Source organism: Barbus barbus (assembly GCF_936440315.1).
Source record: "Barbus barbus genome assembly, chromosome: 33".
Classification (NCBI taxonomy): Eukaryota; Metazoa; Chordata; class Actinopteri; order Cypriniformes; family Cyprinidae; genus Barbus; species Barbus barbus.
Window position 1 is genome coordinate 27,405,845 of NC_136761.1, and position 266,356 is coordinate 27,672,200.

General features: G+C 36.5%; 16 protein-coding genes across 18 annotated transcripts in view; 6 read left to right on the forward strand and 10 right to left on the reverse strand.

Moving 5' to 3' along the window:
- The window catches only part of LOC306853105 (heterogeneous nuclear ribonucleoprotein U-like protein 2), a 10,628-nt gene extending 8,149 nt beyond the window's left edge, over positions 1-2,479 (forward strand). Inside the window, exons 13-14 of the mRNA XM_079390293.1 lie at positions 1,316-1,405; positions 1,507-2,479. Coding sequence (XP_079246419.1) covers positions 1,316-1,405; positions 1,507-1,560 — 144 coding nt within the window. The 3' untranslated portion in view covers positions 1,561-2,479. The remainder of the gene's footprint in view (positions 1-1,315; positions 1,406-1,506) is intronic.
- LOC306853106 (uridine diphosphate glucose pyrophosphatase NUDT22-like) lies at positions 1,908-6,741 on the reverse strand. 2 transcript variants are annotated; one of them, XR_013782707.1, is made up of 7 exons: positions 6,284-6,741; positions 5,357-5,861; positions 3,726-3,839; positions 3,502-3,599; positions 3,314-3,407; positions 2,819-3,086; positions 2,268-2,714 (listed from the first exon to the last, which is right to left on the reverse strand). XR_013782707.1 is itself a non-coding variant. In XM_079390294.1 (6 exons), the coding sequence occupies exons 1-6, from the start codon at positions 6,367-6,369 to the stop codon at positions 2,985-2,987; spliced, it is 999 nt and encodes a 332-aa protein (XP_079246420.1). In that variant the 5' UTR covers positions 6,370-6,741; the 3' UTR covers positions 1,908-2,984. The 2 variants fall into 2 exon arrangements, 1 of the variants encoding a protein (XP_079246420.1); XM_079390294.1 differs by having other exon boundaries at positions 1,908-3,086.
- A 1,309-nt stretch (positions 6,742-8,050) lies between these two features.
- Positions 8,051-12,275, reverse strand: LOC306852886 (growth/differentiation factor 9-like; the record flags this gene model as incomplete). Its single annotated transcript, XM_079390007.1, has 2 exons — positions 8,051-8,970; positions 11,975-12,275. The coding sequence occupies 2 exons, from the start codon at positions 12,273-12,275 to the stop codon at positions 8,051-8,053; spliced, it is 1,221 nt and encodes a 406-aa protein (XP_079246133.1).
- Positions 12,276-16,336: 4,061 nt separating this feature from the next.
- LOC306853001 (ankyrin repeat domain-containing protein SOWAHA-like) lies at positions 16,337-17,986 on the reverse strand. Its single transcript, XM_079390143.1, has one exon. It carries the CDS (start codon positions 17,919-17,921, stop codon positions 16,548-16,550), a length of 1,374 nt encoding a protein of 457 aa, XP_079246269.1. The 5' UTR covers positions 17,922-17,986; the 3' UTR covers positions 16,337-16,547.
- Positions 17,987-20,414: 2,428 nt separating this feature from the next.
- On the reverse strand, positions 20,415-47,183 carry LOC306853096 (copper-transporting ATPase 1-like). The gene is made up of 23 exons (XM_079390282.1): positions 46,837-47,183; positions 45,299-45,425; positions 42,320-42,785; positions 40,768-41,454; positions 38,863-39,078; positions 37,847-38,010; positions 37,593-37,754; positions 37,330-37,406; positions 35,488-35,710; positions 35,114-35,347; positions 34,317-34,408; positions 34,090-34,217; positions 32,043-32,197; positions 30,912-31,046; positions 29,196-29,390; positions 28,934-29,116; positions 27,851-28,061; positions 26,791-26,937; positions 25,266-25,408; positions 24,971-25,174; positions 23,256-23,373; positions 22,338-22,440; positions 20,415-22,011 (listed from the first exon to the last, which is right to left on the reverse strand). Exons 2-23 carry the CDS (start codon positions 45,416-45,418, stop codon positions 21,738-21,740), a joined length of 4,437 nt encoding a protein of 1,478 aa, XP_079246408.1. The 5' UTR covers positions 45,419-45,425; positions 46,837-47,183; the 3' UTR covers positions 20,415-21,737.
- Positions 47,184-51,093: 3,910 nt separating this feature from the next.
- On the forward strand, positions 51,094-59,506 carry LOC306853400 (F-box/LRR-repeat protein 3-like; the record flags this gene model as incomplete). The annotated part of the gene is made up of 5 exons (XM_079390770.1): positions 51,094-51,128; positions 52,225-52,582; positions 54,369-54,491; positions 56,048-56,219; positions 58,863-59,506. The coding sequence occupies 5 exons, from the start codon at positions 51,094-51,096 to the stop codon at positions 59,504-59,506; spliced, it is 1,332 nt and encodes a 443-aa protein (XP_079246896.1).
- Positions 59,507-107,972: 48,466 nt separating this feature from the next.
- LOC306853352 (gamma-aminobutyric acid receptor subunit beta-2-like) lies at positions 107,973-156,255 on the reverse strand (the record flags this gene model as incomplete). Its single annotated transcript, XM_079390671.1, has 10 exons — positions 107,973-108,444; positions 110,225-110,365; positions 110,760-111,004; positions 117,723-117,875; positions 120,059-120,196; positions 125,609-125,691; positions 133,972-134,192; positions 155,358-155,425; positions 155,998-156,089; positions 156,182-156,255. 10 exons carry the CDS (start codon positions 156,253-156,255, stop codon positions 108,100-108,102), a joined length of 1,560 nt encoding a protein of 519 aa, XP_079246797.1. The 3' UTR covers positions 107,973-108,099.
- A 2,466-nt stretch (positions 156,256-158,721) lies between these two features.
- On the reverse strand, positions 158,722-174,460 carry gabra6a (gamma-aminobutyric acid type A receptor subunit alpha6a). Its single transcript, XM_079390670.1, has 10 exons — positions 174,310-174,460; positions 174,093-174,199; positions 173,317-173,384; positions 172,852-173,072; positions 172,197-172,279; positions 171,977-172,120; positions 171,072-171,224; positions 166,288-166,535; positions 164,803-165,038; positions 158,722-159,852 (listed from the first exon to the last, which is right to left on the reverse strand). The coding sequence occupies exons 1-10, from the start codon at positions 174,342-174,344 to the stop codon at positions 159,840-159,842; spliced, it is 1,308 nt and encodes a 435-aa protein (XP_079246796.1). The 5' UTR covers positions 174,345-174,460; the 3' UTR covers positions 158,722-159,839.
- A 704-nt stretch (positions 174,461-175,164) lies between these two features.
- LOC306853206 (nudC domain-containing protein 2-like) lies at positions 175,165-178,283 on the forward strand. Its single transcript, XM_079390446.1, has 4 exons — positions 175,165-175,478; positions 176,684-176,732; positions 176,808-176,959; positions 177,599-178,283. Exons 1-4 carry the CDS (start codon positions 175,290-175,292, stop codon positions 177,680-177,682), a joined length of 474 nt encoding a protein of 157 aa, XP_079246572.1. The 5' UTR covers positions 175,165-175,289; the 3' UTR covers positions 177,683-178,283.
- LOC306853205 (cyclin-G1-like) lies at positions 177,050-192,362 on the reverse strand. The gene is made up of 7 exons (XM_079390445.1): positions 192,115-192,362; positions 185,809-186,166; positions 183,492-183,755; positions 182,449-182,702; positions 180,510-180,588; positions 180,322-180,432; positions 177,050-178,940 (listed from the first exon to the last, which is right to left on the reverse strand). Exons 3-7 carry the CDS (start codon positions 183,753-183,755, stop codon positions 178,749-178,751), a joined length of 900 nt encoding a protein of 299 aa, XP_079246571.1. The 5' UTR covers positions 185,809-186,166; positions 192,115-192,362; the 3' UTR covers positions 177,050-178,748.
- Positions 192,363-193,342: 980 nt separating this feature from the next.
- Positions 193,343-198,148, forward strand: LOC306852816 (GATA zinc finger domain-containing protein 1). Its single transcript, XM_079389912.1, has 5 exons — positions 193,343-193,776; positions 194,557-194,679; positions 195,164-195,223; positions 196,324-196,507; positions 197,493-198,148. The coding sequence occupies exons 1-5, from the start codon at positions 193,597-193,599 to the stop codon at positions 197,672-197,674; spliced, it is 729 nt and encodes a 242-aa protein (XP_079246038.1). The 5' UTR covers positions 193,343-193,596; the 3' UTR covers positions 197,675-198,148.
- Positions 198,149-198,824: 676 nt separating this feature from the next.
- tmx2a (thioredoxin-related transmembrane protein 2a) lies at positions 198,825-202,561 on the reverse strand. Its single transcript, XM_079390341.1, has 8 exons — positions 202,332-202,561; positions 201,093-201,153; positions 200,860-200,973; positions 200,703-200,779; positions 200,091-200,197; positions 199,960-200,025; positions 199,736-199,865; positions 198,825-199,666 (listed from the first exon to the last, which is right to left on the reverse strand). Exons 1-8 carry the CDS (start codon positions 202,518-202,520, stop codon positions 199,502-199,504), a joined length of 909 nt encoding a protein of 302 aa, XP_079246467.1. The 5' UTR covers positions 202,521-202,561; the 3' UTR covers positions 198,825-199,501.
- Positions 202,562-203,492: 931 nt separating this feature from the next.
- Positions 203,493-208,516, forward strand: pmf1 (polyamine modulated factor 1). 2 transcript variants are annotated; one of them, XM_079390342.1, is made up of 5 exons: positions 203,493-203,724; positions 203,803-203,908; positions 205,950-206,050; positions 207,297-207,492; positions 207,975-208,516. In XM_079390342.1, the coding sequence occupies exons 1-5, from the start codon at positions 203,567-203,569 to the stop codon at positions 208,041-208,043; spliced, it is 630 nt and encodes a 209-aa protein (XP_079246468.1). In that variant the 5' UTR covers positions 203,493-203,566; the 3' UTR covers positions 208,044-208,516. The 2 variants fall into 2 exon arrangements, with proteins under 2 accessions (XP_079246468.1, XP_079246469.1); XM_079390343.1 differs by having other exon boundaries at positions 207,923-208,159.
- Positions 208,517-208,704: 188 nt separating this feature from the next.
- On the forward strand, positions 208,705-211,089 carry med19a (mediator complex subunit 19a). The gene is made up of 6 exons (XM_079390553.1): positions 208,705-209,063; positions 209,183-209,305; positions 209,912-210,045; positions 210,161-210,257; positions 210,339-210,433; positions 210,802-211,089. Exons 1-6 carry the CDS (start codon positions 208,844-208,846, stop codon positions 210,865-210,867), a joined length of 735 nt encoding a protein of 244 aa, XP_079246679.1. The 5' UTR covers positions 208,705-208,843; the 3' UTR covers positions 210,868-211,089.
- A 2,950-nt stretch (positions 211,090-214,039) lies between these two features.
- On the reverse strand, positions 214,040-232,288 carry LOC306853389 (large neutral amino acids transporter small subunit 3-like). Its single transcript, XM_079390750.1, has 15 exons — positions 232,114-232,288; positions 227,987-228,144; positions 227,634-227,811; positions 227,356-227,411; positions 226,597-226,673; positions 222,957-223,049; positions 221,789-221,919; positions 219,961-220,058; positions 219,700-219,846; positions 219,587-219,622; positions 218,898-219,030; positions 218,482-218,611; positions 216,758-216,831; positions 215,589-215,712; positions 214,040-214,371 (listed from the first exon to the last, which is right to left on the reverse strand). The coding sequence occupies exons 1-15, from the start codon at positions 232,116-232,118 to the stop codon at positions 214,192-214,194; spliced, it is 1,620 nt and encodes a 539-aa protein (XP_079246876.1). The 5' UTR covers positions 232,119-232,288; the 3' UTR covers positions 214,040-214,191.
- A 22,264-nt stretch (positions 232,289-254,552) lies between these two features.
- The window catches only part of clcf1 (cardiotrophin-like cytokine factor 1), a 16,421-nt gene continuing 4,617 nt past the window's right edge, over positions 254,553-266,356 (reverse strand). The window contains exons 2-3 of the mRNA XM_079390378.1: positions 262,962-263,122; positions 254,553-258,556 (exon numbers count right to left, since the gene is read on the reverse strand). Of these exons, the coding sequence (XP_079246504.1) occupies positions 257,690-258,556; positions 262,962-263,122 (1,028 nt within the window). The 3' untranslated portion in view covers positions 254,553-257,689. The remainder of the gene's footprint in view (positions 258,557-262,961; positions 263,123-266,356) is intronic.

Below are 266,356 nucleotides of genomic sequence, written 5' to 3' on the forward strand. Positions count from 1 at the left end.
TGATTTGGTCAGAGTGAGTCTCCAGTGAACAACTCACTGATTCAAATGATTTGGTCAGAGTGAGTCTCCAGTGAACAACTCACTGATTTAAATGATTTGGTCAGAGTGAGTCTCCAGTGAACAACTCACTGATTTAAATGATTTGGTCAGAGCGAGTCTCCAGTGAACAACTCACTGATTCAAATGATTTGGTCAGAGCGAGTCTCCAGTGAACAACTCACTGATTTAAATGATTTGGTCAGAGTGAGTCTCCAGTGAACAACTCACTGATTTAAATGATTTGGTCAGAGTGAGTCTCCAGTGAACAACTCACTGATTCATATGATTTGGTCAGAGCGAGTCTCCAGTGAACAACTCAGATTCATATGATTTGGTCAGAGCGAGTCTCCAGTGAACAACTCACTGATTCAAATGATTTGGTCAGAGTGAGTCTCCAGTGAACAACTCACTGATTCATATGATTTGGTCAGAGTGAGTCTCCAGTGAATGACTCACTGATTTAAATGATCCCGTCAGAGCGAGTCTCCAGTTAACAATTCAGTGAATTCATAAATGAGCCGAGAATGGCAGATCCTCGGAGCTTGAGTGTGTGACTCATTGCTCAAAAAGAAAGTTACTAATGCCGAATTTTAGTATTTATTACTGCAAATCTCCAATAAAAGCGCAAGCTGATTAAGTCCACTTTTTGAAGGAGCGAACCCCCAACGGAGGGGAAAATTACAGAAAAAACACAATTGGGCTGGTTTTGTTTCAAAGACCTGGCAACCCTGCATGAAGTATATGTTGAAATTACAAAATAATCATTCATTGATTCATACATTTTACTTGTAATACTTAAAGAGGTCATCGGATGCAAAATTCACTTTACAAGTTGTTTGAACATAAATGTGTTGGAAATGTGTGTACACATCCATCCTATAATGATATAAATCCACCCAGTGGTTTTTATTAAATCCCTATTTTAAAATCCCCTTTCTCAAATCAAGCTGTTCTGAGGTTCCTGTCAGAATGACGTAGTTCTGAAAAGGCTCCTCCCACGAGAGTTGATTGACAAGACCATCTTACCTTAGACCCGCCCTGAGTGAGCTGAGAGCTGTCAAGCCAAAGTATGTTATAGACTTTTCATTAAGACCCTAAAGAATCATATCAACTTGTGGAAAATGGGCATCCGATGACCCCTTTAAGTACACTAGAAGTCAAATACTACTCTAATAAAATTGAAAAAGAGTACTTAGTACTTTTACTAGAGTAATATTTTATTAGTATATATATACTTTTACTCTGAATTGTATATATTGACGGATTGTACTCTTAGGGTTGCCATACATCTGCCTTCGGTTGCTCTTACGGATGCAGCAGCGACCCACAGCGATACAGGAATTATTACAGACCGTACACTGGCCAGGTAAGAAAATCATATGGGTGCCAATCTGTGGACGTTTGAAAAATAGAATTGAAAAAAAAAATAAAATGCATATACTTAATAGATCTTTCATTTTCTTGCAGGGGAGCTTGTCTGAGCAAAACCAGAGTTGTTATGGCAGTGTGTATTCGAGTTAGTTGGAATGGTTCTGATAAACCCAGAACTGTGATGCAGCAGGAAAAACACCCCAATCAGAGCATTTGCTTTGATTAGCAGTGCTTCACCTTTACAAAAATAACTGGTTCTGTCTGTCTGTAATTTCATTAGCAAAGGTCATTGCTTATAATGAGGAGCCAGCTTGAGTACCAGAATGCAGTTTGTTTTTAACAGATAGTTAAACCCAAAAACTGAACATTCGGTCATCATGATGTCATCTTTCTTCTGTGGAGGAACACAAAAGCAGTTGTTCAGAATGTCAGAGCTGCTCATACACAGATGGTTATATTCATCTGTTACAATTATCAAGGATTGTTATGGATATTCTGAATTTGATGCAGTTTTATTCTGCTTTTTTGAACAGAATCATGATTGATTTCATCGACAGTCATAGATTTGACCATTAACAGTGTACTGTAGAGAAGACATTTCTTAATATCTCTATTACTTGAACAACTACTTGTGTAAATCTGTCTACAGAGCTTCTCCTTGCTATTGTCACATTTAGCTCTTTGTGGCTTGTAGGGGAATATTCTCTAAAACTGTTTCAGACAAATATTTGTGGAAACTCCACTAATAAATGTTTCTCATCAGATTAACATCAATAGTGGGACTACAAAGTGAATATTTATTAACTTTTGTTGACTTGAGCTTCTTTGAAAAGACTTTCACTGAGAATCCCAAACTGACTCTTGCACCAAATTAAAAAGTCTTTATTAATTTAATATAAAAAGTTGTTTCTTTAAATTGTCACCAAGAATAAATTTCAAATTAAAGTCTGTCACAAATAATACATTCCCATAGAAAACGATGCAAAATACACTTTACATGTATTCAATACAAGAACTTCTGTATAAATATTATGAAAATTATTATAACTTTGAATGGCCACCAGTATGCAAAAAGGGAAAAAGACTACCGTTTTGTAATGTATGTTTTTGCAACCTTTCAAACAAGACCCTTATACAAAACGCTACTGTATGCAGGACAAAATAATCTGTTGGCCCTGATAGATAATAAAACAGATTGAGAGAATAGTTAACCAGAAATTAAAATTCTCTCACCCTCGGGCCAACTGGCTTTCATCAGATTTGGAGAAATGTAAAATTGCATTATTTGCTCAGCAATGGATGCTCTGCAGTGAATGTGTGCCGTCAGAATGAGAGTCCAAACAGCTGATAAAAACATCACTGATGGCACCCATTCACTGCAGAGCATCCATTGCTGAGACAGTGATGCAATGCTTAGAAACTCATGTATATTATCTATGATCTGAGGGTAAGCACATTTTCAGCAAATCTTCATATCTGGGTGAACTATCCCTTTACATGATGTAATTACTGTACTCCTGTTTATATGACCTGCTTGTGCAATTATTCACAGGTGGTTGTGTATCTGACTGAATTCAGCAATCAGGCATCACCCTCTGATACAGCAGCACTGCACCTTTCGCTGAAGGACACATCTCTGACCACAGGGGGGAGTGCTCGTTTAATTGGAACATTTTCTGTAAAATAGAGTTAAGAAAATGACATGGAAATACAATATTTTATTGATTGATTGAAATTCCTGTTTTTGTACTTGTACTCTGTTTTTGATGATTTTGTAACATTTGTATCAGATAAGCATTTTGCATATGTAAAGAGAATGTGAAAACTGCACAAGAAGAGAAAGAATACACTAAACATTATCTCTTGTTGTGGTGGATTAGTCTGTATTTATATAAACGCTTACCGCTCGACTCAGAAACAGTATTCCAGTGGACTCATGGGCCTCTGGACCTCCGTGTCTGTAGAAATCTCTCACTTCCTCTGTGGTCAAAGTGCATCTTCACAGAGTAAATAACACATGAATGACTGGATCTTTAAGCTAACAGCTCATCATGTGGATGTGGAAGATTTAAACATATGAATGATATTTACCGGACATAAAACTCTGCACTGGGTCGTCCTGCACTAGTGTGGTTCAGCGCAATTCCCATAAACAACGGCTTGCTCAGAGAACTGATGGGAACGTTCACCTGTGATGAGAGTAAGAATGACAACAAAAAAGATAGAGATGATGAGACAAAGCAGCATTAATTTCAACAATTTCCCAGTATGTGTTTGAAGCATCGCCTATCGAATGTAAATCCACAGATACACACCTCATCACTGATCTCTGCACACACCGAGGAGAAGATCTCAGAAACGACGGCTCTCTCCTTACCCTGCAGGAGATCAGCACATATGGCCTGCTCACTGACGCCTGGACACAACATCTACACACACACACAGATACTACTGAATTTCATTTGGAATAAAGATTTTTAAATGTGTTTAAAATAAGTGTTTTCTCGTCACCAAGGCTGCATTTGTTTGCTCAAAAATTGTGAAATATTATTTATTTGTGAATATATTGTAAAATGTCATTTATTTCTGTGGTCAAAGCTGTATTTTCAGCATCATTACTCCAGTCTTCAGTGTCACATGATCCTTCAGAAATCATTCTAATATACTGATTTGCTGCGCAAGAGATTAAAATTAGATTTTTTTTTTGCAAGATTTAATGCAAGAGATTCTAAAACAGTCCACAATAACAATTCACAGTCTTTAGTTCGAAGTCATGCAGAACCATTCACTTGAAAAGCACGTAGTGATGTGTGAAATTGAGCTTTTTGAATCAGTTAAACCATTGTGTCACAAAATGATTCACTGTTTCGCTCCAATTGGATTGCATATCGCGAATCATTTGATTTAGATCAGAACTTCGGAGCGGGTTCGTGAATCATTTCATGAATTGAATGATTTGCGATCCACGCTACGAGTCCTGATCTGAAATGATGGTTCGAGAATCATTATTTAAAGGGGTCATATGATGCGATTTCAAGTTTTCCTTTCTCTTTGGAGTGTTACAAGCCGTTTGTGCATAGATAAGATCCCTGAAGTTGCAAAGACTAAAGTCTCAAAACCAAAGAGATATTCTTTATACAAGTTAACACTCGTCCACACCCCCTAAAACATTAAGTTGTGTTTACAACACTGTTCCAGAACAGTTCAACCCAAATGTGTGCAGCGCATTTAATGGAGGATTATTTTCTGAACCTGGAAGAGTAGCCTACAATGCCAGCTGTGCACAAAGGCTGTTTCTATAAAGTGGGGCAATTCCAACTTTGCACGGACAGTCTGACGCTTCTGACTCTCAGCCTGTAAGTATGTTTTCTTATTTAAAGAATTTGCCACTGATGATTCAAAAGTAGTGCTTGTTTGTTGTTTCTCCGATTACAAATGCAGACATGGTAATGTTATAAGACAGTATAAGTCATTATAATCAGTAATTATGTCCCCACTGGATGCAACAAATGCCTCGTTTATAAGGTGTTTTAAAGTTTTTGTCTCGTCGTGCCGGGACACGGCCTCACAATACGGTGAGGGGCGTAACATTTCCGTCTCACACTTGAGGTATTCGGCCAATCACAATGCACTGGATATCTGACCAATCAGAGCACGCTTCGCTTCTCAGAACGATGAGCTTTGTAAATATTGGCGCGTTTCAGAAAGGCGGAGCATAGAGGAGCAACAATAATGTACAGTATGTGGAAAATAATGTGTTATTAAACCACATAAACATTTCATTACACCAAATAATGTTCTTTTTATCAACTTCATATGACCCCTTTAAATCGGGACTTGGAGTGTGACTATTTCATAATACTGTTTTTACTAATAAATGTGGCCTTGTTGAGCAGAAAAGGACTCCTGATGATGGCAGTAATGAGCAGCTCTCAGTGTTTCTGACCTTTGGCTCAGGATGACCTCCAGGTACGTCTAACAGGCCTGCAGCCTCTGCCACTTTCTGACTTCTCCTCAGCAGGACGACGTCTCCGTCCGCCGTGGCCATGACAGCGCCGACCCCCAGCGGCTGTGCAAGGAAGGCCTGCGGATCTGCGCATTCGTTCTGTCCGTGACTCTGCAGCCTCCCCGCCTCTCGTGACCAGTTAGTCCCGAGATAGTCTTTATAACAGGTCAGGCCTAACTGTAATGTGAGCACACACGATTGCTCATCTTCGGCCAATCTGTCTGAGGATTTATCAGCACTTTCTACTAGGTCTCCTTCACCACGCTGTGCGTGTGTTAGGTTCTGGACGGCCTGTTCTGCCACTGGTCCTTTTTCCATGACGGAGAGCACCGCTGAATGCAATCTGAATTTAGCTCCATTGAAGAGCCACGGTTCTTTGGTCACTCGGTCACTCCATACAGCCTCAATGTGCTGCTCGATTTCAGGAAAACTCTGCCGATTGAACCTAGTGTGGGATTGCAGCAAGTCAAAGATTTTGACATTTTTTGTAGCATCAAAAATGTATATGTATTGAGTATTGCTATCAAATGATTAATCACATCCAAAATAAAAGTTTTTGTTTATGTGTGTACTGTGTATATTTATGTATATATAAACACACACATGCATACATGTAAATATTTTCAATATATATACTGTATGCGTGTGTATTTATAAATAATAAATATACACAGTACCCACACATATATTATGTAAACAAAAACTTTTATTTTGTATGCGATTAATAGTTTGACAGCACTAGCTGGTCCCCATTTATTCATTACATTCCTATTTTGTGGCAGTTTAATATTTAAAAGTACAAATATGTTTAACTAATATGACAAAATAATTTAGAAAACATATTATTGCTGGATATTTATACTGTACCGGTCTGAAATGTCTACATGAATGTGCTGTTCTCCAAGAGGCTGTAATGGATCACAGTGCAGCAGGAGAGACACCTCTGGATCCATGAATAACCCTTCAAACTTCCCCCAAGTGCACTTCCAGCATGGGTGTCTTCTCAGTGCCTACCTAGATATGATGCCTGAACAGTGCGCTTCTAGGCAGAAAGTGTGTTTTGAGAGTTAATCAGTTGAGAAACATCTGGTACCTACTATAAAAGTTAAATTATCCTAACAAACGGTCAAAAACAGCGAACTAAGTTAACAGAAAGATGCAGTTTAATTTCTAAGAAACGCTACATTTAAAAGCACTTTTGAGACTGCTACTTTTTCTGTTGTTTACGATATACAGCTAACGTTACTAAGCTAAACTTCCTCACTTAAACCCAGCGGGACTCTTAACTCAACTTCCGGAAGCGCTTCAAAATAAAAGTCCAGAGCGTCTGCTCAAAACGACAAAATAGAAATAACAACTAAACGTACTGTGCTGCGTTTAAACAAAGCACATGATACACGCTATTTCTTCATCTCTTAAAAACAATCTGTATTTTTAGAGAAGCTCACCTGAGACTTTAACGTTTTCCAAGTAAAGTGAAACAATTATATCTTGTGTTGTACATATAATTGAACCTTTTGTCTTGGCAGGAGATGTGTCTGAAGAGATTATTTAAACAGAATTATGTGAATAGAAAATGGCACGTTTCCGATGTTACTCAAACTATGATTTAATTCAATAGTATTTCCATACTTTTCTACATATCTATGCCACACTTTTATCCCAAGTTTAGCTGACTTTAAATTGACATTTTATCAAAATATTTTAGTGCTCCATCAATATTTAACAAACAAAATAAATTCTTCATTCATCATACACTTTAAAAGCAGAGAAAAATATATTTGTTAATATTTAGTCCTGTTAAAGTTTACTATAAAGAAATGTTCAATTAAGACTTCAAACCATAGATGTTAGCTTTTCTCTAAACTACGAAATTACAATGACAAGCAAACAATGTTTGATTTAAAAAAAAAAATAAAAAAAAAGTTTGTTTGCTGAATTTGTGTTTTTATTTTATATTTTCACATGGGATTTTTATTTTTTCATCTTTTGTGAAACCAAAGCCGGACTAATTTACACAGACATAAATGATATAAATAGTCATGTGACACACATTCTCATCTATTACGGTCTTAATACACACAATATCAAGTTGCCCACAATTAAGGCAACTTATTTTCTGGACATCAAGAAGAGAGGTTGCCTATGAGACAACCGTCTGCAATTCCCAGGTTTTAAAAAATACAATGTAAAAGTGTTCTGATAAGACAATAGAAATACACTTTTTTTATATTCTGTCCAGAACTAGATTTAAAATTCTGTCATTCATGTTTAAGGAATAGAAAGTGCGAGACAAGACCACCAACCAAACGAACCAAACTTAAAATAACACAACCGCTCATTAAAGATAGATTGATTTCCTTTAAGCCAATTAAATACCCCCATATATAACTATTATACAGGAAAAAAGGGTCTAAGAAAACACCAAAATAATTAAATTGCATAATTGATTTGAATATTCTAAGCATTAATGAATCAGATAAAAAGGTAATGTTAAACAAAGCATTGCCGCAAATTATCCGATGCATCTGATCATTAATCATCTTCATTATAAGAATGGCTGGTGCAAAAAAAAGGTCAGTGTTTAACAAAGCAATGCATCACAAAAAAAAATCCCCAAAAGCTGAATGAATCTTATCGACAGGTGCATTTGGTAGCAATCATCTCCTCGTACTCCTTATAAGCAATGGAGCCGTCGTTCTCAATGGTCAAAACACTTAACGGATTATATTCTGAAGGCACACATGAAGGTCTGGGCACAGAAGAGTCTAGCTTCTCGTAAATTATGTTCTGAACCATTGTGTGCACCGGCGACCCATAAATATATCCCACAGCCCTCGGACAAGATCCCTTACAGTACCTCGGGTTGTATTTGTGAGGCGCTATGATCCAATGGTCCAGTTTGAGCTGACCGAAGCTCACTTTGAAATCATACAAGTCACAGTCATCTGTGGGGAAGTCGTACATGGGGACGAGTTTGGGCATGTTGGTTTCCAGACTTGCATGCGGCGAATTGGTGCTCTTTAGTGTGCCTCGTCTCTTTCGTGAAGCTGAATCCCAGTGGTTTGACGTCAGATCTACCATCCGACCTCGCGAGGCTCTTCTCTGGTACGCAACCTCGCTGGTGTCGTTCAGGTAAAGGAGGAGAGATGGAGATCTGTGAGTTAACTCCACCGGGCTCTTATGAACCTGGCCTCCGGGTCTGGGGATCATGTCTTCTACGCAGGTCAGGTTGATCAGCAGATGGATGTCTTTCTTATGGGCTTGAATGAGAGGATGGAGGAAGGATGTCACGTCGACCTCCACCCAGCGGCGGCGGACCCTTCTCTCGGTGTGAACGCGGAAGCTGAGAAGAGGGACCAACTGCTGCGTGCCGAAGTGTGGAGAACACATCTGATCCTTTGAGGGCTTCTGTTCTTTCACATCGAGATAGCAGAGCGATGTGAAGGGGGCGATGTGGTTGTGGTCAAAAGAGTAAAGCAGGACCGACTTCAACAGCTGCTCCTGAGACCTCACTCGATTCAGACTGTAGGAAATATCCTGCATGAAGAACTCTGCCAAGATAACACATGACACCATTGAGGAACACATCCTTTGCTTGACTTCAGCTATACTGTGTTTATTTATTGCTTGAGAGTGACTTGTGATTGCAGTTTGTTTGGAATGAAATTGTCATTTTGCATCAACTCAACCAGGGGCCTGTTTCATAAAACAAGTTTACCAAATAAGCCAGCCTTATTTCAGTTAAGTCTGACTTATTTCGAACCGTTGCATAAACTTAGCCACCATGTTAAGAATGTGTCTTAAGAACTAGTTTGAGAAACTAGCAGTTACCAAAGGGGTAATCGGTCTTATTTTCCAATACAAATAAGACCAATCTACCTTTTCATAACTGAAATTAAGAAGTTATGACCAGTCTTGAAGAAAAAAAATTAAAATCAGATGACTAACTTTTTAAGACTAGTCTAAACAGTTTATGCAACCGGCCCAATTCAGACTAACTGAAACTGGATTATTTGGTAAACTTGTTTTATGAAACAGGCTCCCGAGATGCCTTCCTCAAATTTTTGATTTTGTTAACCATTTATGTAAACATTTACTACTTCTGATTAAATAAATACATAAAGAAGAAAGCCAAAATATTAAGCCTCATGGACATACAGTGCCCTCCATAAGTATTGGAACAGTAAAGACAAAATTGCTCTGTTGGCTGTGGAGTCAAGACATTTACAAATATGATTAAAAGATGAATATGAGACAAACCTACAGAATGTCACATTTTATTATTGGGTGATTCAACACACAGATGTTTTAGCAGCTAAGAAGTTCAGCACTTTTAGAGTTTCATCACTCTATCTGATGTGAGCATAAGTATTGGAGCAGTTGCCTCACAGGTCTTTCTAAGTGATCAGCTGTGTCCTGTTGCATTCATTCTTCAGATATTAAAAGCAGGGAATGTGTCGTATCAGTTATATCCATTACTTCTGTATTCTGAATCTTGCATTCGATGATGATACACACAAACCAGGATGAAGACGAGGAAGCTGACTTTGAGAGAAAAGCAAGCAATTTGGATGCTAAAAGAAAAGAGGAAGTCAATTAGAGCTCTAGCAAAAACAAAGGGCATGGAGAAATCAAGAGTTTGGAAACCACCAGCGACACCAGCAACCAACAACGACCTGATCAGCTGAGAAAACAACAGGAGCTGATGACAGACAAATCATAAAAGCTGTGAAAATGAATCCTAAAAGACGTGTCTGTAAAATCACCAACAACTTCCAGAAAGCTGGGGTGATGCTCTGACAATCTACTGTCCTCAGGAGACTTTGACACAGAATTACAGATGCTACACAGCAAGATGCAAACCTCTGACCAGCACCAAAAATAGAAAGACAAGATTAGAGTTAGCAAAAAAGCACAAAGGTGAGCCAGAAGAGTTTTAGAACTGTGTTTATGGACCGATGAGACAAAGATGAACCTTTATCTAAGTGATGGGAAAGCACTAATGTAGAGAAAATAAGGGAACTGCAATGATCCCAAGCATACAGCCTCATCTGTAAAGCATGGTGGAGGTGGTGTCATGGCATGGGCATGCATGGCTGTCTCTGAAACAGGCCCTCTCAACTTTACTGATGACTTAATGTATGATGACAGCAGCAGAATGAATTAGGAAGGGTACAAAACCATCTTGCCTACCAATATTCAAGAAAATGCCACCAGATTCATTGGGAAGTGCTTCATATTGCATCAGAACAATGACCCAAAACACCCTTCCAGTTCAGTCAAGGAATTTATAAGAGCAAAGAAATGGAAAGTCTTAGATTGCCCAAGTCAATCTCCAGATTTAAATCCGATTGAACATGAATTTCACCAGCTGAAGAGGAGAGGAACGGCAGAAACTTCCCAGCCTTTAATGCAGCCAATTCCAATTGTTGTTTGTTTTGGGAAAAGCATTTGAAAGGATGAGAGCAAGAGTCTGGTGATGTCTATGGGTCACAGACTCACTGCTGTGATTGTGCTCAAGGGATCTGCAACTAAATAATAGCTTTTAATCTTTTATATCTGCCTTATGTTCAACTGTCCCAATACTTATGCTCACATCAGATAGAGGGATGAAACTCTAAAAGTGCTGATCTTCTTAGCTGGTAAAACATCTGTGTTGAATCACCCAATAATAAAATGTGACATTCTGTAGTTTTGTCTCATATTCATCTTTTAATCGTATTTATAAATGTCTTGACTCCACAGCCAACAGACCAATTTTGTCTTTACTGTTCCAATACTTATGGAGGGGGCTGTATATTTACCGAGTAATCCACTGTTTTGTAGAGAATAGTCAAAATGACAATTTTCACCTGAGATTTGGAGCCAAATTACAGGATGGGAAAAATTACTTTAGATAGACGGCAGCATCATTATTTTAATTGTACACAGATTGGTCTAGTAGTAAAAATCTCTTGACTTTAGCAATCTTTGTTGCATTATATTCCAATGGTAACAATAGTCAGTGTGGAAGAACTTGACTGGTCTGCAGAAAGTCCTGATCCCAGCTGAACCCCTCTGGTGTGACTTTATATGCAGACCTTGAGCCAGAAACTCATCACCAAACACCAATGACTTGTACAGACACTATAAGGACAAAAGTGTTGGGACACCCCCTTCTTTAGAACAGAAAAAGGCACAACAAAACTGTGGCAACAAAGATGGAAACATTGTATTTCCATCTCATTTGCAACAGTTTTGGATGTGTCTAAATTGACAGTACCCTTATGTACAAGTCATTGGTGTTGACTTGTACAAAAGTCACACCGACTCAATCAATCATGTCTTTTTGAACCGTGTCTTATACACAGAGGCACTGTCATGTTAGAATAGAAAAGGGTCCTGTCCAAACTGTTGCTATAAAATTAGAAGCACACAATTCCTTAGAATATCATTATATGCTTAAACATTAAGATTTGTACTCATAGAAGTTACTAAAGTAGTCAAACATGTTCATTAGAAGGGGTGCCAATACTTTTGGCAATATAGTGGAACAGTAATCAGAGGCAGATATACCTCGGTTTTGCTCCAGACATTCCTCTCGAGGCGTGATCAGACGGGCAGTGTTGTACAGGTGAGATGCCTCGTGACTCCTGTCCGGTTTGGATGATAGTTTATACAGTCTCTTCATGTAGCGCACATATCTGGAGTCAGGTTTGGCTCGTGCTGTGAAATCTCCCCATGGGTTCTGCTCCGACAACGCCTTCAGCAAAGGGCTCAGGATATTGCCATGGTGGAGGGACAAATCGGGTTCAACAGACTCGTTTTCCAAGTTGTAGCATGATGTAAATGACAGTCCGATAATCGCGAGAAACATAAAGTAACAACGCGCACCACAATTAAAAAGCGGCGTCGCCATAATAAATACAGGCCGGAGAAGACTTCAGAGTCTCCGGCCACCCCGCGCTTCCGTCGCCCTTACCTGCCAGACAGGTGTGCGCAATCAGGACGAGTTCTCTTTTCTTTTCTTTTTTTGGCAGAAAAGCCGGTGTAGGTATCCACAAATGTTAATATGCGTAGTATGATTTCACAGATTTTGATTTTACACGTCTCAAACAACGCCACATTTGTTTTAGATCCGCTGTTCGACGAGTTTGAGAGGGTCTGTGTTATTGAAGTTCAAGATATGGCTCGGATTTTATGGATAAAAGAGTGAAATTATGGGTCTGCGTCAGGAAGACAACTTAGTAGCCTATAGGCTATATATATCTATACATATATGCTTTTCCCTTTACTGTTGTGCAGAACATTTGTTCTTTTTTCTGGAAGTCTCCTGGCTGGGGTTTCTAAGTTGCTTAATAAATGTCCGGGTTTTCGCTTTGTTTTCCCATTGTTGTCACATTTGTTTATAGTAATGACTGAAAAGTAGGCTATTTTGACCAATAGCGTGCAGGTATTGTACATTATCGACCAATCAAGAAGGGGATCTACAGACAAGTGCTGTCAAACGATTAATCGCATCCAAAATAAAAGTTTCTGTTCACATAATATAGCCTATGTGTGTGTAGTATATATTCATTATGTATAGGCTATATAAATACACACACATACAGTATACATTTTGAAAATATTCACATGTATATATTTATATTATATCTAAATATAGGCTATTTAATATATAAATAACATATTTTTCTTAAATATATACATTCATGTGCATAATGCATAATAAATATACACACTACACACATTATGTGAGCAATAACTTTTATTATGGATGCGATTAATCGTTTGACAGCACTAAATATAATGTATGAGAACTGTTGAGAACGTTAATAGATAAAAACCTGGACATTTTAGAAATCCAGGCCAGGACATGTCCGGGAAAAAGCTGCTTATAATGAATGAATAAATGTAGGCCTACAATCATTGACCCCATCATGCATATTTTAAATAAATTATTCAAATCAGTGCTTTTAAAGATGGAACATATTAGAGTTCTTTGGTCACAACATCACCATTTATAGAGCAAAACTTTGGTTTTGATGTTCCCATGGTGCCACGTAGGCTAACTCTTAATCTGAAAAAACAGCAATTTATGAAGAAATATTCTTCTAAACAAGCATTTCTTCATTTTTCTTTCTTCAAAATGATGAAAAACAAAATGTAAACTCGGATGGCTGAATGGAAAGATTTATTATTTTTTTAAATATCAAAATTGTGTTCCCTAATGATATCCTCTTGCAGGAAGTGACATCACATGTGGGAAAACAACAGCATACATATATGCAAATTAATGAATTTTGCAACATCACCATGACAACTTTTATTGAAAATGAATGGCTTTCAATCACTCCTTTCAAATTGCTGTTAAATGATTACCTTTATTAAATTGTTCCACTTCTTGAGGCTTGTTTACCCTGACCCAACAAATGCTAAAAGACATGATTATTGTTGTTTTTATTAATCAGCTGGGGAAAAAAGTGATTCCAATGATATTGTCAAAGCTTTAAGGATAAGACCATCTCTGATATTGTTTCTCTGTGTCGTTATCGGTATAACTGTGGTGTGGACTTAGCTATTCTCAATGAATAAAACTTTATAGATTGAAATGCTATTTAAAGTTCTGTTTACCAACATTCTAAATCCAACTGCATTCAAACAAACTTTAGAATGTTTGAGCATGGAATTACAAACATGACATCATTCTGAATGTTACATTTGTTGTTTGTTTGACAAAAATACCAGGAAACAATGCCATCTGTGCCTTATTTTATTATCTTTAATGTCCATTTTATTTGAAAGGGTTACTATGGAATTTCCCAGCCAAATAAGCTCTCTGACATTTGTATTTTTAGCAGTCCATTAGATTATAAGTATTTTTCCGTGACACTCGCAGTGAATTGAGGCGGTTTAATGTTGAGGTTGACCGTGGGATCCTGCATAATGGCTGAGAAATGAAAAAGAGGAACATCCCACAGGTCAAACAATGACCCTATAAATTAGTCAGCCAAACACAAAGAACTATTATTTTGCTTTCTCTAACACAGATACGACCTGCCTACATTTGTGACAGACAGATAACGCTGAGACCATAAAATGAAGAATTCACAAATCATTCAACATTATTTACATAAAATTTAATTAAATATTACTATCAGTTATAAAAGAATTAATGCTTATGTAAAGCTAGTCAGAATGTGCAACTTAAGAGCTCAAATTTGGATCAGGATAGCTTCAGGTTCATCAGTGAACCGCTCTAAACCCAAAGGATATATTTTCTGAAAAGAGCTTCACCTCGCCGCTGAACAAGAGCAGCTCTAACTGAGAGGCAAGGGCACTTACATCATTCCAGATCACTGCACAGCACTCAAAAGGCTCTGAATGAAGTTATGCTAAGCTCCGGCACCCATGAAATCATGCCTGAATCACTGCCAGACTGTGACAAAGGCCTCATTATATTTTCCAGGCTGTTTCTAGCGTTGATAAATTACTGTGGTTTCATTCTTAGATCAGTAAAATGGTTATTTGCATAAAGGTTGACCTAAATTTACCTTGGCTTATTTAAAATTAAAGAACCGAGCTACAGTTTATCTCTTCAGTATTACACAGACATCACATCAAGCATAATGAGTTCAAGGACAACATGCTACATCCCACACAGAGGCCTCTCTCTCTCTCGCTCCATTCATTCAGCGGCACGAGTGCTTCGCATTATTCACAGCACAGCAATCAGATAAGAAAGATGACAGAGTCACTGTCTGAGGAAAGTCAGAAAATGTTCTCAAGCCACATGGTGACATTATTTTCCTGACAATGAAGCATATTTTTCCCTATTTGCATTACAAAGGATTCATTCATTTTATTTTTTTATTTTATTTCATTCATTTATTTTTGTAATTCCTAATACTCTCAATAATGATTCACAATAGATTAAAAATATTGTAACAAGCTTTTCCATTTTCTAAATTAGGAGCACTACAATTAGTACCCTGAAATACTTCGCAATTACTCACCCTCAGGCCATCTGAGATGTAGATGAGTTTGTTTCTTCATCAGATTTGGAGAAATGTAGCAATGCATCACTTGCTCTCCAATGGATGCTCTGCAGTGAATGGGTGCCGTCAGAATGAGAGTCCAAACAGCTGATAAAAACATCACAATAATCCACACCACTCCAGTCCATCAGTTAACATCTGGAGAAGTGAAAAGCTGCATGTTTCTAACAAATAAAACAAGCATAATATTGCTTTCTCCGGTGAAGAATTCATCTTGACTGAATTAGGAGAGAAATCTGCACAGACCAGACACCGTTTACAAGCCAAAACAGTTCTAAACAAATATGTGTGGATTTTGATGTGAAAGACAACAGGAGATTAACTTTTTCACGGGAGGAAGCGTTATTATAGATTATGGACTATTGATATTTTAGCCGGAAGCAACAATTTAAAGTTAATGATGGATTTATTTCTTATAAACACGCAGCTTTTGTCTTCTCCATTTACATTTATGCATTTAGCAGATGCTTTTATCCAAAGCGACTTACATTGCATTCAAGTTACAGTTTTTACATTTTATCAGCTCTTGCTTTCCCTGGGAATCGAACCCATGACCTTGGCGTTGCTAGCGCCATGCTCTACTATTTGAGCTACATTCTCCAGATGTTAACTACAGATGTGATGTTTTTATCAGCTGTTTGGACTCTCGTTCTGACGGCACCCATTCACTGCAGAGCATCCGTTGCTGAGCAAGTGATAGACTGATAAATTTCACCAAATCTGCTCCACTCATCTACATCTTGGATGGCCTGAGGATGAGTACATTTTTAATTGTATTTTTTTGCATTTACAGCATGATATTTTTTTAGGAAAACTTTTCATGGAAATGTCAGTGTAACCCAATATTTACATAACACATTTTTGTCTTTCTTTTGGGGTAAAACAGGACCTGTACATGTTCTTCATCCTCTTAGCTGTGTTAGTACTAAATGCATTTTCCTGAATTTATCGATCTCATTAACAAACAATCATCAGTAGACACAAGACTGTCACTGTACAATCACCAATTAAATTAACACATCATATTAAACCTACAACAAGTAATACAAGTCTATTTTTAGTGCACGCTGTTATCTGTCAGTTGGGATATTTTACTGTAACGGTTTGCGATTAAGTGCGATGTTCTTTTTGGGGTCTTCACGATCATCTCTGATGAAGAGGAAGCTCGGTCGTCGTCTGTATTTCTTTTTATGTCCAGCGATGTGGGGCTGAAATAGTTTACTCAGGGTGTTGAATCCTTTAGGGCGGTCTGAGAGGTTCTGTGCATCCTTCTGCAGGCTGTGAGGGTCTCCAAGCATCTTTCTGATTTCAGTGGACACTTCTGGACTTAGATAATGGTAGGGTTTTTTACCACTGTTATCCCGTATGTTAGTGTTGGCACCGTATTCACTCACCAGCAGAGATAGCACACATTGGCGACTGTGAATGGCGGCTATGTGGAGCGCTGTGTATCCGTCATAAGACTTGGCATTCACATCGATCCCTGCGCCTCTCTGTCTGGAAACATCAATGACTTTACACACCATTTCACCGTTTCCGCTTTTAGCAGCCCAATGCAGGATGGTGAATCCAGACATGAAATTTGGCTTGTCTGCCAGCCGAGGGTCTTGCAGCAGGAGGCCGTAGATCTGACGCCAGCTTCCCGTTGCTGATTTCACAAGCCACTCATGCTCCATTGGTCCCAAAGGAACCCCATCAGAGTCTTTAGCCTCATTACCACCAGATTTGGTGAGTTTGCTACACCTTCTCAGTTGTGGCGAACCCTGTGCATCTAACTCCTTTCGTTTGGCTCTCAGAGACCTGTAAAGAAAGCCTTCTCCAGCAACACAGCTCTCATATGCTTTGACTTTCATTGCTCGCTCTGCAGTCGCTGTAGATGGCGGTTTAGCATCTACTATTAGTGTTTGTAGGCTTGTTTTCCTCCGTTCCTCCTGCTGCAGCTCACATGATGGAGATTTTATGGCCACAAGAGCAAAAACAGCCCCTGTTTTGCCACTTCTAGCATCACTTGCCACATTAAGCACTCTTGCTGTCAAAGACTCGCTCACATTATAGTCAGATGGTTTTCCTGAGTGGACAAACTCAACATCAAATCCACTTTTACTGCTATTACTCACAGCTTGCGGGGAGCAATGACAATAATTGTTATTAATAATATCCACATTCTGTATTTCACTGGAATCATGCACGGATTTGATGCTGCATGGAGATGCAATTAAACTGTTTTTTGCACCTGAGATGAATCCAAGGTACTTTTTCTTCACAGCCACGTACTTTATATTATTGACTTGTTGCACCACGGCGACATTGTTGACCAGGCTCTTGAACAGCTCTCGGTTTTGTTTCTTTTCTGCGGGATCGCTGGAGTTTATAAGTCCTTTGAAGTTGCTCACGAGCTCCGAGTTTTGCACTTTCCCCTCGCGCTCCAGTAAAAAGCTTAGGATCATATCTTGAGTCAAAGCCATTTCCCTGCCGCCGTGCTTTTTCTTCTTTAGTGTCTCTGTCTGAGATGTTTCAAAAACAACCTGCTGTTTCCGGTTATCCTCTGAAATCCGCGTGCCTCTTATCCAAGACCAGCACGTGAACGCGCGGCGGATGAGTGAAGGATGCGGCTGCGCGTGCACGGCGGAGGGGAGTTCACGCGCAGCAGCATCCTCTCTAAAGAGATAGAAAGGATTTGTAAGTGTGCATGTCGATGGGTAGGATTAGGGTTGTGGGGTAGATGCGTATCAAGTGCACGCGAAAACTGCGTATTATATGCACGCCAAACACGTGCAATATATAACATAGGGAGCAAGACAATAATTGTTATTAATAATATCCACATTCTGTATTTCACTGGAATCATGCACGGATTTGATGCTGCATGGAGATGCAATTAAACAGTTTTTTTCACCTGAGATGAATCCAAGGTACTTTTTCTTCACAGCCACGTACTTATACTACACGTAATATAATATGGAATCAATTAAGGTGTATACAGTGTATGAATATTAATTAGTAAAACAGACATGGCTTTCTTTTAACTTACCTTTGGATGTTTAGTCATGTTTATTTTGTGCTGTAACTGGTATTAAAGTGGAGGAGATGATCAGTTCACTGGGGCGCTACAGCGATCTGTCACTCCACATTAAACTGCGCCAAAACAGTATTTATTGTTTGAATATTGCAATACAATGGACAGAATTTGAAATCTGAGACTTTGTTTCATATTTAACGTCCATTATCTGAAAATAGGATAGACTAATTGATTCTCGGGAATTAAGAATCGATATTAGAGGATGCTGTCAAAAATTAATGTCATAGATACATTTTCTTTATCAGTTAACTTGAAGCGTCTTGGAGACAGTTCTTCTGGATTTAGTCTCAGTTTGTTCTGTTTCTTCATGTCATTCCAGACAGACTGGATGATGATCAGATCTCTGGCTGTTAGACAAACATCTCACTGGATTATTACAATTAATGGCTAAATGAATGTTTAGAAATGCAAACTGATATTTCCTCCTGACACACTACAGCAAAAGATACAAATAACTGACTTAACACAATTTTTAGCTGCTGAAAATACTACTATCAAACTCTTTTAAACAAGTATATTGTTTAACAAGTGTTTGTTTGATTTTAAGTCGTCAACAAGAAAATTCCATATACATTGATAAATGACTGTCAAGCTCTAAACACTTAAAGATGCTGTAATTTTTGACTGTACTAAAGCATAAAAATAGAAATTTATGTTTGCAGATATTTAGGGAATATACTAAGTGCACACACTTGTTTCTCTAAAAAAACAACACTACAGTCAGTTATTCTACTTTGAAATGTGCGTTCTGTGTCAGAATGTCTGTTTTTGTTTTGTTAGTGTGACTCCGCCCACTGGCAGTTTAACCAATAGAATTTTGACACCCCGAGTTGCCAGTATTGCAGCCATGAAAGCAACGAACTGGGCCAGAGACTGCAGATTCTACCCGAGCTGGAAAGCTTCAGCATGCATCTAAAAATCTCTGTGAGTGGAGGAATATTAAAACTCAGTTAATCAAATTACAGTATAAGGCTTGTCGCCGTCCATTGTCAAATGCACTCGTTCCTATTATGTGTTCTCAATCTGGCAACCTGCTTGGGCATTGAGTTTGAGGAGGACAGGGTTGGGAGAAACAACTCTCTCCAATATTTAGAATTTGGACTGCAATACTCATTTCAACTAGCTGCACTTTTAACTCAATATTTTTACTTTATATTTTTTATGACAGTTGTCTGTACAAGAAACAAAATGAGCATAAAGGCATAAAGACGAAGTGCTCAAGAGACTTTGGCCACACTGAAGGCCCTTCTTTATGTCCTTTGAGTAATAAATATTTTTATTAAGGTTTGTCTATAACTCTTAATCAAAATTGTTACAATAGCAGACACTATTACTGAATCACGAGTGTTGCTAAAATGTCATTTTTTGATGGCTTTTTTGTTTAAAAAAAAATTGTATTCATCTGAATGTCTGACAAAAAAAAAGCTCTTATGTATGCTTTGCTTGTTCTATCTCGTGCACTAAAAACAGGCCTAGTAGTCATCATAATAATAATCAACTTTATTATGGTTGGTGTATGTCTGACTAATGTACTTGTTGAATTAGAAATCAAATGGCATTATGCATAATTACTGGAGAACAATATGATCTTAAAAACAGATCAGCACTGTTGTGATGAGTGTAACACAATTGAAGGAATGAATTGTTTCATTTGTTTAAGTTGGTCTCCCAAATTTGCAGTGTTGACCAATAGAAAGCTTAGTTACTTCTATGTGAGCTATGGTTCACGCCTCTCTGCTGATAATAGACAATACACCTTTTTGGGATGCTAAATTTGACAGAAATGTTAATGTTTTTTTAACATTACAAGCAACTGCACATTTATATGTAAATGAACAATCCTCTCTTACACTGAAAAAAGTAGTTAATGAATGCATGTTGGCTTATTGAAAACTTTCTGTTTATTGAAAGAATACGATGCAAAACTACAATAAGAATCGTCCCAGACAACATTTAGTAAAACAATCAAGTGCATAAATCACAATTTCAGGATGTTTACATTGTCATTCCACTTTGAACACATTTGGCAAAAACAAGCAACAATTAATCATTACTTACTAACGAGTGCACTTGTTTAGTTTGAAGACTGCATCGCTTAATTGACCTTAAATAACACAGTAACAAAACTTCCGCTAGGTCATTTTTTAGATATATTTTGGATAATAATTTTCAAAATAATATTTCAAAGGCTTACAATGTATTAGTCAGTAATGTATTTCAGTAACCTGATTCAGGTCGTGCTGTGACATGTTGAATATTTATGTATCTGTTTATGGCATTAATGCACAAACGGCTGTATAGACACATAGTCACACAAAACACTGGGTTTTCAAATCAAATTAATATAAAAAACTACATTTAAAAGCTTAAAGTTCAGGAGCTAATGCACATTTAAATATGGCAAAGGCAGCTCAAGCGTTGCGGAATGATAAAATGAATATGCTGAATCTTAAAAGACACTTAAAACGGTTTAGCGTTTTCTTGATTACTAACATCACAAACGACCTGATCCTTCTGAGACAGCAGATCGCTGCTTTTTTTGGAATGTAGCACTTGAGGAATATGAAAATGTAAAGTTAATTTCTTCACCTTTAAAAGAAATATTCACATTCCTTCATGTCCCACAAAAAAGTATATAACATACCATAAATAAAAGATGTAATAAATATTCACTTAATCATGATCATAAAACATAATAAATCTCTTTTAAATTGCTGTTTTCACAAAAATATATATATTTTTTTTGTAGTTGATTTTCCTTTCCTGGATTGTCATCCTTAAAGAGACAGTGCACCAAAAAATGAAAATCCTGTCATTTATTCACCCTCAAGTTGTTCCAAAGCTCTATGAGTTTCTTTCTTCTGCAGAACACAACAGAAGATATATTGAATAATGTCGGTTCCATATTATTTTTTCAGTTTGGTTACATATGCAAAATACCTTCTTTTCTGTGACTAAACTCAAACAGGTACACCTTGAGTGTGACTAGATGACAGAATTGTGATTTATGGGTGTACTATCCCTTTAAATTGGTCAGCATGAATACTCGTAATGTAAACGGAGAGCCTCTGAAAGCCTTTAGTGATACGAACGGCCGGACTGCCAAAGCTGTGTAAGCTGACCCATGCAGCATCACAGTGACAAACCTCTCCTGAGGCGACTGAATCGGGACGCCCCTCGTCTACAGGCACTGAGGTAAAGCTCAGACCATCTCCTCCTCGTAGTGAGCGTCTCCCACCAGCAGAGAGTGCTTGTCAGGCTCGCTGAGGGCCATGCTGTTCATCGAGTGCTTGTCGGAGCGCAGCGAGTTGATGGAGGCCCGGCTGTAGTTGACGAAGCGGTCGAGCAGGCTGAGTCTGGGCGAGGGCCGGCGCAGCTCTCCCATGCCGATGTGAACGCTGACGTCCGACAGGCTGCCATGTCTTCTCACCTCGCCCAGTCGTCTCTCCAGTTTCTCAGCGCTGGGTTTAGTGTAGCTGCAGAAACAGAAAACGAGGGTCAAGTTTAGGGCTGGCCGATATAGCTAAAAATGATCACGACATACTGTTTCATAGGTCTGTCGCAATAATCAATATATCACACGCTTGAGGTATTCGGCCAATCACAACGCACTGGAGAGCTGGCCAATCAGATCACACCACGCTTCTCAGAACGATGAGCTTGTTTGTCAATACTGTTTTATCGCCCAGGCCTAGTCAAGTTATCTTTCGATCACTTAAAAGGCCTTCTGAGTCCAAAATAATAAAGCCTGTTACTAAAGCATGCAAAAATGTTTATTAAATCGAAGATCAGAGCACTTTACCATTTGAGTAGGAGGGAGGACAGCACTACAGACACGGAGGAGGCAGCCATCGCAGCAGAGCCCATCCAGGGCTGCAGCACCAAACCCACCGGCATAAACACACCTGCACACAACAGCATCCAATAATGACACTCCAGCAATAATACAGGTAGTGTCCGAATACTTCTTAAAGCATTAGAGGCATAAATCCCCTGCTTTTTGCTGTGAGACCTAACCGATACATTATTATCCAGCATAATACTGACCTTCAAAGAAAAGTAGCTACAAACTGAAACTTGTACAATATTGTTTATGTTGACGTGTCCTATTTTATTCTATTGGGAAAACAACTAAAACACTGGAGAAAAAAAGGGAAAGGACGCATTAAATAGATAAAAAGTGACAGTAAACACTTTTATAATGTAACAAAATACTTTTTCATATAAATGCGGTTCCTTTGAACTTTCTATTCATCAAAAAATTAAAAAATGTTTCAGCATTGATAATAATCAGAAATGTTTCTTGAGCAGCAAATCAGCATATTAGAATGATTTCTGAAGATCATGTGACTAATGCTGAAAATTCAGTTTTGATCACAGCAATAAATTACATTTTATAATATATGCACATAGAAAATTATTTTAAATTATAAAAAATATTTACTGTATTTTTGATCGAATTAATGCAGCCTTGGTGAGCAGAAGAGACATAATTAAAAACCTTACAGACCCTAAACGTTCAAACAATTGGATGAATAGAAAATATATAATAGCTAATTTATTATTTAGTTCAACATGACCAAGGCTTTTAGAAAATGCACCATTTGTTGACTTCATTTCTTTAGCATTTCAGCCTCTATTCTGTACCCTGTTTGTGGAAAGCGCCAATAATACTGCTATAATTTAATATTTTTATCTTATCCGGTTTAGTTGTTCTCACCTGCAGCAATGGGAATCCCCACAAGATTGTAGATCAGTGCAAATACAAAGTTGATTCTGATTCTTCTCACTGTCTTCTTAGAAAGGTCGATACTCCCAACAACATCAAGAAGATCATTCTGTTTATAAATAAATAAATAAATAAATTGATGAATCAAAAAGTGCCATCTCAAGAAACTTATGTTAATCTAAAGCATACAGTTTTGTGTTTGGGTTAAAAAAGTGGGGTAAGAAAAGGAAACAAATTTATAGCCCCACAAATGGTTAAAAATGCTACTTGTGTAAAAATAAAGAAATGAATAAATTTTTAAAAATCTCAAACAGGCAGATTTTATACTTTTATATTCTAACATCATATGTGACGATGCCAAACAAATCGCGATTCAATTAGGGGCAGGAGTTCATATGAATGCATCTCTGAGGAGAAATTACTGTCTTTAGAAAAGTTTACATGGTATTTTCATTTCATCTTGCCTCTGAGCGATGCATATTAAAGTAGTGTTCATAAGCGCAGCACTGCTTTGTTTAAAGCGGTAAACACAGTATTATTGCTGTTCATAAGCGCCACCTGCTGGCAGAGACTCTGTGTCTCATTCAGCTCGTCTGCTGTTTCCTTCAGATGTGTTTTATGTTGTATACCACAGTCTGTTTTGCTTCAAATTTCTAAATTATACAGTCTAATTAAGATTAAAAACTGCTCATGCTGCATGCATCTTTGTTTGGATGATGCTTAAAATGCAGTGGTTGCCTCCAATTTTAAATGGAAAGACCACAGACAAAGCCTTAGTTTGTTTATATGAAGAGATTTATTTTATTTGTGTAACCTGCTTATTTGATTTGAGGTTTGGTTTAAAATTTCACTTTAGTTTTGTTATTTCAATAAATGTGCAGCAATAGCCTAATAAAAGGACACCTTTTCCTTTACTGTATATGGGTCAATGACGTATAAGGATTTTCGACAAGCAAACTTGAAATATTTCAAATACAAAAAATAATATATATGGCAATTGTTCAAACATTAAGAATGCTGTGTGCACATGAATTCATATTAAACCTTTAAATTAAGTGATTTTAGTGTTTTTTCATCTAGGTGAACTGACCATAGCTGATTTAACTTACAATTTCATTTCCTTAACATGCATAAACATTTTTTATAAGTGCTCAGTAATTAAAGTGTTTAGAAAAATAATTGTTTTTTTTTAGAAAAATACAGTTTTTTATGTTTATTTTTTCAGTTTTTGTAAATAATTCATATTTTTGTTCTAAAAATTATAGTATTAAAATAAATATAAATAATTATTTACAAAAACTAAAAAAAAAAAAATTAAATACTTTTCTAAACACTTTAATTATTGAGCACTTAAAAAAAAAAAAAAAAAAAGTTACGCATGTTAAGGAAATTAATTAATTTTAATATAAATCACGGTCGCACCACCTGACATTTTTTTTATTAATCTAGATGAAAAAACACTAAAATCACTTAATTTAAAATTCTAATATGAATTTATGTGCACACAACATTATTGATGTTTGAACAATTGCAATAGATATTATTTTTGTATTTGTCGAAAATCCTTATGGAAAGCCATGACCCATAAATCTCATTTTGTTAATAAAACGTTACATCCCTAGCATTCAGAAAATCTCAGAATCGATGCTGAATCACTTCTTGATTCGCGATGCATCAATTTATTTTCCCAGCCCTAGTCTTCATACCCTGATGAGCACCACGTCGGCTGCCTCGATGGCTACATCCGTGCCCGTGCCTATAGCGATGCCCACATCTGCCATGGCCAGCGCTGGCGAGTCGTTCACTCCATCGCCCACCATTGCCACACGTTTCCCCGCTTGCTGGAGCTGCTCCACTTTCGCCACCTTGTGAGACGGCAAGACTTCGGCAAACACCTTCCTGATGCCCACCTTGAAAAAAAAGCCCCACGACATCAGCTGCTAAAAATCACCGCTCCAAGAGAACAATTATTACTGAAGGGAATGTTAAAGGCTGCTGTACCTGGGCAGCGATGGCTCGAGCTGTTTTGCTGTTGTCTCCCGTCATCAGCACGACCTCCAGCCCCATAGCTGTGAGAGTATGGACGGCCAGCTCAGCCTCAGGCTTCACCGTGTCCGCTATGGCCACCATTGCACAAAGCTCATCTGAGAAGGAAACAGCACACATGCTCAAAATAGCACATTTATCAATCTTCAACTGCATTTAATTAACCTCCATGTGTGACCCTGGAGCACAAAAGCAGTCATAAGCAGCACAGGTATATTTGTAGCAATAGCCAGCAATACATTGTATGGGTCAAAATTATCGGTTTTTCTTTTATGCCAAAAGTGATTGGGATATTAAGTAAAGATAATGTTCCATGAAGATATTTTGTAAATTTCCTATGGTAAATATATCAAAATTTATTTTTTAATTAATAATATGCATTGCTAAGAACTTAATTTGAACAACTTAAAAGGCGACTTTCTCAATATTTAGATTTTTTTGCACAGATTTCAGAATTTAAAAAAATTTACCTTTATGACTGGCTTTGTTGTCCAGGGTCACATTTCATTTAAAAACTTCTTCCCGTGTTGCCATATTATTGCTCTTAAAAGCTGCATCTCAAAGTGACACTAAAGAGTGGAATTATGGATCATTCATGTCGGAATTAAGATCATATTTATCAGTTTAATGCACATGAACACCACCACTAGCACTGCACAATAAACTGTATTTTAAATTATGATCACAATTCTTGCTTCTTTCAATTTGTAAACCATAATCTTCTGAGACATCTGCCCACTGGTTATTTATCCCGAAAACATTTAATTTTTATTTGACATTTCATTATCTTGCATTGGTAACAAGCCTCCACAAGATTTCTTGGTTGTGGTTGCCAGATGATAAGAGTTTAAACCCCCCATTAAGGGCTTTTTTTCTTAAATCGGTATACTTAGTACACTTAATTTTCCCAAACTGGCAACCATGCATACATGCTCTCTCTACATTATGAAAATTGTGTTGATGATCTGAAAACACCAGCAAACATGTAAGTTTAAGTAAGAATTTTCAGATCTCTTCTGAGATATTCTGCTCAAATGAAAGCGTAATACAGCCAGTCAGTTTGCTTTTTTGTCTTGAGCAAACCATGCATTGACATCCACTTGATTTGTGAAACCAATTCAAATCAAACAAATACTCACAGATTCTGTAATCCGTATGAAAGGTGCATTTCTCTCTAAATGTTATGTGTGTGCTTGAGCATGGAATAGGCTAAAAGCTTATTATGGTTTAACATAGGCCTAAACATGCAATTAGTCGACTAATGGTATAAAGGAACGACTATTAGTCGACTAGAAACATCTTTAGTCAGAGGCAGCCCTAGAACTGAATGCACCATTAGTTATCGAAAAAAAAATCTACAGAGGTCAGAACTATTTTTTTTTTTTTTTTACAATACTTTTACAATCAATCTCTTGCCTGATGTTTCATATGGAAATTCGTAGTGATCAAAGTGTGTCTGAAATCACAGAGTCTCACTCACTGTCCACAGCCACCAGCACAGCAGTGCGTCCTCTCTTCTCGTGCTCCGTCATGGCTTCATCCACATCTGCTCGCACCTGCAGCGCGTTCCTCCTCATCCACTCTCTGTTCCCTATCAGCACGGTGAACGAGGCCGTCTGGACTACAGCTGAAACCACAAACCCAAGCATTATGGTGTGTTCACACCAGAGGTCATTTTGACAGACAGGGTCGTAAAAATTCAGTCATAATCTATTATTACCCATCATTTTAATTTTCATATTTTAATTATAATAACACTTTTAACTGCTTGTATTTTTGTTCACATTTTCATTTTTAATACAGGACGAGCATATAGGCTTATGCATTTATTTATTCATAAAGAGAACAGATGAGCAGAGTCTGTGAGTACTTTTCATATTCAACACCGGAGTGACAGCAGAGGACACTAAAAACATCAAAATGTGCTAGGGCTGGGTAAAAAAAAACTATTTCTTGATTTGAATAGATTCTCATTTTTACGAACAATATCGATTCTTAAATCCCAATCTATTCTGTTTTCAGTTGATGAATGAACCGTACATATAGTGCCGCCCATCCAATAAATCCAATATGTGTTGCATTTTGCTACTGTATACACACTGACATTTTTTTTTATTGATAGCAGCATTTCTGTAGCCATGCTAATAAAATATAACAAACCAACCACTACAACTGATTTTATTTGTTTTCTGTGCTCCAGATACCTATATCATAAATTTCAGGGTGCCCACAGACGGCTACAATAATGCTCTCTTCCATTTTCTGATTCAACCGGACGTGTCAATAAGCTCTTTGCTGATTGGCTTGCGTGAGAACATGTCATGCAAATGTTCTGCTCGAGTTGAAATTTTTGAATTTGCTCAGAAAACTCTATTCGCGTCTCTGCTTTGACTTTGTATGTAACCTACTCGTGCACAACTGCGAATAATTAAATTCATGTTTGGTGTGAACACACCATTACACACTCAGAACTTTCAGATTTGTATAATTTCGAGTATGCAGCCAATGGGATCCTGCAGAAGCGGTCATGTGACACTCACAGAGCGGCTGCGGGTCCATGATGAGCGGATGATCATTGCCGTGTGCTCTGGTATCGCTGATCTGGATCAAGACGGCATTGCGCTGGTTCTCCTCGCTGTCGCTGTCGTCTCTCTTCAACAGGTTTTCTGTGTTACTGACCAGACACCTGATCCCACAACCTGGCACGGCCTGGAAATCTGTACAGGCGCCAAGAGACTCCGTACCCAGCTCCTGAACACAGAAGAGGAACTGTGAATCTACAGGCCAAATACAGACTCATGCAAATCAGGAGTGCACAGGAAGCACTGATACAGGGAATGATGTTTAAAACAGTCACAAAATACCCCAAAACAAGCTTTACTGAAACCGATTTGGCACTAAGAGAAGGTGTTTAGACAACAAATATATTAGTAAGTTTTTGAAAGAAGTCTCTTATGCCCAGCAAGGCAAGCAAAAATACAGTAAAAAATAATTACAGCTTAAAATAGCTGTTTTCTACTTTTTCAGCATCATTACTCCAGTCTTCGGTGTCACATGACCCTTCAGAAATCATTCTAATACGCTGATTCGCTGCTCAAGAAACATTTCTGATTATTATCAATGCTGAAAACAGTTATGCTGCTCTATTTATCAAACAATTCTTTGATAAATAGAAAGATCAAAAGAACAGCATTTATTTGAAATGTGAATCTTTTGGTTTGATTTACATCTAAAAACCCTGGTCATGCAGACACACTTTGGTAATTATGGCTTAATTTGACAATTATGGCTTAAAAATGTACTGTATTTTTTTAATACATTTAAAAAAAAAATTTGTAAATGCAGTTATTTAAAGTTGCACCTAAAAAAAATACTTTAATATTTTCAGTAATGTTCATGTCATTTGACAACAGTTTCAGAAATGAAAAAGTTTTGAATTAATATGATATGTCATAATAAATACATAGCTTTACAATGTTATTAATTACATATAAAAATTACTCTTGATTGTTTTTTTTTAACTATGGATTTTCTGTTTTCTTAATGCAGTACAGCCGTTGCAATTTATTGTCTTAACCACAGTTTATAAGTAAAGAAACAACGCACCATGAAGTCAGACTGACCTGTTTGCAATATTTGGTGATGGCAGCACCCAGCGGATGTTCACTGTTATTTTCAGCAGTGCCGATGATCGCCAGCAGCTTAGAGCGTGGCATCCGATTCCCCTCCACCAGCATCTTCACCTGGACCACTTTGGGAGCTCCGTACGTGATGGTGCCGGTTTTATCAAACACCACACACTGAATCTGAAAACACAAACAGATTTATAAAATGGTCTTCCTCTGCACAACACGACAGCATTAAAATCAGTGGCCCATCTCTGACCTTGTGCGCCATCTCTAACGGCTCTCCTCCCTTGATGAGGATCCCGTTCTGGGCTCCCACACCTGTTCCCACCATAACCGCGGTCGGGGTGGCCAGACCCAGAGAGCAGGGGCAGGCGATGCAGAGGACAGTGATGGAGGCCTGGAAGGCGAAGCGGATGACCGCCTCTGCCTCAGAGATGCTCTTATCATAACCCTGCAGAGAGAGACATTGACTAATAAACATAAACCTGGTCTAGCATTAAAGGAAGAGTTCACCTAAACATGAACACTGGCTGTTGATTTACTCACTCTCAGGCCATCCAAAATGCAAGTGACTTTTTTTTCCGGTAGAACAGCAAAGAAGATTTTTAGCTGAAACTGTGCTCCTTGGTGATTCATACAATGTAAGTCAGTGGCTGCCCGTTTATGAGAATAAATAACGCACATCAAGGAACAATAATTTGTCTATTCTCTTCATTATTAGTGTTTTTATTACCTTAATTATATGTTGTCTGCACTATGTTTGTACTTCTGTACTGGAAGCTCCTAACACCAAGACAAATTCCTTGTGTGTGTAAACACACTTGGCAATAAAGCTCTTTCTGATTTCTAATACCTGTGGCTCCTGACAATATATTGAGGTCTTATGAAGCGAAATGATCAGCCTGAACATTATTTACAGCATTATTATCTGTAATCCAGAGCCTCAGGCAAATGGAGAAATCTGATTCTTTTCTGTGAGCTGGTTCTTTCTTTCTAGTGTGTTTAGGTAATCACTCAATGACGTAACATATGCACAATTATATTATTGAAGCACCCAATAATTATGTGAAATGTGGATGTTTTACATGTCTAAAGCATATAAAGTGAACTAACTTCATTCATCACAGGATCAGATACACTGCTATTGTGGCTTATTTCCAGTCGGAGGGACTGTCAGGGGTCTGAAAGTGGGTTTAGATATTTTCTTTTATTTCCTATTTTCTTTTTTCCCCCCTTCATCTCATAAAAGAGAGTAGAGTAATTGTTTATTGCAGGGCACAAGATGGTAGCAGTAGTAGTAGCCTAATTCATAGTAATAATACATAGCTCAAAAAAGCACCTTCTCAAAACAGTTCTGAAGCTTTTTGTTTATGTTTGCTGACAGACAGCAGTGTTTCCCACAGGCTTTCAAATGCAAATGTATCTCTGCCAGCAGGAGGCGCTGTTGGACTTGGAAAAGTAATGCTCAAATTCTTGCACAGACCAATTGTTTCGCTTCATAAGGCCTCAATATATTGTCAGGAGCCATGGGTAATAATTTTGTGTTCCTCGATATGCTTTTTTTTATCTCTCAAAAATGTGCAGCCACTGATATGTATTTTATAAATCACCAAGGACCAGAGTTTCAGTTAAAAATCTTCTTTACTGTTCTACAGAAGAAGAAAGTAATCTCGGATGGCCTGAGGCTGAGTGAATTAACAGCAAATGTTCTTTTTTTGGAGAACTATCCTTTTAAAACCCTAAAGTATTAATATTTTCAAGAGGACATGTCATGGAAAACAGGATTTTTCTTGCCCTTCTGAAATAAGAGATCAATGAACTGTGTAAACACACTCTACTGTTCACAAAGCTAACCTAGACTATTTGAAACCTTGACTTAACCTTAAGTGGATTTCAGAGAAAAAACTAAATGCTTCTAAACTGGCATTCTAGCCTTAGACGAACATGCATCTACAGAGACGGCTTCACTCACAGGGAAATACTTCTCCACAAGCGGAAAGTTCACAAAGCCGATCAGAATCCAGGCTACGAGAGTCAGGAAGGAAACCCCAACGATGAACGGGACGAAGTAGCCGCTGATCTTATCCGCAAACTGCTGGATGGGAGCCTGAGATTGGAAAGTTTAAAAGAAGGTGATGTGAAGACCAACGCTGAGGTTAGATATGCACACTGGATAAAGAGAATGCAGTTTGTTTCTCATGATATTAAAAACCTTTAGATTTAAAGCACTGCTTCTCAACCAGGGGCCGGGGCCCAGGAAGAGCCTCAGCAAATTTCCAAGGAGGCATCATTAAATTATTTAAAATAACACAAAGCTAATATAACAAAAATAACAAATGCTAAAACAACTAACAATCTAAACATATTTATTAGGCCAAATTATTACAATTAAATTATTTTATTATTAAATAAAAAACGTGATTTCTAGACCTGTAAAAGTAATGTAATTTCATAATATTCTTACATCTACCTGAGCATTTATTAATGAATATACACTTTGCTACCTATTTTTTTTAAATCATTATCTAATAAAATCACATATGACTGGAAAACCCATTGAGGCTTTTAAAAATTGTTGTGGACAATAGAGGGGGCCTTTGAGTCAAAAACATACAAAATAAATGAATGAATTAATTAATTAATTAATTAATTAATTCACCAGATAGTGAAGAGTTTCAATTTTTTAAGACAAAAAAAAAATAATAATACATTTTAAACACTTTTTGGTTACTACAAAATATTCATAAAAACATCTATTTTATTTAATAGTTTTGATGGCTTTTGTTTTTTTTATTTTAATGTTGTTTTTCTAGTTTAATAGTAAGGCATGAGTATTTGTGTCCAAACCTTCAAGTGTAATGCATAACTGGACAATATTATACATTAACCATGGTTTATGCTATATATTTTTATTATTCAGATTTTGTCAAAAATTTGACATGAATTTGATAATATTAAGAAAAACAAAACAAATTAAAAGTATAATTGACAGAACTACTCTGTATTGCAAATGAATAAATAAATGGCCATTAATCTGGAGAATCAGAAGCTGTTATTGTCAAAAGACATGCTGTGATGGCAGATACTGAGCTGACAGACGCACCTTTGAAGTCTGCGCCTCCTCCACCAGTTTGACGATCTGAGAGAGGGTGGTGTCTGTGCCCACATGAGTGGCTTTGATCAGCAGAGAGCCGTTCTGATTGATGGAGCCCGCGATGACGATGCTCCCCGGCTTCTTAGTGACGGGCATGGCTTCACCTACACCACGAGACACATCATTATACCTCTAGATTTCAGTCACTGCACAAATGGGCAAATAAAGGGATACAACATTACACAGAAAGTCCATTTCTAGTCAATGTTGAGGAGAGGTGTGGTCTCTCTGACATTACTACGCTAGGATGTTACGTAGTTACTGGCCCAAATAATAAGAGCACACCCCATGTCTAATTAAATGACATTCTGATCATTAGATCTTGCGATACTGAAAAAAATAATATCCCAATATTTATTAAACAATAATTAAATGATACTTTGCTGAGTGTGTTTTTGTGCTGATTTAGGCCTGTGATGGATTAATAAATATGATGCTAGGTGGCAGTCATAACGAGTGATTCATTGACTCATTCATTCAAACAAATCATTCAAAGCGGATGGTCCATTTAGAAATTAAGCAAGTGGCTGTCTTTACGAATTAATCATTGAATTACTGACTCAAATGATTCGTTCAAAAACGAAACACCGCAGTATTGCCCTGAGACGCATAAATGGTCTTCTGGCTTTGACTGGAACCATTTTTGTGGGCGAAACAGTGAAAAACAGACAATATTGTGTCTAAAATGCAACTCACTCAATATTAACTTCTTGTTTGTTGAACGGTCTAAAATTTAAATCACATTTGCGATCAGGCTCACGCACCAATATTTAGGAAAACAGCTGTTGCTTGTGCCATATTGTGTAACTATACAATTATTAAAGGTGCAATAGGTGATTGTCCCCAGAAACATTTTTTGTTATGCTGGTTGAAAGTCTCTTCACATCCCGATAGCAAATCATTGAGTTAAGTGGTCTAAATTTTATTTATCTGGCAGGCAATCATTAACAACCTGATCTTCCTTCCTGGTGTTGTAGTACTTTTACTAACTGTACTATAAAGTTTTCTCAGTGGTGACTGACACATGATGTATTGTAGTAATGTTGTCTCTGGTCGTCAGGTCTGTGCGCGTATATGCTTTGCTTTGGACGGCGATTTGCAGGGAGGGTGGGATGTTCCCTTTCAGTGTGATCAGGCTAAAGTTAGTATTTTCCAAGATGTCCTACTGCACCTTCAAATAAAAACTCATGCAGGGATATTTCTTTGTTTTCATAAAGCAAAAATGGTTGCCAGGTTGAGAAGATTAAGTATACCAATGGGCAGAAAATGTATCAATTCAAGAAAAAACTTATTGCGGGATTTAAACTCTTGACATCTGGCAACCACAACAATGAATGCTTGTAGAGGCTTGCTACCAATGGAAGATAATGCAAGCGGCAAATTAAACTGAATTTTTTTCTGCATAAACAACCAGTGGGCAAATATCACATATGTGACCCTGGACCACAAAACCAGTCTTAAGTGTCAATTTTTCGAAATTAAGATTTATACATCATCTAAAAGCTGAATAAATTGCACTGATGTATGGTTTGTTAGGATCGGACAATATTTGGCTGAGATACAACTATTTGAAAATCTGGAATCTGAGGGTGCAAAAACAATCAAAACACTGAGAAAATCGCCTTTTAAGTTGTCCAAATTAAGTCCTTTGCCATGCATATTACTAAACAAAAATTAAGTTTTGATATATTTACGGTATCTTCATGGAACATGATCTTTACTTAATATCTTAATGATTTTTGGTATAAAAGAAAAATGGATAATTTTGACCCATACAATGTATTTTTGGCTATTGCTACAAATATACCCCAGAGACTTAAGACTGCTTTTGTGTTCCAGGGTCACATATGATTATGCTCTATAAATCGAGAAGCGAAACTGTCCTCATGATTAACATACGATTCATCGTGTAGCCCTAGTATATGGAGTACACAACGATTATCCTGCCTCGTTTGATTGCTCTCATATTAGTAAAGAGAAAAGTGCCCTCTTGAACCTGTAATGAGAGACTCGTCTGCCATCGAGTGTCCTTCAATCACTCGGCCATCGACTGGAAACTTCCCTCCGGGCACAACCTTCACAACATCTCCTCTCTGCACAAGTTCCACATCCACCTGCTCCTCGCTGAGACACAGAGAGATACACAAGGTCATATGTGCAAAGAAGTCAGCTGTGCTTTCTGTTTAATAGGAAATAAATTTACAGCACAGGAGACGCACAAACCTTAACACAGACATGTCATCGTTCAGTGTAACAACAGTGGCCTCTGTCGCCTGTAAAGACATCAGCTTGGACAGAGCCTCCGAGGTCTTACTCTGCGATTAAAGACAAAGCCATATAAACATTAGCGCAGAACAATGCAACAAATTAAGAGATTTAATTCTGCATTCTTATAATTATTCAAGAAACAGCTAAAAACACATCTCTTCCATCTATACTTGACCCTCTAACACTAGCACTATTCTATCTACTCATTTTCTTTTTTTTACTTATAAAAAAAAAATAACGCTTGATTAACACTTGCACTCTTTACAATACTTGCTTTCTTTTTATTTAAAAAAGAGCATTTAACACTAGTATTCTTATTCTTTTTCTATTCTATATTTTGAACATCAGAGCTTCTCCATCATTGGACTCTTTTAAATCTAGCTTAAAGACTTATTTTTACTCTTTAGCATTTGAGTGATGCGGTGTATGTTTAAACACTTAAATTGGTGTTTTATGAATTTACATTTTAATTGTTTTTGATAATTGTTTTATTTTCCATTGTCTTTTCCCTCTTTTCTCTATTAAATTCACATATTTATGTTAAACTTGTGCTCAATAAATAAAATTTGCTGAATTAGGCTAACTGAGGCTTATCACAGCACTTGCATAGTATTGCTCTTTTGTTGGTTTTGATTGCATCTATTGTCCTCCTTTGTAAGTCGCTTTGGATAAAAGTGTTTGCTCAATGCCTAAATGTAAATAATTACAAGCATGCAGATGAATAGCTTGTGTAACTGGAAATGCTTGTTCACCTTTGCTATCTGCTCCAGCCACCTGCCCAGCGAGATGAAGACAAACAGCATGGGCGGAGTATCAAAAAAGGTGATGGGGTTCACTTTCGCTCTCTCCACCATGGCAACCAGGAGAATCACCAATGAGTATGTGAATGCGATTGTTGTTGCCAGAACAATCAGCACATCCATATTGGCCGTCCTGTGCTTGACAGCTTTATAGGCTTGACAGTAGAAATACCGCCCACCGATAAACTATTTAAGACAGACAAAACCGGTATGGTGACTAAATACAAAGAGATCTTTCATAAAGTATGTCTTGGTATGTTTTCAGCAAGCAAGGAACTTAAACATAGAAAGTTCATTAATAAGCCACAAACTGGCAGGTAACCGACCTGCACAGGGACACAGAAGAGAAACGAGATCAGGTTCATGATGGAGAGGCCCGGCAGAAGCTGTTTCTCCAGGAACATGGTGGAGTGGTACTTCTCTCTGTCCTCGGCTGTGGCGTTGTGGTGGTGGGACATGTCGATCTGGTGATCCACGATTATCATGTACATCATCATGCCCATAACAGGAACGCAGAAAAACAAGCTGATGAGAAATGATCTCTTCCATCTGTGAGGAAACAGGATACCAACATTAGCTCTGATCTACTGCCTTGTGAGCTGCTTAACTAGACTGCATTTTAAGAGACTGTTCACATAGAAAGTGTTTTCCTTTCCATTGTTTTTCTATGTAAATGCAGTAGATGTGCATCACTGTTGTAAGCCTGTCTCGTGTCTTCTGCAGCATCTCGCACATGACAGCAATCTAAAAATGCAGTGCTTCAGTTAAATTTTTGTTTTTAAATGTATGTTTTTTTTTACCCCCTTTCCAGTGCCTGAATCTTGCATTTTCAAAGCAATGTTTGAATGGCCCCTAAGGCATCATAGATGCAACAGCAACCTGTCCTGTCAAGATTAAGACAGCATCGCATGCCTGCTTCGGCATGGAGCCCCACACATGACATGTGGAAGAAAAACAGACATAGTGGTGTTTACGTTCATGATGGGGAAGAGAGAGCGAGTAAGTGGGAGATTGTAGAAAGAGAGATGTCTGCGACATTACCAAAGAGAAAAATATCAGTCTCAGGCAAACGGTCCAGAGTGATGTCCAGTTCACGAACGAACCTTTCTTTTGGACCAGTTCTTTTTGGTGAACTAGGGATCGGACTGAATCGTCTGGGCTCAATCAGAACAGATCTACAAGTTACTCAATCAAAACTCACTTTCAGACGCCTGCCAGTCACTCCAACTCAAAATGAGCCAAAATAGCGGCTCTGATCCTGTGATGAATGAACTCATTCAGTGCTCAAGTTCCTCAAACAGTCACTGAACTGAGGAAACAGTTCGACTCGGACCGAAGACCGATGAGCATGGTGTGAGCATACGTGAACACTTGAATGAAGGGATCAAATTAACGTTTTTATGGTTTCTCATCGTTTATGTAAAAAGACGAGCTGATGAAGACAAGATAATTGACTTTATACACTTTAGAAATGTAAAACATTCACTTTTTACATTATTATTATTGGGTGCTTTAACAACATGTGACCCTGAACCACAAAATCAGTCTTAAGTGTCAATTTTTGGAAATTGAGATTTATATTTGGCTGAGATATAACTATTTGAAAATCTGGAATCTGACGGTGCAAAAAAAATCTAAATACTGAGAAAATCGCCTTTAAAGTTGTTCAAATGAAGTTCTTTGCAATGCATATTACTAATCAAAAATTAAGTTTTCATATATTAACGGTAATTCATTTACTAAATATCTAATGATTTTTGGCATAAAATGGATAATTTTGACCCATACAATGTATTTTTGGCTATTGCTACAAATATACCCCAGCGACTTAAGACTCCATGATCACATATAATTGTGTATGTTACTTCTTTGCGTGATAATGTAAGAACCAGATTGCGCAAAAGAATCAGATTTATCAGTTTGTCTGAGACTCTGGATTACAGGTAATGTTGTAAATAATGGTCTGGTCTGGTTTCTTGCAATTCACTTCATAAGACCTCAATATATAGTCAGGAGCCGCGGGTAATAATTTTTTGGTCTTTGATTTGCTTTTTATTTTTATTCTTAAAAAAAAAAAAAAAAACGGACAGCCACTGATTGCATTTTACGAATCAACAAGGATCACTGTTATGTAAATTGTTACTGCTCTTATTCGCTCATGTACTTACTGTTGGATCTCACGGCTGTGATCCAAGTGACTCCCAGGACGATCTTTCTTCACCAGAGAGGCTGTAAATCCCAAGTTCTGTAAAAGGGAAGTTCATGTCAGAACACATGCTACAAAATGGTTATAACGGTTATAAATATATATGGTTATATGCAATTTTAAATAGTTCAACAATTTGATGACCATACAGTTTGATAAACATTGATATATATACCGGTATATGTTTGTTTTTGTGTGTGTGTGTGAACATGAAAGTGAATTCACCTCTATCCATCTGATCACATCTCTCGGTCCGGTCACTTCTGGGTCATATTTGATGTGGGCTTTATTAGTTGCCAGGGCAACTGAAGCATAGAGGATGCCCTTCTGCTTCATTAGGTTAGACTCAATTTTGTGAACACAGGAGGCACATGTCATCCCTCTGACCTATTAAAACAGACACGTCATCCACAATCTTGTCTTGATAATAAAAAAAAAACTGGTCAAAAATCAACAATAGGATCTGCGGACATACTAACCACAAGCTCCAGGGTACCATCAGAGCCGTCATAATTCTCCATCACTGAAGCCGTGAAACCGAGCTCTCGGATAAACTCTGCTATTCTCTGAGGATCGATGATCGACGGGCTGTATCGAACCTCGGCTTTACTGGCCATCAGTGCAACCAAAACTGAGTGTACACCTGAGGAAAAAAGACATGATGCCACATTAAATACAGCCATTCTTAGATTTTACCACAGCATTTACATATTTGTGTTGGTAAATAAGCATAATACCTATTATTATGACATTTGTTCTGATCAATGTTAGACACCATCATTATGATTTAATACAGTGCAATTATATTCAAGCATGATGTTGTTTTGTAAAGACCAGGGATTACCATTGCTGGGTAGAAACTGATTACATGTAATCTGAATTGCGTAATCAGATTCCTTGTTTTAAAATTAAGTACTTGTGAGTATATTAGATTTTAAAATGCTCATAATAATCAGTTACCATTGCTTTTTAATGGATTACATATTCCCAAAATAGAAGTAAATTATTCATAATTTATTGATTCTCCCTAATTCTATTTTCTAAAAATCACAGTGATGGTCAATGGTCACATTAACATGCAAGTAAACAAATAAATCATCTATATTTTATACTTATATTAAATATTAAAAACATAAAATATTGATATTTTTAGTGTTCAAATGTTTACATAATTTAAATTTTACAATTTATGATTTAATTAGTATCTTAACCCACTGCATTTTATTTAATTATTACAAACCCACTGCATTTCTTACATTAAGCCCAGTTTGGGAAACCCTGGTGTATTGTAACGTTTAATGCATTTTATGATGTTGATATCAAAATTTTTTTTTTTTTATATCAATATGGTACATTTAATGGGAAGTTTAAAACAAGCTGGATTTAAAAAGTAATCTAAAAGTAGTTAGAATACATTATCTAAAAGATTATGTTACTAACTAGAGTTTTCATCATGTAATCTGTAATCAGTAACGAACACAGCACTGGGGATTACCATGCTCGTTCTTCAGGTTCCTCTCAATGTTGGCCACGCAGGAGGCACAGGTCATTCCACCAATCTGGATAAAACATTTGGAAATAGTGTTTGTTGAAGGCTCAGCGTCACTCTCCGCTTCATTCTCTTTCACAGCTGACCAGACCGGAGATAACGACGAGCGCCGGACAGACGGTGCTGGGCTTTTGACCACTGAAGGCACCAATGAATTTGTCTCTGTAAACATGACAGGACAAAGTTAAAAGTGACCTGATATTGGTTTCAGTGGAAATGACAATATAGGACATTGTTGCTGTTTTTACTGATATTGCCTAATCTGCACCCCAAAGCAATAACATAACATGAATAAAACAACAACAAGATATTGTGGCCACAAATTAATAATTTATTCCTATAATTTATTGACTTGTTCCTTCCTTTTAGATAAATTAAAGTGAACTATATACTATCCTAAAGTAAAATTGTATCAAAAGTTAACAGAACGAGACAAATCTGAATTTAAACATCATGGTATCACTTACTGTCTTGAGATTTTTTTTTTTTTTTGTAAATAACACCATGATGACTTGCATTTCTGTATTTTATAAATATATCATCCGGACACATGACACTATTGAGAACTGGGAAGGAAATGAATGTGCTTTTGTCATGACAATAGTGTCACACAGCCAGAAAATCTTAACCGCCCTAAACTAGATTTCACATCTTAATGCAAAACGTTATTTATTATTTTTGTTCCTTTAACTGTGTGGTGAAATATGACCAAGACATGTCCCTTGTGAAGTTGGTGTTATGCACCATTCTTTGATCCAGTGTCTGTCTTCATATATGGTATTAAATATGGCAAATGGAAGCACAAATGCAAAAACAAATCTCATTGGTTTTCATACATGAAGCACATTTTAACTTCCTTTACCATATTTGATGAGCTCTACATGTGAAGAGCCTAAATTAAATCTGCTCATCATTTAAAGTGATCAAGTATCCTCAGAAGATAAGAAAATCTTTTTTTTTTGCCTACTATAATCATACTAAATTACCAGAGACAGACACATTTTTGGAAGTTGAACTCAAAATCCACCTGGCTCAAAACAAATTGGGCATGACGCCTCTGAGATTGACCCAGTTATTGTCACTCTTATGATTCAGGTTTATTATATGCAGAGCTAGGTAGTAACTGATCACATGTAATCTGGATTACGTAATCAGATACCAAAAATAAGTACTTGTAATTAGAAAATATATAAAATTTTAAAATACCCTTAATTTGTTTTTATTGATTACATATTATTCACACAAGTCTTTGTTTTTAGAAAGCTTCTGTCTTTCAAACACATTCAAATTCACATTATTTCTTATTTACAAGTAATGCAGGAATTCACAAACTTGTTTGTCATAAGAACCTCTTTCATCTAATATATTTACTTGAAGTACCCCTAATTTAAGTTACACATTTGCATGTTCTCAGTTCTGATGTTAGTTAATGGTCACATCATGACATATAGACAAATTAAATATTTCATCTTTTTTTTAGTAAGTGTTTTATTTTGATCGCTGTTATTGTTTTATGATTTAGTTTTCGTTAAACTCAAAAACCCCTGCATATAAATATGATACAAGATCAACCAATTTAAGTCAATGTGATAAACAAGTTAGGTCAAAAGTACTCAGATTACTCTGAAAATGTGTAATGCAATGGATTACGTTACTAACTACAATTTTTGCCATGTAATTTGGAATCAGTAACAGACTACAGTTTGTAAGTAATCTACCAGAACTAATTATGTTTTTGTTAAGTGCTGCATCAGAGGTATTTATGAGCTATGATATATGAGCTATGATATAGAGCTGTTATCCAGTCTATATAACTGTCAGTAGTAAAGAAGGGAAGATAGAAGCACTTACCAGGGAGAAAAGCATCGAAGCCCATGTCCTCAATGCTGGCCCTCAGCTCCTCAGGGGTCGTCACTAAAGGGTCAAACTCAAAGGTTCCCTGATGATTGGCCAGTGACACTTGGGCCGATCTAACTCCTTTCTTCTGGGAGATCATGTCCTCGATGGACTTAACACAGGAGCCACAGGTCATGCCCTCGATGTGGATCTCTGTGACTGACACCAGCGGCTGGCGGAAGCTTGGCTCTGGGGAAGTTGGGAGGATAGCTTTAAAATTCCCTGGAGGAAGGCCTTCGATGGCTTTCTGTAGCTCCACCGCTGAGATTTGTTTTGGGTTGTGTTGAATCGAAGCTTGTCTGTTCTCCAAGGACACGACGACCGAACTCACTCCAGGCAGCATGGATATATTGTCCTGAATATTGACCACGCAAGACTTGCAGTGCATTCCCGTCACCTGAAGCACTGTAGTGATGCTGGAGTCTGTGGATGGCTCTGAAAGCTTCTCCTCCGGAGAGGAGGCGGCAGTCTGTTTGGGAGCGCTGAGCAGGCGCTCTACTTCACTCGCTGAAAGCTTTAACTGGCGAGGTTTTGACTTAACAACGGCTTTGAAACCAACCACCTCAATTTGGTTCACAATCTCATCCACCGTGATGACGTAAGGCAGGTACACTACAGCGGCCTCCTGGGATTCTAGAGAGACTGAAACAGCACAGACAAAACCAAATTCAAAAATACTCAGGAAACATCTTTAAGGGTTAATAAGAATATGCACACTCGTCTCAAATAACAGGGTTCCTACACATTTTCCATTTCAAAACTCCATACTTTTCCAGACCTCTCAGTAGTTTTTCAGACCATATAAAACATAAATGGTTCTTAGAGAATTATTTTCAGCTTTATATTTGGTATTAAGTACAGTCATCATTGATTTTCTCAAAGTGACAACATACAAAGCCCCTAAAATAAAAAAATAATTAAAAAAATACAGAATTTTACATGCGCACAAGAAACTTTTTTGTGCCCTCAAGAAACTATTCACATGGGAATTTTTTGCATGCTTTCACATAATGTCTAGTTTTATATAACCTATTTCCTTTGTGTATCACTGCCATCTTACTATGAATAAAAATGAGAGCATGGATGCACATGAATTAACAGATCTACTTGCTTAAAATTTTGACTTTTCTTATAATACCTCTAATATCAAGGTTTAATGTCCAATTTAGCACATCCTCCGCGGTGGCAGAGAAACCATGACACGAAATGGACTGATGGCATAATTTGGCAAGTACAAGGGTCTATAGAAAAGGTACTGTAAAGAGCCGTATCTTTAAGCAAGATATGAGAAAGGGAAGGTCATATTGTGTTAACCTAAATGTATAGATTGTGTAAGATCTCATTTCTTATCTACAGTACAATGGCACAATGTCAACGACTTTAACCTTGATTTTACCATTTAAACTTCACGATGCATGACATCATTCAACAGTAAATGTTAAAGTTCAATCTAACAACACTTGAGGTTGTTTTACTGAAGCGCAGGCAAATGTCACAGGCTTCATACCTTTAATCTTTTCAACGCCTTTTAACTTCCCAATCTTGCCCTCTATGGTTGTAGTGCAGGACAGGCAAACCATTCCTTCAATACGCATTTTCACCGCTTCCACTCCGCTGGAGGAGCGAGAACTCGGCCCTTCCTGCGCATCAGGAGCCAGGCAGCTCATCACTTCCCCAAGCCGCTCCGCACTGATCAGAGACGGGACAAACGTGATAGCCAGGCCTTGGTTATCAGCGCTGTCCTGCGTCTCCACCACCCCTTGAGTTCGGGCCAGCGCGCTCCGTGCCTGCTGAATAGAGTCTGTGCTACAGCCTGCTGTGCTGAAGACTTTGGTTTCTGTTTGGACTGGTGTTGACGTGGCGTTTGTCAGGCTGCACTCAAAGCCCATGTCTTCAATGGCCTCTGCTAGGGATTCTGGACCATGGTGAGTGTGGTCATATGTCACAGTTGCATTACTCAGCTCCAGAGACACCTGTGGAACAAAAAAAGCTCATAATGTGCTAATCTGTCTTTTAAAATAGTAAAAGGTTACTCATAGAGCAGCATTGTTCCAGTAACTAGAAATGCCACACGTGCTTATGATTGCACAACACCTCTTATACAGCAGATAGTTCCGGTTCTGGAAGCTGATTGTCTAATGCAGCATTCCAGCTGTACTCTAATACATGATATTTGTTTAGATTAGTGCTGTCAAACGATTAATCACATTCAAAATAAAAGTTTGGTCCCACTTTTGGTCTTTAACAACTATGTACTTACATCAAAAAATAAGTACAATGTAATTACTGTGTTCAGATTGTATTGCAAAACACTTCTGCTGCTATTGAGGTGGGATACGGGTAAGGTTAGGGACAGGTTTGGTGGTATGGGTCGGTTTAAGGGTAGGTTAAGGTGTAAGGGATGGGTCAATAGTGCAATTAAAAATGTAATTACAGAACTTATTTACAGATGTAATTACATGCAGGTATTTTTAAAATATAAGTACAATGCAAAAACATGTATGTACACAATACAGTACAGTTGGTATATAATATACATATAGGTTAGTATTTTTATTTTTTAGTAATTACTGCTTTTATTCAGCAAGGCCATGTTAAAATGACAAAAAGTCAAAGTAAAGACTAGTAAAACGTTATTACAAAATATTTATATTTTCTATAAATGCTGTTCTTTACAACTTTTTATTCCTGAAAAAAGTATCACAGGTTCCAAAAATAATATTAGGCGGCAAAAGCTGTTCTCAACATTTATAACAATCAGCATATCAGAATGATTTCTGAAGATCATGTGACACTGAAAACTGGAGTAATGATGCTGAAAATACAGCTTTGATATCACAGAAAAACAAACTACTTTAAAGTATATTAAAATAGAAAACTTATTTTAAATTCTAATAATATTTCAAAATATTTTTTAAATGTTTTCAAAATATTTTAACTGTATTTTTGATGAAACAAATGATGCCTTGGTGAGCATAAGAGACTTCTTTTAAAAAACACATTAAGAAATCTAATCTAACAGTGTAGGTATTAATTAATTTCTTTAAGCATGTGTTTTGCTAATCATTACATTTGCATGAGCTTTAAACTATCGCGTGTGCATGTGATTCCTCAGGCAGCTCACGCTGGTGATTCACATATCATCAGATGACCCTTAAACCCTCAAATCCTCACGAGGAGACACCAGGAAGTTTGTTTCTGCACAATATGCACAATTCCAGACCGAGCTGCTTCTTTGTGTTCAGTGCATTGACTGCTCTCTTAGACAGAAGATTACGGTTTGTTTCTGTGTTTAGCAAAGACATTTACAGTATTTGGCATTCGACAGTACTGGTCAATAGTAATGCCACCAGATGGCCTTTTAAAGGTTAAAACAGCATCTTAGACAAACAAACTATTAAATTATCCGCTCATTTGACCCGTGTCTGCAGGGTAACTGTGTTTTAAGGGAAAGGGCAGGACGAATTAGCAACAATTAGGTTTTGTCTCTAAGTTGAACATATGAGTGGCTTTCTTCAATTACGCGACTGTTGCTGGAGGGAAGGCTCTGGCAAATATTATTACCACCATATATTTCTGTCAGATTGCTTTGTCAGCCACCCAGAGAGTCTAGTCACATACAATGATTCATGGAAAAATGACACCGGGAAATTTAATCTGTGGTTTAGCTAGATTTATATGTTTGTTTAGGGATAGAGGATGAAATTTACACTCATTATTATTGTGGGAAGCTCCATAAGCTTAAATACCACATAAGAAATGTGTTAATAATAGTGAAACTAAACATATGCTTAGACCAGATGTTTGGTTGTGAAACAAAACCTTTAATATACAACTAAATACATAGCTATTTAACATACATATGCAACTAATAACGGCATGAAGATATTAAAATTACTGCTGTCAAACGATTAATTGCATCCAAAATAAAAGTTTTTGTTTACATATTATATATGCGTGTATAATTTTTATATTTATTATGTATATATAAATACACACATACAGTACATATTTTGAAAATATGTACATTTACTTACACATATATTTATATTATATATAAATATATAAACAACATGTTTTTATGAAATATCTACATGAATGTGTGTGTATTTATATATGCATAATAAAAATACACAGTGCACATACATATATTATGTAAACAAAAACTTTTATTTTGGATGCAATTAATCGCGATTAATCGTTTGACAGCACTAATTAAAATTTTAAATACTGCAAACAAATATATTTTACATACATAACACATATTTTGCACGACGTTTACTGAAACTACACTAAAAGGAAATGTTTATAGACTGAATGTATATTTTAAAAACCGCACAAGGAAGTAGTAACACTTTTGTTAACTAGCCAAGCATACATGGGCATAATTGCAATTATAAAAAGATTCATTTAAAGATAACAACGGAGGTTATCATCACGTCGACTCATTGTTATTTGGTGTGGTTAGCATTAATGTCGCTCTCACCTGTATATGATTGACACCTGGCAGACCCCCAATCCGGCTCTCAATGGACTGGACACAGGAGCCGCAGGTCATGCCCTCGACCCCCAGAGTCACACGACACAGGTTAGCGCTCAACGCCATTCCTCCTCTGGAAGATGAGACCAAACAAGATGGCATGTACAAACATTACACGCAAGTGTCAATCACTGGACACACAAGCAGCTTTCTGACCCACGAGAACAAACATCAGTCATTTTTTTCAATCACTTTAGACATAGTGAAACAAATATATGACCCTGGAGCACAAAAGCAGTCTTAATTCGCTGGGGTATATTTGTAGCAATAGCCAACAATACATTGTATGGATCAAAATTACTGAATTTTCTTTTATGCCAAAAAATCATTAGGATATTAAGATCATGTTCCATGAAGATATTTTGTAAATTTCCTATCATAAATATATCAAAACTTAATTTTTGATTAGTAATATGCATTGCAAAGAACTTCATTTGAACAACTTTAAAGGAGATTTTCTCAATGTTTTTGCACCCTCAGATTCCAGATATTTAAATAGTTGTATCTCAGCCAAATATTGTCCGATCCTAACAAACCATACATCAATGGAAAGATTATTTATTATTTTGAAAAATTGACACTTAAGACTGGTTTTGTGGTCCAGGATCACAAATGAACAAATAAAAGGCAGTTCTGCAGCATATTTGAAACAAAAGCAAACTATGAAAAACAAATGCATGAATGGTATTTTAAGGTAGTTTAAAAATACCACGGTATTATCAAAACCAAAAGATGGTACTTTTATAAGTAGTTATTGCTAGTATTAAACATAACACACTGTTAACAATTTTAATAACAGTGCCATAAAATAAACTTGACTGTCCTAACAATTAAACATAATTAACTCCTTCTGAATGTTATTGACACACTTGAATTAATCTGAATTTAATTAAAGCCTCCCTTCCAGGAAGCAGAATAAGCAGGTGACTAAGGCAAGGTACACTAAATAAATCAATATTTACACAATTTTGACATCACAAGCCTGTTTATATGTTAAAAATAAATAAAGTAGGTATTTCATCTCTCTTTGAATAATGAAAATGTATGACATTAGGTCTATGAAACATTTAATAAGACACTAATGCATTTATTAATCTTAGTTAATGTTAATTTCAACATTTACTAATACTTTATTAAAATCGAGCTAACTAATAATACGTTAACGTTAATAAATATGAATAATAACTATAAAAAATGTATTAATGCATTATATTATAAAGGGTTAATTACCTCATAAACTAATATAATAATACGAGCGACGTGATAAACATACACTTCGATAATCAACACTTGACAAGTTTCATCCGAAATACTGCTAATTATTAATAAAACAAAACGTTATTTACAAACAAAAACCCGAATAAACGTATATTAGTGTATATGAGGGGCAGATTTAGGGAGATTTGTGCCTCGTTTGAACTCTCTGCCCTCAAGCTAACATAAACAACAGATGCTAAGCGCGCAAAACATCACGATTTGTTTACCTTTTAGACGAGGTGATGATCCAGAGTCACAGGAACAGCGAGTTTGAGCCTCGCAGGATGTTTAAGACACTTGTTAGGGAAGTTTTACTGTCGCTTTCACTGTGACAGCAGCAGTTAGCTGGCTAACATGTACTTTCCCTCGTCTCCAGCAGCCTTTGGGTCCTCACTTGTATAAAACCGGTCCACATCGAGCGAGACACAAGCGTGTGTGGTGTGTGCCCACAGCAGGAGAGTGTGTCCTTACAGAAGTCAGGCTGGAGATTGTTAAATCCACGCGGAATGTGGGGTTATCACACAGACTACAACGCACATCTTTCCCAGCGTGTTCAAGAGCGTCAACAACCGGTGCCGACTGCGCAGACGTCGTCAAGGGCTTCAGTAATGCGTCGCCACGCATGGGAAGTTTGTGTATTTTTATTTGAGCTCAACATCCAACACCACTGTACTATACGTTTTTTTTAAACCAAAAAGATGTATAATATATCAGATGCATCATATAGCAATATCAGAACACTGTTTTGTTAGATCTGCTTTAGTAGCGAGTATGGCAAGCTGAATATGCCTTTAAAGTGCCTCTATTATGGGTTATGAAAGATTCGTATTTTGGTTTTGGGAGTCCCTAACAACAGGTTGACATGCATGCAAGGTCAAAAAACACTTACATTTTCTTATAATATGCATTTATTTTTTACCTTATTTGCTCAACGATTCGCTCAATAGGCGCGTCCCAAACTGCGCAAATTGAATGGAAACGTGTCAATTTCGCAAAAACGCCCATATATCGCAAAAACAATTTTATGCTCGCATGAGGTGGTTTTTCATGCAATGCGAAAAAAGAATAATTCGCAAAACTGCAATGGAATTTTTTTTTCCGCAATTACAGGTCACATGGTGTACGTAAAATATCATATGATCAGTCTTCTATGTCTATAAACTCCAAGAAACACTTAATATGTGGCCGCTCTCAAGTATAAGGGGCTTTGCCTGCCATTCATGCTTAGACAATTTACACTGCACACGTCTGCGAGCTTCACGAATTCCCATTTTAAATAATGGCTCATCCCTGGTTATTGTCGCCTATCAATGACGTAATATCCGCACTATCCTCAGTTTCCGCTTGTAGACACTAAAAAAAAAAAAGAAATGCTGCTGTACAGTTAAACTAAATCCATTACGTCTGTTGCGAATAAAATGAAAATGAAAAGTATTGACTGCAGCATTCAATTTAGATCTGCTCAATGTTGCACCATGATTCATTTTATGCTTTTTTACAGTGTTGTGCATTATAACCAATCACACGAGTCTGTTGTAGCTTATGAATGCAATGGCCAATCAGAGGCGTTCAGATGAGTCATCGCTGAAACGACAGTGTTTTGTTCAGACTGTCTGACTGAATTCTGATCTTGCGCAGAATAAACAACAAAGCGCAGATGTATTATGTATGTAAGAGATTCATTCATCAGTTTATAGACAGCTTTATAGATTGAGTTTTTTGAGATTCCTTAAAGGAACACTCCACTTTTTTTTGGAAATAGGCTCATTTTATAACTCCCCTAGAGTTAAACAGTTGAGTTTTACCGTTTTTGAATCCATTCAGCCGATCTCCGGGTCTGGCGGTAGCACTTTTAGCTTAGCTTAGCATAGATCATTGAATCGGATTAGACCATTAGCATCTCGCTCAAAAATGACCAAAGATGATATGACACAGCGCCTGAAAGTAGTCCCCAGCTAGGTAACTAATTATGACATAGCTGGGCACTACTTTCAGGCACAGTGTAATATCATATGCGCCTGCTGCAAACATGGTACGGCAGCAAAGTTCCTTGATTATTACGCCGGAATGAGAGTATAGTTCCTAGCCATATTGGCTTAGAAAATCGCAAATTTTCATTTTCCATCGGTCTTAGTACACGATGTAACTACAGAAGAGTCAAGCTTTAAATAGGAAAATTATCGAAACTCTTTGGTCATTTTTGAGCGAGATGCTAATGGTCTAATCCGATTCAATGATCTATGCTAAGCTAAGCTAAAAGTGCTACCGCCAGATCCGGAGATCGGCTGAATGGATTCAAAAACGGTAAAACTCACATGTTTAACTCTTGGGGAGTTATAAAATGAGCCTATTTCCAAAAAAGTGGAGTTTTCCTTTAAACTAGAAGTTAATCATAATGTTTTTTGTCAATGCAAGTGTTCTTTGCTCGCTTTCTCTGTTAATTGATTTGCTGTTTGAATAACTGTGAAAGGTACAGGTAATAGAAAAAATAATTCATTACCTCAACTGTGAGCATGATTCATGGTGAAAACGACAAATCCCATCATGCCACTCTCTTTTGTAGCTTCATCAAGCGTCTCCTTTGTTATTGTTTTGAAAATGCGACTTCTATTGGTGAAAACTTACATATTGTGCCTTTAATTCTTACAAGTAACAATTGTGATTATAGAACTCTCTAATAATTGTTACTAGAAAAAATACAAGTATGACGAGTAAGGCTGGGTGAATGCTAACTTGGCTTGCCATAGATTTGAATGTTTTCATTACTTGTGTAACTGCATTTTTACTAGCAGCAATTCGATGAGAGAGCTCTAATTTACATTGGCAGTGCTGGTTTTTGGTGTCCTGTCCCCGTTTTACTGATTTTTAAAACACCACATAAAATTCACTGCAGAAAAGACTGAACAACATGTAACTTACTGAGCAATCGTGTTATTCTTGGTTATTCCCACCAACAGAGGGTGATGCCAGCTACACTGATTAGAGGAGCATTACATTGTCATCAGTTATCAAAAGGGACAGTGTTATTATTAGTCCCACCACAATAGTCACATACTATTTATGTTAAATGGATAGTTCACCTAAATGAAAATCATTTTCATTTAGGCTACTTCATTTACTTACTGCCATCATTTACTCATCATCCTCTTCTTCCAAATGAGGTTCTTTCTTCTGTCACAAAATATATTTTGAAGAATGCTGGTAGCAAAACAGTTTTGACGGCAGCCACTGTTCATACTTCCATCATACGTTCCCTTTTAAAATCATGGACTATTCCATATTCCACATGTATTTTGTTATGTTTGTCAGGAGGCGTCTCAAAATGTGTATCCCGTTTCTATGTATAAAGCCTATTTTTATTCCTTACCGTTCAAAAGTTGGGGGTCAGTAAGCAAAAAAAGATTTCCATTTCAAATAAATACTGTTCTGTATCAAAGAATCCTGGAAACAATGTATCACACAAAAAATATGAAGCAGCACCACTGTTTTCAACATTGATAATAATCAGAAATGCAGCAAATCAGCATATTAGAATGATTTCTGAAGATCATGTGACACTGAAGACTGCAGTAATGATGCTCGAAATACAGCTGCAGATCACAGAAATAAATGACATTTGACAATATATTCACGTAGAAAACATTTATTGTAAATTGTAATAATATTTCACAATATTACAGTTTTAATAGGCTATATCTATTTTATTAGTTCTTTAAAACTATGTTTAACTATTTGTACAGCTAGTTGAACAAACTAACATGACTAAACAGTATTTTTTGCTGTGACACTGATATTCCTATGATTCATATTCAGACTGGTCAGTGATCAGCTTTATATTCACTGCCAACGAAACAGTTCCCATGCTGTCCCTTTTCAGTCAACAAAACACGAAATCAGAGGAACAAGTTGTGTGAGAACAGATATTCGTCAACACAGTCAGAAAGATGAGATGCTTGCAGGACTCCTTATTTACCTTGTCAACAGCTAGCGCCAGACTCATTACACTGAGCTCCTGAGAGGAGTGTGACGTTTCTCTTTGACACACTGACCTACTTTCGCAGAGAGACGCGCGCGTGCAAAGCTCCACTGAAGATGATATACTGTATATTAACTCATGCAGGCAACCCAGGAAAATATGCAATATTCTAAATATATATATATATTGACATATATGATGTCTATAATAAAATAGAAGCACAACATAAAAATAAATGTGCATGCACATAAAAGATACAGCTGTAACGCAGTGACTGATTCATTTACATGTATGCACTGATCAATCAAATACACTTCTGATTTGTGGTTTGGGTTGTGTGACATTGATATGGCATCCATTCGAGGCGCGCCCTCTGATCCATGTTTTCTCGCGCTCACGTGCCAGCGCGCTTTATTACTGGATGCTGCTGAGAAACAGACTCAGTCACAGACTGATTTGCATCTGGTCAAACTTCGCAGCAAAGCAGATCAGAGTGTTTTGGGATGGTATGCCTTTCTATGTTGACGACGAAGCTTGGAACAAGTGAGTATGATATTCTACAGCTGGGTTGTGCAGAATATTGATCAGTTGTTGCTGAGGTTTGGGTTCTGTATAAGGGCTGTAGGGTATAGGCTATAGAGAAATAAACGCACTGATTTGTAACCAGTATGCCATACTGTTTTGATGTATTGTTTTTTTTTTAGTTACAGTATTCCTCAAGTAGGCTATTTACAGAATAAGCTATAATACGCCTCCACACACACACACACACATGCACCATTAGAGAAAATGCCAATATTAGTGAAAATGCTACAGTTTAAAATTGCTACAGTTTCTTTACAAATTATAATGTCAGCATAACAACTTGGTTTGGGAATTTCTTTTTATTTTGTTTTTAATGACTGCAGCTTGAGCTGCATGAACTCCAAGATTGTGTTAAACCTAATGATCATGTTCTCCAGCATGCTTCGAGAATCATCCAAAAAGCATCATGTGCTTCAGTGGAGGAAGAAAAAAAATATCTTTTAACTTCACAGAGTAGAGTAAATGTCAGAAATTGTATTAGTAACCCAGAAATAGCACCATTTTAACTTTTCTTTGTTTAAATTTTTTCGAAATCTACAAACTTGCAACATTTTAACAACCTATATTATATTTTCTTTCTTTGTATTTTCACTATGTCCTGTACTGTAGCCTATGCGCTCAAAATGTGTTTTGAATGTTTTTGAATGAAGATTCTTCTGCTCACCAAAAATACAGTAAAAAGAGTCATATTGTGTAAATATTACAATTTAAAATAGTTGTTTTCTATGTGAATATAGTGTAAAATGTAATGTATTTCTGTGATGTAAACCTGAATTTTCAGCATCATTACTCCTGTCTTCAGTGTCACATGATCCTTCACAAATTATTCTAATATGACGATTTGCACTGTAAAAAATAAATCCGTAAAATAACAGAAAAAGTATTTGCAGCTCATTACATTATGCATTAATTCTGCGGGCATTTCTGTTAATTCTAAAACACAACGCAAAGAAGTGTGATATTCAAAACACCTGTAAAAAATTATACAGTATATTGTGCTTTTTACAGAGTGTGGTTCAAATGATTTTCATTGCCACTGTTTTCCACTGAACAGGATGAAAAGGGCACGATCAAAGTGTCAGAGCTTGACCCCGTCTGAGGGCAGAAACAAGAGACACAGGAGTCTCACGCCAGCATATGTCCAGCCGGGCTCCTCCGCCTCACAGAGACCCACAGAGGAGACGTGGGGAAGCCTGCCACATCATGTGGTCCTGCACATATTCCAGCACCTGTCTCTGGTGGACCGGGCTCGAGCGTCTTTTGTGTGTCGCCGGTGGAACGACGTCTTTCACATCCCAGATCTCTGGAGGAGATTTGAGTTTGAGCTGAACCAGCCGGCCACATCGTACCCGAGGTCCACACACCCAGATCTCATCAAACGACACGCTCAAGGTACGTCAGTTTCAGGAAGAGTGACACGGTCACACCATATATCAAATGATCTGTGTACAGTCAGTGTGTGGAACAGAATGACTCTGCAAAACCATGTGCATTAACAGTATTCACTAACACTGGAAGAAGAAATTCAGAATTTTAGGCTCATCAGGGCTGCATTTATTTGATTTAAAAAATACAGTAAATACAATAATATTATAAAATATTATTAGAATTTAAAAATATATTGTTACGGTTAGAGGATCCAGGCAGACAAGAAGGCGAGGGTTTCACACAATACAGATATTTTAATAATATAAATCAAATCACGAGTACACAAGCTCAGAATAACGTCAGATAACATAACTTTTACATAATTCTAACCAACATAACTTTAAGACACGACAACTTAGACTAGTGAACTCAAGACTTATAAAGACCAGGGAACAAAAGAGCAAACGAGATAATTAACACAAAACAGGTGACAGGACTAAACGATGATTACTAATTAACTAAACCAGAACAGGAACTACCAAATAAGGTCAAAACAGAACTGAAACGAAACTAAACCGTGACATATATGTTAAAATGTAATTTATTGTGATCAAAGCTGAATTTTCAGCATCATTACCCCAGTCTTCTGTGTCACATGATCTTTTAGAAATCATTATAATATGATTATTTGCTGCTCAAGAAACATTTCTGATTATTATCATGTTGAAAACAGCTGCTTCATATCTTTGTGGAAACCATGAAATTTGTTTCAGTGTAATTTATATAATTCTACATCCCTTATCCTACCCAATTCCTAAACTTAACAACTACCTTACTAACTATTAATAAGCAGCACATTAGGAATTTATTGAGGGAAAAGTCATAGTTAATAGTGAATAAGTGTTCCCTATGATAGCACAAACTGTAAAGTGTAATGGGGTAATCAAAATAGCCTTTTACTCAATTGCTTTTTTATTATTTTCATTTTTAGTTTAGTAAATTTAACTTCTGCTTTAAAAGGATTGTTTTTGTTTTTAGATTGCAATGTTTTAATGTAATGTGATTTTAACCCTTTTTGCACATAATATATGCCTACATGCTTACATTCACTTTATTTGTTTAATCCAAATCCAAAATACCAAGATATATACCGTATACCGCAAATCAGCCAAAAAATACAGAGATATGACCAGACCTCTGGTGTGACTTTATATGCAGACCTTGAGCCAAAAACTCATCTCAAAACACCAATGACTTGTGCATAAGGGTGCTGTCATTTTAGACACGTCCAAAACTGTTGCAACAGAGATGGAAATGCAATTTTTAAATACATGAATTACGTTTCCATCTTTGTTGCCACAGTTTTGTTGTGCCTTTTTCTGTTCTAAAGAAGGGGGTGTCCCAACACTTTTGTCCTTATAGTGTCTATACAAGTCATTGGTGTTTGGTGATGAGTTTTTGGCTCAAGGTCTGCATATAAAGTCACACCAGAGGTGTTCAGCTGGGATCAGGACTTGGCTTTCTGCAGACCAGTCAAGTTCTTCCACACTGACTCAATCAATCATGTCTTTCTGAACCGTGTCTTATACACAGAGACACTGTCATGTTAGAATAGAAAAGGGTCCTGTCCAAACTGTTGCTATAAAATTAGAAGCACACAATACTCTAGAATATCATTATATGCTTAAACATTAAGATTTGTACTCATAGAAATTACTAAAGTAGTCAAACCTGTTCATTAGAAGGGGGTGCCAATACTTTTGGCAATATAGTGTATATAATGTTGGATTCTAATTTCTATTCTATTTTTTTTCCCCATGCACCATTCAGGTTGACAGCTGCACAGAATCTGCAGAAGCAGCCTGTCACATCCTCTCACAGCTGGTGAACTGCACCATTAAAACACTGGGTCTGATTTCCACAGCACAGCCAAGCTTCATGGACGTGTCCCAGGTACAACAGAAACTTGTTCACCCTTAACATACAACACTCACCAGCTGAACATGACATCAAGCATCTGTTTTAAACCCTGTCGCTAGCTGAAAAACACTAGAATGTCACAGCTGTCAAACATGGGATTGCTTTAGTGTGTAATTTCATCCTCCACAAAATCCTGACAGTTTGAAACATGGCAGTATAACCAGTATTGAAAGTGACAAGTTGAGGCTCGTTGTGGCTTACTTAGTCGCAAAAGATTTAAAAACAAAGAACACCTGACTTCTTTATTTAACTACAGACTTGATGGAGGGAATTTACAAGATTAAAATAATGTGACCTCCACTGGCTCTGCTGTTTGTGTCCTCCTTTCTACTGTCACACTAAACAACATCAGGGAAGGTCTGGATGAGTCAGTGCCCTCACCTGGAGGCTCAATTATCCTTCGGTCGTCATTTCACTTGGTCTAGTGTGCTTTGTTCAGATCAGGGCAATTTTCTCTGACGTGCCTTCTCAAAACATTCAGATGAGGACATAATCAACAGTATAAAAATAGCGCATAACAGCTGGTTCCGAAAGTAAATACTCCATTCATTTTCTCCATAGGGAAAATTATTATCCTATGGCTTATAAAGCTTCAAAGACTCTGCGAGCTTTGAGGTTGTTAATCAATGGTGTATGCATTTGTTGAAGCCATCTGTTGAATGTATAGTGAAAAACTACATTACCCATGATGCTCGACAGAAAACTCCACCAATCAGACCTCAGGGAACGCCCACTCACATGAAGCACCACAGTTCCTTTGTTGGTTTCCATGGCTGTAATATGCTAAAAAAAAAAAAAACAAATTGGCTGTAATATGCTGTGTTTTCCACCAACTGGCCAAAACAAAACCAGACATTCTGACACAGAACACACATTTCAGAGTAGAATAACTGGCTGTAGTATTGTTTTTCAGAGAAACAAGAACGTAGCATGTTTCCTAAATATCTGCAAACATATTATGGTATTTCTAGTACAGTCTAAAATACCTATGAATACCAGCTGAAAAAGTGGACAGACACTAATATATTCTATAAAAACAAAGCAAATATTACTAACACTGTCCATCAGTTACACCAGAGGATAAAGTTCCAGAAGGAGCAGCATCTATTGATCTGAATGACTCAAAACTAGTGTTAATGGATGGACTTACCATTTAAACTAATCAAAATGAGCTTGAAATGAGTCTGTTTTAGTCACTACTGAGCTCAGTTAAATTAAAGATACACAAACAACATATGAATCGTGGTTTTCAGTGTAGCTACTGCATTGATGTAGTTTTTTAAAGCAATGTAAAAATGCTCAATAAGATTTTGTTTTCATAAATAGTATGTTTAAGTATTAAACGTAATGATGCATTTGTGGTTTTATGTTGATAGTTCTGGATATGTTTGAAAATGAACCAGCATGTCCGCAATACAAACAGCAGCATAGCAGGGTGACCTCAGTGAAATAATGAAATGATGCTTGATGTAATGGTTATGAGAAACCCACGGCTCTGACTTTGCCTGTCTTGTCTGGTCTGTTCTCAGTCACACTTTGTCTCAGCTCTGACGGTGGTGTTTGTGAATTCCAAGTCCCTATCCTCTATAAAAATTGATGACACACCGGTTGATGACCCTTCCCTGAAGGTACTGGTCGCCAACAACAGTGACACGCTCAAGCTGCTGAAGATGAGTAGCTGTCCTCATGTATCTCCTGCAGGTCAGTGCATCACCGTCTGAGTCACGCCAGATCTAATATGAATATATCAACTTGGTTCAAGAAATCCAAATTGACCCGTTTACTTTTTAATATACACTCCTGGACTTATTGTGCATGAGTTTATTCATCTAATTCACTTATATGTAATTGAATATAAGCTAATATAAGTCATGCCACTGAGGTACATACTTTAAACTCACACTTCAACATCGTTTTTTATTAATCAAATGTTTTTATAAATTATTCCACACAGCCTGCAAAATTCCAAATAAACCTATTTATTTTAACCTCAGCACTTCTTCAGCCATACTGTATAATATCATATCGTTGTTGTTTGAATGAAAATAAGTAACTTTGCAAGTTACGGAAAAGGATTTTAGAGTCTCCTCTCATTGAAAGGTTGATAGCAAAGAATTTGTTTTAATGCATTGACTTTCTATTCTTCCTCCAAAACTTTATATTTATAAACTTTATAAAAAAATATTAATGTTATTGTAACTTTAATGTCAACTAACCAACCAAAACATTTCCGTGAAAGCTTGTTTCCACCACTGAATGAAAATAGAAAAGGTAATTGCGCCTTTTTAACTCCCAATTTTGACTTTTTGTCTCAGAATTGTGATATAAACTTGCAATTATGAGTTATGAAGTCAGAATTGCAAGATATAAACTCACACTTGTAAGAAAAAAGTATTTTATATAAACATAGATGAAAACGCAAAAAGCAGAGGAACAGACAAACCGATTCATTCGAGTGGTCAAAAGCATTTTTCAAATATTACTAAGTGCACCTTTAAGGCTGTACAGTTATAAAAAAAAAAAAAAAATTAAAAAAAAGAAAGTATACACAAATACAAATCCCTTCATAAATTTTTTTTAATTTTTACTATAGTAAAAGTGTAGTAACAGTTTTTTTTTTTTTTTTGTATAAACACAGTTTTACTTCAAATACCATGGTTAAACTATTTGTGTAACAAAATCCTGTGTAACTATAGTTTCCAAAGTCGGACATCGCTTGTTAAGATTTTCAAGGGTGTAGAGTTTGGTAGAGAGATGCTATGATGTTCATACCAATATCAGCCACTACTAAATTGTCCCTAGCAATAATTTTGATCAAACAATTAAATGTCTGTTGTCTGCCGTTGTGTCCTCACCAATGCCAAAATCAAACCTACACTGGTTGTTGATACGGATTTCATTTGATTGGTAACAGCCCTACAGTGTCTTACTATTAAAATTTGATTAAATGTAATAAGTCAACACAAAAAGATGCATACAATTAATTAGGTTAGAAAAAAATGGCCTTATAAAGGTAAAAATGCCCATAAAAGGTAAAAATCTATTTAAACTTATAAGAAAAGTTCATTTCTGTTACTGCTGCAAACTAACCACAGCAATCCTAAAAATGCCACAATACCAACATAATAACATCGGCTAATTATAGTTATTGACAAAATTCCAGAAAATATCTAGATATAATTTTTTGCCCATATCACAATATTAACTTACTGTCTTTAGAAAAGTTAACATGCTATTTTCTTTTCATCTTGCCTCTGAGCGATGCATATTAAAGTAGTGTTCATAAGCGCAGCTCTGCTTTGTTTAAAGCGGTAAACACCGTATTATTGCTGTTCATAAGCGCCACCTGCTGGCAGAGACTCTGTGTCTCATTCAGCTCGTCTGCTGTTTCCTTCAGATGTGTTTTATGTTGTATAGTTTCACAGTCAGACCATTCTGTTTGTGCTTCAAATTTCGAAATTATACAGTCTAATTCAGATTAAAAACTGCTTCTTTGTTTGGATCATGATTAAAATGCAGAGGTTGCCTCTCATTTTAAATGGAAAGAAAACAGACAAATCCTTTGTTTATATGAAGAGATTTAATTTATTTGTGTAATTTATTTGATTTGGGGTTTGTTTTAAAATTTCAATTTAGTTTTGTTATATATTTCACAAAGAAATGTACAGCAATAGCCTAATAAAAGGACACATTTTCATTTACTGTATAATGTAATGTAATCTCATTATGTTAAAAAAAAAAATGTGAGAAATCGTGAATCAAATCGAATCGTGAATTGAGTGAATCGTTATATCCCTGCCAACACACATTTCAGTTCAAACAACATGTAAAAGTGAATTGTGACCATGGACCACAAAAGCAGTCTTAAGTGTCAATTTTTCACATGATAAATAATAAATAATCTTTCCATTGATGTATGGTTTGTTATGATAGGGCAATATTTGGCTGAAATACAACTATTTGAAAATCTGTAATCTGAGGGAGCAAAAAAATCTAAATATTGAGAAAATCACTTTTAAAGTTGTTCAAATTAAGTTCTTAGCAATGCATATTACTAATCAAAAATTATGTTTTGATATATTTACGGTAGGAAATTTACAAAATATCTTCATGGAACTTGATCTTTACTTAATATCCTAATGATTTTTAGCATTAAATTGTTTTTATAATTTTGACCAATGCAATGTATTTTTGGCTATTGCTACATATATACCCCCCAGCAACTTAAGACTGGTTTTGTGCTCCAGGGTCACAATTTTGCATCCGATGATCCCTTTAAGTGTACTGTAAACACCTACCCTTGTTTATGAACCCAAGTTCACCTGTTCCTTCTCGCTCATCCAGGCATCCTATGTGTGGCCGATCAATGTTACGGCCTGCGTGAACTGGCTCTGAACTACCACCTGCTGAGCGACGAGCTTCTGCTGGCGCTCTCCTCCGAGAAACACGTCCACCTGGAGCACCTGCGCATCGACGCGGTGAGCGAGAACCCGGGCCAAACGCAGTTCCACACCATCAAGAAGAGCAGCTGGGACGCCCTCATCCGCCACTCGCCCCAGGTCAACATCGTCATGTACTTCTTTCTCTACGAGGAGGAGTTCGAGCCCTTCTTCGGTGAGGAGACGCCCGTCACGCACCTGTACTTTGGCCGGGCCGTCAGTAAAGACATGCTTTGCCGAATCGGGCTGAACTGCCCGCGTCTCGTGGAGCTGGTGGTGTGCGCCAATGGGCTGGAGCCGCTGGATGAAGAGCTGATCCGCATCGCCGAACGCTGCAAGAGCCTGACGGCTATCGGCCTGGGCGAGTGCGAGGTCACCTGCAGCGGCTTCATGGAGTTCGTGAAGATGTGCGGCGGCCGCTTGAGCCAGCTGTCCATCATGGAGGAGGTGCTCATCCCCGACAACACCTACAACATCGAGCAGATCCACAGCGAGGTCTCTAAACATTTGGGCCGGATTTGGTTTCCTGATATGATGCCCACGTGGTAGAATCGCAGCCGATACATCAAAACAAATCCACTTTAGACAGTGTTGCCAAGTTGTGGTTTTCCCGTGGAATTGGGCTACTTTAACTCTGTTGCCACAGGTTGTTTGTCATGTCAGCGGGTTTAAGCGACCCCATTTAGCCCCTGTAATGCAAATTTTACCAGGGGAACCCTACCAACAAAAGTGTATTTTATCCCCCGGAACGCGGTTGTCCCTCCGAAACGCCACTAGGCTAGTTTTGAGTAGCAGTTGGGTGGGTTTTGCTTAGAAAACATGGCAACCCTGACTCTAGACTACCTGTGTAAACATGCAGTCTGTGTTTGGCAGGCACAGCAGCCATTAGACAGAACGGGGTAATTAAAATTTAGCATGGAAAAGGAACATCTGGATCATTAGTGTGGAGGAGCTGCTGTAGACACATGATTTGTGATTGGATCTCAGAGAAGGGATTTGAATGCAAAGTGTTTACAGTTCCACACAAGTGCACACATGAGAAACCGTGGTTCTTTATAGGAAACTCATTGGCACAGAATGGCCCTCTGGGACCTGTTAAAGAGCTTGTATTTTATGGCTTAACCTTCTTTTGTTGGCTGAACGGAATAGGGCTGGGTGATAAACGATATCATATCGAGATTGCGGTAAAATTGAGTCAATAGTAATAAGCTCTGGACATTTTTATTCATTATGGATTAATCTAACATCCAGTGATTTCAGCCTTCAGCCAGATTTCAATATTTGAGGAGATAAACACTTGAACAGATGAACTTCATCTAAGAGCTGCTCTGAAAGCCAATTCTGCAGCTTTACAGCGATTCATTTGAGAAAAACTACTGTTAAATACACACTAAAACTGAAACTAGAAAAGAAAGACCTTCTGACAACCCGTCAAAATAAAAGCCTGCTTTAACTTGAAAAAATGATAACAAATATGTGACCCTGGAGCACAAAAGCAGTCTTAAGTCGCTGGGGTATATTTGTAGCAATAAAAATAGCCAACAATACATTGTATGGGTCAAAATTATAGATTTTTTGTAAATTTCCTACCGTAAATATATCAAAACTTAATATTTGATTAGTAATATGCATTGCTAAGAACTTCATTTGAACAACTTTAAAGGAGATTTTCTCAATATTTAAATTATTTTGCACCCTCAGATTCCAGATTTTCTAATAGTTGTATCTCAGACAAATATTATCCTATCATAACAAACCATACATCAATGGAAATATTATTTATTCAGCTTTCAGATGATGCATAATTCTCAATTTCCAAAAACTTACACTTATGACTGGTTTTGTGGTCCTGGGTCACAATTATTACTATTGTATACCAAAATGTAATTCTCAAAATAAAAATAATAATAATTTTAAGGCATATCATACAACCAAGGTATTTTATAGGTAATTTATTCAGTTTTATTGTGCAGCATCTCTCTTGACAATAAAAATGCAATGTTTTGTCATTTTATTTGATTGCATTTTAATTGATTGTATGATTAAACTGTTAATAATTCTTTGCATTGGACATCATTTTATGATACATTTGTATTGGTTCATTAAACACAGAATCCAGAAAAATAAAATAAATAAATAAATAAAATGGGAAATTAGAATTTAGGGGAGAACAATGGATTTTGATGCAGCCCTAAAAATGAAAACGTCGCTCTGTGGAGTTTAATGGTGAACAAACGTTATTTTTACATTTATTCTCAAGGTCTGCCAAATATGTGGATGGCATTTCCTTCCCCGTTAACAGTTTAACTCTTAATTTCCAGCGATATCGTTGACTCGATTACTATTTAAACTGAACTGACTTTAACTGAAAATTGAGTGTTTACTGTTTTATTTTTTTCTATTGAATACTGTAAAGCTGTTTTGACACAATCTACATTGTTAAAAGATGTTGGTGTAGCTGTACTGAATCTTATAAACACCAAACCACTACAATTAATGTGTCTTTTACTGTATTTCACAAAACAACTGTCAAACAAGCTCAACTTTACTCAGCTTTCTCTGAAAACATACTCTGTTTAGTTCTATATAGAATATACAATATTTACATTTCAAAGGGGGGTCAATATTAGGAGTCGATTCATTACAAATTTGTAACAAACTGTATTTGTTTTTGTTGTTTTTTCTTTTTCTTTTTTTAATGCAAGTCTGTTATTTTAAGTGCTAATTTGTATTTCTCTTGAATTTATTTGTGCTGGTCTCGTTGTTGTATAAAATAAAAAACAGTAATAGACCATAAAATTTGAAATTAAATTTTTTATTAAAAATATATATATTTTTAAATCACATTCACCTATTACAGAATTAAATGTCTTCATTCAAAGGCCATTTTCCTAAATCAAATGTTTGTTCATATTGTAAACAGCAATCATATTGCACAGAAAAAAAGGGCAACAGACTCAAAAGTGGCATTTATTTGGGGGCCTATATCACTTATTATACGAATCAGCATATTAAAGTCAAGTCAGCTTTATTTATATAGCGCTTTTAACAATACAGATTGTGTCAAAGCACTTAACAGTATCAAATCGGAGGATAGAGTGTCAGTAATGTATAAAAATAAGATTAAACACTCAATTTTCAGTTAAAGGCATTTCATTATTGAATTCAGAGATGTCATTGTCTAGCTCAGTTTAGTTTAAATAGTATCTGTGAAATCAAATTGACGATAATCGCTAGAATACATACTACAATAATAAATAATCCCTCATTTGCATTGCATATTATATATGCATTAATGTAACAGTTTAATTTAATTTAAAACCTGCAGTATCTGCCCTTAAAGACGTCTTACAGTAAGTGGCTGTCTGAAAACACTGTCATGTGGGTTTAATAAAGCATCTGTTGTTCTGACACTCAGTCTTCAACCATCTTGTGTCTTCTCTCTCTCCCTAAATGGACGGTTGTGTTTGTAGTTCATCAGAGCACCACTAGATCGCAGAAGCATTACATCAGAAACCCGCCTGACATGGTTACATAAAAGCGCCTTGGGTTCTGCAAATAGAATCAACACAAGACATTTTTTTCATACTGAGCCTCGACTGTGGTGTGTGTGTTACACACATGCTGGAAGGATGCGGATACGAGCCACGCTCGGCGAGCTATGATCTGTCTTTGAGCGTGAGGTCATTGCTGACCGCATCATGAGAGAAGAACGTCAGCCAGACGTCAGCAGGGCAATTAAATATTCAAATAGCGGCGCAGGACTGTGTGATCCGCCTGAGCGTCTTACATGCAGACATCAACAAGCCTTATGAGCCAATGCATTTATAGGAATTAATAAACAGAAGAAGATCCAGCCTCCTTAATCTCACTGTGGCACTTGTATTTCTGTCAGCACGCACAACAAGCTCTGAATATATGAACCGAGATATTATGTAACATCTGCAAACCTCAATTATTACATGAGCAGCTCAAAGCACAAGTGCATACAAATGTGGTCCACATGACAACAGGAAGTAGTTTCACAGAAGGGAAAAGGCTCAGCTGCATCCACCGAACAGATTACATCCACATCGTCGAGAAATTACACGCATGTATTGATCAAGCGTGGACTGTGTAAACCTGGGTTCATAACAGCCAAAGATGTAGCAGGAAACCTGTGAAGTCAGTTTAAGGCAGAATTAAAAAGCATGGCTTTGAGATTATTCCCTGGCTGGCCTAAATCTTCATCGGTGCATGAGCCCTGCATAAACCGGCGCCCATGTGTGCAAAACATAAATATGGGTTTCGGTTTGTTGGCAGTTTTTTGTGTTGAAAAATTCAAGCTTTTGTGCATGGCATTGTTGTCTCTGTGCATGAGGAAGTGCAGCGTGCCGGACTGTGCTGTGCTGTGTGTGTACTTCATGCTCTGGGGCAGGGAGAGGAGCCGTGTTCCCGGGATCTGACAGAAGGAGAGATACACGTGTCTCGGAGACCACGCCACTCTCTGATCCGCTGCTCCCGATAGGACCGCTCGAGCAAATTGGATTCGTTTTTGATTCACACGCTTGCATTTCGATTCAGATTCAATCCTGAGTCAATTTGATATTGATTAATCTGGATATATGAGCAATCAGATATAATTCATGTCGGGGTTTTTTCCCAAGGAAAATGATCTCTCATGCTTCAAATTCTACAATAAACCCACACACACACACACACACACGTTGGTTTTTGTGGTTTATGGGGACTCTCCATAGGCGTAATGGTTTTTATACTGAACAAACTGTGTGTGCTATTGCCCTACACCAACCCTACACCTAAACTTAGCCCTCACAGGAGACTTTGTGCATTTTTAGATTTTCAAAAAAACACCATTTAGTATGTTTTTTAAGCCTTTTGAATTACGGGGACATAGGCAGTGTCCTCATAAACCACCTTCATATTGTAATACCTGTCATACCCATGTCATTATACAAATTTGTGTCCTCATAAACCACATAAACATGCACACACACACAAATGTATAAATTAATTATATAAGTATCTTTCTAGCATTTAAACAGTGGACATGTCAAAACAACAACATGTTTTGGTTTAGTTTAAGTTATTCATCTAATATTTATGTTTTCATTTATTTCCGATTAGAAAAAATGCTTTCAATAGTTCAAGTTTGAGTTGACTATAATAAGCCTGCTACCATTCAACAGTTTGGGGTCGGTAAAATTTATTATAATAACGTTTTAATGATATATAATCATGTTTCTACTCCAGTTCGTCCACTTTGTTTAAATATTAACATTTAAACAGTGAATATCATAATTTGCTATAATGATGGCGTTATTCAAACATACAGTAAATATTAAAGAACAGATAGAGTAAACATTTAATGAATATGTAATATAGTGCATATATTTAGCAAAATGCTCATTTTTCAAGCTAACTACACTGAATAAAATTATAAACTCAACCCTTGTTTTTGCCTCCATTTTTCATGAGCAGAACTCAAAGATCTAAGACTTTTTCTATCGACACAAAAGGCCTATTTCTCTCAAATATTGTTCACAAATCTGTCTAAATCTGTGTTAGTGAACACTTCTCCTTTGCCGAGATCATCCATCCACCTCACAGGTGCGGCATATCAAGATGCTGATGAGACAGCATGATTATTGCACAGGTGTGCCTTAGGCTGGACACAATAAAACTATGCAAATATTTGATTTCAAAAACTGTATCATATTTCTTTTAATGTTTTAAATCTGTATTTAACCTCAGAATGATTTCAAAGTTAGTCTGATTTTGTGGTGGCTGTGTTCTAAAATTAAATTATTATAATCTTCATTCAAATGATGAAGGTAATAAACAGTAATAATCATTGTTGAGTACTACAGTAACCCTGCCTGCTTTACATGTCTGAAAATGATTAATAGTTGAAATGTAATCAACTGAAATTTAGAAAAGTAATCAAATGTAATCAGTTACATTACTTCAATAAAGTAATTGAAAGAGTTACACTACATTAACGTTGTAAATAATGTTCAATTTCTTGCACAGACCGATTGTTTCGCTTCATAAGACCTCAATATATCATCAGGAGCCATGGGTATTAATTTTGCGCCTGATATGCTTTTTTTGTTCACAAAAACGAGCATCCGCTGACTTGCATTTTATGAATCACCAAGGACCACGGTTTCAGCTAAAAATCTTCTGTTCAAGACAAAATATCACCTACATCCTGGATGGCTTGATGGTGATTAAATTAACAGCACATTTTCATTTTTTGTGTGAACTATACCTTTAAATGCGAAGCAAAACCATCATTTTGGAATTCACCCCTTTTTTTTTTTTTAAATGACCAAAAGTCTTGCATAGAAATGATAGTCAAACTGTGATATTTATAGAAACTACAGGTTTCTATGGTTTCTCTGGATGCCCCCTAGTTACCATGGTTAGGTACTTGTAACCATGGTTTCTATAAAACAAACTATGGTGTTTGTTTTGAAAATAGTAGCTAAATGCATTTAGAAACTATAACTACAATTGCCATAGTTGAATGAATATGGTCCTATAACTCCCTTAATTAATTTTTAATACAAAGCTAACAAAAACATCTTAGTTAGCCCAGATTGAGTCATAGATGACAGCAGGATTGCTCACCTCTGAGTGCTGTCCTCTCTTAGAGTCTGACACCTCTTTGTCCATGATCCCAAACATGATGGGAGGAGCAGAGTGAAGAACAGGTTGAAAATATCATGAGCCAGTAGTCGATCATGGCTGTGGCGGAGAAGCCGCAGAAGAACTGATACCAGAAGAGCAGATTCACATACGCCTGAGTGAGACGACACAGGTTAGTTAGTGAGTGCTGCTGATAATTCATCAGATTTCAGCAAATGTGCTTTTAAGAGAGATATAACTGTTGGAAGAGAAAACAAGATTGCAATTCAAGTTTCCTTCAAAAAATAAAATAAGGAGTGTTTACAGTGTTCACTACCATTAAAAAGTCTCAAGTGCACACTAAGACATTTATTTGATCAAAAATGCAGTAATATTGTGAAATATTATTACAATTTAAAATAACTGTTCTGTTTTCGTATATTTAATAAAGTAATGTATTCCTGTGATGGCATATTCAGCATCATTACTCCAGTCTGAAATCAGTTGTGCTGCTGTGTATTTTTGTAGAAACTGTGACACTGAACAAAAACCTTAAGAAAATGGTAATTTTGACTGTTTATCTCTCAGATTTGCCTTTTTTCTCAAAAGTGCATCATATAAACTCGCAATTCTGATTTTTTTCTTGCAGTTCTGACTTATTTTTCTCAACTGTGAGATATAAACTTACAATTATGAGTCATAAACTCCAATTTAAAGGGGAAAAAATGCTATTTTCTTACAATTGTGAATTTATATCCCACAATTTTAGAAATAAGTCAGAATTGTAAAGTTGCAGTTACATTCTTTAATTTTTATTCAGTGGTGGAAACAATTTCCATAACAGTTGAATATGTTTTTCTGAGTTCAAGTATTATTTCTTTATATACTAAAAATACTTTTTGAACAGCTGTGTGACTTGACATGTTGGCAACACTTTGATTCATCTGTAAGGAAATAATACAAATGTATCAATTGCGTATCATTTAGTATAAGGTTGCTAAGGTGTTGTGAGTGTGATAGAAATCTCACATTCAATGTAACAAAATTGGTTGCCATGGTGATAAGTACCACATTCTTGTAGAAGAAATACATGACCATGTTGGCCGATCTGGAGTAGCACCAGTGTGTCTTTGCAGGTGTTTGAAGCGTGTTGATGGCAAAATCACTGGCCATGACAGCCTGCAGAACACAAACACAACATTAGCATTACTGGTTACACTCATTCTTTATGGTACAGTCCACTTCAGACATTCTACTAACTAAGTAGCTGTGCAACACATGTTGACTGACTCTCATTAGAGTATTAACAGACTGTTAGGTCAGGGTTAGAAAACAGTGCTTGGTAGTAACTGATTACATGTAATCTGGATTACGTAATCAGATTCCACAAATTAAGTACTTGTTATTACATTATTTGTGACCCTGGAGCATAAAAGCAGTCTTAAGTCGCTGGGGTATATTTGTAGCAATATCCAAAAATACATGGTATGGGTCAAAATTATCCATTTTTCTTTTATACCAAGTAAAGATCATGTTCCATGAAGATATTTAGTGAATTTACTACTGTAAATATATCAAAACTTCATTTCTGATTAGTAATATGCATTGCTAAGAACTTCATTTGAAGGCCATTTTCTCAATATTTAGATTTTTTTGCTCCCTCAGATTCCAGATTTTCAAATAGTTGCATCTCAGCCAAATATTGTCTGATCATAACAAACCATACATCAGTGGAGAGCTTATTTATTCAGCCTTTTTATTTTGAAAAATTGACCCTTATGACTGGTTTTGTGGTCCAGGGTCGTAGATTTAATTTTAAAATATTCAGATTTTAAAATATGCAGATCAGATTACAGCTACTTTTGATAGATTACATGATTAAATGTTGTAGTAAATTATTCAGAATTTATTGATTCTCCCTAATTCTTTTCTCTCTTTTAAATTTTCCTTTCTAAAAATGTTTTTGATATTAAAAAGGAATATATTTTCTCTATCTGCTATATGTTTAATGGTAAGTTTAAAATAAAAAGTAATCTAAAAATACATTACATAAACATAGTAACCTAGATTACATTATTAATACATTTTCATCATGTAATCTGTAATCAGTAATGGACTACAATATGTAAGTAATCTACCCAGCTCTGTTAGTAGAATAAGTTGACATGTAGTTGCACTTATAGTCAGTAGAATATCTATCAAAATAAAGCATCACCTTCTTTTTTAACAGAATGTTGAAATGTTTATTAAAAATGATTTATCTGTGAACATCATATTTTATAAAACAAACAAACAGTGCCCTGAAATATTTCATTAAAAAATATATCATGCCCCTCCCTCAAATCCTGAAAGGACAAAATCAAGCCCCACGCCGCATTTTTCTCAATGTGGAAGGAAAACAGTCTCAATTTCCTTTTCATGCTGACTTAAAACACACCTGATCTAGTCGATCAGAAAACATTTAAAAAATGTAGGTTTTATTGATTGATACATAATTGCAGACAAAATACAGACACACAAACCTGCATCCCCTCTTGTCCAGAAACTTCAATGCCGACGTCTGCAGCTTGGATCATGTTCACATCATTGGCGCCGTCACCTGAATCGACACAGATCATAATGCATCGCAACAGAAAACCAATGCACTTCAGAGACCTGCACAAAAGTAATCGTATAAATGATTACAGAAAGCCCTCCGCCTCAACTCAAAGGTTTCATTACCTACGGCGAGGGTCATGACCCTCAGTTTCTGCCGAATGAGTTTAACCACAGCGCTCTTCTGCAGCGGCGTCACTCGACAGCAGAGCACCGCACGGCAGTGTTTACAGAGCTCCACAAACTGCTCCACCAGCTCGTCTGACATGGCCATGCTCAGAGTCGGCCCGTCGATCACCAGCCCGATACTGGGCTCCATCAAACGCTGAGATATAACCCACTCCAAACGCATTTTACACAAAGACTACAATATAACACAGAGTGTCTTAGTATTTGAACTTACAAAACTGTGTCACATTCATATTTGTGTTGCATACATCTGCTTTTACATGATAGTGAATGTAATAAGCAGGCGATTTAGTTTACAAAATCATTCAAAAGTATGGGGATGATGTTGATGTTTTATGCATTTATATGATCAAAAATATAGTGAATTTAAAATAGATGTTTTCTGTGTGAATATCTGTTAAACTGTAATTTATTTCTGTGATCAAAGCTGAATTTTCAGCATCATTACTCCAGTCTTAAGTGTTACATAATTCTTCAGAAATCATTCTAATATGCTGATTTACTGCTCATTTCTGATTATTATCAATGTTGAAAACAGTTGTGCTGCCCAATATTTTTGTGGAAACTGTGATACATTTTATTTTTCAGGATTCACAGATGAATAGAAAGTTCAAAAAAGACCGGCATCTATTTGAAATAGAAATGTTTTATAACATTATAAATGCATTTACTGTCAAGTTTACTCAATTTAATTTGACCTTGCTCTTTGGCTACACTTTATTTTGATATTTGTCCACTTTAGACATTCTACTAACTATAAGTAATTTTGCCACTACATGTCTACTAACTCTCAGAGTAGACTGTTAGGGTAGGTTTAGGGTTAGTAGAATAAGTAGACCCTTACGAAAAATAATGTGCTATTAGTATACTTTTTTTAAACAAAAAATAGGAAAGTGTACTTTTAATCTATGTGTACTTCTCAGAAATATACTTAAGTATCCTTGACTTATACTTAAAAAAGTCTAAATATATTTGAGCTATACTTGTGCTCTGTGTTTTCGTTGTTATATGGTAGGGGGCACTAGTACTCATCTTCTGTACAGAATTCCCAAAAAACACAAGTGAAGAAGAAACTGAAACAACAGATACTTCCACATATAATCTAATATGATCATCAGACATAAAACAGCATCAAAACTGTGTAATGTTATGGAATATAATGCCAACCATTGAAGAGGTAATAATGGCCGTCAAGCTTTGGGGTGTTGATCGAGTCCATCTGTGTTTTGATTATCATTCTGAATCCAATTCATAGTCTTTTTCAGCTTTTTGTTCAAAATGTTGTTTACTTTTTAATGTGTTATTAAATCTTACCCACATTCAAGTGTTTAAAAAAAGAATGCATGAAACTATTGCATGAAAATGTTTTTGTTTACATGCAGAAAGATACCCTGTTCTTTCTTTTGATGTTTTGTATGTTCAGATATTAATACAACAAAATATATACAAATTAATGCCTAAATAGGGACATAGTACTACACTTAAAGTATGATGTAAAGTTCAAATAAAGAAAACTTACGAGTATACTTGCAGTATAAAACTACTATAGTAGTTTACTGAGACTATACTTCAAAGTGTACTAAAAAGCTACTACAAATATTTAATTAGTAAACTATCAGTATACCTATAAGTTCACTTTTAGTATAGTTGCAGTGCAAGCTAAAAACATTGATGTAAACTAGTTGTGTACTCAAAGTTTACTACTGGTAAACTTTTATATACTAGAAAGTGTGCCATTTTAGTCCCAAGGAGTATTGGATTAGTACACTTACAAGTATACTACTAGTACACTGATATGTGCATACTTACTACATTAAGTATACTTAAAAATGTACTTGAACTGAAGTATACTTAATAAAATAAACTTGAAGTATACTACTTTTTGGTAAGGGGACATACTCTTGCAAAGTTTCTAATACTCAGTATGTTGTATGTTGTGGACCCATCAAAGTAAAGTGTTAGAAGATAGTAAGCAGACAGTCTACTAATACTCTAATGTTGACATGTAAGTTACTTGCTGAATGTCTAAAGTGGACTATCAAAATAAAGTGTTACCATTTCTTTCTTTTTAAACAAAATCCTATCAACACAAAACTTTTGAACAGTCACATTTAATTGATTCTTTCTCCATCCATTTTTAGTCTAAATGAATATAAGACGAAAACATCACAGTTGTTCTAAGCTGTGATTGTCAGCAAGTCATTTCCCATCATGCTTGCAGTTTGTGGTGAAGATCAACTGCTGCCTCTTTATCACAAGAGTATTGTGGCACACATTAACATGACGTCACATCAAGCATTTCATATCTGATCCTAAATCAAATTACATGAATGCACGTTATCTTGCAATGGCATCATGATCTAATTAATATTCATGAGACATCACACGTCACATCCACCCACATGCACTTACATTCTGGCACCGCTGTATGTTTTAACATGACTGGTTTGAGGATATATCTGGGTTATGACTAAATTAAATTTCAGTTGTTGCCCATTTCACTATGTTACATAAATGGCTTATGGTTCTCTCATTTCCACACAGCTTTCTATTTAGGGAATAATCTAAGATATAAGATGGTGATAAATGATCTTATATGAAAAACTAGGACAACAGAAAGCGAAGGTTTTAGATGCACACGATGAGGCATTTCATCAAATGTGTGTAAAACAATATATGAGGAAGTCTTGGGGAAGAGATTTAATGTTGAAATGAAACTAGAACAGTTTCCTGCCCTCCTCAGAAGTGTGAAAATGGGATTACAGAGCAGCAATATGAGCCATTCAGAATGGGGAATGCACTTTTCTCAGCGCTCTTGAACACAGACTCAGGCAGACATGAAAACAGCATATCTGACACATTGTTGCAAGCGTGTTTATGTGTTTGAACACGCTATGCAGAACTTCACTCTTGAGGGGATGAAACTGTGTAACACTGATGCCTCTGTTGTCCCAGATACACCAATTAACCCTTTTCCTTTTGTGCGGGTTCAGTGTTTTAAATCCCAAACAGCATGTGCAGCACGTGACAAATACACAGCATGCTCTTATTGAGATCTCTGACCCGACCGATCCTGCTAGGAAGACCCGGTTTAACAATACTAATGTACGACGGCGTTTTATAGTGCCACGTAAAATAAAAAATTTATCTAAGATTACGAGATTAAAGTTATAGTATTTTGAAAATAAAGCCAAAATTATAAGAATAAAGTCATAGTAATATGAGATTAAAATAGTAATATTTTATGAAAAAATAAGTAGCATTACGAGATTTAAGCCCTAATATTTTGAGAATAAAGTCGTAGTAATATGAGATTAAATCTGGAATATTTCAAAAACAAATAAATAGCATTATGAGATTAAAATCATAATATTTTGAGAATAAATAATTAGCATTATGATCTTAATATCATAATATTTTGAGAATAAATCTGAGATTAAAAACGTAATATATTGATAATAAATAAGTAGCATTATGAGATTAAAATAGTAATATTTTGAGAATAAATAAATAGCATTATGAGATTAAAATAATAAAATTTTGAGAATAAAGTCGTAGTAATATGAGATTAAATTTGGAATATTTCGAAAACAAATAAGTAGCATTATGAGATTAAAATAATAATATTTTGAGAATAAATAAGTAGCATTATGAGATTAAAATAGTAATATTTCAAGTGAAATTTCCACCTACCACACACACACACACACACACACACACACAAACGTTTGTGGCATCCAACCTTTCATTTTTCTCATGTATTTAACATTAAAAACCATAATAAAAGGCTGAAATGGGCTCTAACTTGGTTTTTTATTCTCAATACAATTAATCTAATTTTGCTATGACTTTATTCTCATAATTTTGACTTTAGTCTCAAAACATTAGGAATTGAATCTTGTAATCTTTGATTTATTTGTATTTATTTTTACGTGGCACTAAAGTGCTGTTATACTAATGCGATGTGTTCTGATGAAGCTGGTTCATGAACAGGTCAAACAGTGCCTGCTCTGCTGGGCTCCAGTTAGTCGTCAGTGAAGTACCTTTCTGTTGGTGCTGAAGGTGAACACCAGGTCCTCGTGCTCCAGCAGCTTGCAGGAGTATGCAATGTTGATGGCCGTCTCGGGTTTGTCCCCTGTCAGCACCCACACCTGCACGTCTCAGAGCTGTGATGGTTTCTGGGACACTTTCTTGGAGACGGTCCTCAATGCCGGTGGCCCCTGTGGGAAACTCCAGAAGGTCAGATTACATTTCATATCACCAAACTGACTTTGAATGTCTGATTTCAGGGAAAAAGTCTGTATTGTGAGATAAAAAAAGTAGCTTTTTCAGAGATAAAAGTCAAAATTGCAAGATATAAATTCTGAATTCAGAGAAAAAAGTCATGTGAGATAAAAAGTCTTAATCACCTTTATTATATGAAAGAAACATGCTTCCATAGGTTCTTCACAGTGGAAAAAAGGAAAGAACCTTGTTTCTTTTATTTTATTATTAACATGTTTCTCACTCTAAGAAAAAAAAAATGGTTCTTGTATGACCTGTTCCCTGAAAGGTTTTCTGGGAAACCCAAAATAGTTCTTCTGTGGCCTTTCTGTGAAAACCCCCCTTTATTTTTAAGAGTGAAGGGAGTGCAGACTGTACCCAGCAGAGTGAAGTTGTTCTCGATGAAGGCTGCGGTTTCCATCAGACGCTCTTCTCTCTCATCCATGGCTTCAGGAGACAGTGCCTCCTGTCTGACCGCAGACCAGGCCCTGAACTCCTGCTCGCCGATAACCTTCAGAGAAAAACACACCGCTTTCCATGAGTCTTACTACAACACTTTCCACGAAACGTCTACCTTCTTGGCAAAGCACAGCGTCCGTAATCCATTCCTGGCGTACATGTCAAGGTCTTTTTGAGTTTTTACAGCAAGTTGCTTCTCCTCAGTATCCACTTGTGTCATATCTGTGAAAAACATTTTAACCATCTCCATTTTTGTTCCATTAAAAATACACATTTTTAGAAATTTCAAAAGCATTTTCTATAATTAAGCTTTATTTAAAAAAACATTTTTTTTTTTATAAAAAGTAAAAGCTGCTAATATTGTAAGCTCATTCATGTTCAATTATTTGTGCTTATAGTAAAATTTTATTTAGTTTCAAAATAGGGACACGACAAAATATCAATGCAAACATGTTTTTTAAAGAAATTTATACTTTTATTCAACAAGTGCATGTTCAATTGATTTAAAAAAAAAAATTACATTTATAATTTTACAAAAACTTCTATTTCAAATAAATGCTTTTCCATCATATTCATATGAATCCTGAAAAAGAAAATCAGAAATGTTTGTTGATCAGTAAATCAGTATATTATTATGATTTCTGAAGATCATGTGACACTGAAGACTGGAGTAATGATGCTGAAAATACAGCTTTGAAACACGGGTATAAATTACATTTTATTATATATTCACATAGACAACAGTTATTTTACATTTTAATAATATTTCACAATATTCCTGTTTTTTTATTATTAAATAAACGCAGGTTTACTGACCGAAACCTGTGATTAGTGCATGCTGCTCACCTGAGAAAACATTCCCCAGTCTCTCCATGACGGCCGAATCAGCTCCTTTGGTGTACATGATGATTTCACTGGTGTGTGGATGACGTACAATGATGGATATCCTCCTCCTCGTGGAGTCGAAGGTCAAGATGTCCAGCACCTCAAACTTCAGCAGCGCGTCATTGGGCAGCTTGACAGTCACATAATGAGGGGTGCGCTCTACCATGGTGAACCCATAAGCCTTTGCTGCGTGAATGAGAGCGGCCTCATCTGGACTGTGGGCCTCGTAACACACCTCCTCCGACCCAGACAGACCGCTTTTAACCTTGCGTTCACTAGAAATCCCCTTCTGCCCCGCGGCGTCTGAGACCTCTGAGCTGTGAAACACGCCGGGCTCGTCTTCATCGATGGAGAAAGGATCTACGAGTGTCTCCTCTCCTCTCTTGAAGAACTTCATGGAGGTGAAAAGTTTTCCCAAAGAAGACTTTCTAAACCGCTGCCGCATCTTATGAAAGGAACCTCCTGAGTATGAGGAGTTACGCCATCCTTTGACCTGGAAAAACATACATTTATTTGCTTGTCAATTTAGCTCATAGAGTTCACTTACGTCCAAAACGAATTATCAAGTCTGTTTAATAGTCTTAATGTTGGCAGTCTGTTCAAATAATGAATCAAAAACATTACTTCACAAGTGTACTGCATTGTGGGATACAGTATCCAGCGCAATCACTTTTTGACAAATACACTTATGCAAACTGACCATTTCCATCCTGTGCTCTGCGTGCATGTTTTTTTGAACACAGCCTAAGTCTTAAATGTACGAATACATTTTTTTTCAGCAACAATGCATCAAATCGATCTGTCTGACAGTAAAGACATTTCAATTTTACAAAACGCTTCTATTTCAAATAAATGTTTCTTTTCAACAATTATCCTTAAAAATGTATCATGATAATAATTGATCGTTATTAAGAAGAATAAATGTTTCTTGAGCAGCAAATATTCATATTAGAATGATTTCTGAAGGATCATGTGATTTTGAAAATGTAATCAAATGTACTGAAATGCAATATTTTAATAATATTTCACAATATTAGTGTTTTACTGTATTAATATGCATAGCCTAGCAAACATCTTACTGACCCAAATATTTGTACAGTAGTGTTCATATCTGTTATTTGTAACATCACAAATAGTCCACTTTCTGTAAATATAATGGTAGAAGTTGAATTTAATAGCATTATATGGATATATATTTTTATATAACATGTAAAAAAACCCAATTCTGAAATAAATCAGTTAAATCTGATATTTATTTTTTTGTACAACTGTGTTTGGTTAATTATGATAAAACTGAAATACTGCAAATATTGAGCCCATGTTCCTGCATAATGCTCGAATACACTAATAATCTAAAATAGAAAAGTTCCTAATAAAATTACACAATATTTCTGCTTTTACTGTATTTTTAATCAAATACACATAGCCTCGGCAAGCAAAAATCTTACTGACCCCAAACGTTTGAACGGTAGTGTATGGTTATTTGTAATATCACAAATAGTCCACTTTCTGTAGAGATAATGGTATAAGTTGCCATTAATATCATTATATGGATTTTTGTATTAAATTATTGGTAAAAACCCAATTCTGAAATACATTTGTTAAATCAGATTTTCTGTATGTGTATTCGGTTAATTATGATAAACCGGAAATATAGCAAATATTGAAATGGAAATTAATTTCAGATTAATAATCTGAAACACATAAATTATTTTCAAATACAAAATCAAATACAAAATTGAAAATATGCAAATATTGAAATGGAGCCCATGCTCATGCATAATGCTCTAAAATACACTAATAATCTGAAACACAAAAGTTAATTTAAATTCTAATATTATTTCACAATATTGCTGTTTTTACTGTATTTTTAATTAATCTTACTGACCCCAAACTTTTGCACGGTAGTGTACGTATCAGTTATGGATTATATGGATTATATGGATTTTTGTTTTTAATAATTGGTAAAAACCCAATTCTGAAATGAATCAGTTAGACAAGATTTTCTTATGTTCAGTCAATTATGATAAACCTGAAATATTTCAAATATTGAAAAGGAGCCCATGCTCCTGCATAACGCTCTAAAATACACTAATAATGGAGTTCTTCAGGTACTGTGGAGCCACATACATTGCAGCCGCCTCTTAAGTTGTGATGGACCCAGGGTGATACAATCATGCTCCATTGGTAATCAACTTAATTAATGTTGACCCGATGTCTTTGAACGTCTCAGTGCTACAGGTCTGAGGCCAAATATAATTTCTACCCTGGACAAAGTGCTTCGCTCGGGGTCCTCGAGTGCAATTTGGGAAATTAGTGCTGACCGGCAGTGAAGGATACTCAGCTTCACTAAACTTCTCTCTCACACTCGACTCATTACAGACGCATGTGGGGCAGACTTGGGGGACGACGGATGAAAAATCTAATTGCCTGCACCAAGTAAGTGCTTGCTGGAGAATTAAAATGTAGTAATTATAAAACATACCACCGGGCTGCGAAGCACGAGCCGAAGAAGAATTAGTCATGCAGGGGCAGTGGTAAAATATCTCGGGGCAATGAGGTACTTGGTGTACAAGAGGCATAATTTAAATGGCAGCCTGTTATTGTTATTGTTTTGACATGAGGGCAGTTTTTGAGCATGTCCTCAACCCTCTCAGCTCCAGCGAGGCTCTCACCCTCTGTCTTTGGGCTGTCGCGGAGGAAACCAGCACTGTGTTGCAGATGGCCAAGGCCAGAAAAAAGTCCAGGTAGGGCCCGGTCTGGATGCTCGCCATCTGATGCTCCACCTCCAGCATCAGCTTCCTGTCTGGGACACCCCCGTTTCCTGTTGGAGGAAGTATGGCTGCGATTACATCATGCACAACAAGAGCATGCGGTTTGTTTCCATAGGTGGAAAATTGCACGACATCGTACGACAACAAAAGGCACGACATCATGCGAAGAGGCAGCAGGACGCGAGACGATCTGTACAGTATCAGTAGCCCATGTTTAATGCACCCCGGCGGCCCCATATGTCAACAGATCGAAACAGAGCGGATCCGAGCCAGCATTGCTGTGCTCATAACTGACACCAAACTGCTCGGCCATCTGCGGGGCAGACCGTGAGCACGCAGGAGAATGGGTCAGGGGCGACACGTCAGAAATGACACATATCAGCTTCATTCAAATCATTTAATATGCTGTCATTTACAATATTTGATTACTTTATGGGTTGGGCATCTGAGAGGGTGGCAAAATGCAAAACATGCTTTTCTTTTATCTACTGAAAAAAATTATTTTCTGTTTTATTTTTGTTTAAACATTCTTAAATCACGATATTAAGTCTTGTTTTCTGAAAAAAATATATCAAAATTTAATAATAGTAATAAACTTAATTCAAAGGGAAAACATGATTATTTCCCTCACCCCATTGGTAGATATTTTGTTTTGTTTTAAGCAAAAACTACCAATTTGTTTCAGAAAACAAGGCTGAAAGGGATAGTTCACCAACAATTCTGTCATCATTTATTCATCCTCGTGTCGTTCAAAACCTGTACCTTCTTTATTCTGTTAAACACAAAAGAAGAAATATTGAAGAAACAGTTGGCGGTAGCCATTGACTTCCATAGTATGGGAAAAAATATTATGGAAGTCAATGGCTACCGCCAACTGTTTGGTTACCAACATTACGTTTCACAGATAAAAGAAATTCATACACACTAAAAAAAAAAAAAAAAAAGAAAAAAAAGTTGAGCCAACTTAAAATTTTAAGGCAACCAGCTTCAGCAGATTTTTGAGTTTTCTCAACTTGCTGTTTTAAGTTTATACAACAAAAAGTTGAGAATCTCCTACAAAAATAAGCTGAGAGAACTCAAAAATCTGCTGAAGCTGGTAGCCTTATAATTTTAAATTGGCTCAACTTTTTATTCTTTTTTTTTTTTTTACAGTGCAGGTTTGGAACAACATTTTATTATGTAAATGATGACAGAATTAAAATTTTTGGTTGAACTATCCCTTTAATATCTGAAGTCATTTTGCTTCTCAAGTAAATGCATCTTGATTTACGAATGTTTACATATCTGTAATGGAAAACAAGACAAAAATAAAATAAAATAAAATAATTTTCAAAATATCCAGTCAATCTTGCAACCCAGGATCACTGAAAATACGTGACTCTGCCTACTTTTCTCAGACCTGAAATACATAGTTCTGGGAATGTTTTGCCTCACTATGTTAGGTGACACAACCACAGGAGGCGCTATAAGTGATATCATTTAGCTAAATTACAGTTTGTTGCTTGTAAGCAAAGCAGTTTGGAAGTGAAATGTCTGGCGCTAAAAAGTTTGTTCAATTTTGTCTAAAAGGGAAAGTTTACCCAAAAATTATATTTCTGTCACCATTTGCTCACCCTCAAGTTTTCCCAAACCTGTATGAATTAATTTCTTCTGTTGAACACAAAAGAAGATATTTTGGAGAATGTTATTAACCAAAAGGTTGACTTCCATACTATTTTTCCCCTACTGTGGAAACGAATGGCTACCGTCAACTGTTACTAACATTCTTCAAAATATCTTCTTTTGTGTTATATTGGTTAATGCAAATATCACAGCAGTTCAGAAATCCAGTCTCCGCTGTATCAGGTGTGCTACCGAGCAAGTTTACTCAATTAGAAAAGCCACACTGGTTACAGTGTGTACTGCACACATCAAAATGTAATAGTTTATAAATCATGCACTATGGTAAAAGTGTTTTGAGGTCATAACATGCTATTGTGCAAGGAACTGTGTAAAATAAGTAATCCATAATCATAATTAGTGTGAACAGTTTTTGGTGTTTTACTGCCTCTAATGTTCATTTCAGCTGGAAACTGCAGTGAATTTTATGCATAGGTGCATTTTTTTGGAGTCTGCAAAAATAAAGGTCACATTTTTCCAATGAGCCTGAAAGAGACTTTTCTTTCAAAATAAATCATCCTGAATTCCCAACCTTCACCCCGAACACACAGATATCAGCGTCTTCTGATCTATGATCTCACCAGAGGACTGCTGAAGGCCATGTCACTTTGGGCTTTTGATCTGCGCCGATTGGCAGCTGTGACTTGAGTGTTGGCGTGATTTTTGTCCCCTGTGTGGATGTCCTGTAATTCTTCCAGAGGGAAGAGTGGAGGAAGCTTTGTCTGTTGGTAGATAGTGACCTCCTCCTCTTCATTTGCTCCATTGATGACTGCCAAACGAGCAGCTGAGGAACGCCAAAAATAACAGCCATTATTCCTTCAGCTAATTATACCAATTTACAGCAAACTAAAGAAAACATTTAAATGAAAAAAAAGTACAAAAATTAATAAATGAATAAAAAAAAATTATTAATTTGAAAAACTTTAAAAAAAAAAATAAATTTGGGACAAGATTTATTAAACAGGGCAAATTAGCGTTATAGTGCAATTCCATAAATGCGTAGATGGGAGGGGAAAATTCTGCATGCGATTTACTAACAATGCGCACATTAAAAAACACAGATCAGCCAGATCATTTCCATAATGACCAGCGCAATCTACCAAGAGCAGCGCAATCTACCACCTGCCTTTTGGGGGGTTAATAACGGTGCAAATACCAGTAATTTGATGAGCGCAAACGTTAGTAAATTGTAATAATATTTTGGACATCTAAATACAAGTTTAAAATTATATATGTGAGATGTAATGTAAATAAATATATAAATATGTCAGTGTTGCAAACTTAGATGTTGGAGCCTGCTAGCTAGGAATGAAAATATTGGCTGCATTCCTATAAATCAAAGAAATATATTTGTTTGATCATTGTTTCTTATATAAACTTGAGTGTCACTATACACAATTTATTTGAAAATTGATTTTTTAAAAATCACATTATTTATTTATTTGTCTTTCCACCATGCAGCAGAAATGGTCCAATGTTGTTACATATGTGTGAAATTTTAAAGATTTTTTACATTTTTAAGATCTTCAAAAAAATATTGTAATGTGCAAAAACCATGTGCAAACATTGGAACATGTCTTATAATAAATAAAAATAGTACTACAATAACTTGAATATCAAAATTCTGAAATTATATGATTTATATATTTATATGAAATGCCATTTTATCTGGATATTTTTAGGGATATTTCACCCAAAAAGGAAAATGTTGTCATCATTTATTCACCCTCAGGTTGTTCCAAACCTGTATGAATTTCTTTCTATTGTTGGTAAGAATGTGGGAAACCAAACAGTTGATTTCCACAGTAAAGAAAAAAAAATAGTGGAAGTCAATGGCTTTGGCCAACTATACCTACATTCTTAAAAATATCTTCTTTTGTTGAACAACTTGAGGGTGAGTAAGTGATGGCAAAAGTTGAGAAAATTTTTTGAGTGAACTATCCCTTTAGGCTAAATGGAGAAATGAAGTTTAAAACTAGTTATATTGTACGCTATGATACATTTACATCAGCGTATACCCTTTTGCTGAAACGTGGCCATTATTTTCACTTAAATGTACTTAACATATGCCTTGTGTACTTAGTAAAATGATCATGGTGAAGAACATGTAAAATCCCGCTAGGACTGAAGGAGTGTAATTGCCATTACTGTCAGGGACGATGTATGAGGGCATGCTGGTAAACGTTTCCAACCAGATCGCATGGCCTGACAGTATTGTATTTCAATATAGATATTGCAATAAAGCGTCATTGAACTCGAAGCACAGAGAAAGAGAGAGCGAGATTAATCACAGCTTTCATAAGAGACTGGCATGTGAGGGAGCTATTCTGGGCGTCTGTAGTGTCCTTCTTTGGCTCACGCCTTACAGAAGGAGAAGAGAGCGTGAGGATTGTGTGAGGTCGTTACAGCACTTTATTCTTTATCTCTGTAGACTGCTGGGAGATCAGCCGCCCACATGATGAAGAACAGACACCGAGCCGAGCCGAGCTTTCTGGAGTTCAGAATCACAGTCATTTTGCAGCTTGTATGTTCAAGTAATCATTCCTCCAGTCTTCAGTGTCACATGATCCTTCAGAAATCAATTAATATTGCTTTTGTGGAAACTGATAAATTTTTTCAGGATTCTTTGATAAATGTGACCCTGGACCACAGTATTTTTGGAATAAATATCTTTCCATTGATGTATGGCTTGTTATGATAGGACAATATTTGTCTGAGATACAACTATTAGAAAATCTGGAATCTGAGGGAGCAAAAAAATCTAAATATTGAGAAAATCACCTTTAAAGTTGTTCAAATGAAGTTCTTAGCAATGCATATTACTAATCAAAAATGAAGTTCTGATATATTTACAAAATATCTTCATGGAACATGATCTTTACTTAATATCCTAATGATTTTTGGCATAAAAGAAAAATCGATTATTTTGACCCATACAATGTATTTTTGGCTATTGCTACAAATATACCCCAGCGACTTAAGACTGCTTTTGTGCTCCAGACTCACAAATAGCATAACATACAAATATGAACCATTTGTACTACTATGTACTTTTAAAGTGATAGGTCACCCAAAAATGCAAATTCTGTCATCAGTTGCTCACCCAAATTTCTTACTTCTGTTGAACACAAAAGAAGAAGAATATTTAAAAGAAGATATTTTGAAGAATATTGATTACCAAACAACTGATGGTAGCCATTGACTTCCATTGTATTTTTTTCTATACTATGGAAGTCAATGGATACCGTCAACTGTCTGGTCGCCAACATTCTTCAAAATATCTTCTTTTGTGTTCAACAGAAGAAAGAAACTCATGCAGGTTTGGAACGACATGAGAATGAGTAAATGATGACAAGATGTTCATTTTCAGGTGAACTGTCCCTTTAAGATATTAATATGCACCCCTCAGGGATAAATAAGGTACAAAGGTGTACATTTTGAAAGGTGCCTATGTTACAAATGATTAATTATTTTGATAAAAACAGTAATTATGTTTAAATAATGTGCATCTCCACAAAATAATGGTATGCATGTAATGTAGTATATGTAGTGTATTTTAGTGCATCCCATCATGTGAGCACACAGTACTGTGGAGTGTTAAATGTGGTGATCAAACATAGCTGCGTACACCACTACTCCAGAATCAGAGTGTGATTTTGCAGCTTGTATGTTAAAGTAATGCACTTTGTGCTCAGCGTGTAGTGCGTCTTGAATTATCGAGGGGTTGTTCCCCGTACTGTACCCAGGGCTCCGATGAGACACATGAAAAATAGAAGAACCACGCAGAAGAGAACATCTGTATTCATCTTCCTCTCAATCTTGCTGCGTTTGTACCTGGGCCCGCTGTTGTTTAACATGGATTTGGTCTCGTGTCCTGCAATGAATAAATCATGGCGTAAAAACAAGAACATTTGTAAAATAGCAACGGCCATTAAAGCCATGCCATGTGTATAATTTATCAAGAGACAAACAGTGGGCTACAGAAAACCTCAACTGCCATCTGTGTGCGATATAATGCACCTATTATAATCAACTAAGCCGTCGCGTAATAGACAGCTTCATTGATTATAATGGGAGAGTGTTCTAGTTTGTTGCGTCGCTGCCGGTGGAAATGGGGTCTGGCGGTACAGTATAGCATGGGCTTATTGCATTATTAGATATTACAGCCACAGTATATTAGGCTCTATCGTTACAAATGAGGATCAGGGATGATGAATGAAAATGTACATCGTGAGTTATAAAAACAAAACAGCTTGCAGATGAGATATGGGGCAACTAAAGAAAAGAATGGAAAAGAAATTAAGAAAGTCAAATAACATTTTGAATTTGAGGTTGGTAAAATTTTTAAATGTTATTGAAAAAAGTGCCTTATGCTCACCAAGCCTGCATAATTCTTTTGTGGAAACTGATACATTTTATGATACATTTACATTTTATACATCCTGATATATTTTTCAGGATTCTTTGATAAATAGAAATGTTATGTAACATTATAAATGTCTTTGCTGTCACTTTTAGATCAGCTTAATACATCCTTGCTGAATAAAAATATAGAACTTTACTTTATTATTAACGTTTTTAGGAAAATCTTTAGGACATTTACATGTAATTTTAACGCATAACCTAATCGTTTAGCACTATGGCTTATATCAAAATACCTTAATACTTTGTAAGGGATATTACTATAGTAACACTCACAGAAAAAAGGTACAAAAGTTGTCAATGTAGCAGTACACTTTCAAAACGAACCATTTAGGTACTAATATGTACGTGTTAGATAATAATATGTACTTTTAAAGTGATAGTTCGTCCAAAAATGAAAATTCTGTTATCATTTGCTCACACTCAAGGTTTTCTAAACCTGTATGAATTTCTTCCGTTCAAAAAAAAAAAAAAAAAGATATTTTGAAGAATGTTGTTGACCAAACAACTGATGGTAGCCATTGACTTCCATTGTATTTTTTTCAGTACTATGGAAGTCAATGGATACCGTCAACTGTCTGGTCGCCAGCATTCTTCAAAATATCTTCTTTTGTGTTCAACCGAAGAAAGAAACTCATGCAGGTTTGGAACGACATGAGAATGAGTAAATGATGACAAGATTTTAATTTTTGGGTGAACTGTGCCTTTAAAGTATTAATATGCACCTTTCAGGGATAAGTAAAGTACAAAGGTGTACATTTTGAAAAGTGCCTGAAGTATAATGTTTCAAATGATTAATTATTTTGATAAAAACAATAATTATGTTTAAATTATGTGCATCTCCACAAAATAATGGTATGCATGTAATGTAGTATATGTAGTGTATTTTAGTGCATCCCATCATGTGAGCGCACAGTACTGTGGAGTGTTAAATGTGGTGATCAAATGTACCTGCGTACACCACTATTCCAGCTGCATCATCAGTATTTCTCACCATGCAGCCGCGTAACAGAAGACTATCGATGCCGAAACCTGTTCTCCTCTTATCAGGCCTCTCCCTGTGACATCAAACACAGCATCTTCCTTAGTCACCCAGACTAATTACCTCCGTGCGTGCCACGTGAGGAACGGCTGTCTTTGAATGGAGGAGCAGGATAAGAGCTTTATAATGCTTGGGAACATCAGAATCATCTCTCAGCGTGATAACCCAGTTAATATGGCTGCGACGGGACAAAAAGAGGGCCAAATCTGTTTTCCAGCCTACTTCATGCCCTGGATGTGTGGGGAAACTTTGCAACGGAGATTTAAAGGAATAGTTCACCCTAAAAATAAACATTGGCTGAAAATTTACTCAACCTCGAGTTTGTTTCTTCATCAGATTTGGAGAAATGTAGCATTACATCAGTGTCTCAGCAATGGATCCTCTGCAGTGAATGGGTGCCGCCAGAATGAGAGTCCAAACTGCCACATATTTGTTTAGGACTGTTTTGGCTTGTAAACAGTGCTTGATCTGTGCAAATTTCGCTCCTAATTCAGACCAGAACATTTTTTTCACTTGGAGGAAGCATTATGGACTTTTTTGTTTATTTTATTTTATTTTATTTTAGCAATGATTTGAAATTAAAGGAATAGTTCACCCAAAAATGAAAATGCTGTCATCATTTAATCACCATAAAGTTGTTCCAAACCTGTATGAGTTTCTTTCTTCTGAACACAAAACAAGATATTTTTAAAAATGCTGGTAACCAAAGAGTTGACGGTAGCCATTGACTTCCATAGTATTTTTTGCCATGCTACTGTATGTAAGCCAATGGCTACCATCAACTGTTTAGTTACTCACATTCTTTAAAATATATATTTTTTCTTTTTTTGAGTTCAACAGAAGGAAAATACCCAAACAGGTTTAGAACGACATGAGGATGAGCAAATGATGACAGAATTTAGATTTTTGAGCAAACTGTCCCTTTAAAACTGACTTATGATAGAATTGTTTCTTACAAACCCAAAACCTTTAGCTTCTCAATACATTAACTGATGGACTGGAGTGGTGTGGATTATTTTGATGTTTTTATCAGCTGCTTGGACTCTCATTCTGACGGCACCCATTCACTGCAGAGGATATGATACATTTCCAGCAGATTTTTATTTTTGGTGAACTGTTCCTTTAACTCGCTGATGCTGGTGTTTATTAAAACCCATTTGTAAGCATTTAGGTAGATGCTACATCCATGACCTTTGACACTTTGACCCATTATTTTAGAGGAATGTCCTCTTTAAATGTAGTGTTTATTATTTATAACAACATAAATTCAACATGGCTGATGAAAGTGCTCATGCATCAGCCACTGAAATATTTACCATGGCTTTCTATTGCAGTGGACAGATTGTAAAAAAATTGGTAATGGTTATCTACTTGTTTTTAAGTAAAGAAGAAGTATGATGTAATGCATTAGAGGGTTTAAGCAGTTTCCCTGGTTAGCGAATGACAAATGTGAAGGCCAAACAAATGCTGTTCATTGGTGTGGATCTGACAAAAGAGGCAGTCGCAATGGAGTCGTGATGTAGTTAATCGTGCATGAAATTGAATGATTTGAGTAAAATTGATTTTAGATACTCATACATAACCTTTGAACCTTTGTTGGTTGTTGGGGTTTTCACACACTACGGTACTGTCAAATGTTTGAGGCTGAAATGGTTCACCCTGAAAGACGTGAGAGAACAAAAAGAGAGGATGTTTTTTCCTCCTTCTGTATCCTCATTTTTCAAATGATCCAGTAATTTGAGCTGACTAACGAGGGCTGTTCAACAAGTACTGCTGCTGACGCAGTCATCAACACATGAGCAAAATAAAGATCAACGAGTCTGTCCTGTACATGTTTTGTGTGTCACTCAGAATTGTATGACAGGTGTGCAAGTGTTTGGGAGTCAGAGACAGACCGACAGACAGACCGACAGACCGACAGACAGACAGACAGACAGACAGACAGACAGACCGACCGACAGACAGACAGACAGATCGACAGACAGACAGACAGACCGACCGACAGACAGACAGACCGACCGATCGACAGACAGACAGACGATCAGACAGACAGACAGACCGACAGACAGACAGACAGACAGACAGACAGACAGACCGATCGACAGACCGACCGACCGACCGACCGACCGACAGACAGACAGACAGACAGACAGACCGACAGACAGACAGACAGACAGACCGACCGACCGACAGACAGACAGACAGACAGACAGACAGACCGACAGACCGACCGACAGACAGACAGACCGACCGACAGACAGACCGACCGACCGACCGACAGACAGACAGACAGACAGACAGACAGACCGACAGACCGACAGACCGACAGACAGACAGACCGACAGACAGACAGACAGACCGACAGACCGACAGACAGACAGACCGACAGACAGACAGACCGACAGACAGACAGACAGACAGACCGACAGACAGACAGACAGACCGACCGACCGACAGACAGACAGACAGACAGACAGACAGACAGACACACAGACAGACCGACCGACAGACAGACAGACAGACCGACAAACCGACAGACAGACAGACAGACACACAGACAGACAGACACACAGACAGACCGACCGACAGACCGACAGACAGACAGACAGACAGACAGACAGACAGACAGACCGACAGACCGACAGACAGACCGACAGACAGACAGACAGACAGACCGACAGACCGACAGACCGACCGACAGATCGACAGACAGACCGACAGACAGACCGACCGACAGACAGACAGACAGACCGACAAACCGACAGACAGACAGACAGACACACAGACAGACAGACACACAGACAGACCGACCGACAGACCGACAGACAGACAGACAGACAGACAGACCGACAGACCGACAGACCGACCGACAGACCGACAGACAGACAGACAGACAGACCGACAGACCGACAGACCGACCGACAGATCGACAGACAGACCGACAGACAGACCGACAGACCGACATTTTAAATAAAATATATTTAAAATATATTGACATACAGTTAAAATATATTAATATATTAAAATAGAACATTTATTTTAAATGACAAAACTACTGCACAATAGTAGTGTTTTTACTGTATTTTTGATCAAATAAATGCAAACTCTGTAAACATGAGGCTTTCAAATATTCAAAAAAAGTACAAATAATAATAATAATATATGTATATATAGATATATATATTATTAAAACAAATTATTCAATACAGTTTTTGTTTCTTTGACAGAGACAGATATATCACATACAGTAAACTTAAACAATCAATCTATTATTTTTAATAATGGTCTAGGGAGAATTCAGCTAAAATCAAGTTTCTCTTCAAAATATGTTTGATCAATTACTTTAATCTGGGCGAATCTTTGATATCTTGAGCACAATGTGAGATATTGTTTCGATTATTGGGATCTTTTTGAGAAAATAAAAATTGAGCAGCACAAGACCTGAGATCTTATTTGTGTTTTTTCTTCACAAATATTTATATAAAACACTGGGGTCTGGCACCCATTACTTAAAATTATTTTACTTTTATTTAAATTAAATTGTTTAAATTATCTAAAAAAAAACTGTTATTTAAATTACATTATTAAAATAAATGTTTAAATATATAATATATAAAATGTATTTTTTAAATAATATTATTAACAACAAATTTTTAACATAATGCATTATTTTAAAACAATTTAACTGAATTAAAGTGCTAAAAAAACATGAAATGTTTTTCTCCCTCAATAACAACTTTTTTATTATTTGATGATTTTTTACCGTTTTTGTTAATAATGTATAGGTTTAGTTTGATAAATATTATATTATAATGCAATACATTTAACTTGATTTAATACTTTATCAAAGACATTCATGAATTCCAGTGTGTGTCCTGATGTGTGTAACTGTAAGCTTTAATGCAGGTGTTCTGTGATTCTTCTTACCAGAGCAGAAAAGCCTGGCACCACCTTCCTCTGTTTGAGGTTGGTCTCTCCGTCCAGATTGGCTGTTTCCATGTGACACACTCCATTAGGGTCGGATGTGTGCAGGAGCAGGATGTCAGCTGGGATGATCTGGTTAGAGAGCACTCTCACAAAATCCCCCACACGGACATCCTTCCATCTCCTCTCCACGAAACACATCTGCTTCCTGTGAGAAGAGCAGAATTAATGCCTCACACGCAGCTCTTCTCATGCATTGTGGGCTCTCAGTGTCTGTCTATTACATATAAATGCACAGACACACTTAGACGCCATCAGTATGATTATGAATACAGCATAAATTAATGATAACTTGCAGTGCAGGGTAGATTACTTACAAATTATAGTCCGCTACCGATTTCAAATTACATGATTTACATACTTTAGTAAAGTAATCCATTACATTACACATTTTAGATAATATGTTCAGATTACTTTTTGATTTACCTCATTTATCACGTTGATTTAAATACGATAATCTTGAACCATATTGATACAAAGAGTAAGAAAATATATTTAAAAATACAAAAAATACAGATTTTTTTTTTATATATATTCCATTCGCTGTTATTGACAACATGAAGTGCATTAAACTTTACGTCAAGTTTTCCCAAACTGGGGTTTGGTTAAGGAACAGTTTGTGAATTTAATGAAAAGCTAACAATAAAATAAAAAACATGTAAAAAAAAAAAAAAAAACAACAATCAAAATAAAAACTTAATGTGTTAATGTCAACAATACTGAAAGAATGTATAAAATTATTTTAAAATGGAAAATTTAAAAGATAGCGTAAATTGCACGAATAATCTGTAATACAAGTACTTTATATATATATATATACACACACACACACACCATGTATTGTGTGTGTATGTATGTGTGTGTGTGTGTGTGTGTGTGTGTGTGTGTGTGTGTGTGTATATATAAATATGTATGTATGTGTTATTTTATTTATTTATTTTTCCCTTTATATGTTTACTATTGAAATGTTGTTGTATGCATTTGTCAATTTTATTTAATTTCTGTATTTTCTTAAATGTGTGTGTATAGAGTATTTACAGAGTGTTAACTTTTAGTTTTAGTTACTTTTTCTTATTTGTAAGTCGCTTTGGATAAAAGCGTCTGCTAAATGACTAAAAGTAAAGTAAGTAAGTAAAACTTTAACTTTAATCTTCTGATATGTCAGCTGCCAGTGAAGAGCAAACAGCTGAAGAATCCTGCTGTCACAATGTGAGCATCAGGTATGCAGCTCTACACGCACGACTGGGCTGGGTGGTTCTTTACTGACGGATGTCACACCTCACGTGACGTCTCATTTAATGTTTAGGCAAGCAGTGAAGTCAAAAACATTAACCCCTGGTTTCACAGACAAGGCTTAAGCCTAGTCCTAGACTAAAATGTAAATCTGAGCTGTTTCAACTGAAAGAAACTTGCACTGACTGATCTAAAAATGTATCAGTGCCTTTGTTTTGTCTCAAGATGCACATCAGTAATGTTTTTTCTAAGGCACATTTATAAAAAATACTAAAATGTCTTAATTGAATTATGGCCTAATCCTGGTTTAGGCTAAACCCTGTCTGTGAAACCGGGCCTAACATCATATTTCACCACAAAAACAAATGAAAGAAATTAAGAAAATGAAGCCTTTCATAACATTAAGATTTGAATTATAACATTATTATTATTTTCATAACTATTAAGGGTAACACTTTACAATAAGGTTCCATTAGCATTAGTTAACCACGTTAGTTAACATGAACTAACAGTGAAAAATATTTCTAAAATCTTAGTTAATAGTAATATCAATATTTACTAATACATCATTAAAATCAAAAGCTGTATCTGTTCATATTATTTAATGGACCTGAGCTAAGATGAACTAACAATGAACAGTTGTATTTTTAATAACTCAACAAATATTTAATAAATACTGCTCATTGTTAGTTAATGCATTAACCAATGTTAACTAATGGAAACTTATTGTGAAGTTTAATAGGTATTGTAAGTACAAATAAGGACATTAGATTCATATTAATGCAATATAGTATTTTTTTACTGTATTATAAAAATTATTGATATTTTCACATTAAAGTAAAATAAAAATCATGAAATTATATTTATAACAACTGAACACAATTAAGGGCATTAGATTCTGGCTAAAGCAATTATTAGTATTTTTTTTAAGTATTACACACAAAAAAATCACATTACAGTAATATGAGATTTTTTTTTATTGTTAAATTATTTAATAACAATTAAGCACAATTAAGGAGATTAGATTCCTGTTAATGCAATATAGTATAATTTTTTATTGTACAAAAAAATATTTTTTCACCACAAGATATTTTTGCATTACAATAATACACATTGGCAGGGAATATATAATTATTTGTCTTGCAAATGTCACAAAGCATTTTCCTTATGATTTAATTTTTTCTTTTGATGTTGACGCACGAAACAACCTGCTCTTGTCAAATTATGGTCAAATTTACTATTCGGTCCCCACGGCTGGGCAAAAAATTTCCAATAAACACCCCCTTTTCCTTAATGCAAATTTTAATTTATAACACCAAAGTGAAAGCAATTAATTAATTGTGATGTTTTTACTAATAAAACGGCTGACAAAAGAATATTAGCTCCCCAAATCAGACAAGACTAATGCAGTTTTATGCCAAGCAAGCATTTCTCTGAATGAAGTGGCTGATGTCTTTTTCAGATAGCGGTGTGAGATAAATCTTGCGCTCCTCCAGAAGGACTCACTGTTTGCAGTCTGTGATTAGCAAGACGTCTATTTCTGGCATTTAACTGTCAGTCAAAATGTGTGAGTGTGAAAAAATGATGATGTGTGAGACAAACACCTGCTCTTGAATACTCTATCTTTGAATGAGAGACGCATAGCATTTCACTGCAATTTTAACTCGTTGCATCCACACAGCGTCTTTAAAGTGAAAAACTACAGTGCCTAGAGTAAAAATATAATCATTCACAGCATGCAATTTACATTAACAATTCACCATAATCAATCATAATCACCAGTTCCCCTTCAGGAACTCGAGCTGCGTCGAAAACGCTAGGAGAACTCCTCCTGAATCACATGTGTAATCTGTCCAATGGAAGGGCGAGACGTCACGGGCGGGTGACGTAATCGACCAGGAAGCATAAAAGCACGTGCGGCAGAGCCAGCATCAGCTTTTTGTTACTCTGTGTGTGTGTCTGTCGATCTGTGTTGTGAGTCTTATTTAGTGTTGTTTGTCCCTAAGCACAATCACTTGAAATAAGCTCACAATGTGTGCAAGAAGCACTTGGGCGAGAGCAGATCGCATTACAGGCTGTATGTTCCTCCCTGCAAACGTTACATCGCTGCTGGGGATAGACAGTCCGTGCGTGGTCTGCTTGAGAGTCAGTTCTCGAGGGAGCTGACTGCCCGCTTTGTGAGTTTTTGTCACTGCGTCTGCTTGCTCTCAGAAGGGTCTCTTTGAGGAGTGAGCTTTCACTAGCGTTCTCGCGGCGCCGGTCCCGCTTCTGCCGAATAAAAAGAAAAAAAGGCGGAGCGTTTTGGGAATCACACATGGAATCACACATGGATCTGGTGGAAGGAATGAAGACGTTGGATCTCTTTCCCATCAGATCCAACGCCCGCTCTCTGTGTTCAGAAGCCCGCCCCGCGGTTTCTTCCCCCCAGAGATAGGGCTCGACGCTCCGCCTGTCTTCCTCCGAGGAGGGTGACGTGAAGGACGTCGATGAGCTTTGAAAAGCTGCAGTGTTTGCACAAGCATATTATGAATGACAACATAAAGGGCTGATTGTGCTTTTCCCTGCCGTAAGATCTCACGGTTCCGGTCCGCCACTGCTGAGGCATGGTAGCGAGTGAGCTCGCGGGGATTGCAACATGGATCTGGTGGATGGGTTGAGACGGGTTCGCCCTATCTCCACCTGCATTCCCCAGATCTAGCACTCTCGCTCGGGGCTGGAAGTGTGGTTCTTCCCCTTTGAGTGAGAGCTCGCTGTTGCAGGGCGCGTTGCCGAGGCGTTCTCATTCTCATTCTTATTATGAATCCTTTTCATAACTAGGAGAAGTTAGATGTGTATATATGTATACATATACAGACATAGTGGCGGCAATATCGGCCTACCACGCCCTTCTCGGTGGCCTTTCAGTGGGTAGACACCCCCTAGTACATGTTTCTTCTAGAGGCTGAGGCCTCCGGCCAGAGAGCTTATGCTATGTTGTGGATCAGGATGCTATTCCATAGCCTCGAGTCCTCTGCTCTCCCCTTTCCTGGGGATTAAGACTCACTTCTTAGAAGTTAGCCTTTGGGACACAGGCCCCTCCGACTTTAGCCACTCGTGGTCCTTTTTCTCTTGCCCTCGTTGTGCTCCCGAGGGATACACACAGGGCAGGGACTTGGAAGTCTGGCGGTGTGGGCATCTCGTTCCCCTAGCATTTTCCACGCAGCTCGAGTTCCTGAAGGGAAACGTCTCAGGTTATGTATGTAACCATGGTTCCCCGAAGAGAACGAGACGCTGCGTCTCGAAGGCCACACTTCCGGCATCCCTGCCAGCGCTTGCTTCATTCCTAGAAGGTGATGCTGGCTCCGCCGCATGTGCTTTTATGCTTCCTGGTCGATTACGTCACCCGGCTGTGACGTCTCGCCCTTCCATTGGACAGATTACACATGTGATTCAGAGAGCGGTCACGCTGGAGGTGTTCCCCTAGCGTTTTCGACGCAGCGTCTCGTTCCCTTCGGGGAACCATGGTTACATACATAACCTGAGACATTCTGCTCTCTAACTGTACGTCCTCATCCTATCACTGCCACTGTCTGGGATCTATGTTTTCAATTCAAGTGTTTCTGGTTTGTATTCACAGTGCATGTTAACTATGAACGAGTAGGTGAATCCAAATGCTTTTGTGAGCATCTCAAAGCATGCTTTTTCAATCTAATCCACCAATATATCTGCATTCCTTTTAGTTAATTGTAAGTCGCTTTGGATAAAAGCGTCTGCCAAATGACTAAATGTAAATGTAAATGTAAGTTAAATGGCAGGGGATAGACCTCTGAGTTATCACTCTAGGAGAAGCATAACAAACCATACAGTATGTGGGAAAGGTGCATGCATGTACTGAAGCTTAACCATTTGCAAAAGGTTGGTGTGACTCAACAGGAAAGGAGGCATTAGTTACACTGCATCCTACTCACATTTTTGCGATACAAATGCATGCCATGTCAAACGTCAAAGCTTGTGCATGCTAATCTGAGTCAGCCAACCTGGCAACTATCTGTTAAAGTTTGCTATTGTTTGCGGCAGATGTATTTCTTAATGAAAGTTTGGGGGCAGCATGTTCTATCACAAGGAGAGGGATCTATAAATAACTACCTGCCACACTCCTGACAATTCTTCCTGCATCCCTCCTCCACACCAACTGCCCCTCTCCTCTCCATACATGTGTCCAGGAGCCTGATTACAGACTGCAAGCCAAAACCTGCCTTTTATTAGGGGTGTTTTCTAAAGCATGCATCACTATTATTGTTGCCAGAGGTGTCATGCCCATTCAAACTGCCCTCTGATATCTTTTTATGCAACTTCCAAGAGACAGAAGATATTTTTTACATTTGATATTTTTTACATTTGATAAGTACAGAATAGTTCACCCAAAAATTAAACTCCACTCACCCTCGGGGCATCCAAGATGTAGATGAGTCCGTTTCTTTATCAGATTTGGACAAATGTAGCATTCCGTCACGTGCTCAGCAATGGATGCTCTGCAGTGAATGGGTGCCGTCAGAATGAGAGTCCAAACAGCTGATAAAAACATCACAATAATCCACACCACTCCAGTCCATCAATTAATGTTTTGATAAGCCAAAAGCTGCATGTTTTTAAGAAACAAAACTTAACTTTTAACCATCACTTCTGGACAAAATAATAAAAATGCTTCCTTCAGTTTTGGACATATTTCTCTCCTGATTCAGACGAGGCAACTTTTTAACTGGAGAAAGCTAAATTACAGATAGAGTACTGGTATTTAAACAATGGTATTTCACTACAATTTGAAGTTAAAAATGTCTTGAAGGATATGCTTATTACAAACTTTTGTCTTCTTAAGATGTTAACTGATGGACTGGAGTGGTGTGGATTATTGTGATGTTTTATCAACTGTCTGGACTCTCATTCTGACGGCACCCATTCACTGCAGAGCATCCATTGCTGAGCAAATGATGTGATGCTACATTTCTACAAATCTGATGAAGAAACAAACTCATCTACATCTTGGATGGCCTGAGGATGAGTAAAGTTTCATTTTTTGGTCAACTATTTCTTTAATAGTTCCCCATAAGGTTGTTGCATTTTGATGAAATATGTCATTTTGTGATTTTTCTCATTTGTCATTGTCATTTTGTAAAATCACTATAAAACAACATTTTACAAAATTATAATTTGTGAACAACACAACCAAAGAGATCAATAAGCTTTTTTTTTATTTTATTTTTCTTATAATCAAAAAGTATTTGTGTCTGAAGACACTGCAGTTATTAGTACAGTGAAAGCTTAATTGAAGATGTTTTTATACATATATATATATATATATATATAAAATTTTTATTTTTATTTGGGTGTTTTTCCCCTATAAAATACAAGCAGTGTTATTAAAAAAATACTTCCGGCGCCCATTCATGAAAACACAGTGCGATCACACAAAGCCAAGTTCAGTTCAGTCAGTTGAGTTCAATTTTGCTTGGCCTAATTATAAAAATGTATTTTATATTAGGATTTGAAACCAGTCCCTATACATACCACAGAATGACAACTCACAGTCTTAGGAAAAAGTGCTAGAATTGTCATTACTGACCCCTCAAAAAAAAAACTAGGTGCATGATGCATAGTATGAGGGGTTTGAACAAACCAAAAACTCTTTGTGTTACACTTCATTAAATAATACGTCTCATATCTAGACAGCAACTACAGTACCTAGCAACATCCAAGCAACCACCCAGAACACCTTAGCATCATGGCAGTGAGTTTTGCTTAAGTGAGCACAATTTACTAAATGAACATGAGGACTAGCTACTTATTTTCTTGAATTTTGCACAGCAGGAAAAATTCTCAGCAGAAGTGAATGAAACAGCCAAGATGGAATAAGCATCACTTTGTCTGCCCTGAGCAGTTTTAATGAAAGGGGGTTCGACTATGTGTGTGAACAATATTATAAAACGCCCTCCCTTTGGGGTAAAATAGGAACTAATCAATCATAACCGCTGGAGGAAAGCACCACAAGTCCAATATGGGAGGGAAACGTGGACATTACAAGCATTAGCAACACTGTACAGCGTAAAACCGAGTGAAGTATTAGATTAGCGTAATGATTTTGTTGCTTTCAGACAGAAGGTCCCCTTGTGGAGCCAGTGGAACGAGGGATTGTCTGACTGCTGAGAACCGTTTGAAATTGAATTGTTTATTTACTGGTATGAAAATCCAGCATGATAAAGCAATGTCATAAAGAGAAATTAGGCCTTACAAAGAAACTGAATAAAAACATCGCTACTGGTTGTCGTGCATCATGGGGCATAAGCACAACAGATGTTGCCTGTACATTTATTCTCTTGAATATTCTCTTGCTAGACTAAACAACACATTTTACTCACGATACGTGGCATATTTAAGGAACGTCACATGATTGCACAAATTATATTGCTTTTATAGTACAACAGTTCAATATACAAGTAGTTTATACTGAACTGGTTACGTTTTAGACACTATATTATCATGTCTGTTTTTGCCTGGCAAATGAAAATACTTTGAAATGAAACCATAACAGAATCAACTGTTGCTGTGAGCAACACACAGTAGTGGCGTTTTGATCCTGAATGCATCAGCAAACTGGTTAAGTAAATTATTCAATGACTCAGTTTTTGAATGCATCGTTTAAATGAAAGAATCTGTGAATCCCTCATAAAGGCTTGTTTGTAATACAAAAAGTTTTACAATATACTGCAGTTATTGCTCTAGTTATAGTCTACCTATAATAATGGGAGAAACTGAGATTTACGAACCAATTGCTTTGCAAAATCGTTTGAAGTGTTCGAAACACATTGTTAAAAGCTGCTGGTCAAACTGGTGTAAATGCAATGAAAACTATGAAGCAGTACACAGAAAGCACCCATCACTACCTATAATGGCTAATTAATCAAATATCTTGCACGTTCACATGAAATAGCTTACTTCCACATTGAAAAATAAGGTTAATAATTCCAAATGACACATAATATTCAAAAGCTGGAAGAAACTGCTACCTATCCAAGAGTTCCTGTACCCTGAAACAGCATTAACACAATCATGCATCTAAACGCTACACTGGTTGATCTGATCACAGATAGAGTTGCAGGAATGAACGGTGCTGCGCTAACAACCTTGTGCTGAAACGAAAGAACTTACATCATCAAAAAAGCTCACCAAAGGCTCTTCTTCTTATGACAGCTCAAAAAGTTTTGCCGTATCAAAGAACGAACGGCTTCAGTTCTATAGAGCAGCGATAGAAAGCGTATTAACTTTTTCAATCACACTGTGGAATGGCAACTCCACAGATCAGCCGAGGAAGTTGGAGGACAGTATTGTGCTCCCTTCCTCGAAAAGCATTGACTACCATCTCAAAGCAAGCAGTGAAGGGCTGACATTTCAGGATTCTACATACAGTAATACCTTCCACAACAGCACTTACTGTAAGAACATCTAAAATCTTCATTCCTTCACTGTAAAAAGTAGTATACTGCAGTTGTTACCGTAAAAACATAAAACTAGTTTTGTTTAGTATAAATTATGCATTTAGGTTGATTCACAGATGTTAATCAATCATTTTTTGGTTAATCAATCACAGATGTTAACCAAAAAAAAAAATTTCAATGCCTTTATCGTTTTTATTATTTTTCTTTCGTACATCATTTATAAGGTCAATAAAAAAATTTGCTTTCGCTTTTCTCAATTCCTTTACAACTTTATTACGTAAGTGCTGAAATGTCCTTCTATCATGAGCTAACCCTGATTTAAGTGCTATTTTTAAAGCATGGTCTCATTAACCTCCATAATTGTTCATTTAGCCGAGGCAAATTCTGACATTTTTACTAAATTCACCCTTAATCTTATTAATTGTTACCATTAAACACTCAGAGGCAGCTTCTAAATCTTATCTAGTTTCTTTCAATTCATTTTCAAATGAGTTTTTAAGTCTTTTCGGTATAATATTTAGCACATTTTCTTTGTCTTGTTGATATAGAAACCTGCATTTTGTTAATTTTCTTGTAGCCTGATAGTTCTGTTAATACATTTATTGACTTAGTTATTCTTTCTGGTTTGTTGCTAAATATTAAATCAATTTGAGTTTCAGATGATGAGGTGATTCTAGTGTGGCCCCGGATTTACCTGTACGAGGTATATCTAAATAAACTGTGTTTTTTTTCAGTGATGCCATATAAGAATCATTTTGGGTTCTAAATAAATAAACAAACAATAAACTTTCAGTAAAAGGACCATTTTTATTTAGTGTGAAGAACATTTAAACAATTTAAAGAACCTTTTTTAAAGAACTGGTTCTGCAATGGAAAGATTCCATGTTAAAGGTTCTTCAAGGAACCATCAAAGTAAATAACGAACCTTTATTTTTAAGAGTGCACCTGCATCTGTGTGATCACAATTTATATATAAGCCACAAAGCGCTGCATTACATCCACTATAATGCCACTCCACAAGGCATTACATTTTAATAAAAGATTATAAAGTCTTTTCTTTGGAATAACATGCATTCACATACAACAAGACCAGAAACAAGCATTAAGAGCGTTAATAAATAAGGTCAATAAATAAATGCATTCATTCATATTTCATGTTGACATTAAGCCTGCCACGTCTGAATAACTATAACCCAGCTGTCAAGACGTGCTTAAAACAACAGCAAACACACACTGTGAATAATAGAAATGGCAAAAGAGGCAGCTTTTCTAACAGCCCCTGTGGGCACGACAGGCATGTCAGGACAGCAGTAGGTTTGAGTTTCGGACTGACCCGACTGTCCTGCTCCTGTGCCGCTGGGCCACCTGGGCTCCCCGTATGGAAACACTCCGGGAATCACAAAATTGAGCAGCGGCTTAGCTCAAAATAAAATGAAAGAGACTAAGTAACCATGGCAATAAGTGATGGATTTGGAATCTCTTTTGGAAGTAAAAATATATCTCAGGGTGTACCTGTGACTGCTGCGAAATCTCTCTCTCTTTCTAACCCCTATCTCTCAGTCCTTCCACCTCTCAAGTGTGGTGAATTACTCATTTTTTCCCACCAGCTATTCAGTCATTTTAAAATAGATCTAAACGATGCCTTCTCTGTCTACCCCTCTGATGCAACACGATGATGAGGATCTCGTCAAAATGCACACAATGCGTCGGATGCAAGACATTGTGCAGCTCTTCAAAAGAAGGAAAAAATCTCCCACACAAATTTTATTTCTAGGTCAAAAATTCCCATGGGGTTTCGAAACACAGATGAAGTGAAACACAAATTCAAGCGAGCCTGCACCACGACAGAGCTCACTGAAAGAGATGGAGGAGAGAGAGAGAAGGAGGGATGCAGAGAGGCAAGAACGGTTGCAGAGAGCATGAGACATTTGACTTAGTCACTGTATAAGCACCAGCTATTTTATTTATTTGATATACTTTATTCAAACCTACACACATTTTCCAGCATAATACACTTAATAGAGGTGTTCAGTACAGACAGATAAGGGATTTATGGACTGCTTCATTGATCTGCACTACACTGTTTAATAATTGTTATTTCAAAATATAAAACATTCAGAATTGATCTGATGGCTGATCTGATGATTTTAGCAAAACCTGTCTGTTATTCTGCTTGGTATTGCTGGTAATGGTTATAATATTATGTAACTTTTCATAAACACTAAACATAAAATAAACACTAGCTTGCATTGTTATTTTTTTCTAGTTATTTATATACAGTATAGCGGCTAATGAATCAGAAGTTTCACATTCACAGAAAATAGCTTACTTCCACATTGAAAATTAAGGTATGTATTAATGTAAAACTGCCAAATTAAAATCTAAATTAAATTAACATCTAAATTAAAATTCTAAAAAATGCATAAAATCAGGATATAAATAGAAATTGCATTTATTTTTTATCTTCCCTGAATAATAATTGTTTTTATTGAAGAACATGCAGTACAATACAGAACATAACTTCTGGAATAACTCAATGAAAATAGTTGTACAGTTGTTATTTATAATGATTTCCATGTGAGCATCTAAAGCTATCTTTTTAATGAAAATATTAAATTAATAAACCACATTAAAAGAAGCTTTGAAAACACGCTGATTTAAAATAATTAAGTGAAAAAGAAGCGAACCCCCCAAGAACACGCAGACCTGGCAACCCTGCAGAGGGCCTTTGACTCAGAAAGGATGAGAACCACTGCACCAAACCAAAATGTTAAACTGACAATATATTTAATATGTGATCCTGGAGCACAAAAGCAGTCTTAAGTCGCTGGGGTATATTTGTAGCAATAGCCAACAATACATTGTATGGGTCAAAATTATAAATTTTTCCTTTATGCCAAAAATCATTAGGACATTAATTAAAGATCATGTTCCATGAAGATATTTAGTAAATTTCCTACCATAAATATATCAAAAATGTATTTTTGATTAGTAATATGCATTGCTAAGAACTTCATTTGAACAACTTTAAAGGTGATTTTCTCAATATTTAGATTTTTTTGCTCCCTCAGATTCCAGATTTTCAAATAGTTGTATCTCAGACAAATATTGTCCTATCATAACAAACCATACATCACTGGAAATATTATTTATTCAGCTTTCAGATTATGCATGAAATCTCAATTTTACAAAAATTGACTGATTTTGTGGTCCTGGGTCACATATTAGAATCTACTACAGTAATCATTTTAATAATACTAGTAATCATTTATTTTAGGTTTACAGTTGTGATCTGTTTACCTGCTGAATATGAAGCAGGGCATATTGTTGAGCTGTTGATCAGTCGGGACGAAAAGATGGCCAGGCCCACAAAGTAAATGTTGGCTATACGGTGGAACTGCTCGAATAAGTTCATGGGGATGAAAGACCATAGTCTGTATTTGTTGGTTTTGATGGCGTTGCCCTCATACCGGCGGTTTGGCTGCTCATGTTTCTTCAGATCTTCGAAGGGTAAGTTGGAGACCACTGTCCTGATGCATCTGTCTGCGTCTCGGTGCCTCGTCCAGCCGTGCCTAAGAAGGGTCAGAGGATTTGTCCAGGTCATGGCGTCTCAGCTAAAACAAACCTCCCCTGCATGAGCTTTAATAGAACTCCTCTACGACTTCTAAGAAGCTGCCCTGCACAGCTCTCACATCACCTGTACGAATGAGACTAAAAAAGAAATACAGAAAAAGAAAGAGAGTAAGTGAGTGAGAAAGAGAGAGAGAAGAAGTGGGTTGAGTCTACACCTGTTAAACTCCTCTGACTGCTCTCTGTGGGAACAAACACCTGTCTGAGGTGAATGTATGCTATATAAAATCATATAAAGTACAACAAAATTAATACCAGTGGCTCCTAACAGTATATTGAGCTGTTATAAAGCGAAACGATCGGTCTGTGCAGGAAACTGAACATTATTATTAGGGTGCAATGGGTCGCAGTTGACCACTGCTCCGGGTGTATGTTCACGGTGTGTGTGTGTGTTCACTGCTGTGTGTGTGTGTGTTCACTGCTGTGTGTGTGTGTGTTCACTGCTGTGTGTGTGTGGTCACTGCTGTGTGTGTGTGTGTGTGTGTGTTCACTGCTGTGTGTGTGTGTGTTCACTGCTGTGTGTGTGTGTGTTCACTGCTGTGTGTGTGTGTTCACTGCTGTGTGTGTGCACGTTGGATGGGTCAAATGCAGAGCATGAATTCCGAGTATGGGTCAGCATACTTGGCAGTATGTCACTTCACTTCACTTCACTTGATCAGTGCTCCGTACGGATCAGGCAACGGTTCGGCACGCATGTGATTCGCAGATTAATTCTTAAGTTTAACCATCATAGACTGAAAGTGTATCATTTGCACTTGTTTCGTCTTTCCAGTTTACACATTCAAGCGATTTTAAACCATTCAAGCAAAAGAGAGCTCGCGTGCACTTACAGAGATTGACAGAACTGAGTCCTCTTTCATGTCTCTTTTTGCTTGAATGGACACATGCACACAAAGTTATTCACATACACACAAGTATTCTCTTAAACATGGCTGGTTATGTCTTAAGTGACCTTAAACTGTAGAGGTAGAAGCCGGATGTGCGTCAGTATATTCGATTCCTGCATTTGGTCTTAAGGCGTCAGCAGCCGATAAATACCTGCTGCTGCCTGCGTCATTAATGCTAATGAAATAACAAAACAGCCTCATCAAAGATTAGTCTATATTTAATTTACAAAGTGAACACTATTGTCTTATTTTACCCTTAATTATTCAATTTCTGTACCTGCTTACTATTGTTACTGACTTTATTTGTAACTGTTTGTTGTATTCATCTATGCATGTAATTTGTGTATTTAGTCTTATTTTATTACTGACTTTATTACTTATGCTTTTGGTGTGGTATCGAAGCACTAAAAGTAAGCTTTCAATAATACATCAAAAACAAACTTTTTTTTTTTTGCTGATCCAAAAAAAATTATTTGACCCATGGCTCAAAATCTGTAATATTATCCGAACCTTGAGTTCTGTGATCAGTTGCACTACTAATTATTACCTGTAATCCAGAGCCTCAGACAAAAGGGAAATCCAACTTTTCCATGAACTGGTTCTTTCGGACAGCTCGTTTTAATGAACTGGTTAGTTCGTTTACATAATGACACAATGACATAGCTACATCTTGGATGTAAATAAACAGCACATTTTCATTTTTAGCTCATATATTCGTCTCAGTGCATTCTGCCCAAGTATAGCAGTACAAGCGCACACACACACACACACACACACACACACACAGAGCCCGTTCTGCAGCTGTCACTAGCTGACATGGCCCTGCAGCGCACCATGTGTTGTGTAAGTCTGATGAAAGCAGAGGTTCAGTAGTGGAGCACACGGCTGCCTCGTCCCAGGATGGCTGGCCCTCTTGTTCCGTGCGGCGCGGTGGCGCAGCTGTTATAGTACAGCATCGCTCCTCTCCCTCCATCTCTTTCTCTGTTTCCTTCCCCTCCCTTCCATCCCTCCACTTCCTGACAAATAGGACAAAGATCTATGAATCCCTAATTCCTCCAGTGGCACAGAAGCATTGAAGAGCGGAAAGCATCTGGTTATTCTGCTCTTTTCTTTTTTCAGCCCTCTCACATCTCAACAACACTAGGGCCTTTTCAGAGAGCAACAGAGAAAGAGAACGAAGAGGAGAGGGAACAAGGCCTTGCTTTAAATGCTAAATATATGTCGAAGGTTTTCTAGCGTTTCCATGTTTTTCCTTTTTTTTTTTTTTTTTGCTCTTTCCAAGCCCAGGAGACAGCTCAGTTATGTGCCATTTAAAGGTGAAGTGTGTAATCTTTTTTAATACTTTCCAGTTTAATATGCAGAGAAGCAGTTATTTCCTTGAAGTGTAAATACTGAGAGTCTCTGGCTCAAAACATTGCTCTGATTGTTTGAGCGTCCCGACCAGCCTGACACAGTCAAACACAGCCAATAGCATACATTTGGAGGTGGGGCTATCTATCTGACATGAGGAAAACATGCTACTGGGGAAGTCGTGGCCTAATGGTTAGAGAGTCAGACTCGTAATCGAAAGGTTGCGGCTTCGAGTCTCGGGCCGACAGGGATTGTAGTTGGGGGGAGTGAATGTCCAGCGCTCTCTCCACCCTCAATACCACGACTGAGGTGCCCTTGAGCAAGGCACCGAACCCCCAACTGCTCCCCGGGCACCGCAGCATGGCTGCCCACTGCTCCGGGTGTGTGTTCACGGTGTGTGTGTGTGTGTGCATTTGTTCACTACTCACTGCTGTGTGTGTGCACTTGGATGGGTTAAACGCAGAGCACCAATTTCGAGTATGGGTCACCATACTTGACAATACGTCACGACTTTACTTGTGCGTACTTTAGTATTACTACTTATGTATTTATAATAATAAAAACAAATGAGAGATATCAAACTCGCAAGTTCTTGTCCCATCAGTGGTACCTCAAAATGTGCAGCTTGTTTAGGATATTATTAAGCAGACAGATGAAAAAAAGAAAAAAACAGACTTGCTGTGCTGTGAAGGAGGGACCTTTAATGCTCACCAAGGCTGCATTTATTTGATCAAAAATACAGTAAAACAGTACAATTTTGAAATTTTATTGCAATTTAAAATGTTGCAATTAAAATGATCATTATTGCAATTTAAAGCTGTTTCCTATCTGAATATATGTTAAAATGTAATTTATTCATTATGAATTTTCAGCATCATTACTCCAGTCTTCAAATCGTTCTGCTGATCTGATACTCAATTTGAAACATTTTTTAATATTATTAATGCTAAAAACAGTTGTCTAAAATATTTTCAAAATAATTTCAAACAGAAGTCTTTTGTAACATTACAAATGTCTTTACTGTCATTTACTGTCACTTTTAATCAATTTAATGTCCTTACATAATAACAGTATTAATTTCTTCAAAAATAAATACAAAAATAAAAAATAACTTACTGACCCCAGATTGTTTTTAACAGTAGTGCATTATTATTCTTATTATTTTGGATTATTTACTATGGGATACAAACAGAGTTATTACAGGACAAAATGTTATGTATACTGTGTTAGATGGTAATGCTGGCAGCAAATTTATTAAAAATAATATATATTAGATCAGGGTTTGAACCTGGGACACTTTATGAAATATATATGACTAGACTAATGGGAGATCAATGGGATCTTTTCTCAGCTGAAACATATGAGAAGCGGGAGACTGGTTACTTCCTGAGAAACACGATTGAGACATTAAAGAGAAAGTCACAGGGTTGAGCTGAGCGGCTGTTTTGGGCCGACTGTTGTCTGTAATGGTCCCTCTATGGCAGCGCTTCAGTGCAGCCCCAGTCGTGACAGTCTTGCGTCTCGCTGGCCGGTGTGCAGACTTTTACTATTTAATTACCGCAGCTCCCGTCACACTGACTGCCAACTCCAGCGGTGAACATGCAACCCTGTCTTTAAGACAGCCAACTTGTTCTCTCACTTCCTGGCAGAGAGATCTCCATGGCAACTACACTTGACATTGAGCATAGCTGTGTGGCTTTCTTTGTGCAGGTGGAGTTTTTTAACATCGTTAGCGTCAGGGCCATTAAGAAAGAGAGGAATTTAGTCCTTAGGGGTAAAACCATGACTTCTGAATACAGAAATACAATGTAAAAAAAGATTTTTCGAAGCTAAACAAAGATTATTGGATTACGTTTGAGAAGAAAATACTATTCCAATCCCTTGCATTCAAAACTTTATGTGCTACTTGTAATTATTTGTGAAATTAATTACTTTCTTATACTTTTGTAAAACAGTTTCTGAGAGAAAATATTATTATTCATTTGCGATTTTTTTTATACATTTTTTAAAGCTTGCAAAATACATTTTATTATTCATAATAATAATAATTATTATAATAATTTGCAAGCATTATTAACATTGTACAATGATATCTACACATTTAAGAAATGAGCACACTGTAAAAAAAACTACAATTATAAAAACAAAGATTATTGGAGTACATTTTACAAAAGATACTATTTCAGTATTTCTACTTCAAAATCTCATGTAATTCAAAGTTCTGCTTGCCATTTCTTTGTAATTGTTTGTGAAATTTACTTTGTAATTATTTACAATTTCTGAGTGAAAATTTTCTCTCCACCAATCTTTTTTTGAGTACATATTCATAGCCAAAAAACAACTGAATTTTCCACTTTGCAAGCCATTATGAGAATAAATTCATAATAAAGGACATGACATGCAAACAAGTATTTAGGGTTCATACATTTCGTAAACCAATGAATTCCCATTCCCAACTAAATTTGTATTCACTACAGACATTCCCATGACTTTTTCTTGCCCGAAAATCACAATTTTAAAAATGAATGTGTGTTTGTGAGTAAGTAAGGGTTCTGTTAAGGAGAAAAATCTTTATTTCTGATCTCTATTTCAACCTAGCTTTCATATTACAGCTCCTTTGGCCTACAGGGCCATTCTTTTACACCATAGAGTCCATAGTGTACTGAAACGTTCATGCCTTTCTGCCTTAATGTCCCCTGTGGCAGCCTCCATCGCCCATGAGAACTGCCTTTTTCCCCCTCTCTGTCTATCAAAGGAGCGGAAGAGTTGCCTTTTCGTCCATTATGCATTCTGGCACCCAGTCAGTCATAAAGCGGGCACACCTCGCTCCAATCGCTCCTCAAGCACACACACCCATATCCCCCCGTCTCTCAATCACCTGTGACAATAACACATCTTAAACCTCTCTCCTCTGCATGGAGCTCACATGGATTTATGGTAATTTAAGCACAATACATCAATGCACATTGAAGGGCTACTGAAAATCTTGAAAACTTATTAAAGTACTCATCATTTTCCAGGGAACCATAAAGATATTAGTCGTGTGCTGTGTTAGCAGAATCCATATTTCAAACAAACAAGAGATAATGAACTGTGAGCAACATAATCATGAACACGTCCCAACTGGCCTACAAAGGGATTAAACACACAACATGACTGAGAACAAATTCAATATTGTTCGTCTGGTTAATCTAATGAGCCAGTAAATACGTTCAGAGTAGTATGTTACCATAGTATGCAACTCCCCTCCCCCACGTTGGACAATCTGATCGCCTCTCCCTGTTCCTGCTACCCAAATACACTCCCATCATCAAACGTGTGAAACCCACTGTGAGGACTGTTAAAGTTTGGCTGGAAGAAGCAGACTCTTCACTACAGCAGGAGTTCCTGAACACAGACTGGAATTTGTTTGCTTCTCGGGGCACACTGGACTCCCACACAGACGTTAACACCTACACCAGCTCTGTTCTTCATCATATCAACAGATGTGTTGACAAGGTAACCACCCATAAAGTAATTAAATTGTACCCCAATCAGAAACCCTGGATGAACAAGGAAGTCCGGCTCCTGCTGAAGGCACGTGACGCCGCTTTCAAATCTGACGACTGTGAAGCTTACAGCTTATCGAGGTCCAATCTGAAGAGGGGAATTCAATCAGCTAAATACAATTACAAACTGCGCATTGAGGACAGATTTAAAAACAACGACCCTCGGTGCATGTGGACAGGCATCCATGCCCTCACAGACTATAAACCAGCAAACAGTACACCCCCAAACAGCAGTGCCACCCTCCCTGACGAACTGAACTACGTTAATGCTCGCTTTGATCGTGGAAATACAGAACCACCCATCAAAGCTGAGCTCACACCTGACGACCTGCCGCTCACACTTTCCACCAGTGACGTGTGCGCCACCTTGCGTAAGGTGAACTCATACAAAGCTGCAATAAATCCCGCCTACTTCGATTTGATTGGCGATCTCTATCATTTTGACAGTAACGAGCGCCGTTAGACCAGGCTAAAAATGTAACTTTTAAAGTTTTAGTCATCATAATAAGAAACAGAGTGCCATTTCTATTTATTGATATCGACTTGTCCCCCTCATGTTTATGGTTACGGCCCTGAGTAAACTATTCCAACTCAAACCTTTCCGACTGAAGCCACCGTAAAACTGCAAGGAAAATTCTGTAAGGTAATGGTTTAAGAGATATAAGCTTCATTAAGCTTTAATAATTTAATTTAGATACATTTTCATTATTGTTGACAATCATTACACAATATATATATATTTACAGGTCATTATGAAATATCATTATAATTTACAGGATTTTATACAAAATTGCCTGACAGATGCCTTGATTGTATGATCCAGATCCTTCACATATTGTTAGTGAACTGAAGTGATAGTTACCATAAATTTCAGAGTAGCAATGATCGGTTTCTTGCTTCATTTCAACTGGTGCGCTTTGAGGCCTTTGAAAAAGATTCAGATCCTTCGCCCAATTTTTAAGAAGCAAGATTTTTTTCATCAACCAAAGTCTTTGACATTAAGAAATCTAATACACCAAAAAATACGTTTAAATAATGAACCATAACATTAACATCTGATATTATAACTATTGAATCAGAAAGGTTTTTTTTTTTTTCATGATGTAATATCAGCTACTAGTTTTCAACTTATATCTATCGATAGTGTTAATGGTTTACAGATATATTGCGTCTTTCTTCGTTGAGGTTCACTCGCCTCATCCGATCTCGAAACACTCGAGAAATGTTAAACAGCCGTTTCCCCTCAGCGGCTCACCACACAAAGTTTATACAGTGTAGAGATGAGGACTGTTTAGCATTTACACGGCCTAGGTGCTGTTGACAGTGAGTCCAACCACCAGGGTAATGGTCCATGTCAGTCCGTCCTTGTCCATGGGATCACATATACGTCCTTCGTCGTGGCCCAGCCTGTTCATATATCCCCTGCATCAGATAAAACCTTTGTTTTAATAGGGCTGAGTTTCCTTGTTGGCCCAATATCAAAAAAAAAAAAAAAAAAGCAATAGTAAAAGGACCTGTTGTGAAAATACCCTGTATGGCTTCCTGACAGAGTCTTTGCATTGCATCCTGCAAACTCATTTGAAAAAACAGAAGAGGTGTCAAATGAAAATGCATTGTGCTCCAGCTCTCTGCAAGAGATAAAGAAAACAAACCAAAGCATGCTTTTAAAAGATATCTGATATACAGCTTAACTATAGGAAAATAGACTTTCACGACCGACTCCTCTTGACTCCTTTTGTAAAGCTTTCTTGGATGCAGTTGGCTACGAAGTAAACATATACTAACCCAAAAAACAAATCCTTAAAATATATGCAAAGACAAGCATAAATATTTGATCCACAGAGTAATCTACATATGACAAATATAAGTGGTATATTGAAACTCTGGAACAAGCCCTGTACTCCGTGTTTTTTTCCTCCGGTTCCGCCGCCGATGTGTTTCCTCAATGTCTTTATAACGAAAAAACTAAATCCTGAATTTTTTTTTTTTTTTACTTTGACCGTCTTTCCTTTGTCTTTCCGCTATATATTTTAAATAAATCAGCAAAAGGTGTATTGTTTTATTCTCTTTTTTACTCTTCTTTGTTTTCTCTTTTGGTCCGTTCCACGCTCCGGATCCTTTTAATGCACGTAGTAAAGCCAGTAAACTATGTTGAAGAAGGAAAACACGGTGGGGAAGATCATCCTCGACCACTTGTCGATGGAGTTGACGTCGGATAGGTCTGGTATGTTGACCTTGAGCTGGGAAGCCCGTCTCCTGAGCCGGCTTTTCTTCTGGGTGGCGTGGCGCTCCAGGGCGCTGTGGCCGTAGTTTTGCCGAGCCATGGCCGCCCGGCGGTACTGAAGGGTGGAGCTGTCGTAGGCTAGCATGGTGCTACGTGGGTCACCCAGACCCCGGGAAAGATCAGATGGACCCATTTCGTTCTTCATCTCAACCGTGGTCAGCCGGATATCATCGGCGGTCATCTGGAGAGAGAAGAAACATTGTAGGATCAGGTCTAATTAAGAATCACTGTCAGCAAAAGGTGCATTATTGAAGAGCCCTCTATACATTATATTTGCAAAACCAGCATTTTTCTGAGATCTGTGGGTAGGATATTCAAAACAGTTTTTATGCAACTGCAATCTGCCTTTTAAAATCACAGACCGAAGGGTAATGCTGTTTTTGCATATGTTGAAATGATGCACAATGATGGATTTCATGAACTAGATGTTGAAAAGGAGTGGACTGGCCCTTTAAAACCACGATGAATGCAGTATAACCATAGTAAATGAATCATCAGCGATAGTTACACTGCACTCAAAGTAAGCTGTGGAGTAAAAGCGTTTCAGGCAATAATATCCAGGATTATTTCCGAATTTCAACCATGACATGGTTAAAATTCTGTCTGCGTATAAATCAGCCAAATAAATGCAAATAAAAAGGCAAAAACATGAAGGCAGAAGTCTAGATCAACAGTGAGGAGTCAGGTTGCAGAGATGGAGGTAAGGAAAGGCCGGGGCGGGAAGGAAAGCATTCATTCGCTTTCACTTTCCATGATAACCTTGCTCAAACATTTTTATTATTTTTTTTTACTTTTTACAAATTTTATTTTACTTTATTTTTCATTTTAAAGTTTCATTTTAAGCATTATTATATCTTAGGCTGCTTAATAATCATCGAAATATCCTATAAAATCTGCCTTTGCGACGTAAACATTGCTAATGCAGTTTGCTAAGTGCTAATGCTACTGTAACAAAGCAACAAATGTTGCTTTGATACAACAATTTATCAGTATATATTGGTATAATTTTGTAATTATATACCTAACCAGATTAAGTTTTAGTTGTGTTGATCACCACGTCAATATATTTTCTGCTTTGAACATTCAGAAGGCTAAATATTGTGTAACAGAAGTTTAATATCTCACATGCTTTAAATTTTATTATATCATATACATTTATCTGCATTTTATTGACAATCAGCCACTTGGTTTTTATGTAGACAATAATCTTGGCTAAATTTTAAAATTTTTATTGTTATATATTTAAAGCAGGATGGATTCTGATTGGCTGCCAATGCTTTTATCGTTTCGACAATCATTCTTCTGCAGTGTTGGGGAAAGTTACTTTTAAAAGTAATGCATTACAATATTGAGTTACTCCATTAAAAAAGTAACACATTGCGTTACTTACTTCTATGGAAAGTGATGCGTTATGTTACTTTTGTGTTATATTTTGTCACCTGGGCTGGGCGTGATTATTAGTTTTTTAATAACAAAAAATCCAAAAAGTTATGTGTTTGGCAACATAATTTGAAAAAGTAATTAAAAGTAATGCGTTACTTGAAAAAGTAATCTGATTACGCAAATCATGCATTACCCCCCAACACTTTTGTTATCGTTATAGTTGTAGTGTGGACTGCCCAATATTCTCATAGAATCTGAATAATTAAAACTTATTAAAGTTATCCTCCGTGGTGTGAACGGTCCTTTAAGCTAATAAGCATCCACTGCATAAAATGCTACGCTTGGCGATCAAACAGGAATGGGAGTCTGGGAAAAAGGCTCGGGTGCAAACGGTAACTGAAAAAAGGGCAGGACAACGTAATGGTGGAAATGATGATGGCTACCATCATTACGCTAAAGGAAGAACAAAAGAAAGTCATCCAAAGAAATCATAAGAATCAAACAGAAAGAGCTTGGGTGTGTTTACTTCTGGTTGGTTATCGATGCAGAGCCATTGCATTTTTTGTACCATTCAGTACCTTAAGTCTTTGATCGCCTAGTCCTAATGCTGCATCCTCGGCAAAGATAGGATCCCACATCGAGTCATACCCGTCAATTTCCCTCTGTTTCATTCTGGCATAGAGAGCATCGTCTCTCTGAACTACACTTCCCACCAACCACTGCAAGCATACAAAATCAGCACAGTTACAGAGGTCGCCCGTACTCAGAGAGAGACACAACTCTTTCAATGAGATTAGAAGGAAAGCCCTAGAGGCTCCGCCAGGCGGGTTGGTCCAAGTGTCTGTTGTTTACAGCTAACAAAAGTCTGCACCCATCTCCCGGATATTTCATCACATGTTTCCGAGGGTAAAAGCCCATTAGGTTGCGGCTGGTGAACAAGCTTATGCCAGTGGAAAAAATACAGCTATACATCCGGGGTTTTAACAATCTGACCCTGAAAGGACACAACATATTACCTCAGAGAACCGACCACCTACTGACCAGAGGCCTTTGTCAACAAACCCTAAAGACGCACGACATGTGTGTGTGTGTGTGTGGAAAGCTCGGCAGTACCTTGTTGGGGTCGGGCCTGAGTTTCTCATTGTTGGCCGTAGCGGCTTTTTCCGCCGCTCTCTTCTGCCGCTGAGGTCCTCTCCCGAAGAAGATGTAATTGACAAAGGCGTACTCCAGCAGCGCCAGGAACACAAAGACAAAGCAGCCCATCAGGTACATGTCTATGGCTTTCACATAGGGAATCTTGGGAAGGGTCTCTCGCAAGTGAGTATTAATGGTGGTCATGGTCAGCACGGTGGTGATACCTGGAGTTCAGAGAAAGCGTTCAGGCATAATTAAGTACAGTACTGTGCAGCTCAAGTCATTTGCAGCTTTATATAACAAGAGAAGTGAGACGTAATTATCCAGCAAGCGCTGAGTAGGAGCTGCCAACGAAGCAATTACAGAGGTTATTCATGTGTCATCTTCCAACTTGAAACCATTATGAAAACTTTGACAACAATCAACTTGAATAAAATGCGCTAATGCAAATGCCAATCGAAGAGATGTGCCGTGAGCTACGCCGCTTCCAGAGAGAAGCACTGAGATATACCTAGAGATGTGCTTTAAGATTTCATTTAAGATCAAAAAAGCAGTAAAAACTGAAATATTGTGAAATATTATTACAATTTAGAATATCAGTTTTTTGTGAATATATTGTAAAATGTAATTTATTGCTGTGATCAAAGCTGAATTTTCAGCATCATTACTCCAGTCTTCAGTGTCAGTGATATCTTTCAGAAATCATGCTAATATACTGATTTATTATCATCAACAGTGAAAACACTTGTGTCTCTTAATACTTTTGCGGAAACAGTGATACATTTTTCAGGATTCTTTGAATAGTTCCATAGAAAATCATTAATTTTAAATCGAATTTGTAACATTATAAATGTCTTTACTGTCCCTTTTGACAGTATGCATCCTTGTTAAATCAAAGTATTGCTTTATTTTCAAATGTATTATCAAAATATATGGTGCATGTATATTATAAAGTGTCACATTTTTTCGATGGATTATTGCTTGCCTCTAAGCTCACCTCTAACCATCTTCTAAATTAGTCAAAGAACAATTCATCAGCATTTCTCCCATATTCCCGAAATGTTTAATTTGTTCATCATCATCATCATCTCCATTTGGTCATATTCACACACATATAGCAAACTTGTTCAGTGTAGAAAGCTCAAGCAATTCATTCTGAAGCCACGTAGAGAAACCGAGACATCAAGTCTGTAACAGAGCTGCTGTATTTCTCTTTAAACAATACAGCAAGGTTGAGACATGTGTTTCCTCGTCACATGCCCCACACTGCAGACAGATTCATTCTGACAAGTTCACCCAAACACAAAAGGCCTGGCTTCCTATCATCGGTGATCTATTCTTCACGGCCCCCCCGCCCCACCCCCCAAGTATCAGCGTCAGAAGAAGCAATTTTGTCATAATGGCAGGAACATGGCCCTGGACATAAAACATGTCAGTAAAGAGCGACCGGAGGAAAGTTTGTCAGCTTAATCAGCAGTAATACATCAACGCAGATCAGCAGAGGCTACAGAGCACTCCTAATAGAGTTTGGAGCGGGAGGGAGAGGGGAGCACTGGCAGCACCGTATTTTCACTGGAGAGAGGCAGATTTAAGACCCACTTGAGTCCAAGCATCATACAATTTCATTTGCAATTTGCGCCTCCTCTTTTGGAGCACAGGCAGGTACTGCCCAAAGGAAAGCACAACCACAATATCTAGTTCCTCCTACGCAGCAATGAGAAAAACAGAAGATTCATCTCATGATTGTCTCCTCTAGAGTTTCAGACGAGATGCTTTAAAAAGGTTTTAAGCTGTCCTCTGATTTGAAAAATATGAAAATACCAAAATCTACCAAAGATCTCAAATATGAGTCATAATATGAAAGAGCAACCGCTGAACAATTCTCTTCTTAGGGAACAGATGTACTAAGATCACCTTGATTTTGCCAAGACATGTTCTTGAATCAATCCCCAGAAGACCTCAGAGGATGCTAACACTCAAACAACATATAAAACTACCAAATTTTGCTTAATCACAACGTTTACTCAAAATGGCTAAGTTTGATCACAACAAGTAATCATTGCAGTTAATAGTGTTCACTGTCTGTTTGATTATGTATAATTTGTAACTAACTGCATGATTCTTAATGTACATTTCTGCCATAGTCGCCACTAATAACCTACTCCTAAATAAAATGTAGAAACTTGAATTGAATCAATATCATTTGTTGATCCTACAAAGAAAACGTCAGTAGACTGCTTGATGCATATGGCATAATAAACTAGACACACTTTCAACAAGTCAGATTTGAAAAGTCTTAATCTGATTTGCAAACTTCTACCAGATTTCTGAGAGCCTAGTTTGTGCCGCCATTTAACAGTCCACCAGGAAACAAGTGCTTATTAAAACGGTGTGTATTCAAAACACATTGGCTGTGGCCACTAAAAAGTGGAGAGATGTGCTTCAAATGGATGAGCACTGAGAACGCCTAATGGCTTGGTCAATTGGTGCTTATTCGTTTTAGATTAAAAATTGTCATTAAAAAGGTAAACAAACTTTGCAGACATCTTCAACAAATTCTTTTAGGGTTTTTAATGCAGATTGTTGCACCATTATTTGCTATGCTTTTGTTCTGATGTTGAATGAATTACGCGTGGTTGCATGCTGTTTTGTTATTTACCTGCCCCTAAACATGGCATTGAACAAATGAACTGTTATCGGTTGCGTTACATGTCATTCAGACTGCCTCTGCCCTTGGCCAATTGAAGCGGCTGTAAAGCCCAAACCCTATGGCCTCAATTAAAAGTCTGGCTAAGCGAGACTATATGGACTTCCAACTTGGAAACTTGTAACATCTAATGAACATGACAACACCTGGGGGTACGTAATCACGTTTCAGCAAATTCAATGAATGAATGAGTAGAAGCATCAACATTATAAGATATAACCCGTTTATTCTAGAGGTTATAAAAAAACCTGTCGAAAATCTAACACCTGTAAAATGAATGCGCACCATTGCTTATTCTCCACAATTTGGTTGGCAGGAGACTCTGAACACCTGCATCTACGTCGTCTTTCAAGTGTCCTCTACAGTTGGAAATCTCAGATGTTGAGAGGGAATATCCCATATCCGACTATAAATAGAACCTAAAATCAGATTTGTTAATTGAGTGCAGTAGGAATTAGTACTAAAGCTTGAAAATTGAGTCTACCAATTACATAAATGAGACTAAAAATTAAGCAAGTTACTAAACACTGTCGTGCCGATGAATAGCTGTGAAATATACTAATAATATTATAAATATATTAATAATACTAATTATTAATATTGAAAGTCTGGACAAAATTATTTCAAACCTGGACGACTTTGGCCATGCAATGGCATGTTTTTCAGCATTAATGTTTATTAATGTTTGTTCATGTAATGTAGGGATTCCCAAGCTTTCTACATTTTTATGATTTCAGAATTTCAGTAAAGCTTTTCATGGACTCCAGTTTGGGAAACCTTGCTGTAATGTAATGTTTAATGCATTTCACAATTTACAATAGATAACAAAGAGTTAAAAATATTTTCTTGTTTTTTCCCCCATCAATATGGTACACAATAATCATGTTCAAATCTGTGATAAGCGAGTTAGGTAAAACTAAAAGTAATCAAAAAAGTAGTCCATTACATTACCTAAAATGTGTAATCCAGATTATGTTACTAACTACACTGTAAAAAAAAAAAAAAAGAAAAGTTGAGCAAACTTAAAAGTTTAAGGCAACAAGCTTCAGCAATTCTCTCAACTTATTTTTGTAGGAGATTTTTGAGGTCCCAGGTCTTTGGGACTGCTGAGCGGGAACAGTCCCAGCCGTCCAGCTCTTCATACCGCCAGCCCCAGAAAAAGAGCGTCGCAACCCGAACCCCCCCAAAGAAAGATCAAGGGGCAGGGCGCACCTACACTCTCGGCCGGGTTCCTCAAAGCAGAAAATGGATATGCGGACCGTTATTCTGTCTAAGAAGTCCTTGGCCAAGCGGTCCTGACAACACCACCGTTAGGACCCTGAGGGAAACCCACCCTGGGGATGAGAGGTGCACACCTCAGTATACGGTGCCCGATCCTCCTCAGTGCTCCGACGAGCGAATTTCACAGCTGCTTCGCACGATCAAGGTCACGCAGCGATGCTTACGCGCCTTAGACATGTGGAAGAAACCTTGGTTCCTGTCTCAAGGCCCATCGTTGGGGGCTTCGTGTCATCGTGTAACGCTAATGACAGACACCTCCCTCACGGGTTGGGGGTCTGTCATGAGTGGCCGCTCTGCCCTAGGTCTGTGGGAAGGCCATCATCTTACGTGGGTGGTCTCCTACATAAATCGGCAGGGGGGTCTGCGCTCACGCCCCCTTTACTGGCTGGTGCACCAGGTCCTCCTGTGGGCTCAGGGAAAGCTCCTCTCTCTCAGAGCAGTATACATCCCTGGGCACCTCAATCAGGGAGCAGACATCCTGTCAAGACAAGGGCTGAGGCCCGGGGAGTGGAGACTCCACCCCGAGGTGATGGAGCTCCTTTGGGAAGAGTTCAGCCTGGTGGAAGTGGATTTATTTGCGTCGCAGGAACCGACACACTCTCTGCTCTGGTTCTCCTTCACACATCCAGCTCCGCTTGGGTTGGATGCCATGGTGCAGACGTGGCCAAGGCTTCGTCTGTATGCATTTCCCCCGATTGCTCTGCTCCCAGGAGTTCTGGAGAGAGTACGCCGGGACGGAATCAGTCTATTGCTAGTAGCCCCGTTCTGGCCGGCCCGAGTATGGTTCTCGGACCTTGTGGCTCTCCTCAACGGTTCTCCACTGGAGATTCCGATCAGGAGTGACCTCCTCTCTCAGGCGGGAGGCACCATCTTTCACCCCTGCCCGGAGTTATGGAAGTTGTGGGCATGGCCCCTGAGAGGGCACAGCTCATAGCATCCGGTCTCTCAACCGAGGTTATTGAGACCATACTCCAGTCCAGAGCTCCCCCCACAAGGAAACTGTATGCCTTGAAGTGGAAACTTTTCACTTCTTGGTGCGGACAGCGACTGCTAGACCCAGTTAACTGGTTCAGTTCTGAAGTTTCTGCAGGAGCGATTCTCTGCAGGGTTATCCCCCTCCACTCTAAAGGTTTACGTGGCCGCCATAGCTGCTTACCATGCCCTTCAGGGTGGTCAGTCAGTGGGAAGACACCCATTAGTTGCATGTTTCCTCCATGGCACCCGGAGACTAAGGCCGGTGCAGCGCACCAAGGTGCCCTCATGGGACCTGGCAGTGGTTCTGGAGGCTCTGTGTAAGGCTCCATTTGAACCCATCGAAGATGTCTCAGACAAGCTCATCACACTTAAGACTATCTTCTTGCTCTCTATATCCTCGTTGAAGAGGATAGGGGACCTCCAGACACTTGCTAGGGCATTTCTTTACCAGTGGCATAAAGCAGATCAGTTGTTCGTTTGTTTTGGTCCACCTAAGATAGGGGTACCAGCGACCAAGCAAACCATGAGTCGGTGAGTGGTCAAGACCATCACACTGGCCTACGGGTCCTCTGGCCTCCCAGCATCGATGGAGCCTCCAAGGCCTTATCAGTGGGCGTGGCCCTCCAAGATGTTTGTGCTGCGGCGGGTTGGTCCTCTCCGCACACATTCATCCGGTTCTACAGTGTGGACCTGACATCTACCCCAGGGTCCCAAGTTCTATCATCTTGATGTGCTTGCTAGATACCCACCAGACAGGGACTTGCTCGTATGGCGCAGTGGGTATTCTCGTTCCAACGCAGCTCGAGTTTCTGAAGGGGAACATCTGAGGTTACGTATGTAACCATGGTTCCCCGAAGGGAACGAGACGCTGCGTCTCCTTGCCATACTCCCTGCATCCCTGCAGGCGCTCGCTTCCGCAGAAGCTAACATGTGCACTTGCCGGATGCAGCTTTATGTTTCCTGGTTGCTCACGTCACCCCGCTTGTGACGTCTCGCTTCGCTATTGGACTGATTTCACACATGCTTCAGTACGGTGTCTCGCCGGGGGCGTTCCCAAAGCGTTAGATGCAGCGACTCGTTCCCTTCGGGGAACCAAGGTTACATACATAACCTTAGACGTTGTCTCAACTTGTTGTTTTAAGTTTATACAAAAAAAGTTGAGAAAACTAAAAAATCTCCTACACAAATAAGTTGAGAACCTTTTTTTTTTCAGTGTACAATTCATCTTGTAATTTGTAATCCGCAACAGACAACAATTTGTATGTAATCTACCCAGCACTGGTAAATGTCTGAAATAAGGTCTGCGAGTCACACTAGCTCAAGATATTTTCAAGTGTTATTCTAGGCCATTAAATAAATCAGTAAAACCCTCTTGTTATTTTTTAAGCCTTTACTTGTTTTGAAAAAGACAGTTCATAACAAGTGGCTAAATGGGTCTACAGAGGTTGTCTCTCAGACCAAACAGGAGAACTCATCTACTCACTAGTTCACTTTCACAGCCTCGTTATGTTTCAAACACAGTCTTCAAAATGCATAAAAGTTGTGTTGATTTCTGAAGATTATCTTGATGCACAAAATCCTAAACTTTCATTGGGCACAGAGCATATTTTCTACAATAATCCAAAAGCCAACATGAAAATCACATTGGGTTTTTGTAGAGGGAACCAGGGTTAAGATAAGTTCCAGGTTAACCTAAAGAATTATGCCATCACTGCGGCACAATATAGGAAATGTTGTTCCAGCACCAATGAGGATGTTGATACAGAAACACATCTTGGAAAAATCCCAGTCACTGATGTTTTACTCAACTGCAATGAGAGGCAAACAGAAAAGAGCCTGTAAAACAAGAACCGTAAATCCAAAGAGCCATCATAGCTGACCCCTGAGCATACAAAATAAAGACAGTATAAAATGGTCCCCATAAGCCCAACAAACATCTCCACCAACAATAACACACATCACATGATCAGATGTCCCACCTAAAGCCACACGGGCAGCAGAAGCATCGTAGTTGATCCAGAAGGACACCCAGGACAGGATGGTGATTAGGATCGAGGGCATGTAGGTCTGCAGGATGAAGTAACCAATGTTCCTCTTGAGTTTGAAACTCAAAGACAGACGAGGATAAGAACCTGGTCCAAAAAAGGAAAAGAAGGACAGTTTCAAACATGCTCTAGTAGCATCTAGGGATTACCATTTTGGAAATTGCAGTAATCGTACCATACAAAGTTTGGGGTCGGTAAAAGTTTGTAAAAGAAGTATTTTCTGCTCACTCAGGCTATATTATCTAAACAAAAACTACTCCAGTCTTCAGTGTCACATGATCCTTCAGAAATCATTCTAATATGCTGATTTGATGCTCAAAAAACATTTTGTATTATTGAAAACAGTCGTGCTGCTTTATATTTTTGTGATACATATTTTTTCAGGTTTATTTGATAAGTAGTAATGCAATGAATCCTTTAATTAGGATTAATCTTTAATCTTTAGCATCAGTCTTTTTCTTGTATTGCAGTATGCTGATCATTTTAGTTTTATCATTCAATGCATTGGTCAATATAGTAAACACAGGCCACCTCAAATGTATATTTGGTGGCAGAACCGGTCACAATAATAAGCGGCGTGTCTGAGAGCGTGGGTAGAGTCAGACAGCCAGACTGCGTGACTTTATCTGTTCCTGAAAGGCAGACCAGTGATGATAATAAGACTGGAGAAAAACAAATTATGTGCACTTACTCACATGCTTACTCATCGCATATATCGCTTCAAGGTTTAGCAAAAGGACACTGTAACTATATATGTATGCAATAATGTCTGCACCACAGCATTTCAGCTTGTGATGTTTTTGTGCCGGATAGACTGTAGAGATCATACCAGGCCGGGGCTGTATCTCCGTATATCAGCTTTCTGTGTGCTCACAGATGTGTGTATAATGGCTGTAGCCTTTGAATGTAGTTCATAAAAATCAGTGCTGGGTAGACATGTAATCTGGAATATGTAATCAGATTTTAAAAATTAAGTTCTTGTAATTATTTATATTACATTTTAAAAACCATTTTATACATGATTACATATTATTCACTCAATTGCAATAAATTTTTTTTAGCTACATTTAAATAAACAAATTTAGTTGACTTTAAACAAAATTTGTTTATTTAAATGTAGCTCAAATAAATTGATTGCAACCACTTACCTTAAAAAAATTAGTAAATTCACTAAATAATTTTTTTTCAGTGTATAGTCAGGCTGATATAATTAAACAGAAAATATACAAGCCACACAGAATTTGACCACTGGATTTACAAAAAAAGTGGGTTCAAGAAGTGTTTTCTCATCATTACTGATGAACACATTAAATTATGGGTTATTTAACCATGTATTTCTATGATTTAGGAAGAAAATGTCTTCAAATACATCAAATACATTTTTTTGTCTTCAAATACATTAAAATGCACAAATTCACGTTATTTCTTATTTACATGTAATGCAGGGATTCTCAAACGTTTTTTGTCATCTGAACCTCTTTCATCTAATATATTTACTTGAAGTACCCCTGAGATTTTAAGGTAATAATTTAATAATTAAGTAACACAACTGCATCTTCATGGTCCTCTGGTGTTGGTTAATGGTCACATGGCATCAGGTAAACTAAATATTTAATCATTTTTAGTACTTTTTTTTTTTATTACTTTAAAATGATTGATTTTAATTTGACATTTTTATGATTTAATTAATTATTAACCTTTCTCAGCTTAAACTCATGAACCCCCTGCAGTTTGGGAAATCTTACAGTAATGTAGTGTTTAATGCACTTGTTATTAATAACAATAAACAGAATATATTTTCTTGCTCTTTGTATTTTCTATTTCAACATGGTACACAATTATCCTATTTAAATCAATGTGATAAACGAGTAATCTAAAAGTAATCTTATTATATTACCTAAAATGTTTGATGTAAAGGATTATGTTACTAACTACAATTTCTGTCATATAAATGGAAATCCATAACAGATTACATTTTGTAAGTAATCTACCCAACACTGATAACAATTCAAAGAATTCAGGGTGAGACCCATCCGTTTTATATTAGTTTGACTTTTGTTTGTAACAGAAGTCTTGAATAATCATATCTTTTGGTTTGTGTCCTTCAACTTAAAAAAAAACTGAAATACCTGTTTCACTTGTATTTTCTCATTAGATAATATGTACCGTTACTCATACAGTGATATGCTATACACCCACCCCTAGATCAGACATTACTTCTGACTCAAGGTCCCAACGCTACAACACACACAAAGGAGAATAAACTCAACCTGTGGAGAAAACCACGTTCTTGGAGATGAGATTGTAGTCGACGATGGAGAACTGAGGCAGCTCGATCCTCTCCACCCCAGTAACGGCTCCGCCTCCCCCTCGCCAGTAAAACTCGATATCATCTGTGGTGTAGCCATCTGGAGGATCCAAACACACGTGCGTTAAAACAAACTGTGCATCTCCATACATATGAGGACAACCGAGGAACAGCAGCAGAAAATGAGCTCTGCATAAAGACTGACTTTGTATCTTACTTCCTTCTGCATCCAATCCAAGCTTTATCGGACTTTAAACAAAGAGAGAGTTGATCCTCAAAAACGTTGATCATCATCCTCAGGATGTCCATTTAAATATATTACATTATTAAATATTAAGAAATTTGTTTTCTTTTAATTTAAAATGAGGTTAGATTTGTTTTCAACCCTGTTACCGATATTTGTGACATGTATATACAGTTTAAAACACTTATAAGAAATAAATAGACAAAAATTAACAATGTTAAAAATAAAAAATAAAAATAAAAAATGATGCAAACAAGGGTAACAGCGTTGTAAATATCACTCAAATTACAAATTGCATCTCTAATATTACATCACTCAATAGCTAGTTGGGACCAAGAGTTTTTTTATTGTTATATTTTCCAAAAATTTAATATAAATATTGATTAAATTTTTTTTCCAACAATATTTTGGGTAACAGGGTTGAGGGTTGAGATTGACAAATGCAATAAACAAGTAAAAAGGAATAAGGTTGTTTATGTGAAAAATGTGTTTATGTAAAAAAAAAAAAAAAAATGATACAAATGATGTTACTTTGATCATGCAATAACCAGTGTTATTTTAGTATCACTGAAATACTATTATAGTTTTTATTAAGATTTTGAATATGTTTTTATTTTTATATTTTTTGTTTTCAATTTTCTTTAAAGTTTTTGTAATTGTTAGTAGTTATATAGTAGTTTTATATTTAGTAGTTAAAATAACATAATCACACACACATATATATATATATATAATACATCGTATATAATACAGTACTGTATATTATACTTATTATAACTGTACTTATTATGTTATTATATGTAAATATTTTCTCAATATTTAGATTTTTTTGCTCCCTCAGATTCCAGATTTTCAAATAGTTGTATCTCAGCCAAATATTGCCCGATCCTAACAAACCATACATCAATGGAAAGATTATTTATTTAGATGATGTATACATCTCAATTAAAAAAGAAAATGACCCTTATGACTGGTTTTGTGGTCCAGGGTCACATATAAGATTTTGGACATATCGCCCACCCTATTTTTCTATTTTCTAACATTTTCAACAAAAAGCGTGGGATTTGTGTTTTTAATACTTCACATAAACCACTGGGCTACCAAACTGCATTGTATTCATGGAAAGTGCAGTATAAATATTGACGGTGACATTTAGATTTCAAAACAAGTGATCATTAAATTATGTAAGGGGACAGCTGGTTATGAAACAGACACACATCCACATTGGTGAAGGAATCTGTGTGTTTGCTTGTTCTCCGTCCTCCTCGAGGTTCCTTCTCCGTCTGCACCAGTTTGTCTGCATGCAGCTTATAATGAGAACCAGTGACCTATTTAGTGTTTTGAATAATTAACGATGAGCTTCTGATTTCTTCATATTCAAGGGAGTTATCTCTGCATGACTTAGCAACCAGGTACAGACTTAAAAAGGCCAGCAAAGCTGTAGGCCTTATAAAGCATTAATGCAGTGACAAAGATAACAAACACGGCTTTCTCCTTCAGTTTAATGGGCCAGAGAGCAACGTGATGTAAATACGACAAGAGCTTGAGCCATGTGACAGTCATAAGATGTGTCTTGCTAGCGTGGGAGCGTTTGCTTGCGTCGTGTCTGAAAAGGCTTTTAAATGGTGAGAGACGAAAGCGAGAGAAGCATGAGAGAGCTGAGGACTCTAGAGAAAACTGCTGTTGGACTGGGAAGCACTGGTGTTTCACTTTCCATTAAATCTATTATTTCTGTGCCACCGCGTCTGATTCTGTCAATTGACTGGCTGATTACTGTCAACAGATCACATCACTTACTGCTACGGCTCCATTATTCCCACGGGCCTTGAAAGAAACCAGAGAAACGGACTCCACATCAGAGGTGAGCGACTCGAGCGCAGAGCTTCTGAATCGCGGCCATTAAAAATGTATCAGGAATCAAGTTGATCAGGGAGAAGGAGGCTTTAGCTTGTGTCTCATTAGCTCGCGTGAAACACCACAAAAACACTGCAGCACAGATACACAGACGAAAACTACGGGAAAACACGCAATCGTGAGCGTGACACGGGAGAAGAAACATGAGTGTGGGAGTGTGCGCCAGTTGAATTCTATTGAAATTTGAATTTTTAAAAATACATTCTATTTTTCATCAGCAACATATGAGACACTTTAAGAAACATTTGCTGGTATTAATGATCAATGTTTGAAATTCTACCTACAGAAATTAGTATTAAATGTCTATAAATTATCAATAAATTTGTGTTGGCCATAGTATATATATATATATGTAAACTCTCGCTTATTTCAACATAAGTTTCAACGCAACATCCTGTGGGGAATGTGGCCCAGTGTTGCCAAGTCTGCAATTTTCCTGAAATTGAGCTACTATTATACTGTTGCTGCGGATAGATTTTTTTTTTTTAATGTGATTTTGGAGCAATTTTTGATATCCAATTTTCCCCAGAAACTGATTGAGCTAGTTTTTGGCTGTGATTGGCCAAGTTTTGAGTAGGAATTGGGCTGGTTTTGTTACACAGACCTGGCAACCCTGATGTGGCCGATTAAATTTAAATGTACACTTATAAACAAAAAAAGAGACATTTCTTAAATTCTGAGAACAGTGTTATTTTAATATCACTGAGATACAATTATAGTTTTTATTAATATTTTAAATTTGTTTTAATTTTAGATAAAGTTTGTTGTTTTTTGTAATTTTTTTATTAGAAGTTAGTTATTATTATTTATTAGTCTTTGTTGTTTTTTAATAAATCTATATATTTTATCTACTTTTATTTTAGTTTTAGTAATTTTTTAGTGCTGTCAAATGATTAATTGCGATTAATTTTGTTTAACATGTGTGTGTACTGTGTATATTTACTATGTATATATAAATACACACATATACAGTATATATTTAGAAAATATTACATGTATTTACATGTATATATTTATATTCATGTAATTTATATTATATATAAATATATTTCATACATAAACATAACATATTTCTCTTAAATATATACGTGCATGTGTGTGTATTTATATATACATAATAAATATACACAGCACACATACATATATGTGACCCTGGACCACAAAAGCAGTCATAAGGGTCGATTTTTCAAACTTGAGATTTATACACCATCTGAAAACTGAATAAATAGTCTTTCCATTGGTGTATGGTTTGTTAGGATCGGACAATATTTGTCTGAGATACAACTATTTGAAAATCTGGAATCTGAAAAAAATCTAAATATTGAGAAAATCACCTTTAAAGTTGTTCAAATGAAGTTCTTAGCAATGCATATTACTAATCAAAAATTAAGTTTTGATATATTTACTAAATATCTTCATGGAACATGATCTTTACTTAACATCCTAATGATTTTTGGCATAAAAGAGAAATCTATAACTATTTTGACCCATACAGTGTATTTCTGGCTATTGCTACAGTTTTTGCTCCAGGATCACATATATGACGTAAACAAAAACTTTTGGATGCGATTAATCGTTTGACAGCACTAGTTATTTTAGTATTTCAAGTTAGAAATGCTGCTTTAGCAACTTGATGAAATAAAATACGTTGCAATTTCAAGAAGCGAAAATGCTTTTTATGGTTTTAGATTTAGTGAACAGTAATAACCCTGAGAGGGAATGTGTGGAAGGGGGGAAACGAGCCAGAAATGGAGGGCTGGAGCGAGAGAAGGAGGAAAGCGTGCAGTGTATTGGTAGCTGAAGGAAGTCAGGCCTGACCCTCAGTGTTTCTGTGCTGCTTAACGCTTCTGGCAACTTAATGATCAAACGGAGCAGCCTGTGCCGGAGCATCACATCACAGCGCTGTAATCCAGCACTCCAGGGACAAAGATAAAACACTGAGAAGACCTCGCATTCTTCTCCTGTGTCTTTCATTTTTTATTACAAGAAAAATTGCGTTACACACAATTACAGGCAATAATGACAAAATAGAAAGCCCATTCATCTTGATAAAGAGGGAGATGATTAGCTTTTGTTATGGCTGTAAATGCATAATTTAGCACTGCTGTCATGGCACAGCTGAAAAACAGATCATCAGATGGGTCTGGGTAACAGATAACCCATAATCGCTTAAACCTATGTTTTTAACGTGCTTTACTATTTAATGGGTTCTGTAATATCGGGTTTCTACAGAACAGACTCCAAAAACACCATTAAAGCACTGTGTGTTCAACAAGAAACAAGAGGGTCCACAGGTGGAGAGACTTTCTTAATGCACTGCTTATATTAATAATTCAGCTGTTTACTGAACGGCCATTCACTCTCACCTTATTATTATTATTATTAATAATGCTATTTTATTTATGGAACAAATTGAACAATTAAAAACAAAAAATACCATGATAATAAAAATTATTATTATTACTATTACATATTTAATTTTATTTTTAAATAATATGTTCAATATTTTATGATTTTTAAAAAAACAAAATAAAGTAAAATAAAAATCATTCTCCATACAGTTATAGTAAATTATTATTATTATTATTATTACTACATTTATGGCATATATAAAATATCAACAAAAATCTAATATAATATAAATTATTATTGGTATTGTCATTATTATTATTATTACATATTCTATTGTTTTTTAATAATATTTTTCAATATATTTTAATAAAACAAAATAAAAATAATTCTGCATTCTGAAAATAAATAACCAACAACAACAATAATAATAATAACTATTACATATTTCATAATAATATACTATTTATAAATTACTAATATTATCATTACATATTATACATTACATATATGTTATTGTTTTTATTATTATTAATACACTGTATTTAAATAATGTTTAAACTTAAAATAATTTGTTATAAAACAATAATTTGTTAATAAACAATATTTCATAAATAGGCTTCTAATCACTGTAAAAAGTGATAAAACTTAAAAAAATTGAAGAAACCCGTTGCCTTAAAATTATTAATTAATTAATAATAAAAAAGTATAAGTTAAGTGAATTGTCAATTGTCACTAAACTTTTTTTTTTCAATTATTATTTACTTAATAATTTTAAGGCAATGGGTTTCCTCAAAGTTAAGTCAGCATTGCTTTTTACAGTGATAATAATAGTTAATAATAATAATACTTGTAATAATTTAATAATGTTATGCTTTTATAAAAATAAAATCTTCCTGCATACTGGTTATCAGTTCAATATAACAATAATGATTAGAAATATCTGTCCTAAAAATAATATCATTAGACCTCTAGACAGGGTGATGAAATGTGAGAATCACTCACAGCTCTCGATCTCCAGCGTGCAGTTCTGCTCGTCCAGCGGGTATCGCCTCAGGTCCATCATGCAGGCCGCGGTGGTGGTGATCCTGAATGCAAAGCAGAGACAGGGACTGTGGGGATTACTGACGCTTCTCAAGGACAACAGAGACGAGGCCCTCCTCCCTCACATCCACACTGCTGCTCACAGATCTGTCTGGATGGATGGATCTTACCATTCTATACAGTATCTTTGCTATTCAACAAAATCAAGAAATTCTATTCTTTAAACTACATTCCTGTTGCTCAAACAGTAGTGAACAGCATCAGCAAGGGCAACGGCTTTGATTCCCAGGGAATGCATGAACATAAATTACACACCTTCAATGCTAAGCAAGTTGCTTTTGATAAAAGTGTCTGCCAAAGGTAAATAAATGGTATAATGAGCAAGTATTAATCTTGACATAATCTTGAGTGGACAACCAAGATTATTACCTGAAGGAAAACAGTCTGTCCTTTGGGTCTGACCCAAACGCAGCAGCTTTGCCTTTTTCACAGTAAATTAAAACTCAAATTTAATAGATGTCTCTGAGCTTCATGTGGGTTGTTAAAACTTCATCTAAAAGAACTGCTTATCTTTAATAATTCAATACACAACTCAATTCAAAATCCTTTTACTTGAATTCTCCAATGGACATGAGATCAACTTCACTTGTTTTTCATTTCTTTTCTTTTATTTTCAGTTTTCAGCCTGGGCTGAATCAAAATGTCTGTAAAAATGACACTCAAAAAACAAACAAAAATTTATTTATTTGTACTTTTTGGAAGGAGACCCTTATGCTCAAAAATACAGTAAAAAGAGTAAAATTTTGAAATATTATTAACAATGTAAAACAGCTGTTTTCTATGTGAATATCTGTTTAAGTGTAATTTATTTCTGTGATCTGCAGCTGTATTTTCAGCATCATTACTCCAGTCTTCAGTGTCACATGATCTTCAGAAATCATAATAATATACTGATTTACTGCTCAAGACACATTTCTGATTATCAATGTTGAACACAGCTGTGCTGCTCAATATTTCTGTAGAATCCGAGATAAACATTGTTTTATTTATATATAAATATCCTGAATTAAAAATAACTTCAATATAATAAAGCGTTATAAATATAAACAATTGGAATTTTAATAAATAATTGTATATTTCTACTTGATTTTGTGAATTAGCATCAGTCAATTTCCATTATGATTATTTAGTTAACATTAAAAAGTCATGAACTTGTTACTGCAGGTTGTGCAACTTTGATTTGATCTAAAGCAGCACTTGAACTTATTACACTGGTTTCAATTTGTGCAGTTTTTCCGTATTTATACGAGTTATAGCGAGAACAAGCCACATCGTTTTCTTTGTTCACCAAGACCACATTCGGGGTCAGTAAGATTGTCTTTTGTGAAAGAAATGAATGCATTTATTCAGCAAGGATGCATTAAACATCAACTGTGACCAGTAAAGACAAAAAAATATCTGTTTCAAATAAATTCAGCTCTTTTTGATTTGATGTAAAGCAGCAATTAAATTTGCGCTTTAGATTTTTGTGGGTTGCATTTTTTTTCCGAATACAGTTCTGGCTTGTCAGCAAGCCTCATCTCTCTCTTTGTTCCTGGTCATAAATCAATATGCCAAAAACATCAATACTCCCGAGGTTCCTCTGCACCGTCCCACAATCACAATTCCACAGGAAGAACTGGGAGCTCTGGGAAATCAGGAAATTAGGCCAAGATGGCAGAGGTAAAAATAACAGGCTATTTATAGGTCGCTACATCATCAGCAAAAGTCTCAGTGCATTTGGTTGTCTAAGAGATGGATGGATGAGAGAGTCATCAGTCCCTACAGCTGATGAGCTTTGGTGTTGTTGGAAAGCTGAGGAGAGTTCGAGCTGGAGTTGGTCTCTCTCTCCTTGTCGCTCTCTTAACATTGCTAACCCTTTCTCAATCTCTTTCATCTCTGAACCCTCTTTCATCTTCTCCCTCTCTTTCCATCTTCCATCTTTCTTTCACTGCATAAAATACATCTCTTTTTCTCTATGTTGGCATCTGTTTTCCATCTGTGTAAGAACAACTGATTAGACACTACTGTTCAAAAGTCTGGGGTCAGTATGATTATTTTTGAAAGAAATGACTGTTTTTATTCATCAAGGACGCATTTAATTGATCAAAAGTGACAGTAAAGCTACCTGGTCTCATGGCCACTGTTCCCTCTAATTTATTATTGTTCTGAGCAAAACCTTTCTCTATTGGGTGGACATTTCGGCGACCTGAGCAAAAACATATAAAGGCCGGTATAAGACTTCATACCAGACCTGTACAGCGCGCATACAAAAAGTGTGTAACTTTTAAATTTAATGTGCTATTTATATTTGATTTGACCCTTGATGTAACTAAATGATGTACATTTTAGGTCATCTGAGAAAACATTTTTACTGTACAAAATAAAAGTTTTCTATTTTAATATACTTTCGAATATAATTTATTCCTATGAAGCAAAGCTGAATTTGCAGTGTCACGTGATCCTTCAGAAATCATTCTAATATGCTAATTTATAATAAAAAGGAAAAAGTTGTGCTGCTTAATATTTTTTGGGACCTATGATATTTTTCAGGATTCTTTGAGAAATAAAAAGTTAAAAAGAACAGCGTTTATTCAAAATAGAAAATGCGTGTTACAAAAGTTTGGGGTCAGTAAATATTTTCTTATTTATTTATTTATTTTTATAATTAATACTTTTATTCAGCAAAGATGTGTTAAATGGATACAAAGTGATAGTAAAGACTTATATTGTTAGAAAATATTGATATTTTTAATTAATGCTGTTCTTTTTAACTTTTTGAGGTTTTAATTCTTTTGAATTAAAACTTGTAATAATTAATGTTATTTCATCAATTATTTTGTCTAGTTGTGGACTTGCTTCATACAATTATAATAGGTGCCACTAGACTTTTCCTTTAAGCACACATTATATCTGACAGCCAAAATAATTAGTATGATATAAAGGACAAAAAACATATTAAAGCAATGACATTATAACCTGGATGTGTTTTTGTCGTCAGAGTGTGCTAATATGATTTCTTTGTCAGGTGTTATAATTGCCCCCAACCATTGCAAACACTCTGATTCCTATTAAATATGATATTACGATCTAGTCTTTCTCATTATAAGTTATTTATTGCCAAAGACATGTTTAGTTTACTAAAAGACAGTAGGTATATTTGTAGCAGTCTGTGAGTCTGTGACTGCCCCCAGTCTCTCTTACTCATCTCTCTATTTCTCTGCTCTCCATCTCACTGTGACCTGCTGCTTACTGCTTGATTTGTATCCGCTTGAAGAGGGCTTGGCTCAATATATTAAGAGCAGAAGGAAGCTAGGCCTGACCCTCACCGGTTTAGTGCCGCTTAACGCCTCTGGCAGCATGTTTCAGCTTGAAAAGGGTCTGAGGAATAAAAGTCGGAGCTGTTTACTCTGCAGTGCCGTTAGCCTGCTACTTCCCTGCATTGAAACCCACCGACACCAAGATCTTCTCATCCACATGCATTCAAGAGCGTTCTCTTTACCAGCACACTAGACTTCATCTATCACTGGCGGGCCGCAGCGCTACGGTTTCCCCGCGCACCGCACAGGTTCATGTAAGGGTTGGGTACAGACCCCAAGGCAGCATGTGTACCTTTATTCCAAACGACCTTGTTTACGAAGGCTTGTGCTGCAACACACCATGCAGCGGTCTGACTAAATTACATTATGAGGGTGGCGAGAGGACGAGCTGAAAACACCACAGCCAAAATGGTAGTCCTGAATTGGATCAAAGATTTTGCACACTTAACTGTGATTTTTTTTAACCCTCTGGTGTTGTTCGGTCATTCTTGACAGAAATATTTTCCTTTTTTTTTTTCATCATCCTAATGGTATGAAACTTGGTAAATGTGTAGGCACTTGCTTTGTGAACACACACGCAAAAAATAATCACTGGTCAAAAATTATCGTATTGGAAATGATTGACGCGAATCTCAACTAGTGGAAATGTTTGGTACTGCATCCAAACAAAATCTTACTGGAAGCTCATTATTTGAGATATCAACCTCAAATTTGGAACACAACTTCCTTAGATGTATGGACTTGACTTTCATGCAGTTTTAGAGTAAAACATATTTTGGAAAATATATATTTCATAAAAATATTTAAAATTTTTGTGCATTTTTCATAATGATAAAACGTTTCACTTTTTTCACTTGAGCAATAATCTGTATAATCCAAGTATAATCCTTTAACAAGATAAATCAGCATGTTTAAATTGGAAATTTCGTTATCAGGTTTATGCTGAAAAAACGGTAATAAATTGATTATAACTATTCCATATATGTAATTAGTACCATAAAATCCGCTGAAAATACAAAACATTAAATAAAAATGAAACTAAAACATAGTATGCAAAAACTCTCCAGCTGGACCTCACCCCTGCCAACCCCTCTACATAATATGTGTGCAGGTTAATTAGCTTTTTCACCTCTAATTTGAGTTTTGGGATGTATGTACCTTTGGGGAGGGCGGGGTGCACTTATGTATGCACTTATATCGTTTAAATTTTAAATTTGTTATCTTTGGTTTGTTTTTGCTCTATTGTTGTTATCTGTATTGTTACTGTTTTTTTGTGTGTATATATATATATATATATATATATATATATGTTATTTTTCTACCATCATACGAACAACAGAGAGTTAAAAAGTAAAGCAAATGTTTCGATGGTGAAAACTGGTCTCTATGTGAAAATTGGCTTGGCGACATCATCAGATGTGGAAAGTCATTTACTTTACTTACTTACTTTACTTTTGTCATTTAGCAGACGCTTTTGTCCAAAGCGACTTACAAATAAGAAAAAGTAACTAAAACTAAAAAGTTACAACTCTATAAATACTATCTACCCACATATTTAAGAAAATAAAGAAATTAAATAAAATTAACACATGCATATAACAACAACATTTCAATAATAAACATATCAATGAAAAAATTAAATAAAAAGCTACTACTATCCCTTGCCGGTGTCCCTGCCCGGTGGAGTCGCACGGTAGAGTCGATGGTCTTTACACTCTTTGGTCTTCACACTAAGAGGGCTTCACACGACGACTGCCGCGACCGCTGCCACGGTATAATAACCTTCATTATACCAATCTAACAAATGATCATTTCAATTCAGCTGGACCCACTTTCCTGTTTATCAACTACAAATGGCCAAGCAAGTGCACACACTGACAAGATACACGAAAGATAAAGATGCATTTGAGTGCACATACATATAATGTGCACATATGGACTAGGAATGTGCATCAAGAAAGTGTTTCTGAAAAGCATAGCATTAAAAGCACCAAGGTCATCATGGGTTTGATTCCCACGAACTAATAAAATGTGTACTTTGAAAGGAATATAAATTGCTTTGGATAAAAACATGTGCCAAATGTAAAAAATTTTTTTTTAAATTTAATCAATGTGCACATACACTTTTAATGTGCATTAAAAAAAACCCAAAGGTCATTTGTTCAATTTCAATGGAAGCCATGAAATTATATGTGTATAACTGGATAAAAGCATGTGCCAAATGCAAAAATTGTAAATGAAATCAAGCCAATTTAGAGTTCGTGTTGAATTTAACCAACAAAGATATGTTTTTAAATGTAAATTTGCAGAATTAACAAAAAATCAGAGGCAGAGAAAGGATGTGTCACATAAAGATCAGAGCATTTACTTATATATTACTTTAATATAGATCTATGTTGTGATCCTGCTAAGCCACCATTGACACTATGTGTGAGAGAAGGACATGGTATTGAATTCTGCTACCATTTCAGCAATTTTCCTTGCAGTGATGCCTCTCCTATTTGAGTTTTCCTGTTGCGGCTGGTATATTCACCTACCTTTACACAGATAGATAGCACAGGAATGTGTGATTATACAAAATAAAATAATGCCAGCTATAAATAGAAGCTATTTATTCTGCCCTTAGACATCTTCAAGTTGCTGAAAAAAATAATACCATCCAATGCACTTCACCTAAATATAATAGGCAACCTTTTCTGTAAATGAGAATTAATGATCATGTCTCCATTTTATTGTGCGGCTCATCCACTGTAAATGAGAAGGTAAACAGAAGACCTCTTTTTCTCTCAGTCACTATGTCTAGTAATTTAGATTTGCTTACGTCTATTATGTCTTTAATTAGTCAACTGCATTTAGACAGAAGTGACCCTAACAGTGATGTAACGCTTCTTAATTGGGCCTAGTACATAGCCTTGCTGAACACCTCATAGCGTGTGCTTACCGAGTTATGCTGTGTGCTAAAATGCTGTGAATGTGACACATCACAACACATTAAGCTGATTACTGCTAAAACTATACTTGAAATATTGGTTTAATTCAGACAGAAGACATTTTATTTACATTTAAACAAATGAGTCTATCCGACACTAGACTCAACCTAAGATAGCAATGATTTGTTAATACACATTGCACACAAAAGCAGAAGGCACGTTTTTCAATCTGGCAACTGCGATCTGATTGGCTGAATTTCCAGGAATGAGGGCATTCGGGTTTGTTATCAGTCTGTATGGAAACAAAGTAGTGTTTAAATAAGTATTACCCTTACAATAATTAACAATGGTTTTATAAAAAAAAAAAGAATTTAATAATAAAAAAAAGACAAACATGGTTATCAAAGTTAAACCACAAATTAGCCATGGTTTTGCTACACTAACCATAGTTTACCCATGGAATATGTAGTAAAACTGTGGTTATACAAATGGTAACCAATCTGCCCAAAAAATTAATTTTTGCATATTGATTACCATTTGTATATAACTGCGGTTTTACTAAAAATACCAAGGTTAAATGGTTTGTGTAGCTAATGGTTAATTTGTGTTTTAACTATAATAGCCATGTGTTTTTTAAATTGTTTTTATTTGTAGTAAAACCATGTTTAGTTTTCATAAGGGTTATCACTAGACTGAATAATACTGTTTTGTTTGAAGCATTGATTAGCAGGTAAAATAAATCCACACACACAAAAATAGGTATGGCTTTGCATGTCAATCTGACAGTCCTTTGTTTAAGTGGTTGACTCTTGTCCAGAATAAGTAGCAATATGGATCAGCTACTTTAGAGTTGAGACTTGAGAGTACTTTAGAGCACTCAAAATCAACATGCATACTATACATCAAAGAAAGTTTCTTGTATGTTTAAAAGCTCCAACCATTGAAATTTGAATTTGAAACTAAATGAATATGAAAATATCTTTGGTATAATAATAGCATTTTTTTTTACATTAGTCCATTAAAACAAGAACGACACCGACTGCTATGCCATAACATGATTCACTTGTATTATGACTCAGAAATTGTATTTAAGCCTGTGTATTTTCATCTCCTGGCTGGCGTCCGTGTTATTGGTTGAAGTCTTTTAGGAGCAAGATAATCAGATCTACCTGCCTGTGCTAAATTGTCAGACTGGGCTCTCACAGAGCTATAGAAGAGCGCTGTTATTTTCTTCTTCTCCTGGTAATTGAGGAACATGCTTTGGCAGGCTTAGTGGAGCAGGGCACCCAAGGAACCCGGACAACACACCCCCACTCACTGCAAACACACACATTTACAAACCCAGAAAGCCCATCTTCCAACACTCTTTTAAGTCAAACTGCAACAGAGCACAGATTCGCACTAAATTTCAGATGTCACAAAAGAGAACGCTCTATTACTGCCCCCTCAACACATGCACACACACACACACACACATGCGGCCGCAGCCGGCGCTGTCTCACATGCGAAGGCCTTCATTGACAAAGTAGCGCGATGGCAGTCCCAAAAGCAATGTTCTGCAGGCCAGGTCACGGCACTCTCACACATTCCCATCAATGTTTCATCATGTGCATTTAGTGTTTCTGCACGCAGCTTCTTATGTAAAAATAGCTTATGTAATTTGGCACTTACATAATGAAGCGTTATAAATTATATTTATTGATTTTGGTCGCCTTAATAGCAGTGAATTATCTGCTGCAATGCAGATTTTTAATTTTTAAGCACTCTTCTGATAAGGACACTGCTGTCAGGCTGAGGAACGGCAAGCACAATGCACAGCTTTGGAATTAGCAACAACAATTTCATCCCTTCTAAACATAGACAGCGATGTTGAGTCATTTACACCAGCATAATGCATCAGCAGCCAGGGAAAATAAAAACAGGCCTCTGAACACGTCGTGAATGCGTTATGTGGGTGGTTTGTAAATAGTTTGCATGGACAGAATGATGAGAGGAGTCAAACGTGATTACGGGTCGATAACCTCAAAGGACGTACCTTAATCCGTAGAGCACGGTGCCGTCGGGGTGCAGGCGTATCATTCGGTTCTTGACTGTCACTCCGTGAACGAAGGATTTCTTATCATTGAGGAAGTAGGTGTCAGGCACCCACAGCTGGTCAGCCACGCGGTTATCCAAGGTTAGATTCAGAGGGATCTCCGTGTACGACAAGCGCTTGTCTCGCCAAGCCTGCTGGAAATACATGGTGAGGGTGTAGTCCTAAAAATAAGAGGAGAATTTGGAGAAGATGAGATCATGAAGGCTACTGAGAAAATACAACATTCTTCCAACAGATGAAAAAAGTATCTCTCTTTTTTCTCTCTATGTATTTTCCACATCTCTTCCATCTTTATTTTACCCTCTAACACTAGCACTCTCTATTCTAATTCTATTCTTACAAAAAAGTCCCTTTTAGACTTGCACTCTATTCATTTACTAACTGCTTGTTTTCTTTTCTAATCTTTTTGTATTCTATTAGTTTTCTTTTTATTATGCAATTAACAGAAGCAAAAAAAGGTTTCTAACACTAGCTTGCTCTATTCTTTTCTATTCTATCTGTTTTCTTTTTATTTATTATATAATTGAAGTAAAAAAAAAAAAAACCTTGCTGCGTGTACTGCGTTAGTCTAACTGAGGCTTGTTATAGCATGTGCCAAATATGGGCATGTGCCTCACACTACCAACATGCAACCACTATAATATTTTTAGATGTTTACACCAGTATTTAATATTAATAAGACAGACATTAATATTTAAACTACACTGTGATTAAAGGAGCTCTAATACTTTGAATATGTTGAGGTGTATTTAAAAGAAATGTCTGCTAACCAAGAATGTGTTTACTTGATCAGAAATACAGAAAAACTGTAATATTATAACATGTTATTTTACTATAAAATAGCTATTTTCTATATATTTAAAAACTATTTTAACATTATCATTTGCCGTTTAAGAAATATTTCTTATTACAATCAATGTTGAAAACAGTTGTGCTGCTTTATATTTTTGTGGAAACTGTGAAACATTTATTTTTCAGTATTCTTTAAATAAACAGAAACATTTTGTAACATTACTTCACTTTTGATCAATTTCACACATCCTTGCAGATTAAATGATTAATTTCTTTAAATAAAATTAACATTTAAATTAAATTTAAAATGTAAATAATATTAATTTAAATGATAGCTTAACATGTGTATTAATTTAAATTAAAATGAAAATATTTACTTGAATTAATTCATTGATTTAGATGTTACTACATGAAGCAAGTTATGTCTATTTAATCATTTTTAGTCCCAAGTCACATGATCAAAGTCTAACCAAGCTTATAAAATCAGAACTAATAATACAGTACCAAGAACATATATTGTCTCTTTGATTAGTTACCACTAACTCTTATTGAGCTGCTTTTATTAACACTCGCCATCTTTCAGATCATTAGTCAACAAATCCTCGTTAAACACTGCAGGTGGTGGCAGGTTCACAGATGCACCTTTTAATTTAACCCAGCTGAGTGCTCACTAAAAACCGCCTCGCTCACAAATCACTCTGTGTTTCGAGTCATTACAAGTTCATTTCGATTCGGATGTGACCACAAGTGATGATGTCCGAGTGTGTGAGATGTTTGCTCTGTAATTAGCCCATCCGTTTCCAGCCGTTTGACACATTATGTTGAGGAGCTGCGATCGTGATAGGCTGTTATTGTCCCACTGACAGACTGATCAGCCAATCACATCGAAGCATCCGCTGATGTCACTGCTGAACACTATTACACCTTTTTGTCTAAATGGTTCCATAAAGAACCTTTAACATCTGAAGAACCTTTCTGTTTCACAAAAGCTTCTTTGTGGCAAAATAATGTTTTTCAGATTATAAAAAGGTAAGAAAGAAATGGTTCTTTCAGTCTTAAGTCGCTGGGGTATATTTGTATCAATAGCCAAAAATACATTGCATGGGTCAAAATTATACATTTTTCTTTTATGCCAAAAATATTTAGGATATTAAATAAAGATCATGTTCCATGAAGATATTTTGTAAATGTCCTACTGTAAATATATCAAAACTTCATTTTTTATTAGTAATATGCATTGCTAATAACTTCATTTGAACAACTTTAAAGGAGATTTTCTCAATATTTAGATTTTTTTGCACCCTCAGATTCCAGATTTTCTAATAGTTGTATCTCAGACAAATATTGTCCGATCCTAACAAACCATACATCAATGGAAAGATTATTTATTCAGCTTTCAGATGATGCATAAATCTAAATTTTTTTAAAAAATTGACCCTTATGACTGGTTTTGTGGTCCTGGGTCACAAATGGTTCTTCTATGGCATTGCTGTGAAGAACCTTTTAAGCACCTTTATTTTTAAGAGCGTAGTTTATAAAAATCAGCTTTATGCTCATATTTTGTAAAATGTCTCATCTTAATTCTGTACCGTCAGTTATTTTCTCATCCGAACTGTTTTTGAGCATTGCCTCCTGGGATAAAACGCCCCTGATTTTATCCGGGGTTTGTTTTCGGGAGTGCTGTGGATGTGTTTATCAGTGTGGCCAGAGGATGACGGTTTATAGCCCCATATTTATCTCTCCGTGCTTCTCCAGCGGTGACCTGCGAGGGAACTCTTAAAACTGCCAATCGCCTTCTGCCAAAAATAACCAGCACACTTGATAAAGTTACCAAACCTGCCTCTGATTCAAAAGCCGATGGAAGAACCAGCTGTGACTCACACTGTCCTGCATGTGCACATTCACACGGCCACTTCAGCATGAGCAAACACACACTAAACACACCTGAACACACACACACACACCCCAATTCTCCACAGCAGATCCCATACACAAATATAACCCCACTACTGCACTACTACTTGTTCTTGTAGCACATTTTTGTTTCTGAAAAGTTTTTTAAAAATCCTTTCTAGACTGACAAGAACCCAAATTATTGATAACCAAGATAAGATACATCAAACCCTTAATGCATGCAGATAGTCCATCGTCAGCCGCCACCTCTCATAATAGCCTCTGATCTCTAGGGTTTGTCATTATGTGTAGAGGAGGTTAAGGACCAACGCTGCAGGTTTCCCTCAGGAGGAGCATCTGATGCCTCGGGCGACAGAGTCACCTCAGCACTCTTAAAGGGACAGTTCACCCAAAAAATGAAAATGTGTTGTTCATTTACTCACTCTTAGGCCATTGGGATATATGTGTTTTTTTTCTTCAGTAGAAGAGTAAAGAAGATTTTTAGCTGAAATCATGGTTGTTGGTGGTTCTTTAAATTCAAGTCACTTTGAAAGTCAAAAAAAGCATATCAAGGAAGACAAAATGAATCCCCATGGCTCCTGATGATATATTGAGGTCTTATGAAGCGAAACGATCGGTCTGTGCAAGAAACTGAACATTATTCACAACATTATTAGCTGTTATCCAGAGCCTCAGACAAACGGTCCCGAGTGATGGCCAGTTCACGAACAAATCATTCTTTTGAACCGGTTCCTTTAAGTGAACTATTTGATCCAATTCACCAAATCAGACTGAAGCATCTCGAGCAGCACAGAGTTATTTAATCAAAACTCGCTTTCAGACACCTGACAGTCACTCCAACTCAAAATGAGCCATATCTGACCAACTTTTTGGTGTGAGTATGGTTACCAATTTTTTTCAAAACATCTTTGGTGTTCCACATGAGCAAGTAAGTCATAGAGGTTTGGACTGACATGAGGATGAGTAAATAATGCCAGTATTTTAGGGTGAACTATCTGTTTAATCTACTTACTGAGACATTCTGAGAATAAATTCCAAATTTCAAGCTGATAAAATAAAGGAGAATTTAAAAATATATAAAGACTGTATTTCACTAAAGATATATATATATATATATAAACATTAGTCACCCTCATGTCGTTCTAAACCTCTATCACTTAAGGTGCACTTAAGGACTTCACATATACTCCATCATCTTAAGTGTGATTCCAGTCTGAAGGGAGCGAACCTGTTCAGTTCAAAGGGCAGAGGGAATAAAAGTACATCGATACATCACTTCACAGGAAGTGGAGAAGGAAATTCACCCAGCAGTTAATGCATATCACTCCAGCACTTAGCTTGACTGAAATAAACTAAATGATTTGAGGCTTCAGCATTTTTATTTAGTTTAATTAGTCCCAGGTGTGATTTATACTTGGTTGTTGGCGGGTATAAAGTGCAATGGTTAAATAAGATAAAATACACATCTAATATTTATAAATCAAGCAAATTTTATTATTAAACAACGCAACAAACATGTATCACCCAGTTTAGCAGTGCCAAACATGACACTTTGTATGCATTGAATTAATAACACATGGATGTGTTACACACAGATATATATTAAATGAAAGTATGGTAACTTGTATTACATTATGAATTTGCTGAATTAACTCATTTTGTCAACTTCAACAGATATCCCTTGCTCAAAGAACAAGGAGCAGAGAGCAGTGAACACTGCATAAGGACCATATCAACTGGAACACAACTTTGCTTTGCTTCAAGGGAAACGAAACAAGACATTTTGAAGGATGCTTATGCTGCTCGCAATCATACAATGAAAGTGGATGGGAACCAGGAGCTTTTAAGCTAGAAAAAGAACAACAAAAAACTTCATGTGACTTGTGCCTTATATTTAACGAAAATAAATGATAGTTTTGTGTGACATGAAAAACAAAAGTCACTAAAAAAACTTATCTTCCACTACAGACCTCCAAACTCACATTTGGGTACATTTACATATGTCCAGTTTTGGGGTACATAATACTTTTTTTCAAGTAACTAGTAAAGTAAAACAGTTGCACTTTATTTTACAGTATGTGTAATTACAGTGTACTTATAATGTACCTCCCTAAGAAAGTACTGGTAATATAAGGTTTATATTTAAACTGGTAATATTTAGGTTTAGGGGTAGGTTCAGCTAGTTATTGTAATTAATATAATAAGTACATAGTATGTACGTGAGTAACAAGACTGTAAAATAAAGTGCTACCAGTAAAACATTACTTTTAAATTTACAACAAAATATCTGAGTTACTTTCTCAAATAAGTAATAAGTGAGGTATTCACTGATACCTCTCCTGTCCCCGTGTTGAGAGAAATTAGGAGAGACGTGAAGAGACAGAGGCACTTCCTTCAACCTGTGGCTTATTAATGTCACTTTTGGTGTGAAAGAGCCTTTAAAGTCGTCAAAAATACTGTATCGAAACAATGTATCGATACTGATGCGAGTAATTAATGTGTACAATATGCATTGAATGCATTGGACAAATAACCTATGTTAGCCAATAATTGTGAAGGATAGAGCTATGTACAGCCCATCTGAACACACACAGATGTTGCAAGACAGAACCAATTGATCACAGAGAGCATTCACTCACTTCTGACGGTGCATTCAAACAGGCTGCGTTTCCCAAAAGTATCATAAGAAATCTGAAGCTTTTGGGAACAGCAGCCAAGAACAATACTTATCAAAGGACAGAAAAAAAACATGTACGTTTGAGTGATTTCACAGTAAGCAAACTGAAATTGTAGCCTACATGGTTTGTGCAATTGCATTTATTCTAATTGAACGTTAACAGATAATAATGATCATGTTCTATTCTGTAATATAAATCATACACCTTATGAAAATGAACCATGGTTTTACTAAAGTGACTGTAGTTCAAAAAATGTAACCTAATAAGAATTAAGGCGTATATAATGTTAAAATTGGTTTCAAATATAAAGTACTCTTAGTAATTTAATAATTTAATAAAGGCAGCAGCTATTTGCACTATGTATAAATAGCAATAGATTCTATTTACACTGTTAAAATGGCACGATTTTCTGCTATTTATACTACTTATTGCAAATCGTGGCAAATATCTGCACCTCAGTATTGTTATAAAACAGTATTGAGTGTAAATTATCATTTTAATTAAAATTACTAAATGGATGCCACCTTATTGGGTAAATAAAGCCCTCCCTACACCTACCCGATACTTTATTTTCAACTTTTTGATTATTTCCTTAATTTTTATTGAAAATAAATGCCTTTCCAATGCGATATGAGATTTGAAAAAAACGTTTGGCAAAAGGTGGGTTCGAACTCGGGTCGATCGCATCAAAAAGCACACGCCTTACCATCTACGCTACTAAAACTGATGTTTAATGAGCATCTTTTTTAGTGTTGACTATCCCAATCACATGTTGGTGGCCGGAGTTAGTGTAAATAGCCTCTGCCAACAAAGTGGGCTATTTGCACTTAGTGTAAATAGACACTCCGTGTAATAAATTTCATAATTAAAAATTTCAGTCTAGAAGTATCGGTATCGGTATCGGTATCGACGATACTGGCCTTTAAAAGTATCGTATTGAAAACAAAAGTGGTATCGCCCATCTCTAATCAATGATGTAAACAAAGGATGTTTGTTGTGCATTTCATGGATACAGCAAGCTAGGTTTGATGGATAAATGGAAAAATAAGGTAAATTTCATTCTTTTCCTCACACAAAGTTTTTTTTTCAGGAAGACTTAAAATACTGTATCCAAGACGTGTGGAGCACTTTGGTTTTGAAGCTTGACAAACCTGGTCAACTTTAATCATTGTATGGAGAAGAGCAACATGAACATTCTGCTAAATATCTGCTTTTGCGTTCCATGTAAGAAAGATCATTCATGTTTGGAACAGCACAAGGTTGAGCAAAACAACCACAGAATTTGGATGAACTAAGCGTGAGTAAGACTGAAAGATTTGCGCTATGCATGAAAAAAATGTTTTGATGATATTTACGCCTAAAGATATTCCTCCATTCTGAGCTTTTGAAACACAGTGAAGCGGTACAGTGAAACAGGAGTATATACAGCATATGCTGATGTATTACGGTGATTAATCACAAAGACAAAAACTGGAGAAAAATGGAAAAAAGCTGTCTGTAGATTAACATTTCAGGAAAAGAGGTTAAATATACATTTTTCTGAGCGGAGTGTGGATGCCAAGGTACAGAATGTGGAACACCTGGGCTTGGAACTTTCCTCTTGGCTTCAGTGCCAAATGTGAGCATAATTACTATGGTCACAGATGGTAGCAGATGCCTCTTTGGGCTCTGTTTACTCTTCTTTGACATCAATAGATCTCAAACCGAGACGCAAACACACGGCTTCTGAGTGCTCACATGCAACCAAGTGGATTTATCACCATTTTTTACTCTCAATGCCTCTCTAACGCTAGAATCATGCATGAAAATAGAGGTGCATTGGTGCATTGATCTATAATGGGTTATCGACAAATGAACACTTTAAAAACCTATACTAGCTATTATTTTCCAATCAATTACAATGAAAGCAGATGTGAAGTTTAAAAAAGGAATGCAATGCACCATAGAAGTATTTAGCTGCATAGAACACAAGCATTAAATTATTTAGAATTGATCGTGTTCCATGACCAGAAGAAAGAGCGTCATGCTTTAGATCAACGTGAAGGTGCGTAAAGAATAACAGAATAGTCATTTTTGACTGAACTATCCCTTTAAAGCATTTCGAGAGGCAGAGATGTTCTGCAAGAGCAGAAAAGCCTCTGTTAGGTTGTGCTGTTTAATCATCGTTAACAGAGCTGAAATTTGCAAGTGCAAATTAATTTAATCAAGGACGCCTCTAAATGTGCAGCATAAATGTACTAATTAAGGGCGCATCGGTTATGAATTCTTTATGTGACATGAAAAATAGTCAAGTAAAGAAGTCTGAGACACGAGAAGAAGCTGTGTTTGTAGGCAATGAAAGTCACTCTCACTGCAACTGACCGACTTCTTTTCATTGGCTTGAGTAAACCAACATTTAAAAACACCAGACCAGGACTCAAAAACACTCACTGTGTTGTTACTATATCCTGGACATGTTTTTATGCCTGCATAAATGTCACCATGGTCTAGCTTGTTAACATTGACAAGATTTTGTCAAAATGGCAAAAAACATTATTTGTGATAGTCTTGGAAGCATCAATTAGAAAGGAGTGAAAATTATCAATGAGAAATGGTGCAGGATTTACTACATTTCACAAATAATTACAAAGAAATTAAATGTGAATTTTTTAAGAGGAAAAACTGAAATAGTATTTTCCGAAGTATTCCAATAATGTACAATTTGGGAAAATATTTTCTTGTTACAGTGTAGATGTAAAAAGTAAATAAGCACATATATACTAAAACACTATTACAAATTTAGCTTCAATTAAGCCATTACTCACTGATGTATAGCTATATTGGGATTTTATTTATTTATTTATTGTATTAATTGGTAAACTTATATTTCCCATAAATTAAAAATATATATATATAATAATTATTTATTACAATAAATTGCATAGCAGGGTGAGTTTGATCAAAGCTTTAATCAAATATTTTGAGTTTTTTGTCTTTAGAACAATGACGATGTAAATGCCAGTCGTTTAATTGTTAAATAACATGTCTTTATAATATCACACGTACAGAAAGCGTATCAGTGTCGAATTGTCCAGCTTAATGATGTTTTTTATGCCTGCATAAACATGTCACCATGGTCTGGTTAACACAGGTTTAGTTAAAATTGCAAGAATTATTTGTGTCTTGGAAGAATCACTTATAAAGGAGCGAAAATCATAAACAAGGTGTAGGATTTACTACATTGAAAAATTGTTATTAAATTTCACAAATAATTACTAAGAAATTACATACAACATTGAATTAAACGTGGAATTCTGAAATATAAAAACTGAAATACACTGAAAAAAAAATTCTTTGAATTTACTAAAAAAAATTAAGGTAAGTGGTTGCAATCAATTTTTTTTTTTCAGCTACATTTAAATAAACAAATTTAGATGACTAACTTTCAATATATATTTTTTTTATTTAAATGTAGTTAAAATCATTTTTTTTGCAACCACTTACCTTCAAAAAATGTAGTAGCATTTTTTTCAGTGTAGTAGTTTCTTGTAAAAAAGTACTCCAATAATGTACAAAATTGAAAAATATTTTTTACAGTATAGCTGTGTAGTATTGCATATTACATACATAACAAATATATATTTATAACTATATTTTCTGGCAAAACGTATAATGTGCTATGGGAAAATGAAAATGTTGGAAAGTACAAATCAAAACTGACTGGGCCAGCAGAAAACAACAGATCCTTATTGTTGATCCCAGCAGTATATGATCTACAGCGGAGCTCGCCGGATCTGAGAAACAAGCTTACGCAAGACAAAGTGAAGCATGCCAGCTCTTCAGATGGATATCCAGATCGATAGATCATATTGAGATTGTGACAGGATGACACGACGTCATTTGTCGGGTCTCTCCCACGGAGCTGACACTGAAGCAGAGGCTGCTGGGAGTTCTCCATTAAGCCTGTCACAACCCAAATCCAACACTCATCACGTTTAGCAGACATCCATCTCCACGGCACACAGCGGAAGTCATGCAAAATGAACAGAACGCAAAACAAAAGACGATTATTTTTCCAGGCTGTGAAATAAATGACACTTTCCAAGAATACGGTAGTGCTTTTTTTTAACAAACAGTCAATGAAAGGAGGTGCTAAACTTTAGAAAATGATGTTCTTCTACCTCTGAATATTAAACCGCATATTATACTAGCAGGGTGTTTTTATTTATTTATTTGATATAAGGTTTGTCATTTTTGTAACTCTGTTATTTGATCCATTTAAAATGTTTAAATTCATGATTTTTACATTTTATATCAATAAACATTAAATAAACATGTAAATTAAACTTGTGTAACAGGATGAATTGTGAGCTTGATCAATGCTTTAAACACTACAATAGATTATTGTTCAGATAATATTTTAACACTTTTTTTTTGGCTTTAGAACCAGTGTTGGGGAAAATTACTTTTAAATGTAATGCATTACAATATTCTGTTACTCCGAATCCTGTTACTTAGTTTTTATGGATAGCAATGCATTATGTTACTTTTGTGCTGCGTTTTATCATCTGGACTGGACTTGCTTGTTTGTTTTTAATATAAAATAAAAAGTTCTATTTTTGCCAAATGCAAACATGCAACAAATAAGCCTCAGACATTCTGGATGAAGTATAGGATGCAGGAGAAGAAAGTGTAACACTCTTCAGCAATAAAAAGGGTAACACTTTACAATAAGGTGTCATTTGTTAACATCATTTGATGTATTAACTAGCATGAACGAACAATGAACAATACATGCATTACACTATTTATTAATCTTTGTTAATATTAGTGCTGTAGAAATTTAAATGCTGTAGAAGTACTGTTCATTTTTAGTTCATGTTAACTAATGAACCTTATTGTAAAGTTACCATAAAGAAACACAAATGTCATGTTTGAAGCCATTTTTGCCTTGAAAACATTGGTTAATAAAATGGGATTAAATACATTATAAATATTTGTGTTATTTAGCATAGTTGATTATTTCAGGTTTGCGCCATATTCTCAGTTTGCATTTCACAATTTTTATTTATTTTGAGGAATGCTGAATCTGTCTTTGTGCAAGTGACATAAGTACATTTAGTCTATAACTATAGTAACATCATGATTTTTCTGGCAGGTGAGCTGTCAGTCAATAAATGGGAAAACAAAGTAACTGGCGTTACTTATTTGAATGCTAATAATGCATTGCATTACTAGCTACTTGAAAAAAGTAATGATGAGAGATTTTCATTTCTGGATGAACTGTCCATTTAACAGCAGAGATAGTGTGATTGAGTGGAGGCGGAGACTAATTTGCATATTCATGGTTCCACGTATACAATAAATGGGGAAACAAAGTAAACGGCATTACTTATTTGAAAAAGTTACTTTTAAATTTAAAAAGTAATGAATTACTTTTCTAGTTACTTGGAAAAATTTATCTGATTACCTAAAGTGCATTATCCCCAATACTATTTAGAACAGTGGTCGCCAACCCGTCGAACCAGTAGATCCCGAAAAAAACAGTAAAATAAGTACAAAAATGCATTACATTTCTCCATTCTGTGCACTGTATTTTTCAGTTATTTTCGGTAGCTACTGAGACAGAGATAAAGAAAAATACATCACGCCTGAGTCTGTAAACAGGACGTTAACAGAGGCCAGAGACGATGAATACAGATGTAAAGAGGACAAAATACTGTAGCAGGGAGAGAACAAGCTCACGATGGCCAAAACATAAGAAGAAAATATAAATATTGACTTGGGGTATGGGATTATATTAATGCATCACTGAAGGGAACTTGAGAAAAGTTTAGATGGCAATGGCATTTCCTTCTCCTCTTAAGTAAGGAATAATTGACTTCAGTCCATTGAACCCGAGTGTGCATTATTTTCTAAGAATTCAACGGCCCGTCATCAATTATTCCGCTTATTCTACGGATGCCACACCTCCAAGACTTCGATCAGATGACATATTTCCAGCCATTTGTCCAGTTTTTCTACTTAAAACGCTATTGTGAGTAGGATTATTTCTTCCGCATCTCATCCAATGCCTCTGTTGCTAATTCCAAAATGTCATTTTAAACCTAGTAACTGAGGCTTGAGCCGTTGATAGCAGACTAATGCAGTTAATTCATAGCTTTCAGTCACGTGACCGGTTCGAAGACCTGGAGGGTAAAACATCCATAGAACTGTTGCACAAGCGGGTCAATTGTTTCCCAGCCGCAAATATTTTGAGCACCTCTCAAAAGAATAAAATGCAAGTTTTGACCATTTGCAATCCATATTAAGCACTAGCAATATTTCAATCATAAACAGTGCGACAAAAGTTGTAAAAACACTTAAAGTGCCGTAATCTATTTAAAACGGTAATATTAAAAGATCAAATTCAGTATTCACCATATTAATGATGCATAGTTTACTTAGGCAAGCAGATGAGGCCGAAATATGAACGCAATCCGCTTCGAACGGTTCAGTGTTTCCCTTCTAATGGTTTTCTATGGGAAGCCATTTAATGTAAAACTTTGCACATTGTGTTTATATTCTGGCTTCATCTTCTTGCCTGTACAAAATATACATCATCAATAAGGTGTTTACTGAATCTCACCTTTTAATATCTGCATTTTACTACATTATTACTTGATGCAATCTGCGTAAAAGTAACTGGTGGCCAGTGGAGACTGGCTTCGTTTTGCCCGCCAGGTGGGTGTTCCTATAAGGGTGTGACGTCATGTGAAAACGTTAAAGGGGTCATATGATGCGATTTCAAGTTTTTCTTTCTCTTTGGAGTGATACAAGCTGTTCATGCATAGATAAGATCCCTGAAGCTGCAAAGACTAAAATCGCTTCCAAAAGAGGACACAATTAGAAATCAGTGGTTAAGTTGTATTTACAACACTGTTCCAGAACAGTTCAACCCAAATATAAGAGTGTGTGCAGCGCATTTTACGGAGGACTATTTCCTGAAACTGAAAGAGTAGCCTACAATGCTGGTTTGCACAAAGGCTGTTTCTATAAAGTGGGGCAATTCCAACTTTGCAAGGACAGTCTGGTGCTTCTGACTCACAGCCTGTAAGTATGTTTTCATATTTAAAGAATTTGCCACTGACGATTCAAACATGAGTTTTGAGCTGTGTAGAGTAGTGCTTGTTGTTTGTCGTTTCTCTAATCACAAATGCAGACATGGTAATGTTTACGCGGCACGATGCAACGCGATGCGTGAAAAGACAGTATAAGTCATTATAATCAGTAATTATATCCACACTGGATGCAACTAATGCCTCGTTTATAATGGGTTTTATTGTTTTTGTCTCATCACGCCGGGACACGGCATCACAATACGTTGAGGGGCGTAACATTTCCGTCTCACGCTTGAGGTATTCGCCCAATCACAATGCACTGGATAGCTGGCCAATCAGTTCTCAGAACGATGAACTTTGTAAAAATCGGCGTGTTTCAGAAACGCAGGGCATAGAGGCGCAACAATAATGTACAGTATGTGGAAAATAATGTGTTTTTTGAACACATAAACACATTACACCAAATACACAAAATATTGTTCTTTTTAGTAACGTCATATGACCACTTTAATGACTAAGTTATGAGAGAGAGAGAGAGAGAGAGATTACCTCTGTGAGTCTGTGTCTCAAAAGTGTTTGGCAGCAATGTCTCTAGTAGGCTAATTGTTCATTTTCTTCACAAACAGTGCCGTTGTTGTTACCTCGCTTGTGAGAAGTCATTTAGTTTTTAAATTGTGAAACTATGTAACTGATAACTCCAAAAATAGTTAAATCCAAAAGTATTGTTTAGAGTAAAACATGTTGAAGATTAGCAGATAGGCTAGCCGTTTCCTCTAAAAAGCTGTTTATTCAGCGTAGTGAAGCCTCTCCTCCACTGACATCCATTAAAAAAACCTTCCTCTGGTCTTCTTTACATTAGCATTAGCCGTATTTACATTTTTTTGGCTAATGGTTGCGGGCTTGCCTTCTAGTGGCTTCGGTACAAATCCATATAAAGCCAGCTTTTCTTTATTTACAGCGGAAACCAAGGAAACGCTTTATCGCAGCTGGTTCATAAGCGCCACCTGCTGTCTGAGTGAATTTGCGCCTCATTCAGACTTGCTGTTTTTTTTACATGCAGATATGTTTTATGTAGCAAAATAAATCAATAAACAAAACCTAAAGTCAGACCATTCTGTTTTTGTTTTAAAACATGAAATGATCTAATTCAAACCAAAAACAATTGCCCGTGCAACATGTGTTTGGATCGTGATTAAAATGCAGTGGTTGCCTCTAATTTCAGATGGCTATTTTCGGTTAACCCCAGTTTGTTTGTTATAAAGCAAACAGCCAATCTGGGGTGTTTTTTTCTATAAATTCTTCAAAAGGTAGATCTTGTCTTTCATAAAGGCCGTGGTCAGGGATCTTGGGTTTGAAAAGGTTGGTGACCACTGATTTATATCAATGACCACATAAATGCATGTTGTTTAATTGTTAAATAACATGTTATTTTAATATTTTTTCTTACAATAACTTGCGTAACAGGGTGGAATTGTCAAGCTTAATGAATGCTGTCAACAACAGGAATTGAAAAAAATGGAAATAGATCACTTATTTGCCATCATGCAGAAAAGATTCAAACCCTGGATGCCACAATTTTAAGCAAAGCTACATTTTTGTGGGGTGTAAATCATGTGGTAACAGGGTAGAGCATACAAAATGTTTTAAATCGAGCTACTTCTTATTCTAGGCTAGTTTTCACACAAAAACATGGGATTTGTGCCTCTAATGCTTTAAATAAGTCATGAGGGACCAAAGTGTTTCTGTTCGTCCCTATTTGTGGAAAGTGCCAAATGAGGACGCGAGGAGATTGTGATGGAGAGCGCTGATAACGGGGCACTTAACATCACCGCCGCCGTAGTCTCAGTGTCTCTCCAAATAAGAGAAACACCAGCACAGCTGCTGCAGACTCGAAGACTTCATTAATTGGTCATGACAACGAAACCATGCGAAAGACTGGTTAAGCACAAGCCTCTGAATATTGTAGGTTATAAGAGAGATGGACTTAAGATGCAGCGGTCACACCCGGGGTGCTGATAGCATGACTGGCCCGATTAGCCTTTATTCCCAACGGAGCGTTTTTTACAGCTACTTAAACACGTTTGATTTAACAGCCCATCGCAGGATGATATATTAACAGATTACACAAGCCAAATCTGTCACATTAACTTCACTTAATCTAAGCTCATAACCGCAAGTGCCGTGATGAGGATGTTGATGACATGTTTGGAGATAAACGTTTGATGTCAAAGACGTGATTAAGTGGCAAAGTTTATTGCAACGTCAGACAGACTCCAAACGCCAGGTGTTTCAAATTAATCTACAACTGAGCGCCTCTTCGCAGAATTAGCTTGGGAATTAGACTTTAATGTTGTTATTTGATTAAACTTTCTTGCAAAAACATTAGATTTTTACATATAAGAGATACTAGCTAACTAGACCCTCACAGGGTGATCAGGACCTTGTGCAAACCATTATCCTGCTTATTACATGCCTACGTCAATAAACGGACATGAAACGTTAATTAAATAAATATCTTAAAGTCCCCTGCAGTGAAAATCGGGTTGTCTTCATGAATCTCTGGTGTATATGCTTTAAGACAAACCATGTGCAAATTCATCAGTCAGAGTATTTTCTGAATTAATACAATATGCCACTTGCAGTAGTGTAGCGTTTAGTACAGGGCTGTCCAAACTCAGTCCTGGAGGGCCGGTGTCCTGCAGAGTTTAGCTCCAACCCTAATTAAACACACCTGAAGCAGCTAATCAAGCTCTTACTACGCACACTAGAAGCAAAGTTAGAAGCTTCCCTGCAGGTGTGCTTCCTCCAGGACCGAGTTTGGACAGCCCTGGTGTTGTACTTCAATTGAAGGGATAGTTCACCCAAAACTGAAAATCTGTCATCATTAACTCTCCCTCAAGTCGTTCCAAACCTGTATGAATTTCTTTAATTTGTTGAGCTCATAATTTTGAAGAATGTTGGTAACCAAACAGTTGGCGGTAGCCATTGACTTCCATAGTATGGAAAAAAAATATGTCAATGGCTACCAGTAACTACACTATATTGCGGAAGTATTGGGACACTCTCCAAACACCAATGACTTGTACATAAGGGTGCTGTCATTTTAGACACGTCCAAAACTGTTGCAACAGAGATGGAAATACAATTTTTAATTACATTAATATTTCCATCTTTGTTGCCACAGTTTTGTTGTGTCTTTTTCTGTTCTAAAGAAGGGGGTGTCCCAACACTTTTGTCCTTATAGTGTCTGTACAAGTCATTGGTGTTTGTTGATGAGTTTTTGGCTCAAGGTCTGCATATAAAGTCACACCAGAGGTGTTCAGCTGGGATCAGGACTTGTCTTTCTGCAGACCAGTCAAGTTCCACACTGACTCAATCAATCATGTCTTTCTGAACCGTGTCTTATACACAGAGGCACTGTCATGTATAGCTATATATACTGTATATAGCTACAATAACCTGTAAGTTGATGAAAGCGTATAATGCGATGCACTTCAGATGCGGCCGTTGTAATGACAGAAAAAACACAAATCTCCGTCATTCGCTGGTGATTCAACTCTATTTGAGCTTGATTTTCATAAAATATTAAGTGCAAGTGTCTGATAAAGCCACATACCAACTCTGACGATGCAGTGTTTAATTATTAAAAGAGAAATGCTTATTTATTTTCTATCTTATATATTTCAGTGCTTAGTAATGTGCCATGGTATTTTTTATTTATCAAAACTGTAACCCCGCCCCCACCCCTTTCGATTTATGCCACTGCCATACCCTATGGTTTTGTGAAACGCCGCCACTGCATTAGCTACTTAAAATAAAGTGTATCAAGATTGTACTTAAGTGTACTTTATGTGTATCTATACTGTACACCTTATCCAGCTGCACCTTAGTTTGATTTAACCCACCAGTACACAGCTTAAATTACATGTAATAGCTTTCTAATTACATTACAATTACAGAATATTACACAGGCATAAGCTACTTAAAACAAAGTGTATCAAGATTGTACTTAAGTGTACTAGTAGCTGTGTAACAGACTCGGTCTGATACATGTGTGTGTAACAGTAGCTGGCTATTACATCTACATAATTACAAACTGTAATTACAGGCTGTTCCATAATTTTGTTTCATGTAAGTACAACGGCTACTACTTAGTACTTAATTAGGTAATTACTCCGTGTTATGACACCTTAAAATAAAGTGTTACCCAAAAATTAAGTACTTGTAATTAGATTATATTGCATTTTAAAATACTAGTAATCAGATTACAGATACTTTTTATGGATTACATGATTCCACAATGCCCCGTAAATTATTAAAAATGTATTGATTCTCACTAATTTGTCTGTTGTCTCTATACCAGTCTGGGAAACCCTTATGATGTTTAATGCACTTCATGCTTCTTGCAATGGAATATATTTTCTCTCTCTTTGTTAGTCTTTTTTTTTTTTAAATATCGAAATTGTACACAACAATCCAATTCAAATCTATAGGATAAACGAGTTAAATCAAAAGTAATCTAAAAGTATTCAACAAGTAGTTGGAATATATGACCTAATATGATTAATCTAACAGATAACGTAACTAGCTGCAATTTTCATCTTGTAATTTATAATCAGTAACGGACTACAATTTGCAAGTAATCTACCCAGCACTAGTGTTTCTATCTAAGGTTTGAGGACGGATGGAGAAAAAAATACACAAATGTGTATTGTATGAAGCACATAAAATGTCCAAAGAGTCAAAATTATATTTAACCATTTCTTTTGGTTTTAGAAAAATTACAACATAAATGCCAGTTGCATAATATCACACATACCCATCTTACAATTAATTAAAAAATTAAATAAATAAACTTTATATTTTCAAGGAATTGCAAGAGGATCATCATATTTGGAGGTCCTTGGCCCCCCAAAAAAACTTAAATTATACATTTTATAAGTCATTATGCAAACATTAAATAAGTAAGCACTTAAATAAATGCAAGCAACATCAGACCAATCCCAATTCGGTATGCAAATGAATGTAAAAAAAGACCAATTGCAATTCAGTAAGCAACTACAACAATCATCACAGCAGCTGCATTCTCTAAATATGTCAAATTTCATCTTAAATGTCTCAGACTAAGTCTAAACGCAGTCGTGCTACACGTACGTTAACGGGTCGTGCTGAATTAACAGCAGCAGAGAAGAAAAAAAGCCTTACAAGAACTATAATAAGCTTCTCAGTGGAGTGAGATGTGCTGCAGATCTCATCAGTGTATGAAATTATGATACAAGTTGCTGCTGTCTGAGAGAACATCATGTGACTACACCCATGCTCCTCTATTTCTGGCTGTAGCTAAATCATACATGTAAGCACACGACACGACGTTACGAACGGAAGAATTCATCAAAACACAAATCTGCAGCCTTGGCTTAAACATGGAAACAGAGAAGAGCCCACATTAACCCTGCAGTTTTAGAGAAGGCTGGTGTTGTCATAGCAACAAAAAGTAAAAATAACACTAAATAACACACTGTTTATCAGCTCAGAATTGAATAACACAAGACTAAACAGACACTAACTGACTATAGCCAGAAATGATCAACAATTACGCACACTAGTACTAATTAAGTCGAGCGATCTAATTGAGTCTAAATTTGTCTTTTCATCCATTTGTTATTTCACAGGCTATCATTGAGCGGCCCTGCCTCTTATTCATGTAAGCAATTAATGCTTGTCAGGATAATGATACATATAAGGGCAATGTTTCCGCCCCGGTAATTATTTAGCCCATGAGCTAACACAAGTCTGCTCCCATCTTTTCCTTTGAAGTGACTATTATGTTTTCAGAGAAAAACCTCCGTCCCGGCCGCAAACAAAGGGCGTCTCGAACGTAATTTATGCAGAGATGCATGCGTTACAAACAGATCTATCAGAATATGGTATTATCCCGCTTATGTTACGCTTCCTCAAATCTCAAATGTGACCACAAAACCAGCCATAAGGTGGTTTATACATCATACATTTATACATCATCTGAAAGCTGAATAAATAATATTTCCATAGATGTATGGTTTGTTATGATCGGACAATATTTGGCTGAGATGCAACTATTTGAAAATCTGGAATCTGAGGGTGCAAATAAATCTAAATATCAATAAAATCACCTTTAAAGTTGTTCAAATGAAGTTCTTAGCAATGCATATTATTAATCAAAAATTAAGTTTTGATATATTTATGGTAGGCAATTTACTAAATATCTTCATGGAACATGATCTTTACTTAATATCATAATGAATTTTGGCATAAAAGAAAAATTGATCATTATGACCCATGCAATGTATTGTTGGCTATTGCTACCGTGCTACTTATAACTGGTTTTGTGCTCCAGGGTCACAAATGAGTCATTAGAAAGCGGCTGAGCCAGAGAGCACGGCCCACGTTTGCCTCTTCTCCAAAAATAGCCTGAATTTTAATGTCAAGCAACAAAAACGCAACTGGCCTAAAGATTTGCATTGCCAAACAACACGGGTGACCTTTGGTGGAGGCTTCTTTGGCCACGTTTCAACCGCAGCGAACGCTCTTGTTTACATGCGTGTGAAATGGCAGGCAGGAGGAGATGGAGAGAAGAGGGCTGCTTCACTTTAAAACACAACGCTGGAAGCAAAGACACCTGGGGCATCAGTGCCGCTCCTAATTGAGAGATCGTACATCTGTCTGAGATGCAGGCATCGCGTGGACTAATGAGACAGTAAACTGGTACGAGGCGCCAAAGAGGCGAGCATGAGAGAGAATGAGGCGTGATGCATGCTGGCTTTGAATGGAAATATCAGATACTAATGGCTGCAAATCTCCCAGATCAACCCTGTCAACCCTTAGGATAGTGGAGGATCCAGTCGGCTGCGAGCTCGGCCAAAATCCAATTTTGCTGGAGCTGCAGAAAACAAAGATTTTCATCTTTTCTCCCCAACTCCTCAGGATTCCAGAGCTCAAGCGTGACAAGCAACAAACCTGACAGATCTATAGAGGTAATTTGTAAGCACATCACCGCACAGTAAAGCATCTGTCCGGAGGTCCGTCTGCCTGGAAACGCCATTGTTTTGAGCATTGAATATCTGATTAGTAAATGGAAAGTCAAAAAAGGTGCTCAACGTTCAGAAAATGTGATGATCATCAACCTTGCAAGGTCAAAATAACACTTTAAAGAGCGGTTTCATTTTGTCATTCATTTTCAATGAGGTTTGCTGTTTTATAAAAAAAATAATAATTAAAAATTTGAAATAAAATATATTTAAAAAATGGGTTGCATGTAATAACATTGAAAAAAATAGCCTAAATAATGTATTAATTTTAGTTTGGGACCAAATAGTTCTTGGTCATGTCAGAAATTTAAGAAAATTATTTGTTTTGTCATTCTGTAATAAAATAACGTTTTTGACAAGGTTGAAGGTCAAGATATGAACAATCCAAATGTTGCTTTATGTATGATGATTTTAATCATTGAATAAAGTTGAAAAGCCCAAATCACATTTAAAGAGGGAGAAATGTATTTAAAATGTGATCCGTTTAATAGGTTAATTATTATATGTTAAATACACCAATGCATTACCAAATATATTTAATAGTTATAACAAAACAAAAAACGTGGAAGTTCTGCTTATATAATGCTATTATATTTTTAAATATATAATAATAAATAATGGGAAAAATATGACCTTATTCATGGTATATGATGTTTAAGCATTAAAAAAAAGAAATAAATAAAAATAAACATTTGCCATATAAGTTGATGATAGCTACAACAATTTATGTTCACTTTCAGAAATTCGCATTATATTTTAGGATTTACTTCTCCAGACAATTCTATGTCCATGGGGTATCCTGGCCTTGGCTGTCATATTCAAATGATTTTTCCGAAGCCCTGCTTCAAGCACCGATTCCAGGATAAACAGGTAAGATAATTCTCACAATTAAAGGTTTAATGAACTATAATGAAACAACATTGCTTCCATTATAGATCTGACCGTTTGCGTGCATGCACCACCTACAGCCCTATAAATATATAAGTGTGAACTCAATCTGCAAACAAGGCATGCTTCTGTTTTTCCACACAGATCGGTGGAGAAAATGCAGAGCTCCTGGCACAGGCCACTTCACCTTCATCGAGTTAAAATGAGCGACTGGGAAATGAATTGAAAACAAACTCCATCACCCCCACTGAAATGATAAAGCTGCAATGAGTACGAGCCATAAATCTTTAATTTCACAGCCATACATATTCCCCTGCAATTACAGCTGCGCTGCGCGCCGCGTCCGACAGAGGGTGCGCTCACGCGAGATCAACTTTTTAGCGGTGCCCATCAACAGTATGTTGCTTTGCATCACAGTTTATCATCTGAGCATTTTTAAAAAGAACATGCATCTATGAAACGTCGATAGATGCTGTTTGTAGTCGTGCATCTCTCGAAACCCCTCTCTGTTGACAAAGAAACGTGATTCTGTCAGTGTACGCGGCACGCGCCGTCTTTCTCCTTGAGAGGGCAACGCTCACCTTGAACTAGATTTGCGATTAAACCCAAGTCACAGAGTGGAAAGGTGCATCCACGAACGTGCTCGTTTCTCGGTGGCACATAAAACACAGCGTGAGACATGCGGAGCGCGTGCGGGTGCGCGTGCGAGTGAGCCAGTGCGCGTGTGCTTTGAATTCAAATGTCAGCAGCGAAATGCAGAGCAGATACCGCAGCATGCCAATGAACTTCTGCGGCTTCACGTCTAATCATCGTGTGTGTGTGAGCCACATCAGCTGGTGCGCCTCAAGTTAGTGTGCATAACGCATTGCATTTTGACACAAAATGGAAAACTGTTACATGCAACATACCATGTTTACTTCGGATACCATGTCTATGCTGGCTATATCTATATTCATCCCTACCGCCACTGGAGCGCCTGATGGAGAGAAAGGGGGGAAAAATTATTAAAAGGGAAATTGCATGCATGCATATATTCCCACACTTGTACGTGCAGGTGCCAAATGACACTAAATCGTATTCTATACATGAAAACTGCATGCATTATGTGTGAAACACCAACACCCCAAATTCACGTGGCATTGCGCATGAAATTGTTGATTTGTTACAAGCACTGGAGGTGAACGCAACTGCATGACTGACAAATGCACAGTTAGACGCGTCCTTCTATCAATAACAGCTTGAGCATCTTCTGTGATGGACTCGTATGCGTGCATCAAAGGAGATTTTAAAGCATGCCATTTAATTTGCTGTCATGATGCAACAAAAGTTGCACTGCAAATTGAATTGATCCCCAAGTTAGCCTCCCTCTCTGGGAAAAGATGAAATAGCGGTAAATAAGCGTGCGTTCATTTTTCTCATGCATTGACATGCACGCCTGATCAGAGACTGAGATGAATGAACAAGATTTGCATGAGTAATTAGGCATGTTAGTGCGCGTGACAATCCAAATGCAACAATTATACGAATTTTACTCATGCATTAGCCTACCTCCGAAATCTGGCCTCAGCCGAATGTCGTATCCTTTCATGAGTCTGTCCACGGTGTCTTTGACCACCGGCATATTGCTCGGGTCTCTGTTACTGCAATAATATCACGAGATGATCTTAAATTCCTCTTACATCCCAAAAACATATCATTTTCTTTTCTGAAACGCCACAAAACGCCACCCTACCTTTGCGCGCACGCCACGGCCACGATCAGCGGACATAATAGGAAGATGTGCGGGGTTTTTCCGATACTCTCCATCGCAACAGTTTTGATGGGATTTTGGATGTGATGATGAAGACAGCGCACATCCAACTTACTGAAGCCAGTGCAGCGAAGGCAATGAGCTGCGCATGCGCACACGCCAGCTCCAGATCAAAGAGCAGCTCCTGATGATGCTGGATGAGCTGTTTCCATTGCGGGGGAAAAATTAAAGGGACGACTGAATAAACCAAATCAAGAGAAGAAGAAGAAGAAGAAGAAGAAGACATCAGGTGATCTCCATGCAGCATTTTTAGTCCTGTGTGTGAATGTGGAACTTGGAAGGTGACATGATGGGGTTTAGTCATAGCGAACTTCAGATCATTAACATTTGCTTTAAGGTCTCCAAATAAAGAGTTTGCGCAATGTGTTTATTGTGAGGAGAAAAAAATCTATATATTACAGTTAAAAGAGCAAATGCGAGGTTTCTTCGCTATGTAATGCCTATTGAAATTTGACAGTAGCTACTTTAAATTGCAACCCTTAAAGCGAAACAGGTGGCACTAGGGGGAGGGGCTTTTTCATTCCACAAAGCATTTGATTGGACGAAAAGTTGAACACGCCCCTGAGTGCAGGATAAGTCATCGATCATTTTAGTCCGTCTTCCCAAGAATTTTAAATCTGTTAAAAGATTATTTTGTCAATTTTATGGAGATCACTAGTATTTAGATGATCTCAAAACTAATTAAATTTAACTAAAACGTTATAAATGTAGGTTATAACAATGTGAAGATGAAAAAGTGTGTACGTTTTGTGTCATAAGAGGCACCAAATTTCGAAAATAATCACTGGTTACACTTTATTTTAAGGTGTCCTTGTTACAGTGTAATTATATAATTAAGTACTGAGTAATATACATGTACTATATGGTTAGGATTACACTGAAAAAATGATACTACATTTTTTTTAAGGTAAGTGTTTGCAAACCATTTATTTTAGCTACATTTAATTATATATGTATATATGTGTGTGTGTGTGTGTGTGTGTGTGTGTTCAAAGTTAATCAACTAAATTTGTTTTTTAAAATGTAGCTAAAATAAATTGATTGCAACCACTTACTTTAAAAAAATTAGTTTCTTTTTTTTTTTTTTTTTTTTTTTTTAGTGTAGGGTTTGTCTTAGGGTTACTTGCATGTACATTCAAACCCAAATTTATTCAGACACCTTCAATATTTCTCACATTATATCACATTTGATTCGTTATAGTTTAGAAAATGGTAATAAAATATGACAAGAACTCAGAGTTAAACTGCGTCAGAACAAATTCAGGTAACACTTTATTTTAAGGTGTCCTTGTTACACGTTACTATTATAATAACAATAAATTATGCATAATTACATGCAAGTGACCCTAAGCCAAACCCTAATCCTAACCCTAACCATATAGTAAGTACATGTAGTTAATTAATATTACTCAGTACTTAATTACACTGTAATAAGGACACCTTAAAGTGTAACCCAAATTCATCTTGATAATGTTAGATAACTTTGATAGAAAGGTTTGATATTCAGCTGTTAAATTTAAGTAAACAATTAGATAATACCAATTTTGGTCAACTAATTACCAAGCAATGCTTAATTTTGTTCAGTCTGTGGTGTAAAACGGTCGCATTAGCACGTAAAGAATAAAAACACTTAAGCAAAACATTTTTAAGTCAAAGTGTCTGAATATTTTTTGATCCCAAATTTTACTGGTAGTCCACTGTATCAAGAATTTGTGGGTATAATATGCCACAGTTCACTTTATTTTGCTGTCCTCACTTACATAAATGAACTCACTTACATGGTGTCCTGCACCCACTAGTAACAAAATATCAAAAAATTATATCTGGTGTCTGAATAATTTTTGGTTTGACTGTAATTATGCATAACTTTTTGTTATTATAATAGTAAGTACATGTAACATGTGTAAGGACACCTTAAAATAAAGTGTTACCTAATCACTTTTAACCCTTTCAGTGCTATACTGAAAGTCCTTTTCATAATTTTCTGGGTCAAAAATACTCGGCCTTTATAATTGCTTCTCTCATTATGCTAATAAAATTATGCAGTTCTGTTTGGTGCTGCTTGATTGTATGCCTCGGCTATATTTGTGGATAATTTTGGCAGAGTTCACTCAAAAGGTGCATGAACTCAGATCAATGAGGTCGACGATCAATCAATTCCAAAAAGAAATACAAAACGAATCGAAAGAAAACAAGTTCATAAAAAGATTGACCTAAGATTTAGAAAAAAATATAGCATAATGAGAGAAGTACAAACTATTTTTTGTAGGCCGGTCATTTTTGACCAGGAACAGCGCAACAAGGTGGGTAAAATATATATGTATAAATGCACACACACAGTATATATATATATATATAATTTTTGGTTGTGATACCCTGTGTGAGCAAAGTCAGAAAGTTTTAGTCCAATGCAATAGCATTAACTACTACAAAATACTCTCCAAGTGATACAAACACAACATGAGGGTTAAACATGAAATGTTTAGTGGATTGCATGAGTTGACCATCAGAAAAATAACTTAATTAGGCAAGAAATGCTAATGCATACACGCATTATTCAAGTACATAATGCAAGTATAAATTCTTAATTCCTGAGATTATTATATTAGCACCTTCATATCTATTCTTCAGTGCCACATTATCTCCTCCAAATGGGTTTTAAAACCCATTTATTATGTTAAGCACAATAGTCTTATGAGTTGTATGCATTCATGCATTCCTGGGCATTGTTCTCCCAACAGAGAGAGAGAGAGAGAGAGCCGAGATGCACAGAGAAACATCAGAGAACATCAAACAGACCGTGAGCTGAGAATACATATTAAATATCCACCCCCCACGCTGAGCTTTACCCCATCCCTCTGTCACAGCGCCACCGCGTCAAGAGAGGCACCATACGCGTCTGCAAACGTACTCGTATGAATGGTGTTCGTACAAGTTGAGTTCTATGGATGCACTTTTTCTCCTCTATTTCCAAGGCCAAATCTTTGAAGCTGTAAGTATAAACCCGGCGCTTTTAATCTGGTGCAGTGCGAGCCGTGTCTCTGTAGAGGGCAGGCCACTGAAAGCATTGGTTGAATGTTGCATCACCAGTTAGAGCTGCAGATTATGTCATCAACTCCTTAGTGTGCTACACACACACACACACACACACACACACACATGCAGAAGAGCAGAACTAGAGCAGAACCAGAGGAGGCTTTGCAATGTACCAGGGTTAGTATAACAACGTAGCCTTCAGCTGCGAATATAAAGTCAAATGGAGTGGAAAGTCTATATAGGTGATAAAATAGGAAAGGAACAGGATCAAATGCTTGTCAAATAGTGTCAAATGCTTTCCTGTAGCTCAAATAGTAGAGCATGGCGCTAGCAACGCCAAGGTCATGGGTTCGAGTCCCAGGGAAAGCAAGAGCTGATAAAATGTAAAAACTGTAACTTGAATGCAATGTAAGTCGCTTTGGATAAATGTAAATGTGTTAGACTGCCTTGTGCTCTATCAAGGATGCAGCTGCTAGATGACGAAAGTGAGAGACAGAGGTCCAAAGGAAAGTCGAGCACACGGTCTCATCTTCTCAGGAGAAACTCACTCGATCTCCCTGTGGAGATAAAACACAATGAAAGACAAATACAAGATCAGCAGAGATGAAAAACGTGGCATACATGCATCGCCTGTATCCTGACGTCAATGATTAATGTTTGATGAAAATCATTTTTCTGTGTGAAATCTGGGTGCTAATGCACAGAGCCGTGGCTCGATCGTACGTTATTACATCTTATATTTCAGGCGGTACATTGCAAAAGGCCTCAAATGACTGCCTTTAGCTCCCCTCAGGAAAACAAATAATGACACTTCAGCGTTTGAGTTTGATAAGTGACTCTATTTTGAGACGATGTGTTGATTTTCTTGATTCGGTAAATCTCACGCCTTCGGCATTGAGGGAAATTTGGGATTAAATGTGACGTTTGCTTCATGATCCCTTTGAACAAATCAGATTAATTTGATTTGGAGAAGAAAGAAAATATATAGCAGATTTTTTTTTTGTAGGATAAATCTTGAATAGGGCTCTAACCTCAACAACCGCAGCAACAGAGTCACCCAGAAGGATCCTCATCTCTCCTGTTTTCACCTGCTGGAGTCCCGCGGCTGTTTTAGGTTCACAAATTATTCATATATTTACAGCCTCGATAAAACATCCAGTGTGTGCCGTCGTAGTTTCCTGAAAAATACATCTATGGCATTCTGTGGAGCTGGGATGAGAAGATAAGCTACAGAGCAGAAATAAATATGATAAAACACACCGTTTCCAATTCAGGAAAAATGAATGGCAGAGAAATCGCAATATAAAGCCTATATATTTTGTATGATGGCCTATAATCAAAATGTTATTGCTCTTTTTTTAAGATCGTGAAACATGACGGAGTTCTCAATCATGTTATAAATGTTGTCTCATGCGTTTATCCTACAATTTTCAGCGAAAAAGAAAAATGTCAGACAAGTCAGTCTTTTTTTCTGCTGAGATGCAAAAGTTTAAAATAAATCTATAAAATTATTTATAAATAAACACTGCAATAAGTGACCCTGGAGCACAAACCAGTCTTAAGTGTCCATTTTTTCAAAATTGAGATTTATACATCATCTGAAGCTGAATAAATAATCTTTCCATTGATGTATGGTTTGTTATGATAGGACAATATTTGGCTGAAAATCTGGAATCTGAGGGAGCAAAAAAAATCTAAATATTGAGAAAATCATCTTTAAAGTTGTTCAAATGAAGTTCTTAGCAATGCATATTACTAATCAAAAATTAAGTTTTGATATATTTATGGTAGGAAATTTACAAACTATCTTCATGGAACATGATCTTAATATCCTAATGATTTTTGGCATAAAAGAAAAATCAATCATTTTGACCCAAACAATGTATTTTTGGCTATTGCTACAAATATACCCCAGAGACTTAAGACCGGTTTTGTGCTCCAGGGACACATATTAGCAAATATAATAAAATACAAAATTGCCAATTTCGTTTCCGGTTGCCAAATATTAAGAATTTAATTAGATTACATTATGTTTAAAAATGCTCATAATCAGATTACAGTAACTTTTTTACGGATTACATGATTGCATATTATTATAAAAAAATATTCTTAATTTGTTGATTCACCCCAGTTCTTATTTTGTTCTTTTAAATTTCTTTCTTAATGAATCTTCCACTTATAAAATCAAGACTAATAATTATGCAAGTTACTAAACACTGCTGATGCATAGCGGTGAAATATTACGTCTTAATCATATCCAGTGACCTTCACTAATTATTAATATTGGACGTCTGGACAAAATATTTAAAACCTGGAAGACTTTGGCTATGTTTTTATGTTTATTAATGTTTGTTCATGCAATATAGCTTTTCATATTTTTTGGATTTCATTAATTATTATCTTTTCATGAACCCCAGTTTGGGAAACCCTGCTGTAATGTAATGTTTAATGCATTTCATGATACTGATAACAAATAATTAAAGAATAAAATAAACAGCACATGCACGCCATACGAGGTGCATTACTCGATATGTGTAATCCAGATTATACTACAATTTTTGTCCGTAATGGACTACAATTTGTAAGTAATCTACCCAGCACTGTGCACTATATTGTATATTTTTAGATTAATCTTGCATTATGAACAGTTAAATGTTCCCCACATTATGCAATAAAAATGAGCAATAATCTTATATTTATTTGTTCCCACCTCCATCCTAGCACATCCATTCTATTCTATTCAGTTCTATCATCATAGCACAACTGTACATACAATTTATTTATTTTTCGGATTTTTGTGTATTTATATTTCCATATGTGTATTTTTTATTCTCATCTTATTTGTATTGTCTCTGTGTACTGGAAGCTTATGTCACTAAAACAAACTCCTTGTATGTGCAAGCACACTTGCAATAAAGCTCTTTCTGATTCTGATTATTAAGACATAAAAATAGCGATTTATATGAAAAATGAAACTGAACTTCCTAGAAGTTACAACTAGATTTTACAGCTGAATCAGCGACATTTTGAGTGTTTCCACATTAAATTATCTCAGAAAATCAGTTTAGAAGTTGTAATTTGAGCTGTACAAGGACGGGAATGCTTTTTCAAGTCAGAATTGCAGCCGTGAGCACAAATTTAATCTCACTGCTGTCTGATTTTCTACCTTTATAACTAGTTACAGATCTCTGTGCACTAGAACCTCTAGGCATGAAACCATGCACTCTTAAAGGTGCTTCACGATGCCATAGAAGAGCCTTTTTTGTCTGAATGCTTCAATAAAGAAGCTGCAGAAACTTTCTGTTTCACAAAAATGTGTTTGTGGTGAAGGAAGGGTCTTCAGATTATAAAAAGCTAAGAAAGAGATGGTTCTTTAAAGAACCTTTGACTGAATGCATCGCTGTGAAGAACCCTTTAAGTGTGCCATGTCCAACACAGGAATTATTACCTGTTATCTGTAATTCTAATATATAAATGCATATCTCTTTATTTATACAGCTGTATATAGAGCAAATAATGCACAAATCTGTACATAAATCTTCTGTTCCAGATTCATACACATTATTATTAGATATTGTAAAGTCTTGTTTTCTGTTCTCGTCAGATATGCATGTATGTACCAAGAGCACCTTAAACACACACACATTCCTTGTGTGTCTGCGCACACTTGACGAATAAAGCTAATTCTGATTCTGAGTTACACTCCAATAAAACAGAGAGAAAGAACACAACATAATTAGGCCTGTCATGATAACAACTTTGTGCTGTGCGATATATTGTCCCAGAAATAATTGCGATAAGCGATATTATTGTCATTTTGAGAGCATTTTATGCCACTGAATATGCAATCATATTATAACAGCGTAATAATAATGCAAGAAGGCCTAGACACTTTCAAATGACGACAAAATGATGTAGATCATGAAAATTAAGTATTAAAAACATTAGATACCTTAAAAAACTTGAATAAATAATCATTTTCTAACAAAAAGTGCAAAATAACAAGTAAAAATGCACAAAGAACTTTTTCCCTGAGCTTCTTTTCTCTGTAATTTAAGGATGCACACTATTGCTGAAAAACACAACCTCTACTTAGCAGAGATGTCCGTATGCACAAAGGCACAGATCCTAACTATGGCCATATCTGCAGATGAAACCTTTTTTATAGAAGCATTTGTTAAATGTGAACTAGCACCTCATGACTACACCACGTTATGTACGAGAAGCTGCAGAAGACACCGGCGCAAGAGGAATGCAAAAAACATGGTGATATGAATTTTTATGTAAATTTTTTATGTATAATATATTGCATCACCAAAAATGATTGAGGTCATGTACTAGTGTTGTAGTACTCAAGACCGGTCTTAAGACTCATTTTTTGATGGTCTTGGTCTTGTCTTGGTCTCAGACTAAGAGGACTCGGGATTTTGTTTCAAGACCACAACTGCGGGATATCACCAAATTGTCTGATTTATTTACAACCATCATTAATGTGATTGGATGTAAAACTTCCAGCTTCAAATGCAATCCATAACTAATTTTGTTTTTACATTTGAAGGCCCCCCTCCACTCAAACAACATATTTTAGAGCTTAGTATGACTAGAAAGATGTATATTCATTATAAAAATACTAAAAAATATCTTTGATGTTTACCTGTTCTAGTTCATTTTAAAGCTTGTTTTGTTTTATTTTAAACAATTTTAAGTCATCTTGCATGAGGCCCCATAGTGGGCCCCGGCCCCTGGCTGAGAACAAATGATTTATACTGTTACGCCGGGTCAGAAATTATAGAGGGACTGTCAAAAACGTTACCAAAATTAATGCATACACCCACAAAATTAAAGATATTGTTGCAAAAAAAGTGCTTGAGAGTATAAATGCTTGAGTGTATAAGATGTGGATTTTTATATAAATAATTAAGCAAAATCACAAGAGCAGGAGAACTGTTTTGAAAAAAAGATATTGCTTTTATAAAAACATTCAGTAAACAAATTTTTAACATTATTCTCATCATTATGTATGCATTTGTAAATGTATCAATTCAGATGAAATTTGATGAACGATGATTTCGTTGTAAGTGTCTTATTATTGTATTTAATGATTAAAAATAAGGCATTCCTCAGGTAGTAAATGCACTGAAAAAATGTTAAAGTGGTTGCAAACAATTTATTTTAGCTACATTTAATTAAAAAAATATATATGTTGAAGGTTAGTCAACTAAATAATGTTTATTTAAATGTAGATAAAATAAATTGATTGCAACCACTTACCTTAAAAAAATTGAGTAAATTCAATGAATAATTTTTTTCAGTGATGGATCCTTTAGATGAATTTGAGCAATGCTGGTCTGGTTTTGGTCTTGTCTTGGTTTCGGATTAGGTGGTCTTGACTACAACACTATCATGTACATATATTGTGCGATAAGTCGATATATTGATTATTGCGACAGGCCTAAACATACTAAAAAATACTAAAAACTCCTCTTTTCTGTTCTCAGAGCACAGACCTGGGCTTTTCCATGGTGTCCTTGCTCAGGTAGATGTACCAGTAGATGAGGTTGAAGAGCCCAAAGGCCAGAGGGAAGAGGATGCGGGCGTATTTGTCTATGGCACTGGTGCCGGCCAGCATCATGTTGGGTGGGACGGCCGAGCCCTGGAGGAAGATGGGATAGCGAGCCATGGGCGCCTCAGACACAGAGTTGGCCCGTCTTCTGCGGCTAAAGCCACTGGTATCAGACTGAGGCTGTGATAAAAACAAACCGTGAAGAACATGAATCAATCCCACCTGATATAAAAAATCGGGATGGGGCAAATGCTTTTTCACAACACTGTATAACACTTACAGATAGGAAAAATCAGCTTTAAATAAAAAGAAACAGACAGTTATTGAAGATCATAATTACTCAAAATTTACTCTGACTTAAAGGTGCCGCCACATTTACCATTGAATTTTCGCAACCGAAATCCAGATATTTCAATAGAAATCCACACAATCGGGAATTTTGTTCCGGCGAAAGATTTCCACACAGATTACATTTGCAACGGGTTCAAGTTTGTCACACAAATTCACCATGCTGACCAAAAAAACCTGCTTGCTTTGACTTATGAGTGAACTGTGCTTTATACATAATACACAATAAATGGCACTTTCTGGCCGTTCAAATATTCACCAAAATTAGGTTATTTCTGCATGTGGCTCTAACAAAATTCTAGATTGAATGGAATCCTATTAAAACGACTGGATTTCACCAGCCCAACAGTGGCGAAACATCTACCACATAATCTTAAAATAGCCAAATATCAATTGATTAATTGGACTCGCCAATATATAGCAACATTTCAAACACATTTTATTGCACTTATAAGAGGTTAAACTACACCCTTCATGCTGGCACTGGCTCTAAGCCGGAGAGAACTGGAGCAAGTGGATCCGCAGCACAGGTGAGAGATTACAAGAGTCATGGCTCGCAGTTTTAATACGGGCGGCTATTTTTAAAACACCAACTATGAGCTCCCCGCGTGAGAGCAGTCCCGGGAGACGCCGCACGCCTGTAGAATTACCATATCCAACTCAGCACAACAGATAAGAACTACAACTCACACGTGACTGCAAGAGAGCATGACTCCTCACTGAGCACCTGAACAATTCGCTTCTTAACACATGCATTAAAGGTTGAGCCATGTGTTATGTATTTAGTTCTGCATGCTAAATACAGTGATGAGAACACTAGCATTTTCAGCGGCTAAAAAATGCGGCTAATCAGCGGCTAATCATTTTGGTCACCACTGTATGTCTTTAGAGGTATTTAACCGTCCCTGTTGGAAGCACATATATATGCAGATGCAGCGACACTCATTTAGCATCACAGTAACGGTGACACAGCTCACTGGTTTGTGAAGAGCAGCGCTCGTGTTGTGCATATCGTATAAACAGGAGCTGCATGTGACCACAGAGTGGTGTTAATTAAGCGAGGCTCGCAGGAGATCGTTACCGTCTCCAGCTCGTCGTCGCTGCCCTGGGCTATGGACTCCAGAACAGAGGCCCTGGAGAGCCGGCGTTTTTCCCTGTTGGCCTCGAGCGTGGCAAAGTAGTTGACCGCAGCAAACTCGATGAGGGCCGAAGCCACGAAAGCAAAGCAGACGGCGATGAACCAGTCCATAGCGGTGGCGTAGGAGACTTTGGGCAGCGAGGAGCGGGCGCTGATGCTCAGAGTGGTCATGGTGAGCACAGTGGTGATTCCTGAAGGTCACAGGAGATTATGTGAAGACACAAGTGCAGATTTATATGAGAAATTATCCCAGAAACATTGAGAACATGAAAAAAAAAAACTAAACGGGGAATAGTTAAAGGGATAGTTCACCCAAAAATTTACTCACCCTCATGTTGTTCCAAATCTGTATCAATGTTGGTAACCAAACAGCTGCTAGTCCCCATTGACCTCCATAGAATTGTTTTTCCATACTATAGAAGTCAATGGCTACCAGCAACTGTCCGGTTACCAACATTCTTCAAAATATCTTCTTCTGTGTTCAACAGCAGAAAGAAACTCACACAGGTCTTGAGGGTGAGCAAATGATGACAGAATTTCATTTTTTGGGTGAACTATCCCTTTAAGACCACTAGTATACTATATTATTAAATAGCATGTGAAACAGTATGAATTATGTTGTTTGCTGCATTGTGGTTACATGAACTCATTATACGTTCAAGCAAATGGCATTTAGTTATCATCTTGGAAATTAAAATTGGTATTTTTGCACTTTTATTATAGTTTTGTGTAGAAATGTCTATTGGCAGGTTGATCTAATAATCAAGGAAAAAATTACAAACTGTACTTTGGTTTGTAAATCACACCATATCTGTATACTGCAAATGAATTGGGCATATTCTTTATATACAGAAAAAAAATAGGGTCAAGTGAAACTAAAACGCAAAATATTAAAAAATATCTTCAGTAATTGAAATAAAGCTGAAATAAAATATAAAGTATATATATAATTAGATCTATAATTAGATGAAAAACTGTAAAATTGGAAATGCTGATTTAACTGAAAATAAATTACAGATTAAGTGCTAAAATGCAAAAGGAATTTTATAATATATATATATATATATATATATGCCAAGTATACACACACACACACACACACACACACACACACATATATGCACACACACACACACACACACACACATACACACACACACACACACACATATATGCACACACACACACACACACACACACACACACATATATGCACACACACACACACATATATGCACACACACACACACACACACACACACACATATATGCACACACACACACATACACACACACACACACATATATGCACACACACACACACACATACACACACATATATGCACACACACACACACACACATACACACACACACACATATATGCACACACACACACACATATATGCACACACACACACACACACACACACACACACACACATACATACATACACACATACATATATATATATATATATATATATATATATATATTTATATATATATGTCTCTATTTGTTTCTCTGTTGATTAACATCCCGTGGTATTACTGAAGCTTCAGTCTGGATCCAACCCTTAAATGATCTGAGATGATGCCAACCCCTCAGACAATATACAGAATTACCAAATTTTGCCATGAGTTAAATATATTGTTTCTACTCTTGCTGATGTAGTACTATATATTGCATCAGTAAGAGTAGTATGCTATTCCATAGAATAAATACGGACCATAGCATGTCATGAGTGATGACTGTGAGATGATGGGTAAGCAGCTATTGAAAAATATTCTGATTCTTAATTTTTCTCTTTTTACAATTAAATAATGTTAAAACTGTGCTTCAAATTTCCCAATGAAACACTAAAACATAGCCAAACATACACTGAAGTTCAAAAGTATGGGGTCAGTATGTTTTGTTTTGTTTTTTTATTCATCAAGGACACATTACAGTTTTTTTGGATTGCTTACACACTAAAATTAAAAGTAGTACACTATTAGCAAAACCTTACACTCAAGAAGCAAAACATCAGCCCATATTTGCACAACTATAAGCACATTGTCAACCTCACACTTGTTGCAAAACTCTACACACAGTGATTTGCAAAACACTAAACACACTTAACATACATTACACACAAAAATCTATCATGAAGTCACTTCCTTGCAATACCAAAGCACTGACTGTCAAATTACCGCACCGTCCAACCAATTGGTTCAACACAGTCATCAGGTGTGCAAACACTTGTTTGCTTAATTGTAGACACACCAATCAGGTGTATAAGCACTATAAAAAGCAGCAGGTGAGTTCATCGGTCTTCAAGCACAATGGAAAGAGTCAGAGAAAGAGTAAGACGACGAGAAGGAGAAGGAGGAGGAGGAGGAGGAAGAGGAATCAACAGAGGAAGAGGAAGAGATGGAGGTCATGCTGGAGGTAGAGGAAGAGGAAGAGGAAGAGGAAGACAAGAAGGTGCTCAAAGAGGACCGAATCTGACAAATGAGATCCGCGCAACACTGGTTGACCACGTTGTCAACCACGGCCTGATGCTGAGGGAGGCTGGACTGCGAGTACAGCCACATCTAAGCCGATACACAGTGGCAAGTGTGATAAGAACATTTCGACTGGAAAATAGGTATTGTAAAAATATCACATATCAAAAACATCTGCACGGTTTCAGTAACTGCTTACAGTACTGTATTCTATGCAGTATCAGCACTTCTGTTACCTTTTCCGGTGAAATTACTGTACTATTGTATACTGTTTTTTTTCTACATAGGATTGAGGGTCAGGAACGACAAGGGGGAAGGCCTCCTATGTTCACAGAACAGCAAGAGCGGGAGATAGTAAACATGGTTTGGGCCAACAATGCTATAACACTCAATCAGCTCCAAGCTAACATTGTCAATAACCATGCCAGTTTCAACGATATCCATCAGGTCTCAACATCAACACTGGCACGCATCCTAAAAAAAACCATATTCAAATGAAGCAAATTTATCGAGTGCCTTTCGAGCGCAATTCCGAAAGGGTGAAACGACTGCGGCATGATTATGCAGAGGTATGTATTCACTTTAGCAGTGTGATCTTGCATACTGTCTCATAATCTTTTACTGTACTGTAATATGTATACTAGATCTACACTGAACTACACAATTTTGCCTGACACTGTTCTTCAGGGAGTTTTACGAATGGATGGAGAGGAGATCCAGCATGAGTTCATTTACGTAGATGAGGCTGGGTTCAACCTGACGAGAACACGAAGGAGGGGAAGAAACATCATTGGCCACAGGGCTATAGTCAATGTCCCAGGGCAACGTGGGGGTAATATAACACTCTGTGCAGCCATTACACAGAATGGGGTCCTCCACCGCCATGCCCATATGGGCCCTTACAACACAGCACTCATACTTACATTCTTGGACCAATTGCACAACATAACAGCAGCAAATCAAATCGATCATATGCAATACATTGTTGTCTGGGACAATGTGTCTTTCCACCGCTCTGCTCTGGTTCAGAACTGGTTTCAGCAACATCCACATTTCACCGTCCTATATCTTCCACCATACTCTCCATTCCTCAACCCTATAGAAGAGTTTTTCTCTGCATGGCGGTGGAAGGTATATGATCTCCGTCTCCAGGCTGAGGTACCCCTCATCCAAGCCATGGAGGAGGCCTGTGACCAGATGGAGGTAGCAGCAATGCAAGGATGGATTCGTCATTCAAGACGTTTCTTTCCAAGGTGTCTTGCTAATGACAACATTGCCTGCGCTGTTGATGAAATTCTCTGGCCAGATCCAGCTAGGCGAAGAGACCATGTCTAGTTTTTTGTTGTTTTTTTGTAACAGTAAACTTGCAGTACAATACGTAAAGTGACATTTTGTTACAGTATTATGAATCTCCATGTCAACATTTTGGGCGTGTTGAGAAATAAATGCGTTTCTTCAGTCTGCAACATTGGTCTTGTGTAGTGTTTGATGGATTTACTTTATATTTGTACTTTGTTGATGGTAGCCTACTCTAATCATAGGGAAGTAGAAGTGCTAAAAGTGTTTTAGGTTTATCACAGCAGAGTGTAACTCGTGCAAACAGAGTATAGTAAAATGTGAGACGTGTGTTTCATATGGTAACAAAGTGTGGTTTTTAAACAGAAGTGTATAGTTTTTACAAGAGTGTTTAATTATGCAAAGGATCTGTCGTGTTTTGCTAATTGGGTGTGTGGTTGTGCTAATTGTGTGTAGTGTTTTGAAAACACGGGCCCTGTTTTGAAAATCGTGCTTAAGCAATCCAAAAAAACTGTAAATTGATCAATATGTATCAATGTATATCAATGTTATAAAAGATTTATATTTTAAATAAATGCTGTTCTTTTTTAAAAATGCATTACGGTTTCCACACAAATATTCAGCAGTACAACTGTTTTCAACATTGATAATAATAATCAGAAATGTTTGTTGAGCAGCAAATCAGTATATCAGAAGTATTTCTGAAGGATCATGTGACACTGAAGATTGGAGTAATGATGCTGAAAATACAGCTTTGATTATAGCAATAAATTACATTTTACAATATATTCACATACTGTACAAAACAGCTTTTGTAATAATATTTCACTATTTTACTGTTTTTACTGTATATTGGTCAAATAAATGCAGCCTTGATCAACATAAGAGATCTTTCATAAATCCAAGGACAGTACAGATGTTTAATTTAAAAAGACACAGTCATACCAGCCACTGTTCGAGCCGGGACAGACTCCTTGTTGATCCAGAATGCCACTTGTGACAGCACAACCACCATAATCAATGGGATGTATGTTTGGATGAGATGGTAGCCAAGCTTCCTCTGAAGATAGAAATGGACAACCTGGACAGAATACAGACCTAGACGGTGCCAAGACATTAGAGGAGGACATTGATGAAGACAAATCGTGCAAATTCAATACATCCATATGATGCTCTGATCAAGCCCATTTGGCCGAGCACAACTCCAAAACATTCAGAGGGAATTTTGGCTCTTTATTTCTAATTACAAGAAAAGGTAAGCAAGCACAGATCTTTCTTTTGGGTTTGAGCCTGATCCATTTCCCACAGATCTGATTGGGCACCCAGCGAGTGGTCCCTGCTTTATGTCTGCCTATAAATTCCTCATTACTGAGCCTCATTACTGGGCTGAAACGGGCTTATTGTAACGCAGCTATTTCTACAGACCTCATGAATTAGGCCTGATCAGTTAAGCATCTTAGATTGCCTCTCAGAGGGTAAGCTGGCCAAGAACTCTAGCTCTTAATACACACAATTAGATAAGTCTTTTACCATAGTAATAGGGGTGTGTGATATTGCTTTTGTGATTTTTCGATAATGATAATTAAACAATATATGTGTGTTTTTATGCTGGTAACTTGGCTGGTTTAGGCCTGTCATGGATAAATAGATATGATATTAAAACTACCAGTAGGTAGTAGTAGTTTTTTTGCAAAGTCAATGGCTCCATAATATCAGCCCACATATCGTTAAAACGTATGATATGTTCGCAGATGATAAATATCGCTCACCCCTACTAGTAATAGTACAAGACATCTGGCATGCTACATCTGTAATATTTAGGGAAACCTGAGCAATAAATGAAAACACACCTGTGCTGAATTTATATGTTTCGCTGAACAAGGTCTGGCCCACAAGATCATACTGAAGTAAGCTTGATGATTCTGGAGGAAAGTCTACAGATGCTTGAAGACCCTTCCTCCACGTGTAGACAATTTCACGATTAGTGTAAGCATCTGAAGGTAAGAGAAAGCAGTTGAAGAACGGTGGATGGAAGGATGGATGGAAAACAGACAGACAGACAGATCTTACAGCTTCCAAACAGGAGAGGACATGTGTGTCCATCCATAGGAAAGTCCATCAACACCATTGGACATACTGCTCTTACAGTCAGCCTGGAATATAGAGAAAACAAGCATTTATTCAATGACACAAATTATTGGCTATTATAATATGTGACCCTGCAGCACAAAAGTAGCACAGGTTTATTTGTAGCAATAGCCAACAATACATTGTATGGGTCAAAATTATACATTTTTCTTTTATGCCAAAAATCATTAGGATATTAATTAAAGATCATGTTACATGAAGATATTTTGTAAATTTCCTACTGTAAATATATCAAAACTTAATTTTTGATTAGTAATATGCATTGCTAAGAACTTAATTTGAACAACTTTAAAGGTGATTTTCTCAATATTTAGATTTTTTTGCACCCTCAGATTTTCTAATAGTTGTATATCAGCCAAATATTGTCCTGTCCTAACAAACCATACATCAATGGAAAGATTATTTATTCAGCTTTCAGATGATGTATACATCTCAATTTAGAAAATTGACCCTTATGACTGTATTTGTGCTCCAGGGTCACATATCTTAATAAAAACATTCACATTTACACTGAAACAGATTTCCGAAGGTTTCCTATCAAGTGTTTTTCAAAACTGATCTCATCTGATTGTTTTACCTCATGGTGTAAAAGACCGTGCCGTTTTGCATGATTCGAAACAGCTTGTTGGGAGACGTCATGTTGTGTGCGAGGGACGTCCTTGCATTGTGAAAAAACGTGTCAGGCGTCCAGATCTTGTCCACCATGCGGTTGTTCAAAGGCAAGATTTCAACGGGCCCCTGAAAGGCTAACCTCTCATCAACCCACATTTGGCGGAAAAACATATCCATGGTGAACTCCTGAGAGAAACAGCAACTTCTTTCTGTGAATCATGTTCTTTTTTTTATGGCTACAACCGAAATGAATTCATCATTTGAGTTCTTCTTTAAGCATAGTGTGGGTGAGACTTGACATATTAGTTTGAACAGACATAAAATGTCAGCTTATTATCTACTTATAAAGTACTTTAGCCACTATGAATAAATTAAATTTGTACGTTAATAAAACATGAAGTTGTAAAAATTGGGTGCTGTATTTTCTTACCATCTTAACATCAGATACTGGTCCAAAACTTGTGACAAATATGTCTGTTTTGACCTCGGTTATAGAGACTGCAAAGTTAATTACAGATTATACAACATGCAGAAACGTGAGTATATTATATTGTTACAGCAAAATGAGGTGAAATACATGGGGCAAAGACAAATCAAACAATAAAGCTTAATACAGCTTTAAAAAAAAAATTCACACATATAAATAATGACTATCATGCATTTTTACCATGATTTACAAAAACGTCATTTAGTGTAACAACATCTCGTCAGGCATATTTACAACTAGAATCATTAGATGACATTACAAGACTATTTACGGATCACAGTTCAGCCCTAAAATACTAATTAATTGTCATTTTAAATCTTTACTGATCTTTGCCACTATCCTTCAAAACACCGTTTATCAGCAATGCGTATTTAATCATTTAAACTATAATAAAAATGTAGTATGGTCACTTATTCTTTATATATTTTACAGGTCAGAATAAGTATGTTGTTTCATTTTTATATAAATATATGTTACGCTGAATAACAATGGAACAGTATTTCACACATATTTTGACATTTTATTTTCACAAAACTTATTAGAATTATTAAAATAGACACTTGCATTTAATATGCTTTCTATGTATAATAAAATCACTTTTGTCAATTTAATTTGATGCAAACACCAAAATGGGACGTCTCATCTTTGAACCACGTAATGTATCAAATGTCAAAACTGTACTAAATCATGTATTTCTATACTGTGAGGCCTGTGCTTACCTCCAGATCCCGGACGCAGGCGATTGTCATAACCCTCAAGAAGTCCGTCTAGAATCCGTGTTATATTTTCTGAATTGATCTTTTGCTTTCCTAATACATCTGCAACACTACACGGAGAGAAATTACCACCTTGATTAGTCCTTTCAGTGAATTTGGACCTAAGTCAGGTTAAATTAGACATTAAAGTGAACTCATTTAAAGTAGTCCGTTAACTCACCTTGTGAGACATAACAAGGCCAAAAGAAGAGCCATTTCTGTGACAAACAGGTCAATAAATATAAATAAAATAAAGCCTTCAATGGTTAGAGGTCATGTATAATGTGCTCTAGAATGCCTTACAGCGCTGTCTTATGTATGACTCTGAATGTGAAGAGAAATGAATGCTTTCAGGATAATCAAATTAAAGGATTAGTCAAATCCACTTGCTATTTTAGCAACAGGTTAAAGAGTATCATCCAGCAAACTAGACATTAACTAGCAAACTAGTCGCTTTCTCTGCGGCCTTGAAGGATAAACCTTTTTTACAGGAACTGGAATCCTTTTTTTGATTTTTTAGGGACCTCTAAATCCAAAAGATTGAAGGTGGGCTTGTTGGACTTGGATGAAAGAAGTGTCTTAATACAACACTCTGTACTTGATGCATATGTTTTTGTAAGTTTTTTAATGGTATATTACAATGTACTTTTCATTGTCTCTGTATTTTCTTTTATTTATTTTTGTGATTTGTTATCTTATTTGTTTATTTATTTTATAATAACTACTAGTTAATTTGAGGGGCAATGACGGATAATTTATTGGTGCTTACTGTGATTTTTTTTTTTTTTTTTAATGCTTTGCACTTAAAAAAATGCAATATATATATACTTTTTTTTTTTTTTTTTTTTTTAAGCAAACTAGTATTTCCAAAAGTTTTTCATTGTGTGTCATATACATTGCCCCTGTAATAGTTGCCTTGTCTCCCACATGAAAAAAATACTATAGTAATTTATAGTAAATACCAGTGTTTTTGAGTTTGTAGCTCGTTTACTCGCTCTCCGATACACTAGATAGCGCGCTTCCTCCGGTAAACCCCACGGCCTTCGGCTGCAGAAGAACACACTTCCCAGAGTGCATGACAGATATATGCAGATTCTGCTCTGGAGTGACTGTAATAACAGCTGTTATTGCATCTGAAGAGTGTCCGCTGAGGAGAGCAGTATGTCGGTGTATTTTGAGGAGAGGAGCGGCGTGATCCCGTGTCAAACAGCCTGGGGCTCGTGGTCTCAGAGCATGGAGGAGGTGTTCATCGAAGTGCATGTTCCTCCTGGAACCTCAGCCAAAGAGATCAAGTGTAACATCAGCAGCAGACAGATCGAGCTGTGCGTCAAACACCAGCAGATCTTCAAGGTACAGTGTTATCCAGACAGGATTGGCTGTTCAGATTCAGCGCACAAATGCTTGTGTTGTTCATATTACTTTTTGGCATAAAACTGTATTAAGGGAACCTTGACAATATACTAAGTGCCCATAATTGACATTTTAAAAGGTCTTTTAACATGAATGAATATATGCTTTTCAAATTTTGTGTTTTCTGAAATGTTAATAAAAACTGAACTGAGCAGAAATATCAACTTCTACTAACCATATAGGCTATTAACCAAACTTTGCACATAGTTTTTTTATTCTTTTATTACACATTTTATGTAAACCTTGGCTAAAAAACCTCATTCATATAGTTGTCTACTTGTCAAAAGTTTGAAAACATTCATTTTTACCCCATAAGTCTCTTATGCTCACCAAGGCTTATTATTATTAACATTTTGTTCAATGTTGATAATAAACAGCATATTGTAATGATTTCTGAAGACTGGAGAAATGATGCTGAAAATACAGCTTTGATCACAGAAATACATTACACTTTAACAGATATTAACTTAAAAATAGTTATTTTAAGCTGTAATAATATTTTAATCAAATAAATGCAGCCTTGGGGAGCAGAAGAGATTTAACTTGAGTAAAAATCATAATGTTTCCAAACGTTTGAGAAGTGTACTGTAAGTGTATTATAAATATTTTATGTGATTTATGATATTTGGGTATAATATATATTATAAAATCTTAATATTGTAAGAATGAGCTGAATAGGAGTATCTCTTATTTTATAGGAATATTGTAAATGTAACTCAAACAGGACAAAATGTATCGCTTTAAAGAGGATATTAACGTTGCCATGGAAATCCTATATAGTGTGTTTATATAGTTTTAGTTATTTTATGGAAGAAGAGTTCTGTCACTATTGAAGTTCAATTGCAAATTAAAAAAGTGTATAAATAATTCAAAATAAAAGTCTTAAGCTGAATATTGATGTCAGATATTTCACAAGCAGGTAGAGGAGGTTGTGGCCAAGCGCTTTCTCCTTTCACTTGAAATGAAATGGCTCTGTCCCAATAGGACTACATTAGCTGTAAAACCTGATTAGGAGTGCTTCTACTAACCCGTTACTCTGAAGGAGCGTTTTGTTGTAAGGTGATATTTCTGTCATATAAACAGAACCGGGATGAGTGGCGTTAGTCACTTCTCAATGTTAACTTGAGTTTATTGTGATCTCACAGGGGAAGCTGTTTGGATCCACAGTCAGCGATGAAGCCACGTGGACGTTAGGTGAGACTGAAACAAGTTCATTAAGTTAATCTTTCCTCAGCTTTACAAATAAGTCTCTGATGTTGTGCTGTTCAGAGGACAGAAAGCTGATCCGGATCGTCCTGATGAAGTCGAACCGGGAGGCTGGGAACTGCTGGCAGTCTCTGCTGGAGGGCGAGTTCACGGCGGATCCGTGGGTTCAGGATCAGATGCAGAGGAAGCTGACGCTCGAGAGGTTTCAGAGAGAGGTGCATTAAACCCTGATGCACCCGAAGGCCTTGAGTTGCATGAAATTATTAACTCGCATTCAAAAGTGTGGAAGTTAGTCTTGTGTTTACAAAGGCTGTATTTGTTTATTAAAAATACATTATATTGTGAAGTAGTATTACAATTTTAAATAGCTGTTTTCTGTGTGAATATATGAAGAGTTCATTTGCAAAAATAGATAACTTCTTTTTTTTTTTAAATGTTCAAAAATCTTGAAAAAAAACAACCTTACTGAGCCCCAACAGTGTATATCCATTATATAATCATGGCCAAAATTCATATGTATAAAAAATGTATATACATATACCAGTGCTGTCAAATGATGAAGTAATAATATTAAGATTTTCTTTACATTGTGTGCTATGTATATATATATATATAAAAATACACAAAAATGTTAAGTTTATATATTATTTGAACAAATATAGACATGCAAATATTTTCAAAATATTTACTGCATATGTGTATTTATATACACACAAATATTCACAGAACACGTTACGTAAACAAAACTTTTTTGTATGCAATTAATCGTTTGATAGCACAAATATATATGGAAAAACAAAAAAAATGCTATTAGTCACATTTAATTTTAATTATTTTTTTTTTGATTCAAACAGAACCCTGGATTTGACTTCAGCGGAGCAGAGATCTCTGGGAACTTTCACGGCGGTGGACCGGATTTCTCCAGCTTGCAAAAATAAGGACTACTTTCATTCCTGTACTTGAAGTCTTACTAAATTGCAGCAGTTTTTTTCCCTGGAGAATATATTGCGTTTCGTCCTCTGGAGACTGAGTTTCTGATATAGGAAGCGTATCTCCGAGAGTCTGGCTATTGCTGTAAAGCCAGAATATATCACAAGCAGCCTTCGAGTAGAGTCGTGAATCTTCATGGTGGGTTTCATTCACAAATGCCAAGTTTTGCTCCGCTTATCCTTTCAATAAGTCATGTAATTCAAGCACTTATATTAAATGCCTCAAACACCACAAGCGTTTTACATTCCAATAAGCTTTTATTGAAAGGTTCAACTACAAAACTTTGCAGAACGCTGCTCTCAACTTCCAGATTACATCCAAAACAGAGGGAGTCTCAAATTAAACTCAATCTGTTTTATTTGTTCCACTCACATTTGTGTTAGAGCTTGATTTATACCAGGTATAAAACAAATGCTCAGTTACAGAAGACTATAGTAGTAACCAAATGTAAATTGAGCTTCAGCCTGGTCAGTTAGTAATTTGTCTTATTAGAGCCATATTAAATCAAGTTAAAACCTGCATTTCCATAGCCATCAAGCAGAACGGCATAAAGAAAAGAAAACAAAAAAAATCTTGTTTCATCACCTTGGGTAGGAGTGTGCATTACGACAGCTGACAACCTAGGGTGGGAGTTAAGGGTTTTGGGCCTGATCTCTTGGTTCTGTTGTTGTCTTGAATCTCAAAACCCTTCTCCCTCCTCTTCCACACGGTGGACTGAGGACCTAGGCGGTTCTATACTTCATTGCTTCAAACAACCAGCGCGTTTCGCGCCGATTCAAGTGAACATACTACACGTGCAAGCCTTACCGGCAAGAGCCAACTTGCTCAAACTCACCCTTGACAAGCAATCAAGAGCGAGTGAAATAAATACAATCATGGCAGGTGTCAAAGAGAAAGACTGAGGAAAGGAAATTAAATTAGTGTTGGGTGCCCATAACACAGATTAGAAGTATTAGAGCATTCACACGACTGAACGGAGCAGGTTTTAGTCATGGGCGCTCAACACTAATGGTCTTAACAAGCGTATTCAGGAATCGTGGGTAGATGGGCGATCTTGTAGTAGCTGTGCTTCAGCTGTCTGGCGGTTCGACCTGAAATCATCCATCGCAGTCTCTGGCCGTTTGGCTTCAGGCACTTGGTGGTGGCATACTCTGCCAGGCATTTAGCCACAAGCTCCCTCACGCAAACCAGGTCTCCAGCTTTAACCTGAAACACAGAGTCAGCCACAAAACACCAATCAACACTGAAAAGAAAAACGCAAACATTGATGATTTTCTTCATTATTTTTGTCTTGTTTTCTAGTATACATCTACAAATTCTTCAATCAGGATGCATTTACTTGACAAGTAAAATTAAGATTTTTCTTACCCTCCTACCCTTTTCTTTCTAACAAGACATAATTTCTGAATTCAAAGGCTAAACAAGATTTCTTACCCCATTGGCAGATATTTTTGCTCGTTTTAAACAAACTAACAAAATTGAGGATATTTTCTGAAAACAAGACATCTTTTTACAATTGACTTGTCCGGTAAATGCAGCGCAGCCCGAAAAGTAGTTTTAAATGTCAGCAAGAAATTTAAATTAAATTGTTAATGCATGTTATTGCTCTTACTCAATGGTTCATTATGGTTTTGTTTAAGTTGTCATGCTTAATCAAAATATTATAACGGGATGTTCCAGTAAAACAAAAGATTGCAGATTTATTAGGGCACTATGAAATTTGGTTTGATCTTTTTCCCCCCAAATTCAATTTTAATTTTTTGTTTTCCTTCAATTTTAATTTTGTCTGATTTTAGTGGTTAAATACACTCACCTAAAGGATTATTAGGAACACCATACTAATACTGTGTTTGACCCCCTTTCGCCTTCAGAACTGCCTTAATTCTACGTGGCATTGATTCAACAAGGTGCTGAAAGCATTCTTTAGAAATGTTGGCCCATATTGATAGGATAGCATCTTGCAGTTGATGGAGATTTGTGGGATGCACATCCAGGGCACGAAGCTCCCGTTCCACCACATCCCAAAGATGCTCTATTGGGTTGAGATCTGGTGACTGTGGGGGCCATTTTAGTACAGTGAACTCATTGTCATGTTCAAGAAACCAATTTGAAATGATTCGAGCTTTGTGACATGGTGCATTATCCTGCTGGAAGTAGCCATCAGAGGATGGGTACATGGTGGTCATAAAGGGATGGACATGGTCAGAAACAATGCTCAGGTAGGCCGTGGCATTTAAACGATGCCCAATTGGCACTAAGGGGCCTAAAGTGTATCCCCCACACCATTACACCACCACCACCAGCCTGCACAGTGGTAAAAAGGCATGATGGATCCATGTTCTCATTCGGTTTCATTTGAGCGTGACGCCCACATCAACATCCAATCAGTAACTTGCCCTTCAGTTTCACTTTTTAATCATCCATTATACTTGGATGTACATTACACTACAGAAGAAAAGATGTTACTGCTTCAGTTTCATTGCAACTTCACCAGTTTCATATTATTTGATGCACAGTTTCATAGATGAGTAACTGGTTCATCTCTTTTCAGCACCAGCTGTTTGTAGAAATCTTGCAGGAGACTTACAATCAAACTCTTCTGTAGAGCATCCAGAGCTTCTCTGAGAGCAGGAACCGGCTCACACTCGTGTTGATCTTCAGTCTCCAGAGCCAGAAGTGCCAAAGCCAGCAGCGACGGCTGTAGAGACAGAATTACTCCAGAGTCAAGCGCACGTTTCCAAATGGAAAAATTGCAGAAGGCTCTGAACAGCTTACCTTGATTTTAGTGAAAGTAAAGGAGCAATGGCAAGCCTTCAACTGAGCCTCCAGCCTCTCAATGTTCAGAATCCGCTTACTGAAAACAAACAGAACTCATTTCAATGCAAGCCTATTACACGGTTTAAACCCGGTTATTGTTGTAGAGCTTGGTCGAAAACAAGAACACATACACAGGTCTATTAACAGGACTACAACAATCCAGAAGAAATAATACTTTCACTATCTGTGGCCATAAAGTTAATTAACGACCAGCACCACGCTCAAGCATCCTGCTCTGCTGTCCTTAACGCCTCACGAGACCCCTAAAACAAAGATGCATATGTGTGGGAAAATCTGGAATGGATTTAAAACAGGACGGTTGTTTCTGATCACTTAAGCATAATTCAACCAGAAACAGGACAAGACCTTGTCATTTGGAGAGACTCCGGCACGAACCCTCCCTGATTTCCTGACCATTAACGCAGTAATTCAGTGATGTTATCACCTAGGAGAGACTGTTTTTACGACACGTCCGAGCGAAGATCATCTCCAGATGCGATTCCAACACTCGTCACACCCGGACAACCCCTCTCTCGCTCTCATTTGAACAATCATTTTCTTCTCTCTAACAGACAAAGAGACGCAATGTTTTGTTCAAGTATTTCAAAAGGACAAATTATAATTGTTCTGAAGCAATATACTCAGTATATATTAAGGTTGTATTTCATGTCATGTATAAGCTTGCTGTGTGTTATTGGAATCTATGGTGCTGTTGTAATCTTTTGAGGTATAATTTTCCTGATCACTATTGTTAAGTTTCACATGCTTGGTGTGATTATTTAGAATTAAGGATGGTTTCATCTATGGCTTAGTACTCAACTGAAAGCAAGGAAAGTAAAACAATATTTCCTAAATCTGCTGGAAACTGGTTGTATTTCTCTTTTAAGGGTAAAGATACTAAAGTTTCATGCGTGTAAGTCCCTCAGGCTGATGTCAGAGCATTCTTGAAAACGAGCGTTAGAGCCTAGAACTCTCTTCAGATCCAAATAATTCATTGCCTGCAACTTGTGTGTGTGTGTGTGTGTGTTTACGTATTCTGTTGTGTGTTGTTTAGCTTAGTATTGTGTTAGAGTAGTGGAATAAACTTTGATTCTATTAAGAAATGTCATGTCTGTTGCGATGTGATTTTTCAAGTCAAACTATTTGCCAAAGATCGCGTTACCTTCAATTTTAATAAAGTACTATTTGGTTTGTTTTATCGTTGGCCGCAAATAAGAAACTAAATTAAGAGATAACGTGCTGATTTTAATGCTTGCTGGACAAGTCGTTAATGAGGTATCGTTAACAAGGTAGAAGTTGGACGTTTTGATTAATATTGATTAATCATGTAAATATCAATAGCGAATCTTAAGAAGAGATTCCCTAAAAGCTAAATTAAAATAAGGGCTAATCCTTTACATGGTCATTTTCAAGGAATGTTGTGGTTTTAAATCCTTTAATAAGGATGCATTACATGGATTCAAAACAAGGTTTCCATTACAAATAAACACTGTTCTTTTGAACTTTCTATTCATCTGTGAATCCTGACAAATAAAATGCAGTTTCCACAAAAATATTTGGCAGCACAACTGTTTTCAACACTGATAATAACAGGGCTCCTACACATTTTCCATTTTAATATGCCATACTTTTCCAGACCTCTCAGTAGATTCACACAATATTTAACAACTGGTCCACAGAGCATTATTTTCAGCTTATAGTTCAGTCATCTGTAAATATATTTTTTTCATTGAGTTTCTCATGTCAACATAGAGAGTCCCTAAAATAAAGAGCCCTTCGGTCTGTTTAACGCATGCTCTGTAGAGACCCCACAGTGCTTTGAATTGTAATAACTTCACAATTTTACTGTTTTTGATCAAATAAATGCAGCTTTAACATCTCACAAGCTCCAGCTCACCTTTCTGCGTCCAGCTGCTGTTGAATCTGAGAGTGAAAGAATCTGAGGAAGTGAAGGGCGGTTGGAGACTTGACCTTCCAGTAGAGCTTCTCCAGAATGATCTTCTCCATCCTCATCATGTCGTGGACCGTAAAGCGGTTCTGGCTGATCCGGAGGAGGTCGCTGGCCAAAGGAACGCTCTTCTCCTCTTCGGAGGTCTTCACAGCGATGTAGAAGCAGCAGAGACCCACACAGGCCAGATGCTTGGGCTGAATCTGAAGACCACACAGAAAGCATCTGATTCAGACGGAGAAGTAGGGCTGGATGATTCATCGGAAAACAGAAACCGAAATTCATAACCTCTAACCGATATAATTTCCCCATGTCTGTTATTTCAGTTTTTTAATCCCATTAACACTCTCCCCTTAAAAACATACTGCGCCGACGCTATATAGACGTGCATTTCTCTATCAGCCGTGTTCTGTTTGCATTCATTACTTAAAACACTTGATTACACAGATGCAAGTCATTATTTTCTACTTTTCACACTGCATTAATTTAAAATATTAAATTTACTATTTTTTTTTTTTCATTCACTTTTTGATGCCAGCATCAAGCCGGTCTTCATGGCGATCTCTAAATTATTAATTTACAAGAGACGCAAGTTTTCTACTTTTCGCATGATAATTTAAAATATATTTTGTTTGTAAGTGATGCTGTTTATTCTCTACTTTTGACAATATTCATTTATTTTGTTGGCAAAAAATTAGTTATTTTAGGAAACTTGCTTTTTACAATAAAACAGTAAAATAATATAAAAGACATTCATTTCAAGCAAGCTTTGATTTCAATTGTTCGAAATATTAAACAAATCATAAATATCTTTGTGATTTTAGAATAATTGAAGGAAACTAAGAAATGCACTCATATTAAAAAAAAAAAAAAGTAATTGAGGTGATGATTTTAGGTCGAATCGCCCAGCCCTGCTGAGAAGATCAAGTACTGAGATTAGGCTCATTACAGAAATAAACTTAAGGGTTAAATCTGTCCAGAAGCACACTCGCCTTCATCACAGCCAGGAAACGATCCAGAAGAGTCACAGCGAGGGAGAACGTCTCCGAGCTGAAGCCAAAGAACCGTGTCAAGGAGAGAAAGTCTCGGACTTGAAAGTCTCTCAACTTGACGGTCATCCTCAGGCCGTTCTCCTGAGCGGTCTCGATGACTCGCAGGCCACAGAGTTTGGGCTGAGACCTGGCTTCTTGGTCCAGAAGAGCTTTGAGCTGGACGGCGAAGGGCAAAGCCCCTGCTCCGGTCACCTGATCAATCATCTAAAATAAGAACAACAGCATATAAATATTGAGCTAAAGCAGTATTAAAGACAGACGGTCTACATTGTGGATAATTATTTCAGCCGTGTGCAAGTGTACCATTCTGTTGAAAGCTTTTATGCATTTTGCAAATATGACCCTGGAGCACAAAACCGGCCATAAGGGTCCATCATGTAGCCTAATCAGAATACACTTCGTTTTTTCTCCTCCAACTTCAAAATCGTCTGACATTGTTTTATGGGTTTTTTTTTATAAATTGACTTTATTTGCACGTTTGCCTTGTAAACACTGGGTCTGTACTTCCTCCTTCGTCATGCGTGCGTGACTACATGAGGTCGAGCTAGTGCAACACGAGCATTTGTAGGATTTGTCCTGGAAGTCGTGTTATTCCCACAGTTTTTCACCACATAAAACAACTTGAATAATAATGATTAGGAATAAATCTATTTTTCTCTCTTTGTGGTTTAGCAGGAATATAATTGGAATTCTTTTGATTTGATAAATCTGGTAACTTCTTGTCTTATAATCAGTTTGTCCGTTTATAATTTCCCATTACGGTTTAATGAATATAATGCAGTGCTAAAAGCAGCGGCTTCCAGTCTAACTCAACTTATAAAACACCATTTAAGTTTTAGTAAATGCGACACCAAAGAACCTGATTTGTCCTTGTATGGAATTAGCATTTTCAAAAAAAAAAAAAAAAAAAAAAAAGTTCCTAAAAGCAAATTTGGAGAGAAGCCTGGACGTTACCGCACAAGTACTGCATTCCCAATAAAATAAAAGATCATTTCAAGACCCTTCATAAGATATATCCTGTAATATATCCTCCTTAGGCAGAATATATGGATGTTAAGAGTTCATGCTCATTTTGTGGGATTGGGGATGAAACACAGATTCATTTATTTTTCAGTGTAAAGACTCAACTTTTGGAATAATTTGTATTTTTTTTAGGTAATCACCTTGATTCTTCCAGCTGCTTTCAGTTAAAAGATATAATTTGTTACTATAAAAGGTAAAACTAGCATTTCAGTGAATTACAAGTTAATTTTTTTTAATGTTTTTATTCAAACACAAATTCCCTAAATTGCAACCTCGATGCTTTCCTTAAATCTCTTAAGTTCATTAAAAACAAGTGATGGATTTTTGAGATATTCTATTTTTGAAGGTTTTTTCCCCTTTTCTCTGTATGTGCTTATGTTATTATTATTTATAGTTATTAGTTATTTGTCTGCATGCATTTATTTCGGTATGTGAGACTTTACATGGAGTGATGTTTGGTTATTCCCTAGTTTTGTTGTTTTTTTCTTCTGTCCTACACATCTGTTTGCATAATAATAAATAAATAAAATGTTGAGCATTTGTAGAATGAGAAATACCACATACACAAACAGAAATGGGCTAATAATAAACCTAACATTACATTAATTAAAACTGAACTTAAGCATTACATTGAGGCTTTAAAAGATATTAAAAAAAAAAGCAAAAAGGATGTATAGAATTTAATCATTTTATTAATGGATATTTCTTGTGTAGTACTTTTTTCCCTGTTTGTTCCTTTGATGCCATTATAAAATGTAAAAAAATAGTTTTTTTTTACACGTAAATAGTTTAATCCAAACAAAACTGCTCATGTTTACACGTTTCTAGTTATTTCTGCGTAACGTGGTCGCGTACAGCAGCAGAAGTGCGTGCGCGTGCACGAGACGCTGCTCATGTCCAGGCATGTCCACTAACTAGTGCGCTAGCTATATTTTAGTCCCGTTAAAGCTATTAACCAGTTTGCTTTGTGTCAGTCGTCTCTAAATAACATTTAAATCCATATGTCTACCATTTTACACTTTAAATTCAATTTCCAAGCCATTTATTTTACGTTTAGCGTACGAACGTAAGAGTCTTGTGTTGTTTGAGGAACATATGTAACTGTTAGGCCTGATCGACGACCAGCTCTAAAGAAACACCTAGAACCTGAAAAACCACACCGCAACGGAATAAATAAATAGCACTTATACGTATAAAATCTGAAATATCGCTTATAATTCAATAAACTTCTTACCTTTTGTAGTTTTGACGATCTGGATTAAATACTAAAAAAAATATGAATATGCGAGTTTATGAAATAAGATGCAAAATAAAGTTATTAAAAAAGAAGAAAGTTTAAAGCAATATAACTTCAGCGCGCTGCACACCCCAACCCTTGGCGTCAGGCAATGAGACGCAGACCTCGTCATGCTTTATACTCTCAGAAAGCCCGTATCCAAACATAGCATCACCTTATTGGGCAGTGCTCACATCTTTCTAAATGCCTATTGGTCGAGCTTTGGCTGTGGGCTTTGGCCACGCCCCACTGTCCAGATAGAGGCGGGGTTAGAGTGCAGTGTGTCTCATATTCAGTGCGCTCCCTTCATACAGGCCTAAAAGCACAAAAAGAAGAAAATAGAAATAGAAATAAATACAAAATACATTTAAAAAGTATTACAACAATTAAATCACCACTATAACTGCGTTGCAACATTTAAATGTTACATATTATATTGTATTATATTATATTGTATTATATTATTAAACATTTAACCAACTAATACAACAACACTGAAAAAAAGTTTTTAATTTTTTTATTAAGGCTTTTATCACAGGTTCACTGACAAAATACTACATTTGTTAAGGTAATTTATTTGAGCTACAATTAAATAAATAACTTTCAACTAAATTTGTTTATTTAAATGTATCTAAAATAAATTAAATTAGATTTGCAACCACTTACCTTAACAAATGTAGTATTTTTTTTCAGTGAACCTGTGATAAAAGCCTATTTATTAAATAATAATAATAATAATACAACTTGAAAACAATAGTATTAGTTAACCTTGTACACATACATACATAAATACTTATATAATAAGTGAAGAAATAAACATTCAGGTAATGAAGAAAGACTGAATTATGTTGCTTTGACACTAAATCTGAATCAAGTCATGTTAAATTGTAACAAGTGAGAATTAATGAAGCCACAAAGGAAAAATAACAATATAATATAATATAATATAAAGTGAAAGAAAGAGCTAATGCCTGTTTATCTATCTATTCATCTATGTATCTATATAATAATATAATATAATAATAATAACTCATTTAAAAACAATACTGTGACTCTTTCTAATCCTATTGTGCGTGTCAAGCATTCCTAGAAGGATCCAGGGGCTTCAGGACAAAAACAACAAAACATATGAATATAATAAATATGCATTGTGACTCTCATGGTCAAGAAAACAGTCATATAAAGAAATAGATAATAAAAGAAACACAAGTTGTTTATGTATGAGGACACTTTTCCAAATTCACAGACGACACATTCTGTAAAGATAAGCGAGATGAATATATATATATATATATATATATGATTATGAGATGTCTGCAAAAATCATAATGAAAAACTAATGTCTGTTTTGATATTATAAACATTTGCTATTTTTGATTGCTTACTGTTTCAGTTCCAACAGATGGCGCCAAACATATTACTGGCCTATACACCTTCACTGCAAAAACATCACACCAAACCCAAATACCTCCACATGTTCTGTGCAAAGAGCATTTATATGCATCATACAAGCATGCCGAGATCTTTTTAGCATTTCTTATAAGCATGGAGCTTCCCCTAACTCTCCTCACAGCTATTAGAAGACATGCCTTACAGACAGCGCTCAGTTTATGGGTCCAGAGAGACCCCCAGAGCCAAGGGTTATAGACCTGCCTTTATCACAAGCTCCCCCCGGGATCCTTTTAACCCAGTGCCTAGTTACAAAACTGAGCTCCAGTGAGGACGAGGGGGTTATTTTCATTGTGTGAGATGTGGAAATATGTCTGGCTTTCCTCAGTTAATGGGCTGTGCAGGAAAACAGCATGGAGGACGTTTTGCTCGATTGTACACTACCAGACACAACGTTTGGGATCAGTAAGGTTTTTAATGTGTTTTAAAGACGTCTCTTTTGCTCGCCAAGCGTGCATTTATTTGATCCAAAATACAGCAAAAGCAGTCAAATTTTGAAATATTTTTACTATTTAAAATAGCTGTCTTCTTTGTGAATATGTGTTAAAATATAATTTATTCCTGTGATCAAAGCTGTATTTTCAGCATCATCATGATCTTCAGAAATCATTCTAATATACTGATTTGCTGTTTAAGAAACATTTCTGATTATTATCGATGTTGAAAACAGTTGAGTATTTTTTTTTTTTTTTAGGTCAGCATTTATCTGAAATAAAAAGCTTTTGTAACATTATACACTATACCACTCAAAAGCTTGGAGTCAGTATATATATTTTTTAATACTTTTATTTAGCAAGGATGATTTAAATTGATCAAAAGTAATGATAAAGACATTTATAATGTTTCAAAAGATTTCGATTTCAGATATACGCTGTTCTTCTGAACTTTCTATTCATCAATGAAACCTGTAAAATTCCACTCAGCTGTTTTAAACATATTAATAATAATAATGAATGTTTTTTGAGCAGCCAATCGGAATATTACAATGATTTCTGAAGGATCATGTGACTGGAGTAAGGATGCTAAAAATTCAGCTTTTAAATCATAGGAATAAATTACATTTTAAAATATATTCAAATACAAAGCAGTTATTTTAAATAGTAAAAATATTCTAAACATTTTTGCTGTATTTTGGATCAAATAAATGCAGGCTTGGTGAGCAGAAGAAACATTAAAAATCGTACTGCTCAAAAACGTTTGGCAGGTAGTGTATAAATGCATTTCCTCACATGTGTCCATGCATAAACTGCCAGGTCTGAGATGTTAAAGAGGCATAGCTGCTAATTAAGGATCGTACTGTATGCTGCACATATGTCAGTTTGCCAAACGGATGCAGGGCTGATTTGAGAATGCTTAATGATTTCCTCCTGATTGAATATTCAGATATTTAAATAATCCTCTATTATAAGATGGGGCACTTTAAGCCCCCTGTTGCCTTGTTTGGGAGGCAAAGCAAACGTGCTCACAGTCACAGCTTGAACAGGAGACCATACACGAATCCTGCTGTTTGGAGCACATGGCTCATTATTGAGATTCATCTGTAGCCCTCTTTTCGCTGGAAATCTTGGCAAACTGACTTTAGGACTCCAGGCCATGACTGAACTGAAAATGCTTGACATAAACACGGCTGATTTGATGGCACCTGACAGCGCGCACAGTGAGGGAAGCTGAGCAGGTAAACAGTCGCCTCGTTTTAAGCACAATATAGAACATATACAATACCAAATTATCTTCCACTTACACATTCAGTGAAACAGAAAGAAGAATGAATGAAAAGTTCTGTAACTGATAAACATTTTTTCAGCTGCTTCCACACAAAATCTTTCCTTGTCACTGAACGCTGTCACTCAAACAGCAGAAGCACACACCAAATCTACAAAACCAGTGTGTGTGTGTGTGTGTGTGTGTGTGTGTGTGTGTGTGTGTGTGTGCACCTGGTATTCATCACGTCCTGGGGACCAAATGTCCCCACAAGGATAGTAATACCAGTAAATCTTAATCTTGTGGGGACATTTTTTGGTCCCCATGAGGAAACAAGCTTATAAATCATACAGCATAAAGTTTTTTGAAAATCTAAAAATGCAGCATGTTTCCTGTGAGGGCTAAGTTTAGGTGTAGGGTTGGTGTAGGGCAATAGCACATACAGATTGTACAGTATAAAAACCATTACGCCTATGGGATGTCCCCATAAAACATGGAAACCCAACATGTGTGTGTGTGTATGTGTGTGTGTGTGTGCGTGTGTGTGTGTGTGTGTGCGTGTGTGTATGTGTGTGTGTGTAAACTTATAGACACCAAACATTTGAGCAAAACTGCACATTCAAGTTTTTCTTTTATTTTTATTATTTTGGTTAAATAAAATAAAATAGAAGCATTGCTATTGAAAATCTATAGAAAACTACAATTCAAAGCAATTCAAGGTATTTTACATAAATATCTATGGATAAAAATACCCCTTCACTGTTTCAATTTGTTAACTTTACTTGAAAAAATCTTGCAAACTTATTGCCTCAGAAAAAAATCTAGTTTAGGTTGCTCAATATATTCAACTTTACCCAGAAGCCAATTTATAACAACTGGAATATGCCAAGTATAAATAGATTAGAAACAGGCAATAAGTTTGCAACATATTTTGAAGTTAACAAATTGTAATTTACAATGTAATAACCCAATTGGCAAACAAATCAGATCTGACATTTTTATAATCATATATGAATATATTGCACATATAGAAAAAAAAAACCTTTATGCATCATACATATCCCCATTTCTGTCTGCTGCATTGAGTCTCAAGGAGACATATGTGACCCTGCAGCACAAAAGCAGTCTTAAGTCTCTGGGGTATATTTGTAGCAATAGCCAAAAATACATTGTATGGGTCAAAATTATACATTTTTCTTTTATACCAAAAATCATTAGGATATTAAGTAAAGATCATGTTTCATGAAGATATTTTGTAAAGTTCCTAATATATCAAAACTTAATTTCTGATTAGTAATATGCATTGCTAAGAACTTCATTTGAACAACTTTAAAGGAGATTTTCTCAATATTTAGATTTTTTTGCACTCTCAGATTCCAGATTTTCTAATAGTTGTATCTCAGCCAAATATTGTCCGATCCTAACAAACCATACATCAATGGAGAGCTTATTTATTCAGCTTTCATATGATGCATAAATCTCAATTTCCAAAAATGTACCCTCATGGTTTTGTGGTCCAGGGTCATATTTAGAATATGGCATCACACTGTGAAGGATTTCCAAATATTTTCCACAGTTGTTGTTACCATCCTGCAGCCGGGATTGAAGTCTAACAGCACCAAAAGAGTGCAAAAGTGTGACAGGCGTCCTGAGTGGAGTGTGACAGAGGCGGGCTCTGATCCACGCAGCAGGCAGTGCCAGACATTCGCCAAGTGCAGGTCTGCTGTGTCAGCCTCAATCTGTCTCTGTATCCTCGGCCGTGCCAACACACAGTCTGCCAAGATAATGCTGTCCTGGAGCGCACTTATCCAGGCCTTCTCTCCAGGCCTCGCAAGCAAACAGGAGCAGCCCACAAGAGCAAATAATGAGCCTCACCAAGATTCACATGTCAACAGAAGCAGAGAGAATAACACCCATTGACCAGTTTATTTTGTGGGAAAAGCCATCATATGGACTCTATGGTTATTGCTAACTTTAGCTACACTTACGTAAATATTCTGGATTTATTAACATTAGAAACATGCAGCAAATTGACGTTCATATCTGATGTAAAGTAGCTGGAAATTGCTGTGATTAAGCCACCATCAAGACCAGAACAGCCCTCTTCTTTAGCAATGCCAATTTGTTGCTATATTTTAAAACACTAATACATTTTTTTTCATGCCACATTCAAAGGAATAGTTCACCTAAACAATTTAAATTTGATAACATTTTTATTCATCTGATCAGATTTGGAGAAATGTAGCATTGCATCACATGCTCACCAGTGGATGTGAATGGGTGCCGTCAGAATGAGAGTAGATAAAAACATCACAATATTTCACTTCTAAGTTGCCTACTTTAGAACTGTTGCTTCCAGCTAAAATACAGTCTGTATTTGTTACAAATCTTACAAACACACAGCTTTTGTCTTCTCCAGATGTTAACTGATGGACTGGAGTGGTGTGGATTATTGTGATGTTTTTATCAGCTGTTTGGACTCTCATTCTGACGGCACCCATTCACTGCAGAGACACATTTCTACAAACCTGATGAAGAAACAAACTCATCTACATCTCAGATGGCCTGAGGGTGAGTAAACTTTCAGCATATTAATTTAAAGTGAGTGCACAATAAAATACACATTTCACAATCTATAACAATCATAAATACTGTATTTGATTTCTATTATTTATACATAATTGTTGGAAGGTTTCATATTAAGAGTTTCATAGTTTTTTTTTCAAACTCTGCTGTGCTCACACTGATGATCTTTTTCTCTTTTCTTTTTACACGATTATAGTACTTTATTCACAATTATTGTCAAGCTTTTTTCCAGTAACAGTAACAGTAATTTTAAATGAAAAGTGATCGCCTGTTTTGATTAAATCATCCTGTGTTGTAAGTAATGACCAGTTTTTACATCTTAATCTCAACACTGTGTGTATTTTTTATTTTTTTTTATTTGATTTGATGATTATATATTTTTTTTATGCAAGTAGTTTGCAGTTTTATAGACTATACTTGATACATTCCCTGTTTTGCATGATGTACTGGTAAAGATTTGCGTGGATTAAAACAATTCAAATACAGTCCTATTTGTTGTTGTTTGTGAAAAAAGAGAATGCAACATACCTGGGGGCTGTTCCATAAAAGACAGGTTCCAAAACCTGACTTGAAATAACCTAACAAATCAATCGGGACTAAAGCGGTTCCATAAACGACAATTCAAGTTCACGCAATCTGACTAATGCTATCCAGGTTCAGTGAGTCAGGATAATGTGACGTACACGCTTATTCTGAAGCAGCCCTTAATGTCGATCATGGATCAAATCGATCCACCGTAGCAAACAGCGAATATTTGTGCTGTTTAACGCATTTGACACATTGTGTTTTCCTCAGTGCATAACTGATACGTCACAGGTATATTTTTTACATCTGTAAATGTCAGAAAGCCATGCAAATATATCCATTTAGCTGTCAGGAGTGGGCGGGGCTTATGCGAGAGAACGAGCGCTGCGGCGCGCATGCGCGCTACACAGACAGAGCAGAATAGAATACTAGCGCAAGAATTCTGAATAAAATATACATTCTGCTAAAATATTTGTTGTTGGACATTAAATGTGACACATAGAATTTTACTACATATAAGTGTATTTTTATGATAGCAGCAACTGTTAATCACTAGCTCAAATGAGTTAAATGTGTGTTCCTCTTATCAGTTAAAATGTACTCTGATTTCTATTATAAATTTACATTTTTAATTCAGTGATTTTAACTTTTGATTGTGTTTTTATGCTTTAATGCTTTAAAGAGCCATTTTAGATTGTAATGTTTTAATGTTCTAATAACCATAAAAGGTACAGCTGTCATAAATTCAGAGAGAAAGGCTGCATGGCTAGAAACTGCTGATCAACTGCATGCACAAGTAGCAACTATGTTAAAATGTCATTCGCCTACATTTTGGGCACAATACATTAAATACAGTTGGTTGTAGCCTATTTTTTATTTATTGGATTATTTAAGGTGTATTTTCTGTATACTTTTATTTTTGGACCGATAATAAATTAAACTGACTGTATGTGAGAGAGTCAGTGGTAATATGGATGCGTTCCTATTGGTCAGAGTTAGAGGAGCTCAGCTTAGCCTGACAGTTAGCCTGCTCCGGACCAGGTTAGTTTGCCAGCATAAGTTGCCACAGTGACTGAGCTTGAGCTATGGTAATTTTGCTTTCAGAAACCAAATCAAGTGAAAATAAGTCAGAATTACTGAAATAAGCCTGGCTTATTTGGTAAACTTGTTTTATGGAACAGGCCCCTGCTTTCTTAAAATGTAATCACATTAAACAGCGCCCTCAAGCGAAGACTTTTCCCAGACTTTTATTTTGAAAGCAAGGTGAGACTTTTATTATGAAATCCAAAAAGTCTCCTCCCGGATGTTTTTTTTTTCCTCGGTGGTAAAAGCACAGGACTCATCATTCATTGTTTTCAGAATGAAGGGTGTCTGTTTAGCTCGACATTTATTGTAGTTTTGTCTTGCATTCTTCCAGGATAAACGAGTGTTTGAGTCAGTAATAACTACACTAGACATTAGCAGGCTGCTCGTGGTTTAGCAAACATGCCTCTTGGTTTAAAGCCATGCTGTGCTGTCTGCAAGACGAGCTCTTCTTCTATGTGGAGAAAAGGAAACCAGGGGGAGATTTTGTGTAATAACTGCACGGGTAAAAGCATAAGCAGCGGGAGCTCCGGAGGATCTGCTTCCTCCTCCATCCAGCAGAATAACGGCGGAGGAAAACAGGTTTGAAAGCTTGATTAAAAACCTCCAATCTGTCATTTAGACTCGACTAGAATCCTTCTAAATAAATCTACACTGCTAACAGAGCTGGTACATTACTCACAAACTGAACATGACACAAGTGTAGTTAGTAAAGTAATCCATTACGTCACTCATTGAAGGTAATGTAATCAGACTACTTTTAGATTACTTTTGACTGCTGCTGTCAAACGATTAATCGCATGCAAAATAAAAGTCTTTGTTTATATAATATATGTCTACTGTGTATATTTATTATGTACATATATAAATACAAGTACATGCATGTATATATTTAAGATTTGTATATAAGATATAATAATATAAATGTATATACATGTAAATATTTTCAATATATTTATATATTGTTTGAGTGTGTATTTATATATATATATATATACAGTACACATATATTATGTAATCAAAAACTTTTATTTTGCATGCGATTAATCGTTTGACAGCACTAATTTTGCATTAATTTAAATAGGATAATCTTATACCATATTGATATAAAAATACAAAGATTAAGAAAATATATTCCATTCATTGTTATTAAAATCATGAAGTGCATTACGTCAAGGTTTGTGAAGGAACTGCAGGGGTTTATGAGTTAAATGAAAAGTTAAACACTTATTATTTCATTTGTTACCCACGTGTCATAACTGTCAAGTAATTATTACTATATTATGTTTACTTTTAAATACCGTTATACAAAGCTTATAAAAGTTTCTAAACACAACCAGTGACTCTAATCTTGTTTTATAGTCCAAACAGGAAATCCACAGACGCTCCGCTCGGTTACGCAGCACCAAGTACAAAGCTCCGGCCTCAGAGAAGAAAGTCTCGACCAAAGGAAAGGGTAGACGGCACATTTTCAAATTGAAAAATGTAAGTGCTTTTCATTCAGGATTGTTTATGGGTGTCGTCTTCCTCCAATATCTGTGTGGGTTAAAAATTCAAATGCACTCACCCTTGTTTCTTCATCAGATTTGGAGAAATGTAGCATTGCATCACTTGCTCAGCAATGGATGTGAATGGGTGCCGTCAGAATGAGAGTCCAAACAGCTGATAAAAACATCACAATAATCCACACCACTCCAGTCCATCAGTTAACATCTGGAGAAGACAAAATAACCAAATCCAGCATTAAGACAAATCCATTTATTAGCTTTAAACCATTGCATCTGGATAAAATAAGAGTCCTCTATCAATGCAGAGGATCCATTGCTGAGCAAGTGATATAAAGCTAAATTTATCCAAGTCTTATTAAGAAACAAACTCATCTGCATCTTAGATGGCCTGATGGCAATTCTAAATTTTAATTTTTGGATGAAAATGCTTATTTTTCCTTCTCTTCTTTACATTTCCATAGCCTATCAAAGCACCAGAGTCTGTCTCAACGATTATCACATCAGAGTCCATGTTTTACAAGGTAACGCTCTTTTCTACTGTTCAAAATGTTTGTTTAAAACCGCAGTCCGTAACTTTTGCCTCTTTCTCGCCATCTCTGTTTGAAAACCAGGAATTGCAGTTTCTTGCAGAATTATGTTATCTTGCTCCAGCGCGGATGAATCTAATGTTTTGAGGAGTATGTGTAGCTGCACCGGTGTTTACTGTACTTAGTAATCACCGATTCTAGTCTACGTCTTGGAATATATGACCCAAATAAGAATTTTCACCATATATTGTCATCTGAACAAGTAACAAGTCTGCCACGTTTGTTCTGATCAACTGAAGGAAAAGCATTACCATAAATCACGCTACCAACGGTGATTAACTCTAACGATCGGTTAGCTCATATCACATCAAACCGTGCAAATCATTATTATTTATTCTCATATTATTAATGTTAACATCAGCATTGCGTGACTATGAGTATACTGTACAGTCTAATATCTAATTGTCATACCATTCAAAATTCATATTAAAGGGGAGCTATTATGCCCCTTTTCACAAGATGTAAAATAAGTCTCTGATGTCCCCAGAGCGTATATGTGAAGTTTTAGCTCAATATACCCCACAGATACATTTTTACAGCTTGTTAAAATTGCCACTTTTAGGGTATGAGCCAAAATGCGCTGTTTTGAGTGTGTCGCTTTAAATGCAAATGAGCTGTTGCACCTGGAGAAGAGGGCGGAGCTTCAAGAGCTCAAGCAGTGCTAGCCTTTACAAATAAACATTCCACTATTAATACAAGCCTGTTATCTTTACAGAAAACTACTCGGTTTCAAATTCACGTTTATGAATTACACAGACGGGGAGCACGGCGGGATAAAAATAACAGATAGCTGCTACTAGCCGGGAAAACTTCTTTATGTTTACAGACGTGATGTAATGACGCAGTGCCATGCTCAAATGTCCCACGAAACCTACCTGTACCACTCAAATCAGAAAACATTATTATAAGCTAACCGCTGTGAATCAGGCTAAGGTAAGGAGATATTGATTTCGGATCATTTTTAACCAGTTATGGAGCGCAGCTTTAAAATGTTTTTTTCTGTTTATTCACTAACCTGCTCGTCTTGTGTTCAGGGCGTCTATTATCAAATAGGAGATGTCATTAAAGTAGTGGATGAGGACGATGGTAAACCGTATTACGCACAGATTCGTGGTTTCGTCCAGGACCAGTACTGTGAGAAAAGCGCGGCGTTAACTTGGCTGATCCCGACTCAGGCCAGTCCTCGAGATCGGTTTGATCCTGGCACATATATTGTTGGTGAGTGCATGCAGAAATACATTGTTTTTGTTCCTTGTGATATTCATTTTATACAACTGTTCAACAAACAAGAAGATAATATTGAGTGAGTTACATTTTAGACACAATATTGTCTGTTTTTTCTGTTTTGAAAATTAAAATCATTCCAATCAGAACTGGAGCAGAACATATGTGACCCTGGAGCACAAAAGCAGTCTTAAATAGCACGGGGTATTTATATATTTGTAGCAATAGCCAACAATACACCGTATGGGTCAAAATGATCAATTTTTCTTTTATGCCAAAAATCATTAGGATATTAAGTAAAGATCATGTTCCATGAAGATATTTAGTAAATTCTGTAAATATATCAAAACTTAATTTTTGATTAGTAATATGCATTGCTAAGAACTTTATTTGAACAACTTTAAAGGAGATTTTCTCAATATTTAGATTTTTTTGCACCCTCAGATTCCAGATTTTCAAATAGTTGTATCTCAGACAAATATTGTCAAATATTGTATTTATTTATTCAGCTTTCAGATGATGCATAAATCTCCATTTTGAAAAATGGACCCTTATGCCTGGTTTTGTGCTCCAGAGTCACATTTATGCGTCTCAGATCAACACTGCAGTGTTTCGTTCCTGAATGAATCTGTTTTTGAATGAAATATTTGAGTGATTCAAAAATCCACTCGTAATGACAGTCATTTGCTTTGTTTCTAAGTGAATCAGCCGTCTTGAATGAATTAACTCGTTAAGACAGGGACTTTGTTTTGGTGTCATATCAATTTATCTATAAATCAGCCAAGGTACCAGCACAAAACACTCTCTGCTAAATATTGTTAAATTATTACTGGAAAAAGTCTCAAAAAATATTGAGATATTATTTTGCGACACTCTATTGCAGACAAATGTACTCTACTCCAAATGTCAGGTCTGCATTGATGAATTAATTGTTAAGGGATGTTTAATTTGACTTGTAATCCTGGATATCTTTGCTTAGGCCCTGAGGAGGACTTGCCGAGAAAAATGGAGTACCTGGAGTTTGTCTGTCACGCCCCATCAGAGTATTTCAAATCCAGAAGCTGCCCTTTCCCAACATTACCGGTTCGTCCAGAAAAAGGCTACATCTGGACTCATATAGGACCGACGCCTGCTGTTGCCATTAAAGAAACCGTAGGGTGACGTGAACCCTTAAAATCAGGCTGAACTGAATTTTTTTTATTTACATAACTTTCAGAACAATTTTAAATACAGAAGCGTCATGCTCGGATGATTATGTGTGCTATGGCCCTTTGAAGAGTAAATTTGATAGTATTTTTCATAGTAAAACAGGTGTACAAATTGAAACTTTATGTACAAAGTTCATTTGTAACATATCATGCATACTTTTCACGCGTGTATAAAGTCATACCACCACATCAGATGTGTTTTCTGAGGTTTCAGTGCTGTTGGGAAACCCAGCAGCTTTCAATAACCCTCTCCTGTTCAGGTGAGCTGAGTCTGAAAGATGTGCCTGAAACAGATTCCAACTCCTGCATTAGCTTTTAGCCAAAAGTTGATGTGAGCAAAAATGTGACCCTGGACCACAAAACCAGTCATAATCTGAAATCTAGATTTATGCATCATCTGGAATCTGAATGAATAATCTTTCCATTGATGTATGGTTTGTTAGGATCGGACAATATTTAGCTGAGATACAACTATTTGAAAATCTGGAATCTGAGGGTGCAAAAAAATCTAAATATTGAGAAAATCTCCTTTAAAGTTGTTCAAATGAAGCTCTTAGCAATGCATATTACTAATCAAAAACTAAGTTTTGATATATTTACAGTAGGAAATTTACAAAATATCTTCATGGAACATGATCTTTACTTAATATCCTAATGATTTGTGGCATAAAAGAAAATGTATTGTTGGCTATTGCTACAAATATACCTGTGCTACTCATGACCGCTCCAGAGTCACAATTAATAATTCGTTTGATTTTAATATAATTTCTGGAACTCGCCTGGAGAGTGTTTTCCACAAATAACTTTTCTCTTCAAAGTCTCCTGATCCTGGCTGTTAAAGTCCTCCTCTACTATTCTGCAAGACATTGCATGCTGAAATATACCTGGGAAGGATCAAAATAAGTTTCTTTTCTTCTTCTTTTCACCTACTTTGAAACAGACTCATGTAATCATACAGTATTCATCCAGGTTTCTCTGCATTGCTGACTAAACAATGATCAAACTTTAGTAGGTCTCCACAGGCAGATTCTCTGAATAACAACCCCTCAGTGGCTTTTAATTTGCCATCTAAATCAGTAAATGATGACAGAAAGTTCATTTTTGGTATATTTCTTTAAGAATGTGTAATTTTAATAACTAATGCTCGAACAAACATTTTACTCAGCAGTGTTAAAATTGAGCATTTCAAGGGCAAATGCAGCACCATGCATAAAACAATCAAGCACTTCCTGTTTGAAAAACTGAATATTGCATTTTAAACCTGGCCTATAATAAAATTTGCATACTTTGTTTTGATGCTTACATTACATAATCAGGGACGATGAAACATTTAGCTTTTTATCTTCAGGGATGATAATGTTGTGTTTTTTGGTTTTGTTTAAAGCCTAATATTTTTAGACCAAACAATAATTGGAAAATCCCCTGCGGTACCACCTCGGACCCCCTTGGAGTAAAAGAATAATGCAATTTAAAAATTATTTTCCCTGTCAATGCAAAGAATGAATGTAAAGAATATGGCCTAGAACAGACTGTAAGACACTTCGAATGCATTTATTATTAAAAGCCAGAGGCCAGAATATGAAAGCACACACAGCTGTTTGCAAATCACACGACTGATGATGCAACTTTTCATTTTTTCCATGCAAAAAAAGTTCCTGTAGCCCAAACTAAAATGAAAGACGTAGTCGAGATTAAAGTTAACAGGAAAAGTTTCCACATGTGAGGCATGTGTGGGTTCAGGAAAGTCATAAACGCTGAATTCCTTTCAGTTCTGTGTCTTTTATTTGTCTTTTTTGCTCTCTGGTTCCTCCTCCTCCTCATGTGGCTGCTCTTCCTCAGGAGCCTCCTGCAGGAGTGTCTTCAGTTCCTCAGGCTTCTCTCCCTTGCTAAGTTTCTTATATCTCTGGAATATCTCATTTAGGTTGAACTCTTGAATGATATTTTCCTGTAAAACACACAATGCATGTGTCAGGGAAGAATAACACATGGCTTTGTGCATCTTTCTGGAGAGTACCTCAGTGAAACTCCACCCGATGGCTCTTCCCTTCTTGTCCAGTAGCGGACGGCGCATGATTTCTCGACCGCCCTGCAGGAGCAAGAGCGAGGGCAGCTGCTTGCAGAGCGGCGAGGGGTTCACCTTATACCTGTAATGAGAGCATAGGACCGCAAAGTTAAATGTAACTATGATATATCCCTTATTTTGAGTTTGAGAGGAAGACACTAGAGAAATGGACTTGCCTCTCTGCAACTGCTCCATATTGTCCAATGTCCACTTTTCCAAATTTGAGGCCTAAGCAGTTATACCTGGTGAACAAAGTCATTAACCTCATGAAGACGTGTGAGAGCACATGTGTGATAGTGTGACTTACTTGAGTGACAGCTCAGCAAAAATGGGTGCAAATGACTGACAATCTGGAGACCAGTTGGCATAAAACTCAATGATCCACGTCACACGACCGTCTCTCTGCAGCTCTTCCTGACAATACACAGACACATATATTATATAAACAAAAACTTTTATTGTGGATCGCAATTAATCATGGCCCAGCACTAATTTTAATATAGTATTATTATAGATAACAGAGTAAGATGTAAGATTTGGATGATGACTTGTAGTTATTTTCTATCAATGTGATATGATTTGAGAATAAATTTTTGAAAAAAATGGACAAAAATGATTGGATGCTCTGCAGTGAATGGGTGCCGTCAGAATGAGAGTCCAAACAGCTGATAAAAACATCATCAGTTAATCTCTTGTGAAGTTAAAAGCTGTGTGTTTGTAAGCTGTTTGGACTCTCATTCTGACGGCACCCATTCACTGCAGAGCATCCATTGCTGAGCAAATGATGCAATTTTACATTTCTCCAAATCTGATGAAGAAACAAACTCATTTACTTCTTGGATGACTTGAGGTATTAGTAAATTCTCATCCAATTTTTATTTTTAGGGTGAACTATTCCTTTAATGCTTGTTTCACTCACATCTATTGTCGAGTCACTGAAGTATTTGATGTACTCCGGGCCCATGTAGATCGGTGGTTTACATGTGATCAGAAACACTGTATAGAGAAGGCACATAGTTATTTTATGGATCACAGTTTTTACTCTTGATTTTTCATATTTCCCATCATTTATTTACCCACACACAGCGTGAGGTAGAGAAGGCCGAGTCTCAGATCCACTCGGAAAAACAGCACCACGTTTGCCACCTTACTGAAGAGAAATATATTCCCTAAGTGCTGCTCCAGTGTTACTGAGACAGAGAGAGAGAGCTATCCTTCAGTTTAAAATACAGCATCATGCATCAATGTAAATATTAATCTTGAGTGATTATGTGTGTCATCTGATGAATGTGATCACATTTACACTTACTGGCTCTGCGGTTCTTCATCATGACGATAGCACTGAGAAACATTAAAATCTCCACCTCCCTCTATACAGAGCAGTTACACACGTTACTCAAATATATAATATATATTTACATTATATATATCTTTCCAGGTTTCATTCATTTGATCAAACAATACAGTGAAAACAGTAATATTGTGATTTTTATAAAAAAAAAAAATTCTATTTTATTATATTTTAAAATGTAATTTATTCCTGTGATGTAATGTTGAATTTTCAGCATCATTTAATTCAGAAATCATTCTAATTAGAAACATTTCTGATTAATGTTGAACACAGTTGTGCTGCACAATATTTTTATGGAAACCGTGATACTATACCATTCATAGATTTGTGGTAAAAAAGGAAGACATTAATATATTTATTCATTAAATTGATGAAAACTTAAAAAAAAAAAAATAATAATCAAAAGTGAGAGTAAAGACATTTAATTTTACAAAAAAAAAAAAAAATTCAAATAAATGCAGTTCAATGAACTTTCTATTCATCAAAGAATCCTGAAAAAAACGTATCACAAATATTAAGAAGCAAAAGCTCTTTTTCACATTATAAACCAGTATTAATTGAGCACCAATTATAACTGAGCAGTAAATCAGTATATTATTATGATTTCTGAAGATCATGTGACACTGAAGACTGCAGTAATGATGCTGGAAATACAGCTTTGATCACAGGAATAAATTACACTTTAACATCACATTGAAAACAGCTATTTTAATTGCATTTTACTGCTTTTACTGTATTTTTAATTAAATAAATGCAGCCTTGGTGAACATAAGAGACTTCTATAAATAAAATAAAATACACATTTATTTATTGCACATATAAATGCATATTTAAAACAACAACCTATAAATATAATTATGACACTACTGTATAAAATACACTTAGATACTGTGATTTATTCAATTTTTTTTACTCTTACTCTTACAGGGACAACACACAGTGTCTTTTCTGCTATCGTGTAAAGTGTTACTACAATAAAGTAACAGTAAAACCATGTCAACGATCAGCTTCTATACACTCTTAAAAACAAAGGGGTTTGCCACAGAAGAACCTGTGAATAGCTCTTAAAAGAACCATTTTTTCTTAATGTGAAGAACATTTTGAGGAATGCAAGGTTAAGGTTCTTTGTGGAGCCATTGATGCCAATAAAGAAGCGTTATTGTTAAGCTGGAGGCTTTCCGAGTGAAGTGGACTGACCCAGTCAAAGGCGCAGGAGTTGTCGTCCTCTCTCTGAGACGGTAAATGCTCACACAGTCCTGGACAGCTGCGCACGATGACAAACGCCAGGCTCATCAGCAGCGACAGCAAATAATACGGTCGATACAACCATTTATAAACCGTTGGAAGGTAGTACAAAGTGGAAAGCAGCCCTCTAATTAAACCCATTCCTGCAGACGTGTGACAGACTTAGTCCCATGTGCTGAAGGAGAGTAGAAATAGACCACAGAGACAGCTGAGAGAGGTAACATGACCCTTCAGGCCGGAGAAGCATGCATTCAGAGAGCAGAGCACATATACTGATGGAGATTCAAACAATATACAGGATTCAGATGTGGGGATTTATAGCTTTCTGCCGGATACCAGCGCATGCAGGAGGACAAGGAAATGAGCTGGCATGCATTTAAAGTATAGTAAGAGAGAAATAGATGAGGAATAGATGAGGAAGAAGAAGAAAGAACAGGGAGATGGTTTTATAGCATTCATAGAGTTGTTGATAAATATGTGACCCTGCAGCACTAAAGCAGTCATGAGTAACACAGGTTTATTTGTAGCAATAGACAACAATACATTGTATGGATCAAAATTATACATTTTGTCCTATCATAACAAACCATACATCAATGGAAAGATTATTTATTCAGATGATGTACACGTCTCAATTTCAGAAAATTGACACTTAAGACTGGTTTTGTGGTCTAGGGTCATATATTGCAACGATGGAAAATAATTATAAATAAAGTCTCTTTTAAAAACAGAAAAATAAGGTTCATCTTCATACATTTGCATTTATGAAGAAAACTATTTGCCCAGAATCAACATTATATTCATGAAAAAAATCATTAGTTTTATAATCTAGTAGCATTGCAAATGTTTTCTAACAAAAAATGTCTCTAACCAATAAGACATATTTCCCCAGAAAATGCTGGAATATATAAGCACAATAAAATAAAAGATGATCAGTTGTCTTTATATCAACTTGACAAAGTACAGGCATTTTCTTCCAAATTAAACCGGTGTCTTAAAAACTCAGATGAGGGATATATACCGTTAAATGAGTTTTCTTTGCATTAGAGGACACTGGAAAGCTCCAGTTAAAACCCCAAGAAGAAACGCGTTTTGGGTATACGGTTTGAAACTGGCGGCTGCTCGATTTCCGTAGTGTGACGCGCCGCGTGCTGTTGGCGGGGATTTTTGTAAACATCAACAGAAACATGGAGTCAGAGAAGAGCAGGGAGTCTAACGCGGATAAAGTGGATGATGGTTCGCCTCGTCGGAGTGACTCCGTTAAATCATCGCAATCTAAACCGAGACTCAAGCTCTTCAGTAAAGTGATGGAGAAGAGTCTGCAGTGGCTGCTGGACAACGCCAGGTACCAAATACAGCTTTCGCCTTCAAACTGATGCTTCTGTTGTCTCTCACTCACTTAGTTCCACTCTTTGTGTGTCAGTTTCGACAGGTTTTCCCACTATTTCCAGCCTCTGTCGAAGCAGAACCCCCCGCTGACTGAAGCCATGCACAAACAGTTCATCAGCCAGCTGCAGACTTTAGTTCAGGTAACGGTCGAGAACACAACATCCGGGCGCTTTCCAAACGAAGCTTCGAATCCTTTGCGAATCATTTGTTTCCGAACCAGTGATTCGGATCTAAAGGTCTGCGATAATATTATAAGTGTTGTTTTAACGATGGGCTATTTGACATTATCGAGTATTTTGATAACAACACACACACGGAGTACACGCATACTTTAAGTGATGAAGTCACAAAAAAAAGTATATATATAATTTCATATAGTTAAAATCACACGAAGAGTAACCGTAAGCATGATTACAAATGTGATATTGATTCTATACAACAGTTCAATAAACAATAAGTTAATATTAAGAGACTTACGGTTATGGCCTGTTGTTGTGTCTCTGAGCGACATGATAGTGATTCGTTCCTGAATGAATCAACCGTTTAAATGATTCGGTTCAGTCGCAATGACTCACTTGTTAACAGTGACTTGCTGCCACCTACTGGCAGTTTTAATTTCACATTTATAGTATCTTTTAATTTTTTAAATAATTTCAAATATCAGTATTCAATGTTTTATGTTTAAAATATAAAAACATTATGCATTTGTAACTTCAGGTTAAAGCACTCTGAGCTGCGTTAAATAGTGTGTGAATGCATCTAAATGCCATTCACTTCTGCAAAGATTCATTTTGTTGATACTGTTTGGTAACAGCCTAAATGTCTTATTATTCTAATTGACTGATTAAATGTAACAATTTGACTCAAAAGATGCACATTTTTTGAAAAAAAGGCTTTATTAAAGGTAAAATTGCCCATAAAAGGTAAAAATCGATTTAAACTTGTATGAAAAGATTTATTTCTGTCACTGATGTGAACTGACCACACAGAATATGAAGAATAACTGCAGCTGTCCACGGTAGTCAGATATCAGCACAATAACACACTCAGCAAGAAAACAAATAGAATAGAAAAATAATAGAGAAAGCTAGTATTAGATGCTTTTTTAAAGAAAACAAACAGTTCAAAAATAAATAGTGCAAGTTTTTTTTAAATGAAAACGAAAACAAATAGATAAATAGAATTAGAATAGAAAGTACTAGAGTTAGAGGGTCAAATAAAGATGGAAGAGATGTGTTTTTAGGGGATTCTTGAAGATGCTCAGATTGAGCTGGGCAGGTCATTCCACCAGGAGGGAACAGTTAATGAAAAAGTCAGTGAAAGTGATTTTGTGACTCTTTGGGATGAACAATAAAGCGACGTTCACTTGTAGAACGCAAGCTTCTAGAGTCATAAGTCTGAAGTAGTGAATAAAAAAAAGTAAGTGAATTTAGGTAAAAGGGTGCATTATCTCTTATAATTTAATAAAACGTATAATACAGACATTTCATATTAACTTTATTAAAAGGTTTATTAATCACATAGATCACGTTTTCAATAAAACATTTGCAGTTGGTTTGTAAAAGGTTTTTATGCACGTTTTTGCATCAGGCTGAATCATTTTCAATTCATTCAAAGTTTCGAAAAGCTTCGTTTCTGTCATCAGTAACCCCTGAATCATCATTTCACCCCAAAGTAAACGGAAAGATATAACTATTTAACAAAATGTTGTTGGGACACTATTTTCATGACAGTTAAACACATTATATAGGGGAAAATCTTCTTGCATTCTCATTACTGTAATGCAAAAAAAGTGTAGCCTAATGTAAATCATAAAGTTTAAGTTTATTCGTAGGCCTCGTGGTATTGCACTTTACATTTATGCATTTGCCCGGTGCTTTACGCTGCATTTAAGGTTTACTTTATCAGTTCATGCATTTTCTGGGAATCAAACCCATGCCATTGTGGTTTCTGGCGCCATGCTCGAGAGACAGAAAGCTATTTTTTTGTTGGTTTTTAGGGAAAATGTGGTCCAGAGTTGATCGTCATCTCACGGATTGCATGTTTGTAATTTGACGGATTGATCTGTGTTTACATTGAACTGTGTACATTATCAGAATGTTGCTTTATGGTAGCCTTTTGCATTTGTGTTTCAGTAGAGTTGATGTTTCATGTGTTATGTGCTGTGACGTGTGTGTTTAGAAAGAAATCGCCACTGTGATTGAGGAGGGCGACCTGCAGGTGAAGTTTAAAGAGCTGGACCAACTGGAGGAGCTCGCTAAAGACACACCACAAGCTGCATGGTGAGTTCACAGACCAATGATAGCCTGAATCCACAGCTTTTATAATGAAAAAAATACAATTACAAATCACCAAAATATTTTTAATCTATGCCACAGGCAGTTATTCTACTTTGAAATGTGCGTTCTGTGTCAGAATGTCTGTTTTTGTTTTGGTATGTGTGACTCCGCCCACTGGCAGTTTAACCAATAGGCTTTCAGCACTCTGGGTTGCCAGTTGGTGGGAAACTCATCATTCATGGAAGCCTGCAAATGAACTGGCTCAGAGATTACAGATTCTATCTAAAATGCTCTATGGCTAGACGCATAAATGTGGATAAATTAACTCATTAACTTACAGTGCAAGGCGCTCGTTCTGTTGTGTGTCATCAATCTGGCAACCTCTGTGAGGGTACTCTGAGAAGGACCTATTTTTTATGACAGCGCCATCTAACCAATTGTATTGCAACAGAGGAGACCTGATTCAAACATCAAACAAACAGATGCAAAGACTAGATCCATGGAAACTATTCATTTTTTATCTTTCCATCTTATTTTTAATGTAAGAGCTTGAGTATTTAAAGAGGTGTCAGCAATCTCCATTTAGCCTGTTTAGCTGTGCAAAACAGCTCATTGTGCTGCTAAACTGGTGTTTGTATTCAAATTATTTTGTTTATTAACGTAGGCCTACTAATAAACACACTAATTTGTAGCGCAATTGTTTTACCGTTTACTGCACTTTAAGTGTGTCAAAAACAGTTGTATACAATTAAACAACTACATATTTCCTTAAAAAATAATCATATGCAGAATTGAATAGCAAGTGCTATAACATGAGGTGCTAATAGATACATACATGCGTACAAAAAATAATAAAAAATACCTATTCCTGCACAACTTACCCTTCTCAATATTTGAAGAATTTTTAAAAAATGTTCAGAAATCATGTTTTTTGTTTATCCTGCATTCCAATTAATATCAATAAAACTGCAGTTGGGTTGTTTTGATTAAATAATAATCAAAAAATAAATAAAAATACAGCTAACTAACACCAAAAAAAAAAAAAAAGATTTATGAAAATGAATGAAAACGGAGTTATGTTATGACTGCAGTAGTCATTTTAGTTTTACATACTGCACCTTTAAATTGCAGGTAATTTCTAAACACTACTTTCTGTCATATTTTCTCACTTGCATAACTAAATGAAACATTTTTAGTTTTGAGTCTTGTATATTTAATGTATTGTTGAGGCTCATGTTTTATATCGCAGGCGTCCGAGTGGCGTTCCAGAGCTGGATGTGTGCAGTGGTTTAGTGTCGTATTATAAGAAGCAGGAGGAGTACATGCGGATACAGCTGAAGAAGCTCCAGAAGGAGAACGCAGGTCTTGCTCAGAAGGTGCAGGCCGGTCGAGAGAGCATCACACACACAGAGCAGCGCATCTCCGCAGGAGTGGAGGAATGGAGGGTACGAGAAAAAAATTATTTCTCTGATACACTCACATTTTCAGTGCCATATGTCACCCTGGACCACAAAACCAGTCATAAGAGTCTTATATAAGAGATTTATACATCATCTGTTTGTTAGGATCGGACAATATTTGGCTGAGATGCAACTATTTGAAAATCTGGAATCTGAGGGTGCAAAAAAATCTAAATCTCAATAAAATCACCTTTAAAGTTGTCCAAATTAAGTCCTTAGCAATGCATATTACTAATCAAAAATGAAGTTTTGATATATTTACAGTAGGAATTTTACAAAATATCTTCATGGAACATGATCTTTACTTAATATCCTAATGATTTTTGGCATAAAAGAAAAATGGATAATTTTGACCCATATAATGTATTTTTGTCTATTGTTACAAATATACCTTATGACTGCTTTTGTGCTGCAGGGTCACATTTGTTACCATAAATGCAGCTTTGCCTCTTCTTCTCCATCTGCAGGCATCACTTGAAGATCTGGAAGCTTTTGCCTCGACTCTTTCCCCATCTGAACACTTTGAGTCTCTCTAACATCCACGGTCATTTCTTGGATTTAGTGAAGCCTGAATATAATTTTATTGTGCATCTTGTGTTTTAATGTGTCATTAATATGTGTACTCTATTCATTAAACAGCTCTTGCACTTTTTAACAGTGTTGTTTCATCGTCTCTGTATAAAGAATAAATAAATGGGGAAAAACATCACAATGGATTTATTGCAGTGGAGGAGATTCTTATATAAACATAATAAAAAATCTCCATGGCAACTAGAACTTCGAAAAGTATCACAGTAACTACAGATAAGTATATATGGGATCTCCTGCATTACATGAAGCTTTTGTAATTTATTTTTATTGTGTTTTTGATTAAAGTGTTAACTGGTTTATTGTATTTATGATATGATATTGGTGGAAACTGGTAAATTTGTTCTTCCAATATTGTGGTTATTAATGCAATAAATGCACTCAAATAATTCAAGCTTATTAAATTGTAGCTTATTAACGCAAACTACGGCTATAAAATCTTTTTTTTTGTAAAAAAAAACAAGTGACATTTCTGCAGTGTGTGTCAAGTTCCTGATTTTTATCCAGAGTATAAACTTATAACGGATTTGACATTTTAATAGTTAAATATATAATTTATTTTCACAAATGGTAAGTGTGCTGTGGATCACTGCATGAACAGAGTGAGTTTATACTCGAGTGTTTACGTCACCGGCCGCTGTTGATGATCACGTGATGAACACTATGCGACTCTAACCCGCAGCCGCTCGGATCTCTTATTTGTACTTTTTTTATATAAATATATATACATGATTTAGTTTCAGAAGTTATGACGGAAATATTTTCAACTTTGTTCGGACAAAATGACACTCAGCCATCCACGGGGCCAGCGGGTTTGGGATTCGCCGCCGGGAAACCTCCGCCGACAATGCCGTCAAACCAAGCGCCGGTGGCGGCTCAGATTCCAGGACAGCACGGGGATGAGGGGCCTACACTACGAAAACCCGGAGCCATGAACGAACCTTTCTATTTACTTCGAGAACTGCCCGGTAAATACATCGGTAGCGCTTGAGAACACAGTACAGTGTGTGTGTGACCTGTAATGATGTTATGTAACTTGGTAAACTGCATCTAGATGAGCTGTTGTGTTTGTTTTGATTTAATTGAGTTGGAACCGAGCTGACGGGAAACACGAACCTCATCACGCATTATAATCTGGAACACGCATATAATAAATTCTGCGGAAAGAAAGTGAAGGAGAAACTGAGCAACTTTTTACCAGAGTTACCAGGTAAGATAAATATGTTTGTTTTTGAGAAAAGGAGATGCATATTATCCGCTGAATTCCATGAGAATGTTTGCCACAAATGGTTTCTGATATAAGTGACCCTGGACCACAGGTCATGTTTTTGGAAATTGAGATTTATGCATCATCTGAAAGATGAATTAATAATCTTTCCATTGATGTATGGTTTGTTATGATTTGAAAATCTGGAATCTGAGGGTGCAAAAAATCTAAATATTGAGAAAATCACCTTTAATGTTGTTCAAATGAAGTTCTTAGCAATGCATATTACTAATCAAAAATGAAGTTATATTTACAAAATATCTTCATGGAACATGATCTTTACTTAATATCCTAATGATTTTTGGCATAAAAGAAAAATCAATAATTTTGACCCATACAATGTATTTTTGGCTATTGCTACAAATATACCCCAGAGACTTAAGACTGCTTTTGTGCTCCAGGGTCACATGTACAGTGTTATTGGGGTCGCTTCACCCCGCAGACATGAAAAACATGCCGCGGACAGAGTGTAAAAGTAGCCCAATTCCCGCGGGCAACACTGACTATACTACTATTATCATAGTAAGTTGTGTTCTCTGTCGTTTTCAGGTATGATAGACTGTCCAGGGATTCAGGATGGCAGTTCTCTGCACTCTCTCATAGAAAAACCTCCGGTCTGTGGGAACTCTTTCAGTCCGCTGACAGGAGCTCTACTCACTGGATTTCGATTACACACTGGCCCGGTAAACTAATGCACTAACACAGCGGCTGTGTCTCAAAACCCAAGGAGCTACCTACCTAGACAACTTAAAACATCTCCTCAGAGCCTCGTGTTTACAGTGTTTGTGTGTGTTGCAGCTTCCAGAGCAATACAGACTGATGCACCTACAGCCGCCAAAGAAAAAGAGCAAACACAAGCACCGACATCACCGACCTCAGGATCCTCTGCCTCCAGGTGACACACACACCTGATGTGTTTTCTCACACACACACACACACACACACGGGCATTAACTCGGCTGTTTGTCCTGTGCAGAGACCCCCTCAGATTCTGACCCCAAGAAGAAGAAGAAAAAGAGGGATGATGATCCCGATCGCAAGAAGAAAAAGAAAGACAAGAAGAAAAAAAAGGTGAGTGACTCTCAGGGCGAGATTAAAACGGTCCGTATGACTGAATAAGATCGGGTCTTAGAGGACAGACTATATGCTTTCAAAAGAAATAATAGAATATTAAATGCATAAACTTTGGAGATGACTTTGATTCTATATAAATTTAAAGGGACAGTTCACCCAAAAATGAAGCTTTTTACATAAACAATGAGAAACCATAAAAAGATCCCATGTATAGATCCCATTCGGGGTTGCCAGGTTTTCGCAACAAAGTCCACCTGATTGCTACTCGTTCCGGGGGAAAAGCACAGACTTGGCAACACTGATGCCATTGTGTTCTGTGAATGATTTTGAAACAATCTGGTTTCTGTTTTGTCTTTTTCTCATAGAATCGACACAGTCCTGATCATCCTGGTCTTACTGGATCTCAACCCAACAGCAACAGCTTGAGATAGAACCACTGTGTGTGTGTGTGTGTGTGTGTGTGTGCGTGTGTGTGCGTGTGTGTGTGCGTGTGTGTGCGTGCACGCATGAATGAATGAATGTTGAACAGTGTTAGAGACCCTGATATGGACCAGTGTGTTGATGTTTACAGAGACTGATTATTGAAGATTTCTGCCATTTTTCTGGTTATAAAGAAAACCCGAATGAATAAACTTTATTCTTTACACATGCTTCAAATGAACTTTTTCTACAGCACGGCTGACAACCGAGCAAATGCACCAAAACAAATGATATCCTCTACATAAACAGGATAAACACATGCAAAATGTAATGATTTTGATTTCACATTATTTCCAAACAACTAGTTTATCCAGGATGGGATCTGATCACTTTTTGTTAGTCGCCTGCATTGAAAACCAGCAGATACCAGGGGATTTGGTATCAGACCTGGAAAAAGTACTGAAAATAAGTTCTTAAAAGGTCACAAATTGCTACAGACAAAATAATTTGTGTGCCCAGCTATAAATCTATCTCATAAAACGTCTTTTAAAATCCTTATCCAGTCAGAAGAGGGCAGTGTTAAACTAAGAAAGCACTGTCAAAAGCCCAAGAGACTTGTTTAAAATAAAGTATTGCATAGCATTGCTCTAAAAAAAAAAATTTCTTGTTCCTGTGTGTGGAAATATGCAAAAGCTGTCATTAGATTGGTATTTTTTCAAAAGGTGCACTTTTGCACCTTATTTATCTCTAAAAGGTGCATATTAGTTCCTTAAAGTTACACATTAGTACCTAAATGGTACATTTTAGGCCCCTCGTCACAGGGTCTGGGACAGTGTTGTTGGTGGTTGAGATTGCTGGATCAGTTTAGTAAGTGCAAGACTGATAGGAAACGCTGGACTTTACTACAGAATCTGCTCCCTCGTGACACAGACTAAACAAACACACAGCATGTGCGGTTAGGCCAGAATGACAGCGTTCCCCGCTCACTGCAGTTTCCAGCTTACTATGTCTGGAATCTGCTTTATGAATGAGTGAAGATGCCAGGTTTTCAGTGGATGATTTATTACACACTCATTATTTCTGACCTGTCATGAATAGAGAAAACAGCAAGTTTCAAACATTTAGATCCATTTATTAATTATAATAATGGTTACAAAAATTGAGCGTAACAAAAATTATCGAGTTTTTTTTTTTTATATAATTGTTTGTCCATAAACTGCTCCAGCTTTAGTAATTTAGTATAAAGACACAGCGCTTGTACCCTTTTTATGACGGCGGGAATTCATATTTTCATTCACGGTTCTTTATTCACAGTGCATATGACATTATTTGTAATTCCTGTTTAAATGCTAATATATTATGTAAATGCATTTTTGACTCTTATATTTAGAGGCAGTTTTGTAATTAATTAAAAAAATATATTTTACTTGAATAAAACCAGTGTTGTCAAAAATATTTTCCCTCGACTGAAATTAGCCAAAATAAAAATGTAATATTAGATGAAAAACAAATGAAAATTAGAAATGCTGGCAACAAACTGAAATAAAACAACTTTAGTTACTAAAAATAAACTTAAACAGAAATACAAAAGGCACAAAAAGTACTGAAACTTGAACTAAAACAAAAGCCAATTATAAAATATTACATACTATAATAGAGAATTAAAAATACTAAAATCTCCATCTGGCTAGTTTTTTGTTTAATTGTAGGCACGACCAGATGACGGCGTGCTTCAAGTGAACTCAATCAAGACTCCAGTGAACAATTCAGAGTAACAATTAGCATATTTTATTGTTTTTGGTGCATCAAATCTGATATTCTTGCACTCTGGATGCATTCTTCCTCTCACACATTCTCTTCTGGTCTCGTATGGCTTTACTGCAATGCATCCATGTCTAAGTATGGCTTTGGTTTCCCATATTTCTCTGATGGTGAGATTTGAATCGTAACACTCAATAATAACATAAGGCACTAGTTTCACACAAAACATTAAACGCACATTGACATCTGAAAGAGAGACTGCTGTAAGCACCTCATCAGTTCCTCTCCTGACCTTTACAAAACCCAGCTAACCCATCCCTGCACATTAAAGCACATATGAATACACGTCATGCTATTTACAGAGCACATCAACTTTAAGCTTCACAATAACAGAAATACAAAAATACGTTTCCCTTTCAGGGCCCATGAAACTAAAATGCACAGAAAAATCTGAATACACTCATTTCTGTTGCTTTATAAAACTCTTGTTAAATCTGCCTGAAATGTTTCAGCTTTGGGATAACACTTAATGTAGTGAACCGAAGGTTAATAAAGCTCCATTAGCAGTGTCTTTGGTGGCAGCTGAAATACTCCTGTTGATTGATTCTCAAGTTTCCAAAAGACAGAAAAACAGACGCTATTATACAACAATCATCGCTCTTAGTCTTTGGTGAACAGACGGACACCGCTCCATTAGCCGAGGTAGTCCATCAATCACAGCCAATGTGTGTGCAGTCCAATAAATATTTCTCTAAAAACATTGCATTCGTTTCGTACTCAACAAATACTCATATTCTGAGTCAGCTGATCATTGAACTACACTGCAAAACATGATTTTCCTCCTTAGTATCTTTTCTTGTGTTCTAGTATAAATATTAGCGCCGTCAAACAATTAATCGTGATTAATTGCATCCAAAATAAGTTATATTTTATACATTTATATATTCATATTCTTATATAAATACATTTTTCTTAAATATATACACATGCATGTGTGTGTATTTTAATCTACATAATAAATATACACAGTATACTACACACACTATGTTAACAAAAACTTATTTCGGATGCAATTAATTGTTTTATAGCACTAATATATATCTACAAATTCTTGAATCAGGAAGCGTTTACAGATGCATGACAAGTAAAATGACTATTTTGTCTTGTTTTCTGAAAATATTATCCAAATTTTGTTAGTTTTTGCTTAAATAAAAATATCTGCCAATGGGGTAAAAAAAAAAAATATATAAATTGTATAAAACCCCATTGACAGATATTTTTATTTAAGCAAAAACTAACAAAATGTGGATAATATTTTCAGAAAACAAGACAAAATAGTCATTTTAGTCATTCCTGATTCAAGAATTTGTAGGTATACTAGAAAACAAGACAAAAATACTAAGAAAGAAAATCTTTTTTTTTGCAGTGAAGACGATACTGATCTGATTCTGCTTTCTCAGCCATCATCCCAATGTCTGTGTTTAAGTGAGGGTGGTGTGAGAAACGGAGGGTTTGCTGTATCGTGATGAAATGTGACGAGTCCCGTGACAGTCCTGTGGTGCTGGGTCATTGAGTTAGGCTTCCTGAGAGACATGACCGTTGCTCAGTCCGCTGGTCAGAGCTTGATTCTCAACAGGAGCGTGTCTGTTCACTTTTCCTGCGGCCTTCATCTGAAGAAGCTGTCTGCGAAGGTAGAACAAATACCCCGGCAACAGGAAACCGGCCAATGAGAGTAACAGAAGCCCCACGTTGATCTGATGGGATTGAAAGAGAATAAACATCTAAGTTGCATGATAGTTATATTAGTCATTGAAAATACCTATAAACAGAAACCTACATAGACAGCTACCTTTCAAGATAGCATCCTACTTGAAACTTAGTAAGACACTCTCTGCATCAACTGTGTCACGGCTTCTATATTTGAGACCCTGGAGCACAAAACCAGTTTGGAGCAATAGCAACAATACATTGTGTGGGTCAAACTTATCCATTTTTCTTTTATGGCAAAAATCATTAGGAAATTAAGTAAAGATCATGTTCCATGAAGATATTTTGTAAATATATCAAAACTTCATTTTTGATTAGTAATATGCATGGCTAAGAACTTCATTTGAACAACTTTAAAGTGGATTTTCTCAATATTTTGATGTTTTTGCACCCTCAGATTACAGATTTTCGAAATATTGTCCTAACAAACCATACATCAATGGAAATATTATTTATTCAGAATTCCTTATGACTGGTTGAAAGCATCTATAGTATTATTATAGTATTTTATTGATAGTGTTTGATAGTCTAATAAACAAAAAAAGGTATACTTTTATTATTATTAAGGATGCAATGACAGAAATATTTTGTAACAATGTAGTAGTCTTTACTATTTAAAATAAATCCTGTCAACATGACTAAAACAGTATATTATTATGATTTCTGAAGATCGTGACACTGAAGACTGGAGTAATGATGCTGAAAATACAGCTTTGAAACAGGAATATATTAAAACAGCTATTTTAATTTATAATATTTCACAATATTAGTATTTTTACAGCCTTTTTAAAATCAAATAAATGCAATCTGTTCAATAAAAGAAAATAAATCTCATGCATCTTGACTTGTGTATCATTTTGAATAGTATTTCTAGTTATCTTACAGTGCATTCATCTTAGAAGATCAGTTTGCCGCTTGCTTTCTGGAGTGCATCCATGATACCTGAGATGTTGTCTAGTTAGGAAGCTCACTTCATATATGAACAGAGTTCTAGCTTTAAATATGAACTATTGAGAGGAGAGTACAAGCAAACGCTGTGTAACACCGTCTACCGCAGCAAGCCTAGTGTTTATGCTGCTCCATCATTCTTGTTATGCGCAGCCCTCTGGATCAAACAAATATTCAAATATGTTGACAATTTTTCATGTGGACTAATCTTTTCCGTCCTATATACACACAAGAGATAAAAATGTGCATGTCTTACCCTGTAAGCATCTCCGTTCAGAGGTCCCAACATAAGCATGAAGAGAGGCTGCTGCAGCAGCGCCACCACTGCACTGATCATAGACTGCAGCCCGGTGAGGGTGCCAAAATGATTAGACGGGTACCTGTGAGAGAGAGAGAGCGAGCGAGAGAGAGAGAGAGAGAGAGAGAGAGAGAAAGAGAGAGAGAGAGACACACATTTGGCTATTGTTACAAAATATACCCCAGCGACTTAAGACTACTTTTGTGCTCCAGGGTTACATTTAGTTTGTCTGAAGTCTGCACACTTCTTAATACTGAGCACTGTGGCATTAAAGGCCTGTCGCAATAATCAATATATCAACTTATGTACATGACCTCAATCATTTTTGGTGATGCAATATATTGCCCATTATATTTACATAATTCATATCAGCATGTTTTTTGCATTCCTCTTGCGCCGGGGTCTTCTGCAGCTTCTCGTACATAACGTGGTGTAGTCATGAGGTGCTAGTTCACATTTAACAAATGCTTCGATAAAAAACGTTTCATCTGCAGATATGGCCATAGTTAGGATCTGTGCCTTATACGGACATCTCTGCTAAGTAGAGGTTGTGTTTTTCAGCAATAGTGTGCATCCTTAAATTACAGAGAAAACAAGCTCAGGGAAAAATCTCCAGACAAGTTCTTTCCTACTTTTTACTTTGCACTTTTTGTTAGAAAATGTTTTTTTTAAATTGACTATTTATTCAAATTTGTCAAGGTATCTAATATGTTTATATTTAATTTCCATGATCTAAATATTCTTAAATTAAAAGTTTGTTGTCATTTGGCAGTGTCTCGGCCTTATTACATTATGATTATATATTCAGTGGCATAAAATGGTCTTAATAATACTGCTTATCGCACAACAAAGTTGTTATCGTGACAGTTGTAGTCAAAAGGCATGTGTGATTTCTTTAAGGCATTATGGTCATTTGTCTGGGTGATATAATCCATGTTACTGGGTCTGAATGTTACACGTGCTCTGCACTATACCTCACACACAAACAGGGCAAACCGGATCCTGTCAAGTGCAGTTTTACAACCATCGGATTTTATAAGTCTGTACTTGCCAGTGCCATTGAATAACAGGTTTAGTGGAAGAAAACAAACAGATACTTGAATGTGTGTGTATGTGTTTGTACTCACACAGCAGCATACAGTCCTCCACAACACGAGTGAATGAAACCTCGTACCACAGTGTGCAAAATAAACGTCACGATCTGGACAAAGAGAACGACAGTTATGAGAACACTCCCATCTACTCTAATTAAACCAGTTCTTATGCAAGTAAACTCTTGCCAAAGTTAGGGATCAGAAAGATTATAAAAAACTTAATTAACACCCATTCACCAAATCTCACTATTAACTAGTTTTTAATAGCATGCGCATTACAGTATTACTGTAGTAATTAGTCTTGCACACTCTAGCCATTACCTAAACTTAACAACTACTTTGCAAACTATTAATAAGCAGCAAATTAGGAGTTTGTGGCAAAAGCGAGAAAGGAAAGGGAAGTGGTGTGTGGCCAAGTATGGTGACCCATACTCAGAATTTGTGCTCTGCATTTAACCCATCCTAGTGTACACTCAGTAGTGAACACACATCCAAGTGTACACTCAGTAGTGAACATACACCCAAGTGTACACTCAGTAGTGAACACACACCCGGAGCAGTGGGCAGCTAATGCTGTGGTGCCCGGGGAGCAGTTGGGGGTCCGGTGCCTTGCTCAAGGGTCTCACCTCAGTCGTGGTATTGAGGGTGGAGAGAGCGCTGGACATTCACTCCCCCCACCTACAATCCCTGCCGGACCTGAGACTCGAACCCACGACCTTCAGGTTACAAGTCCAACTCTCTATCCATTAGGCCACGACTCCCCTTGAATTGATAACCGGTCCCCAAACTAAAGTATGACTCTTTATGGTTATTGTTATCATCCTTGGTGTGAACAAGCAAGAATGGATTAAATTAATTAAAAGTGTCAGTAAAGACAATTTCTGTCAAATAAATGCTGTGTTTTTGAACGCTCTATTTATAAAAGAACCCTGAAAAACTGTTTTTCACAACACATCAGTTTTCAGTATTAATAAACGTTTCAAGTTTGCCATCATAGAAACAAAAATTTCATTTAAAAATTAAATTCAAAATAGAAAACAGTTACTTTAAATTGTAATAATATTTCACAGTTATAGTTGTTTTTTACTGTATGATTAATGATAAACTAGTGCTGGGCAACGATTATTCACATCCAAAATAAGTTTTTGTTTATATAATAAACGTGTACGGTATATATATATATAAATAAAATATAAATACACATATGCATGTATATATTTAAGAAAAATGTTGTTTATATATTCAATATATTTATATAAATACAGACATGTAAATATTTTCTAACTATATACTGTACGCATATATATATATATATATATACACACACACACACACATTTATAATATAAACAGAAACTTTTATTTTGGATGCGATTAATTGTTGCCCATCACTAATATAAACATAATTTTGCTGAACATAAAAGTCTTCTTTCAAAACGATAGAAAAAAATGCCCTTAACTTTTGAACTGTAGTGTATATGCAGTAATACAGGAAAATCAATCAAACCCCTGACAATATGAGCTGCTTAGTCTGTTTACTGTGCAGCTTATGAATTAAACTCATTCCATAATTTATTAACCTTACAGTCATTAAACTAACTGAACCAACAATGTGACTTAAAAAAAAAATACTGTTTCCAATTGTCCTCTTTTTAGAGCAGAACTGAAATTTGTTTGCATTATTAAAACATTATTTTCCTGTTTAACACTGTATCATATAAAGCTCTATTGAAAGACTGAGTTTAATCGGGTTGTTACCTGTAGAGGCATGTTGTCTACGAGTGAGAGGACCCCAAACAGGAAGAGCAGCACATTGGTGAAGATGAAGGCTCTCATGGCGTTGGTCAGCTTCTGGATCTTTCCGTCACGCTTCGGCACCGCAACAACTCTGGAGACAAGACGTCAAAGACAACACTTTACACAACCATCAGCACACAGTTTGTTCATTTGCTTCTACATATAAAATATGGCTTGTCACTTTATGCTAAGCTGTCACTGTTATAGTGTAATTATATATATATATATATATATGGTTAGGGTTACTTGCATGTAATTATGCATAATTAATTGTTATTATAATAGTAAGCACATGCAGCATGTGTAACAAGGATGCTTAAAATAAAGTGTTACCTTGTCACGTTATTACTGAGAGCAGAAGAACGTAAATGTCTTACTCTTTTTCTCCCTGCGCCGTCTTCTGATCCACCTCACACTCTTTCATCTTCCAGTCCATGATGTATCCGATCAGAGGACAGGTGACCAGACACAAGAGCTGCAGCGTGCCAAAGACGGACGAGTAGAAGCTCACTGGAAGGTCAAATAAATGCATTTATCAGGCTCAGATTGCCCTGAAACACTCTCGGTTTCCTTCACAATTACATTTATGACTACAGTGCGTGCATAATTATGATAAGCTCATTTTGTTTGTTAAAGAAAACCTGCTTAATAATTCTGCACACCTGAATATAAGAAGTTTTTCAATTCCAGCCTTCATGGAGAATTATTATGTATATTTAAAGACACGCACATGCAGTATATATTTTGAAAATATTTACATGTATATATTTTTATTAATATAATTTGTAATATATAAACATAAATTTTTTCTGAAATATGTACATGCATGTGTGTGTATTCATAAATGCATAATAAATAAACACAGTACACACTCATATATTATGTAAACTAAAACTTTTATTTTGGATGCGATTAATCGTTACCCAGCACTAGATTAAATACAAAATTAATAGTAGTTATTAAGATTGATGTGGTTTGGAATTGGCTAAATGTACTTGGAATCAGAATATCAACTAGCCTAATAATTATGCACGCACTGTATTAAACTAACAAAGGTTAATCTCACCTTTCTCCTTTGCCTCATGCAGCAGTTCTTTAGAAGCTAAACGAGACAGAAACACATTATAATCAGCTTTAATGAATGCAGTGATATGGTGTAGGTTTTGTGGCTGGTCTTACGGGTCTCATCTCCGCGGATGACCATGAACTCCAACATCTCGTTCATGGCTCCCATAAAGAAGATGATTCTCAGCTGAGTCATTCCCATAGTGATCAGACTCCACAGAAAGATGGGAGAGAACACGGAGCGCCGGAACGGGACCGAAGCTGAGAAAGAGATTTCCAGGAGTTCGTGCATCATATTTCACTTCATCAGCTTCACATTCACACAACCGTAACAAACGGCCTCAAAATGTATCACTCCGTCTCAAAGGGTCTCACCTTGTGTGTCCTGAGCTACAGCCGGCAGTTTCTCGGTTTCACACGTCGCCTCTTCAGACGATAATTTATGGTTTTCATCTGAATGCCTCTTTTTCCTACTAAATGGTTGCGAAGGAAGGAACAAGGAAATATTATTCAGAAATCAAGACTGTTTTCTTTATATTAAAGGATAACATGCAATCTGGATTATGTAATCTGATTCAAAAAATTAAGTACTTAGATTAAATTACATCTTAAAATCAGACTACAGTTACTTTTTTATTATTTATTATTAATTACGTGATTACAGATTATTCACATAAGAGCAATAAATCATTGTTTTTCCCCAATTTCTCTTTTTCATCTTTTAAATGTTCCCTTCTTATATAACCTACAAACGACATACAGGTAAACAAATAAAAATTTATTTAAGTGATTTATTCCAATTGTTGTAATAAAAAAAAAAAACATTTACATTACATTTAGTCATTTATTATAAATGACCAATATATCAAATGTATTTTAATTTGATTATAAACGTAACATTATAGAAAAACTAGTGCTGTCAAATTATTAATTTAATATGTGTACTGTTTTATATATATATATATATATATATATAAAACAGTACAACAAGGGGAAGTCGTTGCCTAATGGTTAGAGAGTTGGACTTGTAATCCAAAGGTTGTGGGTTCGAGTCCCCGGCCGGCAGGGATTGTAGGTGGGGGGAGTGAATGTCCAGCGCTCTCTCCACCCTCAATACCACGACTGAGGTGCCCTTGAGCAAGACACTGAACCCCGGGGCTGCCCACTGCTCCGGGTGTGTGTTCACGGTGTGTGTGTGTGTGTGTGTGTGTGTGTGTGTGGATTTGTTCACTACTCACTGCTGTGTGTGTGCACTTGGATAGGTTAAACGCAGAGCACCAATTTCGAGTATGGGTCACCATACTTGACAATACGTCACGACTTTACGACTTTGACTTATATATATATAAGTATACTTATACTTATATATATAAAAAATACACACACATACAGTATATATTTTGAAAATATTTACTATATTTTTTTAAAATATTAAAAATATGTATTTATATTATTATATTTTATATAAATATATTTAATATATAAACAACATTTTTCTGAAATATATACATGCATGTATGTATTTATATATATATACACACAATAAATATACACAGTATATACATGTATATTATGTAAACAAACTTTTATTTTGGATGTGATTAATCGTTTGACAGCACTAATTAAAACGCATTTTAAATGTACATTTTTATAATTTAATTATTATCTTTTCGTTTAACTCACCCCCAGATTGGGAAACCTTGACGCAATGTCATTTTTAATGCACTTTATGTTGTTAATTATAATGCATGGCATATATTTTCTTTCCCTTTGTATTTTTATACGTTTATTTTTAAATTTCTGTTTTATTGTTGTGATTTGTTTTTATGATTATTTTACTTCCTTTTATGCAAAGCATTTTGAGTTACCATTGTGTATGAAATGTGCTATATAAATAAACTTGCCTTGCCGTTATATGAAGATGATCCTATTTAAATCAATGTGATAAACGAGTTAGGTCAAAAGTAATCAAAGTAGTCTGATTATATTACCTCAAATGTGTAATGGATTATGTTACTAACTACAGTTTTTGTCATGTAGTTTGGGATCAGTACCAGATTAAAATTAGTAAGTAATCTACAAGCACTGAAGGTGTCACTGATTCAAAGGAGGTAATTGTTAAGCTGCCATTTTTATTAAAATGATGTTTTTTCCCCCAGAATAATCTTTGAGGTTAATATAGGTTAACAGGACTAGTACTAACATCTCCATCTCTTCTTGTGTAGGAAACCCTTCTGTTGGCCAGTTCAGGAAACAGTTGAGAAAGACCAGAGAAGCCAGGCCGGCCCACGTCCACATGATAATAGTAAATGACACCCCGGCATCATATATCAGCTGGAGAGAGAGACACACACACACAAAGAGGAGATGCAATATTGATGAGTTTTTCCATTTGAATGACACGCTTGATTGAATGAATGGTGGGAAAAAAGATTTTGCTTGTCTGCAGCATCTGGCTGATGGTTTTATGTCTGAGGCTGAAGAAAGTGTATGTAATACTGGCTGCAGCTTGACAAAATATCAAAGAACATCATGGCCTTAATAGCATCCATTCTTTACAGTCATACAGACACAGTGATACTTCCCATTTTAAAAGAGGTCAACATGTACAGTGCACTATCATTAAGGAGCTTGGGGTACGTAAGTATTTTTTTTTCCCCTCAAAGAAATTACGCCTATTCAGCAAAGATGCATCAAATTGATCAAAAGTGAAATTAAAGACCTTTATAATGTTACAAAAGATTCCATTTCAAATAAATGCTGTTCTTTTGAACTTTCTATTCATCAAAAAAACCTGAAAAACAAAACTTGTCACGGTTTCCATAAAAATCTTGTGCAGCACAGCTGTTTTCAACATTGATGATAATCAGAAATGTCAGTAAATCAGTATATTAGAATGATTTCTGAAGATCATGTGACACTGAAAACTGGAGTAATGATGCTGAAAATTCAGCTTGTTTTAAAATATTACAATAGAAAACCGTTTAAATTGTTTTATTTCACAATTATACGGTTTTACAGTATTTTGGAAAAATAAATGCAGCCTTGGCAATGACACTGAATTCTACGTCTAATATAGATCACTTACATGATCTTAATTTTTAAGGAAGATTACCAATATTTACTCTTTAGACTAACAGTTATATAACACTATAACAGCAGGCGTCTTTTAAATAAAATTAATTTATATTTGATTGTACATAATCATAGCTCAAAACCTTAAGCTTAACTGCTTTTATAGCAGTTTATGGCGATGAGTTCAGTTTCATTCAATCTGATGCAAAATTTCATCAGAGGCTTTAATTCCGACTATACTGTACACGTCAAACAGGTTTATCCTCCATTTACACACACACACTAAAAAAACAAACCTTGACTCCAGGGAAGGTAACAGCCGATGAAGCGTAGGAGCCGATCATCAGTGACAGCACAGTGGAGCTCAGACTTCCAAACATGTTTGGCAGCTATCAGAGGAAGAGAGGAAAACACATCGTTATCAGTATGGAAAAATCATAAATGCAGCTTAGCCTACATTTGCAGTGAACAAAAACAGGAAGGAAAACCATGTGTGCATCCATGGAAAACACCACCTTGATACTATTAAGGCATCTGGGTGCTTGCTTAATGGCTCAAATCAAGTGTCAAGTGAACATCATGCCTAACCACATGTGTGAGCAATAGTGATAAAATGAACGCATTGCTGCATGAGAAATATTTATGCTTCTGTAAGCAGGAAGTCCTGCTGTGGATTGTGCATATGCATCATATTTGTTTTCCACATTATCCATGAATTTCCAAGCAGTGCTTCGTTTTTCCAGACTCTTACGGGGATGTGTGAGTGTGTTTTACTCCCCTGTGTGAAATGAGAAGGTTAAGAACACAGTTCTGTGAACACGCACATTTGTACTTCCTTGTGCTTTTCACACACAAACACAGAATAACAACCTCAACCTAACACTGAACTTGTTACAGAAGGCTGCACACCTTAAACACCGGTACAGTATACAAAGCCATGTAATTTACAGTGAGGGGAAAAAATTATTTGATCCCCTGCTGATTTTGTACGTTTACCCACTGACAAAGAAATTATCAGTCTATAATTTTAATGGTAGGTTTATTTGAACAGTGAGAGACAGAATAACAAAAAAAATCCAGAAAAACATTAAAAAAAAAGTTAAATAAGTGAAATAAGTATTTGATCCCCTATCAATCAGCAAGATTTCTGGCTCCCAGGTGTCTTTTATACAGGTAAGGAGCTGAGATTAGGAGCACTCTCTTAAAGGGAGTAATCTCAGCTTGTTACATGTATAAAAGACAACCTGTCCACAGAAGTAATCAATCAATCAGATTCCAAACTCTCCACCAAAGAGCTGTCCAACGATGTCAGGGACAAGATTGTAGACCTACACAAGGCTGGAATGGGCTACAAGACCATCGTCAAGCAGCTTGGTGAGAACTGAGAAGGTGACAACAGTTGCTGCGATTATTCGCAAATGGAAGAAACACAAAATAAATGTCAGTCTCCCTCGGACTGGGGCTCCATGCAAGATCTCACCTCGTGGAGTTTCAATGATCATGAGAACGGTGAGGAATCAGCCCAGAACTACACGGGAGGATCTTGTCAATGATCTCAAGGCAGCTGGGACCATAGTCACCAAGAAAACAATTGGTAACACACTACATCGTGAAGGACTGAAATCCTGCAGTGCCCGCAAGCTCCTCCTGCTCAAGAAAGCACATGTCGGAAGCTTGCCAATGATTTAGAGGAGAACTGGTTGAAAGTGTCGTGGTCAGATGAGACCAAAATCCAGCTCTTTGGCATCAACTCAACTCTCCGTGTTTGGAGGAGAAGGAATGCTGCCTATGACCCCAAGAACACCATCCCCACCGTCAAACATGGAGGTGGAAACATTATGCTTTGGGGTTGTTTTTCTGCTAAGAGGACAGGATAACTGCACTGCATCAAAGGGACGATGGACGGGGCCATGTACCGTCAGGGCCAGGGCATTGAAGTGGTCGTGGATGGCTATTCCAGCATGACACTGACCCAAAACACACAGCCAAGGCAACAAAGGAGTGGCTCAAGAAGAAGCACAGTAAGGTCCTGGAGTGGCCTAGCCAGTCTCCAGACCTTAATCCCATAGAAAATCTGTGGAGGGAGCTGAAGGTTCGAGTTGCCAAACGTCAGCCTCGAAACCTTAATGACTTGGAGAGGATTTGCAAAGAGGAGTGGGACAAAATCCCTCCCGAGATGTTTGCAAACCTGGTGGCCAACTACAAGAAACGGCTGACCTTTGTTATTGCCAACAAGGGAAGGGTTTTGCCAAGGAGTCAAATACTTATTTCACTCATTAAAATGCAAATCAATTTATAACTTTTTTTAAATGCATTTTTCTGGATTTTTTTGTTATTCTGTCTCTCACTGTTCAAATAAACCTACCATTAAAATTATAGACTGAACATACAAAATCAGCCAGGGATCAAATATTTTTCCCCTCACTGTATTTGCGCTGCGTCATCGGCACAGCAGTGGTAGAAAAAACTCATGTGACTGGATGATAGATGCCAGCGATGTTATATATACTGAAAAGAGGAAGGGACCCAACACAAAACCTTGAGGTACACCAATGGTAATTTGATCTTGGAAGAATTTGATAAAGAAAAGTTAAGGTTCATATTACAGAGGTACATAAAAAAGGAACATATTAAAGACAATTATTGACAAAGTAGGAATATATATGAATATAACTTACAACATTACTTTGGATAGCATAGAATAGCTCAGATGACATGGAATGAGCCTGAGAGGTAAAGCAGTATCTCAACGGCACAGCAGTGGTAGGAAAACCCATGTGCCTGGTCGATAGATGCCAGCGATGTTATATATACTGAAAAGAGGAAGGGACCTAATACAGAACCCTGAAATACACCAATGGTAATTTGGATTCTTGGAAGTTTTTAATAAGAAATGTTAAGGTTCATATTAAAATCTCTGAATTCTGATTTCAGACTTTGGGTTTTTTGAAAATCTAAGCACAGCGTGAGACTGCTGTGAGGTTTGTGATGCCCTTTGCTTAGAAGAAACATCTGAGAAGGAGAATTAATCAAAAGTTTCCATTTGCTCTCACCTTAATATCATTGACTAGGACAAATAGTTAAGGGATTAAAGAGATCTCGTTTGTGATTGCTCTTTCTTATGGGTACTGAGGTTCCTTACTACTTTAGAGGAAGTGGAAAAAACACTAAGTCATGGAGGTCATTGGCTTGCTCAGTTCAGATAACATCAAAACCAAAAAGAAAAAAAGTGTAAATAAAGTGATCAGAGCAATATCAGCTGCTATTTTCTCCATACTGGTAGTAATTCACTGTTAACAGACACAGAGCGTGTGCTTTTCTCAGAAGTGTACAACAGGATGTCACTGAAATAAAGCAGTGTTTGTTATCACGTGTAGGGCAGTGTGCATGCATACCTGAGCTGCTCTAGATGAGCCATGTGTATGCGCAAGGATAAGTGTGTGTTGGCATCTGCATGATAGTGGTGGGCTATCTGAGGGCAGCTGATTTTATATATATATATATATATATATATATATATATATATATATATATATATATATATATATATATATATATATATATATATATATATATATATATATATATTAGTCATTCTTTCCCACACCAGGTGATATCACTAAACGAACCGGAAAGTCACAATCTGTTTGTTGATGAGTGTGAGTACAACGTCTGTGCCCTTGTCTGTTTCAACTGGGGTTTGACGAGGGTGTAAGAGAAGGCGTGTGGGCAGTTTAGCCTTCTGATTGGTGGGCACTGAAAAAGCCCGAATTTCTCCTTTAGTCACATGTGTCGATACTTTGCCTGCCCCAAACACATAAATACACACACCTGTCTGGACAAAATAAACTTCAAAAAGCTTCATGTGACAGCTGCACTACAAAACATGCAAGTCACCATAGGTGCTCCTTTCTCTACCGTTTTCTTTCTTCTTACCGTGAGAGATGTGAAGGTCAGACAGATCCCTCCAAAGCCGTTGAGTGAAAGAGCCAAGAAAATGAGTGCAGAGAGGACTAGAACAAAAGGCGCAAACAATCATTACACAATCAAAATGTGTGTTTGAACAACTCAAAACTGTCACAATGACATTGAAATGACAAATCAAATTTTGTGTCTTCTGTATACAGTAGCATATATATATAAATGCTACATTTGCTACTAAATGCTACATTTGATTTGGGTATGGCTGTGAATGATTATGAACATTTTACACAAAATTTGAATAAAAGTTCCATTTTAATATTTGCAAAGAAAATTCACAATAAGTTCTGCTGCCTGTACATTTTAAAATTGAATTGTTAACTCACAAAATTGGTCAAATAATGGCCAATTAATTGTCCCTGCAACTATATTGTTTTGTCATTGCGTTATTTTTAAAACCAGCAACAATCAATCAATCAATAAAAAAAAAAAAAGTCACTTGAAGTAGTAAAATTATTATTCCTTCTGGAAAAAAAAAGAGAATTTTAATTTGTCAAAATGTGAAATTTCTGAACATAATTTTTTATTTTTATTTAGTTAATTGAAATCCTATTAATAACTGATTACTAAAATAGCCTCTACTGACTTTCAATGTTTTTAATTTGTGAAAAAAAAAAAAAAAAAAACCTCCAGTAATTATTGAGTGATTAACTGATTATAGCTGTAATTTGAAGACTCGTGCACATTCTTTGTGTATTTTTGTTTCCAGCTCACCTTTTGGTTGATATGATGATATGGACATAATCACACAAGAGAGCGCAAAACACGCACTATGAAAAAAAAAAAAATACAAAACATGAAAAATGATTAAATAAACACACATACTTGAATGCAAGTGTGCTCTTATGTGCACATATTAGTCAGTGGTTTGAAATGCAAAAAGTCATGCAGAGATTCCAAGTGCATGCTTAAAAAATGTGTTGCTTCCAGATGGACTGTTGACACTGTGATCTAAAACACAGTAAGCACTCGGGGCATTAGTGTGTCTTCACCTTCCACCGAGGCGCAGAGGCCTGGGGCCAAACCGGTCCATTAATATACCCAGTGGTAATGTGGCGGCACTCAGCAGGAATGAGCCAATGGTGAAGCCCAAGTTCAGCATTTCTTCCTGTTCATCACAACTCAGCCAATCCTCTGGTGCGCTAGCGTTCACACCCGCAGTCGTATTGTCTACAGAAAGACAGAGAGAGAAGGTCAATGAAAGCAAGAGACAGAGACTTTATTAAGTTTTAAAGTCCACGCAGTTCAAGTTTCCCAGGAACTCCGGCTCGGTTTTCTTTCGGTGCTAGTTAGTGACCTGTGGTAGGATGCTTGTGATCTGCTTGAGTTCTATGACTATGATTACCTGTGCACAGGTGCGAGTAAAAGCCCTGTCCTTTGAGCATGATGAGCAGAGAGCCCCAGCCCAACAGCACGGCCGAACACGACAGGTTCTCCAGCACGGCTGTGACGGCCATCCACCAGCGCCTGCTGTACGCCTGCAACAGAGACGGAGCCATCCTCCTATCAGACAGAGAAGAAATTAGTGTCACACACAGTGGCATATTTAAAAATATATAGTTTCTGAAGGCAATATTCTGCCTTAGCAAACTACATTTTTAACCCGATATAGCTACTGCAGTTGATTTACTAATGCAATTTATTGAGGAATGCATTTTAAAGATGTGCAAATAAAAAAAATACATATATAGACTCCACAGCCAACAGAGCAATTTTGTCTTTACTGTTCCAATACTTTTGGAGGACACTGTATACACTGCCCTCCAAAAGTTTGGAAACGCCCTAGAAAAGTGGGGTTTTGGACAATGTTGGCATGAATCCTTTTTAATTTGTGATAATTTCACACTGATAAGGGACAACACAAACTACGAAAACATTTTATTACATAAACAGTTTATACATAGAAAAAAACTGTGATTCATCAAAATATCCACATAGCCAGAAATAGCTATTTGTAAACTATCTGAGCTAAATTGTGTTCTAATTGGTTCATTGTATTCTAAACTTAATTGGCAATCAATTGTTGAAGCTTTTAAGGTGTGCTGACCCAAAAATCTTTTAAAAACCTGGGCCAATGTTAAACCAGTAACCAGGCATCACAGCTGGCAAAGGGGCATGTCTGACTTTGACATGTATGTATTGCCATTATTATGTTTTATTGCTGGTCTTCAATGATAATGTCGTTACTTTAATGTATTTGATTTATGCTGATATCGCCCAAAACCACACATTGCCAGGGGTGTTTCTAAACTTTTGGAGGGCAGTGTATATATAATTTTAATGCACTACCATTCAAAATTTTGGGGTCTGTAAGATTTGTAAAAAAAAATGTATAAAGCATCTTGCACGCTCACCAAGGCTGCATTTATTTGATAAAAAACAACAAAAAAAACAGCAAAAATATAATTACAATTTAAAATAGCAGTTTTCTATTCAAATATGTAGTAAAAATGCAATTTATTCATGTGATGCAAAGATGAATTTTCAATAACATGCATTTCTGAAGTCTTTTCTGCTCATCAAGACTGCATTTATTTGATCCCACATATACAGTAAAAATGATGAAATATATATTTTTTTAAAATTACACTTTTCTATGTGAATAAATTGTAAAATGTCATTTATTGCTGTGATCAAAGCTGTATTTTCAGCATCATTACTCCAGTCTTCAGTGTCACATGATCTTCAGAAATCATAATATACTGATCAAGAAACATTTCTGACTATTATTAATGTAACATTTTTTTGCCGCTCATTATTTTTTTTTGAGGAAACCATGATACGTGATATATTTTTTTAGGAATCATAGATTAATAGAGTGTTTTATAAGAAGGGGATCATACAAAAATGCCTTCAAACCGACACCCATAAATCTTCATTCTTTGAGTCTCTGGGGATTTCGTGCGAGACGTAAGAGAGAGACACTCCCTAACATTTGCTACAACCAACACACGCGAAAGCTTCCTCTTAATAGGAGGCGTGCCCAACTGATTTGCATTTGCGAAACCATTCACAAGAAAAACCACAATCACACGTGCTTTGTTGTATCACAAATTTGCATCTGAAAGCCATGAGAAATGTGCATCCTCTGTCTCTAGACTAGAGATAATATAACTTTTCTCCAAATGCGTCCAAGTTTTTGTTTGTAAACGGGGTCAACGTATCCCATGACATGACTGAAAACGATCGGTCATTATAACCGGGATAACCCAAACACTCCCTAACACACACACAGAGAAAGAGAGAGATATAAGAGTGTGGGCGGGAGACACAGGCAATACAAGAGATATATAGAAAGCAGAGAGGGATCTCAGCAGGACACAGATTCAGCGTGTGGTGTTTAATACGATTAGACACAGTCCACTAGACATCTTTGTCCTCAAATGCTGGGCTTATGGATGGATTTTTTGTAACTCACACGGTCTATTAAGGCACATGCTCAGAATAATTGAGCACCATCATATTCTCCAGAATGAAGAAAAGCAAGTTTGACAATGGTGGAAATCCATCCGCATGTCTAAAGATCACAGTTTTTCAGGACCGAGTCGTGGGCAGTCGCACGTGTGTGTTTGTTTACGGTACACATGAAGGTGGTTTTAGTGTCTTGTGTTTAGTAAAAACATCAGGCATCTACTGTAAACGCTTGGCATAGAGGTCTGCAAGCCACATTTCACACGTTGCACAGTTAAAAAGTAACTATTATCAGCTCCGTCCACTGAGTTGCATGTCACTCGACTGGAACAAATGACGTTCAGTGTGTTTGTTTAAAGAGGGCCACTAACGTACGTCTGTTTATCAGTCCCTATGAGCAGAGACATAGAGGATGGCCCCTAAGAGATGCTTGCTTTGGCCCCGGGCCCAGTGAATTTTTATCAGTGACCCTATGTGTACATATGAAAGAGCAGACACACCTTTCTATAAAAGTTCATAAGCAGAAAATGTTTTATAATGAAGTTCAAGTTTAAAAGTCTTGAGATATTAAGTGTGCCCTTATCTTTCCACCTGTGCCTGACCTCGAGTGACCCTCACCAAAAAGCAACATGATGTCACCATTGATCCCCGTCTTCAATATAGTGACCATGCTCTGGTGAAGAATTAAAAATACTGAATCCTGTACGCTCTCTGGCGATAATCGAATCAACTCTTTCCATGCCTTTATCTGGTGAGGAAGCTAATCTTTTAAATGCTTATATATCTTCCATATTCTATTCAGATAAAGGTTATATATCTTCCATATTCATAGTCTTTTTGGCTGGAATAAAGACTTAAAATCTGAACAGACTGAGTAAATCTGAGTAATGCTAAGAAAAGAGTCAGAATATTGAGATATAAACTCAGAATAGGCAGATGTTAACTCACCTTTCTGAGAAGAAAAGTCAGAATTGTAAAAAAATTAAATAAAAGTCGCAATTACTTTTATTTCGTGGCGGAAACAAAAACAATTGCGAGATTTAAACTTACAATTTTGAGGGGAAAAAGTCAAACCGTGAGATGCAAACTCAGAATAGACAGATGTTAATATATTTCTAAGCACAGTTAGAATTGTAAAAAATAAAAGTTGCAATAATTTTTATTTTGTGGTGGAAACAAATAGAATTGTGATGTAAACTTGAATTTTTGAAGGGGAAAAAAGTCAGAACTGTGAGACAAACAGAATAGATGGATGTTGACTCATATTTCTGAGAAGAAAAGTCAGAATTGTAAACAAAAAAATAATAATAATAAAAGTTACAAATACTTTTATTTCATGGCGGGGGGGGGGGGGGGGGGGGGGGAAACAGAGTCAGAATTTTGAGGGGGAAAAGTCAGAATTGCACAAACAGAGTCAGAATTAATCGAAACTATCTTTATTTATGCTTTTTTAATTGCAGGCTCATAGAATAGCTCTTTTACTAGAAACAATGGCGTCTTCTGTCCCCGCGTGTTCTCTGGTCTTGAAGAAGATCTGAGACACTAAACAGGGGAAATGGTGCCATGTGCACCCCTTCCGGAACCAAAAACACCGAGTTTAGCTCTCCATCTCCCCTGAGGACAAAGACTGGGGTTTTCTCAGCGTGTCCCGGTGAGAAACAAGGACAAAGGCTCAACTTTCTGGACGGGATTAAACAAACAAACTCGATCCCCAGCCGCTGAAATAACGCTGAAGACCGCGACATATGCTGCCCACATCTACAACAAACCATCCACAATACAGCCCTCAAATAGAGTTAGCTCATGGAAAACACATCTGAGCTCATTTAAAACACTACACGAGAGCATGTACAGTTTATGAAGAAAAAATCGTGAAACAAAAAAAAAAAAGAAAAAAGCGTGAAACATTAAACTCAGCGCCACGTGTCTCACTAAAGTCTCTATTTACACTCGTCTGAAGATAAACCTGAACTACTGTGTATCCTACAGCCATTATTATTATTATTATTATTCATCTAAAACTACATGTACTGAGAATTTAATTCAATTTAAACAACTTACTTCATTTTTTGGTATAATTTCCAAATGTCAGCCGCGCGTTATTTCCTGGATTCTGTTTCAAACTAAAGATAAATACTACAAATTCTTCTAAAGTGGAGTTGATAATAGAGTTAATGTGTCCTGTGCTTCTGTCTCTTCAGAGATCTCCAGAAGTCTTGATGGAAGAGAAACTCCCTCATTATCGAGCAGGGGCGTGTCTACGTGGTGGCCAGGGGTGGCACCGGCCCCTTCTGAAATTTGGCTGGCCACCCCAGGTGCCCCCCCTACCAGATGTCTTGCGATAGGCTTGTTTTTAGTTTCTAACTGCATCTGGCGTGTCTTGGCATGTGTAGGCAGCTGCCTAGGGCCGCTTTCTTCTTTATTAATTTTAGGCATTTTAGCGTGATCTAAATGACAGATGCCGAGAGCGCATAATGTTACGCGATCATGTAATGCGCGAGCACGCATCTCTCCACTCGCAAGCGGATTTCCTTCACTCGCACAAAACTGGACGTGTGCTTTTAAATCCACATTGTTCTTTTATGAACTGGCTCGGGTCTCACTCAGATATTGTGTGTATGCTCAAATGTTATCCTCGCATCACTGAAGACCAGAAAAGCTTTTTTTTTCTAATTCAAGTGAAGAGTAGGCTTTTCTCACTAAATGGAAGCAAGCTGAATATAGTTAGCCTTCTCTAGTTATTAATTTTATTAATACTTATTTTAGTTAAGTGCTTAAATTGTAAATATGCATTTATTAAATTATTTTATTTAGTACATTTGTATTTTGTTGTTTTTGTATATCGTTATAGAAGCACATCAACCAGAAATAATCACTAAGGCTGCTTCTGAAATAAGTGGGGGTGCTCTCTTAATGCATATTTTCACATATTTTGTCCCTTCTGTTGCTATCAATATGCTGCTACTTCGAGAGCGAATCCCGCATAAATATGCAGATGTCATTCCCAAAACTTTGCAACGTGTGTGTGGGCAAAAAACTAAGTTCTATATTTTAAATGGATTGCTTAGAAAGCTCGCAAAGAGTGCTCATAACCAATAAAGCTGTCACTCTTTGTTCATCGCGATCTCACAAAGTTCTGTGAGTACCAATGAATCTCACACTGTGCAATTAATAGCCTATATAATATAGGCCTATTAACATCGTGTATCCAACCCCTCCCCCTGTGCCCCAGACTGCCCCCCCCCCCCCCCCCCCCCCATTTAAAATGCTCCAGACACGCCCCTGTTATCGAGAATGAGGTCTCTGCAGCAAAAGGCGTGCCTCTAATCAATTTTGGGGCGTTTTTCAACCTCTGTGCCTGGTTTGCTAAAACTTGAATAGCTTTTCCCATCAGATATGAGTGATAAAGGAGGAGAGAGATCACCTGTCCTGCATATGGATATAAGAGGATTTTTGTAAATTCTCATTTTGGCTAAGTTAACGTTTTAATTAGTTTGGGTAAATTTGCTTGCAACATGATTAGACAAGGAGATGATGGCCTGGTTTCACAGACAGGGTTTAGCCTAAATCAGGATGAATCCATAGTTCAATTAGGACATTTAAATAATTTTCATAAACATGCTTAGAAAAAAACATCACTGGTGTTCATCTTGAGACAAAACAAAAGCACTGATATATTTTAAGATCAATCAGTGCAAGTTATTTCAGCTGAAACAGCTCAGACTTACATTTTAGTCTAGGACTAGGCTTTAAAATTGTTTGTGAAACCGGGGGGTATAGGTACTAATATGTACAAAAAAATAACTATAAATACATTTTAAGGAAAGTGTTGTGCACATTAATCTAACTGCTAATTTTATCTAATTAAAAACTTATTAAAAACTCTAATATTTAGGATAAATTAGGTTTTAATTCAGTCCAGTCCATATATGAAATGGTGTTTGAGTGTGAGGTGCGCTGTAAGAAAACAAGAAAAGCTCCACAGAAAAGCTGAAAAAGCATTGCTTATTATTTTTAATATCAATTTTAATGTAATATTTATATTTTTTCTGTTATTTATATTATAACTCATAACCCATTATGTACCCCTAAATATAACCCTAACAAAAACTAACATAATGGATGAATGTTAAAATGTAAAATGATTATGTACAGAGGAGGAAACTTGTTTTAAATTAAAATGTATGAATTTGTTGTCTATTCAGCACATGACAATTCAGCGGAGAGGACAAGAGCCTCAACCACAGCGCTACCTCGCAGATACTAATTTATTCACATGCCCCTTCTGCACATCTCAAATATGTAAGCCAAGACAGTATCATCAAATAGTGGCCCATATAGCTGGGCGTAAAATAAGAGCAAATGAATATGGAGGTGAGTGTATATGCATATCTTATAAATGTGTATTAAACATTTTTTTTTACGTCTACTAACATGGCTATTTTCAATTTTGCTTTAGATTATGTTATATACAGCTGTGGCCAAAAGGCCAAGCATTTTCACTGCTGTCAGTGTCCACAGACTTACATAAATAAAGCTGCACTTTGTGGAAACTTTTCAGTTTCCACCCGCTGCCACCCGCAGCACCTGATCCACCACGTCATCCAGTGCTGAAATAACTCAAAGCAGTGAACTTTTGGGTACATCATGTGTGCATCTGAGAGCAGTAGACTACTCCTGTGCTATTGCACCACATGAAGAGTTATCAGAGGACGTGTTGACTGAGATGGTGGAGCAAAAATGGTTTTGTAACACAAGGAAAAACCAATGCCTTACACTGCAAGGTCCGGGGCCCGACTACAAGCATTATATATCAGTATATGAGCCAAGGGTTTCTTATTACAGACTGCTCAGAGTTTTGGTTAATTACAATTCCAAGACAAACACTTGGCACTGCCCTTGTATCAAAGGTAGGAGATCGTGTCTGCATAAGTGCATAGCAAAAATGGTGTCTCTTGAAGCGGGAGCTCTTCACAACCATACCAGAAGCAGCTGCAGACATTGAATCAGAAGAACATGATGACTTGTCTGGCCTGCAATGGGAATATCCTCCAAAGAGTGATGGCCTGAAGCAGATGGTACAATAACAAGACACACTATCAGATGTTTTGATAGAAGATGTAAAGAAGGAAGACATTCCTCAACATCTTGTTCCTGAAGAGGAGTTCTGCTCTCAGTGCCCTGCACCTGTTCCTCTCAGTGCTCCTGTCCTTATCACCAAAAATGCTAAAGTGGCGACGCTCACTGGTGTAGTGACTGGTATGCATTGCTGGTTTGTACATTTTTAATGATAATATTTAAAATGTATAAGCTGTTGATTTATACTACTCACTAAAAGTTAGGGAACCACTAATATCACATTAAAATACCAGTTTATAATTCAGAGATTTAGAGCCTTATGGTGGGGTAAGTTAAAGTGCTGGCTCAATTTACCCCATACTGCCATTTTTTAAAAATAAACAAATAAATAAAAATAGCTACTGTAGCTTACCAGTTCAGGCTAATATTTAGCTTAATAATAATAAGCATTAAATGATTTGCATGGTTTTATATGTTTGCTAAATCACCTATATGTATCATAAATATTTTTAGACCTGGATACATTTGCTTTGATGTAACAAGCATTACATCTGTTACGCTAAAATGTTACTTTGTCAAGCCAAATACAGTTTTTTAAAGTAACAGAATCAGGAGAATTGCCACTGTAGGAATTCCTGTGAGGAAAGTGCTATTGACATCCAGAGAGCCTGCAATCTAATCATGGATGTGCACAGCAGTGAAGATGGAGGTCAATAATGAGGTAAGGCTGACCTCTGCTGGTGGGTTGTAAAATAAGACCTTCTGCAGATCTGGATGGTCCTGGAGTAAATCACTGATGAGTATAAAGAGAGGCGAGAAGGACTAAAAAGCTTAGCCTTAATTTGTGTGTTAATGCATATTAATAATAATGGTTTTGAATCTTTAATTCACATATTGTGCTTTTATAGAATCAAAGAAAGTCTTAATAAATCAGGGGAAATTTTAAGAGACCAAAAGCTGCTTGTGGTAAATATAAATGCATATGTCCCTAACATCAAAAATCAGTGACTGATCAGGCAAACAGTTGTGATTGATTGCTGATTACTGATCAGATTAATTGGTGAAAAGCTTTTTATTTTTATGCAGATTTGACAGCATAAACACTGTTTTTTTCATGTAAATGTTTACTTTTTGTCTCTTATTGGACTGCGATTATATCTGTGTGTTGAGAAGTCAGACATCATGTTATCAGCTGATTAAAACCTTTGCATCTGGATAACATACGAGTCCATAATCCGTAATAATGCATCCTTTAAAATCCACTCACATATTTGTTTAGAGCTGTTTTGGACTGTTTTGTGCTTGATCTGTGCAGATTTCTCTCCTGATTCAGACCAGACCGCTTTTTCACTGGAGGAAGCATTATTATGGATTATGAATATTATAGCCGGAAACTCATTGTTTTCTTACAAACATGCAGCTTTTGTCTTCTCCAGATGTTAACTGATGGACTGGAGTGGTGTGGATTATTGTGATGTTTTTATCAGCTGTTTGGACTCTCATTCTGACGGCACCCATTCACATCCATTGCTGAGACACTGATGCAGAGACACATTTCTCCAAATCTGATGAAGAAACAAACTCCTACTAATCTTGGATGGCCTGAGGGTGAGTGCATTTTCATACATTTTTTATTTCTGGGTCAGTTATTGCTTTGATTAAGCTGAGCAGTGATGCAGAAAAGGAGATGGATTGTAATATACAGTAAATGTAATTGTATTTGTTATGCAGTACATCTCTGTAATACACTGTAACAGCATTGCCATGTTCAGTAACTAAATTATGTTATTTAATTACAAAATAAATGTAATTGTAATCAGTTACAGTTACCGAGAAAAATGTGTAATTAACACACACACACACACACACACACACACAGCCCTCACAGGAGATTTTGTGCATTTTTACAATTTCAAAAAAACTTTGTTTAGTTTGTTTTTAAACCCGTTTTACAAATGAGGACACCCCCAAAATATGGTTAAGTAGGTACACACACACACACACACACACACACACACACACAGACAGACACACACACACACACACACACACACACACACACACACACAGACAGACAGACAGACAGACAGGCAGACACACACACACACACACACACACACACACACACACACACACACACACAGACAGACAGACAGGCAGACACACACACACACACACACACACACACACACACACACACACAGACAGACAGACAGACAGACAGGCAGACACACACACACACACACACACACACACACACACACACAGACACACAGACACACACACACACACACACACACACACACACACAGACACACATTGGGTTTCCATGTTTTATGGGGACATCCCATAGGCGTAATGGATTTTATACTGTACAATCTGTATGTGCTATTGCCCTACACCAACCCTACACCTAAACTTAGCCCTCACAGGAAACATGCTGCATTTTTAGATTTTCAAAAAACTTTATGCTGTATGATTTATAAGCTTGTTTCCTCATGGGGACCAAAAAATGTCCCCACAAGATTAAGATTTACTGGTATTACTATCCTTGTGGGGACATTTGGTCCCCAGGACGTGATGAATACCAGGTGCACACACACACACACACACACACACACACACACAGACACACAGACACACTCTCTTAACTGATTTCTTTCATAAAATGAGACACAAATGTTTCAGGAGTTTAGGACACATGCTTATTCAATAATTCGATTTCCTATTTGGGTTTATGTATATGCTTTATTTTTTAAGATTAACTGTTTTTTCTAAGCCATTGTTGGATGCCATTGTTTACTGTCATAACTATGCAAAGCTTTGATTTCAAAACCAGTATCATAGCTATGAAACTGTTTCTTGTTTTGGTTTTAAATCTGTATTTGACCTCAGAATGATCTCAAAGTAAGTCTGATTTTGACAGTAATCAGTGTTCAGTACTACTGTAACCCTGCCTGCTTTACATGTCTGAAAATGATTAATAGTTGAAAACATTAGAAGTAATCAAAAAATAATCAAATGTAATCAGTTACATTACTTTAATAAATACTTTAAGTAGGGTAACTTGTAATCTGTAACCTATTACATTTCCAAAGTAACCTTCCCAACACTGGCATTTACAAAACAAATAAAAATAATAGATATTAACAGGACCCTTTTAATGGTCATCAGTTTGGATGGAAAGCTGTGTAATGGTCTCTGAGCTGCAAATTGATGTCAGCTGCACTCAAGGTGCCTCTATAGCAACTATAGTACATCATCTGTGGAAAACCAAGCCTTAATCAGCTGCCTCCTGATCACACACATGCCTCTAATTCTGACAGATGTTTGAAACAGGCCTCTTCAAACCCTAAATCCAATCTCTGACTGTCACAAGTGGTTAAAAATGCATGCAAAAGACATTCATAAAAACAGTACACTTAGGTTTCCAATGACTTTTTAAAAAGCATTAAAGGCACAAATCTTATGTAATGCTATAATGTTAACGTTTCTGTCACTATTCATGGAAAAGCTTACTGTAGTTCTTCTAAAAGGAACGGAGTATTGTATTAAAATGATGGAGTGATAATTTTCAAGACACGCTGTTTGAATTTAAGATTCGCTGAAGATGAAGGCGGCGTATATGAGTGAAAGGGTTCTGGAAAACACAGCCTAACAGTATTGATAAATACACTCAGGATAGATTACAGATTCAAAGTAATGCCTTCAGTATCAATGACACTTGATTATCGTCCCTGTGAACAATTAAAGCTTCAAAGTTAAATCTGTAGTCCAGTTTCAGTAATCAATAAATCAGGTCCAAATTCAGTGCTGATGTAATCCAATAATCCAAACATACGAGGGGTTTCAAAGAGAGAAGTCAAAGATACAGATTAGGATCATGAACTCAAGATTATAAACAGAATCCAGGCAGGGAAATTACTCCAGTATAAGAAAACATGCAAGACTTTGTGCAAAAACAATAGAATTTCTACAGAAATGGGATGCATTATTACTTTCTTATTCAACAAATGCTACTTGAATTTCTTTACAATCTAACAAAAATGTACTTTAAAGCAATTTTCACTCAGATAATTACAAAGAAATGGCACGTTGAATTACAGGGTTTTTTTCAGCTGCTTACACAAATTTTCAAAACTTTGAGCTGCAGCTCAAAATACATGTTGGATGGAAACATTGTGCATCATGATCGAGTTTGTAGCTTAATTCACTATATTTTTAATAGTTTGAGATGCAGTTCAGTTCATGTTCAATAGGAAATCAGCTGAAATCATCCAGTCATCTCATACCATTGAAGTGAATGTTACATTTATCAGTATATATTGTAATAAATATTAGAGAAATTATTGTTGCATCTGATAGTATTAGTCTATATAGAGTGATAGTCGATGTAAAAAGAGCAAATGGGAGAAACAGATGAGCACAAACAGATGAAATGTGTTGAGTCATGTTACATTAACTAAGACTAATAAATGAAACATTCACAGTGCAATGGAAAAAAGCGAAGTTCTTCCTTTTGTCGTTACCTGGATGATGCACAACTGTTTTTCTGAGCAGTTCATCTGAACGCTGTTCTTCAGAATAATCCTCCAGCTCCTGCTCTTTCTTTGGTTTTCCAGCTAATTCTGCATATTTGTCCCCTTTCCAATAGTGGCTATATCATTTTGAGAGGTAGGTTATTTTCTTATTTTGTTTCAATATCATATCTTCATATAGTACTGCCACTAAGAAGCTACAGAAAATGTTTCCCAGAAGACAAAATAAGCTAAATTGATACTGATCGTTTACATCTCTGACTCTTCATGCATTGTGTGAGTTCATCCATTGTTCTCATGTGAAAAGATGACCTCAAAATCATACAGTCACTGCTGTAAACGGTTCAAATATACAGAACGAGCAGGACCTGGGGGATTTTTCTGAAGAACAGCAGGCTCGGGAATCATAAACAGCTATCACAAAACATAAAAACAGGTTAAGAAAAGTCTTTTTTCATCCACAGCACTCATGTTTAATGCAGTGGTTTCAATCAAGAGTTTGTGTTTTGTTAGCTTAAGCACATTGTGTTCGTCTATAATTGTGACATTGATTAAGATCAGATGCCTTTTTATGGCCAATTAATGCAGAAAACGAACCATTCCCGGGGGGTTCACATACTTTTTCTTGCCACTAAACACTATGCATGAGCTCTTCCGTCTAGACACAGAGGTTTACGGTTCTTGATTAATATGATAAACAGATTGTCCAGACGCACCTGTGGTTTGTGATGGGGATGAACGCTCGTGATGTAATTGAATCACTGAGAGTGAAGCGTGTGTGTTAAAGACTCCAGAGATCAGCTGAACATCTGTCTAGAGTTAAGAAATTACATTTAGCACACTTTGTGCCAAATTATGACCTTACACTCATTATTGTTCAGCAAGCCATAGCTTATCTCACCAGGTCCTGTGAGCCTGTCATGAATCCTGCATGCCTTTATTACTGGATGTTGTTGCTTGTGCTATCATGGCATGCTGAGAGGTTGCATTTCATGAGTAAACTATGGGGAAAAAAGTAATGTGGGAAAAAGACATTTCTACAAATGCACCATAAAACAAACATTACCATAAATAAATAAATAAATAAGGTAAAAAGAAATTGCTAGAAATTTACCATGAAACTACGGAAGCGTATTGCATTCACTTGAGGAAAAAAAATCTACTCTGTTTTTCTGAATTAAGGAGTTAATTATCTCAGAATTACGAGATAATTTTTCATTAAAAAATGTTTTTGCTCTGTTTTTCTGAATTAACGAGTTAATTATCTCAGAATTACGAGATAATTTTTCATTAAAAATTTTTTTTGCTCTGTTTTTCTGAATTAACGAGTTAATTATCTCAGAATTACGAGATAATTTTTCATGAAAAAAATGTTTTTGCTCTGTTTTTCTGAATTAATGACTTAATTATCTCAGAATTACGAGATAATTTTTCATTAAAAATTTTTTTGCTCTGTTTTTCTGAATTAATGACTTAATTATCTCAGAATTACGAGATAATTTTTCATTAAAAAATGTTTTTGCTCTGTTTTTCTGAATTAATGACTTAATTATCTCAGAATTACGAGATAATTTTTCATTAAAAAATTTTTTTGCTCTGTTTTTCTGAATTAACGAGTTAATTATCTCAGAATTACGAGATAATTTTTCATTAAAAAATGTTTTTGCTCTGTTTTTCTGAATTAAGGAGTTAATTATCTCAGAATTACGAGATAATTTTTCATTAAAAACGTTTTTGCTCTGTTTTTCTGAATTAATGACTTAATTATCTCAGAATTACGAGATAATTTTTCATTAAAAAATGTTTTTGCTCTGTTTTTCTGAATTAACGAGTTAATTATCTCAGAATTACGAGATCATTTTTCATGAAAAAAATTTTTTTGCTCTGTTTTTCTGAATTAATGACTTAATTATCTCAGAATTACGAGATAATTTTTCATTAAAAAATGTTTTTGCTCTGTTTTTCTGAATTAATGACTTAATTATCTCAGAATTACGAGATAATTTTTCATTAAAAAATGTTTTTGCTCTGTTTTTCTGATTAACGAGTTAATTATCTCAGAATTACGAGATAATTTTTCATTAAAAAATGTTTTTGCTCTGTTTTTCTGAATTAACGAGTTAATTATCTCAGAATTACGAGATAATTTTTCATTAAAAAATGTTTTTGCTCTGTTTTTCTGAATTAACGAGTTAATTATCTCAGAATTACGAGATAATTTTTCATTAAAAAATGTTTTTGCTCTGTTTTTCTGAATTAACGAGTTAATTATCTCAGAATTACGAGATAATTTTTCATGAAAAAAATGTTTTTGCTCTGTTTTTCTGAATTAACGAGTTAATTATCTCAGAATTACGAGATAATTTTTCATTAAAAAATGTTTTTGCTCTGTTTTTCTGAATTAACGAGTTAATTATCTCAGAATTACGAGATAATTTTTCATAAAAAATGTTTTTGCTCTGTTTTTCTGAATTAACGAGTTAATTATCTCAGAATTACGAGATAATTTTTCATTAAAAAATGTTTTTGCTCTGTTTTTCTGAATTAACGAGTTAATTATCTCAGAATTACGAGATAATTTTTCATTAAAAAATGTTTTTGCTCTGTTTTTCTGAATTAACGAGTTAATTATCTCAGAATTACGAGATAATTTTTCATGAAAAAAATGTTTTTGCTCTGTTTTTCTGAATTAATGACTTAATTATCTCAGAATTACGAGATAATTTTTCATTAAAAAATGTTTTTGCTCTGTTTTTCTGAATTAACGAGTTAATTATCTCAGAATTACGAGATAATTTTTCATTAAAAAATGTTTTTGCTCTGTTTTTCTGAATTAATGACTTAATTATCTCAGAATTACGAGATAATTTTTCATTAAAAAATGTTTTTGCTCTGTTTTTCTGAATTAACGAGTTAATTATCTCAGAATTACGAGATAATTTTTCATTAAAAAATGTTTTTGCTCTGTTTTTCTGAATTAACGAGTTAATTATCTCAGAATTACGAGATAATTTTTCATTAAAAAATGTTTTTGCTCTGTTTTTCTGAATTAACGAGTTAATTATCTCAGAATTACGAGATAATTTTTCATTAAAAAATTTTTTTGCTCTGTTTTTCTGAATTAATGACTTAATTATCTCAGAATTGCGAGATAATTAAGTCATTAATTCAGAAAAACAGAGCAAAACCTTTTTTTTCATTAAAACTTATCTCGTAATTCTGAGATAATTAACTCGTAAATAAGACAAACATTACCATAAATAAATAAATAAATAAAATAAGGTAAAAAGAAATTGCTAGAAATTTACCATGAAACAAACATTACCATCAATCAATCAATCAATCAATCAATCAATCAATAGTAAAAAGAAATTGCTAGAAATGTAGCATAAAAATACAGTCACAAATTAGTCATGTTGGTGCCTATATCTGTATATTCACTGTTCATAACTGTATATTTTATTACCTGGTATAATGTTAATATAACAACTTTGAAAAAATTAACTAAAATTCTGCTTTGTAAATCAATTTCCCAATATCTTACTGTGCATTTATTGTCAAACTGGAAAAATCAGAAATAATACAATAACCTGTGTTTTCAGCACTAAATGGGAGAAAAGGTTGATGTATGTGTTTCCAGTGTAAAGCACACAGCCTCAAATCTGAAGCGTTGAAAACAGTTAAAGCATTACATACATTACTGGCCTGCAAATGTGAAGAAGCTGACATGAATTTTCCAAAAAAACGTCACATGTTTTGTCTGACGCTAAAGCAGCCAGCCAGGAAATACATCCCAAACGAGCATCTTCCTTCATCAGATTACATTTAATTTCACATGTTGCAGGAATGACTTCCCACCCTTTATGCATGTTATAATTTACAAATACAGTCTGACAATAGCAGATCACCTAACAAACGGCCTCAAATGCTTTGATGAGATTTAAATTCCTCGCAAATTAGACCTTATTATCATTCCTCAATTGCTCTGTTCTTAATGATGACCAGACTGCAATCAGTATGAACATATAAACAGACATCCCTTTCTCTCTCATGTGGTTTTAATTTCATCCCCAGGCACCGTTTGGAGTTTGGCTGAGCTTGAGTTTCATTGTAAAATTTCAGTAAAAGACCAACTCCACTTCCTAGGGCAGAAACGCAGGACTTGAGTTTATTATGATTTCCTCAGAGGATCAGTGAGGGGCCCCGATCGGCTCTCAGGGGCCACAGCGACCAGCTCAAACAGCTGCTATTCAGATCCACACGGTGGCACCAGAACACTTAACTTTTAACAGCACTTGGAATTTGTTGTGTATTTTGAGTTAATCTTACTATTTTAGTAAATGCACGCTGAATTTGCTTGCTTTCATTTGTAAGTATTACTTGTTTCTTTGAGTAATTATACTGAATGCACTATACTTTCTTGTGGTATCAAGCACTTTGAAATGCTGTGTGATTTGTTGATGTGTTTGTTGATTGCCTCATGCAGAGACTATATTAACTTTATATTGTGATGTTTTCTCTTTTAGAGGAAATCATAGAAACAAAGTGCTTGGTAGTGATGACAAAACGATTTTAAGTGATAATTTCTAAACAAGATCTTTATTTTATTTCAAAATTGTAGATAAGCAAATATTATTGGAGTTTGTTTTACAATAAAATGCTATTTTGGACTTTTGATATGTCATTGATATGTGATTATGACTTATTTAATCCAGTGTGTCACTTGCCATTTCTTTTGACATTTACTAGCATTTTCTGAGTGAAAATTGTTTTTACACCGAATTGTTTTCAGTTTAGTTGCCAAGAAATAGAAAAATTGCTACAGATGTTTAGCATTTAGAAAACTCAAAAACCACAATGCATCAGGTTACATTAAAAAAATTGGACAATTTAGTTTTTACATCAGAAAGCTAAACATCGGATTTGTGTGGTTGGATCAAACTATTTTATATTTTGTTTTCATTTTTAATTAAAGTTTAGGTAATTTTAATGTTTTTTGTTTTTGTCATTTTTAAAAAATATTTTTAATGTAGTTTTATTGATATTTTATTTCAGTTTTAGCTATTTTGGTAAATCAAGTTAAACTAAATAAAAACGGAAATATTGTAAAATAAGTTTAAAATAATTATTATTTAATTACAGTTTCAGTTAAAATTTTAAATTAAATGTTACATTTCTTTTAGTTTTTGTCATTTTTTTTACGTGTTTATAGTTTTTAATGGTATTTTATTTCAGTTTTTTTAGTAAATCAAGTTAAACTAATAAGTTTAAAATAATTATTATTTAATTACAGTTTCAGTTAAAATTTTACATTTTAAAATTTAAAATTTTTAATTGTGTTAATTGGTTTTTTTTTGTCTTTTTTATGTGTTTATAGTTTTTAATGATATTTTATTTCAGTTTTTTTAGTAAATCAAGTTAAACTAATTGAAAATAAAAAAATATTATAAAATAATTAATTTTTTTAACATTTTTAAATAATGTGTTACATTTTGAAAAAAGTATTTCTAATCTAAAATTTTCTAACCATTCATTCTTTCTTTCTTTTTGTTTGTTTTGTTCGTGTTTGTACCAGTCATATCAAACTACACCGTTTCCTTCCAAGGACGAAGCAAGTGATGAAAACATCATATTAATAGCTGCACACCAGATCCTCATCATTATGACTCCGACTGATTCAGATCAGTAGATATGAGACAGGAGCGAGAGCAGTAAAGTGGAGGCTGATCGATGGCTTGTGACCTCCAGCGACACGGATGATGGATGACGGTGGAAGAGGAGAGAGCGCGAGGGGAAAAGTGTAGGATAGGGTTAAACTGTAAAACAACAAAAGGTGTCTTAAATGTCTAAAATGGTGTTATTAAAATCCACACCTTCACCCGTCCTGAGGATAAAGAACAATAGTGTTGTCATTCACACAGTTAGCCCTCATAAACTCTTCACACATCCTCTATTGCTCGGTTAAATTGAGCCAAAGGAGACCAATTTCCCCTCCGCAGACTCTGTAAACGTCAAACCGAGCAAACCCTGGACTTCTGTAGACTTGTAAACGGCGCTGTTTTCTGCTGATTATGTGATTGCTTGTGACAGAAAGCACTTGGAGATCCAGCTCCAGCGCTGCTGCCATGAAAAGCCTGTTTAGAGCAGATCAGCAAATCAGCTCTGACAAGATAACAGTCCTTTTGTCAAAAAACATTAGTTTTCTCATCGCCGTTGGAAGACTGAATTTGATTTACAGAGTTTGGTTGTTCGAGATATTGGGATCATTTATGATGTGGCATCTAGAATCCGTAACACAAGCTGTTATTTTGACAATAAACAGCACTTTCGTCAAGTAAGGTACAAATTTAGTCACATTAAACACTTTTTGCAAAAATCTAAAATCTAACAGGAATTAATATCATGGCAAAGGTGTTTGCAAATGTTTGCTTTTGAAATGTGTTTGTGACGTTTTGAATGCAGTGCTTCATTTTGCAAGACGTGAGGTGTTTTGCATTTTGTGTGCAATTCTTGGATTTGTGTGTCAAGTAAAAAAAAAAAGAGACAAAGTTTTGAAAATGTGTGTAAGCAGTTGAAAAAACAACAACTGTGAAACATTTCAGGCACAAAAAAATTCAGTAAAATTTACGGTAAAAAACTGGCATCTGTGGTTGCCGGAATTCTACTGTAAAAAATACGGTAACAACATTTTAGGTTTTAACTTAAATTTACAGTTAAATACCGTATTTTCTTGACCTGATATAATGTTAATATACCAACCTATTAAAGTACTGAAATCTGTCTTGTACCTTTGAAATACACTGATAACCACCAAATGCAGGTGATGATGAGAAAGTCACATGATGAACCAAAGCCCATCATAAGCAGCTTTTAAATAATAACATATATAGAAGGTGCACAGTGTCATTCACATAAGCACTAAACACCATCATGGTGAGATTCATTAAACTGAAATATGCAATAAACATTCATTTAACAACATTAGATGTAACATACAACCCTAATAAACATGACTGATAAGAAAAAACTAAGAAGAAACAGTTATTTCAAAGAAAAAAGGTCAAGTTTTCCCTGTAAATTTTACAGGAACTTACCGTTAACCATGTTTTTACTGTAGCATTTTCACAGTTTTTTACTGTTAAAATCACAGTCATTTTTTACAGTGTATTATTAGTAGCCTACTATATATATTTTTTTGAGTGAGTGAGAGAAAGAACATTTTAATATAGGCTATTTGTCAGATTTGAAGTAGGCCTATTAGAGTTTTAAACTAAACCTCAACTTCATTTTTTTTACATTCAATTAAATGTAGAAAACAAATTGACTCGGAGAAGATTTTCTTTTTCCCGAAAATACTAGTTATCGCATTGGACTCAAACTTACTGACTTTGTTCACACAGGGTATAAGTACTTTTCAGATTTTTTTTTTTTTTGTGGGTTTTATTTCACCTAGTCACACTTGTGGTGTTCCCGGACTCCAAACAATTGCTTATTTCCACAATATGGGATAAAAAATTATAAAAATGTGTACTGTTTTTCACACTGGTGTGCTTTAATAAGTAAATGGGTAGATAATATAAGGCCTACGATATTATTATTAAGGCTTATGATTAATCAGATGCAAATAGAAACACAAAACCAGTCCTAAATGAAAGAAAACAAGTTGACAAAAAGATTGAATCCAATACAGCATAATGACAGATTTATAAGCAATTGTTTGGAGTCCGGTCATTTTTGACCGGGAACACCACAAGCGTGACAGGAGTCCGAACACAACCAGAGGGTTCACTTCATTGCTAATTATATCTGATCATATAAAACACTGTGTTTTAAACACTCAATGAAACATGACGTAAACACACACGCTCTGATGACAGAAGGACCCGCGGATTCCATCCCAGCATATAAAATAACAGATAGAATATGATTCATTATTAAGGTTTACTATATTGCATCGATGTCATTCGCAGACATGGTTTGGAAGATGGATTTTTTTTTTTATGTATTCGCTTATTATTTTCAGTTTATTAAAACTTTAAGGCCCGGTTTCACAGACAGGGCTTAGACTAAGCCAGGATTAGTCCACGTACACTTAATATAAAATACATGTAAAAATGAATAGCACATTTATGTTTGTATTTCTGTTTAATTATGAAGTCCTGTTTTGCACATGATTCATTGAAAGGGTCAAGATGTGCATTCGTTTGTGTGCTTGATCAGTCTCTTTGTCTAAAAAAAGTTCAGTGAACAATGTTTTGTTCAATTTGTCTAGTTAAGCTGACAGGAGGATTTTCTAACATATGTTTGCAGTGGTATGTATATATATACAGTCTGTCAGTAGCCTTTAACTCTTTAACTCTTGCCTTTAAGCCTGCATCCGTAAAGATCTCTAAAGGTCACGCTTGCAGAGTTCCTGTAACTGACTTCTTACCTTCAGAGTCCACACATGTCTGTAATTACACCCCAATTGCTTCCCCAAACTTTATGTAGGGCTGTGTGTTTATGTGTGTGTGTGTGTGTGTGGCTCCTTTTGCTTCCAAAACAGGTGTGTGATTCTAAACAGTATTGCTCAAGCATTTAAAGGAGGTTCCACTAACTTTTCATCTTTTCAACATGTTTCCACCTTGACAGATCCCAAATGAATGGAACGCAAACAAACTCCTCACACCTCACTGAATTCAAAGGCCACATACAATGCAAGCGTAAGGCAAGAGGTTTCTCTGTAAATTGTAACTTGAGTCACGTTTGAGAAGGCTGCGTTTCATCTGATCGGAAACAATGAAGCCTCTTAATAATAATCATCCTAGTGAATAATAAAGACACAAAAATCGGAATTTCCCGGCTAAATGGAATTCCGTGGAACGTTGATGCTACACTGTTTCATACAATGAAGGTGAATGAGGACACAGAGAACTGTAAACATACGCTATTATTTATTCCAGGTCTTCTGAAGTCCGTGAGCAAAAATAGAAATTAATTTCTTCTTAAATGAGCGGCTGGCACTCGGCCAGCCTAATTTAACTGCAGTAAGCTATCACTGGAGGGCATGCGCAATCACTCGCAGCGTGAGAAAGCCATTCTTCACCTGTCAGCTTGTGTTTGGGTCACGGAAAAACAACAGAGCCAAATGAAAGAGAAAGAGGAGAAGCAGAACGGAACGGAGGAACATCTCATGCTCATCTGGATTTTAAGGAACAGTTACAGTTCATCAGTTTACGTTGAGGAGTCTTGGAACTTTTAAAAGCCTCCAAAAATAGGCCCGGCCATGTGTGTGTGTGTGTGTGTGTGTGTGTGTGTGGAGAGACAGATCAGATACTGTAATCTCTGACACTAAAAGCTTTTTATTTACCTCTGGCTCGCTCACTCACTCATACGTTCACAGACAAACGTCTCTATGTTCATCAAACCGAGAGTGTCCTTCACTTACAATTGAGTTCAGATTCCCTGGCACGGCTTCATACCATCACCTGTTCCTCTCACACACTCCAACACATGCAAACTCTATTTTTCTTCTGAGAAATTGCCAGGATGCATTTCAAACCAGATCACTGGCTATTGAGCTAATTCTATCATCCAGTTTATCTTCATTCAGAACTGTGGCTCTGATCCCAATCCTAGAGAGCTGTACTGTGTAGAGAGCATCATGGTGTGCTACAGACTCCAAAAGATTGGCAGCTGCATTTTCAGCTTTTAGCCCAAATCAAAAGATACCATTGCATATGTATCTTCAAAGACAAAGAGAAGCCAATCACAAAAGGCTTTGCAACAAGCTCAGTCAAACATTAGTTATTAACATTAACTGGTTTAAGGCACTTGTTTTCTTCAAGTTAAATGAATTGAGTAAACTTATTCGATTTTACAGTGTAGCTTATTTTACATGCTTTCTAAAAAAAATAAAAACCTAGAGAAGTATGCATATTCATATGTGGGAAAGAGATCAAGATTTGGCTTGTTAGCATAGTCCTGTCAAAAAAAAAAACTTTACTGAAATTATTAAATTAGGCCTATAATATATTATTATATGAATTATAAAATTTTAATAGATTAATGTTTTTTTTACACACAACATACACTATGGTTTAAAAATTGAGGTCAATAAGATTTTTTATATTATATTATTATTATTTTTTTTATAAGAAAGTAATACTATTATTCAGCTTGCAATGCTTTTATTTTTTGTCATGGTTTCCACAAAAAATATTAAGCAGTGTAATTGATTTAAAAAAAAATATATATTTGAAAGGAAATGTTTGTTGAGCAGTAAATCAGTATATTAGAATGATTTCTGAAGATCATGTGACACTGAAGACTGCAGTAATGATGCTGGAAATTCAGCTTTGATCACTGGAATAAATTACATTTTAAAAATATACATAGCAATTAATTGCAGGTTTTCACTAAATTACTGTTTTTACTGTATTTTGATCAAATAATTCCAGCTTTGGTGAGACAGTTTTCGACCAGCTAGCTTGCATTGTCCATTGAGATGAATGTGAATACCAATGGATTGCTTTCTAGACCTCATTGGAGGAGCACAAGTTGCATGTAGAGCACTTCAAATCAATCACTTATGAGGTGTCACTCAGTTAAAGGTGCCATAGAATGCATTGATACAATATTTTAAATTGTTCTCTGATATCTACATAGAAGGTATGTGGCTTAGGTAAGGGCAAACATAATCCAGAAACAGTTTTACAACGGTCTGTTATTGGCTTATTTGGCAGGGTCATGAATAATAATGTTGAGCTCTGCTCTGATTGGCTGTTTCACAGTACGGCTCACACAGCAGGACGGAAACACAGGAAAATATATATTTCAATACTTTCTCGCACAGTTATATCGTCAGGTAATTATACTGTAAATAAAATGCGGGCATCAGGGAGCCGCTAGCAATATTGAAACTGCTTTCAAATGCAAGATCGCTTTTTTCTTTCACTTTCGAGATTCGCTGATCGTACTCTGTTTATATTATGGAGCGGCAGTACTTACCACACATTTTACGAGATCAGATGCTTGTCAGTGGTGCTCAGGATCTGTAAATCATCCTCAGTCATCTCTCATTACTCTGTTTATGTGGCAAGTGAAATCTTACGTACTGTAATGTAACAAGCTACCGCTAGCAAGCAGCGAACATGTCCATTTAATGGCTCGCGTTATTTTATTGGAATGCATTATTTGCTTTCCGTGCCTTTCTGGATACAGACACCAACCCATCCCTGCACTTCACATCCCCTGCACAGCCTGGAACATAACATTTATTTCCATACTCTGCCATTTTCGCTGTTGTCCGCGCTTGTTTCTTCACAATACCTGCAGAACTTCTGATGATTCGGTTTCTGATGGGCGGGTATATGCAAATATTGGGGGCGTAACTATTAGTGATCCCGACTGTAACGTCACAGTCGGTGTTATGTTCTGATTCGCCTGTTTTTCAGTGGTCTTTTTTATTCATGAGATTTACATAAGGAGGAAACAATGGTGTCTGAGGCTCATGGTATGTCATTTCCATGCACAGAACTCTTATTATTCAACTATGCCACAGTAAATACAGTTTTCCATTCTATGGCACCTTTAAGATGCTGTCCATGTAGGAGTTAGATAGCAAGCAGCTCACTAGGTGCAACTTTACACACACACACATAGTTGACTCATTCACCTACATTCACACACACCGAACTCTCTGTAGGCGATCCAAAGCAATCATTCATAATCTTTCCTGAAAGCATGTTGAAGAACACTAAAACACGCCACGGTACATTAAAGTCTGTTTTTCCTCGAGGGCAACACTCACATAACATAAATGCACGGTGACTGTGGTTACCGACTCTTATCTGGGAGGATCAATTGATTAGGCAATAAATCAGTCAACCTGTGCCCTAGGTTTCCCCCGCACCGAGAGTCAGCCCAGCCCTGCAGCCAAAGATGGGATCCTGGGTGAACAGGAAGGGTTGGGCTTCAGGTGAGAGGCGAAGACAAAGCAGTGGGAGAAAAACCAGCAGAATAGAGGAGGAGGCAGAAACCGACAGAGAGTGAGAGAGAGAGAACAGGAATGCAGGAACTCCCTAGGCAGCGGCGCAATCCTCTGGAGAGAGAAAAAAAGGAATTTTTATGTGCTGCAGGTGATCAGGACTTGACACGGAGAGACAGAGACAGAGACAGAGACAGAGACAGAGACAGAGAGAGAGAGACAGAGAGAGAGAGAGAGAGACAGAGAGAGAGACAGAGAGAGAGAGACAGAGAGCGAGAGACAGGGAGAGAGACAGAGAGAGAGAGAGAGAGAGAGACAGAGAGAGAGAGACAGAGACAGAGAGAGAGACAGAGAGCGAGAGACAGGGAGAGAGACAGAGAGAGAGAGAGAGAGAGAGAGAGAGAGAGACAGAGAGAGACAGAGAGAGACAGAGAGAGAGAAAGAGAGACAGAGAGAGAGAGAGAGAGAGCGAGAGACAGGGAGAGAGAGAGAGACAGAGAGAGACTTGGGGCCTCATTTATAAAATGTTGCGCAAAAACCATCCTAAATTGGATTTTACGATCACCCAGGTTAAAAAAAAAGTAGACTTTCATAATGTACTTAAAGTGCTCTTTTTTCACGGACTAATTTTGTACTTAATATACTAAAAATTATTCTTTAGTTGTAGAAAGTTTGCTTTATTGTCAATTCTGCCACATGTACAGCACATACAGAGAACTGAAATGACTTTAATCTCAGACCCTTGGTGGAATGTAAAAATACAAATAAATACAAAATAAATATATAAAAATACAACTAGACTTAAACAAATATACAACTAAGGACACGCCAAAAAAAAATAAAAAAAATTAGTATTTAGTACTTTTTAAGAGAAACTCATCTAAGTGTACTCAACTGTGCTATTTTAGGACACCAATATAAACTAAAATGTGACCCTGGACCACAAAACCAGTCATAAGGGTATTTTTCTGTGAAATCATCTTAATCTTTCCATTGATGTATGGTTTGTTATGATCGGACAATATTTGTCTGAGATACAACTATTAGAAAATCTGGAATCCGAGGGAGCAAAAAAATCTAAATATTGAGAAAATCTCCTCTAAAGTTGTCCAAATGAAGTTCTTAACAATGCATATTACTAAACAAAAATGAAGTTTTGATATATTTACAGTAGGAAATTTACTAAATATCTTCATGGAACATGATCTTTAGTTAATATCCTAATGATTTTTGCCATAAACGAAAAATTTATAATTTTGATCCATACTATGTATTGTTGGCTATTACTACAGATATACCTGTGCTACTCATGACTGCTTTTGTGCTGCAGGGTCACATGTGTGCTTTTAACATACATTTAAAAAATGTATTTAGTCATCACTTGTAGTACACTTGAACCCATCGTTCATACACTACTACACTCAAGCGTACTACAAGTGGTAACTAAATACATTTTTTAAGATAGTAAAGCACATTTTAGTTAATATTCATGGTGTCCCAAAATAGCTTACCTTAAGTTTATGTTAAGAAGTTTTAAAAATGTATTTTTAAGTATAAAATTAGTGTGCATGAAAATAGAGCACTTTAAGTACATTATGGAAATGCACTTTTTTTTTAACCTGGGCAGACCGAACGAGAACGTATGGAGGGATAAAGACTCACTAAATAGGCTGCTGCTGATGAACTGATGACAGACGAGTGATTTATTGTGTGATTGGCAGCGAGACTTGAGCTCTGCAGCACAGATGGCAGAGAGATCCAGGCACGAGATAAGAGGGGCCTTTTAAACTAAAACAAATAAACCTACTTAACTTTACAGTCGCACAGATACATAAACAGTCACACACACAGACTGGTTCAGAGAAGTGACACGTGATGACACACAAACACACACACACACACACACATACGCACACACACACAGGCGCACAATGCGGCCTTTGTTGCCGATGTGTGGTCATTCATTTAGGGGCTGAAGCTGACTGGACTCTGCATTACGCATTACGAGACTTCAGCCATGTGTTTGTGTGTGTGTGAGTTCTCCCTCACCAAACTCATCTTTTCCCGTAATTTGTGATAATTGCACATAAAAGAACGTGTCACACCCGTGTGTGTGTGTGTTTGTGAGTGTGATTGCGTGTGTGTGTGTGTGTGTGTGTGTGTGTGTGTGGGTGTGGTGGTGCCGTGATAACTCCAGTGCAGGTGTGTTGCTCAAAGGGAAACACAGATTCTCATTGATCCTTTAATTTTACCCCAAACATAGCCTGAGGAAAAGAAACAATAAGCACCTGAGCGTTCGTTCATTTCAATGCTGGCTGATTGTGTTTATATATGTTTATGCCATAAGCGTCAATGTGAAATGACATTTTGTTTTGATCTGGTGTATGAATGTCCCTGTGTGTGTGCGTACCTGCTTAACCATATTTTGGAGACTAATTTGTGAGCTAAATTTGACAAAACCTTATTGTGGAAACATATGCACTGATAAAAACTGTATAAAAAATAATTGTAAAAAAACCCAGACAGTTTTCTGTTAGGATTAGGGTGTGGATTATCTGTTATAGTATTTCTAACTGTATGAAAACAATAGAAGTCTATGCAATGTTCACATTTAAGTTAACATGTGTGTGTGTGTGTGTGTGTGTGTGTCAGTAGGTGAGCGCTAGGGAAGAGGAGAGGCGTGAGAGAGAGATAGAGGGGAAGAAAGGGATGAGAGGATGTGGGATTACATGAAAGAACGGAGTGGTCATAAATTTAGCTCTGACAGACGAATAAAACTCTCGCTATCCTCCCAGTCCCTTTAGTTTTTCCTCAAGGGGTAAGAGTGCACACACACACACACACACACACACACAGTGTAGTTAGTAAAGGTCTTTTGTACTCTGCAAAAAAACAAACATGTGACACCAGTCGTACCCCAGAGAAATAAATAGTATTAAATAAATATAACAGACATATACACACATACAGAAATCAGTGTACAGACTGTACACAAACACTCCTATTCATACACCCTCTCATCTGCATTATAACTCACCGTCATGTGTGTAGAAAAAAAGGAACTGTGGTGGTACCATGGTAAAAAATGGCAATAATGTAGTACTTTGATATATTAACAGACTGAATATCATATTAATACACAATGACATTTAAGAATACCATGGTACACTATGTCAAAAACCATACCATTTTACTGATTGATTGCCATGAAACTGTTCGAAAACACAATAATACCATGGTACTTCGATATATACCATGGTACATTTCCAAAAACATACTTTTTTTTGTATCACACATTCTTGGAGGTACACTGAAATTTCAAATAAATACCTCGGTGTATTATTACATACTGTGGTATTTATATGACACCCCAATAAATCTTCAAGAACTCTGTGCTTTCATGTAAAAGCATGGGAATATGGTACTGAATGGTTAACATTTTCACATACCATGGTATTTGCATGCTACTTCAAACTGCTATACTACTATTACCATGGTACCATACCCAAAAACATGACCCTTTGACACTATGCTACTAAATTATTACCATATTCACATACCATGGTATTTACACAGTACTCAATGTTTCTAAAAAAAATGCCATGGTATTACTATTTTACATTTAAAAACAACAACAACATAGTATTACCATGGTGCCATCCCCAAATCATAGTAATACCATACTACTTTGAAATATACCATGGTATTAAGTTATTACCATATTCACATACCATGGTATATACATAGTACCCAATGTTTCTGCAAAGATACCATGGTATTACTATTTTACATAAAAAAACAGTATTACCACGGTTCAATGCTCAAAAACATAGTAATGCCATAGTACTTTGAAATATACCATGGTACTAAATTATGACCTTATTCACATACCATGGTATTTACATAGTACTTATTGTTTCTACAAAAATACCATGATACATTTCCAGAAAACATAATATCACCATGGTACCATGGCTAAAAATATGATGACGTTTTTGTATAAAATACTTTCATATGTTTCCTTGTCTGTTCGCACACACACCATCTGAACATCAGATTTCTGCATGTGTTTCCAAATGTGTAGGAGTGTATTTGTGTGTCTGGAAAAAGACGAGTCAGTGTCAGTGAGGCATTACTGACTCAGATTGTGAGGCAGCAAAAAAATCTCCATTTTTTCTTTGATTATGCCACATTTCCTCCACTTTTGCCCGTTGACCCTTTCACTACAGCATGACGCCGAGCATGATTCACTTTCCTTCTGCTGAATCACGTCTGGCTCTCTCAAAGAGCGCTCTCTTCCCTTTGTCCGTGACGTACTGGCGGCTCTTTTCTGTTTGGTGATTTAGTGCAAAGCGTGACCATCGGAGATCCTCAGATCTTCATCCACAGAACGTGAATCAGTCTGTTTCCGCTCTCTGCCCAAACCTAGCGAGCTGATCTCCCCACGCAGATTTCACAACAGGTTCAATCCAGTCATGTATATTAGCCATTGGTCCAACAGAGAACTGCTTGGTTTGAAAGTGACTTCTGTGTGAGCTGTGCATGGCTGCATTAGTGAAGAATCGTGCTATATATAATAAACACAACTCATTTTATACACTGCATATGTGACAGTCATGAGTAGCACATGTATAGTTGTAGCAATAGCCAACAATACATTATATGGGTCAAAATGATCTTTTTGTTTCTTTTATGCCAAAAATCATTAGGATATTAAGATCATGTTCCATGAAGATATTTTGTAAATTTCCTACTGTAAATATATCAAAACTTAATTTTTGATTAGTAATATGCATTGCTAAGAACTTAATTTGAACAACTTTAAAGGAGATTTTCTCAATATTTAGATTTTTTTGCACCCTCAGATTCCAGATTTTCAAATAGTTGTATCTCAGACAAATATTGTCCTATCCTAACAAACCATACATCAATGGAAAGATTATGTATTCAGCTTTCAGATGATGTAGAAATATCAAATCTTCCCATTCACATGAATTGCTGGCCATCATTTTCACACCTCGGACTCTGAACAATCTATGCAAACCTTCTAAATTGATTTATACATGCAGACACTCATAGGTGGAGTTTTGAAGTGCTAATTAGTCATTTGGAGAACTTCTGATTCTATTTTTGAACATGAAAAATGTACAGAGGTCCGGACCTCGGTGGCCTCATAGCTGGTTATGGCCATGTACAGTGCTGGCCAAAATGAATACAACACTAGTATTTTCAGCAGCTAAAAAATTTTTTTTAATTAGTTACTTCTATCTTTTGCTATAGTGTGTCAGTAGGAAATATCAAACATTCATTTTGCCATTAATAGTAATAATCCAGTGAGATTTTTTTCTGACAACAGCCACACAGAGATCTGATCTGATCATCATCCAGTATGTCTGGAATGACATGAAGAAACAGAACAAACTGAGACTCAATCCAGAAGAACTGTGTCTCCAAGACGCTTCAAGAAAGCTGCCTGCAAAGCTACAGAACTGTTAAAAGTTTTAGGCACTTGTGTAAAAATGCTATAAAATGAGGATGCTGTCAAAAATAATGCTATAAATAGATTTTCTTTATCAGTTACCTTCTATTAACTAAATTAAATCAACATTTGGTGTGAGCATCCTTTGTGTTTAAAGCAGCTTTTGCTCTCGGTGCACTTGAGCAGAGTTTCTCAGGAGCTTTGCAGGAAGGTTTCTTGAAGCGTCTTGGACACACAGTTCTTCTGGATTGAGTCTGTCTCAGTTTGTTCTGTTTCTTCATGTCATTCCAGACAGACTGATGATGATCAGATCTCTGTGTGGAGCACACAAATCTCACTGGATTATTACAATTAGTGGCAAAATGAATGTTTGGAAATGTAAACTGATATCTCCTACTAACACACTACAGCAAAAGATAGAAATAACTGACTTAAAACCAGTTTTTAGCTGGTGAACATACTAGTGTACTAATCATTTTGGCCACCGCTGTATATCGCAATTAACTTTTTTGGTTTGCGAAATGTTGTTAGAAGGCAGCTCGCTAGGTTTCAAAACAAAGCTGCTGTTTGGTCTCAAATGCGCAGTCGTTTCTTCAGTCTGGTGAAGTCTTTCGCTGATCTCCAAAGCCAGCTCTGCAGCTCTCTCAGTACCCAAAATCCCTCCACTTTCCTCGAGAAATCATTCGACGTGGGATGAGACGACAACATGGGGGCCGCCAGCAAAGTGTGAACCTCAGCAGCCGACCCTCCGTACTGATAAAGCAGTGAGAGAGGAGAGAGTCCGGCGTGAGGGGACCGAACAACTCGACGATGCTGTAGAGACGCCGATGAAAAGAGTACAGGCTGCTTTACAAATTTTAAAGCTGTGTAGTTCATGTTGAGTTTTAGGATTTTCTCTTCATCCACGCTTAACAGTCTTCTCCGTTTCCCCCATCGCTCCATTCCTTCCTCTTTCTCTCCCTCCTCTTTGGCAGCCCAGCTCTCTCCTTCTTTTCTCCTTCCTCTCCTGCCCCGCTTCAGATCCGCCCGAGTCGTTCCCTCTCTCGCGCCCCGAGGCTCGTAACTCTGCAGAGGAGCAGGGCTGTTCTGAAACTGTGAGGACAGTAGTGGGGCGTATCCTTGAGCGGGCGTGGAGGGTGGGAGGTTGGTGTAGCCCAGGGCGTTCATCAGGCCGGATATGGAGCCCAGCAGGCCGCTGAGGCCGGAGCAGAAGTGCATGAGGGAGCTCTGGAGGTACGGACACAGGGTGGAGCGCGCCAGCTCCCTCACAGCGCACAGGAGAATGCTGTAGGCTCGCTGGTTCTGCGCCAGACGGGCACCGTTCTCCAGCCCACGCCACAGATCCACCCGCGTCGCCGCGCTGGGCACGGACAGAGAGGAGCTGTTGGGTCGTGGAGGAGAGAAGCCGGGATCGCTGAACGGAGGACCCAGATAGGACAGCTGAGGAGAGAATCCAGAGATGAGGAGACAACATATTAGATTGATTCGGTTGCTTATCAAATTATATAAAAGACCCTTTCAGAATCTGTTTCAATGCGTTCTGGAATAACCCCAACAGTGCACATTTTGCATATCTTTTGCATTTCCTTAACGCTGCAGTCCGTAAGTTTTGCCTCTTTGTCGCCATCTCTGTTTGAAACCTGCAATTGCAGCTGTTTTCAGAATTATTTTCTTAACGTGGGTCATGCACCGGAATCATGTGTGGCTATCAGTCACCGCACCGGTGTGGATACTGTACTTAAGGCCCCAAGATACTCAAAACGGAGTTCCTTTTCATTCTTCGTTTAGGGGTAAAAGTAAAAAAAAAAAAGTTCAAAATACGTGAGGAGCGGTACACTGTTAGCGAACATCCCGACGCCACCCACTCTGATGAAAGCAACGTTTAAATGAATATGTAAATATGTGCTGCGCGCTTTCCTCTCAGTAACAAAACGCATCTGATCATAGCAACATGGGTATGTTTGCACGAGCTCTGCAAATAGCACTCCTTTTTCACATCACGTGTATTTACATGGCACGTTATTCAATATATTGCTTAAAAGCAATCAGCAGTATTAAACATGAAAAACAGTATCAGTGTCTCATTTCATCAGAAGCACAACTTTATTTTCTACTAGGCTATAAAGCGGCTCTCCACTGTGTTCGTTTTTTTTTTTACCCATGGACATCTCACCTCCAAGGACTCGACAGACAAAATTAATTCAGAGAGAGTTTCAGCGCACACCTACTATGACGTAATCGTCACGGACCAATGGTAGTACAAAGGTGTTTTGCAGCCGGAGTGAACTTTTCTGGATAGTTCGCTTTGGCAAGCTGTTTCGAACTCCCAAATAAAGCTTCTTTTTGCCCGGATTTTGTTCGAAATGACGTCACATCAGTTCGTTCTTCGATTTTGTTTTAAGTATATCTGGGCCTTCAGGAATCACAGATTGTAGCCTACGTCTTGGAATATATGACCCAAATAAGATATTGTTGTCTGAACAAGTAAGTAACAAATCTGACACTTTTGTTCTGACCAACTGAGGAAAAAAGCATTACAATAAATCGTGCTACAATGGTGATTAAATGTAACGATCGGTTAGCTCATATCAGATCAAACCGTGAATATAATTTAAAAAAATTATTCTGGAATATAATTTAATTTCAGTCACTTGTGTTTCATAAACACACTTTCTGGATTACAATCCACCATCAAAATAATAACTTTAATTATTCCAGCTGCTGTGAGAAAAGGCTAAAAACTATCCTCCACCTGCAGGATCCTCACATGTGATATAACTACTTCTTTATGTTTACAGACGTGATGTAATGACGCAATTTCCCGCAAATTCCTACTAGTACCACTCAAATTAGAAAACATTATTATAAGCTAACCGTTGTGAATCGGGCTAAGGTAAGGAGATAGTTTTGAACACTGTCTGGTTATGTACTTGCTCAAATATTGATTTTGTATCATTTTTAAACAACAAAAGTAACACACACACACACACATGCACACACATACACAAAAGATGTTTGTTTGGTAACCAAACAACTGACTGTAGCCTGATGTGACTTCCATCAGTCGACTACCGTCAACTTGAGGGTGAGTAAATGATGACAGAATTTAAAGTTTTGGGTGAACTGTCACTTTAAACATGAAAGTTCTTTATTTTCGTTGATTCTTCCATGGAATCTTTCCATTGCACAAGCTTTTCTAAAGTGGAACAGTTCTAAAGTTGTTTAGATTATTGAAATGCACCCCCTCCCCCAGAAGCTTTATATTTAAAACTGTACTCCTATAAGATGACTAAATAAACATATTGAAAACCATATCATTCATATGATACATTTTTCGTAAGTAAAATGCTCTCTGGAGTATGCAACTTTGTTTCCATCACACTGAATAAAATCTCGCAATTACTAGTTTACATCTCGCGAATGAGATACAAACTTGCAGTTGTGAGTTATAAAGTCAGAACTGGGTGATATAGTCACAGTTGCATGTTATAAAGTCAGACTTTTCTTCTTTTGCAAGCTTATATCTAGTAATTCTGACTTTATAACATGCAAACGCGAATTATAAAGTCAGAATTGGGAGATATAAACTTGCAATTGTACGAAAATAGTATTTTTTTCCCCTCAGAATTGGACTTTGTGAGTTTATATCTCACAGTTCTGAGACAAGAAGTCAGAATTGCAAGAAAAAGTCAGAATTGTGAGTTTAAATCCTGCAATTCTGACTTTATAACTTATATATATACATATAGTTTATTTCATGCAGTTCTGGGAAAAAAAACATAAGAATTGCGAGATGCAAACTTGCAATTGCGAGGAAAAAAGTCACAATTACCTTTTTTTATTTTTAATTCAGTGGGCTTCCATACTAGACTGAGAATGTCTTTTTAAATAGGCCTATTACATGCATCTGTCTCTGGCGAGAAAGCAGCAGATTAGAGGATGCTGGTTGTTTGTTTTTCTTTTGTTGGCCTGTTAGGGATAGTTCCACCCAAAAATCAACATTCTGTCATCGTTTACTCACCCTCATGTTGAGCCAAACCTGTATGACTTAGTTTGTTTTGTGGGACATGAAGAAGACATAATGGAAAATAAATGGTAACCAAAAACAGTTTGAGAATGAGAACCAAAACATGTTTCAGAATGCCTTCTTTTATGTTCCACTGAAGACATAAAGTCACACGGGTTTGCAGCTTCATGAGAGTGAGTAAACTATGACAATGTTCATTTCTGGGAGGATCGATGTCTTTAACATCACAGTGAAATGGAAGCAGTAACAGATCTGTTGTTCTGTATTGTGAATGCGACAGATGATCAAAAAATAAAAAAATTGGCTTCATGATTGGACTTTGAAATGTGGGCGTTTCATTCAAAGTGGAGACACATGAGTGCAAGTTTTCAGGAGTTTAAGTGCAAGAAATGATCAGAGAAGTTCATGTCACCAAAGAGAAGTCTGTCATTTCACAAGATCCAGCTGTGACATTTTAATTAAAAATCATGGTAAAAAGGGGACTACTATTCTCACTATTAACTTATTAGCATGCATGTTACTAGCACATTGGTTGTTTATTAGTACTTATAATGTGCATGACCATATTTTAGATCCCTCATACCTGAATTTAACAACTACACCAGTCAAGTTTTTTAACAGTAAGATTTTTTTTTAAGTTTTTAAAGAAGTCTCTTCTGCTCACGCAAGCTTTTAATTTAAATGATAAATGCTGATCTTTGGATCTTTCTATTAATCAAAGAATGACAAAAATGTGCTCAACTGTTTTCAACATTGACGATAATAATCAGAAATGTTTCTTGATCAGTAAATCAGTATATTATTATGATTTCTGAAGATCATGTGACACTGAAGACTGGAGTAATGATGCTGAAAATACAGCTGCAGATCACAGAAATACATTACATTTTACAATATATTCAAATAGAAAGCAGTTATTTTAAATAGTAAAATTATTACTGCTTTTGCTGTATTTTGGATCAAATAAAGCAGGCTTGGTGAGCAGAAGAGACTTCTTTAAAAACATTAAAAATCTTACTGTTCAAAACCTTTTGACTGGTAGTGTACCTTACTATTAATAACCAGACAATTAGGAGTTTATTTAGGCAAAAGTCATAGTTAATAGTGAAAACTGGTCCACAAACTAAAGTGTGACCAGAATCACAGATGAGTTGTTCACAGTTAGATCTATAATATGCATTTAGTAAACAGACAAGGTGAGTTTTCATTGCATGCCAACTTTAAGTTACAGTAACTAAAAGCTAGTTAAAATAAGGATTAACCCTGATAGCAAAGTAAACACATAAATACAGCTCATAAAACTACTATCAATCTATTTAAATGGGTGTCTATACACCATACTAGACAAAACATTTAGGTGAGATCGGAGATACTATAAACAACTACACGGCAAAAAATTATTTTCATTTTAATGATTTTTGTCTTGTTTTTTAATATAAATATCTACAAATTCTTGAATCAGGATGCATTTAATTGACAAGTAAAATTACTTTTTTTTCTGTTAAGAAAAATAATCTTGTTTAGCCTTTGAATGAAGATTATTTTTCTTCCCCATTGGCAGATATTTTTACTTGTTTTAAGCAAAACACAATTTGGATAATAGTTTCAGAAAACAAGACCAAATAGTCTTTTTGCTTGTCAATTAAATGCATCCTGATTCAAGAATTTGTATTTATACTAGAAAACAAGACAAAAATATTTTTTTTGCAGTGTAATTAAAACTATATGCATTCAGGAGATAAAAAATCTATTCATCTATAAACAAAAGCGTCCCATTCATCGTCACACACTGACGCACACAAACAGAGAGTGACTCACGTAAGTGTCTCTGATCTCCTTCAGCTGGTGGTCCAGGTATTTGGTCAGCTCGTATGTTCTCTCGATGGAGCTCCTCTCATTGGTCAGGATGAGCGTTCGGTCCAGCACCTGAGCGAACCCAACCACAGCCAATACCAACAGCAGCACCGCCACCTGATCGACTGAAAACACGGGGTTAACGGCATGCACAACTGACAATCTTCTGCCCAATTCTCTTGTTTAGAGCATTTCTGCCAATGCATTTCATGAAATGCATTAATAATTGTGTTATTTCTTTCAAAAAACCTCAAATGAAGACTGTGATATAGTTTGAGGAAAAACAGCAAGCGGAGAAAATCTGTGTGTAATCAGCTCTGGGTAAATGTTTGGTTTCTAAGCCTTCACACAAATTATGGTGTGTCATTTTAGTGAATTTTTGTAATATGGTGGTTTTAGCTGTAATTCTTTTGAGGTATTCAAATGAAAATAGTTAGTTTTATGTTATGCTTTGATTGTGGAGGTTACAGTTTCTTGCGGCTTTATCTGGCGCTGCTTCTGCTACCGTCTCTGGTAGAGTTTGTTTAGAGAACTTCTGCACAGGATTATTAAAGGGATTTATGTTCATATTGAAAAGGGTCATAAAAAGTTGAAATAATTTGTATTATACCCATAAGGTTTAATTTATCTCCTCTGCTTAAATGTGCCTTACTTTAATATTTAAATGCATTTTTTAAATTTTGAGCAATTCATTCATGCATGCATTTAATTTCTAAAAAAAAAACAACACTCTGAACAAATGCCATACTCAATATTCTGATAAGTCACCACCCTACTATTTTTTTCTTTTTGATAATTTAATTTACTCAGATGCGTCACAATAAGAAAGAAAACATCTGGTGCAGCTTCTGTTTCATCACGACTTTATGAGAATTAATGAGATCATTTTATGATAGCAATAAATACAGTGACCCCAAGCACTACTAAAATATCACATACATTTTGAATTTTAACAAAGAGCTATTTTTTGCGAAGACTTTGTAGAACATCACATTACCTATTAACACGATTCACTAATATTTCCCAAACTGAAAGTGTCATACTCTTTCATTTCATTTTTAACAGTGTATCTATTCTTTTAAGCATTTGACAAACAGTACTCTTTCTCTCTCTCTCTCTGTGTGAGTGTGTGTGTGTGTGTGTGTGTGTGTGTGTTTTGAGCTCAGGGGTGTGAGTGTTTGTGTGTGGTCCTCCACTCCAGGACGTGTTTTTGTTTTGGAGTGTGTGTTTGTAGGTTTCTGTTTTGGATTATGTGTATATACATGCCTGTACACAGACCAGTGCATTTATTACATTGGGTATTGAGCGCGAGTGTGTGTGTGAATGCACCCGTCCAGTGGTTCTTTCACACCAGAAATCCCACTGGGAAAATGGGAGCAAATGAGAACGAACCTCCGAAGTGTTGAAAGGGTCACGCAGTGCTCCTATTATGAGTGTGTGAGCCTCGGGGACTCATCCGGCACAAACACATCTCACATCGTGTCTCTCTTCTCTTTCTTTTTTGTGTCAAGCATTCAGAGGAACATGGCAGAGATGTGTAATTACTTGTTTGAGGCATTGTGTTTTCAACAGGTGTGAAATATGTGCGCCTCCTCCCCTCTGCTTTTCCTTTTCATCTCTGTTCTTCTCCTCTTCTTGAACCTCACGTCCATTTTTCCTCAATCCTTTCTTCTCCCAGGTTTTTCTTCTCGCTGTCACACATTGTTTCTCTCTCCTTCCCCTCATATTCCCCCTGTCAAGTTCTCCAGGTTGTTTTTGATCTTCTCACACATGCCTAAGTTTACTCCCCTTCTTTAAAGTGATTTATCTCTTTTTTGCCCCTGGCCAAAATAACAACAGCTTATTAACCTCGATTAGCCCTGTCAGTTTTTCTTTTCAGAGCTGTTCCTTTCTTTTCTCTGTCTAATTCACTCATTCTTCTTCAAGAGCGAGGGATTCTCATCTAAAACTCTACCTGAAACACATCAGACACACCTTTTCCCCAAACCCAGGGTCACAATAATCATCCAAGACCTAACCAAGTTAGATCAGTAGCAGGGTGTGGAAGAGTTCAGAAGTGCATCTCCAAGATCCTGATCCAGCACAAACGGCTTATTGAAAACATCAGATATACTCAAATCTTCCATTAAAGTCTTATAAACATTAACTGACATCTTATTCTTATTAGAACTGTCTTTTGCTCCAGCGAATAACTGGATAAGAGCACCCCGAGGAACATTTTATTGCTCCAAGGTTTCTCTTTCAGAGCTCAGAAGACTCTGAGTTTTTGTTTTATTAAAGCATTAAGATCGTCTTAAATGTTTCTGCCATTTCCGAAGAGAAACAGTAATAGACAACTGGTAATAATATAAAAATAAAGGTTCTTTATTGGCATCAGTAGTTCCCTTAACATCTCTCCATTTGGACAAAATGTTCCTTACAGTGGAAAAAGGTTCTTTAGGTAATTAAAATGCTCTTATAAATGATTATTTTTAAGAACAGTTTACTGACAAGTTCTTAACGGAGGTCAAAACTGCTCTTATATGGTATTCACTGCAAGAAACAACAACAACAAAAAAAATATTTTTAAGAGTTTGAGAGCTTTAAAATAATGTTGATTTATGCCCCTTGCAAAATATTTGATGAGACAAAAATTGAGTTCATATTGAGATCTCTGAATTTTGATCTTGGTTTCAAGAGAGTTTGAGATCTCTTCTGAAACTTTCTGAAAAAAAAACCCTCAAAGATTTGATTACATGATTATATTGAGGTTCTTTTTTTGTCAGCGATGGTTCCATGAAGAACCTTTAATATCCATAAAACCTTGTCGCAGAGAAAGATTCTTAAAATATTCTTCACACTAAGAAAATAATGGTTCTTTTAAGAACTGTAAGGTTCTTTGAGGAACCAAAAATGGTTCTTCAATGGCATCACCCAGTTTTTAAACCTTCATTTTTAAGAATGTTTTTCTCTGGAAACAATTGGAGAGATATTGAAGAGATCTCATTTTTTAATTTTTCTTTCTTATGAAAGTAGGCTCCACGCACATACCAATAACATCATCATGACATCCAATTTAGACTTTTTCTAAAGAATTTTCAAAAGAAAATTTCCCTGTGAAGGATGAACGTCGCCAGGCAGAAATCATAACTCTGACTGCTTTGAAAACTATCAGCATGCATCTCCATAACAATCAGCACAATTTGACGTTATTTTTTATAGCATTTTCTTAAGCTTGCTATCTGTCAGTTTGAGCACAGATAAAAGTGTTGTTTCTTAGCTAACACAGACAATTATAACTCTGTTGATTGGGGAACTGCAGTTTTTCTCATGGCAAACTAGATCTTATCGAGAATCACATGAAGAATGGTCTTCTCTCT

Coding starts and splice junctions, on each gene's coding strand:
- LOC306853106 (XM_079390294.1), bottom strand. CDS start 6,369: ATGGATCCAGAGGTGTCTCTCCTGCTGCACTGTGATCCATTACAGCCT. Junction 3,840..5,356: donor GAGGTCATCCTGAGCCAAAG/GTCAGAAACACT, acceptor GTGTGTGTGTAG/ATGTTGTGTCCAGGCGTCAG. Junction 3,408..3,501: donor AGTGCAGAGTTTTATGTCCG/GTAAATATCATT, acceptor TACTCTGTGAAG/ATGCACTTTGACCACAGAGG.
- LOC306853001 (XM_079390143.1), bottom strand. CDS start 17,921: ATGGCTTTGACTCAAGATATGATCCTAAGCTTTTTACTGGAGCGCGAG.
- LOC306853096 (XM_079390282.1), bottom strand. CDS start 45,418: ATGGCGTTGAGCGCTAACCTGTGTCGTGTGACTCTGGGGGTCGAGGGC. Junction 37,407..37,592: donor ATGTGATCAGATGGATAGAG/GTGAATTCACTT, acceptor TCCCTTTTACAG/AACTTGGGATTTACAGCCTC. Junction 31,047..32,042: donor AGGAGGCGCAGACTTCAAAG/GTGCGTCTGTCA, acceptor TTCCAATCTCAG/GCTCCCATCCAGCAGTTTGC.
- gabra6a (XM_079390670.1), bottom strand. CDS start 174,344: ATGGCTCTTCTTTTGGCCTTGTTATGTCTCACAAG. Junction 174,200..174,309: donor GCCTTGTTATGTCTCACAAG/GTGAGTTAACGG, acceptor CTCTCCGTGTAG/TGTTGCAGATGTATTAGGAA. Junction 166,536..171,071: donor CCCGGCTCGAACAGTGGCTG/GTATGACTGTGT, acceptor TGTGACCTTCAG/GAATCACCACTGTGCTCACC.
- LOC306853206 (XM_079390446.1), top strand. CDS start 175,290: ATGTCGGTGTATTTTGAGGAGAGGAGCGGCGTGATCCCGTGTCAAACA. Junction 175,479..176,683: donor AACACCAGCAGATCTTCAAG/GTACAGTGTTAT, acceptor GTGATCTCACAG/GGGAAGCTGTTTGGATCCAC. Junction 176,960..177,598: donor TCGAGAGGTTTCAGAGAGAG/GTGCATTAAACC, acceptor TGATTCAAACAG/AACCCTGGATTTGACTTCAG.
- LOC306853205 (XM_079390445.1), bottom strand. CDS start 183,755: ATGATTGATCAGGTGACCGGAGCAGGGGCTTTGCCCTTCGCCGTCCAG. Junction 182,703..183,491: donor GTTTCCTGGCTGTGATGAAG/GCGAGTGTGCTT, acceptor TGTGGTCTTCAG/ATTCAGCCCAAGCATCTGGC. Junction 178,941..180,321: donor CTCTACAGAAGAGTTTGATT/GTAAGTCTCCTG, acceptor TCTGTGTTTCAG/GTTAAAGCTGGAGACCTGGT.
- LOC306852816 (XM_079389912.1), top strand. CDS start 193,597: ATGCCTCTTGGTTTAAAGCCATGCTGTGCTGTCTGCAAGACGAGCTCT. Junction 194,680..195,163: donor ACATTTTCAAATTGAAAAAT/GTAAGTGCTTTT, acceptor ACATTTCCATAG/CCTATCAAAGCACCAGAGTC. Junction 195,224..196,323: donor CAGAGTCCATGTTTTACAAG/GTAACGCTCTTT, acceptor TCTTGTGTTCAG/GGCGTCTATTATCAAATAGG.
- tmx2a (XM_079390341.1), bottom strand. CDS start 202,520: ATGGGTTTAATTAGAGGGCTGCTTTCCACTTTGTACTACCTTCCAACG. Junction 200,974..201,092: donor GATGAAGAACCGCAGAGCCA/GTAAGTGTAAAT, acceptor TCTCTGTCTCAG/TAACACTGGAGCAGCACTTA. Junction 200,198..200,702: donor TCAGTGACTCGACAATAGAT/GTGAGTGAAACA, acceptor GTGTATTGTCAG/GAAGAGCTGCAGAGAGACGG.
- pmf1 (XM_079390342.1), top strand. CDS start 203,567: ATGGAGTCAGAGAAGAGCAGGGAGTCTAACGCGGATAAAGTGGATGAT. Junction 203,725..203,802: donor TGGCTGCTGGACAACGCCAG/GTACCAAATACA, acceptor TTTGTGTGTCAG/TTTCGACAGGTTTTCCCACT. Junction 206,051..207,296: donor GACACACCACAAGCTGCATG/GTGAGTTCACAG, acceptor TTTATATCGCAG/GCGTCCGAGTGGCGTTCCAG.
- med19a (XM_079390553.1), top strand. CDS start 208,844: ATGACGGAAATATTTTCAACTTTGTTCGGACAAAATGACACTCAGCCA. Junction 210,258..210,338: donor TCAGGATCCTCTGCCTCCAG/GTGACACACACA, acceptor TGTCCTGTGCAG/AGACCCCCTCAGATTCTGAC. Junction 210,434..210,801: donor AAGACAAGAAGAAAAAAAAG/GTGAGTGACTCT, acceptor TTTTTCTCATAG/AATCGACACAGTCCTGATCA.
- LOC306853389 (XM_079390750.1), bottom strand. Junction 221,920..222,956: donor TTACCTTCCCTGGAGTCAAG/GTTTGTTTTTTT, acceptor CTCTCTCTCCAG/CTGATATATGATGCCGGGGT. Junction 220,059..221,788: donor ACACAAGAAGAGATGGAGAT/GTTAGTACTAGT, acceptor GCAACCATTTAG/TAGGAAAAAGAGGCATTCAG.